This window comes from Aulostomus chinensis, chromosome 16 (genome assembly GCF_037954235.1).
Source record: "Aulostomus chinensis isolate RoL2024-O1b breed Wild chromosome 16, RoL_Achi_v1.0, whole genome shotgun sequence".
In the NCBI taxonomy this organism is placed as follows: Eukaryota; Metazoa; Chordata; class Actinopteri; order Syngnathiformes; family Aulostomidae; genus Aulostomus; species Aulostomus chinensis.
In genome coordinates this window covers 5,873,686-6,162,043 of record NC_141335.1, presented here as the reverse complement: position 1 = coordinate 6,162,043, position 288,358 = coordinate 5,873,686, and the positions used below count along the sequence as shown (strand labels likewise).

Sequence of the window (288,358 nt, the reverse complement as noted above, 5' to 3'; positions counted from 1 at the left end):
GACTGGACACCTGAGATCCCCGGTCTGTTGCGTTGTTAGCTCGGTCCCCGTGGAGAGACGCTGGATTGATTCTCCTAAAAACTCTTTCACATCCGTTCACTTTCTTCCCGTTTCTCCTTTTATCCTTCGCGTCCTTCTATGCCTTTCTGCCATTTCTTTTGCACCTCTTTTGTTTAATTCAATTACCCCCTTTTCCCCCCACCTCTTTTTCTCTTTTTCACTCCTTTGTGATCTTTAATCAGTCATTCTCCTCTTTCCTTGCCTCCTCTCTCCACTTTGCCGCAGCCTCTCTGAGTTTGCACACACTGCACAAAAGCATCAGTGTTTTCTGTGTCTGTTTTTTGCTTCTGTGTGATTTAGGTTCATTTCTGGCACCGGAGCGATGGCCAACACTCAGCCCTCTCAACCCAAACACTGAACAGTCATTTAATCTCTGTGACTAGCTGCACCACAGGCTTGTCTGATATATTAGCTAGCGCTGCCTCATCCAATAAAGACTACATCCACAGAGCAACGTACTTTAGTGGCAGGAACACCGCTTTCTGGCATGCTTTCTTTGACAAGGCTGAGGTTTATTTATTAATAAAGAACACACGTTTCCCCTATTGAAAAAAAAACAAACAAAATAATTCAATGGTTTCTGTATCAAAACAATTTTTGCTTTGTAAGTACAGCTTGAGTTCTACCACAGCAAATAACACAGTTGCATTTTGACTCAGCTCTTGGCCGGGCAGAGTCAGAGTATCTGCTGTGTTATTACTGGGAGCAAATTAAACAGCCTCGGCGGCTTTTTGAAGCCGGCTGTATCTTGACACTTCGGGGAGGTGAGTTGTGATGTGCTCGGTAGCTGCAGCGCATAAACGGGAGCTGATGAGTGATTAGTCGAGGTCCAAACACAAACACGGCTTAACCAGAGCACTTCTCCTTTTACCCTAACAACAATATTCAGTTTTGCATCTTATCAATGGTGATGATTGTGGTGCGCTAAATTGTAGCTCCTGGTTCAACCTGATACGATGTGGCTGTGGAGTTTATTGCTGGGGGACGGGCATGCATATACAGATTTACATACGTGGCTCTTTAGTTCTGATTTCGCCGTGCAAAAATTCAAGCGTGCGAGCCTTCAAAGGGGCAGAAATGTGCTAACAGATGTTACAGAAAATTAATATTTTTCTATTCAGATCTCTAGAAAAATCCAAGTCAGTCTTGTCCCATCATGTTGCATCTGATAACATGACCAAAAACTGCAGCCATCCCATAATACTCTTCTTTTTGGTTCGCTTCGTTTGGGGCGATCAGGGGCGTATTGTGCTCTCAGTACCATCACACTATGCGAGCGTTTGCTTGGAAATGGACCGATGCGTGGTCTCAGACCGGTTGTTTTGGTCTGCAGCAGAACATGATAACTGATTTTTTTTTTGAGAGCTCCATCAAACTGCACCAGTGGTGGAATCTCACCAGGGTTTGATTAAAACAGACTGAATGTTTGACTGCAAAACGCCATAAATAAGACTACTGTTGGTGTTCGAGTACACAAAAACCGAGGAAGAATACATTTATTTACAGCTGGTTGCAATCAGACTCTCTGCTAGTCCCATAGCAAACACAAAACCCGCATTCAGCATTTTCCTTCCGACCTAGTACTTTTAGATATGAAGCATTTTGCTTCCCCTTTTTCCCAAAATCCATTGATTTTGCCTGCAACTTCCAGGTTCCAACTACTATGAACATGAAAGAAATCTGGATTAAAATCAGGAAACAAAGACGTTGACAAAATTTAAGATGTTCCTCTTTTTCTGTTGATGAACTCAGTCAACGTGCCAATTTATGAATAATCAAGAGATCAGTTTGTGTTTGCTCCCCTCAACTGAACCATCATCTCCAATGAGAGAGTTTACTCTGAAAAGTTGGGTTACGGCCTCTCACAAAGGAGAACTATGAGGCGTTCTTCAAAACAAAATAACCCCGGAATCAGAGAATCAAAGCAATAAAGCAAGAGTGGATAAATAAATAAGTCAATGAAATGAAGATCATGGAATCAAGTCGGAGAAACGGCGAGGAGACCGCAAGAAACCCTTGAGATATGGAAACAAACCTGCAATATATAGACAAACGATTAACGTACCATTTCATCAGTAAAGATGATTCTTCGCTGCAGTGTTGCATACGTCTGCGCACATGCTCGCTATATGTAAACACACATACAAACATGACTACACACACACATACACACACACAGACTCCCACTATGAATTCTGCAAAGACAGCAAGGAAAATATCTGTGTTTTGAAAGTACTACCAGTCATATTTTCATATTTCTTTCCCCCTGCTGTTATAATTTTCTCCCCTGTCAAACAAATCAAAACGCCAAGACCAAACGGAGGCTGAAGGAGCGGCTCACATTTTCCACTGTCAGATTCACAAACGCGCTGCTCTTACAAACAGGCCCTGTGCAAGGAGACGTGACCTGAGTGTGTGTGTGTGTGTGTGTGTGTTTGTGGATCTTTGCGCTGGTAGTGTGCATGCATATGTATGTGTGTGAGTCAGTGTGTGCTCCCTGTTTGAGCCGCGTTTCCTTCTTTTTTTTTTGTAAAAATGCAAAAAGCAAAATTTTTGATTCGAAGAATTACGCCCTACATCGTCGAATTAATTGCATGACAGACTAATATGAACATAACGCCAATTATAACTATGTGGATGAACTATAATGACTTGATTGATGCTCAGCGTAATTCTGTGCGAGTGTTTGTATGATGTGGGAGAAATGTAGTTTGGATTTCATGACATGTGATTGTGCCTGGGACACAGATGTTTAACCGCTCAGTATCAGACTTCAGTTGATTTCAATTACAGCAGAGGTGATATTTTCATTCAAAGAAGTGACAGATTTGGTGTGTAGAATCAAAGAATATGAAATTTTTTAAAAATTATGTAGTAACAGGAATTGAATTCATCGATATTTGACTGATTTTTTTTCCTCCAAAAATACTATGTGCTACATGAGATCCAGACAAAAAATATCAAAGGGGAAAAAAAAAAAAAACTGGGACGATGAAGCAAGAGTCCATTTTATTTCCCAAACAGGATGGCCAGGCAATCTGCTGCCTTCTGGTTACATTTCCCCTCCGAGCGTCATCCGTCATCAGAGGGTCAGAGGTCGGCAGATTCATCAACTTTGTGCAGCATGAGGTACACAGAGAAGCCTCTCAGGATTAGAGATGGTCTGCAGTGTTTATGGCTGTCTACATTAAGAGCTATCCCATCATCACCCAGGCCTGCTTGGTGTGAACTCATCAACCATTCCAATGGGCTGACACAGCAAACCATCACATCACTCTGACCGCACGTTCTCTCTCTCTCTCTCTCTCTCTCTCTCTCTCACTCACACTCACACACACACACACACACACACACACACACACACACACACACACACACACACACACACACACACCAGAGGAGGGAAATAGATGCAGAAAAGGTGTGCTGTGGTTACTTTTGAGTTCTTTCTCCATTTCTTCACAAACACGTTCATTTACTGTTGTTTATATATTCGCATCTACGAAAGGTCAACTAGAAAGACGCACAAATCCTAAAAAGATTTCACCATATCGAATGAAGAAGAGCAATCACCGAAACGCGCTCTCAAACAAGAAATGTCACATTTGTACAAAGCCACTGGGACACATTTTAAGTGAACTTGCAAAGATTTTTTGCCGTTGTTTAGGAGTTCTTAGTGCTTTTTTTTTCTAAATTTTACACTAAAGCAGCACATTTTGCTACTATTGGAGCTAAATTTTCTTCATCTAACGCTACAGAAATGATATAAAGCTCACACACACGCATGAATGTGAAGATCTCACTGGCTGTCATCAGTACTTTCTGCAGTGTATTTGCAGTGTTATTATCAAAGTTAACACAGAAGTGATGCTCTTTCTTTATGGTTTGGCAGCGAGACCTGATCACATGGTCCTCATTCACAGACTATGTTTGATGCCTATTGTGTTTGACGTACGTTGATTGCTAGACAGCCAGTGTGGAAGAGGAACTTGCCCAAAGCATCCGAGTGGCCTATTTAGCACATTATTTTGGTTTTCATATTTGCTTAAATATAATGTCTTTCTGGCCCTGAGCAGCAAAGAAAGAGAGCAACATATTCATGATGTTTGCTTCACATGCTAAAAAAAAAAAAAAAAAATTGTAAAAGAAAATCTTGCAATAACAAAATAAAGTCGGTTTATCGCTCCGTGCCCGTCTCTGGCGTACAGGCGGCGCTGGCTCCATTAGCTGGTGTTTGGACACCTGTAGGAGCTCGACTCGATGAGGAGGGCTGTCAGCGAGGGGCTTTGGTAAATCGAGAGATTATCCAAACAGTGGGACACTAGCTAATAAAAACAAGCCCCCCATTCACTGCATTAGTACTGCATTAGCACAGAGGGGATGGAGAACGAGGACCCGGGGGTCTGAGTGATGCACCGTCCAAAGCTGTTAAAGGGATCTTCTGTAAATTATTAGTGATTTATCGCAGGTTCGGATTAGTTATTGGATTGTTTCCTTGCAGGCGGCGCAGCGCTGTTTCACCAGAGAAAGTCTGCGAAATCCATAAAATGTATCATTGACCAGATTAATGAGAGCAGAAAGAAAAATACCGCTGCTGAGCGACGAAAAATGTATCTTTTAATGTTTGAAGGAAAACTCGCAGAATATAACTTTACTAGCGCTTTAAAAAAAGTCATGTCTTCACCACGGCATTTCAATCTTTCAGCAAAAGAAAATACAGAAAAGGAAACAAACAGTAGCTACAACAAAAGTATATTTATATTGTTATGATACAGACGTTGAAACCCCACTTATTAACCGAAAGACAAAATAAATGACACCAGGTGGCAAAATAATAATTAGGAAGCAGCTTGCTTTACAGCCAGCTAGGTTGTTTTGTTTTTGGGTTAGTTTTTTTAAGTGTGTGAGCTGTCGGTGTGTGTTGCCAAAGAATACAGTAGGTACAGTATATTCTCTGGCCTCACTCTGGGTGTGTACGCCGGTCTCAGGCATAAACTTCAATTTCTGGCCATGACATTTATTAACTCCTACAAATACGACAGCTGCCGGGTTTTTTTTTTTGTTTTGTTTTGGGTTTTTTTGCTGGGTTTTTTTTTGTTGTTTTTTTTTTCCTCAAAGCACGGAAAATGAAATCATTTAATTTCCTTCGCATAAACTTGGGGTTTTTGTGAAGTTTCTCAGGGTGAATTAAGGGAAAGGTTTCAATGCATTAAATCATTTATTTACACAGTAAAACGCCTCCTTTTCCACCAGTGACCAACACAGCGTTGGTGCTTTAACACACTGTAATCCATTTATACACTCAGTTAATATATGGGGAAGGGGTTAAGGGTTTAATTTAAAGCTAATTAGATTACATTACACACACATACATATATGTATAATAAATGTGTATACAGACATTATATATATATATATATATATATATATATATATATATATATATATCTATATATGTAAACCTATTACATAAATGATTCATTCATTTATTTTACAATTTGCAAATAACTGCTTTGCATATATTGTATGCAGAGTTTTAATGCCAGTAAGTGTTAGAGAGCCAGAGTAATGCCATTAGGGTGTAATTGTTGGTCTCCGAGGTGCTAAGGACACTGCTGGTAATAACACTTGAAGACCGGGAATTCATCTTTTATTAAAAACTGCTTTGGTGACTGCGAGTAAATTCATTATCAAACTCTATTAGCTCACCAGAGTGGAAATAAACTAGCGAGGAGGAACCACAAAAAAGCCTCAGGCATATGTGTTTGGGCTGGGTGTGTGCGTGCGTGTGTGCGCGCGCGCGCGTGTGTGTGTGTGTGTGTGCGTGTTTATAGAGTGGCTCATAAACAAGGGACATTCTCTTCAGATTGATCGCTATCAGTTACCTGAGCTTTGGCTCTGAAGAGAAACCAGACACCGAATAATATTAAAAGCAGAGCTGATGACTACAGGTTTGCCTAAACATGCGAATTTAAAGGAAAATATAAAAGTGAGATGAAAATGCGCGTTCGTCTTCCTCGGCCTTGTCTAACGGTCGTACGTTAGGACGGCCTTGCTAACAGTGTGGCCCTCAGCCATCATTTATCATGAGGACACAGACACTCCTTTATATCAGATCTCTGCTCTGCATCCTCCCATCACTTCACGCAGCTCTGTGCTTCAACCAGCCTGGTTCTCCTTAAAACCCACAATAATCCCCCCGAAAGCCTCTCTGCCTCTGCACTTCCCAACCAAAAGAAACGCAATGGCGGCTCAGGCAGTCGGCACTTGGATGAATGTGGAACACAACCGTGAGAGATTTCCTCCTCGGATTAAAATAACACTTACAGCTTTATAAGTTTGCTTTCCTGGACCGTCACATCTCGTGAGAAAATATTTGTTTATGGATGGTGATGACGCAAAATTTGTGTAGAGCTCAAATAAATGTCTGAGGTTGCAAGTAACCTTCTCTTATGTTTCCTTGACATAATTTAGAAACAATTTCAACAGGCACTGACTTTGACCTCATCTAACCATTATTTTCGTTAATTTGCTGATTATATTCGCGATTGAGTCATGAATCGCTCTGTTAATAAAATGTGAAGAAAATCTGAATAATTCTTATCACAATTTCCTTCAAGTGTTTTGTTCAAAATGTTGTCTATTTTGTCCATCCAAAAGTCCAAAAACCCAAAAGATTCTTCCTTTTTTGTTGTTGTCATAAATGACTTCAAAAAATAAAAATGTGTATATTTAAGAGAGTGGAATCAGACCTGAAACGTTTGGGTTTCATGTCATAAGACTGATGTGGAATTATCACAGCTTCAGGTAAACAAACTCGACGCTTCACTCTCACCAGCAGTCTTGTCATCCAGCTTCTAAAATCAACCGCACATTCATTAAGACGGAGAGCACAATGAGCTCCTTATCTCAAAAAGGGCCAACACGAGAACGGAGTCATTCCACGTGCAATTTAACCTCATCAGCATCAACGCTCCTTCTTCTTTCTCTCCGTCAGCGTTGGAGTGTGTGGGTGAGTCGTACTGGGGAGGCAGTGACAGTGGTGGTGGAAGCATACAGGGGTTTAGGGACCAGGCTGTGTGGACCGATCCGGTTACACTGCTGACCCCAGGTCTGTGCTGAGGTGTATGAGAACTCCAAATGAGAAGAAAATCCATGAAATAACGGGTGTAAAAACGACAGAGGGGATTGAATATTTAACCGTCTTTTTTAGATGTTAATTTAATCTGACTATCGGAATATTTTTCTATTGCGTTTCCCGAGGGGTACGCGAATAAAATAGGGCACTAAATCACGAGAGATGCCCGGTTTTAGAAATTAAACGATATACTTTAGTGTGACAGAGAAACAGAGCATTTGCAGTGAAGCAGCTTTATTTTAAAAGCAGCAGAGTAACTCGAGCCTCTCGAACTCCAGCAGCACTTTACGGTCATGACTCTTTGTGGCCAAAGCAGAAATAAATACCCAACAATTCTCAGATTGCACTTCTGGGTTTATATATTCATATTTATATTATACTTATATATGTGCATGTGTGTGTGTGCTGTGATTAGGTCATCATAAATTCCTCTAAAATATGAGAAAGAGCTCTTTGTTTTGTAAAACATTTCCTCGTCATTAAGGGAAGCTGCAGAATAGTGAACATTCAGCAGAGTTACTGGAACCTCCAGCTGAAGAACCACAAAGAAGAGTTCAGGTCAGAAGGTCATTATTGTTTAAAAAAAAAAAAAATCCAATGAATTAAGATATAGCTGTAAATGCACAAGGACTTGGGGAAAAAAATCAAAGTCTCGGATAATTAATCAAATGTTCAGCTTACATTTATAATATTAGTTTTGAATGAATTATAAGCTCAATAACTCATGTGAATCTTTTAACTCTTGAAACAATTTGACACTTTCAAACCATCTCCTGATTTGAATGATGTATAATAAATCTGATTCATTTGTGAGAGTTTTTTTTAATTTTCATAATTTAGTTTTATCTGAATTTCCTGTGACTTGTTTAGACAAATTCTAAAAACACGCACCGTTGGGAAGCCTAACCACCTGCGTTAGAGTTTATCTCTGCTCGCCAATGTTTGCGGACACCTGAGCCTCGACTGTAGACTAACATTTTTTAGTGATGCAAAGACCCGTCGAGCCAGATTTTAGACGTGCTTTTCTATACCCCACACCCCCCATCCCCCCCCCCCCATCCAGTGCTGTGCAGTTCATCTGACCCCGATTCATCGTGAAGTTTCTCCGTTCTGATGTTTCACGTTTACATGTAAATTCGGATACTTCTAAACTGTTTGTGAAGACAAATACTTATTTCCACTTTATTGTTCTTATTTTTTTTCTCATTAAAAAGGGACAAGATTTTGTGAGGCGACTGCTTTTCATCGTCGGGGGGCCGATCAGGAACAGATGGACGGGGTGATGACCCCCCCTGGCAGGCGAGAGAGCAGCGGCCCAACTGCCACTCAAAAAAAAAAAAAAAAAAAGTCCATGTGTGGACGTGTGCAAGTGTAGAATTGTGTGTCTTATGAGCGATGGGGGGTTGTGTTATGGCTCTCAGGGTGCCACCGTAAACAGGACCCTCATGATAGGAATGACTGACAATCCTCCAACATCTGTTCCACAAAAAACATACACTCTTCTTCACTTCTCTACTAACCACCTCACTGGATCAGTCTCTGTCATCACCCTCTCTTTTACACACACACACACACACACACACACACACACACATAGAGTTAGATGATCTTTTCATTTTACAGTAAAGCCAAGAGGAGAGGAGAAATTAGATTAGGGCAGAATAAGATACTCCATTTATGATGTGGCTCTTTGCAGGGTTCTCTACGTGGTTGACAGAGGGGGCTGCAGACGGTACTGATGCCTTTACCCTTCTCTTCTCCTTCCTCCCTCACCGTGCCCCCCCATCCCCACCCCTCCATCCTGCCACATCTCCACTCCTCACTTGACGATCAGGTTTCTCTCTGTCCATCAGTGGATAGAAGTAGTAGAAGAAGAAGAAGGGGAAGGGGAGGTGGTGGGTTGTTCTGATCAATGGCAGGAAACCAGACGATGGGAAGGGAAGACATGAAATAGAGAGGCCCCCGCTGCCTGCCTGCCTGCCTGCCTGCCTGCCTGCCTACCAGGATACTGCAATCACTTCTCTCTCTCACAAACACACACCGGTTGTAATTCAATCCAGACTCCACACATACAAACACGCATTTGACCGCAAACATGCAGCAGCACCCAGCTTCGGACAACTGTGATAAGCCAACACACACACACACACACACACACACACACACACACACACACACACACAGTCTCTCTCCCTTCAGGCTGAATGCATACTATCTCTCATGAGAGAATAACTCATAATATACAGAATTAGAATATATTCCTCTCCCAGCTCTATGCAAATAACAAACATATTGCTTTCTGTCTCCAGGGTGGGGGGGCGCACATATGCATAGTGGTGAAAGCACGCACGCACGCACGCACGCACACACACACACACACACACACACACACACACACACACACACACAGGTGTTTCTTAATTTGCAGTATTTTCATCACAGTTTATAGAAAGCCTATTATGGTGGACAGTGCTGCAGCCACCTATGAGCTGAATGACTGTTTGCTGTTTATTTGAATCTTTTCCTCTGGGTCAAATTATGCAGCCATTGTTGGAAAAAAATTGGGACTTCATCAAATCCAACTGAAAAACGATCTCATCGCTTCAAGATTTATTGGAAACTATATTTCAGCAGATACGTGAATACTCTTATTATCCGTGCATCTACATGTGTGTTTCTGATCTACACGCTACTGAGAATTCATGCCACCCCGGCTAACTCTTAACTCCTGTCAAAACACAGAGCCTTAAATTGAATTAAGGCTCCATACTGCTGTCCCCGCTGAGCCCCTTAACCAACGCCTTTAACACCCTACGCTGCTCTGGAACACACACACACACACACACACACACACACACACACACACACACACACCCTACTCATGTATTCATGGATATTTTTTTTAACGATTTTAAGATGCATCAACGTCGACGTTGAAATAATTTTCACCAACATCGGTTTAGAAGCAGAGCACACAATCATTTATGCAGAAGCTGCTCATATCTGCAGAGTGTTTGTGCAGAGTGAGGAGGGTGCAGCCTTAAAACTTGTTAATTCACAGCAGATGAAACGGACCCTGATACCCTTACAGTGCTCATAAAGCCAGAGAGAGACTTTGAGCGGACTTTAGTTGACAAAGAAATTACATTTGGGTGCGGGACTGAAAAGCTTGCACTGACTTCGCTTTGAAAGGCAGGAAAATCCTCCACGTATAATTTTAAGCTGTATATAAGATAATTTAAGAAATCCTTGCATTCCAGGGTTTAGATAGAGGCCAACTGTATTTGTATGTACAGAAAATACCCTTTAAGAAATAGAAGACCTCCTTACAGACAGCAGAATAAACACACTTAATTGCTTGCAGTTAATGAAAAACACCAAAAATGTGAGTCACGTGGTGTTCCAACGGTATAAGCCAATAATTGGGCACACACTAAGCCGGCTTGTCTGTACTGTGTCCACTGCAATTTAGCGAGTGTTGTGTCAACGTTCTGCGTTTTGTCCCAAAAAAAAAAAAAAAAAAAAAAAAAAATTTACGATCCAGTTTGTTCTGTGCGTTGTTGGCGGTTCGAGCTGCTCTATTAGAAATCATGTTAAAACAATATTAGCGAAGCGAGAGTCATTAATCATGAGGTTGACAAGAGCTCTGGACATTGTTGACGAGTAATGAGTGTGTTAGCAACCTTTAATACATTTGGGCTGCTGTTAGTCAGGTGGATAATTAGTCGTACATTGCTAGTTGGTACAAAAATACTCCATATGCCTTCAATTCTGGTGATTATGTGTTATTACTCAACTTGGAGGAGCTATAAAAGGCAGCACTTTTGTTTCTTTTTTACAGTTTGTCTGCTCCCACATGTTCCGAGGAGGGTCGGAGTTTTCTTAGAAAAGCCTTAAAAAAAATTAAAAAACAAAAAAACAAAAACGTATTAATATATTTGTATCAATTCTGTTTTGTAAGTGTAGATTTTAATAAGGAAAGATATTTTTTTTATTTCATATACAAATATAAATAAACAAGCAAAAGAAAACGTTGATATTAAAAGTTTAAGTTGTAGATAAATGATAACGCATTGTACACCGAGGTTTGGATTGGCAACACACATTTATGAATAAGCTCTTCTGGCCCGGCTCTCGTAAATGAGAGTTAAGTGGCGTGCGGGACGTAACCTTTGCTTGGGGACTGAGCAAAAGGTTACCGCAATATGCGTGTGTGTGTGAGTGTGTGTGTGTGTGTGTGTGTGTGTGTGTGTGTGTGTGTGCTTGGTGAGTATTGAGCAAAGGCCACTGCACTGCAACCCAACACCAGCTCTTTGTCTGAGCAGGAGCTCACCACAGACCAGGGGGCCGAACACTTATCCACATGCAATATATTTCATGCAGTACATTTTATTTGAATTTTACCAGCTAAAACTACTATTCTTGAATTACTTCAATGCTGACAAGAAAAGTTTGGTTTGTAGTTCACTTTCTGTTTTTTTTTTTTTGAATATAAATTTCTTCACTCAAACATGAAAATGGATTTTTTTCAGTTTCTTCAGTGAGTCCAAGTGTAAATGCTGTTAATGTAAAGCAGCTATTATGAATAACAACAATCCACAATCATGAAGCTGTTGCGCAGTGTGTGTTGTATAAGATTTATAGTTATGAGTGAGTTTTCAGGAAGAACAACAATGATAATGCAGCTTTTCATTTTCCCACACTTCAGTCAGGTGTGTGTTTTAGTTTTTCCAATATTTAATTCATTCGTTTTTTTTATTTCAGGCTTGAAGCGAGGCCAAAAGGGAGGATGCGTGTGTGGTAATTATTGTGATATTTGGGATATTGTAATGAAGCCCTCAGGCCCTCTTACACGAATCTCTCTCTCTCTTTCCCTCTCCCTCTCTCTCTCTCCCCTTCTATACACGAATAGATCGGTTGTCAGGGGCGTGGTCTAGACGCTGCAGTCAAGCATGGCGTCCGCCTTTTGGCCTTCACCTTGTGTGACACACATTCCCGGCCGTTCCTGCCTCACACGTTAGCATGCAGCCCGTCTATCAATCAACCAGTCAACTCTCCCATTCCAAGCTCCAGCTGTCGTTTCTTGTCGTTCTGCCGATGGTATTTAATACAAACGTTATATATCAGTTTGAAGTAATGTTACTTCTTAAATGTCTGATGATGATTTTTATAAAAAAAAAAAAGTCACAGCGAATCAAATAAAGATGAAAACAAATTCAGAAAATTACATGGAAATGCAATGATTTGACTTTCAGGCATTTATCAACTATAATAGGGGCAGATTCCGTACAGATAAAATTCCTAATTATCAACAAATATTTAAAAACTGACCTATTAAAACCATATTGTTCACGTTATGGAAATAAATTTAGTTTTAGTGCATGTGAGACTATCGAACAACTTTATCAGACCGATGTGTTTCAGCTTGTGGCCTTCAACAGGGTCGTTTCCATTTATCCTGATGGATCCTGTTATTTACCCAAAAATCAAACATAGTGGACAAACTGACAAAGCTGTTGCAATACGGAATAATCCACAGAAAATAATGTCTGAGCAAGATACTGTATGCCACACACACACATACACACACACACACACACACACACACACACACACACACACACACACACACCATGGACAGTGTCCATCCACCAAACCTCTGTTACCTTCCTGAAGCAGCTTCCTGTGCAGGGTCCTGCAGGGCATCTCTGACATATTTGAAATTCCGCATTTGTATCCGTTTCTACCAGAAACTTTGGTACACAGGGGCGTAGCACATAAATTCTGGGCCCAGAGCGGTTTCAGTGCCCCACACCCCCACCTCACCCCCCACCCACTGCTTTCAAATCATGGTTCTCACAAAGCTTGTATCTACTCAGTGGTGGTATTGGTATTATATGAATCATGAGACAAAACAGCAGACACCAAAAACAGAAAGGAACTAAATTACACACCAATGTTAAAACTGTCTTCAATGCAAAAATCCCCTTGTTTCAAAAGTGGTACCTTCCCTCCGAGGCCACGTCAAGATGGTAAAGTTTGTTCAGCAGTTGTTGTTGTTTGGCAGAACCTTGCATGTTATATCCTTGTGTCTTTTTTTTTTTTTTATAAATAAAAGGTGCGAGTCAGCCCTTTTCTCGGTTATATAAATATTTCAACAACAAAAAAGAGTTTGAGACTACATTTGTATCCCATAACAATAAATGATTCATTATTCATCTCCTGAACAGGACAAACAAAGTTTCTACCCACAGGAGATTTGATCTCTTCGCTGATTCACTTAGGTTGTACAATCCAAATGCGAGATCTCGGAATCTGCGGTAACTTGGCTCTAAATTTGTCTTTACTGATCATCTTGAGACTGAACAAGAGTTTAGTCTCTTAAACAGTTAAAAAGAGAACTAAACTCCTCCCTCAAGGCTTTTTGATGGCCTCCCCATCAGTAACCAGAGAGTCAAACTTTTCCTGCCCTCAGAGGATCATGATCAACACATTCACTTTAATGCCCTTGAGCAACGTTACTTGTCTTACACACATAAAACACAAAATTCACAAGTAAAAGATATCCTAAATACTTCATGCGAGTCTCCACTGTAATACTTAAAACTACTCATAAGAACATGCTGTGGCAATGATAAGAAATGTGGCACTGGGCTCTCTACTGGATCGATATTCAGGTCAGGGCTGCGAAGTTCGCTGGCTGTTTACTGAGCAACAAAACAGATTATGACAAGAACTTTAAACAACAACAACACTGGTGTAAATTACCTCGGTGATTATCTACGGCACGCACCATGTGCTGTGTGTGTGTGTGTGTGTGTGTGTGTGTGTATGCGCGTGTGTGTACGCAGCGCTGACTTGTATGATTATGATGACCATGGTCATGATGATTGGCTAATTGCAGGCAGCTTGCAAGTGTGTGTACGTGTTTGTGTGTGCTGTTGTAGTGCAACGGGAGTGGTCTGCAGTGGCTGTGAGAGGCATGTAATATGTTTAAACGGGGCAAAGTAGTGTTTGGAGGATTGGTAATTACTTACATCCCTTTCTGGCGATAGGGACACTATCCAGATCTCACCCGCTCCAGCACCACACACACACATACACATTTATAAGCACATACATGTGTACACCATTATAAAACCCAGTCATACACTCAACATTCAAACACGCAGTGGGTGTCAGCGTGTCCCTCTGCCAATCAACAATCAGACAGTAGCCAGTATGAGAGGAGACTGAGAAGGCAAACCTATTTGTCAGTAGAAATGTGTAGTAAAAGTAACACTCCAGCTTGCACAGCTCTGCCACTGCCTGTCATCCACACAGGGCCAAAGGTCAGCACAAATTATTCTCATTGCCCTCTACTGGTTGGTTGCAAGACCACCGAGAACTAAATGTAAACCGTTGCTGCATGTTTTTTGTTTTTTTTTAGGAAAAAATAACAATTCATGTCTTTATGATATCACTTTCAAATGAGCGTGTTACCGGGAAACTGTCAGCGTGTGTGCATGTGTCTCTATTCTGCTCCACTAAACGAACCAAACATACCTTTAACAGTCGTGTCAAAGATGTTAGCAGCAGGACAGCAGTTCCTCCACCTTCACCGCTGGATATTTGAGCTCTCACATCTTAGCCAGCTCTGATTCCATCCTAACCAACAGCAAGTAAACAGAAAACAATACACGAGTAAAAAGAAAGTTGTGCTGCTTCAACGGCTCCATGTTTTCTCAGTACTGATTATATGTGAGCCCATGACATGCACAGAGTTTTTGCAATAATGCAGAATAAAATAAAATTCAAAATACGTATCCGGATGGAAATAGAATTTCATCACATTTAAATCATGACAGCAAGCCAGTGTCTGCACTAGATTAGCAAGTATTACTCATCCATAATTGCTTGCAGGTTGTGCACAGGGTTTTTCTTTAAAGTCGCACAAGAAGGTTGCAAACTTTATCTACAACACATATACCTGCATCTATTTTCAACATCCTGGGAAATGAGAGGTCGAAACTGCATTGACATTTGACTTCTAACTGAGAACGACGACCTTCTGCTGCTAGAGAATCACCACTGACGCACAAGTCAGCTGGGAATTATGCTACTGCTATTGAGTCACGATCCGTCATCTACTGCTGAGCCACGGTTAAAACCTCGCTGTTTACTCAGCTACGAGACTCTCGCCAAGGCCAACAGCCCACTCGCGTACCGCTGAGGACATCATATGTGTTCAAACGCATCAGAAATATGCTTGTGCTTGTGTGCAGGCAGTCGCTTAGCTGCACTGATACGATGAATCGGAGGGGGGAAAAAGTTTTGCCCAACAGGGCAGCTGACATTTTATCAGGAGCTGAACACATGAATATATATATACGTAAATATATACATACATACACATCTACATATTTACATACATATATACGTAAATATATACATACATATATATACACATACAGTATATACATACACATATACCTACACATATACCTACATACGTATATATATTGCAGTGTTAAATACATTGGAATAAATGTGGATTTGCTCTGGTGTTTAACGGATTTGTTGCTCAGCCCCTCCGTCATGTTTCATGAGAATCATCCTGGAAGTGTTGCACAATCCTGCTGATGGAACAAGCAACAGAAACGAAAATATAGGCAAGTGAAACATCCATAAAATCTTCCCTATCATGTTAGGTTTGATGAGACAGATATCCCAGCACTGCCCAGCCAATCAGCTGAGAATGAAATCTTCAATTCAGCAGAATGATCACAGGCAGCAAAGTGATTTAGTGTGTGTGTGTGTGTGTGTGTGTGTGTGTGTGTGTGTGTGTGTGTGTGTGTGTGTGTCGGAGAGCATGTTTTGGGTGAGAGGGTCACAGATGGCGCCAAGCTTGATTCTAGATTTAGTGTTTAACTTGCATTTGCACTGTCTCTATTTTACCAGTTCTGGCACTGACTACAAGAGAGACATAGAGACGTGACCACAATACCACATTCTGCGTAAGAGGACCTTTTTCTCACTCATAATATTGACTCTGATAATGTTTTCATCACTACGTGGCAACGCCAGATCAGATGAACAGCATTCTGCACAGACCAAATACACAGCAGCTCCTACATGAGTGAAGGACAGAACCACTTATGTTCCTTTTACCTTTTTACCTCTAAATCAATAAAAGACACTCTTTCACTTTTCCTGAGTTGAGAAGCATGTGTTCGCTCATCAAGACACGCGCACTTGCTGGGCTCTAAGAGGCCTATCGTTTTTGAGTGTTTCAAGGAAATGAACATGAAAATATACAGAATTGGCTGTAATTATATGTGAAGGTTTATTTAAGTTTGAGGGCAACGTGGAGGAAAAAAGACAGACGGACAGAAATCCAGATGAGGGGTCTTATATATGCAGCGGAATGGTTTTAGCCCGTGTGAATGTGTGTACTTGTCCGTGTACGTGTGTCTGTATTTCACATTGTGGCTTGATGATGTTGTCTGGGCCAATCTGCCAGAGTGAATGGTTTGAATTTACTAGCCCGCGACAGTCAAATTGTCCTAATCACTAAGTAAACAGATACTTCCCCAAGCTATCAGGGCACACACGCCAACAAAACTGCCTGCAAGACGGAAGGTTGAGGGGTGAAAGAAAGAGAAAACTTTCACAGTTAATTGTTGTTTTCCTTATTATTCCAATGTAAAAACACCCAGAGTAATTATTCATAAGTGCCACTTTGATTCAGGCAAATTTGTTTGAAAGAGGCTTAAGGTGTTTCGCTTGAGTTGCTCCCTTACAGAGTTTGGGTTGTGCACACGAGGGGTCCTTCGCTTGCAGCGTTTTCAGTTAAATTGAAGCTGAGAGCTGGCGATGGATAGAATTACACACCTTGTGCCCCTTTCTGAATGACTTGCCTCTAATCTAACCCAATCTGTCTTTCTCCAAACCTTATGGTGCTATATTTCTTTACATGCATGGAGTCTTAAGATGGGATAACAACTGATGAAAATAATCCACTCAAATGAATTAGATTTGTTGTTGTTTTTTTTTCAAATGAATAAATAAAAGCTTTTAGCTGGAGTGAATACAGCGCCTCTTGTAAACATTTAATTAAAATTTACAGTGGATGACATCCTGAAATTTGAGTCTACCTTGATTTAAAGGCGTAAACAAATGTGCACACTTTTCACACAGGAAATTTGCTCGGATAAGCAACTGCAAACGAGGCAATTATACCACATTATGTTCCTTTTTGTGAATAAATAAGTATAATTCAACGGTAAATCAATCTGTCGGACAGAGCTTTCAGGTGGTTCGTGTTTTAAAATTTAATTACCTAAAAACCCCAAACGGTCAAACATAAGACCTACTGTCACGTAACTTAGAGCAGCCACACTCCAAACACCTTCAGTTTCTCCGTGAAGAAGGAAATCAAGGCATATATGCTGCTCTTTGTATGCTTCATCAGTGATTTGAGTGTAACTCCGGCCATGTCAGCAACCCGACACCCCAGTGTAGAGTGTCTGTCACGCCTGGTTTACACTGGGACGATGTCTGGAACAGGATAGGTGAGGATATTGTGACATGCCAGAGTCTAGAACTCTCCAGAGGAGCACGTCTCACACAGAGGCCGTACAGAAATCAGAGAAACGAAAGACTTGAGTTTGACACAGATCTGATAGTTGGGTTTTGAAATTTCAAAAGAAAAAAATGAAAGAAATTTGTCAAAGAAGGAGTTGTGGCTAGACTGAAATTCACCATTTATGATATATATATAAAAATGCACAGGGAGATTCAAGCAGCAGGGCAAATATATAAATCAGATTTTAAAGATTTACTGCCGGTTGATGTTGTGAATTAAACTGCATCCTTTTATAGTCCAGCTGAAACGGCCTTTGAGGTGTGAAACAGCACTGAAGGTGGTGTATCCATGAGGTGTCAGAGGCCCTGACGCTCTGCACTGACAGGACAGCGGCATCCGTCTGGTAGAAAGACTAAACACGCTTTTTGCTCTGTGTAGTTGCTGAAGCAGTCCTCAGTAGAACGCCTTGATGATAATCTAGAGCTGTCACACATCCCGCTTTCCTCAACATGAATAAATGTGAGCCAGCGGGTCAGAAACCACAGTGTTTTGTGGGAGGAAAACAGGATTTGAGGTGGCAAACAGCCAAAGACACACTGACGTACTAGCATTTATGCTCGCATGCTAACTAAAGTATCTTAGCATGTAGACCTCGAGTACTACAAGTTAAAGACAGATTGATCAGATGATGTCATTTCATGGCTGTGATTGGTTGGTGCATGCTTGTGTGCCATATTTTGTTTTAGAGAAAGAGAGAAGTCACTGTATTTTGATATCAAAATATAAACAATTGGATTTCTTTAAAAATAACAAAAATCTGCTTATGTTGTCGAATGCTGCAGGGATGACATACATTCATCGGCCAACGTGGAGCCTGTCCCAGCCGTCATTGGGACGGGGACAAAACCCATAAAGCTCTTCACTGATCAGACCTCTTTTATCGTTTCTGCAGGGTTCTTACAATCACCAGCAGTTCATGATGATGCTGTGCGTGAACTACAGGCGCATGACTTCAGCGTCACAGGCTTCGCTCCTTCCTCTGCTTTTATGATATTGGCAATTTCCCTTAGATACTTGTTAGTAACCACTTTTTTTAGAATATATAGCAGTCCTTTGAAACTCCTAAATACAGTGTTTACTGACGTATATCATCCCGTAGATTAAAACATTCAACTAATGACCTTGTTTCAGGAAAAGTCAGTCATGGTTGAAGAATGTAACCAATAATCATAACTAAAAAAGGCAAATTTGTATTTAATTGCAGTCAAGAATATGAATTACAATGTAATTTGAAAATAACTTGTGTATTTTTGTTTTCGATTTCTATTCTTGTGCTTCCTCTACTGTACAGGACGGGTCATTAATTGAGGACCCTCAAAAAAAACCCAAGCCTACAAGATGGTCTAGACACGTATGTATCAGGTGTCCACATAACGTGACTTATAGGAGCTCGCCGTCTTCTCAAGGTACCTAAACGGCAGCCGTGAGCTTTACAGTCGAACATTAACAACCACACCAAATACCACAGCCGGCGTTAAACCTGTGAACTCGTGTGTGTGTGTGTGTGTGTATGTGTGTGTGTGTAAGTGTGTGTTTGAACCATACTAATAGCTTTTTAGCACTTAGTGATAGAGTCAGGGCTTTTACTGCATGTGTATCTGTGAGAGTGTGTGTGTTTATGGGCTAATTAGGATTGGAGTTACACCATAATTAGTTTTGTGGCATTCCCACAGCACACAGTATCATGTTGCCACTAATATGCATAATTAGGGAAAATAAACATTCGGGGCTTCGGTTAGCTGTTATGAATCTTTCATCGCTTTGCTCGCTTTTCCCTCTGTCTCTGCACCTTCATCTCTTGCTCTCTCTCACTTTATTCCTCTTGTTTTGTCTGCCTCACACACAAAACTGTGATGCAAATGGTGCTTGCAAGGTTTCTATGACATCTGCATGAAGATAAAAAATACGAGTGATGAGGGAAATGAAATCAAAATGGAGGATCAATTAAGATGTCGAGGCCTGAAATAAATAATATGTATTTTCCAGCGTCAGGCCCTCTTGTGTACGCACACACTTCATCATATAATATCCGATATGAGGACAGCTGTTTGTCTGGTTCAGATCTTGGAGTGCACATCTGGTGTTGGAGGTAGTGATAAGTGGTGAGCAACCTTAGACAGCTTGACGCGACTCTTGACAGCATTTCCTGAATGAGGCTCAACTAGAAACAACAACAACAAAAAATCCTACACTGACGAGCGTCGGCGTGGGATCGATAGTGCAATGTTTCAATTAGAAAGTCTTGCATCAAAATAAACACTTGCCCTCTTTGACATGATGTCTTCTAGATTATTATTTTTTCACATTGGCGCTACACAGCAGAAATGTGATGTCAATCCACCTATTTATTATGTTTATTTTGCTTTTTCTCGTCAAAACATACTGGAAACGTCAGCCTCAGGTTCTGGCTGTGTGTCTCTTGGCTGCACATTAAACGATACGACAGCCATGAGTCTATTTTTCCTGTGTGTGTGTGTGTGTGTGTGTTTATGTGTGTGAACGTTACTGACAGATTTTGCTTTACACTTCACTCTGACATTGACTTTAGCCATTTAGATACGTGTATATTTGTGTTTCTCCACAACCGTCGGCTACGCTCACTTTGCTGCAGCTGATGTGTGTATATGTTTTTGTATGTATAAGTGTGTGTTTGTCTGCCGCCATATGTACAAATCTCTCTGATTAGAAATTATTGAGGTGCGGCAGTGGATTTTTTTTTTTTTTTTTTTTTTTTTGCCTCGGCTAATTTATTTTCCTAGGTTGGAGCGTGCGTATTTTTAAAAGCAGCAGATGAAATGAAATTTCAAAGCGAGTGAAAAGTTATCGTCCGTCTGCAAACTCCTGAGAGTTGAGAGTGAAATGGTTGTGACCTTTGGGTGTTTATAAGAGCAGCTTAGCTTGTGAATGTCACAGAAGTCATAGAATTCTCCACAGGCTAAGATGTGAGTTAAAGAGAGAACAGAAGGGAGGGGGGAGGGATGAGATGAGGAGGGAGCATGCAGACTTCATCACGTGCGACTATATGATGTGCTTGTTGTGATATTTAGGACTAACTGGTGAAACTGTAGCCTTCAGATGCAAGCCTATTGTAGAGACCAGATGTTGAGAACGTGCTAAACGACTGGTTGATATTAATCCTGCCATTGCATTTGTCGGCTTTTATGAGTGGGCAAACACCAAGGAGGTAGGCGCTGGCATCCATGTCTGAATGAATGGATTATCTCTCATCTGTTGTGGAACCAGTGACGGCCAACAGTCGTCCCTGCCAGATTCTACACTGAATCTAAGAAAACTTTGTGCAGTCTCAACAACTTCCTCAATGTTGAGTTTGACTTACTCACCAAGAACATAACTGACACTCCACAGGAACTGAGAGTGCAGACCTCCATTGAGGCCCAACGGAAAAATGTTACACAGTCCCGTCCCCAAATGTAATGAGTCCATGCTGGGTCCATGCTGCACCCCTCAACCACTTATGATGGCTGACCTCATCATCTTTACATAATCTTGCTGGCTAAGAGACAGAGGAGCTGCACCAAAAACGTAACTGCCAAATAAGCATAGTTTAATTGATATATATGCATGTAAGATTATGCTCTCAGATTCACACATCAGCTAAAACTGACATCATAGTGAGCTATTTCTACAGTTTATAAGCCTGTTCTCTTCTGCAGGTTAAGACGTTTTATTGGGACTGCACGTTTTCTCTGATACAGCCAAGCAGGATTTGTCAGTCACCAAGAAGTAATTGGATTTGGATTTTGAAGTAGTTCATTTGAACCGAGGTCACATAAACACGGGCTGACAGAAATGGTTTGATTTCCATCATATTCACCAGGGACAGATACTCTTAGCTGTAGTGAACCTCTGCACACAACCACTCACACAATTAAAGACAGAGGGGCCGTATTTCAACTATCGACCGGAGTGCACGCGGGCCAAGTGGATTTGGGGCGTCATCCAATCCAGTTAGTGAAGCGATGTACAACCCAGGGCGCAAAAATCAGGTGCAATGTGCAGATGGGTAATAATAACTAAATCAGTCAAAGGTGTGTTTGGGGTTTAGCGTGGATTTAATCAATAACCACCATCTTCCAGTCAGCGTGGTGCGTTCCTACTCACACAACAGATTCAGCAAGTTGAAGAAACGAATAGTCTTAATTTTTCTTGCTAACTTTGCTTCCCAAAGAGTGTGTCTCCAGTCAAGTCATGCTCGTGACTTCAGTTTTCAGTTGCACTCTTAGATCTGAAACAGGTAGAGGGCGTCAGAGAGCACTTCCCCCAGCCAGGGCGACGCGTAGGCAGCAGATTCTGATCAATCCAAACTAACTGATTGTTCATCAACTTAAGTTGCATCCCCCTACCAGATCTCATCCACCCACAATGTGTTGATTTATCCTGCTAACAGACAACCCGAAGCCAGTGATCACATGACCTCCTAGTATGAGTATTTGTTTATCGTGTTATCAAACAGTCGAACAAAGCTGTAGACAGAGGGAACCCAGACCTGCACGAATCTAGTGCAGCAGCAGGAATCACTAAAGATGGGACATAAAGCAGAAGTCGTGAACGCAATCATTAATTACATCTTGATGTTGCAGCAGGACCCGCGTGGAACAAGGAGGGTTCACGCATGTTGTCTGAACAAAACAAACAGATTTTCAACCTGGACTTTGTCAGTCGGCGCTGCAAACACTTTATGCTGCATGAAGAGAAGAACGCAGCAATGATGCACCTGATCACCGCTGATTCTGTCAGCCCATATTTAAACAACGTGGGTGGGTTGGACCCCAACAATGATACTTGTGCAGCTGGGCGGAGGATCAGGCAAAACTGAGCAGTAAAGTGAAGAGATGAATTATTTCCATGGAGAGCTGGGAAGGTTAAAGCTATGAAAGAAAGAAAGAAAGGAAGCCCATTTTTTTTGAACAGCTGCACTTCCTCATGGCTCTGACTTAGCATATTTCCACCGAGCATCCCTGCCAGACCACAACAACGGCCTGTTTCAAAACACACACACACACACACACATAGAGCTGAGTGAATAGTTGTGCACATTAATGAAAATGTTGTGCTGAACAAGGAAAAGAATAGCTTGCACTGTGAAATCACTTGCAGACTGCGTGTGTATTAGAGGCGAGAACAGGATGTTTCATCTCAAAGCTTGTTTCTCACTGCTACTACAGCTTCTCGCTCTCTTTCTCTCCATCTCTCGCTCCTCGCCGGCCATTCATTTACACTTGTCAAGAGGTAGCCATTAAGCCCAAAAGCCTGAGCTGAAATTTTATTATGAAACCATTTGTATCCCTGAAAGAAAAATAAATCCAACGTTCCGTGCGACTGCATTAGGGCCGCAGTTTGGTGATTTGTTTAGGTTGATAACACTCACGGGCCGCCGGCCTCTCAAGCGCTGATGTGACTGGAAAGTAACTTTCTTTCTGTGGTGCTTGCTTGCTTACTTTCTTTCTCAGAAGCCATACAAGGCCTCTTGTCTGAATGTTAACCAGCTGGCTGTGACATCAAGTCATTCTTTATTTGACTTCTATTAGGGGAACAAGACATCTAATGAAAAGAGCTGTTTATGCACGGCGGGTCAGAGATATAAAGAAAAAGACAGAGAGGTTGCAGTGGAGCAGTTGGATTTTCTCTGAGCTCTCATAAAAGCAAGACGACCCATTCAAAGCCACCAGGAGGATGAACGGGAACGATCTGTCTGTGCTGCTGTGAGATTTTTGTTCTCTTATTACAAATAGACACAAGTCTGCATGTGCTTTCACACAATTTTTTTTTTTTTAATCTTGGACTGGGAAATTCAGCGAACTGTTTCTCCGTTCAGTGCTTCAACCCAGAGCTACACATTCTTCTATCCTCGGTCCAAAAAAATTTGAGTCTGATTTCCAGACTATTTGTCTGGCTGTTTCATGGTCGCGGTGATTTCATGACAGTATCCATACGCAGGAACAGGCGGATTGAGGTTTTATCTTCCTGACATAGTAGCAATTGTACAATGTGATGGCCTTGGAAAAGTAATGGCCATTCACCGCGAGCTGCCAAAACGAAACCCAACTCTATATGACTGGGAGAATGTTCCCACATCTCTTGTTAAATTGTCTGCCTGCTCATTCATTTGCGCAACTCTTTTCTTTCCACTTTTCCTTCTTTGTGTGTGTGTCTCTCTCCCTCTCTCTCCACTGGGCATTGTGTTTGAAGTCTGCTTTAGGCCACTAAAGGGACTCCCCCATCTTTTCCGAGGTAGTTTAAATGACAGCTAGTGAAATGTGATACACCGGCCCACCATTCTTCAGAAAAAGCCCCTGATAGCCATGCTGATCGCTCTGTTAATCAAATTCATTGTAATTGTCATCTGCGGATTTAAAAGCACACAGCGGGGAAACCAGAAGACAAACCTCTGAACCTGTTGCCCGGGGGTCAGCGGCTTTGTGTGCGCACGTGTCCTCGGGGACGGTCTGAGAGTTTGTGTATGGTTATGCTGAGTTAAGAAGCTGTCTCTGAGTTCTGGATGGAGATTCTCCTAAGGGAGCCCATCATCCACCCACTCTTTGTCTCTCAGTCTGCTTGTCTGATTCCATCTCCCCAAGTTAAATCCTCCCACCCGTTCTGTCTGTTAGCACTTTTCCAAGACTGTCTCTGTCAGTGGCCTCAGTTTCTCTGGTGTAAGAATACATTTTTCACCACAACAGATATGAGACTGTCTCATGTTTTCAGCTATTTGTAAGACAAATGCTTCAATAAAATAAGTTGCTTCTCTTCATGAGGGCGAGTGATTCTGATAAGAATTTGACTCGGGATGCATTTTCCATCTGAGCACAGATCAGAGTCCTGCAGATGAAATTTATGCAGATTTTTAATTTCAAGCTTGAGTCATAAGGATGTTTTGTCCTACAGATTTCCATGACAACAGGTATATTATTCTATCAAAATGAAAACTATTTCCAAATGAACGTTTCCTTTTAGTTTTTTAGTGTTCATTTGGGTAAGAAAGCTATACTTAAATTGTATTCATACCTTTTCCAGATTTCTGAGACGATAAGAATAGCAGCAATACACAAACTGACAAAACTGACACAAAAAGCAATTTGCTTTTTGGTCAAAAGATTAATCAGCTGCTCAGAAAACCTTCGAGGTGACACACCGAGACCTCAGAGAAACTGTGGTGGATTTTCAACAGTTTTAATTGGCTAAAATGGACGAAAAGTCTTTGACAAAGATCAGACTCAAATGCTCAGACTTTAAATGATGATGACTAATTTTGACGTAAACCAGAAATAAGACCAAATTAAAAAAAACCTAGCTGCCAAAAAAAAGTAAATGCAAACTCTTTAGTGGCTGCTCAGGCCTCACATGTCTTCTATATAAATGGAACTCCAGATTTTGACATCACGTCACTGCGCACTTTTGACCATTTCTCAGATCAGCCACAATCCTGAACATGTGGCTCTTCGATTGTCTGTGCGACTGAGGTCTGACTGGCTCAGGGGGAGCGGGAAGGGCTGCTGTGTAATCATGTGAGTGATTCAGAGCTGCGCTGAACAGCTCTAAATAGTAACCGCTGATGTTGTGTGTCAATCTGCTCTCGTAACTAGCAAATCATCACTAATTTTACCGGGTCAGAATAGTTGTGAACCTGCTGGCGATTCGGACGCCGATCTGGGAAGCGGCGCTGCTGTTTTGACTGATTTGCAAGTGCGCTCATTAGGCCTGTGAGCGCATTTTTTCCCAGTTGGAAATACCAGGTGCTCTTCTGAAAGCTGGCGGCATTTTAGAGTGATTCCAGGGCAGAAAAAATAAAATGTCAGCACAAGATAGACCACTTCCTCGCATCTTTGCTCCGAATTGAATAAAGAATGAACCCGCCAGAAAACATCAGCGAGTGCAATCGTTGTTTCTCCTTTGTTGTTTTCAGTTGTTCATGTTGGAGGTGTTCGCTGCTATTTGTCCCGACTCTCCTCCGCTGTGATTGGATGGCCAGGTGACGTGTTACAAGGATAGCATTTTAAATAAACCACACACATCCTTAAAAAAAATCTCATATAGGCATAAAAGCCATGTGTGGTCAACAATCAGAAACTGAGCTGCACACCAGAGAGCTCCTGTTTCATCTTTGAATGGGTGGTGACATTTTGAGCCAAAAGCAAAACGTCTGAGGAAGAGCTGGAAACATCACCACCTATTAATAGATGAAACAGGAGCTTCTTTGGTGTGCAGCTCAGTTTCTGATTGTTGTGCATGGTGTTAGACTCAAAGTTTTCTATTTTTCAAATCACGTTGGCCAGAATAAAAAGCAAAGGTTCCCAATTTGGCATAAAATAGACCTTCTGCCCCTTCCTGCCATGGTGAAGCCTAAAAATGCGGTGCTTCAATTCAAAGATGCACCAACCTCAGGAAAAATGTGCTTTGGAGGAAGCAGGTCTGCTATTTTCGCTGAGGAGTTCAGAGGTGTTGGAGGAAAGATGAACAAAATAAATGATGTACATTTTTTTTTTTTTTTTTTTTGCCACTGTGAACCCATCCGGTGAGTACAGCAGACTCCTCTGGATAGTCTGCATGACTTCACATCACTTAGCGAGTGTTTCACAATGCAACAGACCGTATTACAGCACCGGGCAAATATGCACTTTATCGCCCACTCAGGTCTGTGATTTCCCCTTCTGCTCCATTTGAATTGACATAAATCATGCAATATGGTAGTCTTGATTTCTGCTCCAGGCAGAGGGACAGAGAGAGAGCGCGAGTGAGCGATGTGGGGGTCAGTTAACTACAATAAATGTTCATCCCAAACGAGGCGTTTGAAGAGTAACTGTGTGTGCGTGCACGTCGATTCACACCAGTGATCTACTGACCACGCGTTTAACAAGGCGCCTCAGTGAGGCACAAGTGTTTACCCAAAGTCCTGACCTTCTTGCTCTGACACTTTCACTGCTGATATAAATACCACACACACAAACACACACACACGCGGCAGCAACGATGCAGGTAACTTAATCCCTGTCCCTCCCCCATTGGCTGATACCTGTCACATGTCCCTGCCCTATACCAATCAGTGTTCATGTCCTTTCATGCAAGATATTTTTATACCAAGTACTTGTTGTTGAGAGGCTGTCTGAAAGAATTGTGTTAGGGTGGGAGTGGGATCATATTGGGTTGCTGCCGTGTGCGTTTGCATGTGTGTACGGTTTGAAACTGGATCAGTCAGAGAGGCCTGTGCTAATATGTCCTGAAGAATGCCTCTGATGAGGTGCTAACTCGAAGTGATTGCAACTGATGGTGGAGAGAGAGAGAGAGAGAGAGAGAGAGAGAGAGAGAGAGAGAGAGAAGGCCATGAACCAAGTGGTTGTGTTCCTCATCCTAACCTGATTTGAACCACAACATTGTCATAATTATCTTAGAATATTGCATTTTCAGCTCAGAAGAAAGCAGCAGGTTCTCACTGCAGGGATTTAGGAAGGCACACTGATTGCTAATGTTGAAGGACAACATTAGATTATTTGTAACATATTGTGTAAAATTAACAGTATACATTGAAAATTCACACCTGTGCGCTGACCTACTTCCCAATACTTTTTTACTTTTCTTTTTGTAGATTGCAGATTAAGTGCTGAACTGCAATGAACTTGTGACAATCCTGCAGGCTAAAAAGACTCTCTCCGACAAACCAGAATAAAATGAATCATGTTTGATCCAAAATTAATCAAGGACCCTGTAGATGACGCCCTCGGACCTTTAGCATTTACTTGAAAATGAAATATCTTTTCCGATCTGATCAATATGATGAGCAAAAGCAAATAATTCTGGTCTGTAAAAGAAATTTCCCATTACTTCTCTCAACAGAGGAATCAGTCAATCCTCACCATGACCAAGGGGTGGGAGAGAGAGAGAGTGAGAGAGAGAGAGAGAGAGAGAGACCACATGAGTCCTGTCCTAGATTACTGTACAAAAAGATTATTGTTTTTCATTCTACATTCCCAGTTAGCATCAAGCGATGATCAGGAGTCGCTGGCTCTAAATTGTGGAAAGCTTGTCACTCTCTGTTAGAACTTTCACCATCATTTATAATCTAAAACCCAAAAGAACCATCTTGGTTTTTTTTTAACGATACAACAGTCAAATGAGGACACAACTGGCCACGTTCTGTGAATCTCTGTGGATTTTACCTGAACTTTTCACACGATCCCACATATCTAGCAATTGTCTTTTTGAACCTTTTGTATCTGTGTGTGTTTGTCTTTTCTTGTAAGCTTCACTTCTATTTAAATCAGTTCGGACGGTGTGTTTGTTGTTGTTGACTCTGCTCTCGTGTTTGGATGCTTCACAGCCGTATGATGATCGAACGGCGTGTGCTGGGAACGTATCCGCTCTCTCTAACCTCACTGATTTGTTAACACGCTCTGAAAGGCTCCTTACACTGCTGGTAATTGAGGAAAAAATGTTCATAGCAAACTGCCACCAGTGTGTTAACCGCATGGAAACGTGTGTGTATACACTACGTCTGTGTGCATTTGCATTTATGTGTTTGTGCATGGTCAGCCAGCGTGCAGACCGACGTGTAAATTAAAGAGTGGAATTTATGTAAAAGTTCTCATATTCAGCTGCAAATGCAAACACATCATCACAACCACACCCTCTGTCCTCATGTTCTCTGGCTCTCCAAACCACTGAGATTTTTCTCTTCCACTCTCATAATTGTCAACCACCACCGTGCCTACTTCATTCATTGTTGGGTGTTTGTGTGTTGAAGGATGTTGCTGCTCTGTTGGTATTCAAGAGAGACTTTATTTCATTTATTGACAGAACGAATGGAATCATGTCTGCGCTCGCTAGTTTTATTCTTTAAACGTTGATCCCTATTTTTCTACATGCTTGCTTCATGCACATTGTGTGTGTGTGTGTGTGTGTGTGTGTGTGTGAGAACATGTCTGCATTTCATTGTGTGCTCGTGCATGCATTAATGTCTGTGTTTATCAATAGCGCTAATGGATTTTCTGCTGGGCCCAAGTTTGTTTGGTCAGTAACCCAATATGGCAGCGGTTTTATAAGGCAAGCCTTTCGGAATAGAAGCATGACTCATGACTGTGTCAGACAACCATCAATGACCCGACCCCCATATCAGGTAGCGGGGGGGGGGGGGGGGATCCTTTGCATCTGGCTACAATTGATACACAACTGAGAGACATACACACCAACCTGATATCACAATTCTGTAATTCACAAATGCCAAATATCTTATGTCTGTTGTGAAGATAGTCACGAATGTAAAAAAAAAGGCTCGATTGAAACATGAGCTGAACGAGTTTGAAGGAACACACCAACTTTTTTTTAGGGCAAAACACACTTATTTACCCTCCTTGCCAGAACTAGACAAGAACCTAAGTGAATTTCCCAAAAGGATTGTTTGTTTCCTTAATTTCTTCATGGCTTGTTGCACACTGTATGATATCAAACATGAGTGTAGCAGCAAACAAGAAACAATAATTCCCTATATTATGATATAGTGGAGGCAACACTCCATATATGTGTGGTTTACTGACGTTCTTAGAAAATGTTCCGATACACCTTCAGAAGTCTCTGATCAATTTCAAGAGTGCTGTTTGTGACCTGCTCTACTTGTGTCATCAGAGGCTCTGTGGTGCTTTAGCGCCATCCAAATTAAACTGACCTGACTTTTCACAGCCCAGCTCTGGCAGGAGGTGTCTCAGGTGAGCTGGAAATAAAGTTTTAATATTCCAAACATGGCAATGCTCATCACTGTGTTTTGGAAAGAAGGAAACCAGTAGGGGAATAACAATAGAAAGAAATGGAATGAAATTAATGTGAATGGATTGCAGTGATTGAATAAATGCAGATTAAAATGAAGAGGCTGCTGCATCCCTATTGGCCTTCAGTGTCAGTGCAACAGTGTGTGGGTGGTGCACGGGCTCAGCCGAAAAGCCTTGCAGGAGCTCACCGTGCTCTCATGGAAGCATATTATTATTTTACTTTATCCCAGGGACTTTATGGTAATTATTTATGAAAATAAAAACTTCTTTTGTAAACTCTGGTGTCAGTCTATGCTCTGTGTTGCAGCCCAGGAGCTGGGTCGCACCGTGAGCATGAGAACAGACTGCAGGAAAAAGGTTATAATGATGGAATAAATGAGAAATACACAGGCTTAAACAAGCACAGAGAGGAAGGGAGCCCAAAAAAATGAGGCAAGGCAGCATAAATCAAGTTGGGGAAAGTTAATGAGGACTTGGGTAAATCAGGGTAAAGCTCACACAGTAAATCTGCAATCATCTAGGTGGTCTGGTCTGAGCTATGGCATGTCGCAGTATAATTATCTTCAACATTTCATCAAATATTCCTCTCCCTGGCCGACTCTATGTCACTACACTGTGTCCTCCCTTCAGTGGTCCTGCGCCAGCTCCAATCGTTCTCCAGTATTGTTCTGGGGGTTAAAAAAAAAAACAAAACAGGATGGATCATCTTACCTTTTCAGGAGGACAGAAAAAACACACAGGCAGAACCTAAAACTCCCCCAAAACACTGGGGAGAAAAGGGGGATGCGATGGTGGCAAGGAGGGGTGAGATGGGCGGGAGAGAGGAGAAGGGGAGTTTGGAGGAGGAAATGTGGACTTTGATATTGATCACAAAAACTAAACTGAATATGTAAAAGCCTGAGAAACGCGTGTATGCAGGGAGAAGAGTTAATAATTAGATAAGCATTCACTTTCACACTGATGCACACAAACGCACACACCCTCGTGTTGTACAATGACAGCAGCATGATTCATAGCATTAATTATAATAGCTGATACTTAACACCGTTAATGACTTCTCAGATTACAATGTTCCTATCAATCACTCCAGGTAGGAATAGAAATGACCTGTTTGTACATGACGACTCCTTAAAAGACTTAATGATCTCTGTCAGTGACTCACTGCATTGGAGGACACCGAAATGTAACTGGAAGGGTTTTTTTTATGTCTATTGACTGGTAGTCAGAGGTGTTTACCGTAGCAACTTCATTTCATCCATGTCAGGAGAACATAAATTCTCCATATTTTCTTTCTGTCTATGACATTACTTTCAAATAGACATCCCCCCCGAAAACAATCCTCAAGGTTCAAATGTTATGAAAAGTAGCACTTGACCCAAAAAGGCTTTTTCTTACCTTTAAGTACACACAAAAGGCATCTTGAGCTCACAAAGACCTTTTCCAGTTCTGCATAACATCTTTGTGACTCCAGAATGCAGGAAGAGCCAGCCACGTACATTTAGCTTGCAGCTAACTGACGTCAAAGAACAACTTCAGGAGCAAAATAACAGCAAGTCCACCGTGATTTGAGCAAACACTTGCTAAAAGGGCTCCTTTATTACACACATTTCATTATCATACCACATTTTTACCACACAATTATTGTGTTTGCTCATCCTGAGTTTTATCTTTTTAATCAGCAATCAACATTTACTTCTGAGTGATGATGATACTCAAATTAACCCCTTTAAACCCCTAAATAAGATGTTTGTCTCACCCTGCCTATGAGCTATAAGCTAATTCAGGGGACTTTACAGAAAACTGAGACACACACACACACACACACACGTTGGATCTTATCTTCGTGATCAGGTATGTTTGAGAAAAATGACACACGGAGACTCACTTGCCCTCTAGATAAGGAGGTACACGTTTCCAGCTTTCTACTGCAGCCATATCCTGTTACTAATACTCTGCCCTCAACACACACACACACACACACACACACACACACACACACACACACACACACACACACACACACACACACACACACACACACACACACACCAAGCCCCAGGGCACAGGAACATCATCTTCCACCGTCGGCCTCAGTTTCTCACCCTTTTCCCGTCTTTCACCTCTCTATCACCTCTTGGCTCAACATCATGACCTTTTCACACCTGTTCAGATTTGCCCGCTCCAGAAAAGACACAAACACAAGGGTGTGAAAATTAATTGCTCATAAAAAAAGCACAAAATCCACAGTATAATGTATCAGAACAATAAACATATTCTTCATGAATAAACACACGGAAATGTTGATCCAGGGAACAGCAGACCTTTTTTACACTTCACGCATTTCCTGAGTCATTAGTTTGATTCTGAACACCCAAAAAAAGGCAAAACACCATCAAATAAAACAGAAATTATTTTCCATTATTCGGAGCAAACCAAACCAAAGAGAGTAAACTTCCCCGCACCAATGTGAGGTTAGGCACAAATCATAAACAAAGAACTGAGCAGCTTCCGTTCCCACACACCTGCATGTGACCTTTTGACCTCAATAAATCACATTACTAATATATGCGTAATAACAAACGTGACAGCATTACAGTCAGCACATAAAAGTGTGACGAGATTAGCGGCTCTGCAACATGACACAAAACTGCGGACAGATGCCTTTTGTTATGTATCAACCCCCGCCTTTCTTTTTTGTCTGGTGTGGGAGTGTTTCCCCAAATACTGGGTTAAACACAAGCCAGCAGGCAGACATTGGTATGAGGCTGGGACTGCAGGTGAACACGAGGAGAACGGAGGTGAGAGCGTTTGAGGTAAAAAGGTCAGGATACTGAAACCTCGCAAAGGAGCAGTATTCTAGGTCACAAAACGGGGCCCATGTGCCATCTCGTGCAGGTTTTAGATGTGACGTTGACCCGATGTGCACCTAAAATATGAAATGGTACGTACGATTATAAACAGACAGCACCACGCTCTGAAACCACACTCTGCCCGCCGCAGGTCATCAGAGTGGCAATGCACATTCTTGCCAATCATGGAAACGCATTCACAGAAGAGAAAGTTGGAATTTTCCAGGAATAAACTGAGCAACCGACACTTTTCTTTGCCTTGATACATCTTGTCATTTTGTGCCATGTGGAGACCTTTCTGTCCAACCCCAAACTGGAACATCATTTCTACACTTTATAACCAAACTGGTCCAGTCAGGCATTTATTCTTGTCCAGCTTCAGTCCTGGCACCAAGGGGTACTTACTTTTTGATATTTTTACTGTCTCTGTACGAACAAAAAATAAATTTCAGTTGTTAAAAAAAAAAAAAAAAAAAACGGACATCTATAAGGTCTGTAAACTTGACAATCTTGCAGATTCTCAAATGACTTTTACATGACTGTTGATGAATCCAATCATCATTGGATCATACGGGAGAATATGTTCCACTTCTGAGGACTAAAATATATTCATGCCTCCATACAGATGGCGGGCTGAGACAGGACCTTCTCTTATCCAACCCCCCCCCCACACACACACACACACACACACACTTGTCTACTCTGGAATAAATGTGATTTACTTCCTTAAGGCCAGCATCTAATTTGCATTGTCACAAATATGTGATTCCCTCCCAGAACCTGATACTTCCTCACACATTCTGCTCACCTGTAGTTTTTTAAGTCGATCACTTCCAACTTAAAGCTAATCCAACCGTCACCTTTCCTCCTTGCAAACAAGTTCTCCAGTCTGAATAAACCTGATGGTTAAGTAGTTAATTCTTTTTCTGTTGTGCTACATTCTGGCTCACCTTGGAGTAGCGTACTACACACGAATGCATTTGTGTGTGTATATTTTTGTTTTAATTCTTTGTGGTGATATGGTTTAGCACAACCTGATGATGTAACCTTAGATGTAATGTAGATGACAAGAACTATAATAAAGGTAATATTCAAGAAATAACAAAAGAGCTCTGGTGTCAGAATCCGTATCAGATGTGCATCAGATTCAGATCTTAACCAAGGGGGGAAAAAAATGTTGTATTTCGGAAGTAAATGTTTTCAGAGCTGCATGAAAAAATTAGAAATCAAAAATAGCAAGCAAAATATATTTGTTACATTTGAAGATCAGCAGATAAACACTGAAATATTTAACAGTTAAAAGATGAGCGGACACATTAGGAAACACTTCAATGTCGCGTGAGTTTTTCTTATTTTAACTTTGGCTCTTCGTCAGCGCCTACCATGTTATCTCCTGCTGATAATGTCAACACTCAGCTCAGCAGAAGCACCTGGAGAACACGACAACCTGTCACTGTGGGTCTAAGCTTGCTAAAACACACACACACACACACACACACACACACACACACACACACACACACAGCTGAGTAAGGCCTTGACATGTTCACTCAGAGCTTTAAGAGCAAGATTAAATAGGCCTATAGACAGTTAACACACACACACACACACACACACACACACACACACACAGATAGACAGCTCTCACAGCACTAAATGGTAAACAGCAGGTTTAGGGTGACAAGTCAGGAATGCTGAAAATGCTCTTTCATAATAAGCTGCTCTCGTACACTGTAGGGCAGGTCAGTCTTTCCGTTTCTGAGAAAATGTGTGAGTGTGGCTCCGGGTGTTACTCGTGTTGCGGGGACATAAATCCATCACCCTCTCTAAGTGCTTGCTCATGGGGGAAATGTTGAGCCTCTTTAAACTAAATTCATTTGTGGTACTTTGGTGTTAAAAAAAAAATAAAAAGTTGATTTGATATACACAGTGGAAGGATTCACTTCTGGGGAAAAGTAGTATAAAAAGTATGCACATCCTTGGGAAAAATTACAAGGTCCTGGACAAAAAATAAAAGTAATCCATCAGAGAAAAATCCACAGAGTTGCGATAAATGCTTCCAAGAACATTTATTTAATGACAACCTTGTGGTGTCCCTAATGTTAAGCTCTGTGTCAGGTAACATTTTGAGTTCAAAATGTCCCTTTTGGACGACCGAAGTCAGAAGAATGCTCAAAACGAGGTGTCAATGTTAGAAATGTCCTCGGGAACATTTAACACTGGTGTGCAGACTCCCTTTTTCTATTTCTCTATTAACCTAAAGCCATTAAATGCCAGCATGACGGCTTGGTTTGAGGAAGGGGTGTCTCACTCAAAATACCTGGGGGGGGGGGGGGGGGGGGGGTCACTGTATTCCGACAAAAAGAGTTCACTTCAAGTATTTAATTATATTGGCTTTTGAAAGAGACAGTAGAACCAAGAATGAACACCAAAAGTTAGGTTTTATTTTTCAACTTGTGTTTATCATTACTCAAATGTGAAATTGACAGAGGAGTGTTTAAACTAATAATAATAAAAGGAAGGGCAGGCTGGATTCCTCTATAATTCGATATCATGCTGTGGGCCTTGTGAAATTGTGGGGCGGCCTATTTCTGGTCCCCGGGCCGGAAGTTTAAGACCTCTTGTTTAAGGTAAGGGTAAGGCGAGTAGTTGTTATAGTTAAATCTCAGAGGAATAATTGCAAGTCATGTCCCATGAAGTAATGCAGACATGGGTATGTGTGTGTATTCGTGTGTGTGTGTGTGCGTGCGTGCGTGCGTGCGTGCGTGCGTGCGTGCGTGCGTGCGTTTGTGTGTGTGTTAAAGTGGTAGACTTAGCATGATGAAGAGTTTTAAGCCAGAGGAGATTAGATGTGTGAACAGCTGAGGATGCGGTAGCAAAATGGGAAAGGCGATACATTGAACACGCACATGCAGAGCCACAAGCTCAACTATGCACTTCAGCATGTATAGATGGCGCGATAACAACAATCTAACAAGTTGTTGACTCGTCTAACAGCGGGCTCGCCGAGAGGTCGTCGTTCTGATCCGTGGTGTATCATTTCTGAGGTTCATGATATGATACGATAAATGTCTGGGCCAATCATAAGGGATACAGTATAAACATAAAATATAAAAGGTGCTCATGTTCTGCGTATGTGCAGGTTTTGGCCAAATTGGAACATCTATGCATCAAAAACAGAATTAGGATACGGTAAAAACAGGTTTCAACTCAGGAGGTCAATATGAGTTTCAGGTAAATGTGGTTTGAGCCGCAGCATTGTGCTCGCTCCTCGGTTGCATTCCTATCCGGCTGATTTGATCCAACATCTCGGACATGAGAATCCAGCTGTTTTGGTCACAGAGCTCTGAATCCTCTGAGTTTGGATTTTTAAGATGAGATCCCTTGAATTGAGGCCCCGAGATTTCACAATGTTTCTTTAGTTTAACAGCCCAAAAAGGCTGTGTCTGTGAGCCATGTTTAGTTAAGTTAAATACAGCAGAAACACATTCAGCTGAGTTATAGTTTGACTGGGCTATACCTTAAGAACCGGGTGAGAATCAATTCATTGATGAAAGCATGTCAACCTCCAGAAGGATAGGTGGCGCTACCCCTCCTTACAACTAGCTGCAGTCAGGGTTTCTTTTGGTTTATCTTTGAATCACATAACCAAACATGCTACCATGCAACAGCCCCGTTGGAGAGCAGACTTCATTCGTATTAGGATATTTTACTTCTACGCTTAGCATGAAAATCTGTCTCCTGGTATGTCCTGAAGTGTGTTTTTATTTTGTATTTTTATAAGTCCAGTTTTTGTCAAATTAGAACAGTATATCAACTTTTTTTTAACCTGACACCCTGGGGTGCATACACACTTGTAAATACTAATCAGGTGACAACAGTGGGCGTACTGTGTGTCTAAACTGTGGATGCTGATGGGGATTAGTGTGGAACACTCCACATACTGTCATTTTAGACAAACAGGTGCGGCCGTACCTTCCAATTTCAGTAGCTTACTATACTTTGCCCCTTGTCACACTCAGACACAAAACACAGATACCCAGTGTGTGAAAATATGGTTGTGCAATAGACAGACGCTCTTTGACACACAACACACACACACACACACACACACACACACACACACACACACACACACACACAGTAGACACACTGTCTCACTTTTTCAGTTTTGTGGTTGTCTGTTATCGCACAGCATGTATTTCCTGGTTGTTACCTGTTTCCATCCAGGTGAGGCGGCGTGTGTGCATTTGTGTTTGTGCGTGCATGTGTGTGTGTGTGTGTGTGTGTGTGTGCTACTTGAGTAGTGACATACTCAGCCATGTCACAGAGAGTTCATCCAACAAGAACAGGAGGATCTTGCCAGGACTGTCATGTCTCAACAACTTCACAGGAAGGCTGAGACACACACACACACACACACACACACACACACACACACACACACACACACACACACTTCTGCAAAGCAAACAATGCCCTCTGTATTCTTCAAATAAAAGATTTCTAGGCTTCAGTGAATGGAGAATTGGAGCAGGAAAGTAGATGAGATTTGCAGTGAGATAAGAAATTTTTTAAAAAGTCTGTCTGAAATCCCATCAAATGTTCCTTCCTGCTACCAGCATCTCTTTCATCTGTGTATAAGTATTATTCAAAAAAGTTGGTAGATTGGCACAAATTTGGACAAAAGTTGAACTCACTTTTTGCATCTTGGAGATTTCTGGAAGTCCCCCCCCCATGAAAACTGAGAAGGGCTGGGTTTGTTACTCTGGTCAGGCCTTAATTCCCCTGGCCCATCCCCATCAAAGCCTTTCTGTTTGGGGGTAAAAGAGTCCAATTTCTGGGCCTCCCAGAACCAAGCCATATGGTTGCTCGAAGAGAAGGGCCTGGAGCAGGAAGGTGCTAAGTGAGCAGGGGCCAAGCAAGAGCCTGGGGAGTGAGTAGACTGAACAGCCCGACTAATGATTCCCTCGCTGGGGACAAAAGGAATGTGTGGTGGGGAGAAGAGGGGAGACAGGGTCTATATACTGTAAGAGGGGATGTGGGTACAAGTGTGTTCTATTTGCGCACACATTGGGGAGAGTGTGTGTCTGTGTATGTACTACATTTCACCAAAATCCCCTCATTAGGCAGACCCTAGAAAGAACTACATTCAGCACTTCATTCATTATACCCAGCAGCTAGCTGTCATCTGTGCATGCACTGCTATCAAGTTAGTCCTTCATACAGTGAATCAATATGTAAATCCAGATACAGTCCTGAATTCACTCCCACAGGCCAAACTGTTTCCACTGAAAATATAAATAAATGCACATTTATCCTCAGTTAGCCTGTGAGTAGGATGAGGAGATATCTGAGACTGAGACACCTGACGTACGTCTTTAGATGAAGCAGCATCCACTTACGACCCATAGCCGAAGTTTGCAAATAACTTAAAGGTGTGAGGCTTTTCATCGGGAAGTGAGTTTATTTTCTATATTTGTCAAATTGTTTCAACTGAATGTTTTTCAGAGGCCTAAGACTGACGGAAATCAACGCGGGATTGTGAGGATGAATTATTTAATGGGCTCATATCACGACCAGCTCAGAGCAAAGACTGACATCGGTCGTAGCAGGTCAGCTCGGGTTTTGTCAGAGACTGAGCTCAACACACCAGCGGCTGCTTTTAGAACAAAATGTACTTCAACTGTTGTAACAGCCAATCAGCAACAGGACTACAGAGTTGTCGCTATGGAAAAAAAAAAAAGTCTCTTCTAGTTGCAGCGGTGAAAACTGGCAGGTTTCAACTCGCCTGGTCATGAATCCTAACTGGCCCTCAGAACCGTGACGGATCACACATCCAACTCTAGAGACCAGTGATCTAGAGTAAGAGGTCACTGCACAATCTCTCACTGGACAGCAGTTGCAGACGATGAAAGACAGTCAGGTGTGTGTGTGGGTGTGTGTGTATGTGTGTTGGGGGGGGGGGGCCTCACAAAATACTGAACACATTTCAAAATGTATCACAGGACTTTTAGAGTCACTATTAAAATTCATGTCATTTGCCTTAATAAGTTCCTCCACAAGAGTTAAAGTGTGTTCCTCTACTGAAGTTCCATATGTCCACACATGTACATAAATGCACACACACACACACACACACACACACACACACACACATGTTCTTGATACCAAACCCACCACACCACTCATGCCTGCAGAACAGTGCCGCAGACAATGAGAGACAGAAGGATGCAACTGTGAAAATAAACATGTGAAACAAATACCCGGCGCGTTGGAATCGGGTTTCGCTGCTGTGACGAGAGTGAGCATGAGGCCGAGGGTCATCGTAATCAGACACTGAATTAAATACCGTGAAGGGACGGTCAAAGAAATCACACACACACACACACACACACACACACACACACACACGATTCAGTTCAAAACTTTGCCAGCAGTAATTTCCAGTACACAGAGGATAACACATTACTAATGTAAGTAAACAATGAGCGCACATATGTGCAAAAACATCCGGAGAACTAAAAGACATGTATGAACAGTACGTGCAAATGCTTACAGACACACCACAGGTCAGGGTAACTCGATCAGAACCCACCCTCGGGATCACCACCCACGAGTGCGAAAAATGAGACTGTCAACACAGATCTGGGAATCCCCATGCACACCCAAACATAAACATTACATACATAAGTACACGCAAACCTGCATTCAACTGTATGACTGACAAGATGTTGAACCAGCGTGCACAAGCTTTTAGACAACTGAGAAGTTATTTTAAAGAAAATACCACAAGCGCTTTCACACCGCTGCTTGCAGCCAGCCGAATGCTGACTCACACCATGATGTCAAAGTAAAACCCAGAGGTAAGTTAGCAATGCTGAACGTCCAGTTCCCACAGCTCAAAGTCATTAGGTTTTCAGGGGGATTTTGGTTAAAAGTTCAAATAAAGGTCAGGTCACTGGCTTAATACATTTTATTGTTTTATACTGAATAAAATACATCAGCGGATCTAAAACCTTGTGAATTTCAAAGCATTTATGTGCCTTAAAAACAGCAGTTGCTAACAAGCAGCTAAACAAGTCTACAAGGTCAATGCAGGTCTGATTATGGTGACCTTTAAGTCATAAATCCATGGCACAGCGTTTGCATAGCGTAACGATAGCTTTGTCCTTCTACAAGTTCCACTTGCTGTTAAAAAAAAAAAAAAACATGTAAGAGGTGTTAATTTGTGAAGATTATATTATGAACAAAACTAAACTTTTGTAAGCCACACAAGCCAGAGCTTATTTTTTGTCACTAATGAAAACAAAAAATGTAAAAATCCCATTAGCTTTTGGTTTAGGCGATGCTAACTTCTATATTTTCCAACAGAAACAAATCATCCCTGCGGTACTCCGTTGTAGATAACTCAACAGATGAGCGTGCACAGTCGCACAACCTCCTCCAAAAATTCTTGTAGCCACTGACCCATGACATCATCTTATCAGTTTAAGTTATTGTTCCAAATCGGGCCCAATAAAACAGTAACGTCACCGATTAATTCAAATACAAACGTGAGAAAATATAGACAGCTAACTAAGGAAGGATGAGAAAATGGGATATTAATGTAAACATGGTGTGAGACACAGAATTGGTGCATTACGTGTGAGAAAGCATAACTAGTTTTCTCTCGCACTTGTCTTTTTCTTTTTTCTTTTAATCTGACTCCAGCTAAAGGTCCTGGGAACGACATGCTTTCTCCTGTGCTGAGTGACAGCCCATGGCCCTGAGGCAGCCAGCTCCACCTCCAGGTGAGGTCTGGACATCTCATGTTTCCATCTCAGCGCTCTCATTCATTTAGTGCCTTCGCCTCCTCTGTCTCTCGCTCTGTCTTAATGCACCTTAAGGGCTCACTCTGCCACATGTATACACAAAGTTCCTGGAAAGTTTCACACAGACACGCAAAAACTTGCAAATCTAGATTAACTTGAACAAAAGCACAACTCTGACACGCAGACACACAAAGTGATGTATAGTTTTGCATGGTATAAAAAATAAAAAAAATAAAAAATAATGAGCAGAGTGACACATGCTGTAGCACTAAATGACACAACAGAATGCAATGGAATAATAAAATTTGTGTGTGTGTGTGTGTGTGTGTGTGTGTGTGAGTAGAGCCTGAGGTAATGGGGTGTCTATTACAGAGAAGCTTCCTTTCTCAGGTGAAAAAGCCAAGCAGAGAAAGGAAGAGTAAAATCTCACAGCCTCAGGAGACTTAAGCCCAGTCAAACTCCACTCTAACCCCACCACCACCAATGACCCCCACTTGCCATTAAATCATCTCCATTCACAATTAAAACTTTATTGCAAACAAAACAGTGTAGTAATTTGTGATGTGCGACTATCATGTCAGCGTGTGAGCCAGGTCAAGCGTTGGTTATCTGTCAGCGTGCCCCTAAAACCGTGTTTCTTCTGTGTCCCTGCTTCTGTTGATAGAACAACAAGTGCAGAGAAGTGAAAACAAGAATATTTGCACGTCCCCAAAACGCACGTTTAATGTTAAAAATCCTGAATTTTTCTTGAGTTTGCACGTGCCACAACCAGTTTGCACGTGCCACAACCAGCAATCAAACGACAGATGGAGAAACGGGACAAAAAGTCAAAATGAGCTGAAGGAACACATGAGAAGGAAACGCAGGATTTTATTGAATGAAACTAGTCTATTCAATTCATTTTGTCCCCATTGAAACACAGGGGGAAAAAAGATCTGTCAATCTGAAAACGTGCCAGACACATTTAGTCTGCTTACAAAATTTCACAGAGAACACAAACTAACCAGATCAAGAGCATATGTAACAAAAATATCGGCCTCGCTCTGGATTTTCAGGTGTGAAAACCCACATGCAAATTCTCTGGATACTTTACTCTGGGTGCAAAATGCAAAAATGCCCAAAGAGCTTCCTCTGAGAGTGTATTCACTGTATTGCTGTCATATGTACGTGGGATTTGAGGTTGCGCCTGGTAGCAGGGTAGGTGGAGGTGAGGGTGAACGTGAGAGTGTTCTTCAAGCCATTCAGTGAGTCTTGGAAAGAAAAGATGCCAGAGGAACGCACAGAATGAGTATTGAGGAAAATAAAACAAAAGGGAGAGCAGAGATTATGTTCCCGCCCATTCAACTGGAAGTGCCAAATAATGAGGTCAAAAAAAAAAATGTGTAAATTAAAACGGCCGTTCGTCAAGCGCTTCATTTCCTGTGGTATCTGGGTAAATATTATGAACTCTTCTCCAGAATACTGAGCTCACTATCAATCATCACTCACACAGGCCAAGATTTATTCCACTACCGTCACAATTAGTCGGCAAAATATAGAGGCCAAAGTGTGTGTGTGTGTGTGTGTGTGTGTGTGTGTTTTCTACTGGCAAGTTGTAATGTAGAGAAACATATTGCCTCATTTCAGGATACAGAGTTCCTGCACTACATCAGTGAGGCAGCCGCGCGCACACACACAGCAGAAGCTTAACAGAGTTGTTAACTATTGTAATAAATCATAATTCTCCGTCTCAGCAGGTTCTGAGTGAGTATGTAGCTCAAACTGCCCGTATATGAAGTGTGACATATTCTAAAGTGACTGAGACCGTTTTTACCAGCTGACTTGACTAACGTGGCTGGACACGGTTTATGAACATGCAGTATGACAGCTCTTACTCCCGATGTGCCTGCTGGTAACTGACACCAAAAGGTGATGACAGTTTAGTAAGATAGCAAAAGTGATTGAGTCACATTTAAAATCGTACTGCAACAATATCATATCATATCCATTCTAAATGAGTGATCGTAGCCCAAACTGAATCTATCTTCAGTATTCATACTTTCCGCTTCTAAGCGCAGGATTCTGACAAGGCTCTTTAAAATCAGCATTGCCTCTTTTTAACCACTAGGTAATGTCTGTCGCAACTGCATCCGCTAAATGTAAAACTGCATCAACAAATTAAGATTCTTAACGGATCAATTCCCTATTCACCTCCTCTAATACTTTTTGGATTTATTTAGCTTATTTATCAGTTACCACCGTCCAATGCTGATACTCGCCTCATCGTTTGCTGCAGTTTTATCTCTCTCTCTCTCTCCGTTTGTCTTACTGAATGTTTCATTATCATCAACTTCACTGCCACTAAACACAGCACTGACAGTCCATTTCTCTCCACGCTCTCCTCCGCTTATATTACACTTTCTGTGTGCTTCCACTTTCAAAGTCCATCTCGCGACGTGAAAGAGCCACATCCTCTGAGCTAGCGAGCTAACAAAGACCTACATGCTGACTTTGGATCATGCAGTAACGCGGATGAGCTAAGTATTATCCACCGGAATGGAAGAAGTTGCATGGACTAAGCATGCCCGTGGACACTCGTTTCCTCTTCTACCCCCTGGCCTTTGCACTGCCCACAATGACTATGACTGTTTTTCAGGAATACTAACATGTAGGGGCATTTCTCTTCTTCTACAGCAGAATGAAAACAGGTTGAGCCAGACTCTGGCTCCCGTGCTGGCAAAGCGTCGTCTGATGACACACACAAGTGACGATACAACACGCCTCTTCTCTGTCACATTTACAATGCTGTCAGTAAAATACAGGTCTGTAAATGTGTTGCTAATCTTACGCTATATTTAATTTTTAGCAACCGTCTTCATCTTTTTTACATGAAATATCTAAAAGTATGCTTGTTTGAGTTATTATTATCATGGCATAATCCATTCTTTCAAACAACTGATTAATACATTCAAGCAGAACATGTGTGTAACAGCACATCCCAGTGAATAGAGGTGCAAGTCTGGGCTACAACACCTGCGTTTTCTGTTCTTGAGTCAGACACTGACGCTCTCCTGAGTAATTGCATGATACTGCAAGAATGTCAACTTTTGAGAAGAGAGAAAACGGGAACTTTCTCTTCAGTCTAGCACAAATGCAGGATGGGAAGAAGTAACTGGACAGACTTCTCTCCTCACTCCAACGCCTCTGACGCTACCTGCCAGCTGGCCAGACAGGAGCAGAGACTTCTGGGATAGATTAATGTGTGCTGGTGGGTCTAAATTGGCCCCACGTCACTAAAGCATTAATAATTCCTCTTAGATTATGTGTGCAGGACTCTGGCAGCCTTTGCACGTCTGGCCTGCCCTCTCTAAACTGCTCTCTGTCAGCGATACTACACAATCACATGCAGACACATACACACACAAACAAAGCAGCCCATTACCAGGAGCACTTGCAAAGACCAACACACACACACGCACGCACGCACGCACGCACACACCCCACCTCCTCATCCCCACTTGGCTCTGGATGAACCAACCGCAACACACAAAGAGACTCAGGAGATAGAGCGTGATGACTAAAACTGCTTCTCATTCATCACTCTCTTTTCAACCCTCTCTCTCTCTTTCCCGCCTCTTAACTTGCTCATCATAACCACCACTGGTGCGGGAAAATCTATTTCCCCTATGTCCTCATACATGCGCTGTAAATGGAGTCATTTCAATGTCTGTCTAAACAATCATTTTTTATGTTTGGGGAGAATGGTTTGATACTCAGCTGAAATGTACTCAAGATGCCCTGCAAACTAGCAGCGCCTCAGCTGAAGTGCCAATATTGAATATGTACACAAAGAGGTGTTGATCTGGCAGGTTTGAAGAAGAGTGACTCAATTCATCTGCCAGCAATCTTCTCTCTCTCTTTTTTTTTGAAAAAAAAGGGTTTTCAACACAGAAAACCCCCAAAAATGCGGAGCTGTCCCGTCTGACCGCGATCTAAATACATTTACTTCAAGAGCTCTTAAGGCTCAAACCCCTGATTTCTTATTGGATTATTTCGACATACGTTCACCTATATAAAGAGTGCCTTGCTTGATTGTACATATGCTGAATTATTAAAGGGGAAAGTGATAACAAAATTTAATCTTCTGAGAAAGAAGAAATGTTTGATGCTCGATCCTAGCGGGTAAAATCGTAATTGTATGTTCAGACTGAAGCATTTGAGGAAAAAAATCGTACAATATTGTAATTACCATTCAAAGGGTTAGAAAATTGGAATCATGCAGAAGTGGTTATATTGCATGCATTGCATATAAACTGCACATCCTTGTTAATGACATGTCCTGTTCTGTGTCTATGCATTTCAGCGGATCATGCTTGCTAAAATGTATTTCACGGTGACGCTCCAGTTACATAACCTCACCACCGCCACTGCCTTTGTTTGTTTTTTTCGTCATTTATTTTCAATAGAATAGACCCGTTTATGTACTCAATGAGTCCATAAAACAAGTATGACGAAAATACTCAACATTTTATTTCTTCACCTCCACACCGGCCACGTCATGTGGTTGCGCTCTTAAAGAAAAAAAAAGCCCCATCACAGCTGTTCGTAGTGGAAGCCTGAGAACTGTCACGGAGACGGCTAGAAAACCATTTACAAGGGATCAGACTTCTCCGCTGTAATCATAGTCTGTTTGCTTTGGAAATGGTGGGTGACACAACAGTCAGTTACAACAGAGCAATGTGGTTTGATTAAAATGACTCCGGTGTGAGATGGATACGCTGTTTATGCAAATAGCTGCGGAACCAACAGCACATGCATGTGGGAAAGAAAGACAGTAGGGGAGCAAGAGTGGGGGGGGGGGGGGGGGGAGACAAACGAAAAGGAAAAAGAAAGAGAGCTTTGTGGCCTCAAGGATAGAGAACAGTTTTGTTTTAGTCTGCTTAAGACAACTTGTCCATCAACAACAGTCCAAGTGCTGATTTATGTCACTCAGATGTAGGCTCAGACCGGCCACCTGGTAGCTCTGGCTCGTACCAGATGGGTCTGCCCAGCGAGCGGGCGGCAAGGCCATCAGCAGAGTGGGAAATAAATTGCGAGAAGAAAAAATATCAGCTTAATTGATGTTGGGGCAGATCTTCTGACTTGGGTTTAAACTGTCCCACAGTCAATAGACTACTGTGAAATACGCAAAGAGGTAACAAACGTCACCGACACCCCCCCCAACTCTGCTTCAAGTGGATCCTTCCATGCAGTGTCAGAGGTCAAGCAGAAAGCAAACAACTCAAATCACTGCGATGAATAAGGGTCAAAAAAGCAACAAGGTAGAGCGAGTGATGAATGCCATCACTGAGGTTTGCATTGCTGATCAAGTCAGCCGACCAATGAGAACGTGCATTATTTCACATAATTTGTTTTGACAAAGACACACGACAGCTCAAGTGAATTCTTTGGAAAAACTGTGCATCTACGCTATTTGGGTATCCACAGGCATCGGACGCTTAAATATGAGAAGTTTTAGGACATGTTCAAGATGATTTAACAAAATAAGACATTTTTGGACAAATAAGGTATATGCAGCATTGTATAGAGATATGATTGTTGAGTGGGTTCGGCTACATCTACATTTTGCCTACAGGCGTTAGACAGTATGAAGTCAAAAGGTAGGTATACGTTTAATTGTAATTCCCAAGTTACACAGAGGTCATCAATGTGGATTTTGATGTAGAAGAGACCAATTAATTTTAACGGAAATAAATTGAAAGATGGATCCATGACATGAGATCAAAAGTTTGCATCAAATGTTTCAAATTTAAGACTAACGGGTTTTATGGACGTGAAAACTCAGAGCATGAAGACAGAAATGCAATGTGATCAGAGCTACTTGGAAGACTGCAAGTCCCCACATTATTACACACACACACACACACACACACACACACGGCAACTCTAGGGGGTTCCAGTGGAATAGAAATACCATTATACGGTTAGCTGTACATTACAAATGGGCTGCCAACTGTCTCTGGAGTATCACATGACCACAGATTGCGCCTACCATTGGCTGGCTGGCAAAAACGACATGAGTATCAGGTTAGCGATTGATTGGGTGACGTGTGGCGAAACAGATGGGACAAAGAGGAAGTATATTCCCAGGAACCTCACCGAACCCTTGGATTTTTCCACAGGCAGGTGAGGGTGTATACACACACACACACACACACACACACTCTAACAAGACTATTCCTGAAGCTACCCCCCCCCCCCCCCCCACACACACACACACACACACACTCACTCTCTGACCACACTGGCTCTTTCTGGCTCACTCTCCAGCCCTCGCAGGCTATTTGGTTCTGCATAGATCTTCATTATGTTTAATTACCTTCTCAGGTTTCACTGGAATGAATCCACATGTGAATAAGGTGGAGGGCATTCTTTTCCTTTCCTGACGCCGAAGCCATTTTTTTTTTTTTATCTGCCAAAGCTGTACAATAAATTAACAGAAGACAAAAAGCAGAATTGACACACTTTTCCATGGCTAGATTTATATTGGACCTCGAGATAGAGATCAGAATGTAAGTCTGCTTTGCTGAGACACGATTCATGTTGTTAATGGCTGACCATAGAAAACATCAGGCACGGTGGGTAATGTTGAACACGGGGTTTCAATGAAGAAAAATCTGACATAAAATATGTATGAGAAAGGAAAATATCCACGCAGCTGTGCAGTAGCCAACATAAGCTGTTGCCTTTATTCAAATGTGAAGCCAGCCTACCTAGGGGAGCTATTTATCTACATATTACAGTTTAGTTTCACTCACCTGTCAATGTTGTGTTCTCTGCGTTTTTGTAAAAGGTGGTACCATTTTCAGTGGGTAAAACTGCTGGCGTGGTTGTGTTGGAAACAACATGCTGTCTACAGACAGTACTTGTTCTGTGTATAATGTAATGTGAAAATATGGGTAAATGAAGACGGGCCTGGCCTCACTGAGCTATTCATGCTGTACTTTGCTTTAGGTTCAGCAATTTCTGTTCAAAAACAACATGCAGAAAATACCCGAAGATTTCAAGTAGAACTTCTTCAATTGTCTTCCAAATAGTGCAAGAAAAATGTATTCAAATTGTGGCAATTGTTCAAAAAACAAAACAAAACAAAAAAAACTCCTAGTTAAATATGCAATTATGGTAACAAAAGAAGAAAATTGCGCTAAAGTCTGGGCATGAAGAGCAAAGTATAGGTCCAAAATACCACTTTCGGAGTTGTTTTTTTATGCAAGTAGACCTGCTAAAAATAGGCAAATTATTACATTTCCCAATGACGGACAAGTCTGTCTTTGTTTTTCCCCTTTTAAGAGTCACATTTTGTCAGATTCTTTACTCCATATGTTTTATATGCAGTATCGAAGCCTCCACGAGATATTTTAGCTGACAAACGTGCTTTTTAAAATTAATTTAGGGTTGCGCTCTCTCATTGTGCCCGCATAGCGCTTGGCAGCTAGTTAGCGGAGGTATTGTTTGCTAAAGATCTTAATATTCGAGTGGATTCTACAATCACAGGCTTTGGGAGGTGATGAATAATTACACAAGGGGAGGAAATGAGCTTCATGAGGTGGCTTAAATTTAGAGGAGGACCAACAATACTCGCCATCCCCTCTTGAGGTAAAAAGCGGTATTACAATGAAGGTAACACATAGCACCTTTAAGAGAATTTCATACGAGAGTGCTGACTTTCAGATGACCAGACTGACAGTAGTGTTTTGGTGTACAGTGTACTACAAAAGCCAGTTGCGTTCAACTGTATCATGTTCCTGTGTACGCATGGTTGGGATACACTATGGGAGGTGTAAGAACTGCTCAGGAAGATGGCCAGCTGGTGATTTTAATTAACAAGAGCAATCTGAGACAGCTTCTGAAACCAGTCCCACGTTGTGCCTCTGCTGAACTATATAGTGTACATTTCAATATTCGCTTCGTACAAAAAGAGACTTGAAAGAAAATCCATCTGCACAGTGCCTCTCTCTGGGATCATTCAGCGATGCAGGTTTTTTTTTTTTTTTTTTTTCCTCAGAGGGAAAATAAATTGTTTAATATTTCTTCACCATTAAAACGAAACCAAAACGCAGGAGAATATAAACACAAGCAAATGGAAAGAGTCTCCAGGGTGAACAACTGAAGGAACAGTGGAGTACTCTTTTCAGTGATGCTTCCCCCCGCCCCCCAAAAAAAGTAGAAGAGCTGCATCCTTTAGAAAAACTCATCATTGTAATTCTATGTACGTCGCACAAAAAAAACAACTCTCTTTCTCTTTCCTTCTGCGGTCCAGCGAGGGCAGTTTTGGTGATGGAGCTGCTTTCTCGCCTGATGATGTGCCCGATCCTTCTCTGTTTAATATTTTCCGTGGCCAGAATATACAAAGTATTCATTTGAGTCGCGCAGTTTGTTGAGGTCTCCCTCAGTCACCCTCCAACATTCTGATGCATATAGGAAAGCTGACAGCACACAGCCCTTATAAAATCTTAACTTGGTTCGGGCTTTGTATGTAGACGATTTGCAGACACTGTTGACTGATCTGAAAGCATTCCTGGCTTCGTTAAATCTGCTCTGGATGTCAACTGCTGGCGCCTCCGTTCTGCCTGAGGACACTTCCAAGGTAAATGAGTTCTTCTCTCCTGGCAAGATTCACTCCATCAACTAAGACTGGTCCTGGATTGTTGATGGTCCTCAATTTAGTTTTTGTTGTTCTAATTTTTAGTCCTAAGTGCCGTGCAAAGGCATTGAGGTGTGTGTGTGTGTGTTTTTCCCTTGCGTGTGGTGACGCGTGTTGGGACGGGGAAATGTCATCAGTGCATCCTCACCTGTTGTGAGTAGCATCTATGTTATGTCTTTCCATCATCTGTTCAACCGCATCGCCCAGGTTGAGTAACATCTGTGACGTCACAAACTATTAGTTGTCTTTCTCACTCACTCCACTGTTGTATGATATTTCATCCAGCTCCTTCACAAATACCCGAATAAATGAACTTTAGAAAATCATTCTCACGTTGTCCAAGCACTGTATAAACAGATAACAGAAGCTTCATCTCACCTCTTAATCAAGCACAAACAAGTGTAGAAGGCGTGGAGTTTGAAAAAAAAAAAGAAAAAGAAAAAGATAAATAAAGGTGCAGCTCTGAAAATGATTCGTAATGAGATTTGACGATTCATCATTAATGAATTCCTTTTTACCTGGCACCACGGAATGTAGCTTTAGCCATCCATCTAAAGTTTGACACCTGAAATCACCGCCTCCATAATCTGACAGTCTCTCTCTATGAGGGCTGTAAGCCTTTTAGACACTGACAGTGCAGATATGTATTGTTATCTGCTGAGTGATATTTGGCATGCCCGCAGCAGCTGGGTTTGGTACACTCCCACAGATCTGTCTAGAAAAGCAGAATTCAACACAGTGGGCTGCACAGCCCCAAACAGCGGTGGGCTACTACAAGAGGAGGCGCACTTTTACACCACTTGTACCACAGATGTACTATATTAATAGTTATATAATGGGCTCTCGTGAAATGAAATACGTACTTTCTGAGCCACTCCGTGAGAATAAATGTGTTTCTGAGAACAAATCAGCCTCGGCAAAGGAACGGTAGTGACGAGGAGGTAGCATTCTGCATGCTAAGATGGATAGCAGGCTGACATGAATCCCCAAAGTCTGTTTTGGGGTTACATATTTTAATTTTTAATAAATGCCAACATGAGCAACAATTTGTATTGAAACTCACCTTTTTTCCTACTAATTTCACATCCCTGTGTCGACTCATAGTGTGATGCATTTCTGTTACTGCATCAGGTCACGCAGAAAAAGTAGACAAAGTGGGAAATGTGACAGGAACAGTCCTTGACCTAATATTTTTGGCTCTTCTCAGATCCATTTTTCAAATGTAGCTACTTAGGAATTTGCCGAATCACTTTTTCTTGGATTATTATCGACAAAACACACCCTAAGATTTTAAGTCCAGGTTAAATGCATGTTCAGGAAGCTCTACTTTGGTAGCCTGAATCCATGTGTAATATGTGTCAAGGAAATTGCTCCCATGTGTGTTAATGCTACTGACAGCACTATTAGGCCTCGGTATTAATAGCTTGCTGAAACACACAGCTAAACAAACAACTGCCACAGCTAGCTAACCGCGTCTTTACCCTGAGACGTCTATATTGACTACAGAGCTTACTTGATGGTTCATACAGTGGCAGCTGTGCTAACTCCTGCTGTTTAAGTGCTAATGGTTATGAATTGTCACCAAACCTGAGTTGTTGTTTCACGGAGGTGTCTGTATGTCATTGATGATTTCCTGCCTATGACGTAAACTCACAAAATGGCATTTAACTGATGCCAACAAGGAAATGTTGGCTCTGTTGCTCTTCATCACTCAGACACATTTGTCAGGGTTGAAGAGAAACTAAATGTCAACCGGGAAGAGATGTATATTCCTCAAAGTCTGCCATTGTGCGCAATGCATTGTGGGGCAGTCAAATCCAGTAGGATTGCAGTCAACCGCATCCTCAGTAGACTAATCTACCGGCCCATACTTTGCTAGTTTGTTGATCCTCAAATCCAAATAGATCGACAACCTTTGATCAAGCTGGCACAAAAGCAACTAAACACACGAGGTCAAAGAAAGCACCATGCACCCGCAGTCACTGACGCTGAAGCTTCTCAAAGGGTATGCTGCTCACTGGGGGGGAAAGCAGGAGAGAAATTCAAGCCGGTGAACAAGCGGGGCGGCAAGATTTCAACTGAACTACGGTAGTTTCCTTCGACAAGTATGAGGTTAGCATATTCTGGAATCACCAAGAAATCATGCAGGGGGGAAATGTTATTCATGACTTCAAAGATATTTAATGGCCATTTTACCTTTTCCAGGATGAGTGTTTTACTGAAAACTGGCACAGTGCATGACTCACACACTCTGATACAACTTTACCAGGATAGGGTGCCTGGTGCACCCACAGGTAAACAGCTACGGTAGCTGGAAGCACTGATGACGGCCTCTAGCTGCAACATATTCAGAGGCACAATAAATGGGTTTAAAGTGTGATGAAGTCAACATCCTAAACTTCCACATCCTTCCTACCCCCCCCCCCCCCCCCCCGACACAATGTTGCCATGGTCTCAGATTTGGTTCCCCATGGGATGAATGAGATATGTCTATGAGATAGATTCCTATATTCTCTGAACATGTGTGTGTGTGTGTGTGTGTGTGTGTGTGTGTGTGTGAGAGAGAGTTGGGGGGTGGTGCTTTGACACTATCTGTATGTTTTTGTATAAATGTTCATGCTATACCACAACATATGTCAGCGTGCGTGTGTAAGAGAGAGAGAGAGATCTTGCCAGTGTTCTATATTAGTTGTGTATAAAGGCTTCTCCTATAGTAAATCCCCAGAGGTGGCAGCCTAACCCAAACAATCAGCTGTCAATCACTCTAAGCCACCAACTATACGGTCGTGACCTGGGAACAGGAAGAGGCCTTGTTGTCCCTGAACGGATGTTAGCGCGCTACTCTGGAGTGTGTGCTACTCTGTATGTGTGTTTAGAGTTGTGCATCTCAGACACTGATGGTGGCGGGAGTTAAGAGGTTGACATTTTTCATCTGGCATCATTCATTCAACATAATATTAGCTTTAAGCCATACATGACCAAACAGCTAGCAATGCTCAATATGGTGTGGACTCTTTTTGCAGCTGAAACTCCAACTTCAAGAAAGGAGGAAAAAAAAAAAAAGAGTTTAGTATTCTTAGCATTCCCACACGCCGTGTACTCCATTACTCTACAGCTGCACTTTTCAACTGAAACAGCTGATCTGCAGTGACTTCTAGTGTACGGATCAAAAATAAAAATGCATCGCCCTCTTAGTGGAGAAATCTACTGAAGCATTAAAAAGTTTCGATGGTTAAGAAATAACGGTGACCTGGAGGAAAGAAAAACAAGAGGCAAGGAGAGAAAACACTAGGAAACACTGGAAATGTCTTTAAAGACGAGAGCTTGACCTCCCCACAAGGAAAAGTACCTACGTGCTTACTACTAATGAGATCCTTCCTCTTTCACTGCCAATTATCTTTCACGTCAAGCGTTCATTGGTGACGCAGTGTTAGTATCAAATTATCTTCCCTCACCTGCAAAATTTTGTCATGTTTAAGCTGTGGAATACATAAATGCAACGTCTCCCACAAAACACTTCATCCCTGCTCTGTTTAAAAGGTTTTAATTTGTTAAACAGTGCCACCAAAATATTCCTAGAAAATGTACTGCAATCAGTAATAAAGACAGCTTTTCCTCTCTGTCAGTATTTATGTTTCGGTGGCTCTAAGTGAGTGTCGCCTTTGTTGGATGTCGCGGCGTGTGATGAAGTATGTGAAAGGTTGACAGAGAGAGTGTGAGAAAAGGAACAGACAGAGACAAAAACACAGGTCCTGTGTGTTTGTCTCTCAGCCTGTGAATGAAATATACGGCCTGGAGTGTGTGTGTGTGTCCTGGCACGTGTAAGGTGGTGTGTGGGCGTCGAGAGGGAAAGCTCATAAAACCCATGATCACACTGATGAGGTCACAGGGAGTGAAACTGGAGAAAGCCTTTCATTTCCTGCCTCATTCCATCCTTCTCTCCTACGTCCATTCATCCATCTCTCCTGCTGTACTTTACTTGTGTTTATCAGGTCTCTTTGTAACGTCCCTCAACAGATGTTGTGGTTTCATAAATAACTTTATGAATATGCTTCTTATTAACAGAGGAAAACTTATTCTCATGTTAAGAGCCTTGTTTTCAAAATGAATGCTTTCATTTATTTCTTGTGTAAGTCTTGGTCTCACCATCTGATTCAAGTGATGTGTTCATGTTATCTACTATGCAAATCATGTTTTTAGCAGTGTATTGCAATTCCTATTTCTAGTTAGTGTTTCTCTAGTGTCTGGGTTTTTGTTTATTTTGTTTTTTTTTACCTTTTTGGTAACATTTCTATGGCTGATTAAAACTGTGTCAGCTTAGGTCTGTATTTTAGTTTGAGTGTGTGACGCTCCACTGGTCTACAGGCTCCAGTGGCTGCTTCTCCTCTGCTAGCAACTCCTTTCCTGTGTGCTGAGCAGCCTCCACCTGCGCAGCACTGGTCTGATTGAGCCTTTGGCAATCGGTGCGTCTGGATACGTCTCCACCAGTAATCCCCAGCTCTGCCCAACCACCAGCCCCCCACCCACCTTTAGTGCATGTTTTGAAACTGTAAAGAGGAGTTTTTGTCTTGTGTTAGATTTGATTGGTGGAGAAAGATGAAACTGTATATCCTGCTGCTAACCAAAAAGAACCTCACATTACCCTTGTTTTGTTTGGTGAGCACCCTCTACCACCTCCCCCCACCACCCCCCAAGCAAAACTAACTCATTCCCCTATTAGATCTGCTAACAATATTCACAGAACTCCAAAGTGTGGGAGAAGAGTCGTTAGTGGAACGCGATGCAAAACTAGATTACCTTCCAAATATAATCTGACAGATAATTTGCCTTGCAAATTGTTACCAAGGGAATACACTCTTACTCAATTGAATTGGCTCTATATTGTAGCTTTCAAATCTCCCTCTGGGGGGGGGGGGGGGGGGGGGGGGATTCAAATCAGTTGGTAAAATGATCGGTGTGGTGTTTGTCCAATACTTATTTGTATCGTTGCTTGTAATAAAGCACTGCAGCCTTGAGCGTTTTCCTCTGTCGGTCTGGTTTTTGGACAGGTGGTCTGAGATATCAGAAAGCTATATTCTCCTCTCAGTGGTCTCGTAGATTGATATGTTTACAAGCTGTGAGAATCCTGCTCTCTACTACTGTGTGAAAATAGTTAGGTTGTTGTCACCCCCGTCTCTCTCAGGCTGAATAATGAACAAAAGCAGATGAAAGCCAGCTCTGCATGACCACTTACGATATTTCTTTGGTTTTTTTTTTTGGTAACTTGACTTAATTTTTTTTTAAAATGGCTGAAGAAACAACAAATAGCCGAAAGATTCCTTGCGAAAAAGTGTGACATTCACTTAATAGCTTGCTTACCATCAATTTTCTTCACGTTTCACCAAAACCTCAAGGCACACCTGAGCTCACTCTGTAACACAACAGCTGAAAGCAGCGCAATGGAGGAGGAGTGAGAACCACACAAATACTCCCGCAGTCGCTCTGCTTCTTATCACAGGCTCATTACTGTTCGGTGTTTGACAAAAACTCCAAGGGGCAGCAGTAGCTGGCTGCCAGATTGCCTGTCCCATCTGTGGGCTCACGTTTAGGACAGGGAGGAAAATTAAAGGCAGGAAAAGCAGGAATGATGCTGAGGGAAGCTGTGTCCAATTGTAGGAGCGCATGTGTTCCCCAAGAGAGAAACACTGGGAACATTAAAACAAAGGCTAGAGCCAAAATATAGTATATGAGATCAAACAAACAAGATACAACAAATGACAAAGGATGTTAACATCAAATAAAATAAGGCAACTTGATTGGAAAATGTAATTCCCTTTGAAAAAAAGCGCAAATGAAGACAGTAGAATATGGTATGCAAAACTAGTCTGTGTGTGTATAATTTTCTCAGATCATCACCAAGCAAAGTGCCACATCTGATTAATGTTGATCGAATATCTCTTTTGTGTTCGTGTCTAGAATATATTCCATTTGTAGCCCAAGGGGAGACAGTGAGGCAGCAGCCCTAACAGTGATTATGTATTCTGCATTCAGTAGAAAGTTTAGCACAGGGGACCCCAGGCTTTCTCAGAACCAAATTTTATGTATTTTTTTTATTTATTTATTCCAGTTTCATAAAAACAAACAAATAAGATAATGTGAATGGGGAGTCTGGGATTAATTATGAAGCAGCTGATTAGTGTGTGTTTGTGTGTCCTGGGATAATTGTGTCTGGGACGATGTCTGAAAAGCCTTCAGGCTTCACTGCAGTCTGGAAGATAGATGCACCCCCCCCCCCCCCCCCCCCCCCCATCCATCCATCCTCCCTGTCTCTCCCCATCCCCCCCCACCTTCAGCCCACTCATTCAGTCTTTTCATACTTTCCTGTTGTTTGAAAGAAAAACATATTCTGGTGTCTTCTTTCCACTTTCCATCACTCCACACATCCTCTTCCCTAATTCTCGGCTTCATGCCACTTTTCAGCATCCACACAATTCCTCTTTCACGTGACTCAGTCATTGGCAAAATTCTGGCAATTTTTTTTGAGAAAATTAACATAGAAAGTGCAGCATGTACCAGAAATAGATTTATCTCAACACCTCATCAACAGATGATTGCAGATTTTACATTCAAAAGTATCACTTGAAGGTCTTGAGATGGCTGCCGTCCACGATTGCAGTAAACAAAGTCTGTCTCTGGAATTTCATTGAAGCTGGAAGTGTGAAACTTCCTGTCTTGTTGCACATGACGCCAGTTTTTATTTTCACCTTTTGTAGTTGGGAGATTGGGTGAGCCGTTGTTGCGACGAACTAGAAGAACTTGAAGAACTTGAAAACACTGATTCCTTCATCAGAGACAAATATTTCAAAAGAACCCTTCATGGAACATGGAATGAAGCAATTAACCGATTTACAAGACCCTGATCAAGTCCAAGCCAATCCGTCCTCTCTGAGGGTCCACATTCAAGACGCGGACCTCCACCCGTTCCCCGGGGCCTAATGCCAGGCTTCGACGGCGCTGGCTGACAGGCAGTTTGTCAGGAGTGATGTTGCTTTTGTGGATGAGGCCCGAGCGGCCAACACCGATATCAACAAAAGCCCCGAACAGAGTCGTGTTGTCCACCCGACCAGTCAGCACCGCACCCACCTGTAGATCCCTCATGGACACTATTCCCTGCTTAAAGTCTGCCTGTCCAAAATCTGGGGATGGCAAAAAAAGAGAAAGCAAGAGAGAGATTTTATAAAAATAAATGACTTGAGGGACTTTTGAGAGGTATCTATGACAAAATCAGCAATGGATAGCAGCAAGCACAATTGTTTGGGAGGACAGACAGGAAAAAGGGACGCAGGAAAGTAAGGGGGCGGAGCAGAAATGACAAACATATTAAATTTCAAGCGGTAATCCGATTCTAGTCGCTGCATACTTCCACATTTCTCAGCATTCTATTCCACCCTTCTTTCCATTTGGCTTGTTCATGAGATATCTTTTTCCTTTCTGTAGCATTAAGACAAACAAGGAAGGCTTGCGCCGCAGGAAATAGTCCGGTTCAATTATCCTCCCCACAGCACTGATTTCTTGCGGTAGCCTCAGCCCATCTGTTTACTCAGCTGAGCACCGGCTAGGAGGCCAAGTGAAGTGTGCTGAAACTGAAGATGACCAATGCGAGGATGAACCTTGAAGCTGCATTCCTTCATTTTGAGGACTTAGCTAACCTTCACTTGGGATACATACTTGACTTTTTTTTTTTTTTTTTCCACTGCATTTTGCTGAAATGTACAATGCCAGCTTCTTATTCTGGCAGCTTGTATGGAGACTTGTTAAATATGAGCAGGACTGTTAAAAATACATCAGGTTTACCAACTGCTTTTGAATGTTACACAGCCTTTCTTTCTCCCAGAAAACGGAACAAATGAGTGAGAAAAAAAAACACACTTGCAGTAGAACTAATGGAGTGTTAAACGTTTGTGACTGTGTGAGCAAAGACACACCAAATTGATGTCAGAGAACTAAGTGCAATGAAGGCCACCTGTTGCGTGCCCTCGTGTTGCCAGCGCATGGCCCAGAATTTCCTCTACAACCAAATACAAAGACAACAGGAAATTCTTGCGTGTGGTTTTGACAGTGTTAATATATTGGAATGATCAAGAGAGATCGATTTAAAATGAAAGTTGTTTTTTTTTTTTTGCAGCCCTCTAAAGTAACTCATTCCTCTTCACGGGTGCTGATTCTCGGAAACTGACCAGCCGACCACAGCGGTTTGCCGTCACTTAGCAGTGCGTACAACACACAGCAAGGACCAGCTCTCACTGAGGACCTGACATTGACCGAAGGCCGACTGTCGACCTGGTGTGTCAGGGGCTATAAACTTAAAAGGTCTGTTTATGTGTGCATGAACACAGAGTACGATATTAAAGAGAAAAACAGATCTTTGTGTATGTGTGTGTGTCTGTAAGATGTTCTGTCCAATAACACGGTCTGTTGGACCCATCACACCCCGTCAGAAACATACTGCGAGTGTTGTTGGAATATTGGGGGGGAGCCACAGCACTGTCAGATCCTGTCAAGTTACACTGCCAAGACATGCTTTAATATAATAAAAGGCACAAGAAAATGCAGTGTGTGTTGTGACTAGAAAACCAGTCAAAGAACTGGACAAACGGTTGAGCGTTCTATCAGTCAGAAGTGACTTTAAAGTCCACTATAAAGGGAAGATAAGAGACTATGAGAAGTTACTGCAACTTCTAGGTGCTTTTTTTCCTTTTTGTTTAAAACACTGACAGTTTGGCATTTCTCAATCTAAAGACATGTAGGAATAACACACGAGATCGAGGTGAAATATGTTTTTTAAAGAGGAATTATCCAGCGGTTGGAGTCATACTACATGATTAACAGGGTTCAATGAACAAATATTCATGTAATACGGTGCATATCAAAAAGGTTTAGTTTAAGAGAATGGATGAGATTACATTTTGATAACAAGGTGTTTGTCACCCCCAAAAAATGCTGGTCGTGACATTATTTACATCCTTGCATAAATACTTATTGTCTAACTGTGAGTGGTAGGAGACTTACTTTGCCGTATGTCAAACCCGGGGGGCTGCGTTAGGCCATCTATGATGAGTTGAAGGGTCTCAGGTGTGGTGTCCACAGTTCTGGCCAGTTCATCCACATTATGTGTCCTAACTTGGCTCTCCACACACTGTCGCAGGGTCGCACTCCCGATCTGGTCAGCTCTCCCACCAACGAGGGACAGAAATCTGGACATGGATGATTCGTGTGGAAAAAAAAGAAAGACAACAACAACAACAAAATAAAAATTTAGCATAGAGTATGAAAAATTTTACTTTTCCACAAAAAAAGAGACAAAGATGAATAGATTTCATATGGGGACTTATTCTATAGACACACACACATTTTGTAGTGACCAGAACGTGTTTGTGTGGGAGTTTTAATCGTGAGTGGTCCCGGTTGGGCTATAACAGCTTTCAATAACTGAAAGAAAGAGCCTATGTTGAATAGAAAAAGAGAAATGAAATGGAATGAGGGACTATTTACTATCAGGGAGGAATGATGAGGGAATAAAAACTGGGTTGTTAAGACAAAGGGCGAGGAGGAAAAAAAGCAGCAGGAAGGAGAATGGGGTAAAATGAAAGCGATTTTTAGGGGTGAGAGTAATTACACGAAAATTCATGAGTCTGTTGATGTGGGGGGGTTACTCTTCTTAAAAATCATACGCACGTATGCACAAACATACATTTACGTTTGTAAATCAGGTAAATCCACAGTGGGCTGTAAACACTTTGACACCTTGTCTCATGAAACTGCCTCCACTTTGCTAAGGCTGGACTGTTTGTCTGTCTGTCAGCCACAGCCACCTGGAAAACTCTCCGGTCACTTTTTTTCTACTTGGATGTCCCATCTCAATAAGTCTAGACAGTCACACAGCCAGTCTGTCAGTCAGGCCGCACCATTTAAAAGCTCACCCTGAGAGTTAGATCCAAACTAATTAGAATGAAACAAACTGGCATGAGAGGCAGAGAGGCAATAAAGATGGAAAAAAGTGTGTGTGTGTGTGTGTGTGTGTGTGTGTGTGTACATTATGTACAGTAGGTCCTTTCCACAGCTGCTGATAAATGTGAGTGCATTTGCCTCCATGGACCAGCTGGGTAGTGTCTGTGATGGATGTCGCTCACTGGCAGCCTGACGCCAAACAGACTCCGCAGCTGTCCCCCCGTGATGGACTGAACAGGTGGGCACACATGCACACACACACACACAAAGCTGATTCATACAAATTATTGTTCAGAAATGCCCATTTGGCAGAAGCAGGGACAGTGCGGATGTAATGGGACACGGCTTGTGTACAAACTATGTACGAGACAGCTGGGACTGGAGAGGCCCGCCATCTACTCTGGCTTAGTGGTGAGGATACATCACCTTGCCGGCCTACCGAACATAAGGATGTTCTCTCTGCCACACTCAGCCTTTCAACTTGCAAATTATGTATCTCTGAACAGCAAAAATAACAACTTTTGACTGTCTTGTGGTCAATGATACCAACCACAGCCGCCCTGGTTTCAATCCAGCTGGAATTCTTAGTTGCACTCAAAATGTCGGTCCCATTAATATGAACTTTCTTGACAGTGTTAAAAATTGTGCCACAAATTTTTGCCAGTTTACCACCAGAAAGTACTTGGAAAAACAAAAGAAATAGAATTCAGAAACATTTTCCTGGTTTAAAAGGGTCCCGGAGGTTTATTGACTGACTGACCGCCCATCGATGAACCTCATACATGTGAGTATTGAGTATTGAGCAGCAGCAGCAGCAGCAGCAGCGGCCGCAAATCAACAACTGAAGACACTAAATCTCTCTGCTCCATGTCCAGTATAATGGAACAGCCCATAAATCACGTATTTATTACCGATTTCTCATCATTGATGACGGGCAGAGAAGAAGAAACTTGACCAAAATGGTGTTCATGTAAATATTAGCAATCAGACTTATTCATTAATAGTTATACTGAGCCAATATTATTGTGTATATTATTGAGTATCCAATTAGCCTCGTCCCCTCTTGATGTCTTTGGACTGTGGGAGGAAGCCGGAGTACCCGGAGAGAACGCACGCAGGCACAGGGAGAACATGCAGACTCCACACAGAAAGATCCCGTGTTTGAACCCAGAACTTTCTTGCGCTGAGGCGACAGTGCTGACCACTGCGGCACCCTGCAGTCACATTTTAAAACACTCACACAAAAAAGAAAAAAAATGATTTCAGTCCAGCACCTGCCCTCTTCCTTGTGTGCGTGTATACTCTTGGATCGTGTGTGTATGTGTGTGTGTGTGTGTGCTTGTCCAATAGAAATATTGGTCCCTGAGTGTAACATATCAGAGAAATATTCTTCTAAGAGTGGACGTCCTCTGTCTCACAGCAAAAAAAATACTATACATTTCATCAAACTAGGAAGGCCTCATATTTCAAAGTAGATCTTCTTTAAACTAAGCATGAATGTTCTGGTACTTTTACGTGAATTCATACTTACTTTTGAGAAAAAGGAAATCAAGCAACTTCTTAAAAAAAGCGGACAAATTGTGTTTGTGTGCCTCTGCGTTCATGCTTGTGTGTGTGTTTTGAATGTGGTTACAAGAAGTGGGTGATGTGTGGGCTGTGAGCAGTAATGGAGGATCCAGTTTCTCTAATGTGATGAACATGATATTCCATATATGCCATAAAGACACACACACACACACACACACACACACACACACACACACACACACACACACACACACACACAGCATTCCTCCACCATCCGCCTTCATACCTCTGATATATCAGGCTGTGAGGGCAGTGAAGTATCTCAATGATGCCTCGATGTTCTACCAAATTTAAACCCTGACCCGGATGTGTCAATAAAATTTAGTAGTAGAGTTAGTGTGAATATCATTGTCAGAAATTGTATATTTTGACCAATAATTGCTGAGGTTGTTCTCAAGCATTACAATTCTGTGTTTTAAGCTTTTTGAAGAGCAGAGGACGAAGCGTTCAAAGACAAAAATTGTAGGGTTTGATCAAAACAATTAAATATCAAATAATTGTACTGTTCAAGGACCCATTTAGAAGTCATATGAACATTTTTTTGGGTTACAAGAATTCACATAATTGACAAGTGGATTTCAGTGAAGTGTTCGTATGCGAGATGCTCGTTTTGATGACAGGTTATGTGTCGGTTGTCGTACAAAAATGTTGATTGTTACTGCTGTTGAGACTGTTTGCTGAGATGGTTTGAATCATTTAGATCTCAAGAGTTTTAGCTTTCCAACAGTACATCGAAAATATCCACTTAAACATACGAGGAGTGTAAATAGCATAGTGGGTGCTTAGAACATTCTGACAGCACACGGGCGCCAGTTTGTAATGTTGTATACCAGAGCAAAATTTGAAGGTTTAAAAGTGTCAGAAATTGGACAGCAACCAACCACATGATGGACATTTTTCCCCCTACTCTCTCTCTCTCATTTTACAGACCAAGCAATTGAGAAAATAAATTTAACAATTGTGAAAAAACCTCCGCAGCTCTATTTACGAGTCACAATAAAAAAAGAAATGTCTTGGTAAAAATATAAATATAAATCCCTATGACTTTAAAACTGAGGTAAAAACCTGGTAGAAATACAATCAATAGCACTGCAAGGTTGTCTTTTCTTTTCCAAATGAATCAAGTTGAAACTTAGCGTGAGAAGACGATGTTGTCAGTTCACCTATTCCACAGAAAAAGGCAACCACAGGCTCAGCTGCAGATGGAGCTCAGGGTGTATTTTAAAGGAGCACGCTCTAGCTTCTGATCGATAGTTAAGTCGAATACAAGAGGCCGTCTGAATTAAAAGACCAAATGCTGACACGTATGGCTTTCTTCTGCACCGTCATCGGACCTTAACCCCACTCAGCATCTTCTGTAAGCTTTTAAAAAAGGGATATAAGACTCTGTAAAACTACAATGCCTGCTTTGGATGTTTGAAAAAAATAAATAAATAAATTTCTGCAAGTCTATATAAAATTGAAGTCATGACTAAAAATATGCATATCAAGTGAAAAAAGAAAGAGAGTTCCCAGACCTGGATTATGAGATAGTCATAACAAAGGATAAGACATTTGCTGGGTTAAGAATTCTGAGGAGCAGTAAAATAGGCTGGTGAGAAACCATTTAGTGATGGAGTGGGTGAGAAGAAAAAGAAGGGTCAGTACACAGCAGACTGGTGACAAGGTTTCCTCTAATACCCGATTAAACATTAGTTGTTGAGAAGAGACTTAGTCAGCCAAGTTTTGATTGGTCGGTTGGTCCCTGGAAAAATAAAACAAGCTCCACAGGCAGCAGTCAGTCAGTCATGGACAGACTTTCTCTCTCACAGACACGTAGAGCAGATTTACAGTGTGCTTAGATGTGTTGGGCACAACAAGGAGCAGAAAAAAGGCGAACAAGGAGAACTGGACTGATGAATGTGTGAGTAAGAAACAGCTCTTGGCCTGATCTAAACCTTAAATTAGGGCTGTTCTGAATACCATTTCAGGGACTTCATCATCACCAAGATTAAATATCCGTATCTGAGAATAACTTGAATATTATTGGAATACTATTTCTTACTCCACTGGCTGTTTGGGATTTTTGTGGTAAATGATATTTAAAACAAATAAAAAAACTAGCAAGCACTCGGAGAGCGAATACCTCCGCCAAGGAGAAAAATAACACTAATAGCTATATCCTGCCAATGGTGGAGAACAAACTTCAGGATCCAGGACCTACAGTTTGATCCAGATCGCCTCCACGTTCATCACACTATTCACTGTAATATTTTTCCAACCGTATTAGTTTTTGAGATGTCCTGAAAACAAACAAATACGCTGTGATTCTGACTTAAATGTCATTGCAGGGTTTGGTTTTCCTTCTATTTCTTACCTTTCACAGCTCTGATTAACAGTCCATGCTAACCGTACTCACATTAAACAACAAAACACACATATGATGAAGTTCGACAGACTGGTAAAATACAGTAACATGCATGCATCATGAGTCTGTTTTCACACATGTATGCAGAGACACATTCCCCCCACACACATGCTTTGAGGCCATTAGAGGTGCATCAACATGAGGGGGGCAATGCTTAGAGCCACTAGTATCTGAACATATGTAGACTAAACACCCCTGAGTGACTACAGCTGGAGGAAAGAGGACCCTCCAGCTTTCTGCGTGCCTGCGTGTCTCTTTCACACACACATGACAAGACACACAAGTCTTGGGCAGATGTTCAATGTGCTTTTGATATCAGCATTGCTCACAATCATGTCTCACACAAGGACGCACGCTCACACAGATATACACAAGTGCAAAGCCAACACCTCCTCTGTTGTATCCCATGTCTTTGTAAATCAAATCAGACTCCTCCACCATTGTAACCAGCCCCAGATGAGACGGAGTCCAAATCAACTCCATCTTAGCCCAAACATGCTTTGGCCAGTGGGACAGGCTGCTGTCCAAGTGTGAATGTTTGAATTTGTGTGTTTGTTTGTGTGCACTGTACCTCTGTGCCACATGGTAGGACTCTGGGTGTATGCAGGTCTGGTCCAGGGAGTTATAGGAGATGGGTACACTGATAGCAGATTTTCCTTTGCCCTTCTTAGCCGCTGGTTTCTCTGACACGGCTGGTGCAGGATGAGATACAGACTTGTCACTGGTTAAAAAACAAAACAAAACACATATCTTGATAAGTTAACCACAAACTTTATTTCCTCACTTGCCACACAAACACTTTTCTGTTTGAGTTTCGTGGTTTGATGTCTGCCGCAGTCAACATACAGTGGTGGTTAATCTAATTTATTTTCTTCAGCTCACCTCATTGAAAACAGTTTGAAAAAATAAAACAGCAAAACCTTTCTAAAAATCATTCAGTTGCTTTAAGACAACCCACATACGCACCATCAACAACTTTCAGTGGAAGTACTTTCTACCAAAAAAACAAACAAACAAAAAAATCACTCAAAAAAATTCACAGAAAAGACTGTAAATTATCCAGTGTGTGCTGTTCTTAAGGTAACATTTGGCACAACAGAAGCCCTGCATGACATTTTGGGCAGAGTGTTGATGCAGTGAGCCTGCCAAACAATCCAGCAAAACAGCTCAGGGTCGTCCAGCCCTTGACGTCACTTGGCAAAGTGCTGCGCTGGCCAATCTCATACATGAGAGTAACTTATACTTTGGACATCAACCCAATATTTCCACTTTAAAGATAGCAGTTAATAACCTGAAAATCTTCCAAAAATGTAAAATCTTGTCTATATAAGTTGCTGTGCAGTATTTTGGTATTTTGGTAAGCCTTTAAATACATATATCTGCCAATCAAAATTGACTTCATGGACTTAGGAAAACAGCCCCTGTGCTTCAGGGGTTGTTTTCCTAAGTCGACTGTGTGTGTCTTTGTATCTGCGTACCTGTGTAGGGATTGTGGATTGATTCTAATGAAGCCGGCACACTGCTGGTAAGACTTGGGCCCCATGCCTTTGACCAATTTGAGTTGCTCCCTGTTGATGAAGGGACCGTTCTGCTCCCTCCACTCAGCAATATTCCGAGCCCTGCCTGCATTCAGGCCTGCTACATGCCTACAAGATAAAACCAAAAGGAAAAAATGTCTCAGTTTATTTACTGGTCCACCTGATTTCTGCAAGATTGCCTGAATTTGACACTATGTAGACAGTTCAGAGAAAAATCTAATTATAGGGAAAATGATGGTTAGTTTCAAAACAAGATGTACCTTGGTAACTAGTAATTAGACGTATCCTTAGTAACACAACCCATAGCATTTGCTGAACACACCTAATATTTATAACATGCAAACAGAGAACATTGTGCAGACTGTGACTGTGACACACAGACTGTGTGGGCGTACATGCAAGCAGGGGAAACACTGACAAGAGACACACATATGCCAATATTTACAGGATATGTCCTGTTTTTGTCCAAGCAATAAGGAGAGGTGATTTGAAGCTCTATTAATGTCCACAGTGCCTCACCAACTATTAAATACACTGCTATGTCAACACCCCACATAATAGCTCAGTCATCAACACGTTCATGTATGTGCGAGTGCGTGTGTGTGTGTGCGTGTGTAGCATGACTTCTGGCAGGGATGGAAAAAGCTCACTTGCAGAGCAGACAAGTAAACAGATGACCTGATGCCTGCCCTGCAGCTTTTGCCAGCTCATTAAACACTGTTTGTGTCTACTACAACTGTGTGTGTATCAATTTGCCCATTTCCCACATGTGTGACATGTGTATGTTTTGTACACATGTTGCAGTTAATGCATGTGAATGTAGAGTATTAATAGGCAGAGTAGGATATCTGCCAGTGTGTGTATGACTTTGGATCTGTGTGTGTGTGTGTGTGTGTGTGTAAGTGTACATGTCAGAGCTGTGTCTAGGTTGGCTAATCAGCTCTATGCCTTCCATTTCCAAGGCACATTATCTTTTTTTTTTTTTTTTTTGGCACATTATCTTTAATATGTGCAGTCAGTTCTGTTTTTAAGGACTTCAAGCATCACGATTGTACAACTGAACAAACCATCTGGAAAAATTAGAAGGAATTTTAAGGGCCACTACATGTAATTTCAGATATGTAATTTCATGTATAATTAAATGTCAAAGTGAACAGGCGTGTTTTTAATTTGATGCTTTTTGTCTTTATGGTTAGTATACCACTTTATTTTTAAAAAAACACATTTGAAACTTGACGAAACCATCATTAGAATGACGCATAACTCTGGCCGAAAAATGACATCGTTTGGCAGGTACCATGTTTTTGTGTTTTATTCGCTACAGTGCTTTTCAACGCTGTAGTTTATTTCCTCAGCCAATATTAACATCGTTAGAAGTCACTCGCTCCAGTACAGCTTAATATCTTTTTCTCATTCCGAAATTTTTATTCACACATGCCAGTGAATTGGTCACAGAGGAGACCCTGCTAATCCTCTCTGTTGATTCCAGTCAGTCCAGTAAGTGGGGCCAGAGTGTGAAGCATTAGTCTCAGAGAGCTGGCAGGCCTGTGTGTGTGTGTGTGTGTGTGTGTGTGTGTGTGTGTGTGTGTGTGTGTGTGTGTGTGTGTGTGTGTGTGTGTGTGTGTGTGTGTGAGTGAGAGAGATATGTAAGAAACTTTGCCATGTTGTGACTGCTGAAGTAAAGAATGTCAGAGGTCCAGGCCTCTGCTTCATCTTTATTCCACCATGGCCTGTGTGTGTGTGTGTGTGTGTGTGTGTGTGTGTGTGTATGTGTGTGTGTGTGTGCGTGTGTGTGTGTGCGCGCTCTATCTGTGAGTCTATGAGTTGTGTGTCTGTGACCTCTACCTCATCAGAGTCTCAGAGCAGATGTTGATGTCCACCCCTACAAAGCTCACACACTCCTGCACCACGCTGTCCAGCGCCGTCTTCAGAGCTCCAGCTGACACATCATGCTAAAATCCGACATTTAGCAAAAACACAACCACACACAAACACACAGAAATATTAGTTTGACAACTGCACTGGAAGAAAATAAAAATAGTAAAATAATAAATTAAGTGAATTTGTCAATTTCATAAAGCAAAAACATAAAACAACATTATAATATGTGATCCCTCTAGGCTGTTAATGTGATAAGAAATTAACACAAAATTAGTTTAAAAACCACACTTTTTTTGATGTATTACCATCAGATTAATGCACAAGCTAAAAAAGGATACACAACTTGCAGCTGAAGAGTTGGGACAGACTATGGGAGTTGCGCTGATAGAAAACTATTGGACTTCTCTCAGAAATCACAGTTACCTCAAATCTAACGGCACATTACTCAAATCAACAGTGGGATCGCATTCTTTGACCGTTACGAAGGCAGAAGAGAGCCCGGCCTAGATACACGTCTCATTACCATGTGTTTGTTGTACATTTTTGGCATTGATAAACTGCTCTTGTTGTTCCTTTGTTTCATTTTGTCTCTCTGAATGACATGACACCCACTCCATTGTCCAACCAAAACACTTCCGCTCACTTTCATAACCCACATCCAGAAACCCCACAGAGTTAGGAGCAGGGGAGGAACACCAAATTTTAATCATTGACAGCCAAACATGTTTGGGTTTGTTTGTTTTTTTTAAATCAAGATGCTGTACATGTATTAACCATTATATTTAATCAGTTCTATGTACCGTACTTGTATCTGATGCTGTATGAGCACACTGTCCCCAAAGATGATTTAATTTGAAAAAGATCCACAGAGAAAGATTTGATTGACAAGTAGTACAGAAAAAAACCTACACAAAGAATCTGAAGGTGGGAGAAAGAGAGGTGATTGATAGAAAGAGTGAAGACGGAGGGAGTTAGGAGAGAGAATGTTTAGTTTGGCCTGTGGCTCTCTCCCAGATACAGTGTTCTTATTAGCGGGGCGCGCCATCAATAAAAGCCCTTGACATGAACTAAACCACCAGCCAATCTAAGAATTAATCACATTTTACAAAAATGATTGGAATCCTTGTTCTAATAAGGAGTGAGAAGAGAAGAGAAGCATTCAAATATTATTAAAATATTACAAAAATATTACCTCAACAACACAAAAAGATGAATACAAAAATAACGTGAAATTCTATCAGGTCTGACAGTAGTCAGGGGCCAAGGCCAGAAACCAAGTTCAACTGGACACTTATACTTTAGCAACTGATGAGGATTAGCTGACACACTAACTACACCTCTGTTGGGCCGTGTGTGTGTGTGTGTGTGTGTGTGTGCGTGCAATATGTAAACGTGACTGAGTCTACCATAGGTTATTCTGTAACATGATCAAGCTCCCAATAAACATCAAGTTGTAAACAGATAAGGACACCACCAGCTGGGTAAAAGTAACCACCCTCCCCACTGTCAGCCACAACAGCAAGATCAGCGAAGATGAAGAGAAGAAAAGTGAGAGAGAAAACTATGTGGGAGTGCAAAAACGGACAGAGGTTTTGTTTGCCACTTTATGAGACACTGACTGGCTTTAACCAACTTCTCACTTCAACGCAAAGGTTGAGTGCCTATACAGCTACCATTTGGTTAATGGCAAGAACAATAATAATGAAATACAGATTTAATTAGGGTTCATCTGTGTATTTTAGTGAGAAAACAATTCATTTTGCCTTGTTGGCATGAACTTGCTTTACATGATTTTAATGGACTGCAATGAAACTCTATACAACTACAATAAGGATGATGAACACTGTAATTTAACGAGAAGGGGTGAGAGACAGCACCCCTGGTGAGTCCTCATGTGATCTGCACTCTGAGTAGTGAGGTCTTCGAGAGGCACTACAGCTGGCGGCATGTCGAGGACAATAAAAATAACTTTCCAAACAATAAGAAGCTCCCAGAAAAGCAGGAGTGACTGATTTATGATTTCCAGTGAGTAGATATTCCAGGAAGGGTGAGACAGAGATAATCTGAGAGGGGGAAAGAGGAAATCACCTGTAATGTCACACCGGAGAAGAATGTTTTCACACGAGAAAGGTTCAGGTGTTTGAGGCAGTCGGAGTTTTAACCTGCAGTAAAACCTCAATGAATGTGTTCTCACATTCTTACTGAAACCCTATAGAAGTGAGAACATCAAACTTCACACTAGGAAATGTACTCTATTAGGGATGGGAAAAACTCAACTGAAACTTAAACCTGCATTAAATGTCTTTTGTGTCACTTTGGTGGAGCAGAAACATCTTCTGAACACAAAAGTGACATATGATTACCTTTGAGAAGGTAATATTTGAACAGTCATTTACTTGTGTATTCAGCTGATACAGAGCAACGTTATCATCTAGAAAAGGAGCTTGTAAGATCAGTATTTACTGTCTTTTCACTCTTTTCATCCGGACTGAAATGACAGTCTCTACAAGTGCTAATGTTCCATTTTGTTTCTCTTTGCCATTTGGTGCTATACAGGTGTAGGCCAGCAGGTGAGTGCAGTGGGGTTTATAGAGCATCACTGAAAACACCTGCAACTACAAAAAGACATAAATAAACTGGGATCAGAGCACACCTATGGACCACATCATTCTGTATCGATCTCTCAACCCATCCTCTCTCTACTCTCATTTCATCCACCTGTAAGTAGAGTATATATTCGACAAACAAGAATACTCATTCAAAGTTCTGATGCAATTATTTTTCATATTTTATGACACAAGTATTCATCAATCCAAGATTCCATTCTAGAACTTATCACTATGGAGAAACAATTCATCATAATATGATCATAAACATAATACAGCCAAGTGGAATCTCCAAATTAGAGGAGCTGAGGTCCATCCCCACAGATGCAAAAAAGGAAAATAATCTCCATGCAAATATGAGACGTACTCAAATCTGCATTTTACTTCTACAAGCACAAATACTTCGACAGAAACATACATTTTCTTCAACCCAGCATAGTGGTTGAAATTTCTCGACAACAATATACATACATCATGTTCCGTGGAAACTCTTCAGTTTAAAATATATTCCAAAATAATAAAAAAAAACAACTTCCCTCAATAAGTCAAAAGTAAAACATTGTTAAAACCATGAGACGTACATCATTCCAGTAGCTGTAGAATAAACAATGAGCTACTAAATTTTCATCAAACAACCATGCTTATTGCTGGATGGTCAGTGGGGGAAAGGGCTTTGCATAAAATATTCAATGACTTCATTCTTGCAGTGTTGTAGTTTTCCAAAGTAAATGTTGTAGTATAACCAACTGCAGGCCCCTGATTAAATAAATGCAATTTCCTGGTTTGATTACTTTGACAAGACTGATTTCCTCCTTTTTGTAGGCAAGTTTAAAATTGAGACAAATATATGTTGTGAGGAATAATCAAATACATTTGTGACATGATTAAGAGTGCATTTCTAAAAATGTCAATGTACAGCATATAGTGGATCAGAATGTGGCCTAAAAATACTGCACTATCATATACTGACTGCGATATATAGAGCACATCTCATCACAGTGCAACAAAATTCTCCAAATCCTCAATTTATATACAGGGACACACCTACACAGACTTTAATACAAGCTCAAATGCCATCTACCCTGTACATGGACCACCACTCATTCAAAAGAAACAACTCCATTCCCTCATTCCTTGGTCCCAATGCCCAGGCACCCAAACCTCAAAATCATGCAGAGCCAATAGACTGGATCTGTATGCATGAAAGCCATGTTTGGATTGGCTGGAAACCAGGTGAAATCTGCCAACCAATACGCAAGAACAGTGCTTCTGTCTGCACCTTGAGTACCTCAATGTTGCTGAGTTACCACATGTCAATCAGACAGCAACAGAGCAAAAAAAAAAGTTGTGAGAAATACAGAGTGAGAGGAAGGCAGAACTCTAAAACAAGCTCTGTTATGACTTATTTCACTGAGAAACTGAATGTCGTTTTTTTTCCTGATATGGAAACACAAAGAGAGAGAGGTTTCCTGAGTGTAACCTGAGATCTATACACAATCTAAAGCCGTGAACTGTAAATACTACGAACCAGAACGCCAAGCAGGAAAAAGCTAGGATTTGAGGTGTTGACTGACAATGATGGTACAGGTCTTCAGACTGACAAGACTACAGGAGCACTGATGAATAATGACTTCGGCAACTGCAACCATGATGGGGCCTGGATGGCTCCAAATACTATGAGCCTCAGGGCAGTAAATAATTGAAGCCTGTCTTTAAGTTCTGTACTGAATGAATTATAGAATTTAAAAAAAAAAAAAAAAAAAAACTCCCAACATTAAATTCAGACTGGGAGATCAGAACATTACAATTGTGCCTCGTAGATTATGCAAAATGAGATAAGCACAATCAAAAGTTTTAATTTTTTTTAATCCACACAAATTTAAGTGCACGTTGAATTTACTGTAAATATGGTACAGTTCCTTTCAAGCAGTTATAGTTCATAAATTGTTCAAATGGATTTGAAGGATGGAGGCCATTTTGTGTCGATTGGTAATTACACATCTGAGCAAAAAATAAACACCAGCGAAGTTCTGCAAGGCTCATATCTGGGGCCTCAACTATTCAATATCTACATGCTCCAACTAGCTCACATTATATGAAAACTGCAGGTCTGCTGCAACTCTACATTCTTTCAAATTAAAGATGGAAACTTTTAGTAATTTCTTTTTTACCTCAACTTTGAAAGCTTTTATCAATAATTTGCACCACTGTAACTTCAGCGTCTGGAGAGGAATGATCAGAAAATGCGAGTGATAGCTTTACTGGTATTTGGAAACTTTCAAAGTGCTAGTAATTCAGTCCCAAAAACTGCATGTTCTCGTGTGGGTGTGTGACAAGACTGTAAAACTGCCACTTTCAAAAACTCTTAATCAGTGGCCTAAAAACAAAGACAATGTCAGAGGTTATATGGAGGTCATGTTGTCTTTGACAGACACCTTCTATAGAAAGCCTCTGAGAAGCCATTCATGAACACACACTGTATTATTCACGGTATGTAGGCTTGGTCTAGACTCTGTGAGAGACTTCTTGCATAGTTAAATGCATTATCCCAGTCATAAATCAGCAGCTGAAAGTGATATGACAACAAGGAGATGGTTTCATGTTTTTCCAACACCTTTCACGAATGCCTAATGGCTATTTCTCAATTTCCTGCAAAACAATCATACACATCCGCACACATATATACACATGTGTCGACACATACAGATTACCTGAGGGAATACAAAAATGAGCATGAGAAAATGTGGATAGACCTAGTTCACTAGACAGGTGCAGGAAGGCTCAATGACACAATTGAGAAAGATTGTTTGACTAAATGTTAATAACAGTTTCACTTTAGAGGTTTGAAACAAATAAAGTATCACTACATATTCAGTCAAATGAAAAGCTAGAGGATTCGATTGACGGTCCAACAGCACACATTTGTAATTCATTGTTATATCATCCTGCTTGCCTTCCCACCACTTGTTTGATTTCTCCTCTTACAAAGCTTGCTACAAACTTTGTATTGGAAGGTTACACAAAAAAAATTAAGATTTACACACTGACCAATTTAATCATGAAACACAAACATCCTCATTTACTGTAAACTTTGCAGAGCTAGAATATGTAGTCCGACAATGACAGTCAGTCAATGTTTTATAAATTTTTGAATAAGTGGAAAATTGGCAGGGGCTTTTGTAAATCCATTATACAAGCTAAGATACAAGCTTGACTCAACTCACAACCTCACTCAACATGCAAACACACAGACACATGCTATGACAGACCTTAGGGAAATAATTAAAATAAAGCACATAATTTTTGGCAGCTTCAACCATTGATCAAAGTGTTTGAGAGGCAGTTTTTTTCCCACGCTTCAAAACATTGAGTCAGGAGCCATCACTCACTGTCAAACATCAACTTCTTCCTCTCCTCTCCACTCTGTCCGTTCCTGTGTCCCCTGTGGGCACGACCATTCAAAAGTGAAAGATGGCGTGCTCAATTGCACATGCATGTGCAAGTGTTGTTGCACTTGTTGTCTTGTTGTGAAGTGACATCATTTGTACTAGTGAAAGTTAAAGTGACCACAAGGAGTCATTGCTAAGCAGAAATACAAACAACTACATTTATAAGCTGATGCAAAAGTGCCTGAAGATCCACTTCGTCTGTTGGCCTTGCGGGACCTAAAGATCCTTTGGGATCACTTAAGGGGAATGTCCATACTTGTCTCCATAAACATGAAGAAAAATTAATTCCCAGTTCAACATCTTGTCATGAAATGTCAGATTAAAAATGCCAAATTTAGCCCATCACAGATTTGGTATCAACTTAGTGTTGAGAACTTGTAGTGCAGAAATGCCAGAGATGTGGTATCTCAGGTGGTTTGATTGTTTAGACCCTTAAATATGATGAAGTGTGACCCCAAGTTGTGTTTATTATTAATAATAACAATAAGAAACTTTATTTGTATGGCAGCTCAAAGTGCAGAATAGTCACAATACAGCACACAACACATACAAGTAAAGCTTGTAGCTTCCTTGCCCAACAATCACAATCCTGGCCATGTTTGAATGAACCTGCTGAAATCATGATGTAAAGAAACAAACTCAATTTCAGACTCTTACAGTGTATAGACAATACAGTGCTTCCAGCAAAGAAAGAAAAGTGATGGACAGGATTGAACAAGAACAGAAAAATCACTCAAATTGATGTAATGAGAGGAGAGTGGTTAAAATAGATGAGAAAAAGAGTGACAGTTTCTTTAATATCCGGCAGGCAGGGAATGTTTTCTCACACAGCAGTGTGTGCGTGTGTGCGCGTGTGCGTGTGTGTGTGTGTGTGTGTGGAGTTGACTGAAAGATGAAGGGGCTCTCCAAAGGCCACACCCACTAGGTGTCTAATTAGGAAAAGACATAAGACTCCTAATTTATTAACTTCTCTACTTCCAAAGAAAGGCTGCTCATTTTCAGCCAGTACTCTATTCTTGCATGTGATCATTCCCTCAGTGTGACATGGCATATAAACAACAGTCATTTTATAAATATGTGCTTCTTTCTTTTTAAATTTAAATTTATATTTTTGCATATTCACAATTGTGTACTCAATTTTTCACCATCTTTTTGGGGTAATTCATAATGTCATGCTTAAGTTAGGTTCTGCTTCATGTGCTCTATACTGTGCGCATTAATGGCATTTTTTAAAATTGATGGCGCTAACATCACAATATATGATTTATACTTGCCGTCAAGACCTGTCCATTGAAACTTGTTGGTATGTTAACATTTCCTAACCTTACCAAGCCACAAACTAAAACACAGTCTCATTTGTCGTGCAGCACAACGTGTACAATAACTCCTTAAATGAAACATTTGTCAATGTAAAATGTTCAGAGCACCACATACTAATATATCTTTCGAAACCTAAAGCTGTGGCAGTACAATTCTAACTGCACTGCACTATAGCTGACCACTTTTAAAAAAAAAAGCCGAAAAATGTTAATAAAGAACGTTATCCCTTCAACCAGACTGGTATCTGGCAAACGGAGTATCCAGCACAACCTGTCTGCCAGTGGCGCTGCAGTGAAAACAGTGTTCCCACAGCAATAGTTATGTCCAATCTGATTTTAATGGGCCTCACTTTTTTAGCCCTCAGCTCATTTCCTCCTTTCTCTCAGAGCTGTCACTCACTGGGTCAGTAGAGGGAGGGAGAAAATGAGAGCACGCTGTGCCAGCTGTCTAGAGTTACATCTGCCCTTGTGCTTTTTGGACATAAAGGCAATAATCTTTCAGAAAGCTTAGAATGCCATGAATCACACAAGGAGGAAAAAAATCTGATATTTATGAATGCACTTTACTCTCATCTTACACATACATACTTACACACATACAATACACACACACATACACCCTTTGACTTTTAAATGGGTTTTAGAGGACAGCGTACGCTCACATGCAGGTCAAAATGATGTCCCATCTCATATCTGTCAGCACCCAGAGTTTATTTACCCAGTTACATTATCATTTGTTGACCTAGTCACATGATCTGAGAGCGGGAGGTGCAGAACCCCAGGCACCCTGGAGAGCCCAGTCAGGATGTGATGAGAGACACAGGCATTCCCCCCCCAACCCTTCCATGTTTCTATCATTCTTTTTCCTTTGACTTTTGTCACTTTTGTCTGCAGTGCAAGCCGCATTTAGAACAGAATGCAGAAGAATCAGAGAGTAAAATGTGTGTCCAAACTCAGAAATCAATATTATGCAAGTACAGTTGCATCAAATGTTGTGAACCCTAACACCTGTTTTCAATATGATCCAAGCTTGATCTCAATCGATTTTGGTTCTTGTGGCCAACTTCCCGTGGAAGCCATGCTGGACAACCCTTGTCAGATTTTCTACACCCCGACATTTCATTGTCTCACAGGAGACAGCAGGTAGGGGTGGTAGGATAATGGTATGAGGATGAGCATGCTACAGTCGGTGAACTGGTCATGTCTAGTTTATCTTTTCATACGATGAAGCTTTTCAGGTAGTCCAATGCAGGCAAGTGTGTTACATAAATGAATTAGCACTACCATCTCTCTCTCTCTCCATTAAGATTAACTTTTTAAACTACTGTTTATGTTGTTGCTGCTGTTACTATGAATGAAATGGGAATTATAGAAAGAAATGATAATGCAGATCCTTGGGGATATGAGCTGGGAAAAAATAAACGAGTCATATTAAGCACTATTTAACGCAATAATAATAGTAAATGGTACACCTCACAACGTACATGCAATCAACAAAGTGAAAACTGAGCTAGCACACACTTGGAATACATATGGAGCAGGGAGCACACAAGCGAAAACACATCTAAACATACGTCACTCCTGATCTCCATTAATTGAATTAGCTGTCAGCCTTAGCATCATCTGTTGACACAGGCCTCAGCCAAGTTTATCTATTTCCCCGTGTGCCTCTTCTTCTCTCTCTTCACTCACCCTTTTAAATATGTTCTGTCACATTTGTCCCCTTAAACCTCAAGACCCATTTTTGCTGTCTTTGTTTTGTCTTAAATACCAAGGTCACAAGTAAGCTGCAAGACCGCAGACAGGGAAAACAGTCAAATTGGTAGCAGACCAGAACATACGTACTGTTTACATTCAAAAGTTGAAGGGATCTGGAAAAAGCAGTGTTTTAATGCATAATTTTACTTCTTTGTTAAGAAATTGGGGAGATTTGCCTCATATTTTTACTCGTACCAGTACCCAACCTATTTTTCTAACAGCAAGTAGGCAATAGGCAGCCATTTGTGAAAGTGGTCTTATGAAGACACCACCCTGGTTAAATAAGTGTCAAAAAAGGAAAAAAAAATCAAAATGTACATGTCCCATCTTTGCACATTTGTAGTTTTTAGGCAAATATGTAACTACAAGAGACAGTCCTATAACAAGACACATGGGCACAATCAGTTTATTATTCATGTGCTTTGATACCAACCACCACACACTCTACTTGGCTCTTTGCCACAGTCTAACTCGCAGCAGATGTTTCACTGCCCAGGGACAAGAATCTCTCAGCCACAAGGACCATCTCAACAATGAAAAAAACAGAAACATCCTTACCTGGTATGTTCCTATGCCGATATGTTTGGGATCGATCTTCACAAGCTCAGCCAAAGGATCTTGAACACGTCTTCCAATAGACACTGTCCACAAACGCACAAACACACACAAAGCAAATATCAGGCCACATCTCTCTTGAGATTCCTTTGATTTTTCATGGACCTGAAATATCTGAATCTGTTATTGAATATTCATAGCCATATTATAACTGATTATGCAAATTGCCTGCTTGCTGGCCTGAGGGCAGGCCTAAACCAAATGTCAGTCCTCCATCCCAATAATATTAATTACAGTTGACTTTCATCCAGTCTGTCTGCACCTGGCTGTCATATATCACCCCAATAGATGTGGGAGCCATGAACCTTCACAAACACTCATTTAACCAGACTCATGCACATTGGCAAACAAATAAATACCCACAGTGCATATCCACCAAAGGAGAGTTACTTTAATGGTGGCGTCTGCAAGGCTTCAGCCTGCTGCTGTAAATGAAGCCAAATATTTTTTCCATGAATATGCTGGCAGGACCACATGACCAAAGGTGAAAAATTACAAACAACCTTACTTACTTACATACACAACATAATATATGACATCACATTACCCCCACCCACCACACACACACACGCACGCACGCACATGGAAAAATGCACAACTAGCCGTTCCTCTTCACATCCCTGTAAAAGCTCAAGGACATGCTAAGTACTGTGAGTACAAATGTTTTTGTTATTTTTTGCTGTTATTTTCAAAGTAAAATGGTAACTGCACTGCATTTATTTTGCTCTTTCAGTCAATGCCAATGGATTTCATTGACTCACAAACACACACACACACACACACACACACACGCTACATGGCCCAAACATCAGGAACAATTTGGGGTTTAGCACAAGGACACATTGACGTGAGGTCAGGAGAAGCCAGGGATTATACTTCCGACCCTTCAATTAATGGAGGATTCACTCTGCCTCAACATGTTTCCACATTTGGAGAAAAAAAAATACAGTAAAACTCAGACAAATATCACTTTTAAAAATAGATCAGAGCACAGCTTGCCCTCCAAGGAATTGATAAGCCTCAATATCAAGCTGTCCAAAACAGACTGTCACTTCACCGTCCATACTGTGATGCTGCTAAGAACTGGTTTGTGTCCATTTTGAGTGATTGAATCTTAGTGGTCAGCGATATTCTGTGAGACACATCAGATTCAGATCTTTCAGGCAGAACGGATAGACAAAAAAAAAAAAAGAGAGGGATGGGATATAGTGGAGGGAGTATGTCTGGAATCAATGGCTCTCCTCTCCTCTCTCTACTCTTGCTGCGGTGGGAGGCTGCAGCCTGAGATAATATTTAGACAAGGATGGAGTTTCAACCCTGGCCTTGCTCAGTGCACCACCAAAATGCTCCAATATTCTTTTTCTGCAGTCCTGCTTAACTCTCGAGCACTTATTAAAAGTTTATGAGCACTCCAGTTTTGTATTACTTGAAGTACTAAAAAAATGAGGAAAAAGAGAGAAAGTAACAAGAGAGGAAGACCCTGGTCAGAAACCTAGATCAAGAGACCTGGGAGCAAAAGGCGACTTGCAGCATTCTGCTGGTGTTGCTGGGATGTGGCTGCGCTGCTGCAGAGCATAAAAGGTACAATAAAATAAAGTAGGCAAGGAGATCTAAGCAAGGATAACATCAACGTCACCTGTCTGAGCTACACAAAGATCAGTAACACTTTCACTAATGTAGCTGATTTTTCAGTGGGATCACTCTTGAGAATCCGAGTCACATTTCGGCTTCCCTCCACTCCATCCTTGCACTGAACTCTCTGATCAGAAGCTACCAAGAGAGAGGAGAAATAAGATGAACACAAAAACAGCCCTCCTGATGACGAGTCTAAATAATGGCTTTTACCACTAGGTGTCCCTAGATCATGCAACAACTGATGAAAAAGATTAAACGGTGCCTTTAGTTCACAATTCCCTGCAGAGATATAGACATTGACAGAAACAGACATACTTCCAACGGCAAACCAGACAGACACAAACACTCAGCTGCCACATCCAACTACAACCATCGTGTCCTCCCTCAGCACGCCTTTTTTTACACCAATGCAAAGTCAAATACTGTGGATTTCTCATGGCTTTCATTAGGGGTATAAATATGGCTCTCCGTGGCATTCAGAGCTGCTGACCACAGGAAACTAGTGAGGAATAATCCAGCCTCACATGATTTATAGCTTTTATAGAGGAAGTCTGCTGGAAACATTTGTTCTTCAGAACTCTGTTTTATTCCGCCGTGTTTTCGGTGATGTAGTGTGTGGAGTACGAGAGGGTGAGGTGGCAAATGACAGAAAGAGGGAGAGAGGTAAAAGAGCACAGAAGAGACCTCAGAGAATCTAATCACAATGCCAGATATTTGCTGATATTATTCTTGGTAAGAGGGGGGAATACAATCTGGATTAAAAAATGGATAGAGATATTTAAATGACTGCTTATAGAAATGATTTAAATGCAGTTAAGGCCACTATGAAAAAGCCACAAAAAACAGGAAATTATAATTTATTTAAAGTGGCTCTGGTTTTATTACCTCATCAAAATTTTTTCAATTTTTTTTTTTTTTTACAGTCAATTACCATTGTTCAACTATTCTGTCGGTGGGTGTTATTTTCACCTCACGTCAAGTGAAAGTGGGGTGTAACAATGAGGTGCATCATGTGACTCTTTGCCCCACATCACCTTATATGTGAAGGACCCAAATTTCTAAAGCTGAAAATAAATCAGAATAACTGAGAGCTCCCACGTTGACAGAAAGAGCTTTTCACCATTCGAGCTGACACGCTTGGGTAATTGATTGTTGTTGTTTTTGAATTGTTTTATAGAGAAAATAATTAATCCAAAAAAATGTAAGTACAAGCTTAGTCGTCATTCAGAATGATTAGTGTGATATAACTGGTATACCTCCTGTCGTCAACAATACCACCATGTTTGCCAAAGACAAGGTCCAACAGCTCTTTGCCAAAATGTTTAGGGATGCATAATATATCAGCATTCATAAAGACATCAGTCGATGTTTTTTTAAATATTGGTATGAGTGAGATGTCTAAATATGGGCCCATATGGAATGGAAATAATGCGCTAAACGTATGACTTGTGGTGGGCATTTCCAAATAATTTTAAAATAAATGAAAAGGTTCCTTTTTCAAAATGCACATATTTTTCAGTACAAAATGTGCATATGGTACAACAGAATCATATAGACATCGGAAAATATCTGCCATAACGACAGTGTTAATATTGCTCCTTTTATCAGCCAAAATGTTCATATTGGTGCATCCCTAGTTTAAACACTCATGGATAGACACCATTCAGCATAGCAGCTTGGCTGGCGTACCTGCACTCCTCAAGTTGGGGTCCAGATCTGGCATCTCTTTGACTGCCTCGGGACTCACGCTGTAGATGGATGCTCCTGCCTCGTTGGTGATACTGGGGAAAGAGCGCAAGTCGAGGAGTGAGGTAATAGGGAATGGAGAGTGATACCTCGAAAAAGAGAAAATCAAGTGGAGGAGATGGTTAGGAAGAGTGGGAACAGAGAGACAGGATAACTGACTGCAAGTTGATGACTGAAATCTCCACTGCACGCACTTTAAATAATCCTTATGCCTCGGAGAGCAAATATAAGTGACTGTATGCAGCTAAATTGCACGTATGAGCCATCGGCCTTGTATGCAACCATGACAACTAAACAAATTCATATTTGATGCGAGTCACAGCGCTGACTTGTATTACAATTTCTGAGGTTGTGTTTCATTTCTATTTATCTTATTTTATCTATATCTTCGATAAGTTACTTCCTCCTTATTTATCTTTACTGTGAAATGGAGCACTGCAATCCAAAAATTTCCTGCAAGGGATGAATAAAGGATTTTCTGATTCAGATTCTGAATGATAACGATGCTTACTTATGGTACGCCTAATGTTTTAGATACACGTAGCTTCAGAAACATTGGTTTTCCTGTATATATTATTAAGAGAATGACTACCTTGTCCCTCACATTCAAATAGCACAAACCTGAAGGACAGAAAAGTACACCCTAACAGACCTCTGCAGCACAGTGCCGCCTCCATCCATGTGACACTACTGTCATCTAGGGGTCATTGTGGTGTACTGCTATTTGATAGAATTTCCAACGACAGAGTCATGTCAGGTTTTGGTGCCAAATAAGTGATCTATTTATTTCAATTTTTATCAAGTATTTTTTTGTTGACAATAGTATTTAAACCAACACTGACAAATCTAAAGTGTATTACTGAACAATCCCATCAAAGTTTTGAGCCTCCTGGAAAATATAATTGCTATTTATTGAAGCTTCCGTGAATAGAGGCTGCGTCCAAAGACAGGATTAATCGCACAATATTTTAAGACACTGTTTGTTGACAGCATCTCTGGGGAAACAAAATACAAGATATTATCACTCGAAATATACTCGAGTCTTTCATTAAAAATCAAATTGTCAGAATAATGCCCCATCCTGTCATTTTTAAGCGGGGGGGGGGGGGATTCTGGATCTGCTCCAAAAAGTTGATATGTTCCACTGTTACATCAGTGTGACATGAGTCCTGGCCAAAGAGTGTTTGTGCATCTTGCTAACTAACAAACAAACAAACAAACAAAGAGCAATGACAGCCTAACTTCCTTGAGGAAGGTTATTATTTCATGTAGCTGAAATTAGTAAACTTCTTTATAGTTCATATTCTGGCACATGTAGAAATTGAAAATGAACTCATCCTACATGGAGACATTGGCTTTGCATGGCAACACGTTTTCCACCATTAATGCATTAATTCTAAAGAAGACTAATCTCTCAACCACAGACAGGGATGATAAATCCATTAATACTTGAGTCAACGCCACCAATGGGAGTTGTCCTATAGTTTAGTCCTTCTGTTCTCGGGGTTGGATGAAGAATGAAAGGGGTCTGGCGGATGACATGAGGGGATTTTTCCTGAAGGCTTCCCAATATGAGGAGGAAGTCAGTGCCTACTTAATATCCACGACTCAGAATAAGGCCTTCTATGGTCCACACTTACACACACCATCCCTCAGGCCTGCAATTCAAATGAAGTTGTCCTCTCTCACTCTTTCTGAGCCTCTCTATTCATTCCTTCCTCTGGCCCACTGTTCTTTTTGTCAGCTTCCAATCCATCGTGCTGACAGCTGACATATCGCCATGGTGACGCTACTAACGAGCAGTGGCACATGACCTTCAAAAAGGGTCAAATCAGGGCTGGTCATTAACCCCGCACACTCTGTGACATACATTTGTATAAAAGCATGCACACACGCATGCACACAGACCGACAGACACACACTAACTGATGCTGCGTAAGAAACAGAAGACATGAATATGATCAGATACCTATTCTACCTCCAACTAACCCATCTCTCCCTGTCTTTAAATGCATGGGCAAATAGACAAGGCTGTGTGAGGCCTCAGGGAAAGAAAACGCACCAAACATAACTCCAACCTCCCTCTCAGCTTTCGTTTAGAATCAGCAGGACAATGGAGGTCACGGACACGGTGGCAAAGCCTCAGCTACTTTCATCATGAAAGGAGAAAGAATGACAGAGACAGAAAAGGGAAATAGTGAGGATAAAAGTATAAAGGGTGAAAAGATATCACTGAGGAGATATTAGACAAGAGGAGAACAGAAAGAGAGGCCACCAGCCCCTATCATGTCTAACTTAATTAAGGCTGCCACTGGGGCAGCTGGGTAACAGCACTGTCATGGATACAGCTCTGAGCCCTCATTGCCATGGCATCATTGGCCGTCGCTACAGTGAGGGCATCATCCTGGCAGCCAGCAGAAGGTTGTCTGCACCCTAGCTCTCTGGCCTAAGTGGGTGGATGGTCGATATGCTGACACACACATACGTACGCAGACACAAAGTCATTGGTCGCCTCTCCATTTAAAGCTGTGAGTTGGTGGCCCTGTAGCGCTATCAGTTATTTGTGCTCTCTTCTTGCCCTCTCATTTGTACGCACACACACAAAAATAGGACTGCCTTTAGCCATGTCCCCTCCTGGGGGAAAGTCACAAACTGGCTCCCTATCTGTTCCCATACTGGTTGTCTCTGAGACACGCCCTTGGGCCTGACACACACATCATGACCCCCTGCTGCCCCTCAAGAAACTTAACATTGGAAGAGACGGATACACACTTTGATACCTCGTTACAGCCTTCTAGCACACACAGCCTTGATCCAAATTAAAAGCAGCTCATCGGATCAGTCAGAAAAGAAGAGGGGCAATAATATCAGCAACTAATCTGATACAAAGGACAAAAAGTTGGGGGGGGTGAGCTTAATGAGAGAATTTATTGTTTTTAAGATTGAATACTAAGACAGACAAAGAGAAGAGTATCCTGATATGACAACAGTTAAAATTTGAATATGGAAAAAGGAAACAGATGATGGAAAATTCCACATATTCGTCTTGATTGTGTGTGTCTGACATGAAAAGGTACTTTGCAAAAATAGATTAAATTCATTGAAATTATGTACAAGTAAAAATCATGAACACAATCCAAATAACAAATACAACAAATTAAAATGTATTGATTTTAGATTAAATAATTTAATATTATTGATATTTTTCCTATTATAGGCATTTCATAAATGAAATTTTTAAAAGAAATGAAAGGAGCAAAAGTATTGTGGTTAAAAGTAATTTGTTGTACCACTGTCTTTGCAAGCGCTGCACTCACCCTCTTGTCAGGAACGTGACCATTTATTTCACATTTCTTTCCAGTTACTTGTTTTCTCTCCGGATCTGGCAACTATCCAAGTCTAACTCCAGAGCTGACTTGGTTTTTCTCAAATTTTTGCGTTTTATCGTTGACAAAAATCCCAAATGGCTGAAGTCTGTGTTTTGCCCTCATTGATCCACAGTAGTTTCATTTCAAACTTCGGCAAAGCCACACAAAAAAAGCTTCAGAAAGGTTTAACACACACACAACCAGTACCAATTTTTCTTTCAACAAATCCATAAACAGACCTGTTGCTGTCCCTGCACTTGCCGCCATTCTGTAGTTCACCGTCTAGTAGCTCCAGCACCTCTGGTACTTTCAGGACCATAGAAAAATAATTACTGGCATAGTTTCAGAGGTTTGGCCTCAACCGGGCTCCATAGCACAAGTATCAAGAAGGCATCCGTGATGTGTTGGTGCACACCTCTACAATAGAAATTTACCAATAATGTTTCTAATGTCCAAAGAAACAAAGCACTGTTGCAAATCTGTTTGACAGGCTGACTGAACTAAAGCATGTCAATGATATTTCAGGTGGGCTTTTAAAACCACAGCCATAAACAGAGATGCAGAGTAAAGTGTACACATCATTAGGTGGGAATGTGATCTACTCGGCATCAAAGGGGTTAAGAGGGAATTAACGACAAGCCATCTACCAGCTGAGGGCCAAAACTTCAAATGGTTTCAAGATGCAAAGTCTTTGTGTTCAATATAAGTGGATTTGCCTCATCTGCCTTTGAAGAAACTGTGATGTCAGATTTTACCACCCAAAAATATATTTATGTAAAACACACACACACACACACACACACACACACACACACACACACACACACAAGTTGCTCTGTCCCGCTTGATCAAACAGCTTGGGTCCATTGTTCAGTCAGCTGCAAAGCTTGACCTCAGGGAGAAAAATTCAGGGACGCATCATCTCTCTCACACACACACAGACACACACACACACACACACACACGCAGAGACACACACGTCGGGTCTGAAGACGATGACATTTTTCACAGAGAAAAGCGTCCAAATGGCAGGTGTCAGGGGCCGTCAGTCTCTAGCAACATGCTAGAAGGCAGGCAGGCACACGCACACACACATAAACTCCCAACTGCCAGTGTGAGGCACGTCTGAAAAGAGCAAAGCCTCACAGACACTCATGTCAATCGGGTAGCAGGAAAGGCCTGCACTTGTGTCACGCACACACACACACACACACACACACACACACACACACACACACACACACTCCACCCAACCCACAAACAGACACATGGCATGTCACACAGACTCATCACACTTTGTCACGCGCAGGACCATTGGAGGGAACAGTGCAGCCCAAAGGGCATGGCATGAAGGGTGGGTGGAAGATGTTAAAAAAAAGATGTAGAAGGGACAGAGGCTGACCACCAGTGAGGCATGGTGGGATGGTAAGGGTGATATGGATGATGCTGGCAGATATTCACCATCTACCACCTGCGAATACATAAGCCCGACAACACCCAAAAACATACACCAGGAGAAAGAAGTGTTTAAGTGACCCCTAAATATTTTTGGTTTATTCCTGTGTTATGCAGCTACTAATAACAAGCCAAGTTATATTTGTAAAAAAGAACAAACAGAAAAGGTAATGAATGAAAGCGCAGGAGGAGGACACAGATGTCAGAGCCACCTCATGCCCTCTGGAGTGATCCCTCTCAGTTCAATGAGTAAAAGTGAGAAAGGAGGAGCAGGTGATACCTGGAGATGGGCAGAAGTAAAGCAGATTAGATGCCAAAAGCAGTTATACATAGTGCTCCACTTCATCTTATTATATCTTGCCGTCATCATCCAACAGGTCAGTCAGCGTAACAGTCAGTTTTATCTAAAGTAAATCTAACTACTATACATGAGGGGTGTCAACAACATGTTCCTTTCTAATGTGATCCTCAGATTCAAGCAACCAGGCAATACAGTCATTCAGCAGTGTGAAGACGACTTGTCAGCGCTGTTGGGCAGTGATTGTTCAAATAAGTACAGTCCTTTCCTGGTTGACTTCAGTGGAGAGATGATGCACAAGTAAGTAGGTGTTATAGAGCATGTGGACTTATTTCATCAGGCCCCATGACAGGTCATGAGAGTTCTTTAGGGACTACAAGAGCTCTTCTGTTATGAACGACTGATTGTACCACTGTGTTATCTGAGCAGAAATTAAGTTGGTTTTGCTCACCCTGCACCAGTATCTCCTGGAAATCTGAATGGTTAATTCTCTCGGGTAGGAGGGTTTTCAAATGCCTCTGCTAGCTGGTTTTCCATTTCTTTTTCTGAGGTTAGCAGATCGGTGTTTTTTTTTTGTCCTTGTTGTTTCATTGATCATTCTGTGTGATTGTTTCAGACAGAAGATCAGTCTGGTGAGGTTTTTTTTGTTGTTGGATGTTGATAAAACAGTTTCTGCTTTTTTTTTGTCTGGGCTTCAGTTGTAGTCATTAAAACAAGGATGAGGCTAACAGTGCAGTAAACCAATGACCGCAGCAAAACCACATTGAGACCAGGCACCATTGTCACAGACACCAAATGCAGCTTTCTGAATCAGTACTGGGCCAATATTAACATCAAGTGGTGTACATGAAATATAAGGAAAATGATTTATACTTCATTATATGGAAAATACCAGATTTGACAAGTTCACAATTTCTATCAATAATCAGCCAACCCCAGTCCAACCTTCATCGAGTCAAATTCATAACCTTTTTGTGTACCCATTGGTTTGTTTTCCTCCTCTGTAATGAAGATACACCCACCAGCCAGGCTGCCATCCCATGCCTCTGAATCCATCTGTCCCTCTGCACCTCCTTCTCTTACTCACCGTCGGTGAGGCCTGAATGCCTGGATCTCACTCAGTCATAACTGACCCTGCCACTGTATGTTCATCACTCACTCAGCCTGGTCCCTGAGAGCACGCCTGGACACAGGACATGACAGGGGATACACACAAACACACACACACACACACACACACAGTCATAAATACAGTCTCCACAACTGTCCTCCAGGTTCATCAGCTAGCCAGTAAAAATGATCTCATCCCACCAGGAGAGAGCTGGAGGGCATCGTGGTCAAGGGCATATTGTAAGGATGCCTATGTGTCAGTGCAGGCATGCATGGCTGTTGGAGTATCTTCATGCATCTTCGTGCATTGCTCTCGGACAACTCTAACTATGAACCAGTCAAGGAGAGAACTATGAGTACTACTTGAAAGAGAGATGGCCAACTACTTTTTAATCAGTCAGGGAACACAACTGCAGGCAAATATGCGAATGCAGAACATTACATGTTCCAATGCAACTGTAACTAGGGCTTAACGATATATTGCCGTTTTATTGAAGTCCTAATATGGCCTTGTGCAATATCCAAATTGCAGTATTTGCACCAAATGTGTATCAAAATACAATTCTAAATAAAGTGTTGTGGTGTTGCAGTGATATCTCAACATCCAAATGGAAAATATCTTAGTTTGATTAAGACCCCCAAGCAAATCACACCATTAGCATTTCAATAGGGCTATCAATTAAAATGTTTATACCATCAATAAATGGAATGATAAAGAGTTCCTCTATATTATGAATATTTAACAATTGCAAAATAAATGCAAGAGCCATCTTACAAAAAGCAGACTAAAATGGCAGCCATTATGGCCCAAAGTTAGGGAACAGCCTGCCAGAGAACATCAGGACCGCAGAGACTGTTGATGTTTTTAAAAGGAGGCTCAAGACTCACCTTTTTAGTTTAGCTTTTGACTGATTTAACTGCTTTAGTCTCTTTTATCCTTTAATTTTATCACTATATTTTATTGTTGTTTTTATCTTTTAATTATTTTATTTTACTTTTTCATTAGCTCTTAAACTTTTATATATATATATCTATATATCTATCTCTATATCTATCTCTCTATCTATATCTCATTCTGATATTTTAATATTATTTAAATTTCTGTTCTTTCATATTCTACGATCTTTTAGTTTTCAGTCTTTTAGTTTTTAGCTCCAGTGTTTCCTCATGGGGGCCCTCCACACTGGGAGGTGTGTCTGGTCCGCCCGCGGGGGTGTCGTCCTTGGGATCGTCCAGGCCCGGAGAGCTGGGGGGCTCTGCATTATATGAGGAGTGTACCCGGTCTGTCCAGGTCGGGGGTGGGCTGTGACATCTTCCGGTGTGGATGGCTCCCATAGGTGGTCTTTCCTCACTAGGATTTTCAGTGCCCTGCCATGTTTCTACTGACAGTCAGTGTGTGGTTGTGTGCATGTGTGTGTGTGTGTGTGTGGGGGGGGGGGGGGGGTGCATGCATGTATGTGGTCATGTGGGTTCTTAACATTTATTGTATTGCTTTATATTGTATTTAATGTTGCTTGTCTTTATTTTTGTGAAGCACTTTGAGTTGCAATTTTTGTATGAAAAGTACTATATAAATATAAATAAAGTAAAGAAAAGTAAAATGTAGGTACACAGATTACCACGTGACCAATTTTATTTCTCTTAAGACCCAATATAGAAAACTGGCTGTAATTAACAATTAGTGGATTTGCAATGTAGCTACATTCATAAGTCCCCAATAATCAGGCAAGCAAGAAAACTGGTGACTTGGAGGACCTTAACACGGTCAGTCATCTCATCGCCCTCAGGAGAGACAGAGCAAGTGGTCAAGAAATCAGATGTCATTTTTGTCGGCCTAAAGCTGCAATGTTTGTGTATGTGTATCATCACCATTGCCCAAAGATCTTCCTAACCTTAGCCCACATATTCTTGCCCTCTGATATCATTAACATCAGCTTGTTAGAGCCAAACACTGTCAACTTGTCATTCTTCATGCACACAGCCCCACACACACACAGCCACACACACACACAGCCACACACACACACATCATCATCATCAAATTGAAGCGGTTCATTCGCTGCAGTGTGTAAACAAATAGGTTCAATTGAACAACTGACATTCACAACCACATACCTCAGCTCCAAAGAATTTGAAAGAAAACCAAAACGAACAAAGATAAGAAAGTAAGATTGAAAATGGCTTTGATCAATCATGTTATCCTTAAAATCTTAGTCCAAGAAAGCACAGCTAACCATCTTGAACCACAGGCCCAAAGATATCAGTCATGTTTATTTGACTCAGTGCTTTCTAAAACCATTCTGAAGTGCAACTAGTATGATAAAAGTGTTCTTCATACTTAACAGACAAGAAAGGGGTTGCCAACTACTGGATGTTATCAAGCAACACTGACTTGAGCATAGTTTATATAAAGATTTGTTAACAGAAGACTAAATGTGACCACATTCAACTACACAAATATTATCTGAAGGCTGACTCACAAAGACTGCATGAGAGAAGGGGAACTGATGACAGGACGATCTTTGTACACTGCTGAGATTTGTATGATTTTCTCCACAGACCGTGAGTTACAGTTTGAGTGTCGATAGATTGTGTGTGTGTGTGTGTGTGTGATGTGTGCGTGTGTGTGTGTGATGTGTGCGTGTGTGTGTCCAAACTATCAATCAGCTCCTCGCTTAAAGATTCAGAAACACCAGCTGAGTCGGGTGACAGAGCACTGTGCATCACCAAGCAAAACAGTCCATTACAAAAGCGCGCCCCCCCCACACACACACACACACACACACACACATCTGGTTGGTGTTTTGCACCATAAGAGCTTTCTTACGAGCTTTGACAAAGCCTGCATGCTCTGCCAATCAGTGCTAAGGCACAATGACAGACAAGGTCATGCTACACTGGCCTGCTAAGGAGCCAGAAAATAACACACACACACACACACACACACACACGCACACACACACACACAAGTCTGCGGAGTGCTAGCTCCAAGCAGGTGATGAACAATCAATGAGCAGCACTCCAAATAGACAAATAATCACTGAGACTTAACAGGCATACTCACATCCATAAACACGCAGGTTAAAGGCATGTGTTTTCTAACCAGGTACGTCACAACCTGACATCCAGCAGGAGGTCTTTAAATTATTGGGGCACAGCTGTACAGCAAATCACCTAATGTGGATTCAGTGGGGGCCATCACAGGCACAGACAGACCTTGTCAACTAAATAATACCTCATGCTGAATCATGTCCTGCAGGGTGCTGGTTTTTCATCAAGGACTTGTTCAGGTTTAATCATGTAATACAACTGTGTTATAAATCTAATAGGGGGATAAAGAGTTTAATCCGGCAATTTATTATCTCTGTAGTGAAAAGCTAGTTCAGTTATACTTTCTGGATTGTTTTTTTTCTGAGATGAACACTTATGTGGGAGACATTGCTTTTAAGAAATGTAATATTTTTATCAATGATAAAACCTTGAAAATATTAAAAAGATGAAAGACTGGTAAAGTAATGACCATCTAAAACAAGCATCCTCATCCGAGGTCACAAGTCTTTGACTCAGACTTCAAAAAATGTATATACGGTATCTAAAATGGCAACCAAGATTCTGCCAAGATCAAAATTATAGTGTTGATCCTTAATTATTGATGAAAATAGTTTTGGCAGACCAAGTTTTAATGGTCAACTGGTCCCAGGAGGAAAAAACTACCGGTAATATCAAAGTCCACAACACGACACTGTTGGTCAAGAAACAACTTAGATATCACACAAATATTTACAAATGCGGGTTTTTCTGTTAGGCTGCATTTTGTAAAGGCCAAATTTCTAAAAAAAAAAAAAAAAAACAGTGACTCAGTGAGTATGATGAGTCTAGTCAAACAGGACTGAGGCAAAAGAAACTGCGCGTGCACACACACACACACGCGCACACACACACACACACACACACACACACAATATAAGTAAGGATATCCCGCAGGCTGCCATTTCTGGCTGTCATTCCAGCTGAGCAGTGAGGCAGAAGGACAGGGAGAGAGACAGGCGGGTGGAGAAGAAAGGGTGGAGAAGGGTGGGGGTGGTGACACAATGAAGGCTCACAGGGAGACAGGAAGCAGACGGTGCAAATGAGGCTGAGGTCTTTAATGAACTACCACACTGTCAAGCCTAAGAGTCGGGGTGAATCTCTTATTATGCTTGAGTTTATATCGGCACTGCTCTCACAGAGACACGTTTTCCAGGCCAAAACCACCTAACGATGTAATGGTGTTTAAAACCTTACTAAAATTAACACTTTTCATCACTCTGGTCAAATAACCCAATGAAGACAAAATGTAATCTTGCTCTCTGTCTCCCTGTCCCATACACACACATTTTTGTGGATAATAATTGCTTTGGTGCCAAAATACATTTTTAAAGCGCACAGCTGCTTTTAGTCACTGAGGATGTCAATGAAAGAGCAGGAAGAAAAAAAAACAGGGGAGCCAACAGAAAAACTGACAGAACCACATTCAGCTCAGGAATAGTTTGTTTGTACAGTGTAGTGCTTTGTGTGTCTTGGTTTGGGAGGTTTTTCCACCAACATGATTGAGCTGGCTTCTTATGCATGGGCTGCCTAATAGATTTCCAACACCTGTCGATCAAAAACTGCTTGAACCTGCTAAGATATAAGGTCAGCTGACAAATGCTCAGACATATAGCAACACATTAAGTCACAAGGTATCTCAGAAACTGGGTGAATTAATCATAATGAAGGCATTCTCAGCAAGCGCTGAGGCCCCTCGCTGTTTCTCATGCACACATAGCTCCTCTATGTCATTGACATCATCCTTGTTGTTGTGGTAATGAGGTTTTCCTTAATGGCAGGTCAGGGTCAGTCAGCAGGGGAGTAAGACCCTCATAGTTAGTAACAACCGTCACTCCTTGGAACTAGTCACCTTCCCTGCACTCCCGTCATCATCTATCAAGGGATATTTTGGTCATTTGCACATTACAAGTCAACATCCACCCTGGATCTCTTTCAGGAGCCTTTAATAAAGCATGTTAACACATACTACTAATTTAGCAAAAAGACAGACATGAAGCAGCCTAAATAAATACGTGCATTATCTCTAAAACTGATGTTGTGCAGTTGAACTCGGTATCTTTCTGAAAGACTTGAAGACTTCAGCATTCAATACCCTGGAGTCTCAATTCATTATTCAGATATACATGTCAATGTATGCACTGCAAAAAATAGACCATGTCAACTATTCAAATAATATTTTCTTGGTGAAAAAAGGCATTGTGTGTTTCATTAGCTTTTAACAAAGCAAGAAACAATCTGCCAACAATTTGCACCTACAATTCGATGCTTGAATTTGCTTTTCTCCATGCGCTGAAAAAAAGAATACTAGCTCCACAGTACTTCCACTCAGTGTGGCTTGAGATGCGTACATATTACTGAAACATCAAATCAAAGAACTTTTCAAGTGATACAGAGAAGCTGACTTGATTCGTGCTTCCACCTCCCAACAGATGTGAGATTTGTGTGTATACCGACATAACAAGTAATAACATTTAATTTTATTCAGATCTCATATATGGTTGTCGGAAATCTCCACCATTTTGTTGATTAAGAATGAAGACAATAGTTTTTGAACTGGATTTGGGATTTAAAGGGCACTTTTAAGGAGCATTTACCTTTTATGGAAGCATGAGACAGAATAGAAGATCGCAGGAACTGAAGAGGACGAAGAGAGGACGGATGATGGAACGAGACGTTTTAACTTCTATGTATCTGTGCCTGCATCAGTCATGATGCAAAGAAACCAATGTTAAGTCAGACAGTGGACGAGTGATATCATCTGGATAACAATGACCAGATTTAGCTGGCTGATGTCAAAAATCCTCCCTGCTTTTCCAAATTTCCCACACGTGCAAAAGGTTTTTCACCACAAAACCTTCTAAAGGCAAAGGCAGGCCATTTACTCATATTGTAGCTGTAAAAATATAACGTATTACATCAGCTGATGTAGGACATTAAGCCAGAGCCACATTTAAAGGAGGCTCAACATTTTTAAGTGTTATGAAGAAAGCTCAAATGTATATAACTGTAGTAAAAGAGTGAACAAGAGAGACTATATGAAGATGTGAAAAGCTGGTGATCTGGAGGAACTCAAGCCTAAAAAAAAAAAAAAAAAGGTTCTGTCATGAAAATAATCAAGTGGAAGTTAATTTAATAAACGCCTCACTCTCCGTATGTCTGCTCTTGCAAACAGACAGAAAATGGAACTTTGGTGTAAAGCCCCATTTTTTTTCCTCCTAAGTTATGACCTCTGAAGTGTGGGTGAACTCAAAGATACTATGAAAACTCTTATACACATTCCCGCACAGCTCCGAATCATTCTAGGCTGTGGGCCCAATGTGAACCTCAAGTCAACAAACACGCATGGATCTCAGCAGAGAGAGTGAGACGGAGCAAAGAGAGGCCAGTGGTTATTATGCTTGGACAGAGGCTCTGTGCCGTTGTATTCTGAAGTGTGGGTTGGGCTTGGTTACAGACACAACGTAGACCGCAAAACGTCTCTTTAATTGGGCCTAAGTGAAACAAAGTCCAGATGGCTTTAATAGACAATATTCGCTGGAGGGACACATTCCTATTAGTCTCTCTCTCCATCTGTGTCCCACTCTATCTCTCCCACAAGTTTTCTTCTCTGTCCTTAGTCTTCCACATTCCTCATCCCTCTGTTCATTCGCCCTTTCCTCTCTACAGACTTAACTTTCTGCAGTTCTACACCGACACCATAATTTCATTTCCAACATCATCTTTCTCCATCTCATTATAAACCTCCTCCTCCTTCATCCCCCTGTCTTTTCCTCCCTAAATACCTCTTTCCCACTTTTCTGTAATAGTACACAGACCCTTAATATTTCTTAACAACAAAAAAAAGTTGGCTGGCTGTGTGTATTGGAGGTCGTCTAGGTTTTTGAAGATTGTTTGATAATGATCTCTATGAGATTGCCTGATAAAATAAAAGTTATGTAAATGTTTCTAATGAAAAGGGGGAAAGTTTTCCAAAGACAACTAAAAAAACTTGAAAAGAACTTATTTGAAAATTGATCTTGAATACTTAAGCATGTACTTGGAAGGATATTCTCAAATCATGAAAAAAAATATATAAAAACCAGTAGTGTACACCCCTCGACTCAAGTGCTTCTTCTGCATAATGTGTTGTAGAATATCATGACTGCATGTGTAAATCCCAAGGATTAAAATGAATAAAATCATACATACTGTAGATATAGTAATAATCTAGTAGAATATTATAAATGAATACAAACCATAACCCTCTGGACACTTTTTCTGTCAGTGTAACGGGGGATTAGATCCTCCTCCTACATGCACTGGAACTTACCAGTAGGACACGTCCAGGGGGTGAAAATAACGCCGAGAGATGAGGTCAGCAAAGAAGGATTCAGTCTCACGACATGCTGTCCCATTGCCAATGACAACTCTGGTGCAGCTAGCAAGGGCAAAAAGGTTAGAGGAGGGACAGTGAGTCAATTAAATTAGGAATGTAACTATAAATAAATTTGGTCCACAATTTCCCTGTGGATAATATATGATCACAGGTGGAGGTGTGGAAATTTTTAAGATGCATTGTTATGCAGAAGTGGATGATGGTAAATCAATTCACAAATGTCAAACATTTATGTGATCAATGAAAAATATGTCACATTTAGAGCATGACAAAAGTGGAACTCAACACACGAGGGAACTGTAGCAGTAGGACAGTCTGCGAGTGGAACACCGCAGTAACACACAGGACCAGATGGCCAACACACACAGCAACATTAACCAACTTGAGGAGGGAAAAAAAAACAAAAAACACCTGGTGTCAAACCAAAGCCCAGGTTACAGAGTCAGTGAGTAAATGTAGCTGCGTAGCCATTGAGGGGGTTTGTTTCTGAAATTTTTATGTACTGAGATACATCACAAAAATGCTGACGGAAAAAGAAAAGCAGCTTTACATTATATTATATTCATAGACATTTATGTGGTAGAACACATTCTGATTTCTGAAATCACTTTATAAAAAATGAAAAAGGTTTAATTCATTTGCCTGCTTGTTTGAAGAGGAAAGGTTGCCATCTGCAGTGACATCGCAACTTTTGCATGTTGCAATACATTGAGATGGATCAAGAATGGTCGTGCATTTTAAACTGAGAGACCTACGCTACAAAACAACACAAACAGCAACCAAACCATTTAATAACACTACCATATCTGTTCATTTTCTGGCATTGTATCAACTAAACCAGGAGAATGAGGAAACACTAGCAGCAATACCTGTATTTGATCAGAAGGTGGCGCAGTTTGTCTGCCTCTTTTCGCTGGTCTGAATTATGCAGATGGACAACATCAGTATGGAGAATCTGACCTGAGCAGAGAGATGAGGACAGCGTTGCTGACTAAGCTATATACAAGCATAACATGGATCTGCAGAGGCGGAATGCCCTCAATTCATTTAATAATTTATACATTTCAAGTCTGCAGAGCATCCACAGAAGGTCCAGGCCCTGAGCAGTCCCTGCTTCCCCCAAGGTAGAGTGTATATCTGAATGGCCAGCTCTGATAGGAAGCCTGACACCTGATATATGCCTGTGTCTGACTGGTGTAAGTGTATCAGCGTGACTTGTGGACACACAATCAGTCACCCAGAGGGTGGGACCTTCCCCTGCCCAGTTTGAAGCCACATCCACTGAGGGACATGCTGAGACTTGCCGTTCAGGACAGTAAACACACATGCACACACACTTGTGCATGAATAAGCCACCAACTGGGATCATGCCAATTGGCATCTCGTCGTTGACGTGCACAAACACACACTGACAACACACACTGGCTACATGGACCCCTTTCAGCTCCATAGCTGCTCGATGAAATATTCATTGTAATATAATGAAAAAATGTCTACTGAATCTGCAGTAAGTGCTTGTGTTTGACATGAGATTCTAGAGAAAGACAATAACCTGCGTGTGACTCTCAAATGCTTCTGCTATTACAAGATACTTTTATGCTCTGACAAACCCTCTTGTATTTTATTTCAAATAGTACGAGTGAACATGGTGCTGTAGTGGTGATCAATGCAGCAGTAAAAGATGTATTTGTCACCAACCTCAGTAGGTCAACAGAGGAGATACAATGCTGGTTCCTGCCTTCCTGATATTTCTTGTAACTCAAGGTGAATATAAACTGTGTTGACTATACTGTGTGTTGACTTACTAGTGGAGGAGAGGACTGCCAGCTTACAGCCATGTCTAAAGCCAGGGTCCACGCCCATCATGACACAGCCACGAACTGGACACACCAACAAGCGCTGACGAAGGTTCCGCACAAACAAGGCGATCGATTCTTTCTCTGCTGCACTTGTCAACTTAGTCCTGAAAAGAGGGAACACAAGAGACTTAGCGGGAGGGAGAGGTGGTCCGGGTATAAATACAAAGTCCAATAGGAGATTTCAAGACAGAGAGCGGGGATGAGATGTCAGGGGTTAGGATTTTTTTTTTTTTTAAATTGCAAAAGATAGAGATACAGTGTTTGTGGTGATCAAAGGTGAAATACATAATCAGAAACCCTTAAAATACCTGTATGTCCTAGTGAGGAAAGGCAGGATGAGCCTTTTGTAGGAGTCCTCCACTGCTCTCTTGATGATTGCATTAAGCTCTGCTCTAGCAAAAGTCTTGGGTCGCCACCTGAATTAGTGGGAAAGGTTTTGTACTTTGAACTTGATCAATTGATTTACACTAAATATATGCTTAAATACATGCAATTAGGGAACAAGACTTCCAGACAACACGTGATCCTCCACCAGCCCCCAAAAGATGCGTAACAAATACACCAAAAATTCTTTATTGCATATTTGGTAGCAGTCGATCCCTTCTGAACAAGTAAGATGGGCGCTTATCCCCCAAAAAAAACAACAGAAAAAGTATACATATACTAAAAGATAAGATGCAATTTTATTTTGTCAGTTACTATAGTAGAAATGTTAACCGTCGCTTCTCAAGTATATGCACTGCTTCACCTTCAGACTCAAGCTCAAGAGGGCTACACACTTCTTTGAGCTGAAATTGTGGGAAGCAAACACATAAAATTTGTTTTGCTTCCCTATTCATTTAACAACTCTAGAGAATTAACCTCTCAAAAAAAAATCCTCTGAATTCATGTTGTACTGAGAGCCAGTGTTGGGTATTAAAGCACACAAAAAGTCAGTTTAATTAATTCTACTTATCTGAATATGTTGTTTTTTAAGCACTCAATGCAATTTAATATTAATTTGGTTGTCAGTAAAGCTGCTTTATGCATATGTTTATGTATCCTGGATGTCTGACCTGTTGTTGATGCACCACCATGTGAAGTCATTCTTCACCCGGTCAGGAATGTTCACCTTCACCGTCAAAATCTTCAGACTCTCCCCTCTGTTTATAGCCAAGACCTGAGTACATACAAGCAGGTAGAGCTCTGGGTCACACACATACAGACATCCTTGGTGAACTCTATTCATTTGTTACCCTTGATGTTTGATTTGAGGGAAACAGTTTACTGGGTAACGGTCATCATATCAATAATTCATGATACGGCACATTTACTCGAAGTAATACACAACTTCAACCAATAAGATGAGTAAGAATAACTCATTACCTAGACCGCATTTTCAACATTCATTAACTACAAATGTGCAACCATTTGTCAAAGGATGTTAAACTAGTATTAATCAACATTTCAGGCCGAATTCTGTTATTGCTGTATTTTTTGATTGTTGTGGAATTTGCCTTAGAAATAAATTCTGATCTCAGAGGAGCTATTAAGAGAGAAAAATATGATTAATGTGTATTCAGGAACTGTGTAATGTCCCATGTTCTCAAATCCCTACACAAAACTGCAAAAAACTTTTTTTTGTCCGCGTGCGCACACACACACACACACACACACACGTGTATGAGTGATGAGCCTTGGAGTATATCCTGTGGCCAGGCCTGTTGAATTGTGTATTGGTCCCCCCTTCAGAGGAACTGTTACATGCTGTTAAGCAAACAGTAGTAAGTGTCTGACCTTTTCAGTGGAGAACCTTTAGCCCGTCACAGCACAGGGCCAAGAAACAAGACGTCAATCTGGAGCCCAAGTGGAAAAAGAAAGCTGACAAATGCCACCACTACACCACCATCAGCACTGAGACCGCGAGGCCTGCCCCCGCCCACACCCACACACGTGGTGCCACAACCATTACCACTCAGCAGCACCCTCGGATGTGCTGCGCCCAAGTGCAACACACACAAATAAAAAATATAAAAATACAGCTGATGGCATGACAGAGGCCAGAATTAATGCAGCGAGTGAGTGTGTTGGAATTAGGATGAAAGTTAGATTTCTCCTCTGTTGGCATGTTTCTGCCTGAGGCAGCCACACTGACTATGATGACATTTCCCAAGCAATATTCATCAAAGCTCTAAAGCAAACAAAACACCTCTCTCTGGACCATTTGAACATCTGGGAAAGCCCATGAGTGAAATTAAAGCAGTTAAAAGAAAACAGCCCTGCTAAATCTGTTCTTGGGGTTGGACATTTGAATGTTTTAGGATAATGTTGTCTAATAAAAAATGACAAGCGTTCTTTACACATTTGTGGTTGACAAACACTTTACCCAGCACGCTCTCTACTTTTGGATGAGAGGATGAACCAGCATTTAGAGAAACAATACAGCCACCATTGATGAGGAATAAAAAGTTATTAATAGTCTATGTTCAGTGCCTTAAACCAAAACCAAACCAATGACACTAGTTGAAAAAGATGTGCTTCCTTCAGCAAGAACTAAAAGACAATAGAAGTTAGGTCGTCTCTAAACACCAGTACGATAAATAACCCAGAAAATAACTTTGCCGAACTGGTTTTTAATCATCTTAGTATGTCAATAAACACGCTTTCTGAATATATATATTTTAAGGCAAAAACAAATAATGAAACAGTACTGAAAATAAACCCAGTGCTGACATGGGCTTCTCACATCCTTCAATTTAAAAACCACAATTGAATTTTAATTTTGTCTGGTTGCTAAAAGCCTGACTGTGGTAAATTCAACTCTTCCCCGCCATAAGTGAAAAAAGTTGCCTGTCTGAAATAGCTGGGTCCTATGTGTCCCTCTCTGTAGCTGGCTGATGTTATTACTAGTGTCTGTCTCTCAGTTTCTGCCTGGGTTGGGTCACTGGTTGGAGACACAGTGTGATCTGAGAGGAAGGGTGATGTGAGACAGAGTGAGAAGTGTGCGTCTGTGTTCTAGACGGACCAGGAGTGACAGGTAGCTAGGTACTGGCCAAACCCTGACAAGACCAGACAGACTATCTCTCTTGGATGCCCCTTCATCCTTCCACCAGGCCTGAGGGGAGGGCAGTCAGCCAACGGCCGTCCTCTCCGTCTGTCTCCTTCTCTATCTCACCATTTCTTCGGAGGAATACTGCCATCAACACATCTATCCACACGACGTATCAAGCATAAACACACAGACTCGGATGTATGAACACACACACACACAATCACTGCGGACATTTTGCTCTGGAGCTGATACACAGGGGTAAAAGAGCTGTGAATGGAACTGTATGAAAAGAGCAGTGTTAAATGAATTCACTAAAGAAAAGTTAATGCCAAACTGAGCTGAATTAAGGAGCAATTAAAAATAAATCTAGATTATGTGAAAACATTAAAAGCACTGATATTCTAGTCATGAGGGTCTATCAAAAATGTTCATTTCACACATGAACATCAAGAGGAAAAAGTAACATTTTCATAGATATTGTTTTTTTTGTTACATTACCTAATTTTTTTTTTTACTGCTTAAAATGTTTTTCCATTTGAATGTTAACTTCAATAAAATCTTTATCTTTTTATTTCAATTTGAACTTTTCATTCAACAAAAGGGTTAAATTAAAATTCCTAAAATAGCAAATTTTAAAAATAAAAGTGTGTGATAAAATAAATTCGACATGCCAATACAGCATCACATAAATTAAAACATTCTGAGTGCATGCACTTGATGAGGCGAGTCAATAAATCATGACTGTAAATTAACTAGGTTCACACAAACTAGAACATATTTTTATATATTATATATTTTTTTTTAATCAAACAAATCTGTCAGCAGCCTTATATTCCTAAACTAATAGTTAAGATTTCTCTTTAAGTGCAAGGGTGTAAAAGGAGCTAAATTGGGGATATAATAGTTTTAATAAACAATGACATTATAACTGCAGCAGCATATGGAATGTAAGCTACAGTTAGTGAGTATTATTCTTTAGAGAGTGCAATTCTAGATAAATATTGACTGTGTAAATATCAATGAGGATCAGTCATCACACGAGAACATAGTCCTGCATGATACGCTGATCTTTGTGCAAACATACGGCCTGCACAGGGAGAACCCTGCACTCTCTCTGTCCCCTTTACACTCTCTTATTCTCTCCAAAAACAAACACAACGCGACATGGGGCCTGACGACCGTTGATAAAGGATCAACAGACTTCACCTCAACACAAAGAAGGGAGAGGAAATGGATTGCTATTAGCACTTACTGAATTTCATTGTTTAAAACACGGCAAAATAAAATATACGGAATATCGTATCATTTGTCTACAAATATAGAATATTAGTGAGAGTCAGGAAGAGGTTACACAAATGAAAAAGCATAAGAATATCAATAGCGCTTTGATTATTTACATTTTTTTTACCTCGTTGAAATTTATATTCAATAATTGACAATTGATGAAAAAAAAAGTCAACTGCTGCAACTTTATTGGAAATTCGCGACCACTTACCACGTCTCACTTAACTGACACAATAATTACTTATGAAAACAGCATAACACAAGATAGCTTGAGAATCTATTAAATCCTTTAAGGACCTCACAAACATTTCAAGTGTTTGTGTCTGAGTGACACAGTGCAAACAAACTTGTTTTCCTCCATCTGTCCATCAAAAAAGGAGCGTTTAATTGATGAAGCAGTTCCATTTATACCAACTCCTCTGCAGGCTAGCCCCTGAATGCAGCGCACCCAGACTACCATTTGATCAGAGTGCAAATCGCATTACAAACAGCTCACTCCAAGTTCAACAAATCCACCCTGGCATACTCAAAACGTGTGTGGATGCTTATTGCTATAAGGTAAATAAATGCATACGCTTCCAAGGAGGCCTCAAATCCAATCTGATGGATTTAAATCTTTCTGCATCTCAATAAGATGACACTGAACAGTTAATGCTTCAAGACATACTGAACAACGGAGTTTACAATCTGTTCAATTCTGAAAATATGTTTTAGAATCACATAACAAAGGTACATAATCAAGCTGAAGACAGATAACTCTTCAGGAATTCAATGATTATTAACATTAGATTACTTAATGAAGAGAAACTCCGCTGACAATTAAGTCTGTTGATCAAATACAACATTTTTTGGTTACGGCTTCTGAATTATGAGAATTTGCAACTTTTCCTTGTCTTATGATTTATGAATGATTATAGTTGAGTTTTTGGTGACGGGTCAGTACGAAGAAGTAAATGATGGCATCACTCTGGAATGTCCAATGATGGGAGAAAAAAATGACGAGAAAATATATAAAAATCTTTTTTTTTTAAGAATTTAGAGCAGGCAATTACGTAAAATGCAATACCTCATATACATCTTAAACAGTATCATGATTGTCCATGCTATTTTTTGTGGTCACGATACAGTCGCCCATATGTTGCTTTTATCACTTAAAGACTTTAGAGTATTTTATTTATTTTATCTAATTTGTCTGCTGGCTCATCCTGTTATTTCTCATTTTATAGTCAACTCACTTCTTTACCGGCCTAATTATGTTTCTCTGTTTCCCTTTACAAAAAAAAAAAAAAAAAATGCCCCGTTCATTTCCTTTAACAAACCACTAGAGCCAGGGCTTAATAAAATGTGATAAAGCAAACCGGCAAGTGTGTGCTCACACACATGCCTCCTGTCAAAACACATCTCCCACCTGCTACCCCTTCCCACTGACTTGATGGCAAGAAAAGGTTCATTTTAGCCGGAATCTGACAGCTAGCAGGGTCACAGCAGTCTTTGGATTAACACTCTGTGACAAAGGCGAGTCATCGAATTAAAGGCCTCACATACTCAGGAGAGGGAGAGGGAGAAGGGGAGGTGTGGAGTGGATTGGATTGGAGGGCTGAGGGTTTAGTCAAAAAGAGAGAGAGAGGGAGTGCGGGAGAGGGAGGGAGGGAGGATGAACAGCGTGGAGCAGAAGAGATAAGTGCCGGACGCACCTCGACGTCACTCATCCACGCTCTTCATTCTCTCCCTCCTTCTACCGCCTCCATTCCCTCTCTTCATCCTCGCGTCCGCCTGTGGGCCCAGCAGCAATAGCTGTCACGAAAGGAGAGCGCCTGTCAGTCAAAGCTTTCTAATCCAATGGCATGTCGGCAGGGGACATGTCACATATGTTAAGAGGAGAGAACGAGGGGACTTGCAGGATGTGCACGTGTGTGTGTGTGATAAAATGTGTGCACACGCATCTGTGTGTATGTGATTGTATGACTGTAGGGCAGAGCGTGGTTGCCAGAGAGTGTGGTGTGGCAGAAAGGCAGCGGGTGATGGAAGCTGTGGTGACACATGAGGCCCAGGACCAACTCTGAGTAACCCACCAGTCACTAGAGGGATGGAGGGGGAGTTGAGGAGGCAGAACAGGGTGCAGGAGGGGTAAATACCGAGGCACAGACAAAGCTAACTGTGACTGACGTGGCAAGCATTCAGAAGCAGCACGCATGAAGCAGACAGATATGACACAAACATAAACAGATGGTGTGCATTTGTGTGTGCGTGTGTGTGTTTCAAAGAAGTCAAAACACAGAGCACAGAACTGTTTTTAAGAGGGAACACAGAATATGTTCCTATTATTTGTCATTCCAATCTCTTCAAGTTTCACTTTCATGTCACTCCAGTAAACAAACGATGAAAATAAATCCTTAGTCACAGTAAATGTGTGTTTCTTCTGTGTTCTGCGACTAGAATGGCGTGGACAAGAGTGATGTTACTGAGAAATGTTTGGCTGGCGAGTGTAGAACAAGTGTGCGACTGTCCTTTGGCGCTGTCGATGACAGACAAATTGACTCTGACTACCTGATGAGGCTGAATGCGCTGGATGTTGCAGGTAAAGTCAAAGTAGAGTTGGAACTTGTCCATGTCCTTCTCTTTACTGTGCTGGGCGCCTGGTTTCTTGTGGCCTTGGACTGACTTCTCCTGTTCTTTATCCTTCAGCGCCGACTTGGACACGGACGACTGGACGGTCACCAAGCTCTTCTCACACCTGGAAACGAAACAGAGAAAAACAGAGCAAACGAAAGAGGAGGAGAGAAATATTATTACAAGAAAACGAGACTGCTCCCAAGATCAATGAAACAGAGACCTCTACGGAGATTCAAATTAAACATCACTAGGGAAAAAAAAAAAAGACTTTTAACGTGTGCGTGCGTGCATGTGGATACGTTCTCACAATGTTTTCACGTGGGTGAGCGTTTCAGGGTCTTTGGCTATCATATCAGCCAGGATATGTTCAACACCTGTAGACACTTCTTCCACTGATGACAGACCTGAAACATAAAGAAAAACACACACATGCTGCACTTAGAAACAAAGATTACTAATAGCTATATACAACTGCAAGGACTGTACACAGTTTCAATAATGAAGATTTATTTGTTGCAAAGTTTTAATGCTCCAATATTATTTGCACATTTCTATATGAACAAGTGTTTGACTGTGTATCCTATCTAAGTAAAGCTGAGTACACATGACTCCGTAGCAATTGAAACTATCCAGACTATCCATAGATGACCGAATCAATAAAACAGTACACTCAAATTAATTTCCAAATGGAGACAGATTTCCACATTTTTAATTTCTGATGTGTTTTATGTAGTACAAAACTCCTTGCCTTCAGTTCCTGGTTTCACCCACTCCCTCAGATCCAGAGTGTGCGGAGCGTCCATCAGTGTAGAGGTAGCCCCCTCGAGGCCGAGAGCTTTGGCCCTGCGAGCCTTTGTCAGCTTACTGCCTTTCTTATAAGGAGAGTACTAAAGACAGAGACACAGGTGCTAATTTAGAGCAAGATCTTTAGATCCTATTTAAACATTATGGGTATTTTTTTTGACATGAAAATATTTATCTGACCACATGATCCAAATCATCAGCTGAACGGCAGTTCTTCAGATTTTGTTCCAGCTCGACTGTCAAAACCCCATCCTTATTCAGGGTCTGGATTGCAGACCGGGTCTTCTTAGCCAGGGAGCTATAACAAGACATTCACACTATATCATATACATTATGGTATTGAAACACACAGTATACATTTGCAGTCATGTACAAATAACACACTCAGCAGAGCTCGTCCCAGACTTCATAGCTTGTCCACTGGCACCATCTAGTGGTCAAAGTCAAACATGCTGTCTGGAAATTAAACTGTCTTTTCAACTGAATTGGCTCCAGACCAGGTTTGATGTTGCATATGACTTGACCATGCTGACAGTTGTTATATATAAATATCTATCCATCTATTTATCTATCTCTATATAAAGATATATAGATATAAATACACACTGATATAGATATATTTATATCTATATCTCTATATATAGCTATCTATATAGCTATATAGATAGCTATACATCTATATAGCTATATCTATCTATAGATATAGCTATACATCTATATAGCTATATCTATCTATAGATATAGCTATACATCTATATAGCTATATCTATCTATTTATATAGCTATACATCTATATCTGTCTATCTATCTAGCTATCTATCTATCTATATCTATCTATATCTATATATATATAGATATATATATACATTCTGTAACAGAAGTTGTCTGTATTTTAATAATGTAATTTCCTGTATAATAAAATCTTCATCTGCAGTTTTCAAGGAGTCATAGTAACAGGGCAATACAATTGTTACTGGAATAATAATAGGAGTAATAAGAGTCCTACAATGTGTATAATTTTTTTACTTGTTCTACTGAGTTTAGCATTGTAGGATAAAAGAACAGCGGGATGTTCTGAAAGTATTTTTCCATCGACTTTTTTACTTTAACATTCCGAACTAAAGCTGTTTCTAAAACAGGACCAAAATTTCCCTTTTGTTCTGTACCATCTCCACTAGCATGATCCCGGCCTGATGGAATTTGGCAGCACTGATCAAATATGAATCATGATTCTGTTACCGTTTTGCCTCTTTGTCGCCTAAAATGTCTTCAGGAGCACACCTCAGTGTACTATTAGGGTGTTAAACGACAATCCGTCCGGTAAATTAAGATGTTCAAGGGAGACTATCGGAATTGAGGCGTTATGCTTCATGAGTGGGGTGATGTGCTTCATTAAAGATGTTTCTTTTGCCTACCACAAGTCTTCATATACCAGCTGGACGTCTCGTACAGCATCAGCATCCATGTGGTTAATCATCTCTTTGCGGTAGCGCACCATGAAAGGTACAGTGTTCTCCTCACGTAGCAGCGTGATGATATTTTCACACACCCATCGATCCACACACGTTTGGGTAGACAGCAACTACATGGAAGAACACGTATTCACTCAGCACATCCACACAACTGGCAATCAGACACTGCTGATTCAATTACTGCTAATCTGTACATCATTTTCATGCTGACATATAAAATACCTCTATCGGGTCCCAGTTCATGTTGAGCTCATTCCTCAGAGCTTGTGATTTGTTTGATGGCAAAGCATTCGGTTGTCCCTGACGGGCACCACCCGTCTTCTGTTTCTTTAGGACAGGCTCATCAAATGTGTAATCCTCCTCCTCTTCTTTCTTTACTCCATGCCTGTGTTGTGATGACCCTTCACCTGCCCATCTGTCTGCCTGATGAGCATCTGAAACAATAAATGACACCCTCTACAAGAGAAAAGGGAACAATATGTGGGAGAGGCATTACAAAGATATTCAGAAATGTTATGATAGCTTTTTTAGAGGGCAACTTTAGCCATAATGATGTAGTGCATTGCAGAGTTTACCTCCTCCTTCATTCTTGGTCCACCCTCTTTAACTCCCTCTAGACAGTCTGTTCCCATTTCTCCCTTGTCTTCATCAGTCTTATCATAAGTTTTTTTCCTCTTGACTCCAGCCAGCCTTGATGTATCAGGATCCTTCATAACTTTTGGAGCCTGGGTTTTCCCCTTGGTAGAGGGTTTTGAGGCCAACTTAAGATTTTTAGGCACTCTGGGAGCTTTAGGTTCTTTGAGAGCTGGTGGCTGCTTTGCTTTAGAGGTTCTCTTTGCAGCTGCTCTCTTCTCTCCTGCTGCAGGGGCTCTGGTGGTCTTGCTGGGAGCCTTTGGCTTTGTCTCTGCTGGCTTCCATTCTTCACTCTCATCGTTACTACTTAAGGTCTCAGAAAAGGACCTGAGTGTAAGGGAAAAAAGGAGTTTAAATGTGTCTTCCTCTGCTAGATTGTACACTTTCTTTGCGTTTGCTTTAGACGTTTACATTACGTTCTCTCCTCTCTGCCAGCCCTAATAAAGTGACTATCTGAAGACCTGTTAAGTGTTATCCTACATACAGATCCAAAACTAGCTGCACTGTTACCCCAACAATAATTCCCTGTTAATGCAGAAAATGGATGCCGCAACAAATGTTACTACAGAAAATAATTAGGCCAATAGTAGAAAATATCGGCAATGGATGAATAACCGCATAAATTAACTCACCGGTCCGAGTCCACATCATCGTACTTTACAGCTGTGGCGGTGGTTGCTCGGGGTTTTCGCATCATCTGTTTGAGGAGGTTAATACATTTGATACAATCACTGTCGTCGTCGTCGTCGTCAACACGGTTAGCTAACAACAGTTAGCTACCTGCTATTTGTGACCCAGCAAATGCAAATATGCATATTTTAGATTCGACACTGAATTTAGAATAACAGACAGCTTCTGACTGTAGCGTTAACTTGGAAGTGTTTGCCAAAAACAAAATGGTTAGCTGTGATTTCAAATTTGGCGCTTCATCTTACAGCTGCCGAAGTTTGCTGACTAACTACCTCTCGAACGGGATATCTGAAATATTTGACAATAGTTTCACTCGACAACAAAAAAACATCTCGACATTTAACCTCACCTCTAGTCCGGTTGATACACCGACTTCTGTTCTTATTAGGTTGGAAATCCGCCGGTAGACATCTCCGCTTCCTGCAATATCACAGATTCAACCAATCAGGGAATGCGTCATTTTCTTTCGTCACATTTACAGACTCTGTATCGCCCTCTACTGGAGCGGAGTGGAGCACGGAGCAAAAGACAAGCAGTAAAATGACAATTTATTTCTGTTGATATTCTCTCTCCTATTTTTTTTTTTAACATATATCACATTTATATTCAGGCTATTTAGACCTTGTATGGGGTGATTTCAATTATGAGTTCACAATCAATGAGTAGTGTCCATATTAATCTGCCTCTGAGTTTCAGAAAACATTATAATCATAAAAAAATGCATATTGTAACGTTTGAAAAATAGAAATGTATGTACATGCCAGTAATCACAAGACATTTTTATCTTACTACAACAACTCACAGACTTTCACTTCCTTTATTCATTCATTACATTTGTCAGACTTCCATTGTATCTACAACAACAATTAAGTTTTTGTTCCTCAGACGTCAGAACAAAACTGGAAAAAAAATACCACGCATGACATGGTCTCAGTGATGTGTAAAATACTTTCTTCAGTACATTTTTTGGTATGTTCCTAATGTGAGCAGCAGTATTAACTTATCTGTCCAATTGGATATGATGATTTTTTTTATCATTCATTTGGTGTTTGTTTAGAAAGTTTTGATTATGAAAGGTATATGAGCAGAATAATGGCATATACAGAGGGGCAAAGGTTACGGTGGAAGGAGAAGCAGGAGTGGAAATTAATTTTTGATGTGTGTAAAAATATAACAAAACAGAAACGTGGATCTTTATTTTTTGTGTCTTTTCTTTTCCGCGTGTCAAATGTCTTCAAATTAAATCACAATGACACGTCATAGCACCATAACAGCAGTCTAAATGTTTGTCATATACATATAAAAACTGAAGTTTTTAAGCCCTAAATTGAAATCCACAACCAACTTTATGATACAGGTAGATCCTCGGTACTTTTAGGGCAGTACTTTGAAACAAATTGTTTTTCAACTGCCATCTCATGGAAGCAGGGACCAGCCACGCTTATGAGAACGTTCTTAATGCTGTTACTTTTTTTTAATGCCAAATAATTCATCTTATCTTGACAAAAGTGTTGAAAACTCAAGTTAATGCAAAAATAACTCGTGACCCTGGTATAATTACATAAAAACAAACTCCACAGCGTCTATTATCGTGTATTTTTCATATGGAGCAATTTCAACTCTTCTCCTAGTAACACATGATGTATCAACATGAGGAGCCAATCAGAAATTCTGCTCCGAAAACAACCAACCGGAGTTACTAAAGTTCCCCGGGCTGATCGGACGGTTTCAGTTCCATCTGTCTCATAAACTCTCACTGAATCTCCTCGGAGATATTTGTGAACAAACAACTGACCTGAAGGAAGGTATTATGCCTCTCTATCTTCAGAAGCATCGCTCGTCCACGTTCATATCATGACATCATGTGTGTTTAACACCTGACCTTTACGTTTCCAGGTACGTCTGTGTGACCATGGCGGACCCCGAGACCCCACCAACTCAGCCTCTCATCACGTCTCCCAGCCAGCAGACAGCCATCGATGTGGGAGCTCCAGCTCAGGGGTGAGGACTTTCATCTTAAACCTTTCAATCAACTTTCACTGAAATTAGTTTTATGTCATATAATGATGTAGACGTAATGAAAAATCCCTACAAAATAAAATAAAAGAATGCAGTTTTGCTTCATATTAATATTTATCATCATATTAATATTCATTTCTCAGCTGTAGATGTAATGCTGTCAAAACTATTGAGAAAACTTAACTTTGAAGGGAAGAATTGTACCCATTTACTACAAACTATATTTGATTAAAATTAATTTCGTTATCCACAAGTGTCCTTTGATATAAAGTTGTTTTATTTTGAAGCAACATCTGTAATGCAAAGGCAGCATGGCTCAGAGGTAGAGTGGCCGTCTTGCAACCGAAGGGTCGCTGGTTTGATCCTCACTTCCCCTCCAAGTATCCTTGAGCAAGATACTGAACCCCTAATTGCTCCTGATGACCCTGTGATGGACTGGTGACCCGTCCAGGGTGAACCCTGCCTCTCATCCAGTGTCAGCTGGGATAGGCTCCAACCCCTAGCTGTCATGATGAAAGACAAATTAAAATGTCAACCAAAACAGGAAAGGCTGTTTAAATTCAGGGGGATTTCCAAAGTCCAATATGATGTGCGTTAGCAAGGGCGGATATAAAAAGATCTGGGGTTTTTTTTTTTGTTTGTTTGTTTTTTAACCTGTCCTGTTCAGTAGCTGAGGCAAGCAGCATCAGTGTTCCTGGTGCCTTGTTGTACTGAAGCAGTTTTATTCTGCATAGGAGGAATCTGATAAACTCCTCCTATTGCCATTTATGTTTAACTTTATTAGGAATGGTGTTGGTTCATTGATGAAGCTACTGGACTGAGGCTCAGGAGTGGACAGGAAGAGAGAACAGGGACAGGACAGTGAAGACAAGGGGGAGGGGGGAGACAAAAACAACAACAGCAATAGCAGAAAACAACAACAACAAAAAGACAAACAAACAAAAAACAAATAAACAAACAAAGAAAAGGTAACAACAACAAAAGAAAAAGAAAGAAAAAAAACAATGGTTGCAGAATTTCCGGTGCAGGCTTACCATTTGGTTTAATATAATTTTAAGATAAATGTCTGAGTGTGTGTTTATGGGTCAGTTGTGCGCTCCATGCGTGTATACGCGTGTGTATGTGTGTGTGCTACGGTTTGTCTTGGATGCTGTGCGTAGCTGGCTGTAGCTGATGTGGGGGGCCAGGACATCGCACCCCCAGTCCAGGATCTGTTCTTGAGTGTCTGATTTCATCCGTAGTTTGTGACGTAATGTACACCTGGCGTGTCAGGTTCCTGATTTTGGGGGAATTTCTCAGCCAAGCTCTAAGCTTTTTAAATGTTCCTCATAATTTGTATTATTTTCTCATTCCTGAGGTTGTGTTCCTGTTCACCCCTCCATCTCTGCCTCTCCTTATCTGTCCCGCTCAAGGGTTTAGTATTCATAACCTTCTCCCAGCACATATCGATTTTCTTCATTTCTTTGACACAAGAAAGACAGCAGCATACGATAGAAAAAAAGAGAATGTTTCTGAGTATTTATCAGTGTTTAAACAGTGACTCAACATGCACCTCTCCTCCCCACCCTGCTCTCCAGCCGAAGCTCCTCCTGGGCCTATAAGGTGGCGGGCATCACCCTGTTGGCCTCTGTCCTGATCGTGGGCCAGGCAATGATCGCCTACTTCCTCCTCAGTCAGAGGACTGAGCTCAAGTCCCTGGAGGAACAGAGCAACAACCTGAAGACTGAGCTGATGAATAAAGGATCAGGTGATGATGTCATCATTGGGGAAGTCTTACCCACCAGACGAAATGACATATGCGCAGGGTGACCTTTAAGTGAAGCTATTCTTCCTCTTTTTTGTTTGTTTTCTTTTCTCAGACCAAAATAGCAATGAAACTGCGCCTGGCTCTTCTAGAGAACCAAGGAGAATTTCCCAAAGTTGTATCCTCACCCTTTCACTCAAGCTGTTTCTGTTTCTTTCTGTAGTTTCCGTGCCTGTAAAGATGGGCGCCCCCATGAACTCCATGAACATTCTGCCGGGTGACTTCGCGAACGCGGTAAAGTTTCTACACCACAGAGGTCGATTCTGACCCTTAATAATGATGACCAACATTTCCTCTTGGAATATCACAAAAGTGTCTCTTTCCTTTTAATGACTCATCTTGAGCATGATGAACTACTACCTTTGTTTCCCACAAAAATATTTCCGTCATCATCCCTCCCAAAATAATGTCGAGTTCCTCAGGTTGTGGATCGTTTACTCATCCTGTTTTCTGTCACTGATTGTTTTGCAGGAGACCTCGACTGGATCACCAGGTGAAATACTTGTTCTCTAAACAAGTGATATATACTGTGTATATATATATATATATATATATATATATGAATTACTGTCTAATGTTAACGCAATCTCCCCCCGCCACAGGCCCTCAACAGGCCACCAAATGCCAGCTGGAGGCTGCTGGTTTGATACCAGTAAGGCTGGCCGATTTCCGGCCTGCCTGTGACAAGCGCGGCCTCTACAAGGCCCTGCAGTGTTTTATGGATCTCTGCTGGTGTGTGAGCCCAGTTACTGGGCTACAAGTCCCTTGCATGTCATCTCGCTTCACTGGTGAGTCCCTGGCTAAAAAAGGCATGGTGAGAGAGAGGGACCCTCTTAGCTCGCGTGCTGTCTTTTGATTTGTTGTATTAAAGTTGTAAGTAAAACTGTAGTAGTTTGGACCTAAGTGGTGACTTTTCTTTTTCTTTTTTTTTTTACATTTTACATGAATTATTGGTAGATTTTACTGAAAATACACTGGATTTCACTTGGGAAGGTTATTCTGTAAAATAACCTCGCATGATTTGTTTTTATCGCCATATTTCCATGCAGAGCTCAATTCAGACGTAATCAAACGAACTCAGAGTCATCAATCATGATATTTAGTGAATAGAAAGTATTCGACAACCGTTGGTCATGCTACATGTGGCTAACAGTCAAACATCTGTCCTCAGGTGGCATGAACAAACTGGCAACTCTGCCTGAAGGTGAAGCCTGATACTGAGGTGAGGCCACATCACTGCAGTCGGATGCACATTTTTTACACATCTTTGACACACACACACATATAAGTGGAAGTGTGTGTGTCAGTTGTACCTCAGGCTAACTTCTTTTTTTTTTTCCTTTTTCTTTTTTGAGATGTGAAACATGTTTTAATTTGTTAAAAGTGTGAACAGTCCCACAGAAACCATTATGAGCTGACACAGGTGATTAAACAATTTGCTCCAGAAGTACTTTGTTTTCATTTATTCGAACACAATCAATAAATCACAGTCTGTCCCCTAAAATGCTGGGGTGATGATAGATGCTTGGATTCTTCTATAGCAGGTCATTTATGTCCGTGGGCAGCTCCTCGACGGCGGTGCTGTAGAAGGTCTCAATGTCCTTCAGGGCTCGTCTGCACTCATTAGTCACCAGGGTGATGGCAGCTCCTCTTCGTCCAAACCGACCTCCTCGACCAATCCTGTGGAGGTAGCTCTCCTTCTTTGTTGGGAGGTCATAGTTTATGACCAAAGACACCTGTTGTACATCGATGCCTCTGGCCAGAATGTCCGTTGTGATCAGGACCCTGCTGGATCCTGAGCGGAACTCCCTCATAATCACATCCCTCTGGCTCTGGTCCATCTCTGCATGCAGTGCAGAGACGGTGAAACCTCTTGACTCCATCTGCTGAGTCAGCCACTCCACTTTCCTGCGAGTGTTCGTAAAGATGATCGCCTGTGTTATGGTTAGGGATGTATACAGGTCCATGAGGGTGTCCAGCTTCCATTCTTCCTTTTCGACATCAACATAAAACTGGCGGATGCCCTCCAGGGTCAGCTCCTCCGTCTTCACCAGGATCCTGACAGGATCCCGCATGAACTTCTTGGTAACTGCCAGTACGTCAGACGGCATTGTGGCAGAGAAGAGCACCACCTGAGCTCTGCTTGGCAGGACTTGAAAAATGTCATAAATTTGCTCCTTAAAGCCTCGGCTGAGCATTTCGTCAGCCTCGTCCATAACAAACATGTTGATGCTCCTTGAACAAAGATGTCTGCGATTGAACATATCGAGGACTCGACCGGGGGTCCCCACAACAATCTGAGGGGTTTCGTTCCTCAGCCTCTGGACCTCTCGGTGGATGCTGGTGCCCCCAGTGCAGGCATAGCAGGTTACTCCCATGTAGTCACCCAGAGCCAGCACCACTCGCTGGATCTGTTGAGCCAGCTCCCTGGTGGGGGCCACAATCAGAGCCTGAGTGGCCCTGTCCCTCAGGTTGATCTTCTGGAGAATTGAAATTGCAAATGCAGCAGTTTTGCCAGTGCCAGACTGGGACTGGGCAATCAGGTCATAACCCTTGATACAGGGTACGATGGCTTTCTGCTGTATAACAGATGGCTTTTCCAAACCATAGCCATAAATTCCCCGGAGCAGAGCCCCATGCAGGTTCATGTCATCGAAACTGTCCACTGTGTGGCTCCAGTTACTCTCAAGGACTGGACTATTGTCTCGCTTACGATGGTTAGTTGGCATTGTTGCAAAATAAGTAGAATGACCCTGATGCACTCGACCAGATGGACCAAAAGTTCTTGATGTCATCATGCACCGCATGCCGTTGTGCACCGCCCCCCAGCATGAGCAGATCTCAGGGGCATAGGGCCCCTCCAGCCTGAGATCCGTCCTGAGCCCCCTAAGGGACCTGCCAGCGGTGAGGCCAACCCCCGCCCACGCCCAGGCAGGGCAACCACAACCCACCACAACGACCTAACTTCTTTTTCAATGTTTTCTGTTTCTCAGGTAACTGAAGCTGGCCGACTCTTCAAGACCAGCAACAGCTGAACGACTCTGAACGTTGCGAGCAGCTTATAGTCCTCATATCTGCAGTGTTTGATCAGATTGAGTTTTTATACTTCTGATAAATCATGAAATTCTCAGCATTTATGCTCTAGTGGGTGATCCATTTATTTCAGCTTTTTAGCGATTCTATGACAAATATAGCTACATTTTCAGTTTTGTATTTTAAGTTTTAAATATTTCAACTACATCTCAATCTGTTTTCTGATCACTGAGTTGGAAAATACAATTATATGAAGCAAATACGTTGTTTGGGCTGAAGGCCATGTTTAATTTATTTCTTAAAGGGGAGATTTTGATTACAAGCGCATGAAGACGGATTCTAGATTAATTCGAATAACTTCAATAAAGTTTGGCTACAGTTAAAAAGATCCAACTGTTAGAGCAGTTCAGAGCAATCAGGTACCAGAAATAATCATATTTTGAGACCAGGAGTTTGTTCCCCATTTATTTGAACAACCCAAATAAACCTGTTTAACACAGTTTTAATGGTTCTCGTTTATAAAAAAAAAATCACTTACGGATTTCAAACAGTGACATTAAATACATCTGCATCAAAGAGCAGGATGAAAAACCCATGATACCATCAAATGACTTTTGCAGCAAAAAAAAGTATTAAAAGATTACGGACAAGTGAATATATCTCACTTAAATAAAACATAAAGACTAATGAAACTCGAGGCATGCAGTACAATGTAAAAACAGCAACCCAATGATTGTCAACAGGCACGTTTCCGGGTTCAAGGTTCCCAAACACACAGTACATATTTCTCCAATACATTTTCCTGTAAAGTGAAAATGTTCAGGGGTAAAGCTCTGCATGAAATTCAGATTTATGGCTTTTCCATCCAGTAGCAATGGCAGCTGTAGTACCAGTTGCTGACCTGCGGGTTTGTCATGAACATGTGTTGAACACAAGGCTTCGTCAAATATCTAAATATACTGGAGTGTCAAATTAAATAAGCATGTATCCTACGGTCTCATCATCGTGAAATGAGCATTTAATGAATGACCGAACTCTCATTTGAGGGTTTAAATGATAATGGGAGCGAATGCACATGGAACTTCATGATAAACCATTCCATGTGAAACATCTAATCAATGAAAAAACAAACTTGCACGCATATCTGACAGACTCTACCGTCACATCACATTGATGTTAAGCGGTTTTACAGTTCAGAAACTCCTTACAGTCCAAAGGACACAATTAAAAACAGACAGAAATGTCTGCGTTGCTAAAATGCGTTGACAGGTGTAACGCCACTGTTTGCTCTACGAAAAGGTACGTGCTTTTAAAATCCCTACAAGTGCAATAGATCAAATAGTTTCCAGCATATAAAAATAGGCAGCCGACTCCAACCAGGAGCAGCTATTGCACACGTGGCATGAGATGATAATATCCAGTCCAGACCAGAGGAGGCACTCTTTCTAGGTTTTACATAAAATACTTTTAACACATCTTTTTTTTGTTTTTAAACTCCAAAAAAAAAAAAAAAGCTACATCTTTTACTTTGCCTTTCCTTTGTTCCTGACATTCCTGCTGTGTTTCCCAGCTCTTGCAAACTTTGTGCAAATTTTTCTAACAGTGTGAGGTGGAATATAGTGAAGTACATAGGCATTATTCTACATCCGTTGTGATACAAGTCTATGCACATTGTAAATTTTACCGCTCAGGTTTCTGGATAAAAATATAACTTTTATAATGAAAACAATTGACCTATCAGGCTGAGCTGCACCTGTAATGATGCATCAATCCACAGATTGCAAACCATGTGTAAATGGAGTAGGGTTCAGACAGGACGTGCAGGGAAGAGCACCATGAGATGAGATGTGAGGTCATGTCCTCGCGCTTCCAGCAAAAAGTGCAAATCAGTTAAAGCCGCTGTGATTGATTTCTAACCACAAGGGGGCAGTAGAAACCCTGGAGGAAAACACACATTCTACTTATGCACCAAACGCTGACTAACCTTTTAAAAAAGACCCTCTGGGAGAAAGCCAGCCCCCAAAATGAACATTAACAGACGGGTGCCATGTTTCAGGCAACAAAGGGGTGATGTCAGAAATCAATCATAGCATCTCAAATGAGTAGTGGTTCGTCTAAATTCCACTCATGACCAAATTATTAGGGTGTTTGGGTCTTGAAACCAATTGACTTTTTAATTATGTATTCGGTAACAACTTACTCTACATGTTGGCTTGCTCCTTTAGAATTGTCCTCTCTATCCATGCGAACTGAGAAAGGTGAAATAAATAGCTTTTGAAATAGGAAAACTTTTCCGAAATGCACCTCTGTTCCCATAAGCAGCAGTTAATGGTGTCTTCTTCTCACTTACGCCCTCCTCTCAGACTGCGCATGTAGTCTTTGACCGTGTTCTCAACGTCAGGAATGGCATAATTTTGTGCAGCATAGATTCCTGTACACGTTCCTACAGCGACACCCAGCAACGCTGAGGAGCGGAGCCTGGCAACGATGTACCCAGCCAGAAAGCCCTTCAGGAAAGGAGAAGCCAGTAAACTGCCACCCTACCAAGGAACAGAGACGAGGATGTTAGAACCGGTATGAGGTTTTTTAATAACTGCCTGCTCAGTGAACAAAATACAGGGACGAATAATTTAAGCAAGAACATGTTAGTGCCAGACTTACTGCAGGAACTCCAGCCTGTATCTCATCCTCCATCCGTCTCTGGATATCCTCCAGCTGGTCTTTAAGCTCCACCAGGTCCTTGAGCTGGCTAAGAGGAGACTATACACACACACACAGAAAAACAACTGGATTAATGAGGCAATCGGGTTTTCCTAAAATGATGAGTGCATTTCCTGGGGTGAAATACTGTTTGCAACCATTAACTGTTAGTATAAAAATATATTCATCAACAGCATCATTCCCATCCTTGTGCTATCTTTTACTGTCTGTAGCAAAATGTAAAGCGCAAAAAATGTTCCATACTACAAGCTAATAACAGATCTACAAAAGTCTGCTGCACACACAGAGAGTCTCCTCACGTACTAAAATCTAAACTGTCCTTTACCAAAGAGTTCAATTAGCTTTTTATTGATTGGGTCCGTGGAAGTTCACCCTGCTCATTCGCTCCTGAATATTAACCAGACAGCAGGCCTCCTGTTCCTGCGGTGGACAAACACAAGCCCTTTTGGATTTACTGATATGGAGCCTCAAGGGATCGACACTGCACAATGTGATAAAGCTCACTTTCAACTCGATTGTGCCAGTAGTTGAAGAGAAGTATGTCAATTTTCACTAAAGAGCAACAACCCCTGTTTTGAATATAAATTGAGGGGAATTGGGATGGACATAAAAACCGGCAAATCCAGCTCTTTATCTGAAATTAAGAGTTTTAAGAGTTCTTCGAGGTTTCTATGGACATTTTCTATGTCTTAATGTTGAACACATATTCAACTTATTTAAAATGTTTTCCATCCAGACTTTGAGAACTGGTGCCACTGGTTATTGAGTTAATATACTATGTGAAGGTATCATGTTTCAGGACACTTACGCTGACATCCTATCCTCCGATGACAGGTAAAGACACCGCATGTGTACATTGATGCTTCATGGTTAGCAGACCGGTATGTAGCTAGGCTAACTTGTGCTACATTTCGTTACAATGGTAAACAGTGGGACGTCAGACATCGAAGTATTTAAACACAGCTGGTCACTTCGCTCGGTTTTATCGTGGTTGTCAGCGTGTTAGCATAGACACACGCTGACGACTGCTTCATTTGCAGTAAAACTTTAATTCAGTCTTCACCAAGTTAGCTAGTTACTAAGTCAGCACACGTCGTTCTAGCTTTTGGTTAGCAATTAGCCACTAGTTCGTCCGTTTCCGTTCTATTAGTAATAAGATGGTTAATATAACTATTATTAATGCAGGACCCTCAAACAAAAAGCAGTTACTTTATACCGATGTTAGCCTAGTTCTGCTAAATTAGCTGAAATCACCTCTGCTAAAATTACACCAGGTTGCTAACGTCACAGTGGCACTTTGTTCACTTCGTAAGCTGCTAGCAACAAACTCTGATGTTAATTCACGACTTTTAAATGTTACATAACTTGTCACAATCAATGTATTACAATGGACACGATGAAAGTTTTGCCAGGGAAGTCGAGGATACCGACCTTGTCGTTTGACATGTTTACTTGAGAGAAAAGTTCTGGTGCTAGCTGTTCTTCTTTTACTCATTGCTCTGTCGTCAATGAAGCGTACTGCCCTCTAGTGGTCATTCCCAGACCCTGACACGGGATCCTGCACACACACACACACACACACACACACACACACACACACACACACACACACACACACACCCGACCCCCCCGTCCGAGCAGCTCGAGATTTGAAGCCAATAAAAACACGACAAATATTGGACCATTTCAACATTTTAATATTATGTTTCAATATATTCTGTGAAAGTTATATTTCTGTTTGTTGATTGTATGTTGTGCAAAGATGAAATGAAAAGTGTTTATATGAATCTCCTGAACCTCCCTCGTACTCACTGGAAGTGAGATGAATGTGTCTAATTAACTTTGGCTGGATAGGGAGACAGGAGGATATGTGTCAAAGAGGCAATGAGAACTCATCACTCAAAGCTGATGAATTCACACTCTCATCCGCACTGTACGAAGTCAACGCCTGAATAAGGAACCAATAGTGCAGAGGGGTTATTTTTGTTTATTGCAAATGTTTATTGAAAGAAGCTCTTTTGTGTGCCGTCAAGTAAAATTCACTTTTGTTAGACAGTGTTAAAGAAAGATAGTGCAAAAGTGTGATTCACAGACAGACTGTGAGAATGCCAAGGCTTTGAGTGACAGGAGGCAAGCACAAGAGAAAGACAGAGTGGAGATTTGATAACGAACTAATGACAGAAAGGAAAAGGAACAGTTTGTAAGTCTGGAGTATAAAAGATTAATCTCAACTTGACACAAATGATTGCCTTTTCCACGCTGCTTAGCTTAATATTTTCATCTGGGGCACTTTGCTTCTCTAAGGAGCCTGCGGAGAAGTATTTAATCCTCACACTCGTCCGAACAGAGTATCCATTAACCTTCGCTAATTCAGGGTTATCATTGGACCAACCTGATATGGACCACAGTATTTAACAGCCCGGAATAAAACACTGCCTATTTTTGCAAGAGCCGAGTCACTGGTCACACTCTCCCCTGGACTGGAGTTGGAAGGAGCGAGTGATGGAGGTAGGGTGTCTCTGATCCCCACTGCTGTTCATCGCTGAGGGAAGGGTATTGATTTTGGCTGAGGCATGTTTGGCTGACTAATTTTTGGATACCACCGTAAAGGAAAGGTCATGGAAGCTAATGGTGCAATCATTACAGTAGTGTGCTTTGAGGTAGCGTGAACTCACACTTATAAAGTGCCAGCTTGAGTTGAGGAGGATAATCAGATGTAAAGCAACAAGAGGCTTAAAATAGACTATAAAACACCAAACAAATAATCTGGCCAGCTTTCTTCACTTAAGCTTCATTTATTATTTATGGGGCCAAAGCTGTTTTTTTTTCTCCTCTTGTGTAAAGAAACTGGCTTGTTTTAGGTGTCCGTGTGTATTTCCAATCAAACAGTGTGAAAAGAACTACCAATGCACATCCAGGACATAAAGACTGAGTAGTAGGCTTCCAGGACACATGCACTTTATTGTGGGTGCACCGGGTACATCGCTTTGAACAATGATTTGTCTCGCAGGCAGTAAAGCAGGCATCACAAGACATTTAATTACAGGGGATTGCTAGGGAGAAACAACAACCTTGAAAAGAAAATGACTTCAAGTGATGGTCACATCAATTATTTCCTTTGAGCTTCGTGCATGTAGCTAGATCAACAGTAAGCACTTGCAAGCACGGTAGGCTATGCTTGTATGCCGAGTAAATACATTCACCAGCTTGATAGTACTGGGTTGAACCACATTTTGCCTTCAGAATTGCCTGAGTCTTTCATGGCAGTAATTCAGCACAATGCAAGAAACGTTCTCTGGAGATTTTCTTTCGACAGTAACACACACGTTTGTGAGCAGCTGCTTCAAATCAGGAAATCTCCCAGTTCCACCAGGCCTACAGATTAAGGTGCTCCGCCGCAGGGGCTCTCATAGAACACGCTTACTTTCAAATAATTACAATCTGTCACTAAATTCATCGCAAAAACAGTGTGTCTAATTAAGAATTTGGATTACAATTAATGTGACTTGGGTGTCACTGAGGATCTTTATCATTCACAACTCCATGGAGGAAATTGCCATTCGGGCGACAATGCAAAATCAATACTTTTTAATGTGAAAGCTATGGTGCTCCGTTTCTGTCTCAGTCTTCTGGCAGTCACAGTTATTAAAAACAACTGTCTATCAGAAATTGATCCTTTTGTTCTGATAACATCTGGAAAGTTCGGAATTCTTTGAACACATTTAGATGAAAATGTACAAAGCAGTTGCCGGTCTACACAATCATCTGGTGACCCCTGAGAAATAATCTTGCGAGCCCCGTGGAGATTTCAGGTTGAGAGCCACTGACATGAATCATAAAGGGCGTGTAATGACTTTTGCAAGCAGGTGCGAGCTAGAAACTAGCATGAAGCTCATTTGTTCCTCCGGAGGAAAGGAGACCGACTGTAAACAAGAAAGTAATTCAGAAGAAATTATTGATTGGTTTCATCATAGTGTATAAACATATTGTCCCCTTGCTGCCCCTAGTGTCAAAAGCAGTGAGTTATAGCTTCATATCCTGCACTCGGCCTCAGGAGTGCTATTATAGATCAGGAAGCGTTGAGTTGTGCTGCAGTGCACACGCTGGGTTAAATTTAACTGCATAACAAGTGATATCATTCTGTCATGCGCATTCCTCTTTTTGTCGTCCTCCCAGTTGTTACATGCACGGTTTATGATCAAATGTGGACGTTCAATCATTTGCGTGAACAGAGAGCTTTTCACCGGGCAGGCTGACTTCGCGTGGGGTAGTTCAAGTGATGCATTCCTCCATAAAGCTTAGAGCTGGAAGCCTTTCAGCGTGGCTCCAGTTGGCCCGCGTTCACCTAAGTTCCCTCAATAATCTCAGTACTCAGTATTCAGCTGGCGTTCCCACTGATGGACTCTGATGCAGTACACTCTGCTACCAGAGAGGAATGTGTTGAGAATAGCCTTCCCAGGACTGAATAATAAGGAGAGCACTTTGTGGATTGGAAGTTTCTTTATGAATGACTCAGCATTGCTAAGATGGAATATGTGGCAAAGCAAACACTTATCTGCCATTTGAAAAAAATGAATTAGGCCTGTAGCAGCTGAAGTATGAATTCATTGTCTCACTGAAATGACATATGAGTAAAGCTTGGCAGTTATCTAAAGCCTCACCAGTTCTAGGCTGCATAGACATTTGGATTCATCCCTTTGTTTTCCTACATGCAAAGTGAAGTCACTGTAAAAACACGTCCTCTCTTCTAAACAATGACTATGCGTTGTTGTGGTTGCAGACACTCAGTCACGCGTCTGCATGAAAAAAACAACAGACTTTTATCAGAGAACGTCGCAGTCAGACCGTGTATTTCTTGGCAACAGTCAATCCAATTAAAATGTTGTTTTTTTTTACTCATTTCATACTGAAACTCCGTGCACCATTTGAGTCCCTAGATAAGCTGTTAAGAAGATTGTGCAATATGAAAAAAAAAAATTCTATCTCTTCTGAGGCTTTTTGTCAAATTAGCACACAGTGTTTGCATCGTGTAGATGGGATGTTATTGGGAGAAATATGAGTCCAACGAAAATGTAAACATCGTAAGTAAGAAAATGCTTCTGGCGGATTCTTGTTGGCTCACTTTTTTCTCATGCCCTAATGAGCTTTTCCCCAAAATGCAAAAAACAAAAACAAACAAAAAAAATGTATATCATGCATCAAGTCCAACTTGTCCGCCCCCTCAGACCAGAAAGTACTCGAGGGCTCTTGGTTTCCTCTCAGTGCAGACATGGCACTTCCACTTCCACTGCTAAAATGATGTCTTTTCCCCCCATTAGACCAGACCTCTCTGTACAATGGCGTGCCTGCTGGGCAGCTGCAAGTATTTTTCTCATCTCAGAAGCATTTACTCCATAACAGCTCATACACAGTAGCTGTGTCCACAGGGAATAGCTAGCAGATCCGTCTGTAGCGACAGGCTGACGGAACAAGAGGTGGTTTCTGTGCCTAGCTGAACTCTTTTCCGCTCCATTTCACCTCTCATTAGCAATGACCGTCTGAGTTTCACCTGTTTTCCTGCCATAATGAGGCCTGAGGGCTCTTGTACTTCACATCAAACTGCAGATCTGAAGAGGAGGGAACAAGGGAGTATCTGCAAGAAGAGGAGGGAGGGATTATTAGATGTTCACCTTGGAATCGCTCTCTCACTCAAACGATCAGTTCAAATTAGAGTTGCATTCACTGATGCTTGGCTTAGATTAGACTTGATGACTGAGTGAGAGGCGGTAAAATGAGATTTTCTGGCTTCATTCCCAACCAAAGCAAAGACATCCAATCGATACTATCACCTAAAATCAAGGGATCGTTGAAAACATTTAGGATTTGTGGGATGGTTTTGCAGCTGGCGGTTAATGTTAACCGATGACAAGATTTACTGCGCAAGAGCTTGTCAATGTATCTAGGTTTACTGTAGAGGGCACTAGTGGTGCTGTGGAGGATAGTGTGGGGTGTACCTGGCTGATGTGAGGTCATCTGTCCATCATGTGGTTTCTAGTTGGACAGTCCTGGTCAACGCTGGGTCTCCTAAGGTCTTCAGGAATAATCTGACATCATTTTTTTGAGAGCTTGACCTGGTGTCCCCCAGGATGATGCTGAAGTTTTACTTCCTAGTGGCTCCTGTACTTCTCTGTACTTTCTTCTGTGTCCTAATTCTTGCCCTAGATGTCTTTGTCTTCTTCTTTAGAGTTTAACAGCACCGGCATTTTACCGTCTATGTAAAACAAACTTTGTGATAATGCATCACTTGCATTTTTAATGTGTTACTCTAGGATCACTGTTTGAATTATGAAATTAAAGTCTGTGCACAAGGAAATGCACATTTAAAACTGTTGTAATGAAGTTTTTATGCTCTGTTGCTTTCCCCGGCTCATGTCTGGGTGGAGGAGGAGTGTTACTGCAGCCTCACTGCACCAGTCTGCTGTGATGTGCCAAGGTGTGTGTTTGTGTGTGTGTTATAAGTGTGACCAGGGAGAGCACTCTTGATGTTTTTTTATTGGATATATTGTTTGTGTCACCGGCGAATGGTCAAATGAAACAAAGTGAAAGTCGTAAAAGAGTTGAGAGGATGCAGAGATGTGAATCAGATAAGGAAGGAGACTGAGAGAGGAGGGCTTGGGTGTGTCGTCATGGGTCTTCGGTTCCAGCGAGGGCTTGATACTGGGGTCTTCCCCTCCTTAGTAACGCTGCATCAGCATCAATCGCACGCTCTATCTCCCTCTGTCTTTTTACCTTTTTTTCTCTACTCCACCCTCCTTCTCCTCTCACATCCTCTCTCACACACATGCGCTTCCACAGTGGGGATGCCTTATATGGAGGAGTCCTTGGTCTAATGAGGGTTGAACCTGTCGGATCTATAGGCTTAGTTAAATCTAGTCCCGCCTACAGCTCAGCTCAGCCCAGGCAAGGCAGCCTGAGCAGACAGGAGTGTTCTGGAATAATATAATGAGGGAGGGAATGGCTAGACATTTGGAGGCACGCTGGAAGAGGATTTACTACAGACAGACAGAGACGGTCAGACTTTCTCAACACATGATGACTCTTGCAACTATTTGGTGATCCAAATGTTAAAGGAGGTTAGGAAAAGGCAAATACTGGATTTTTTTCAACACTCAGTTTGACGGCAACCCCGTGGACCTGAATGCTTGCAGCAAACTGCTTTGGAACTGAAATACCACCCTTTTCCTCCCAGTGACACGTGTAGTCCTTTTTTTTTTTTTCACTATGTATAGAAGAAGTAAAAGGTGCAGAAGAGCTAAATTGCATCCAGAAAAGGATTTCAGCATTTACAAGATCAAACCATAACTGATCATTTTACCAAGACTGAAAAAATAAACCCAAACATCCATTCAAACATCCAGCCATATGGAGCTGCGAGGGATCCGCGGGCCAGTGACCGGCCAGGACTTGAGGGGATTAGGGTTCAGCATCTCAGCCACTGGGATTCCTGCCAGTTCCGTAATTTCGGCAGTGCAGCAGCAGGACTACTCAGCCAGCGTTTGGCTCCGCAGGAGGGACAAACTGGAACATGTAAGTTCTGGAATCAGGAGATGGGGTTGGAGAAACAGGTGGCAAAAAAAATGGGGGAGCTTAAATTGAGTTAATTAGCTATAAAATTAATATTCCAAAGATGCTCATTTGTTTGCATTGAATAGAAATGATTGAGAATCCCAAACACTTCACACGGTATAGTTGTTTTTTTTTTAAGTAAGAACATGTTTTGTGCGACTAACGGTGATTTTTCAGTATTTTTTTTTCAAGGAAACAACATTAATCTAAAACGTCTGGAAAAATTAAGTTGGTACGATAATTAAAATATGATTATGGTGGAAATGACATCGGCTCCTATGTCAGCAAGGTTTTGTTATCTCGCGAAACATTAGAAATCTGTATTTTCTGCTAGCAGAGAGAACAACTTTAGGGGCTCGAATACTAAGATGATATTGGGACTATAGTTCAAGTAGTTTGCAATTTAATATTCTTGTGAATGTATGTCCCCAAATTTTAATTAGGGGAGTTCATCGAGGTTTAAATGAAATGTAATTTCCTGTTGCCTCTAGGCGGCGCTAGGACTAATCTGTCGACAGAAATGAGGGAATGTAGAATACTGTACTGTATCTTTTTGTGTTGAAAAGCAATTCTAAGGACTTGTTTGAATAAGAAGGTGTGAGTTTCAATTATTGTGCGCATTGAGGGAGATCTGGTACACACTTTTCATGCGTTTTTCTCTTTTGGCCACGTCGTACGTGTGGGTGGTCTTGTCTTTTGTTAAGGTCTGGTCAGGAATCAAAGGTCCAACCTGCCAGTAAGTAAACAATATCAGCATTCTACAGAGTGTCTCGTGTAGAGATTTAGTCAGGGGAAAGGGAAGGAAGGTGTGTGTTGAATATTTGATGCTGGAGGGGCACAGTGCCACATCAAGAGAGCTGCTTTCTAAGCCTGTCTGCATATCCAACAACTAGGATGATGAATCAGCCTGTCCCCTTTATGCAGACCTGCACACACACACCCAGCCCACAAAGGCCTGTCAACACATACACACATGCTGCTTCAAACACAGACAAGCTGCATTTCAGACAACCTGGCGGAATCACTGAGCAGACAAACAAAATGTGCTGTTAGTACCGCACGAACACTTGGAATACACACATGGAGGTTGTTAGGATTGTGTTTCCATTAAAGCCGTACTCCACCCTTTTCAAGTACTCACACATGAGCTCAGACAGATGCTTTTCCCTCCTGCATGACTTCTCTATGATTCCAGAACGTAGAAAGAGCCAGCCATGTATTGTTAATATGAAGCTAATGAACAACTCACAGCAGCTACAGCGGAAAAACAGCCATGCTATCCAGAACCATCCATTTACAAGCTCTCAAGCGCAATGTCTGGTCTAATCCACATCTCCTTTATCCAGCTGTCTTCTCAGTAATACACAAACACTTTTATGTTAGCAAAATACAAGCGATAACAAGAGGAACTGAATAATCATTTCATTTTGCCACTCACAGTTGCACAAAGCACAACCAGCTGGTGCGCTCAGCTGAACCGACTCAATCCTGCTTAGAGTTACGCTTGAGACTTGACACTCAAAATAGTTGCGAGCACTTGCAGAGCTCCAGCTACAACTTTAGTGAAAGCGGATCACGTCTGTGGGCAGACAGCATCAAAGCTTGATACCACATGCTGCACATGGTTTTTCATTTGAAACATGAATCGCAGAAAGAAATTGTCCTCATAAACAAAAGGCTTTATGCGTTTAATAAAGGCCACATTATTTTCTGAGGGAATTTCCCACTAATTAATGAGGTATTTACGGAGTTTAGCAACTCAACGATGAGGTTTACACATCTGTTGCCTAGATGATCCTAAAAGATGGATATTTTGTCATATTAAATCTGAACAAATCTCTTTGATAAAAGATGGTCACCTTGTGGCGTAACTATAGCGCCTCATTAATGCAGCTGTCATCAGTCAGCATTCGTAAAAGCTGAACAAAGCTGTGCCTGAGGCTGCTGCTCACCCCCGTCATCTGGCGAGAACCGTGGGCTTTGTCTCCACTTTCAAAGCTGCTTTTGAATGCAGATGGGCATGTTTGTCAGACTTATGTCTTCTTTTATTTTTAATTGGTAAGCTTTAACTGGCAGTTAGTCAAGTGGTAGTAGGAAATGCTCGCCTCTAGGTTTGGGCTGTAGTTGTCTCTCAAGACATCAACTAGAACATGAAGCAGCTTCCCCAAAATGCTGTTAGATACTAGCTTTGATCATTCGGTGACATAGCAGCTCTTAAATCTGAAAAAAAAAAAAAGTATTGCGCACTTGTAAACTCCTGTCAGATACGTTATGGTTGTAATTTAAAATGTTGCTGAGGAAGTCTCATTTCTTCCCTCAACTCCTCAAGGCAAGCAGAGGGATGTAATCCAGCGAAGGGAAGCTGGTAAAACGAAAGCACACCTCAGTAACTGTGGGGGTTGATTTGAAGGGCCGGCGTGTGACATTTAGTGACATCTAGCAGGGAAGTTGCAGACTGCACCGCTTTGCTACATGGCGAACCTATGGTAACCTGCAGGGTCCGTCTGAATATATGGTTCCACGTACTGTAACCTCGTGGTTCTCGAAAGTTACCGTTATCGTTCTGTTATGGAAGGGAAAAAAAATGCTGTGGCTTTTTGTATTTTTGTAAACCAATCAGAATTAACTCAAGTGGCACGATCCCAGGATAAAGGCGTCGACAATAACGTTGCGACGAACCACAGTCTATGCAGGAAACTTGGTTTTTCAGAACATTCATATTCACTGTGTCTTCACAACTATTCGCAGAAAGAACCCCGCACGCCCAGATTATTTCACGGACCAATCAAAATGTGTCATTATCAATATTTGGGATGCTAGATTGCTTGCAAGCTAAAAGATTTTCTTGTTTCGTGGGGGACTTTGAAATGGCAGCACACGGGGAGCGGAAGGGGGGACACCAACTGAAATGATCCCCCATGGCAAGCTCATAGCCCCAAGGTTGTTCAGGTACACTATAGGATCCAGCTGTCTCCCCTTCTGGCTTTTGTCCTCCTCTGCATCCTCCCTATGACCTCATAATGGATTGTCACTTTTTATTTTGAAGCCCAAATGGTTTTTTTGCCTGAAAAAGTTCACATTCGAACAAAAATAACCTGTTTTTCAGGTGCCTGTACATTATTGAAACCTCCTGCTAATAGATCCCACTACTTTCTAAACATTGGACATTAAAAAAAAAAAAAAAAAAAAAACTCATAGGAGTTCATTTGTTACCCAGGCTTGGATACTTTTGGGGAATTTATTGTTTGAAAAAAACAAAACAAGATTGAGAAATTTTTTATGTATGTGTTGGCCCGAAGCTTCCTCTCATCAATCACCCAGCATACTCTCATTATTTTGTGTCGTTCTGGGTACCAATTAAGTTGACGCCGCGAGTGTTTGGCTCCCAGTTTGACAGCTTGGTTCGGCTTCACTTCAGTTCAGCAGCAACTTCACTTTGTGTCCAGGATTCTAGTTCTAAATTAGATTTCCCTCCCATCTGTTCACAGCTAAAAGTGTTCTGCAGCCACTATGATTTGCAAACTCTCTTGCTGTTCATTGCATCAGCTGACTCAATTCAACAAATGGATGAACTCTTCACATTTGTCATCCCGCTATCATCATCATCTGTCATCGTCTCGCTTGCTGCGATCAGCATCGATTTATCTGCGTTTATCCTTAAACACGTGACATTTTATGACATAACTATCTAATGTACAGTTCACTGGTCTTCTATTAAAGTCAAATTGCAATGAGAAAATATTCAGGACAAGTCTTTGAAGTACTTTCTGCTAAAATGCACAGTGTAAGAAAAGGATTTGAGTTATCTTTGATATGCTTTTTGAAATATGGTCGAATTATTATAACTCAGCCATAAACAGAATTGCATGCTGTAGTGTTACAGAATGAGCCCACTCTTGGCAGTTGGGCGTATGGATGTTTTGTAGTGTACTTTATATACTTCCTTTATGGACTCATCATATGTTTTATGGTTTTGATGGAGCTATCATACTTTTTTTCCTTTTAAAAAAAAAAAAAAGGTTAATCAAATTTAAATCTGCAATGTTTTTACACTTATCTCTTCTCCTAAACGAGTACTGTAGCATCACTCCTCCGCAACACCTTGAATATGTTTGTGGTCTGTTAACCGGACGTAGACTGACTGACTGAGCCTTGTGCATTTCAGGTTTTTCATTCAGAACAGAACCTCGAGTTATTGGCAACATCTTTTATAGTAAACAAGATCATAAAATGGCCAAAGAGGCTCCAAACTGCAGTAATCGGATTTATGCCATTCAGGGTTAAAAACAGCAGGGGGAGGTATTGCCTAATGTTAAAAAAAAACACTAAAAAAACAAGATGATATTTTTCCACATTTTTGTGCACCTGCAAGTTTTTGTATCTGTGCAAGCCAATGACAGTCTCAATAGCAGCTAATCAAACATCTACCCATGATGCAGTTGTGTTGAATGGACTGTCAGTTTCCTAAATGACAGCTTTCATCACTTTAAATGCCTGCAGGTTGGATTTACTAACGGGTTCCTGTGCTGTTGCATCTCAAACAGGTTGCTCCTCTCTCTCTCTCCCTCTCCCTCTCTCTCTCTCTCTCGCTCCACAACTAATTTGCCAATTAGATGAAACTCATTAACACAGTTTCTGAGCAGCATCTTTGGGAAAAGAGTGTTACACGCTGTGGTCGTGGTGTTGATCAGTGGTTTATTAAGTCCATACATCATCAAAATGTCACAGGATCAGACGCCGCCCAGCATCAATAATTATGTGGCATCCTGTAGAGACATCTCATGAGGAAGCGCTTGTGCTCTTTAAAACGGACAGCGTCGATGCTGAAGGAGCTGAGTGAGCTGGCAGCTCTTCCATTAATCAATGTATTTCTTCATCCAGCTCTAATATCTAGTTTTGAACATAGTTTGCATTGAAGTTCACCACTGAACAATTCTTAGCGAGCGCTTATGTTTCTGACAGTCCCGATGAAGGCTAATAAAGAGAAGCGCAGAAGCAGAGACGCCATTTGTTATCGCTTAATGGAACTCTTCTCACGCAGTGCAATATCTCACGGTGGTATCGTATACCCCGTGAGGGTCTTAAGCTTATGACTCACTAGCCATGGTTCAGCTTAGCTCAGCTGAGGGAACACAAGTGTAATTTTATGAGTTGCAGAGCAATAATAAAGGCTGCTGGTGCTGTAGTTTCTGCTGTAGGGTTCATTGGACACTCATCAAATGGTGCGTTGCTAACAAAGACAGATGGAAGTTACTCTAGTAGAGCTATGAAGATGGTAAAGTTTTGACCTATCATTCCACAATTAATCTGCTTGGTGAATCCACACTGAATTAAAGAAATGTTTTCTTTTTAGAGGAATAAATAGTTTCTTACCATTATCAGACATAAGCTCCTGGGTGTGTATGTGTGTGTGTGTGTGTGTGGGGGGGGGGTCTGTCCTGGAATGAGGGGTTTTGAGTTGGACTTCTCCTGCTTCTTCATATTCCAGTGACTCATTATCACCTCTTGAGGCACAAAGCGGTATTACAAAGCAGCACATCCACCACTCGCTACGGTTCCAAGTTACAGAAAGTAACTTTAATTGAAAAATAGAAACACAGATGACACAATCAGAAATATATGATGTGGAATCCGAATGTGAGAAAAAAATCAGCTAGGGAATGTACTGGAAGGTGAACCTTGACATTCAATAAAAACATTAAATACGAAATAGTGAGTTATTCTCTAGTAACTTTGCAAAATGTGCATATGTCCCATTGTTCTGATTAAAGACTACATCATGCTTTTCAAATCCATCCATCCATCCATCCATCCATCTGTCCATTTTCTTTGCTTATCCTGTTAAGGGTCACGGGGGGACTGGATCCTATCCCAGCAGCTTTCACGTGAGAGGCGGGGTTCATCTTTGACGGGTCGCCAGTCCATCGCAGGGCCAACACATAGAGACAGACAACCATTTGCTTTTCAAATCCCATCGGAAAATGATTTTTAATGCCCTGGTGAGCCTTCTGTAACAAATCACCATCCGGTGCATGTAGGGTTTGTTGGTTAGCTGAAGTGAAATCACATCAAACAGCTGGCGTTGTTTGTCAGAGCAACTTTTCCAGGCTGTCACTTTCTGACAGTAATCCCAAAGAGACTTTGTCCTTGATAGTTCTCGCTCTCACACAGACGCGAGACAAACGGAAAACATCTGACGTCCGACCTGATAACAGGTCCCCCGAGGTGGTGTGAAGGTGGTCTTTAGATGTGTTCAATTCATTGATGTTGTTGTTTTATTATTATTATTATTATTATTATTATTTATCGCTCCCTCCTTTCTAATCTGAGGAGCTAAAATCCCCTTCAAAGATAAGAACTCTTCTGATGTGAAGAGAACTCACAGCAGGGACGACTGCAGCTGAGCCCATCAGATATTCTGAACATCAAACGGTTAATCAGCTTCATAGAGGATATTATCAGGCGTCCCTTTGAGATTCTAAATGAGACATAGAGACAGGAAGTGTACGACGCATCAGACAGGCTTCAGGTTGGATTGTTGCTTGTGAATTCACCATCTGACTCACTGGACTTCTTCATTTGGGAGCACAGCAGGACAGACTGCATGATGTAAAAGGCTATTTGCACTGTTACCAAGTGTTGAAATATTGCTTAATCAATTTCAACACTTGATACTCTCTCACATAGATCTTAATTGCCAATTCCATATTAGTCCAAATTAATTACAAAGAGAAAACATTTTGTCTAAAATGTAATGACTTTTCATTGACTACAACAGGACGAAGAGATTTTGTTTGTCAATTAAGACTAAACTACGACTATGACGAATAAACATGACTATAATATGACATATAACACATAAAGGCAGACGCTAAATATAGAATAATAACTCAGAATAGCTGAAGTATTTTTTAAATCATCTCCTGCTTCACTATTAAACCCGGAGGTTCAAAACACTTTGCTGGAATACTTTTCAATTGGAGTGAGGACATTTTCATGGGCTTGCAGTATACTTGCAGTAACTATTGTTGGCCACTTGGGGGCAGTAGAAACAGGCTGTGAGCACGACTCACGGAGGACATTTCAGGTTTATGTTTAATTATTGAAAATATTTGGGATTAAGGAGGAACAACAACATTCACATGGAGTCACGTTTCTGGCCACTTTGTGAAGGTAAGTTGCATATTTCATATGCAAGATATGCATCTTTTTGTTTGCCAATAAGCGACCCAGCGAATCCAAGTCAAAGCCAGATAACATTACAAGACAAATGAGACACACCCCTTTTTATTGAATTTTTGGGCTTCTTCCCTTTTATATGAATATTTTATTTAAAAATTCATCTTTTTTTCAGTGGTTTCAATTTCATGTGACCCAGTGACTAAAAATCAATACCAGATGTTATTGCTAGGCTGGAATTCTGTTATTTTTGGTTTGGTTTTTCTATTGGGGTCTTAGTTTTCTTTGAATCTGTCCTCTTTAATCTATGAATTAGTGTTATTGTCATGTTTACTTCTGTTTGGGGGGGAGCTTTCTTGACCCTCCTCTCCTGTTCTGTTCTCTCCTCTTCTCTTCTCTTTTGTAACATCGCCCTCTGTTGGATGTTATTTGTGAGTGCACAGCTGCAGGGCAGACAGACTTGAAATCATTTACTGTTGCATCTCTGCATCTGAACAGAAGCTGCACGACATCTCAATCGAAAAGATAAAAACTTAATTTAATATTGAAATCATTTGTTTTGCATGCGATGCCAGCAGACTCACCTGCACTCTTGAAGAACATCTCTTTCTGCTCCCTGGGCACTTTCCCTCTCAGTTACCAAAGGAATCAGGAAATCAGAAACCATGAATTGCTGTGCCAATGATCCTGTTTTATCCGTCTTTGTATGTCCCCCTGTGTTCCTGCACATCTGCTGACTCTATTAAATTTGGTCAAACAGAATGGGGGGGGGGGGGGGTGCGGAGGAGCTTCAATACATTTGCCTGTATATGTACTGTGTTTCTGGACAAAACAGATTCAGTGTGCACAATGTGAGGGAATGTTTTATCCACAAACATTTATTCAGCGAGAGCACGAGCAGGGCAGCAGCAGCAGGATGAGAGGAGACAAGCAGGACAGGCAAGCGGATTGACAAAGAGAAAAAAAGAGGAGAGCCAGAGCATTTATTTATCTGCCTTCTTTTTCTGTCTGTTTGGGAGAAGAGAGAACGTGAGCTTTCTATCAGAGGGAAAGGGTGGGGAGCTAGAGGGGGAGGGAGGGGAGGCAAGGAGGGAGGGAGCTGGAGAGTTAGAGGGATGTGGAGGAACATACGATACAGTGAGACGAGAGGAGAGGAGGGTGGGAAGATGAAGAAAGTGGGAGCATATAGATAGATAGATAGATAGATAGATAGATAGATAGATAGATAGATAGATAGATAGATAGATAGATAGATGGAAAGACAATGAAGATAGTTTTCATTTAACAGAGAGGCAAAGAGGAGCAGCACTTTCTTCATCTCTCTCACACATGCATTTACAAACCTATACATTTCTACTGCGGACGGAGTCACACTTGCCTCCCCTGTGACTTCAGGGGGACAGGGGCAGCACACACACACACACGCACGCGCACACACACACACGCACACACACACACACACACACACACACACACACACACACACACACACACACACACATATCCAGGAAAGCACCAGTTCTGGTGACAGAAGGATGCATCATGAAGGTGAGATCTCATTTTTCCTAGAGTTTTGTAGTTGTTATGTTGTGTGTGTTTGTTTCTGTGTGTGTGTGTGTGTTTGTGTTTGTGTGCGTGTGTGTGTTTGGCTTACTATCTTGTTGTCTTTACTTTGCCAGCAAAACAAACCCATCTATCTGTTTCTGTCTCTACCTGATGTTCTCTCCTTGTGTTGCTGTTTTCTTAGCAGAAGAGCGATTCCAGGTGTTCTGGCTGTTCAATTGCTTCACACTCAAGTGGCTTTTCAACTCTGTTTGTGTGTGTGGTGGTGCACGTGTGTATGTGTGTGTGTGTGTGTGTGTGTGTGTATGTGTGTGTGTGTGTGTGTGCGCGCGCAAGCGTGTGCAAGGGTCTCGAGCATGTGCAGAATTCACGGACAGTTGTACTTTGATGTTACCAAGAATCGAAACAAACATGTCTACATTTATGATGAAGCCTATCGAGTGAGTGTGTGTCCCTGTTTTTCATTCCGTGCATGTCGACAGTACTGTGTGTACTCATGCAGACTTGATGACAGAAGTGAAAATATTATCTAATGCTTGAGGTTAGAGGCGGAGCACTGATGTCATGTTTTTTTGTTAAACCCAGCGATGGAGTGATAAAACAAGAGCTGCGAGTCAGTTCAACATAATCACGCATTTTTACTAACTAACTAGAGGCAAAGATGAAGAAATATATGCATTTTATGTCTCGGCATATAATTTTAATTGGATGCTGGAAGCACGATGAACTAAAAAAACACAATGTTCACTCACAGTTTGCGTTCAGACACGAACGCAGCAGCAAACAAACGGTGTTTATTTATCAGATATATGAGTTTTGGCTCGTCCACTGATCAGCCAAAGCACCACACACAGATTTCATATTGAGTGTAAAACATCAACCCTCCCTCCACGTTCCGTTTCGAACATTACTGGCTTATACCGGGAGATGTTACTAATATTTTTTCATCTTAGTTCCTATAAATGAATGACACAACTATCAGTAAAACCATGTTAAAAAAAATAAAATAGAACAGCCCCACATAAATAAATAAATGCCTTCGGTTGGTTAAAACAGATCCCAGTCAAGGAATCACTGTCACTATTATTAGCTGTAAAATAATGAACTGTATTTACTGGACGGTACATTTCTACCTTCCTGGTACAGTATTGGCTCTCATTTGCTTACTGCTGCAATGGCCGTCATGCAAGGAGGAGGTCAGGGTTCAGGCGCTTGCAAAGATAACAATGTTACAACTCGTGCCGGCTGAACATAGACACACAAATTATTTTCAATGAATCTCTTTAGTGCCGGATGTCTACCAGGTCTGCCCATAAAATAAAGAAGCACAAATCTGGTTGTGGTGCAGTTGATGTCAAGCAACCCCAGCTTAGTTTATTCATAGCATACCGTTAGCTTCATGCCTCCAGCGATTGCATTTATTCCTCAGAAATCATAAATAAGTATTTATTTGTCAAGCTTGGCTTATCTTGTGACATAAAAATGCGCAAGTGACATAAAATTTCAACAATAATCCAGAATTTGATGTGAAAATCCCATTGGTTTTTGGTTGAAAGAACCCACACTTTTTTCTTTTTTTTTCCAGTTTTTCTTTGGGCACCTCCATATGTGGGATCGTGTCTTGGTACTTTACAATTTATCATTGAAAGAATTGACAGAAATCATATTTACAGACATGATAATGTAGTAAACTTTCATTTGGCCATTTACTTGTTTATGTCATTGAATTGTAAAGAAATTGGAGCGGGTAGCCGCAGGTAGTATCACATTAACTCGCAACTGCAATTCACCCTTCAGTCCTCTGTCCACAAAACATTAATGTTCACATTAGCTTTGAGGCTAGCAGGACTTACAGATCCAAGTGAGCTTGACTGAAATAAAGGAAACTAAATCTGGTCGCAGCTCAAGTGGTGTTGGAAAAAGACAGCCGCATTAAGGTTGCTCTGACTCGCTTGGTCCGACTTCACTGGTTATTAGTGGTCTTCACTCATCCGACCTTTGTGGCCAGTTTTCCCTTTACAATTACTCCTCCTTTATTGGTGTCATTCTTTCTTTTACTTCTGTTCCATCTCTGTCTCTCTCTGTGTCCTTGTACCATCCGTCTTTCTGGCTGGCTGCATCGAGCGCTGCTTGATAAGTGGGCTGCTGGGCCGAAATGGGCTGGACAGCTCTGACCCACTACACTCAGACTGTGTTTATACAGTACAGGGAGGAAGGGGGACGGGGGACATTGTGATAGGAATGGAGTGATTTTTTTTTTTAAATGAGAGGACAGATGCAAAAAGAAGAGAAGAGAAGGACATTGGCAAAAACAGTGTCAGTGAGGGAGGTGAGACAGACCAGAGTCTTTTTGTGATTCTGTTCACAGACAGTATCAGTATGCTGGGTACACAGACACACACTTCTACGTCATTACAAATGCACACACACACACACACACACACACACACACACACACTGGGAGAGAGAGAGAGAGAGAGAGAGAGAGAGAGAAGAGCTAGCAGATCATGTGCCAGTTTTGAGTACAGACCCAAACACCTGAAATGGTGTCCATGGCAACTAAAGTAAAGGTTCCTGCCTTATCCAGAGTCTGTGCACTTGCTGTGTGTGTGTGATATGTCTTCAAAGCCAGGGTCATCCAAACCAGACCTCCCTTGTCCAAGAGGCTTGTTTAAGTGTAGAATTAGGATGAGATGAAGTTGAGGATTAAAGCAGGCTGAGTCAGCGCAGGCCGACAGCAGAGCGACGACGGCGTCCATCTGCTTTCCCTCCCTTGCAGCATTTGTTGCCTTCTCAGTGAGAAACAACAGGTAGCAACACTGCTAACGCGCTGTTCAACAATAACCGAGTACTTCGATGATGTTGTATTTGCTAGTTATTTTTGCAACTGCACAAAACTCAGCCAATCTATAGAAACAGAAGAGAAAAAAAATCATGGCCACAACACATAAGTTGTGAAAAAAATGTGCAGAAAGTGCACATTTTTTCTGTCTCTGGTGCTGGTCTGCATGTAGCTGTTTTTTTAATGTTTATACATGGAGTGATATACTTGTCTGCTCTTTAGAGTATGTTTATGCGTCCATTGCCAATTTAAAAATTCATTGCATGAAATTTACAGGAACACTACCTCGCGAATGTGACAAATATAAATGATGACATCATCTCTGTTGACTGATTCTCATAAATTTCCCCTGCTAGTTATGTTTACTGGCTCTGGTGCTCTGCTTTAGGCTCTAGAGCTTTTGAGCTGTGGCTTTTAAATCAAAAAGTTCAACATTCTGTCAAAGTAATGTTTTAGCGGAATGATGTAGGACGCCTTGATTCATTGTCTCTGCGGTCGAGGGCATGTTATCGATCAGCTCTGCCAAGGAATCATACAAATCCTCAGACCTTGTGTCTACCTTGAATGATGAGCTGGAACTGCACACACTTAGAAAGAGATTTTCAGTACAACTTGTGCGTTGTGCGTTTTTACCCCTCGTTGCTCTCAGACTGGGGTTTCCTCAGAATATACGAAGTTCTACACTGTGATAGCAGCCTACGGTTCAGCCGTTGCAGGGATATGAACAAGAAACTGCTGTTCTAGCAATCCAGGCAAACAGAGCACAGATGTTGGATGATTCTGTAAGAGCCAACAGAAGAGCTGCAAAAACAAGATTACCTTTATTAAAACTTGGGGATTTATTGTTGACGGTTATGTCTTCTCTGCCCAACCACCTGAGTCACCCAGCTCGTCTTTTCATTGAACATTAGGGAAGAATTGATTCCTGACCCCCTATACTGACTTTTCACCTCGCCTGTGAGTGCAGTAGCTCAGGAAAGCTTCATGTGCATTTTGTTTCAGACTGTAGTGGGACTGTACGTTGTACAAAGAATCTCAGCTTGTACAGTTTAAACCCCGCCTTCGGTCAAAAATGCATTATTTTGTAACTTCACTTGTTCGCTTCAGCATGTGTTCATCTGCTGCTGGTTGAAAGTCACTCTGCTCGCCATCCATTTTAAAGGCATGCACTTAAAACTATGACATCATCACAACTTCAAGGCAATTAAAATTCAGTATGGAATTTACAGAAGTGATACAGAACCCTGATCGACTGTGTATGGTTTCTCCCAACCCTCTTATACGGCTCCAATGCACATTTCCTGCATCTTAAAGTAATGATGTTTGATGACGTGTCAATGCTGTGATAAGCTGTGGTTCCTTTCAGGCACAAAAAACACTCAGAGTGACAGGGAGAATGAAGAAAGTTGGTTTTGAATAAGCAGTTTGGTCAAGACAGACCCGCAGCTGAAAACAGGAAGCCAACGTGAACATTGTGCTCAAGGTGGTATATCCACCACCCGGACCTGCCTCTTCGTGTTGATGTCATCTGAATTCCTAACTTCTATGACTACTAGATGGCATTGCATTCATTTGGTCATTTTCAGGAAAAATAACAAATGCGGTTTTAATGTTTTCAAGGGTTTTTTTTTTTTAAGAAAAAATGGAAACCACATTGTTGTTCAGAGTATTTCAATACTTGAGGGGATCTTTCAGAGACTGATGCAGTTGAGCAGTAAGTGTGCATGGCAGTCATGTAAGTGCCTGCTGAAACCGATGTTAGCTGATGTTCAGTGGTCTGACAGTAGAGTTCCATCTTTGTTTAAAGCAGTAAAGTTACGTCATCTGGTCATCTTACAACAGAGAAGCTCCGGCAGTCTCTCTGAAACATTATTCAGGATCTACTAAAGATGGTGCCCAGCATGTGTAGCACTGTAGTCCTGACATTCTTCTGGTACCCTGTTGACACACACACACACACACACACACACACACACACACACGCACACACACTATAATTCTGCAGCTTGGACAGACACTATCCATCAAGCTGCACTAACAAGGGTTTAACCAGGCAAAACAAATGACACCTCTCCGAAAATTACAAGGTCTTAGCATGGAACGTGGACTCTGATTTATCAGAGCATTAATTATAGATGGACCTTTATTACATCAGATGCTGTGGAGAGGAGGGGAGAGGGGAGCGGAGAGGTTGTATCAAAGCATTTTCAGTCTTCAGTTCTCATCAGAGCCCTGTGCTACAGAGCAAGTTGAGCATATCAAAGGAATCTGGTTTGACAAACTTTAACAACAGCAATTGGACCTAAGTGCCACCACGATGGTTGTTATCAGCTCAGTAAGTCAACTCGGGCTTTCCCAGTTATGAGCCTTCTGCCGTGAGGTTGCCGTCGCCACCAGTCGAAAACACAGAGATCTGAAGCTGCAGTCTTTATTCAAGAAAGACAAATCCCCGACGCAAAAGAGAAATCCACGATACAGGCTAAAAGCAACACAGTTTCTGCAGCTTACTCAATGTGACCCCTAGGTGACACTACGACGATGGCCAGGACTCAAAAATTTCTTCAATATAACCGGCTCCAGTTTTGGCATAGGTTACCATGGCGATATATCCCAGTGAAAAATGAAACACTGATGTTGAAACCTGAACTTTTGCATTTAGTCTGCAATCCCGCATCTCAGTCCCGGGTTGATGGGCCTCTCCTTACAGAGCATAACACGTTTACATTTCTTCTCTCTATACATTGTTTGTGTGCGTGCCTTAGGATATACATCAACTTGATAGCCGGGAGGCAAGGGTGAACTAGATTAAATTTCGCTGCAGCGATAATGTGTCAGTCTAATTTTACAGTTTTATAACTGGCCTCTGTGTGACAGATAGGGGTGGTGTCCGGGTGCCACAAATCAGAAGCCTCCAGAACTCTCGGATATGGACGTTTGTCCTCGACGTTTGTCAACGTGCTAAGAGCAGACTCCTGTCACATTTGTGTGTCCCATTGTTAGTTTTTGTGTTCAACGTAAGCCAACTTTTGCACCCTGAAGGTAAACACAACGGTGAGAGTATTTCACGTCCTTGTCAGATTCAGTCTATTCGAGCTGCAGTTAACAGCTACATTAATTTCACCTCAATTAACTAGGGAAGTTACAGCGTGTAGGAAAGAAAACCAATTTGTCAGGAAAATGTGCAGTCATCTTGAAGAAAATTAGAGATGTTGATTGTGGCAGCACAGATAGAAAGTCTGTCAAATAATCCTCCCCCATTCACACCTGGCGGTAGGAAAATTAAATCCTGTCTTGCAGAGAGTTGCAATCACGATGCCCCTCACTCTTCTTAAGGATGAAAACCTCTCCGGTTCTATTGTAATTATTATATACTATATATGCATTTATGCTAACTTCTTCAGGAGCCGCCGTTGTTGTTATGAACAGTCTCACTGTTGTTACACCTAAGCCACGCCCCTAACACCCAACTCCCAAACTAACAATGTGGAAAATGAAAACGACAGTTGTGTGATAGGAGACGTCTGTGCCTACTTTCTGCTGAAAATCATGCGTGACGAATGGAAATTGTCAAAGAAATGTTTGAGAACTGTATTTGTGTGATGTCACTGACACTAGCCTGTGAACATTATGTTAATTAAATGTCTTATCTCACAATGACAAACGAGGAAATTTGTTGTGGATCGACTCCAAAATGTAACGGATTCGTCCTTGGTCCTTCTTTGAGTTTTCATGAAAGTTGGCCTGATAGGCATGGAAAAACATAATGCCCTTGACAGAGGTAATAATTGAAGAAGCATTTGGAACACCTCCACACACACACGCACACATACACACACGCACACACACACACACACACACGCACACACACACACACACGGCAGATTGTCTGACTGCACTGCACAGACACCAATACATATGAGCCACTCACACCAGTACAGACATGCTGTTCCTGTCAAGTGACACATTGTCACAGAGCTGCTTTTAATTTGTGTAAGAAACACTTGCTACAATGTCACACACACACACACACACACACACACACACACACACACACACACACACACACACACACACACACACACCAGCAACCCCCCCGCCCCAGCGCACGTGCAGAAAAAAACCCTTAACAAAGCTCTGCCTGCATTGTGAAGGGTTGAAGGGGCTACAAATCTTTGTAAAAGGTCATGGTGAAGAATTGTTGCTCAGCTTTATTTTAGCTGCACTGCAGATATTGCGCTGGAGAGCGGTTCATCTCTGTTCCCAAGGTGATAACTGAATTCATCTCCAACTACAAAAGAAAACAATTTGGGCTCAGGATTAAAGGCACTGGCTGTATGTGCAGTGTATGTTTTCATGTGAACGCACCTATTTGGAGAGGTTTTTTTTTACCTTATGATTGGTGCACACGACAGGGTAGTGAGTTTGAGTCACCTCTCCTGACAATCACGGGATGCCGATTCAAGGCTGGCCTGAACAGATTATCTGTCAGTGTCGGTCTTATCGATTGTGTAATAATTTTACAGACACAGGCTTTAAGTTCTTGATGGTATCGGAGTCGCCCTGGTATCCAGATCTCCCCAAAATTGTTAATATCAAATGTGAAATCTTGTAGTGTAAAAGTGCATTCATCATTTCAATCTTCTTCTTTTTTTAAATATCTGTAATTTCTTAGGTTTTAAAATCAGTTAAGATTTAAAACCCTCTGGTGTGCACTACCAACCTTCCCCCCATCAGGTTCGACAGTGGCAACAGCTCTTCACCATTGAAATACAGATCACATTCCTCTGAAATAGTTGGCTGACATCCTGGCGCCCTCACTTGACCCCTTCAGAAGTCCAGTCCAGTTAAACTAGAGGAGCCAGAGGACTGAGCCCTCGTTGTGAATCAATTCATGATCATCCCTCCTCTCCTTTCTTCTCCTCCTGCCATTGTGGTAAATTAGCAAAGGCCTGTAGCTTGTCAAGGGATCAAGCCCAGAGAGCAGATCTCCTGGCAGAGTTAAATGAAACACGTTTGGCTCACAAACCATTTGAGTGCTCCAGCGCATGTAAGTGTGTATATGTGCGCCCTGTAAACCCTCCTCCCCATCTATATACAACCCCAGCTGAGCCAGGGTAATTAAACATCCCGCTGATTCCACCACAAACAGCCACATTCACACGTACACAAGCAGCCAAGCGTCGTAGGTAGCGACTGGCAATAAGATACACCTGCTATTATGGATACGAGGGGAGGGGAGCAGCGGCAGGCAGGGGCGGAAGAGAAGAGTGCAAGTGTCGGCAAAAATGTGCACTTTATAGTAAGATGAGAAGACCGTGATGCCCGAGAACCGCAGTCATCAGGAAGCACGCGTCTCATGTGTCGCTATGGCAGCAGTTACATATGAGTGATGTCATGATTATTATTGTGGGTTTGAATATCCATTTTCTTTACAGTGTTCTTGAATCAGCAAAGGAGGACGTATGAAATGTGCTGAGGAGGGAGTTTACATTCACTAATGGGGTTTGGGGTTTAACAGAGTTAACATGTTGGGAGGACGGGAATAAACTGGGCAGAGTCAGCTGTTCTTGTGAGTTTGGTTTTTAATTTGCTGTTTACAGAAGATGCAAAACTAAACTACTACTTCTACTACTCAACTAAAATCAAACTCAATTTAAAAAAAAAAAATCCTGGTAAGTGTTTTGATGGTGAAAATGACAATCGGCATTGTTACGCTCACTGGATTTTTTTTCCATCCACTTCCGAATCAAGTACACTTCTCATTTGATGTCACGTCTCAGCGTAAACATGAGAACTGACGTGATTCATTGCAACGTGAAGGATGAGTGGAAATGTTGCGTGACGACGCTCACGTTCTCCGATCGGATCTGAACTGCTTGTTGCCCGCTGACAGACCCAACAAGACATACTTAGTACAAATCAGCATCATTTGGATCCATTTATTGGCTTAAAAAAAATAAATAAATCAAATAACAGTAAAATCGATGTTTGAAGCCGCAGACATCCGGACGCAGCTCCTGGTGCTTCGCATCATCATTTTAAACATCAATTTGATCATTTTAAAATGCCACTGAATCATGTGGGCTTAAACCGGTCGGAGAGGCTGGTCGCAGCGGCTGCAGGGGGGACTGGGTGAGTTAACGGTGGGCTCAGGTCTCATCATGGCCTACGAGGATCTCGTGTCTTCTTAATGGGACTATAATTGATCTATTGAGGTTGAGAGCCCAGCTGGGATCAATGGGCACAGCTGTGTGGCAACGAGGGAGCACAAGAGAGAAAGAATGAAAGGAATGGACACGGAATAAATACAGAAAAGGATCCTGGAGATCGAGCGCATGTACTAAAAAGCTGTAAAGTTCAAGCAGCCCAGGAGAAGCAGTTCACAAATCTTAACTAGCTGGACGCAAGCAGTTTATCATTATGAAGGTACACAGATGTCTTGAGGAAAGACAAAAAGATTTGTACATGTTCTTGGTGAAGTATCCATCGAGTCCTAGTTCTCTGGATATGTGAAGGAAAAACCAGGCGATGATAATTCAAATTCATCCTTGTAAACTTGGATAATGAATTTTACGGAGGACCAAAGCGGTAAACCAATCAACCCACCTCAAAACCAACACCGCCCCATCTAAAGAGGTCATTCCCCATATTTCTGGGAGATCGGTTTGGCTTCAAAGCCTCAGCTGTCTTTCGTCTTCATAGGTGGACACTGACTTTTCTCTGATATGTCCGATATTCAAAAGGTCAGAGGAAAGGTCAGTGAAAAGCTACAGGGAGGGAGAATCTAAACAAGCTTGCAGGGTTGGCCGAATGTTACATGTTGTGATTTTGGATCCGAGGCTTTCTGTTTACAGGTTGTCTGTTTTTTTAACATAATATCTCTTGAGCGCCTTAAGGGAATTTTTAAAATATGGCTCAAATGTCTACTTGGACTCCAGGGTGAACTGAAAAAGATGTTGGAGTTCAAAGGTGACAGCCACTTCAAATACACACATTATTAGTTCATTTTCCACCAGACCCGTCGTGCAAACATGCACCAGTCGCAGGTATGAGGTATCTTGTCAGTCCAGTCACTTGTGCTGCTCGGCGGACCCAAAGGTGCAATGTGCAAGAAACTGAAAGCGTAAATCCTACTTTTTATTGCAACAGGGAATTTTCTGCATGAAAAACACACATATAGCCTGCACACACACATGCACACACACACACACACACACACACACACACACACAAATCCACTTGTCACAACATGATCAAGTGGATTAAGATGGATGATGGATAATCTCTGCAGATTTCTGAACAATCCAGTGAGCTAACCTTCACTGCCAGCTAACCCGATGTGGGAATTGGAGACCAGGTCCAGGGATAATGGGTGCAGATAGAGATGGAATGAATAGATTGAGAGAGAGATCCCAGCCAAGCCAGAGCTGATGAGATTTTTACTGAGTGCAGATAGGAAGGTGCCTGGGAGTAAATCTATGACAGACCAGAGCTGCTCGGACTGTTTATTCCTCTCATTCATCTTCAGGATCTTTGAGAGATGACGGACGGCCCCTAAGACCAGCCTGTATTTAAGAAGGGAGCGACAGAGAAGCCATTCAATTTAAGATGACTTCAGAGGAAAATAGGTGACACTTCCAGATGAGGTGGGAGAGGTGAGGAAACTGGAAGTGTGTAGCATTTTTCTTATATTATTGATGCAGCTTTGAGTTCATGATCTGCTTTTGTTTTGATCTTAGCAAGGATGCACGGCAAGCGGCACGTCTACAAGCACAGGGGACGGGACCCAAAACTAGACTAAGAAGAATGAGGGAAAGAACAAACAACACTATGAATGTATGAATGTCCGATGTGGTAGCTCAGCCCCTTCAGTATTCCAGACCCTCCCCTCATCCTGTGTGTACCTGTCTCAAAGATGGATGATGTTCCTGCTCTATTGATCGGATCCGATGATGTTGTATGGATTCCGACTGAGAGTACAGAGGAGTTGGTACACAGCCAGGCACTTTATCTATTAAAGACTCTGAATAAGTTCAAAAGACAGGGGAGAAAGTTTAAACTTAACTAATTTACTTATATCATTAAATGCAAATCGAATAACCCTCCCCCCTAAAAAAAAAAGACCCTTTAAATACATAATTCTCATCTATAATAAAAATCGCATCCATTTTATGTGCCTTGTCAGCAGAAAGCCATCTGGACCCTTGGGTGTAGCATAATGTTTTGAATCAAGTTAGAGCTCACAAACCATGACATAGTTTTTAATACATCAACACTTTTTTTTGTCATCACTTTCTATCGTTTTTCTTTCCTTTTTGTTTCCCTATCAGAGTTGGAACAACCGATTCCAACGTTCCCTCACTGATCAATAACTTATTTCTGATTCTGATAAGTATTCTTTCTTTGAGCTAATGATCTCCCCTGGCTTCAGCAAACAGCCATAGAAGTTGTATCGATCTCATCTAAATCTTGGCAAGTCCTGTTCTTTTAAAAATGATTCAGTGGGATGGATAATGATCAATAACGCTCCCTCCCAAACAGTTAACTGGCGCGCAATAATATTCTCAGACCTACAAAGATATGTCAAAGCAACAACTCTGACATTTAGTCAAGTCTCAAAGTTTGTGTGCCGTCAACTTTGTCGGACAGACTCACAGAGAACACAAACTTTGCTCGGCAATGCTCACTGATGGCTGGTATCACGAGGCGAAGAGGTCGTGGTCATTTCACGTATTTCTATGAGGTCAAGTCAGTGTTTCTGGTGGAAAAGCCAAGGAGCTGTCCTTGTCTCACCGTGAGGACACTGAAGAGCTAAACCTTTGATGCACGCGACGTGACGGTGATGTCAAACTGACTGATAGTGGAAAATAGTCAAAGTCATGTAGCTCATACTGCTCCGGGCATCCAGCCACGACAAAGCCAGCGCCAAGAATCTGGTCGTCTGTTCTTTTGAACAGCAGCGTCAAGCTGATATTGTCCCTACTTTTTCAAATTAACCAGACATGGAAAATGGGCTCTTGTCCAGCCAGCTATTGAGTTTAAGTTCCAGTCAGTTTGCTTAGTAGTCGTAGGAGCACATTTCCTACTCATCCGAGATGAGTTATTGTTCTTCATCCAAAACTCTGCACAGCTTGGCCAGTTGCATTCATCTAACAATCCCACAACCTGCACTTCCTTCATAAACTCTTCCTCTGTTACTTGGAGCCATCCATCAGCATGTAGACATGTCCTCATGAACCTGTCGTGATTGTGCTTGAGTCAGGGCAGAGCTGTTGGACTGCTCGTCCGACTGGCAGAGCACCCGGAGACCTGGCTTCACTCTGTAGATGTGAACAGACAGCTACCAAGCTGATGTGAGAGCTGAACCAGTTCTCTGGAGAGGAGCACACAAGGTCAGGGCCCGGGAGGCAGTTTGGAGGTGACAACCTGTGACAGGAGCAGGAGAGCAGCGTCATTTCCTAGAGAACGTTGTTCTACACAATGTATGTGTGGTTTCAAGGTAAAAGAAAGATAATAACTTATTATCCTTAGCTAAAATGGTTGGAAATAAAGCCTCAAAGTTAAGAGCCAGTGATAAATTTGGTGTCAGGGGGAGCCGGAGCGAGAAAAATCATTGTAAGCTCTATTCTTTGTCCTGTCTTTTCCTTCAAGACCTAACCGAGGTCAACTCAGCATTTTCTCATACGTCTTGAATTAAAGTCTTTAGAAATAGCTCTCCTCTTGTCTCGGGCTCGTCTTATTTGAGATGCTTAAATGCTCTCATCCAATAAGCCGCCTTTGAAACGACAGTGTGAAAATGAATGTGCCTAAGTGAGGAAGTCAACTCTTTGATGCGCTTGAACAATAAAAGAACTCCTGCTTTTCTTTTGCTTCTACTGTTATTCTCCAACCAGACAGGATCATTTGTCTTCTGCTCCTTATTTGTCCCACAGGGGATGGTTATCAGGAACAGGTCAGAAACAAGCACTTTCTCAGTTAGTTGCCATCAGTAAAATCCCAGAGGAAGCAACGCAACATGAGGAATTGACTTTTCTTTGATGGAAAAGTAATATAATGAGATACTGTCACAGGGGGAGGACAAAGGTAAGAGTTTGGGTTTCCCCTCAGCGCTCAGAACTGTTATCTAACATGGGCACAGATGGTACAGATAGTTTGCAGCTAAAAAGCAACGCATTCATAAACTCGTTTTATATCTCACACGCATCATTTATTTAATATCCTGTCCAGCCGCCACTCTCCCGTCAGACTGCCTTGCCTCTTGTGTCAATCACTTGTGTGCCGACTCAGCCTTCGAAATGACGTGTCCTCTCCTGTGTGCTGCTCAGTTCCTTATTTTGAAACAGTGGCTGAACAGGAGTTGTTTTTTTTTGTGGGGGGGGGGGGGGGGGGCGGCGGCGAGGGGGCGATATCAGGGGATTCCTTCAGACTTGCCAGCTCAGATTGATTTGTAGCTCAGGCACAAGATCCCCTCAAAACCTTCATTGCCATTTTGGTACGATGACAGTTTATAAAGCTTAAATTCACACAGCTGAGGAGAGACAGTGTGTATTAGAGAGAGAGAGAGAGAGAGAGAGAGAGAGAGAGAGAGAGAGAGAGAGAGTGACCAGGCAGTTTATTGGAAATTAACTGAGTTCCCAGTATTTTTCTCAGTGTCGAGTACACACACATATACACACACACACACACACACAACCACACACACACACACACACACACACACACACACAAAATCTTGCTTCTTCAGCGCTTCCAGAGCAGGAAAGGCTCTGATATTCCTCTCCTACTGTCATTCATTCTGCAGCATTCAAGCTTACTGGGCATAAATAACCTGCACACATAGACACATTTACACTTGGATATAAATGACAAAGCCTCATCATAGGGAAACTTGTAAAATACTGCAGATTTTACCCCCAAAATATTTTTACTATTGTTGCTGTTGTGGTGGCTCAGAGGTCTGAGCTCAGCTTTGGAGGCTGTTCAGCTTCCTGTCACAAGTGAAGAACTCTGGAGAAGAAGAAACTACCATAGATCAGCCATAAATTTGGGTGACAGCTTTTAAACAAGCCATTTGATACAGTCCCAACTCCTCTGGGTCCATTTAGTATCGATTTGGAAGCGCCTTCAACAACTTTTCTGTCCCAACATTGCTCAGTCCCCAGACAGAGAAACACAATGGCGAACAAAATAACATAAATCTCTAAACAAATGTCACGAGTCACATCGGTGTAATGCTGGATCAAATGTGAGTTTTCCACTCACACACAAGACAAGAGTTTTCAAATTAAATCAAAATCTCAACTTCACTTCATTTCACCGTTGTCAGTATTTTGATTTAAAGGCTGGCGTGTCTTATTAGCTCCACCAAGGTTATGTTTTCATCCCGGTGCTTTGTTTATCTGTCTGTCTGTAGAAAATGCAAGAACTGAGCTGGGCTGTAACGATTTTCTGTTTAGAATCTTTGTCAGTGTTGGGAGTCAGTGTTTTGTCCTATAGCTTATGTCTTTTATTTTGAAATTTATCCCCAGTCTTAGTTTGTTTTACTTCCTGTCATTGTCTGTTTCCTCCATTTCTGTGGGATCACCGTGTCTCGTCAGTTCATTTCTCCTCGCCAGTCCCAGGCTTGCTCCCATTTTCTCATATCCACTTCCATATCCTTTTCTTCTTCCTGCTGGTTCTTGCTCTAAAACTAGTTCAGTTGCATTTCAAACAGTGTCTCACCCAAAAAATGTATTTGACCTTTAAAATATTACAGTTAAGAGCCCACAAAAAGATGTTTTTTTTCCCCTCCTACATTAATTCTTCACCGCTTCAGAATGAAGAAAAAGCTGGACATGCGTACTTAGTTTGACTTTAATGGTGACTGATGACTAACAACAGCAAAACTGCTCAAAAAAGTCCATTTAAAACTTTTAAATACACAATCCAGGATAACCCACCTCTTCTTTTTTCACAGAAAATTGGATTGGAGCTCAAAATGATGAACAATAGGTCTTGCTTGACGCTTATTCATGACAACACATCAGTCACCATTAGCTTCATACGTGGCTGGACCTTTCTTGTCTCTGTTCACCTCATCTAGTGAATTCTGCCAGTGCTGTAAGTTTCTTTGGTTAAATCTCTTTAGTTTTTTACATTTATTTGGTTTATTTTTATCTTTAGCTTCACTTGGCTCCACTACACCTGGTGGCGCTGGGTTGAACTGGGCCAAACAAGAACAAATTCTATTTTGAGGCAGTTAATGGTTGATTTTACATGAATATTGTATGAGATTTAAAATGAATGGGGTCCTGCGGGGGACTCAACTTTCTTTCAAAGGAACATCTTTCCTGCCTTGACATGCATGCGGCAGACTCAAGCCATGCTTTGAAACACCCATAAGGCTTCAATCGTTCAATGTTGCAGAGCCGGGTCGCTAAAATCATTCATGCAGGGAAGCTCCTAATAACAACACAAGTATAGACATTTTTTAAAGATCAAGTTATAGCGACAGGAAGTTCCTCTGGTGTGATTTTTTTTTTTCTCCGTGAATGTTGTTTGATTGTGTTAATTGGATGACGGTAAACCTCACTGGAGACGCCACGGGAGTTGAAGCAGACAGTTATCAGATGCGAGTGTGTTTCCTCTTTCGTTTCCTCTGCCCTTGCTCCTCCTGTTGTGATGAAAAGACTTGAATAGAATCACGCGTGTAGATGAAGTGCAGCAGCGGTGCATCACCTGGAAGAATAGAAAATGTACATTTTTGACCAATAGACACGTGACAGCATCACAGATTTATCACAATAACTGATACTTCAGTGCCAAGGCCAGAACTGAAAATGTGCAGGCACATCTTGTGCAGTGGGACAGAACAGAAAGTACTGAAGCACCTATAGGTGCTACTGGAGACACTGCATAATGACCTGTGGAATAATTATGGTAAGAGCATGTGCAAAAACATGTGTGCAGGTGGATTGGTGAGCATCCTGCTGCGTACCCCCTTCACCTCAAGCAGAGGCTAGGCTAGCACGGCTAATATTAATGTTAGCTCTGTCAGACTCTTGTTTTCAGCTGATGTTCTTTATCCTCTGGTGCTCTCATGAGGTAGATGATCATTTCAACCATTTATTAATATTTGACCATGAGGGAATACTGGGTGTGCATCTTCAGAGGACCCACCCACAGTCCCTCCCCTTCCTCTAATTGGCTCAGTGCTTTTAGGCCTGTGGAGAGAGATGGATCAGGGTCTGGTGTGAACTTTAGCTGCTGTAACTTGTCATCTTTCATTTCTTCTCCATTCATCCCTTCAAGCTTTTGCGCTTGTGTTGCTGAACCTAAACCAAACTCATCCTGTTACTTGCGCATCCTCTCAGCATCTGCCAAGCATCTGCAGCGCTGCAGGCTCTCATTAGACAAATTAAAGTGGGACATGTTGTTGGTAGTTTCTGTTGCTGTGCTGTTGTGCAGTAAACGTCTTATTCCTCTGAGCAGCACGACCCTCTTAAAGAACTAATTGGACCTCTGACACTCATCTCAGGCTGAAATGTATAATGTTCCAGCACACTTTAGACACACACTTAAACGCAACATTTTCCATCTCCCTTGTAGATGAGAGGAAAGTGCCAGTCCTCTCACGGACAGCAAAGAACAGACAGTGGACAACATACAGATCTGGCAGAGGGAACAGTAGACGTCCGCTGTTTAAAACAGACTTCCTCTGATCACAGGATATAAACATCCACCCTCTCAAGCCTGGCTTCAACCCTGTCTGAAAGAGGGTGATGCAGAGAGAGTGTGTGTGTGTGTGTGTGTGTCTGTGTGTTTATCTGGCACCATACCATCCACCTTGAACAAGTCTTGCCAGGCTTTTATAGAGGGACATTGGGGAGCTTTTTAAAACAGCAGGCGAGCATGTCTATTATGCAAGTGACTCTTTCTGAAAGTCAAGTCTAATTGCTTTTGGTTGAAAAAAAAAATTTTTTTTTTGCATATGTTTAATTAACGGTCACTGCAAACATCCCAAATTCCTCTTACAAGTGTTCGCACAGGACAGAAACAGAGCCAAGCTGAGTTCAGATCCATGTTCAGGAGAGTCTGACTGTTGGTAGGAGAACTAAAACATCGTGGGTGAATTTTACTGGAGTTTGGAAAGAGATTTTTGCTCACTGAGGATAATCACATCGAGGGGCTTTTTCTTCTTGTTTATGTGGCAACAACATTCAAGCAAAACATGTCACTTCCTGTTATTAAAGGTCCATTGATTCTTTGGTGTCATGTGGTGTCAGTGACCCTGTCCCCCGTGCACACTTTGAGCATGACCGCTTCATATAACCGCCACTCCGCACATACACATGCGACCACGTGTGATAGCCAGTGTTTTAGCTTGGTTTTGTCGTCGCTCGTCTTTGCCAGCAGGTGTGGGAGTTTTGATTTGACCTCCATTTACACTGAGTGTTTTCTGAGAGAGCTTTTATTAGATGCCTGGAGTTCATCTACACTGGAGTTCATCACTTTTCCCAATCAGTTGGATGTGTCCCAGTTGGCTAACAATCAGGTGGTCAGTCCTGTATCCTTCAGTGCACTGCTTGGATAGCTTGCGCACAAATAGGGGCACTCTTACACCAGAGCTGCCTGGAAACATAAAGCCCCTTTTTTCCTCATGTCAGATATCAGTTCAGACAGATGGTTGTGTCAGGTTGAGGGTGTGAGGGTGTGATGAATGTCGCCTCTCTCCATTGACCAGCTGGTAGATTAATTTCAGCCTCCTATGAGAACCAGTGAGCATGAATCTCTGAAGTACAATAAAGACAATAAAGCAGATTTGTGTTTACGCAGCTTTCAGAGGTTGATGGTATATGATGTGAGACGAGTCTCCGAGGAGGAGGAGGAGGAGGAGGAGGAGGAGGAGGAGCGCAGACTAGCTGACTCCGCTAATGATCGGCTCAGTTCACGTAGAATCATTTTTGGTGCTTCGGGATGAAGTGGTTAACAAATAGTTTCCCTGCAAGTGCAGGTCAGAGAGCTTCAGCTGCTCACTGCATTAACTATATATGAATCTATGATGAACACTTGTAATCATTGGATATTTTATAATATTAATAAATGTAAAAATGATAAACAAAACAATGAATACTTTAGTCAAGGAGAGTATGACTCATACTGTACTTAAAACACCACAACACCCAAACGGGATGTGTTTTAAGTAGTATAGAGAGGCTCAAGCAGTGCAGTGGCCATCTAGTAATCAGAGCGTCCCTGGTTTGATCCGTTTCCTTGAGCAAAAATCTTCCTTGCATGACTTTGTGTTTAACGCACACACAATGGTAAAGTGCTTTGGGTGAAAGCTCCTAGAGGCATCCAGCTGTGTCTTCCTCCCTCAGAATTCAGATCCATTAGAGAGATTAAGTTCTGCAGCTTGTGCTTGAGGCTGCAGAGGAGAGCAAGGAGAGGATGGACAGGCTAGTACCCTGTCACACAATTTATTCTATCATCACATATCAGCAATATTGCACGGTTCTTTTAAGAACTGAGGGCTATATAGGCAGAGAAAACCCATTTAAAAGAAAAACTGGCAGTGCTATTGGGTACCAGCTAGTATATACTGGTATATAATAGAGTGCTGGACGGGTGACTTATTTTTATAGGCCAACCCAGAAGTTAGTATCACCGTGGTTTCCCTTTACCAAAAGTTAACAGGATTTTTTTTAAATCAGTGCTGAAAATAAGCTCAGTGGCAAACAGAGCTTTATTTGACGCACAAGTTTTGTGTTCCATGAACATCACATTCATGACCTGAAGCATGAATGTATCTGATGGATAGGAAGGCCAATATGATGCTGTGAATGAACTTGATTTTGGCGTGACTGCGTTTGTAGTCATGTTTATCCCCTTGTTAGCGCTTGTTAGCTTTTTTTTTTTTTTTAAACACGTTAGGGTTTGAAGTTCATGAATGCGTCTTACGTTTTCACGTTTTCTCCCTTAGAGCCACATGTTAATATACAGGTGAAAACCACCAGCTGTATTTAACACTTTTAACTGAAAACCCATTCAAATATCCCTTTGATTTAAGGCAAGGGAACCGACCATTCAACTTCCAAGTTTTAGGGCTCATTCCTTCACCGCTCTGTCGTACAGTGATGGTTTCTGGCATAGTCCAAACGAGCAAAAGCTGAGGGTGCTAAATGTTTGGGGGCGCACACACAAACCTCTTGCTCTAATTCTCGAGGCCACTCAAACCTGCTCCCTGCATCGCCCCCGCCCCCATCAGCTGCTGACGGTCAGCAGGAAAGATACAGAAGGTCACTATAGGTCAAGTTAAAATCACATCAAAATGATCACCAAAGCACAAGCATCAAGAATATTACCTGAGCTGCTGATACAAGAGCAAAGTCTGCAAGTTTGCTTGAATTATCTAGAATACAGTAAATAAATAAAGAAAGAAAGAACTGCTGGATGAAGCAGAGAAGGACTTTTAGAAAAAAGAACTTAAGCTCATTAAGATTTACCTGAGACTCAGCATAACAGCAGATCTCCTCAGTGGTCTTGCTTTCATTTGCATCAGGTTTCCCTCTGTCTCATGATGAAGTGATGAATTTGCATCAAGGAGGAGGAGAGGGAGGGTTGGGGTTCAGACTGAGAGGGCTAACGTGTTGTTCACATTCAGCTTGGATTTATCCTGGTGTGTCCTGCACTTCCAGTCTAATACTGATATCTGGTCATGATTTAGAGTCCAAAGGTCCTGTGATATTGAAAATGTTGGGGGGGGGGGGGTGAATTTTGGAGTATACGGGAAAAAAAATAGACTAAGATATTTATATGAAATAGGAAAGTAACTTTATGACATTTTAAAAAAAAGGTGTGTTCTATTTTTAATTTGTAGATTTTGCTCTTTTTTTTTTTTAAAGGCCATCAGCGCTTGTGCTTTTATCTCAAGGTTCACTTTTGTGCCCGTCGTCATGTATATATATTGCTGTTTTATTGAATCAGTCCTCACTCTCTCCTTTGTCAGCTGGTACGGGTTGCTTACCCTCAAAAACTGCAACAATACTGTCAAAGCGCAGTGAACTGACCTTCATCACTCACAAGGTCAGGACTTGGAGGAAACACGGTCAGTCCCTGTTGCTCCCAAGCCATCCATGTTGCCTCACATGGCCTCAGATACACCCTGTCAACTTGACACACCAATAGATTTGAACCTTTTCTTCCTGCAGCCATTGACATTTTAGTTAACTGCTGCTGGATTACTCTTCACATCAAAAGGTTCCCTCAAGGAATATCCAGATACTGCATCCTTAACCCACGATTAAGATTTAATTATGCAGTAAGAATTGGAAAATACATGTTTCGGTGCAATTTCAGCAAAATGAGATTAAGCCTCGCGGGAGCTGACATGACCCCGCCGGGTGCAGGTGTGTGTGTGATGTCATCTAGAGGACACGTGTCAGATTCAGCACCAAGAGCACGTCCATGAAGGAATATAGAGAGACAGGCACCGTAATTCTTAAGTGTCTTTGTGATCAGGTCCTCCAAAGGTCCTCAAACCTCAGAGGAATTAGTCCCAGTAGGAAGCAGAAGTACTTTCACACCTCCCGTCAATAATAATGAATTATGCTCCTTTTTCGGGTAATTTAGCACCTGGAGGAGCTGTTTGGTTGGTGGGCTTTTTTTTTTTTTTTACATGTGACAGAAACCACATTTTGGTGTGACTCAGTCCTGTAAACAAACATTTCAGACATTGAAACATTTCCGTTTCATAATTCTTTAGCTACAGCTGCCAGATTTTATGTCAGCAACTTTAAAACTGATATATTTTAGTATCAAAAACTTTAAAAATCACTTGGATTTAATCTGAATCCATGCGGTGCCAAAAGGAAGAATTGTTTTTCCGATAATTGCTTTGCTCGTGCGCTAATTCCTTCATTCATTCAGCCTGATGTTATATATAACTGAGCCTTTGAGGTCAGACACAGACCTTCGAGGTCTTTGCGATGAATTCCCCTCTTCATCATGCTATGCAGCTGAGCTGTGCATTAAATCATGTGAACTGTCAGCCAGAGCAGCTGCTAATGGGAGCCAAGGTTGGGGCACTTTGGCCTTGTTTTTACAGTTGTGTTGGAAAGTACACTTTGGAAATCAATGTTGTTTTTCTCCTCCTCTCTTGCAGTCTCAGCAGAAGTGCATCGTGATCTTCGCCTTGGTGTGCTGCTTTGCTGTGCTGGTGGCGTTGATTTTCTCAGCCGTGGACATTTGGGGTGAGGATGAAGACGGGATCACGGAGGAGAACTGTAGCAGGAACTGCAGGTGAGAGATGCATAACCACCAAAACACACAACACACACACCAAAATTCTGCTTACTAACGGTGTTTTCTCGGACTATTTAAAAAACAGTAAATGCACAAAACAGGAGGTGGAAACCTTTAATTTCAATACACTCTTAGTACACTTCACTGCATTCCTCTGCAGAAATGTCTCCATTAATGAAAAGAGAAAGCTCTATTGTCTCAAATAAAATGTGAAAAATATGGCTGAAATAATCAGTAGCAAACCCGTGCAACCAGCGCTCGGCAGAATTGAATATAATTGACCAGAACGGTCATAAGATCTATACAAGCCTCGAGAGCTGCTAGCTTCTTTTTTTTTTTGTCCTACAGTTTTACAAGCTAAACAACATCTGTAGCAACATGGCTGAAAATCAATCTATCGTTCAGCCTCAAATTACTTCCCTCTATCTCTTTCTTTATGTCTCTGCCCATCTCTTCTTCCCCAAATCAGCCATTTAACAACCCCTCAGTCAGTGCTTCATTTGTAAATCATAAGGTACCGGAAGGCAAAGTACATATGACACCCCAGCGGTGACGAGATGGACTCAGGTCCCGGAAAGCACAGAAAAACAACATGGAAAACCATTGCTTAATTTGTAAATCATAAGGTGCCAGAACACTAAGTACATAGGACAGCTCAGGGGTGAGAGAGGGGCACAGGTCCCGGAACGTACACAGAAAACAACATACAAATGCCCACTTGCCATGATGTGGGACTTACAAGACTCCATTTCAAATAATATCCATAGTATCAAAGTTATGACGATAATTCACAGTTATTTAGCCTCCTCTGCGCAGCACAGGTGAATGCCCACGTCACCACAGGTGGGACTTAGAGTCTACAGTCAGCAATTCCTTTCTCAACAGGTCTAACTTGTAAAACAAACAAAAAAAAGAGCTCACAATAAATCACACAAATCTTGCATTATTATTATTACGGTATTTAAAGATTGGCACGGCGGCCTATTGTTAGACGGTCTGCTCACCATTTAGTTGTCCAATACACCCCACATCACGTTAGACCCGGCTTGGCTAGCTGGAGGTGAACCTGGCTAGCTGGAGGTGAACCTGGCGAGCTGCAGGTGAACCAGGCTAGCTGGAGGTGAACCAGGCTAGCTGGAGGTGAACCAGGCTAGCTGGGGTTGAACCTGGCTAGCTGGAGGTGAACCTGGCTAACTGTGGCGGCGCTGGCCTCCTGCTGCAGCCGACTTTGATCGTCAACATGACCGCTGCAGCTGCCCTCGTCGCCGCTTGTGGAGGCTCGTTGAAAGCGTCATGCGACTCTTCCTTCTTTTTGAAAAAACAGCAAATTTAACTGTCCTTTTGACATGTTGGCGTTGAAATAGTAACTGTTTACTTCCTCTCTGCTTGCTCCTCAGAATTTCGAAAGGTAATTTGTTGGTGTCGGGGGCGTGGTTTGTTGGCGTCAGTGCATCAACAGATCTCCGACTCTTTCAAATGACGTTGAATCTTAATAAACAACATGAAATTCTAAGGATTTGGTCTGTAAATGTATCTATGCACATTATTGTTGTATTTTGAAACATTTTTAAAACGTTTTCATATTTTCTTTTAATACAAGAGGTACCGGATCTGCCCAAATAAGTACCGGAACGCAGGGAGGCCAAAATTCAGAGGTGCCGGATCTCGGTCCGGCAGGATCCGGCTCAAATAAACCCCTCAGACCTCCGGCAGACATCTTTCTCTTCCACTTAAGGCTCATAACGTTGGATTTGACCTGCTGGAGGACGCTTGGCACAGAGACAAATCAGAGGTTGAGGAGGCGATGATGAGGGAGAGGAGGAAGATATCTGCTTGGTTCCGGCTTTGGCATGAATGAGCAATGACATCATTCATCAGTCGTTATCGGTTTGCTGTCTGTGTTCACGGCGATCTTGTCAGTTCAAGACTTAGCCCCAAACAAATTTAAGAGATGTAGGCTGTTGGATTTCCCAGAGTTATGTACATCCAACGAGCTTGAGAGACAGACTTAATAATGAAGTTTTATTTTCAGCTGCCTGGGCTGAAACATTTATCTGCTTTACAAGACTAACATAATGATTAAGCAGTTGCTCAAAGCAAGTTCCTTTGGCGTGAATAAAGTGATTGATTGCTAGGAGGCTGACATATTTGTAATGAGGTGCACAAAAGCTTATTTATTCTCTCTTTAACCCCTAAAAATACTTGTAATCCATCAACTGAAATGCACGTAAATTGTTTTTATAGTCAATTCTGGAAGCAAGATTGTTCTTCTTTGAAAATGATCCAGCCATAAAGCTGAATTGCACCAAATTTGATAGAGGGGTGTAGCACAGGCCAAGGAAGAACCCATTAAATTCTGGGATCCGGATCCATTTTATGGAGAAAAGAATTGGGGGTTTTTTCTACGTCTGGTTTGGCTGAGTTTGCCTTTTCCTCAGAGTGCCCTCGAGTCCCCGTATTTGCCTGTAACAGCTGGCTTTTGTCTAGAATGGGTTTAATCTACATTCCCTCCCATGTCAAGGGACTCTGCCGCAGACACAAGTGTTCACTGGTCCATTTCTGAAAGACACTGGCTTGAATACAAAATGCAGGTGAAGCTTCCAGCACCACCCACGTACAGTGAGCGGTCCGTGTTTCATTATCAACTCCAAAAAATGGAGCTGATGAAATCTGGGAGCCTCCATCATCCACTTTTTGTCACATCGGCCTCCGAGTCAACCCGGCTGTGTTAACGTTGTTCCAAATACGGACGAGAGGAAAAGATATAAAACCACAGAAACCCTGCCACTGTCTTCCATGCTGCTTTAACGACAAAGACCAAGAGATATACCTCTGTCACAGAAGAGGACCTCCTTGTCTATCGTGGCTATTGTTGCAAGGACAATCAGCTTTACCTTAGTTTAAAGAAATAAACCTTGTGTGTGTGTGTGTGTGTATGTGTGTGTGTGTGTGTGCGTGCACGCACAGCAGGAAAAAGAGCATACGTTTCTTTGCTTACATCTATTGCTCCTCACAACATCAAACCTCTGCCAGACTTTCAGTTGCCCAAATAATGACCTCAGCAGTCTTTTTGTTTGAGATGTTTTCATGTTAACAAGTCACAGAGGAGCTGGTTATTTTGTGACGTGGAATTCCTATTAATTTCTTTTTCTTGAATAATAAATGATGCTCACGGTTGCATCTCCGCGACGGGACCTGTGGGCTCTGCTGGGCACAGTTGCTTTATGTGTTTATCATGCAAATAATTAATGCGATTCATATTTCCCTCCGCTGAGAGGGAAAAAAACCCAGCCACATAATTACTTTTAGGTTTCCGAAAACATGTGTTGCTGTTGATTGTTGATGTTTGGTGATTCAGCGCAGTGTTTCCCAGATGTACATGTGTAACAGTCTGGTGTCAAACAGCTAATAAGTATGTTAAAACTGATCTGCAGAGGCTTTGTGGAAGGGTAGAAACCAGGCATGGAGGATGGATGAGCCACTAAACCCGAATCTGTGTAGCTTTTAGCTGTTGTGTAGCTTTTAGCTGTTGTGTAGCTTTTAGCGCCTCCCTTGCATCCCAAAGTCATCTGCTGCTTTGGGGTTTCAAACCGCTTTTGAGTGTAAATGTTCCCTTCAGCACTTTGAACCGGGACCTCTACTGCTTCTCAAGTTTATCCTAGAATAGCTTTCAGAGAAAGAGGCGATTAAACTGATAGATGTGATTTATGTGTGACGATGGGAAAAAAAAACAAAAAAACCTGTATGAAATATGATATCGTCAGTTCTGACAGATACGTAAGAGGTGGGCAAAATATTAAAACCTCATTTAGATTCACTCTGGTGCTTTCATTTTCATCGCACAGCTATACAACGAAATTTGATGTCTCCATTGGTACATTAAAAGAACATCACAAGTATAGACAGTAAAAAAGTATAAGACAATAAATATACAGTTTAAATGTTCCAGAAATTACAGGTTCTGAAATGTCCATACTCATGAATATGTGTGTCATGTCATCTGTAGGGGATACCAACTGAGTGTGTGACATCTATTTGCATAAATGTTCATTGTGGAGAGATGTAACTCGAAGTGACTCAGGCTTCCAATAACGGATTGGAATTTACATCCTAAATGCTTTTTTTTTTTTTCCTGTGACAAAAGCTGACACTTGACTTAACATCGGCATTTAAAATGGACATCATGGAGGGAGAAGGGCAGCAGTCGTGACACCAATATTAATGTCCCCACCGCCGCACATCCAGAGCGCAGGCTGGCTCACGAAAGAGAGGGTGGATAAATTAAATCTGATGTCAGGAGCTGATGCTGTGAGTCTCAATGTGATCCCATGTTATCTCTTGAAGTAATAACATCTGTCACACACCCAGAGAAATACCCAGAGTTTTGCCCTTTTTTTTTTTTTTTTTTGCAACAAAACAGCAGGAGGTAGAGTTCCTTCTTCTTAAAAGAATAAATTTGAATGTTCCAACTGTGTCCAGCACCAGGGAGTGAAGACGGGAATCAATTATTATTCAGAGAGGGATTTCTCATTCGGACACACCTCAGACTGCTTAAACCCCTACAGGCAGAAGCTCCTGCTGCCCCATTCAATACCCCAAATCTGTGTCAGAAAATCGCCGCTAATCATAAATCATGAGAGAATCATAAAGCATCTGTTCTCCATCAACTCCTGGGGTGTACATGTTTAGATAAATGTAAATGTTTCTTTTGTTGTCTCTTTTCACGCCTTCCATTCTGTCCCTTACAAAAAAGCTGATTTCTTGAACAAAAACAAATGTGCGCAGGCAATTTTTGCATTTTGGAAACATGTTAAAATCCCATGTCATGTATGTTGTGCATGCACTTTTCACGTGTCCTGCTTGAACAAACTACACTGTCATGCCAACGTCAATTTCCTTGTGAAACCTGTAGAGACTCGTGTGCAAACCAAGGGATTACGTGTAAAACCTCAGGGTTTCACCTCATGTGAAACCCATGTAAATATCACGTGAAACACGTATGCAAACGGTAGGATTACGTGTGAAATTTATGGGTGAAACCCGTAAATTAAGCTGAATTAAACTATGCATACTCGTATGTGAAAAACATAGAAATGCAAACATGGAATCTGCTGGATTGTAGCGGACACCTTTTCTCTCCATGAGATGAAATCAGCACGTTATCATCACGGGAGAAATAAGTCTTACAGTTTGACCTTTGGCAAGTTTCCTAAACCTGACTTTGCTTTAGACTTTCGCCTGGAATGCATGTCGAAGCTGTGAGTTGGCAACTGCCCTGTAAAAGTGATGCCAGTAAATTATCACCTGCAGCACACCCTCCTGCCTGTGTGCCCTTGAGTGAGACACTCGCGAGGCCCTCAGCTGTCACATTTTGGCTGACTGCTTCCAGAGCTACAATCTTTTTACCACAGGGAGCCGTCCAGCACCGACTCTGCTGAGTTTTACTGTCTCGATGAAGGACTCGTCAAAATGCCGGTCAAATAAATATAAATCTTAAATATCCTTAAAATGATAAATCATTGAAATTGACACTTGGTGTTTTTTTCTGATAGATAAATAACACACTGTACCATTACAAGTGATTTACTTAAAAACATGATTGATCTACACTCATGTGTACAGTTTTTTTTTTTAAAAATCACAAATATGGTTTTATACACTTTTACTGGTGTAGTCGTCCGTATCATTGCAGTTGATCTTTGCACAACATTGCATACTTTTAATTTCAACAATTTAATTTGAATTATCTTCACGGTTATTGTATAGAACGACAACCCATGGAGATGCAAATAGAATAAACTGAATGTCTACTTGCTAAATTGATTGTACTGACAAAATCAACGCCTATTACAGTGTAAATTACAAATGTTATACATGAATAAATTCTCAAAAATGATCAATATAGGCAGCTGGACTCACCTCTTGTGAGATTAAGGTTTCTCGTGCCGGCATCAACACACAAAATCCTACATTTCATTTTCTGAAGTGCAGTTTTTACAGTCCAGATGCAGTTTTAGTGCGGATCTCCTGCAGTTGTGACACTTGATTTCAGTGTGAGATCAATACTTTCATCTTAAGTCCAAGTCACTAAACCACAGAAACAATCAGCATTTCTCACTGACATTCATCCCCTCACATGTCATCGAGTAAATTCTTGGGCCAGAGTGGTTTTGCTTGTTTCTATGACAGCATTTTACCCAGAGATGTAATTATCTAGTGATGCAGCACAATTTATGCCGAGTTGTTCACCCTCACAGAGCACTCCCCCAGTAAAATCTCCCCTCTTAAATGGCAGAAATCGATGTCCAACCCAGATAGGGGGATTGTGGTGAGCGCTGGAGCCTGATAATAGCCTGGTTCTGTGTGGCTGCATATCTGGGGCTGAATCTGTATTCTCTGGTGTTGATGCTGCTGTCATTTTCAGGCATTCTGTGGGTGTAAAAGGAGAACTGGAGATACATTAGAGAGTGCTGTGTCTTTTCTTGCAAGTCCGATTCAAGCCTGAAGTCTACAGGGCCTCAAGTGCTCTCCCGGCACCTGGGAAATGTCACTAGAGTCTAATCAGTGCTGAGTTTAAATGACACCAAGGCACTCATTTGTGCTTTTATCTTCACACGATGTGACTATTATAGCAGTATCTTAGCAGGAATGAACTCGAACTCAGTGGATGGATTCCAAACTGTCCATAAATGTAGCAGCAAGGCAAAAACACAGAAAAGGGAAACACTTTCCTCCATTTTAATTACCCTGCGCTGGCTGCCCATTTGTTTTCAAATCGATTTAAAGATTTCTCCTTTCACCATTAAAGCCCCTCATGGCCCCAGATTACATTTCTGAACTGTAGTCCCCGTACCAAACAGTTCACAGCCTGAGACCCTCGGGAAGGAACCTGTGGACTGATCCCACCTCTGCACGAAAGACTTGAAGGGAAGGTTTTCTGTTAGGGCCCCTCAACTATGGAATGACATTCCCGAGGAACTCCAGTTTCTAGTCAACAAAATTTTGTTGGGAGTTTAAAAGGAAAAGGTTTTGTGGTAATCTCTCAAACAAGTGAACCAATATTAAGGCATAAAAACACATCCAGTAAAATGCCTGGATACTGCTACTTTGAAGTAATCCAAGTGGTGTGAAGCCTTGACATGCTTCGTTGTTTTGAAAAACGCTACTCGCGCCATGTTTTTAGCCTTTTCCTTTTTGGGTGAACTGTACTTTCAATATTTCATCACAGATCTATTGTCTACATGTAAATCCCAAACCCCAACAACGCGTGGAGTCTCAAGTCTTTTGAGAACAGGTTAAGTTACAAGTTACGTGTGTGTGTGTGTGCAGTTTAAGTGCGACATGAGTGCAGACAAAACCTGACATCTTGGATGAAAGGAATATATAATATATGTTTACGTCAGCTTGGATTCATTTTAAAAACAGACAGCTGAAGAAATCTTAAACAGGTCACTCGACTACATCGAGAAACCCACTAAATCTGACAGGCAGTTAACTTGTATTGACTCCATATGTGATTTGAATAATTTACCGTGCAACCTTGGAACAACATTAAAGTGCACCATAGATAAGAAAGCAACACGATACAGCAAGCATGAGTCGGTTTTCCCTGCATAGGTGTAATTGAATCTACACTGCTGACAGCATGCACATCAACCTTCAATTATTCTCAGCTCCTTCCTTCCTCAGGCAATATGTGCCGAACTTAATGATGCCTGATGGAATCTAAGGCCACGCGTCGTCTTGAAAGTTTGATTTCTCTCATTAAGCTAACGATCCGCAGAGAGAGAGAGGAGGAAGGGTTCTGTAAGCTAATTTGTCAATTAATAGACTCCCTTGAAGAATGAGGCAATAGAACTTTTCAGCAGTGCTCAGGCTCTTAATAATTCTGCGACTAATGCAAACAGATAATTGCTTTGTGAGATACCATGAACCTGATGTTAACTTCCTCTGTATTTTTCCATTAACAGGTCTCTATGGTTTGGTGTAATGAGGTTTTTTTTTTTTAACCTTTCTGTTTTGTTTTGTTTTTTTCTCTCTTAAACCATTATGTTTCCTTTATAATTTCTCATTACTTTTTGCAGAGTTGTGTTAGCAGAGAACATCCCAGAGGACATCTCCTTTGTAGACAATGGTACATCCCACCTCCCCCTCTCAGTGGGATTGTTCAGCCTCCTGGACCGAGCTGTCAGGGTTGTAGAGATAGTTTCCCCGCTGTGGCTCCTCAACTCCTCCGATTATGAATCCAGCTTTCAGCCTGCTGCCAGACAGGTAAAACCACTCAACGCTGACGGTGACAAAAGGAGATTTTATTCCAATTCTGTGTCTGTCTTGCAGGGGATAAACAACTTAAAATTGGTCCGGTAGGAAACTGGTCATCTTTAAAGTGTTAATGACACATTTAATGACGAGGAATTGCTAGTTTTAATGCTTTACATTCACTTTAAGTTGTTTTTTTTTAGCTCAAAAATGCCTGGGGTTACTGAGGTGGATGATTAATATGGAATTTACCACATGATGCACTGGAAAGTTTGTATATGAACATTTTTTGGAATCTTATTCTGTTGTTTCGTTGCTGCAGCTGTTGGTAGCCCTTAGTTACCATTAGCTTTGTGCCAAATATATACGTGGCTGACTCTTTCTGCATTCTGGAGTCTCAATGAAGCGATGCAGGAGGGGAAAAGGTATCTGCATGAGCTCGAATCAGCTATTTGTGAGAAATGAAAAGGCAAAAACACTTTTTTTGGGTCATGTATCACTTTAACTGTCTGAATTTTAACTGCATTCTCGCGCGGGTGAGCAGATTGCACAGGTATCTCGGCTCATGGGGGATTCTCATATGTGAGAGTGATTGTGAAACTCAATAACAGCATCTCACATTGTGCTTGCTGGTTGAATACAAGATAGGACTGTGCTTGCAGTGAGCAAGCCATTCATTTTGGATTTGAATCGGACAATTTAAAGGTTTTGACCAGGCAGGCACGCGTATACGCATACACACACACTCACACACACACACACACACACACACACACACACACACACACACACACAGAGTAAAAGATAGAGTATGTCAGTGCTAATGAAAGCCTGAGGCTGTTCATTGGAAAGTGATACCTGGTTCAGAGGCCTCAGGGCACGAGGAGCTAATACCCTTTCAGCCTGCAGCAATCTCTCTGCAAACAGCTGCTAAAATTGGAATCTCATTTGGACGCCGGCCAGACCAGAAAATTCAATATTCTGTGAAGACAAATTTGCAAGGGGTGGAGGGTTGCTGCTTTGGCAGCAGGTGTGTGCACTTTGGAGTGTTTGTGTGACTATCAGTGACCACAAAACCTTTAGATTCATCCAGATGAGTTCTAAAAACTCAAAGGCTTTGATGCAAATAGAACATCTTTACATCAGGGGTTTTTGTTTGTGTTTTTTTACTCAATGTGAGTTTACCTCTTCAGTGTTTGTGAATCACCTCGAAAATTACCTTTGGATTGTGTGCGTCAGTGCTGTATGTAAAAAAATCGATGATGAGTGAATATGGTGCCGCGATATTGAAACACATAACTCAGCGGTTATCTTGTGTGTGTACTCAGGGCTTTGATTCCCAGTGATGGTCTGTCTTGTGTCTCTCAGGGCCGGGCTCTGCTGTCCAGGCTCCAGGGGCTCGGAGCTAAAGGGATCCAGCTGAAGATCTCAAGCGGGATGATCGAGTCCACCGAGCTCAAGATGCTCGCCAGATCAAAAAGTCAGCTGTCATTTATCCTATTTTAAAAACAAATTATATTATACTGTTCTTTGTGTGTGGTGTGTGTGTGTGTGTGTGTGTGTGTGTGTGTGTGTGTGTGTGTGTGTGTGTGTGTGCGTGCGTGTGTGATAACAAAACAGGCAGTTTTGAGTACTTGGGCAGGTTCTTTTATGTCTATTTGTGGACACATTTTGTCACAATCTTGCAAGATACTGTCAGGAAACAAAAGAGAGAAGTATGAAGGAGTGGAATGAATGCAGAGGAGGTGAAGTTGAGGGGCAGGAAATAGGAAAGGGACCATTTCCCCCTCCACTATACGTCCCATTACATTTGTTTAAAGAGTATCAAAATGAAGGCTGATTTGTTATGGGGCAGTTTGATTCTAGTTTCTGTCTGACTTTGTTCCTCTGCCTTTTGTCCTGGTGTCTTTCTCACCATTTCTAGATGCTGATGTTCACTATGTGAACACGACAGCGCTGATCAAGGGAGACCTCCACTCCTCCTTCTGGGTGGTCGACAGGAGACACCTCTACATCGGCAGTGCCAGCATGGACTGGAGATCCCTGGCCACAGTATCAGAGCACCACACAGACACATACACGTTCCTTCAGTTTACAGTTTACACAGTTTATTAAACCATTACTTCACTCAAAAAGTGTATTCTAGTCTTTACAAAGGGCTGTCCTGAGCTCACATGGATGTTTTTCCTTCCTGCAATACTTCCTTTTGACTCCAGAATCCAGAGAGAGTCAAGTACATATATTTAGCTCGACGCTAATGGCAACCCTTGTGATTAACTGCTAACAACAGCAAAACTTGACTTGTCAAACAAAATATGACTGATTTGGCATTAGACACAGACTGAGTACAACCAGCTGGCACATTCAGGCGAATCCACTTGTTTACGCTCCTCCACACTCATTAATGCAAACACCAAAGAAGAAGTGTTGTAGTTTGTTTGTTTTTAGCTCAAACTAAAGCGTTTGTGGGTTTCACTGCATGAAACTGGATGAATGGAGCAGTTTTGGCAAAAAGACTTTTTGGGTGAAGTATCACTTTAAAATTGTGCTTATACACAAATACACGCTCGCTGTAGCTTCAACATTTGTAATATCAGGCTCACCTCCAAAGCTGGATTGCAGCATATTTAATGCTAACCTGGTCAAACCGCAGGATATTCAGTTAATATATTTACACATATGCACAATTATAGACGTGAACGATAAGAAGAAAAAAAAATTTGTGCAGATAATGAAATTATAAATAAGTTGCGTTTTGGGGTTTTATACTTTAAAAAGTTGTGGGAAGAGTGAGTGTTTGCTTGGTGGTTAGGATAATATCCCAAAATCGAAAGTGACTATTCTTTCATGTGCTTCTTCAAAGCTGGTTGCTTGACTGGTTCATTTAAGTGTGAACCAGGTTCTCAGACACCCTCATCTATCTTTAGACACCCAGAGATTGTGGCTTTGACTCATCCTCATGGAAGATGAATTGAGAGAAGTTCAAACCACACCCAAAACTCAAGACTTACTAGGGCATTTATCTCCCCCCTCAGAGGTTAAAAGAGAACAGAGCTGAGATAAACACAGGCGAGGATGTGAAAAACTGGTCTATATTTACGTAATCAATGATCATGCTCCTTTGTGACTGCTGGATGTGTAAATAAGCAACCGTTTGCTATCAGATTCACCAAATTTACTTAAAATGTAAAGACGCAGTAAATCATTGATGTGTTCCTTCATTTTCTGTTGTAAGGGTAGAAGCAGGTGGACCCAAATGTAAATGAGGACCTACTGAGGACTCAAAATAGGGTGTGGCATAAATAACTTTGGCATTTAAGCCCCTTTTTTGACCAAATATTCCTTAGACTTTCCTCCAGAACCATTTGTCCTGAAACTAAAAGCCTCTTTGTCCTATTGTCAGTGTTTTGGCAGCTGTCTAACGACCCACAGAGGTAAATTAGCTTGCTGATGTGTAGAAAAGGAAAAAGAACCTCTACACTTTCTTGTTTGTGGCCGTTCCTAATTCTTGCAGGAAGCTGTCTCCAGCAGACAGCAAACTCAACTCGTACCTTGTTGTTGGTTGAGTTTGCTGTCTGCTGGAGACAGCTTCCTGCAAGAATTAGGAACGGCCACAAACAAGAAAGTGTAGAGGTTCTTTTTCCTTTTCTACACATCAGCAGCTAATTTACCTCTGTGGGTCGTTAGACAGCTGCCAAAACACTGACAATAGGACAAAGAGGCCTCTTAGTTTCAGGACAAATGGTTCTGGAGGAAAGTCTAAGGACTATTTGGTCTAAAAAGGGGCTTAATAGTTGTCAGGAATATTTCCTCTTTTGCACTGAATACTGCAGGAGGGGAATTAGTTCATGTAGTGCAGAGAGAAAGAAGAAGCTATTAGAGGTAAAAGCTGAGAACCTGAAATTAAAAAGTGCCTCTTGGATATGAAAAACCATCAGAGTAAAGAAAGAACATTGAGAACAGAGAGAAGAACCAGTATAGGGTTACGATGGGCAAAGGTCTGGAATTGGATCAGACAACATGGATTAATGCATAAAGGTGCTGAGACATTGACAAAGACAACTATAATGGAGATGACATAAAGAAAGAGATGATTTAAATATTTATGATATGGAAAAGGTTGAGATGTTAATGTTGGCCAGAGGTGATGACCTGATTGTTGTGTTTGTTATCCAGAGGAAGGAGCTGGGTGTGCTGGTGTATGACTGCAGCTGCCTGGCTTTGGACCTACACAGAGTGTTCAGCCTCTATTGGGGGCTTCAGTATAGAGACTTCATCCCCTCCTTCTGGTCCAAGCGCCTGTTCGCCCTCTTCAACAAAGACACACCTCTGGAGCTCACCCTCAACAGCACCAAGGCTCAAGCCTACATCTCGGTAAGAAGCTCACTAGCATTATTTTGTTCAGAACAGCAAAACGGCCTGATTAAGCTATTTTATTTTTATTTTTTTCTGCTGGATACTCAGAGATGAGGTGCAAGGCAGCCATTAACTGAAGAGGTGTTTGCCACAAATGGAAGAGAGGACAAAAAGCAGCTATTAGGCTTTTATAATGGAGCTACATCACAAAGATCCCCCTCAGATGTTGCTTAAAATAATATAAAGAAACATCACATGAGAACATTTGGTTCCATCTCACACATAGATACTGCGTTTAACGAGTGGCTCGCATAATTGGACTGTTAATTTTCATAAGATTTACAAAAGTCCACCTTCTCTTTGGTTCAGTATAGCTAATAGGAGGAACAAATCCTTTTAGAGAGTCAAAAATCTTTTTCATGTTTTTTTCAGACAATTTCTGTAGGTGTTATAAGTCATTTTCACGATGGCAATTTATGAGTGTCATCGTGAACAATAGCAGGTGCTTCCAACTATTATTCATGATGACACACTCATAAATTTAATTCTCAGAGCCCTCAATATAAGACAGAGCGATCGTCTACTGTATAAAACGATTAGACTTACCTTCAGGATGTAAGAGAAATGAAGCCAAACCTGCATTTCGTGTCATGACCAACAGGGGGCAACTTTGGCTGCAGCGAAATGTGCAGCTGTACTTTAGTCAATATTTTTCTGCTAAGTTAAGCATCTCAATCACTGGTTTTAGATTTTGGCTACTTATGCAGTTTTGCTGTAGGTATTTAGGATCAATAAGGAGGGAGTCACCCATATGTTGACTTATGCACAGTCAAATGTGCACATCCCATTAAGCAGCACCCCCCCCCCCCCCCCCACTGAAAATGCAGTAATACATACAGTCGAGTAAGTGAAGTAGGAGAGCACATTTATCAAACACTGAGGGGTCTTCCTCCAGATGAGTAATGATGATGTCACCTGCGGCAGAAAACTGCTGCGATTTACAAAAGATTAATATTATAGAAAAGCACAAATATGCACACACTGACAGTTACACTTTCATTTAGCTCAGTGTGTGTGTGTGTGTGTGTGTGTGAGCGTGTTCATGTCAACCCCCAGTATAGAACTGAAATGGTCCTCCAAAGTCATTTGTTGTCTCTGTGTCGTGTGGGTGTCGCCACTGCTCCGCCCACTTAGGGAGGCAGACAGGAGGTCCTCAGTCAATACATTCAAATGAGAGAAGTGAACTTCAACACAGATCATGACTTCTTTCTTACCAAAGTAAATGACTCTGTGGCGTGATGCAGAAGCATCAGTCTGTGCTGCTGGCATCCTCAACCAACCAAATAGACACTTACAGGCATTTGGTACATGAAACCAAGTATTACAGCTGAAGTTAACCTTCCTTTCTTTCAGCCAATCCAGACTTGCCAGGTAGACACCATGCAAAGACACAGACACATGCGTATGAATCCCAGTGGTGAACAATAACGATGATTGTATATGTGCTTGTGCTCTTTTGACAGACCTCCCCGGATGTTTTCATCCCCAAAGATCGTAGCAGTGACCTGGAGGCCATCTCCAGGGTGATACAGGAGGCCAGCCATTTCATATACATCTCCATCACTGACTACCTGCCCCTCCTCAGCAGGAATGCTTACAGGTTAGCTCTGCAGCGTCACACTGTGGCTTCCTTTGCTATGTGACAGCCTCATCACAGTCTTGGATGCCTTGTTTTGACTCCAGTGATTAAACTTTGCTCGTGTGTCTATCTGGCTGTGTCTGTATCTGTGCCAAGGTACTGGTCACGTATTGACGGTTTTATCCGGGAGGCTCTGATCCTGAGGAAGGTGCGGGTCCGTCTGTTGATAAGTTGCTGGGAAAACACTCATCCACTTACGTTCAACTTCATCTGGTCGCTGAGGAGTCTGTGTATGGAGCAGGCCAACTGCTCACTGGAGGCCGTAAGTAGACTACGATCAACTCCACAGATACGCCATCAGTCCTCTACACGCTTTACATTTACATGGAAAGGCTAGATTTTTGTGTAATGGAAATAGATGAGGCAGTCAGTCAGATCCATTTACTCAGGCATGTGAACTCAGGCGGCACCCAGTCCACCACCTATAGCACCAAGTCAGAGGTGACAATATATCAGTCCTTAAACTGATTCTTTGTGTGTGTGTGTGTGTGTGTGTGTGTGTGTGTGTGTGTGTGTGTGTGTGTGTTTGTAGAAATTCTTCAACCCCAGAGTGCAGAGGGATGGTAGTCTCCAGGGAATAAACCACAACAGGTTTATGGTGACGGATAAAGCCATATATTTAGGTGAGCTCATTGATTCTAATTTTATTTGGCTCTCACTTAAAAGTGTAATTCAACGTTTCAGAGATTTTGCTTGCTTGAGATGAACACAGACACAACTGCTGTCCGGGTGCTGCGTACGGAGCGAGAGCTTTCAGGAGATTAGCCTAGTTTAGCTCAAAGAAAGGAATAATCTGCGAAATATTCAAAGATATACCAACCAACAACTGTAAAATGTTCATTTTTTTCCCAAATGAACACCTGTCATCATTTAATTTTTAGACAAAGATATCTTGCCTATTCTAAAGCAAATAATTACTGAACACATTAAAAGTATGCTAATGTAATATGACAGCATGTGGATTTGTGTCATGAGTCATGTGATGAATCAATTTTTTGGAAGAGAATAAGAGTATTTCACCTTCAGAGCGTATTTATCCACATGGTATGAGAAGAATTCATAGAAAGTCATGATTTACTGGGTTGATGTTTCTGTCTTGTTTGTCCCTGCTGCTACTAGGTTTTCTGCAATCCCTTATTTGTTTATTCTCCTATACGTGTCCTGACAGGCAACCTGGACTGGGTGGGGAATGAGTTTACATTTAATGCGGGAGCAGGTCTGGTAATCATTCAGCCAGAGGGCATCAAGGAGAGGAACTCTACAGTGGTGGAGCAGCTACGGGCTGCCTTTGAGAGGGACTGGTTTTCACGTTACACTCACTCACTTCAGGGCAATAAGATCCTTGTCTGCAGCAAGCGCCAGGTCAAGAAGCATGTGCCACTCAAAGCCACCCACACAGATGGTGGACCTGCACCTATCAGAGCAGGCCAGCATGATACTGGACCGGCACTGATGAGAAACGGTCACAAAGTTGATGGACAGACAGTCAAAGTGCGGCACCATGATAAACTAAGCAAAACTAGCCACCAAAGCATGGCCAGTGAACTGGTGCCAGTTATAGACAGTTACCAGGAGCTGGGACAAGAGAAGGTGGGTCACCTTGACAACAAAGAAATGAAAGGTTCTCACTCCGACCATCCAGTGGAATCGCACACTCTGTCTGCTGAGAGCAGTGGCAGCAGAGAGGTCTACAATGGTTCCCTGTAACCACAAGGCATGATGGATGATGCTTGGAACTTGAAACCCCGGATCTTTGTAGCATTTTATTATTGTCATTTTATAGAGAAAAAAAACAACTTTTAAGATTAAACTGGTTTGCAGAACTTGGAATGCAGAGGAACTCAGGAAGGAATCTAAATGCTCCTCTGCAGTTTGGCACTTTTGGTAGATTTAGAGGACAGAGAAATAATAATGAATATACTGTTTAAACAAAAGATCAAACTACAACCTTGCTACTTATTTAATCTGTTCTGCCTTGCTGAGAACGTGAAAAGGAAACACATGAAGTCTCACTCACGTGGCAGTAACTCAGTTTACATGGACTGCAATCCTACAAGTATCGATTCGGATCTTATTCTAAATAAGACAATATTTCAGTTAAGGTGTTAAGACGAGATGCCAATAGAATATTCCATTCATTGTCATGTTTACAATGTAAAACTCAAAGTCTGACGAGTGAATGTTCATATCCCTAAGTTTCCCTTCACACTATTTCTGCGCTGTGGTATATTCTGAGTGTTTCCTTGTTGATAATTCAAGACACTTTGCATTGAGCACAGTTTGTAACTGAGTTGTCAAGTAGTTTGACTGCTGTGTCCAAAAAGGATGAAAATCCATGTAGGATTTTCAGTTGGTTGAAATTCACGGATGCCATGTTCCTCTTAACTTGAAACTCAGAAATTGGAAATGGGAGTGACTCCATCTCCCAAAACCCACATTGCACAAATTGCTAACATATCAACTGTTTGCATGTGATAGCAACACTCTCCGCTATACTTTGAGTACACCAACATTGTATCAACATGTCAACAGGTAGAAGATGAGCAGATTAAATGTGACACAATTAAAACGTAAGCGCTAACAACAGCCTGGTACCAAAGCGTTCGCACTGCCGAAGCACAGAGAAGCCAGGGTTTGTTGGGTATTTCTGAGTTTCTGAGGAGGGAGGCCGACCTTTCACTGGAAATTCGATCTCAGAAAAATTCAGACTTGATCAGGAAACACATCAAGAATACTCCACTTGTCTTGATTTGACTGTTGCTTACTGCAGCTACAACCGGATTTGAAATAAGGCCATCAGAAAATTCGGTTGGCTTGCCAGCACTGTCTTAATGAGATTAATATCAGAATATTGCAGTCCAGGTAATCATCACATCGTCACAGCTGATCACGCTTTAAAAAGGAGAGAACAGTCAGTATAACACAAGTAGCTTTAAAGCTACACACCTTAGCGGTACATAAAGTACATGTGATGGATTTTCTATTGCCTCTGTACTCACATTGGTCGTGGGTACAGATGTATATAGCTTTTTGCATTTTCAGCAATATTCGGAGTTACCTTGCATTGGTATGATATTCAAAACTGCACACAGAGCAACCAGGCTGGCGAGCTCATAGTGACATCCGGTCAAATGACATTCATAGAAGCAGACAACCTCACAAAGCTCTGCCGAGAACTTAATCAGCTGTCACGAGAGACAAATGAATTGACGCTGAAAGCCTTTTTTGAATGCAAATGTGTTGGATCCAAATGATTTTTCAATTGAGGACCAAAAGTAATGAATTGATTTACACTTGCGATGGTAAACATTTGCGATGGAAACAACCACATGGAGCAATACGCTCTCCACCATGTTAAGTTTAAAAATCATCAGCAAAATACATGAAACAAGAACTGATGCGTCATGAGTTTCTTCACAGCGGGGTGATGGACTGTCGGCCATAATCGTTTTATGCCGTAGTGATGTATTCAGTCTATGGTTTGTTGTACAACCCCAAAAGACCTTTGACCTAGAATTTTCAATCAGTCACCATCACTGAAAAAATAAGCCTTCATTACTTAGACAGGTACAATATCCTTGGTGTGAGAGGCTCTATCGATCTGAGAGGATCATTATAGATAATCATTCCAGTTCCCATAAACAAATCCTGTAGAAAGAACAGGAATCGATGGGATATCTGTATCTCTTCCAAGTAATGTTGTGACTTATTGGACAAATACTAAAGGGGCATTTAGCAAACGGGGCCGGAGGGTCCCTGCTGCCAACAGAATCAATGAAATGAATTTTTAACAGCGCTTTTCAGTTGCTGCAGTTTATTCTGACGGACATGTTGGCCTGGAATTTAACGTATATTGCCATTGTGGAGTTGGAGTTTAGGCACACGATTGTTTAGAGCAATTATTTACCCCGGACTGAGAGCTTGCAGCAACTCTTCTTTGCATTTTTAATTACTGCACGCTACCTTACACCTTTGCACACTCTTTGCTTTGAGTGCAACTTTTAGCAACAGTTCTTGCGTGGACTTCAAGTAAAAGCAGAACAAATGTCTCTAAGGAACTCCAGAGTGATCATAGGGAAAGAATCAGATATTTTCTACCCACAAAATGTCATCCTATCACTCATGGTAGCAACATACAACTGGTTCCCTCAATTTGACCAATTTGTGGCCACAAAATGTAACTTGGTCCCACAATTTCATGAATTTGTGGCCGTTGGATGATAAGATTACTTCTTCCTATGTTTTATTCATTTCTAATTATATCTTATGACCATAGATTAATCAAAGTTCTTCATCAGAATATGAAGTGTTTTCAGATGTATTCAGAATCAATCAAGCAGGCATTCAAGAGAATGCATCACACGGTTATGATGGGTGACATCCTTCTGTAAACACTATTTGTTTGTTCCGAGGTCAAATGTAACCCGCTAACTTGTTCCCTGCCGCGAAACCAGTGATCCCAGTCGGAGATAAAACATTTGTCCCCAGCACCAGCTTGGTCAAGGTAGAGAGATCCTGCCATCTAGAGGAGATCAGGAACATTTCTAGCTTGTCTCCTGCAATAGGACAGGACGGTGTAAACACTCAGCCTTGATAGAGCGTTTGGAGACAGTTTATCAACATTTCATTTAAAAATGCACAAAGGCAAGGGCATGATGGGGATGGAGGTTTGAACCGTTTCTCAATATGAAATGATCAGAATGTCTTCAACAACACCTACAACACTCGCAGTACAGTACTGAACCTCGTGATGGTAACATACAAAACATTTATGTATAAAAATCAAAATTAAAAAACAAAAGAGTACCAATAAATATAAGTGTTGACATGTTTGAACAACCTTTGCTGTTGTGCGTGTGCCCTGCCACTAACAGAGACACAATCACTAATATTTCTGTGCTGAAGAGTATTATCTCAGTAATAAATATTCACTTTTTTTTTTCCCTGTAAATCACCACGCTTCACTGCTGGTAATCTGACTTCTGGTCTGCAGTCAGATGTGCTTTTGCTGCTATTTATCTTTGATTGTCACACAGGAGCCAGGAGCCTGCTATGATGGATGATGCTTGGCAGGATTACTGCCGTTTTACACTATACCAAGGTCTTTATTCAGATTACTTGTTTACAATCTATCTTAATCGTGGAAAGCACTGAATATATACCAGTAAGCATGGGGACCAGGACTATCTATACCTTTAATTATGAAAGAATATAGCTCTTAACACACAGGTGCCATGGTTTAAAATCAGCCATAGTTGCTACTAAGAAACATGCACATGAGAAAATTCCAGCCAAAACAACAACAGAAACCACTAGTTTTTAACCTGTAGTCTGTCAGTCCCTCCCTCCCTGGAGGAATTTCCACAAAATATTCTGTGTGAGATTCCCTTTTTTTTTAATAGACAAAACAAAAAAAAGAACATTAATGAAAAGAAGCCCTTTTACTGACTGTTTCAATTCAAACGCTAACTGTAAAGATTTTAACTGTCGCCTACCTTTATGCTGTTGAAACTGTTTCTGGCATGACTGCTGCTTGCATGCCCCGCCTTTATAAAGTGCACAGTAGATACACGAGCCTTTCTAGTGATTATAAATCTTATAAACCTTTAAGAATACAGGAGGAATGTATATTTATTTGAATATCTTTGGTAATGCACATTACTGAAATACATGGTTGCTAAATTTGTACTCTTAATAAAAAATATGTACTCTTGGTGTCGTGTTTGTGTGTGTGTGTGTGTGTGTGTTGTGTTTATGTGTATTTAGGGATAAGTGACTTCTTTACACAAAGCTGTTGATTAAAGCAAGCAAGGAGGCTTACCCCAGAAGTTAATCCCTAGTGTACTTTAGGCAACCTGTCAATCACATCCTATATGTAGCCTGAATGAATAGGTGTCTGCTTATGCTCAAGTATTCAGGTCGTTACCAGATTGGCCCACTAACCGTTAGTTGGCACAAGGACGGCTGCAATATATCAGGATCGCTCATCTATATTTGTATCGCTGATCATTGCGATTAAAGACTGTGTTTGATTAGTTTATCAGAGAGAGAGAGAGTTTCATCCATGTAAAAGGAAAGAGCATACAGGAATTATCTGGCTTTTCACAACAAAACTAAAGTTTGGGGGTGTTGGCGAGGGGAGACCCCAGAGTAGATCATGTTACCACTACTGCTGAGGTGACATTTCTACACAGTTCCTAACTAGAAAAAGAATTCACTGCAGGAAATGTAAAGTAATTTTTACAAGCTCAGTGCTGAGTTGCTGAAATGCACAAGAAAAAAAGTTCTAAGCTGAATATCAAAAGATGCATAAAGCTGAATCCTTTTCTTTAAAAGACACAAACAAGCTTAAGAGAGGTGTGACAAAAAAAAAACCCTCCATGTAAAGGTAAAATATTTGAAGCTTCTTTCCATTCACTTCCATTAAAAAGATTCTGAAAATTTTAATTTGAAAGGTTTTTTTTTCTTTAGTGTATAAAAGTTTGGAGTCTGAGAAATACACCCTTTGCTGTCCTTTAAGAGCTGAGCAGTTTGATGAATGGCTTCTTTTGTTAAAACACAGTTGAAAACAGACCAAAATTGTATGCAAGAGAAATGATAAAATTAGGATCTCGTAAATGTGAATTCCATAGAGAGAAAACTACATGTACATTTGAGGTCACTAGATCAAACTTGTTCCATATTTCAGTTACTTGGATGCCATGAGATATAACATAAATGCTCAATTTATATTTTAATGTATCAAACAATGAACACGCTGTATGATGTGGCCTCAAAATAACTCGATTTTGGGAACAGGTTATATCTCGTGTGTGCTTGTGCGCGCGCGTGTGTGTGCGTGTGTGTTTGGCATTCATTTTTTTTCTCCCTCTCCCCCTCACTCTTTCTCTCTCTCTCTATGCCCACAATTCATTTTCTCTCCATGGCCGCTCCAGGGCTCCGTAAAATTGTTGCATAAGCATGAGAAACGTGAAGGCTGACGGAGACAGCGGCAGCTTCCTGCAGCTTTTACCTGCCGGGCAGCAGGGCACTGACGTAACAGTTACCACAGCAACCGATTAGGCGTCACCTCGCTGCAAATTCATGAGTGCGCGTCTCTTCCTGTCCAGTCAAGAGGAGAAACGGCCGCAGTGACGCGCTATGGGGACTAGCTAGTTCATGAAGGAAATCAACCCAGATGTCTTATTCTATCTGTTTGGGTCGTGTACTTTCGCGCTGTAGCGGAGCTGGACGCTCCAACCCGAAGAACACCATCGCTCCGCGGGTGCTGCTGTTGCTAACGTCGCTCCGCAGCAGCCAACATGGCTGAGGATGACAGCGAGTGGGTTGTGGAGAGCATCGTGGGCTACCTGGCTAGTCCCGAGTGGGTCATTCCTGTCACAGACTTCATGGAAAACAGATGTACAGGTAAAACAGATTATCCGCCATGTTTAGTCATCGCCGCAGAGTGAAGCCATTAATGCTCAGGAGCGTTAGCACCATGGCTAAGTTAAGCTAACGCTAACTTGGGTCTGCGTTGTTTTCTTTGGCGTTTTAACCGTGCACCTCGACCTCAGTTACCCTCGGATAACGTTGCGCTTTTACTTAAAACTTGGTATGGTTGCTCGTAAATCAGATTGTCAGCGCATTTGTTTTATTATCAAGCCACAAATGTCACGGGTTAGACGACAGGCAGCAAATCAAAACACGATGCCATAGCGAAATATAATGTTAGCTTGTTTGTTAGAGCCTTAACTATCAAGGGTGTTTGCGGTTTGTGGTGAAATGTTAAACTTTGACGTTCTTCCGAAAGTATTAAAAACATCCACGAGCAGTGTGCATATTGAAAGTGTAATTCAGTTGAACTTTCACGAAGGGAACAGCTCTTGTGGGAGGGGACGATAGTGTTGAAGGCACCGTTGACAGTCATTTTAACATTTCATAATTTGTTACTTTCAGTTTTTGATGACGAAGACGAAAATAAGTTATCGTACACAGAAATCCATCAGCAGTATAAAAAACTGGTGAGTGACCAATCGTGCTTCATCATCGTTCACTCGAGTTCGTTTGTTTTGCTGACGGGCACCACCAGACCCAGTAAGCTGCTTTGCTTTTGCAGGTAGAGAGGCTGTTGGAGAACTACATGCAGGAGGTGGGCATCAACGAGCAGCAGTTTTTGGAGGCTTGCTCCTCTCCTTTTGCCAAGTCCAAATCTCTGCAGGTATGTTAAGCTCATTTTTAGCACCCCACTTTCAGCCTGGCAGCGAACCTGAATGGAGAATCAAGGATGGGATTTGCTTACACAATCCCGTAGATGCTCCCGTCTCCCTGCTGCCAAGCCTAGATGATCCCTCTCTCTCTCTCCTGCTTAAAGACAAGTTTGTTACCCTAATGAGAAGTGAGAATCCACTGTCCCATATCACATTTATATGCTTTTTAAAAAAAAATTTGAATAGTTTTTTTAATGTCAGTGTATTTTGTCCAGTTTGTTACCCACACAGTACTTAACATGACATACAGTTCTTCGTCAATACCTGAATTTATACACCTGCATATGTGATCAAAAACAAGTGAAAAATATTCACGTTATTAATTGGGTTGCGTACACAACAATGATTTTTGCATAAAATGATAAACCTTTGTGGTTTTTGCCTTTTGCCTCATTTGGAGGCATAAAAACACCAACTTTTGAAACCAGGTTTCAGAATGCAATCTTTGTTTTTGTGAAAACTTGTGTTATTTTGGAAACTCAACTCAGAAACTCAATCAAATAATTAATGTGAAATAAACAGGGATTATACAGTTCCAGTGAAATGTGTGCGGATCAATCTTCAGGCATGGCTATTACTTTTTTTTTTTGCCGACTTGCGATGCAGAATTACAACAACAGGGTGCTGTTCCTTCGGCACTGTGGACGAGGAACCGTATCACTGAATTCAGTGAAACTTGATATATGTTTTCAGTGAGTCCGGGCTCGATTGTTTGCGGTGGCTATTGCTAACATCCCACGAGAGCTATAGATGATTATTGATTTTTACACAATCATAAATATCTTTTATATTCTTGGATGGATCTGTTTCATTTTTTAGTCAATTGTTCAACACAGTAAGGCCCTCCGTTTGAGTCTGTGTCCGCACAGTAAATCATGTAATATCCCTGGCATGATTGATGGATTACCACTTACTGGATGAATTTTGTACACGATTAAATTCTATCCTTTCACCGGTGAGTGGGTAGAGGTCGTTGAAGAAACGCTGAGATTTGAGAAATACTGGGTTGAAATCTCCTGTATCAATGAATACATCATGGAGTTGGGCTGCCAGTGGCTAGCTGATAGGGTTATCCTTTGTGTTCCACAGATCTCAAGACAATCATTTTATTCCTGTACATCTGCACTCAAAAACTGAGATTGAAGGAATTCCGCTCGAGGCCATGAGTGCTAACGTGTCTCATGATAATGTTAGAATACCACAGCACTGCAGCAAAATTGTTAATTCTAATGTAACAGTACTTGAAACCTCCTACTATCAAAGATGATTCTCATGTGTATCTGATTGGTTACTTTGTATGGGCTGACGTCAAATGCACTGAGGAAGTTGCTTTGTGCGTCTGAGGTTCTAGTTTGGGTCAAAGGACAGAAGCTAGAGAGTTGCAGAGAAATGTGTTGTCTTACATTCAGAATTTGCTTTGCATTTATTTTTATGAAGATGTTACTCAGAGGAATGGGACACACTCAAGGTTCCCACTTTACAAATTGGAGGATGGCGAAGAGGAGAGAGGCTGGGGGTGGAGGAGCTAGCTAACGCAGCTGAATGAAAACGAAAGGTTGCTCGGAAGGACTCGCCCAGCATTAGCCTGGGTGGGTGGACAGACCTTTGCCTGCAGACAGGAAGCTTATGTGAGAGATTACTGCTAGCATTTACATCCTGTTCTGGTCATTTGGGGACCTGCAGGGCAAGAACACCATGATGGACATGTCATGAGGAGATGTAGAAGAATTTGAAAGCTAAACTTAGTCACAGGACTGCTGTATTGAGCCCTGGAGCGGCCAGAGAGGGTGTGTGCTGCACATTTAATTCAGGAAACTTGGACAACTTATTAGTACTGAACCAAAGACCAAGACCAAACCATACCAGTTTCAACACCAGACTTCACAAAGCTTTTACTTTTGTAGCTTCATCCATGTCTGTAGTCACAGACACATCATCTCAAATAGAATTAAATAATTGCTCATTTGCATGCGGGTTCTCATTGGTTCTTTCAGTCAGTGTTCCAGCCAGTTCTGGCAACAGATGATTTCCAGATTTTTCGCTCACTGATGGTCCAGAAGAACATGGAGCTGCAGCTTCAGGCCCTCCGAGTCATCAAGGAGAGGAACGGTAGGTTGGAATGACGCACGTACAACACACGAGGATGCTGCCCCATGTAACGCGTGTCTCTCTCTATAGGGGCCCTCCCCGAGTGTCTGACGGATGGCGTGGACGTGATGACGGAGTTGCAGCAGCAGGAGATGAAAATCCTGCAAGAAGTTCTCAAGTAAGTCACTTGTGCACCTCCCCCACGCAGATGTACCCAGAAACACCAAGGGCCTAGTTAAAGCCCTCTAAATCACACAGTCGAACATGCAGAGTCCAACTGGCTTGGACTAAAATCAGTTCTACGATAAATGTCCTGGACACAAGGTCGGGTGCAAAGGGGCTAATATTCATGTCTAAATTAGCCACAGGTGTGTTTGTGACGAGCATACATGGAACCAATCACAGTGTCATCTCCCACTGTAAGAGCCAGGTGTTCTGCTCTTTAGGTGGCTGATCCTGCAAGTGTGGGAAACAAAAGGTTTTCTGCAAGATGAAACAAGTGTTTCTTTCTGGTCTGCCTAAAGATGTTTCAGAAACTCAACACTGAGCTCCCTCTGGAGAGTTCCCTCAGCCTTCACAATAATCACCTCCCTCTTCCTCATTGGTTAATGGCTTAAAACACTTTACCTTGCCTCAAAATACGTTTGTGCCTGACCACACCTCTATATTATGGGTGCACAGATGAGCGCGGGTGTGTTTGCTAGCGAAACAACGTGGGTGCGAGGTGAGATAACAACTGTGCCTGTTGGAAACTAGCAGTGACACCTGAGCTGCACAAGTCAGAGCCCAAAGTCCTCTTCTGGGATTTTTAGTTGCAGTCTTTGCATTCCCAACGCTCATGGAAAATCACAGTGACGTTAATTAAATTCAGAATTTTCTTTATCTAATCATCACCTGTGTGTGGCCAGTGTGCCAGAAGATCCCACAAGCTGCTGCCCTGCTCTCTAATGGGATTTTGTCTGCTGCAGCCACGGCCAGAAGAGCACACTGTGTCTAATGGGGCTGCAGATAAGCTCCTTAGGGTCCAGCTAATTTAGGTTGGAGGGCTTGACACTAAACGAGCAACTGAGAAAAATAGTATTTTATCCCATTTGTCTTACCTGGGTACTTCAGCTACTTACTAGGTTGTAGTTTATTTCACTATACTCTGGAGTTCAACTAAAGAGAGACTCAAAAATCTCCCAAGAAACAAGCATATTTACAGTGATTAAAAATAGCACTTCATGAAAACTTTTTTATAAGAATCCTGTGGTTCCTCCCTGCCATGGATTTGAATCTCAAGCAGATTTTATGTCTCAAGGGTTTGATTGCTCTCATGTTCTCCTGCTGTGTTCATGTGATGTGGTAACGTGGAAATCTCTGAGTTGGGAATCGATGCATCCGACTGCCCGGTGCTCATGAGCTCTTAAGTGATAAGGCAGTTGCCCTTTTTTTCTTGGCAATGATGAACAAAGCTGAAAGGTTAGGAGGTTAATGTTGACAAAGAACTTTTAAAGCTGATCTAGCTCACTCAGAACAAATGGTTCAGATTAAGCACATTACTTTATAGATATGTAATCACAAAATGATATTCAATACGTCAATTAATGATAAACTGTTCATCACGAACCAAACGTTTACTTTTGTGTACCATGTGTTTAAAAAAAAAAAGATCTCTAGCTTTCTGACTGCCCGTTCATGTGAATTTTCCATTAAAAGCTTGTTATTCTGATTAAAAGCCCATCAATTATCTTCCAACTTAATTACAAGCAGAATATTTTTACGAAACAGTCGACCATCCAAGAATTTGCGACGCGTCTGAGTGTGGCCCTCCACTTACTTTCCCTGAGTCAGTATGGCCCCCTACCCACCACTGAGCGCTTCACCCTTCTGAATGAGTTGGGAGTTGGGTCCTTGTGGGAGTGTGACACCCTCATGTTGGCCATGAGCGACGGAAATGTGTGCATGCGTAGAAACCTCTGACTTGTGTGGACTCATTCTTGTTTCAAGTTGATGAGCCATTAGCTAAAGGCTAAATGGAAGGCAGCTTATCACACCTTAGCTACTGAGGACACCGACTATGTTGTGCTAGTAGCCAGATGCAAAGCCTCAAACTGGCTCCTGGGTGTTAGGAGCTCATTTGGGCTGCCTGGCTTTGCGAAAGAATTAAGTTTTGCTGCTGGGTTTACCCGTTTTGACCTGCTGCAACATAATTAGTCTTGATGTGGTGTCCACGACAGTTAAGTTGTCTTTTTGGTTTTGTATTTCATGAGCTGCAGTGCAAAGGCAAGTCACAATGAGGCTAAAGATCTACGCTTCTTTTTAAAAACATTTTATGTCACATTCTATCTGCTCCTGAGGGTGACAAATATAGGTTTTAGTGGAGGTTGACAATTGTATTAAGTGTTTAAGAAATCTTCAGGTTTCAAAGGTTTTTCTTCTTTCTGTTTTTTTTTTTTTTTTTTTTTTTAACAAAACCTAGGTTTTTCCAGACATGCTAAGGTCCATGGATCAGGACCAGTTCTAACTGAAGAGTGGAATAACACAGCGCGCTTTCTTTTTTCTCGCCTACTTCAGAAAATCAAAAGAAGAGTATGATGAGGAAATGTCCAGGAGGCTCCTATTAGAGGAAGAGCTGGGCTCCACCTCCAGCAGCTGCTCTGACAAGCTGATGGCAGAGAGCGCTGAAGCTCCGTGTTCCACGTCTCCTCCCAGCCAGCAAAGCCACGCTACGAAGGTAAAGCATGATAACAACACGACCTGAAAACTAACATAACTTAAAATAAGAGCTGTTTTGTGAAGCCTCGCCTCCAAGAAGCCTGTTTGCAGAGCCTGCAGCATCCCTGAGATACTCTCTGCCTCCTAAATGTGTTAATATTGCTGTCTGTGTGTCACCTTCTGAGCCACATCTGGTTTGTTTGACGTGACCTTGTTTCCATTGTGTTATTTATTCCATGCTAAGGCCAAAGCTGAGGGGAATGGTGACAGCAGCCGCACTAACGGTCACCATGCTCCGTTTGTGAATGGAAACACTGCCACTGAACCTAATCTGGTAATTGAACCATCTATGTAGGAGTCACCAGATGATAATCCACAGCTTTGTACGTCACTGCCCAGCCCAAGGATGCATTAATACCTCATCAACTTGACATGTAAGAGCTAGCAGCAAGTGGTCAGCCCAGGTGATACTGAATATTTGTCATGAAGCATGTTTTATATAGAAAATACTCCAGAATTGGCTCAATATTTACAGTGTTGGTATCAGTGCATCCTTTGTGAGTACAGTAGCTTTGCAGTGTTATAGCCTGCTGTAGGTTTCTTGATAAAACCTGTAAATTTAGCTGCTGTTGCATTTTGAGCTTACTGATTTTCCCTGAAACAAAGCTGTGAGCCCCTTTTCAAACACGGGTGGAGAAGTTTTGGAGGAGCTATATTCCTTTCCACTGCAGGAAGCGGCTTTAAATGTAGGTTATTTTTAGGGCCTGACTGATATGAGATTTTCCAGGGCCGTTGTCAATCCCAATATTTGGAAGTAAAGAATTTTGATTGCTGATTAATCAGTCCTTATTCTTTTGTGTATATATTTAAAATATATCTTAGCAATAATACCTCAAAAACAACTTTAACAAACTTTAACTCTCCAAATGATGTCAGCACACCACTGTCTGAAATTTAAAAAAGGGTGGTGGGCTGTATCTCTTGGGCCCTGAAAACTTGACCTCCAAAAAGTCCCACCCTTTCTGATATTTTGAGGTTTTTGTACTCACTTAAAGAGGCAATCAATGGTCTTCTGTGACCATCAGAGCTGGTGTGTAGAGCAGTACCTAAACAGCTGAAGTGGTGGGAAATGACGCTTGCGTGTTCAGTAGCCAGATGCCAGACTCACCAGCGCCTGCTGTGGGTGGTCGCCAGCGCTGGCATCATGTTGAATGTGATGCACTGTTTGTGTAATTTGTACCACATGTATGATTTCCTCCCTCCAGGTCAATGGCAAACCTGCTAGAAAAGTAGAGAGCAAGATGGCCGCCACCACAGGAGGTGAAGACCAGAAGAGTTCAGCAAAGAGCAGCTCGTCTTCGAGACCCACACCAGGTAACAGCTTGCAACTAATCCCTACATTTTTAATGTAGTTATTGCTGCTCAGTTAGTCACATTATATAATTTATAGCTCACAACATCCTTGAGAGACCATAGTAACCAAATTGTGTGTGTGCAGATTGTGGCAGCAACGGTGTGGATCCCCGAGTCCTTCCAGCAGTGAGAGGCCCTGCCAGTGTCGGTCCTGATGCCAAGGAGCAGAGCAGCAGCCAGACTACAGCTGAGGCCTGTCTGGAGGAGGCACACAGGGAAGCTGGCTTCTCCCAGCCGTACACTGTGAGTCTGTGTGTTCAACATCTGGATGTCCCAGCGCAGCGTCGGTATCAAGGGGGTTAGAATGACCCGCTCACCTCCTCTTCTCTCCAGGAGCTGTCAGTGTCCCAGCAGGAGCAGCTCCAGCAGAGGGCAGCATATCTGCGTCAGCAGCGGGACAAGCTGCATGCCCTGAAGAGAGAACAGCAGAAAACCAAGCAGCCCCCCAAACTAGAGGAGGCCCCCGCCACCCCAACACCAGCACCCACCACCACCACCACCCCGGTAAATACAGCCCACTTTCTCCTTCTCTCCCCTCGCAGGAGGTCATAGGTCAGGCTCAGCTACCTACCACATCTTTGGTATACATCACTTTTGCTTGATCTCGGAGGCAGAAGTGAAGAAAAGGAAAGAGAAGCAAAACCCACACATGCATTTTTGACTTCTGAGGTGTTTAGAAAACCCATAGCTAACAGCACCCCGCAGGGGAAGTTGCACGTGCAAACATTGTAGGGACGTTTCTGATGAACAGTACTGAGTGCACATGTGACAAGACACAAAGGCTAAAAGGGTATATTATCAAAGCCACTGCTCTTTTATGAATTCCAGTCACAATTTTAAACTGGGAATCGGAAATTCCGACTTCCCAGTTCAACTTGAACGTACCAATTGTCACATATACATTCATATATTCATCTGGACCAAACTGCAGATAGAATTGTTCCTTCCATCAGACATTAAGATTAGCAGATGTCTTCACCATTGTCTCATACTGGATTATTTTTATTATTAATACAAGAAACAGATCATTTCAGGGTTACAATCAGCACAACTCAACAATTATGCCTTACACTTTTTCATTTTGGTTATAATTTTATTTCTTCCATTTCTGAACTACACTTCCTTTATTCTCCTCCTCATTTTTCTTTCTTGCTTGACTTGTCTGGGTTCTTCATTTCCTCTCTGCCCATATGTGGCCTGCCAGGAGGCAGTGGGACCGTCCCAGAGGAATGGGGCCTGTGCTCCTCCTCCTCCTTCTCTTCCTCTCCCTCCAGCACAGCACAGTGCTAACACATCCAGACCGAAGGTGATTCATCAGTGGCCTCCGATTAGTGTCAACACGTGTACTTAGTCATGCTTACTGTGTAATTCTCTCATGCCGTAAATCCCTCACATCGAGCCGCCCCATATTCTGCATATTCCCAACAACAGATGCTTTTCTCCTGTTTCACTTGTGTGCTTCCATGTACCTCAGTAGTCCCTCTGCCTTCACACGAGCTGCTGGTGTTTGTTCTTGCATAATGCGTCAGGTTGATAACCCCACCGCCCGGTCTGGTCTCTCTTCACAGGAGATCTCTGCAGAGGAGAGGAAGAAGCTCCAGAAGAGAAAACATCTGGCTGACAAGCTGAAGGAGGAAGTAATCAAGAAATAACTGATATCACTCCTCAACCTGTCCCCAATTACTGCAGTAATCCAACACACGGACTCCTTTAAGCAGAATATTCACCTTTGTCCCACAGATCAGAGCTCTCATCTATAACCCAAAGTGGGCCTGAAAGAGGCCACGTCCCACACAAACCTGATCTATATAAACTAACAGGAGAATGTAGCCACCTGTAAAGAAACACTTGAGAGGCGGAGGGTGAGGTGGGGTGAGGGGAAATAGGTGATGCATGATGTTTTGTCTCAGTCTTCCTCTCAGTTTTTCACTGTAAGGAACCAACAATCAGTACAGCAGGCTGATGAATGTTCAAAATTAATGAGAGGGGGGGTTGTGATGCCTAGCAACATGGGAGCCGCTGGTTCGGTTCCCTGTGATGCATCTGGCTTGGTTCGGCATCTGGATGAGGGTATGTGTCCTGGTAGACCCCCCCCCCCGGACGATCGTGGCTCCTGTTAACGAGGAGGGAATAACGTGACCCTCCCACATGCTACACCTCCCTGCTGAAACTCCTCCTCCGACTCAGTGCTCCTCAGAGCAGCAGAGGGGGCGGAGCAACGACCAGGACAGCCTGTTAGGGTGAACTGGTGGTGTAAATTTGGGGAGGAAACATTCATGAGGCGTTTCACATTGACCATTTGCAGGGAATGTGGGCGTGTAGATGCAGGATATGAGGCTGATCCACATGCACACGTTTCCAGGTGGACTCTGATTTATAAAGGGAACATTTCTATTTGGTGTACATGCACTTTTCGAACGGTTGCTGCACACCGTTTGATACAGAGACCCCAGGGCTTTTCCAAATAACAATGAGATCTTCCTTCATCAGTTTGTCTTCTTCAGAGGGTAAAAAAACGGTGTTTTTAAAAAAAAATATATTTTCAGAGGCGCAACAGCATCACGTGGGACCATTGAAGTATTTCATGTCAGTTACATGTTTGACTGATCAAGTTGGGGGCATGTGGTGCTTGTAAATGTTGCTCATCAAACCAAGGCTCAATGCTTCCAGCAAGATTTGAGCAATAACCCATTTTGCTCATCCGTCACTGCACACACCGTTCTACATCAGCGTTTATACGCCATGTAAGGATGTCACAGATCCCACAGTGGAACAAAATTGCCTTCTGCATACACACCACTTGCTAAAGATGCAATGCCATTATGCAACACTACACCAACCAATGGCACAGATCCTATTTATCGTCATCAGAGACATCTCACAACAGAGACAACTGCTCGACACAGTAACTGAAGGTGTGACGTTGGCTTGTCAATCAGTCAGAGGTGACGTGACAGTGGGAGACTCAACAAGCTGGGGGTTCTATCAGGCAGTCATGGGCTGCTGAAAGTCCTATTTTGACATAAAGGTAGCATTAGCTAGCACAGCGTACATTCTTATTGTCTACTTCCGTTAAACTTACCAGAGGGAAGAGTCAGCTGGTACATCATACACAAGGGTGATGAGTCGAAAGGACGTAGCCAACTTGAGGTGACGTGCTAAGATGCTGGGCCACCACGAGTCTTTTTGCAAGCTTCAACGCACCTTAATAGAGTTTCAACTGTCTGGATTCAGCTGGAGGGATGAACACCACTCCAGTGAAATCTATTCCCTCTTTTAGTGCGGTTATGATAGTGGAGAGTGATGTTTTTGTGCCAAGAGTTACAACGCGTTCTCTCAAATTAGCGATTCACACTACGTATGTATATTGAGGACATAAGATACAACTTGTTTCCTCAGCATAGCCATTTTGAGGCCACGAGATGTTCCGTCTGAAGTCTTTTGTAAAGTTTAGTTGTTTTGACACCGCTAAATGTAACTCATTCCCTTTTGAGGACACAAGTTATAACCAATTGAAAAATGAAAATAAATTGAGGGAACAAGTTTTACCTTGTGGCCACAAACTATTTTGTTTATCAGTCTGCGCTCAAGTTTTTTTTTTTTTCTTTTTCTTACCTCTGGCTCAGTAAAACGGGTGTGTTTGGAGACTCGAGGGACTAATGGTGGCCACATAATACACCCCTCAGTAGCCACCCGTGTTCTGCATCCTGGTACCTACATGGACTCTTACTTCATTTAATCAGGGTTTCCCTTAAATTCATCAGCCGTCTGTGTGTCTGGGCTCATTGTAGCACTGCAGATGTTGACAGTACTGTGTTCATGAAGGAGCCGAGGGAACCGTGTGTCACTTGGAGGAATGTAGGTTTTGTTTTGTTTTTTTCTCTTCAAAGCAATCATGATGCACCAGTTTCTATGTAATATCACATATACTGTTTAATAAATCACATTTTATAAAAACTATTTGGACTTTAAAAAGTTGTGTATAAAAGCGGTGAAGCTACACAGAAGCTGGTCTCACACTGGTGTGCGGTAAATTCTACTGGAATGTGTTTTTGTCCAACTGCTCTTTGATTTCTGATGCATTCAGGGCAACTACCCAAGTACAGAATATGCTGCGTGCGTAATGAGGCCATGTCTTCATTTTACAAAAAAAAGAAAATGCACTGCATTTTTAATTACTTGTGGCAGAATTTCCAACAGCAAAATTTAAAAAAATATATAGGTACTATTCCAAAAAAAATCAACCAAGTACAGTTTACAATTGTGATGAAATGTCTGAACTTAAAAAAGTAAAAAGAAAAAAAAGAAATCCAAATTCTGTAGCTGTAATAGCCAATCATTTAACTCCTAAAACAAAAGTTAGATTCACAAGGTCAATGTCAGGGTCACATTTAATTTCAAAACGTATCAAATAAATTCATACAAATGTTAAAAATGAATAGTGGTAGTAAATGCACTTGGTACAAATTTATCGAGGGAGAGCAGAAGCAGTCAGGGCGACAAAACGTGTAGCAGGAGAAAAGTCAAATCATGTACTGCTTCCTCCCTTTTAACTCCTGAAGAGAAGTAATGGTTTCATTTGTGCTGCGACTCTGCATCTAAGTTTGGATTCCCTTCATCTGCCTCCTTGTGTGCTTGTGGTGAGACCAGGAGAGAAGATACAACACCAGAGATGTTTCAACCCCACAAACCTGTGTCAGAAATGCTTTAAAAATCAATTCTGAGGTTAAATCATAATTATTAAAAAAAAAAAAAAAGCATAAAGGGCATTTTATAATGGAGCTTGAATTCAACTGTGGCCAGGTCAGCATAACCTGAAGTTCAATGTAAACTGCAGCACCAAACTAAATATTTCTAACCTCCATCACACTGGTGTTGAACATGTTGGGACCATCAAACTTGCATGTTGAGCCTCTTATCGCTCGAGATTCGTTCTCCACCTTGGATATAAACATCGCAATCCATGTTTTTGACCAGCTAGCAGTGTTACAGTGCACATACGTGGTGGATCACTTATGTAAATGCAAATTCAGCTCTGAACCTGAGATCTGTTTTGGGGGGGGGGGGGCAGAGGGTGCTGATCCTCGAATCTCCTGAAACAAAAGTGAATACTAAATCTACTCTTAAGCACACCCACAGCTCAGGTTTCTCACCCAGTCAAAGCAAAATGTGTGCATCAGAATGGCGCCACTAAATTCTTAAATCTTTCTAAAAATGCAAAACGCGAGACACCCCCAAAATTTTGGCAGCAAAAATGACTTTACTGCAGTTTTAATGTTATTTTTTAAAACCAGCATTTGCAGCTCCTCTGCATCTTACATTGAAATCAAATGAACTGGAATGAAAGGGAGAACAGTGACCCCACCGTTGTGCAACAACTACAACAACAACAAAAAAAATACACAGGTAGGTGTCTCTCCCCTTTCAAAATCAGATCAGGGGCAAATGATTAAAAAGAAAGAAAAACATATGTACAGTACTTTTTAACAAAGTCATGAAATACAGGAATCCTGGCGAACGCAGTCCTGCGTCTGAGACGTCACGTGAAGTGTGTTTGTGTGTGTGCCTTGGCCAAAGTGTTGCCATGTCTTGTGGGTTGAGACCTGCTCCTCTGGATCTACGTCATCACTGCAGAGCTCGTTTTCTTCATGTTTTACCTCCCTGTCGCTGAACATGTTGACTGACTCATCTAGGTAACGATCCCTCTATCCCTGATGACAGTGAGCAATTCTGATGGGGGTAGGGAGGTAGGGGGGTGGCTCACTACCTCCCCAGGTCAGGCCCTCTATCACTATGACGACTAGTCCTGCTGGCCTGACTGACTTTGACCAACAGTTCATTCACTCCCTCTGCCTCTGGAGCTCCATGGCTCAGGTTTGGTGGTTACAATGGAAGGCTCAGTTCAAATAAGGATGCGAGGGTTCCTGTGGGGTTGCTGTGGTACCACAGCTTCCTTGCTACTGTTGCTATAGCAACGGGGCAGAGTAAGGAACCGCCTTGGCACTGATATTTCCACCGCAGCCTCTCTGGTCGCTAAATTGGCGGATGAGGAGGAGAATGTTCAGAGGGTGGAAATAGCTGGGAGGGGGTGTAATGAAAAAGAGGGCCATGAGTTTGTTAAAGGTCAGTGAGTTCCTAAGGATGAGTAAAGGAACTTTTAAGATCTCCTGGAGGACGTTCTTGATAAAAGGAGGTGGTAAAATCAATGGGGTGATCTGGCTTTCTTTCCAGTGAAAGAGGAGCTCTCCATCTCCTTCCACAGAAGGGGAAAAGAGACTCAGAAGGAACTGAGGGAGGTGGTCTTTGTCCGTCTCCTCAGTGAGACTGACAGGCGGCACAAGCAGGCCAAGGACCGATGACACTACCAGAGGAGGGAGGACAGGAGGGACTCGATGTCCATCCGAGCACCACTAAAACCAGGACATAGCCTTAAGAGCTCAGGCGGGGCCGCTTCCTTGGAGACTGCTCCTCCTCCTCATCTTCCTCCTCTTCGTCCTCATCATCGGGGTAGTCCACCAAACCAACCAGAGCAGTCTAAGGGAAACAACCAATTATTGCAAAGCAATTACCGCAACTTGATTTACGTTACAATAAAAGGTCTGTGTTGTTGCTTCTGATCCGTATTGAAACGATACTTCACCCAGAAAGTGTTTGTACCTTTCAAGTACTCACAAATAGATGCCAAAGTCAGTTTATCGCTCCTGTGCCACTTCATTGTGAACCGAGAATGCGTAAAGAGCAAGCGATGTCAATTTAGCTTGAGGCTAATGGCGACTGTCGTGTCATCCCAGCAAAACCCTCCAAAAGTCCTGTTTACAAACTCTCAAGCACATTTTCCAGTCTAATAAACATCTTTCTCCAGTCGTATGCTCAGTAATCCACAAATCCTAAACAAGCACAAGCGGGAATGTACCAGAAAGTAGTACAGCACCACTCCATGTAGTTTGTTTTCAGCTAAAATCCAAGTGTTTGCAGATTACTGAGCACAAAATGGAATCAAGATGACGTGGATAACACCAGACGATGGGCTCGAGAGTTGTTGAAGTGACACTTTAGGGGAGCGCCTGTAAGTAGGTGTTCAAGATTAGCTTCAAGCTTAAAATACATGGCTGACTTGTTCTGTAATCTGGAGTCCCATAGCAGTGATGCAGGAGGGAAACATGTCTTTTTGGAGTTCAGCTTCACCCAGGAAGTTACACTAGAAACGTGTCACAAAAGTTGTGCTTCTGGATTAACGATGAAATGCTGCATTACAGTTTCTTTATCTGCAGCGAGCCAATGATCAACACAGGTGGGGGCAGTCTCATCTCAGCCTCACCTTCACCACTGGTGTGGCAGGAAGAGCAACTGTCTTGACGGAGGAAGCTGAGCTGTTGTTGGGCGTGACGGTGGGCGAGGCAGCTGGGATCACCGCAGCTTTCCCGTTGTTGTTGGCACCATTGGCTCCGTTGGCTGCTCCTGCAACAACAGAAGCCATCTTAACAAGATAAAAATGACCTGCACATAATGATGCTTTGCTGGTCTGTACTGAACCACAAAGTTGTTGGACATGGGGAGCTAATCAACCTCAATACAACTATCCATCAGTGTGATCCCACTTGTAGCAGGAGCATACATAAACCTGCTAACAGTGAGGTGTGTGGAACTATAGCACGTGGGCAGCTTACCTTTTTTGGCTTCCATGTACTTGCCGTAGCCATCAGAGAAGTCGTCTTCCATTCGGCTCTTCTCCACAGCCTCTCCATCATCGTCATCATCGTCATCATTTAACCACAGCTCCTCATCCTCGTCCAACGTTCGTGCATCTCGGCGGTACCTGCAGTGGAGAAATGTACCCGCTGACTATCACACACTGTTTTTGTGGAATTACAAAATCTAAGGATCTGATAGGAAGTGTGAGTATAAACCAGTTCACTGACCTGTTCAGTCTCTGACTCTGCCGGTCTTTTTCTTGCTCATACCGGCCTTTCAGGCCCTTGAAAGTCTGGACGTACTCTATGGATTCAAGTGCTTTGTAGAAGTTATCCACAATGTGAGCGATAAGAGACTTCACATCCTCCTAAAAAAAGAAAACAGTAATAAATCATCAACCATTGTCTTTAACGCACATCAACCCACCCTACACAAATCATGTGTGTCTGCGCACCACTTTGATGAATTCAAAGAGCTCTATGATGGCTGAGTTGAGGAGGTTGTATCGAGTGCCGTTGTCCAGGAGGGCATTGATAACAGGCTCAAACAGGTTCCCTTTGATGATGTAGCGGTTGTAGTACTCGTCCTTCAGACCAATGATCCTCCGCATGAAGCGCAGGGCACCTTCAACAAAACATACAATAAATTTGTGAAAATGAAGCTGTGTTCGTGTTTCAGTCAAAGCACTCAACCTCGGGGTGTTAATGAGTGTGAGGTAATCAAGACTGGCAGCTTTGGTATATAAAAGCATATTAAAAGTCTTTTGGAGAAACAGTAACAACATCCTAAATGGAGAGCAGGGAGGCGTATGAGTGGACTTACAGAGAGCAAGAAAGGTGTGTTTAGAGTTCATTAGCACCAGCACTCTCCTGAGCAGGTCTTTATTCATGATGTAGGTCTTGATGTGGTACGTGTGGTGCTCGACACAGAAGGTCAGAAGCTCCAGGATCAGCGCCAGCAGCTGAGCTGTCTGAAAGTTATCTACAAAAAGGACAAGAGCAAATACAACATTGATACATTTCCAAAAATGTATCCAGCAGACTACACCTGTTACTACCTGCAATTTAGATCATTTTCATCAAGTAGTGGCATTCAGAGTTTCTGAGGGTCACTATTGACCTCCATGATACTCACCTGGACAGACTGGATTGATCTTAGTGGATCCCTCCTGAAGATCTTAAAGGGCATGACACAGAATAATCAGCTAAAATCTGAACACAACATCTCTTACATTCTGGAAGTTGAATTATGTTCTGTGTCTGCATCCTGCTCACCTTTTGAGTTTTTATCATGGGCAGTGTTGGCCAGAAGTGGAGCCGTCAGGACATGCATGCAATACTTGTAGAAAAAACTCAGAAATTCTGTCTTTTCAGTTTTCTGAAAGGAAACAAGACAAAAGATTGTAAGTGATGTAGATTTCTTTACTGTTGAAACCAAAGTAATGTAACAGCTCCGAAGTGTGATGGGTAGTTTGATGAATCGTCACATCTGTCAACACATGCTTATACTAGAAGACTCCATTAATAAACTCTGACTGGTAGCACCACTCACATTTGTGGAAGCCAGCATGTTCTCTGGGTCGATTAGCGTCCTGAGCAGACCCATCAGCTGGACAGCCCCACCCAACTCTGGGTCGGAATCACAAATCATCTGTTTGATCACGACATTAATCAGGAGCACATCCTGTAAACAAAATAACACACACATTATAAGACACAATCCCTGTACAACCTATTTGCAGGCCAAACTCTAATGGAAGGAAATTTGTTTCCAACCCACAATGTGGTTCCACAGAACTGTACGTGCTGCATTCGTCTAGCAGGGAGACATGACAACCAGTAAATCAACTGCATTATCGGTCAAATTTAGCATAGTTAGCACTCTGTGGTTGCTTAAAGTGTGGATAGTCATAGCCGACTCCCTTCTGAGTGCCATATTTAAACATAAGACCAGAAGGGTCATTATTTTGTTTCAGGGCTAACAGTGATGTAACCACCAGTAATTGTTTGTTCATTAGGGTCACCAAGTATGAACACAAAGAAGTGAGAAACAGCCTTAATCAATATCAATCAATCACCTACGCTTTCATTGTTTGTGAAAATGGCTTTAAGTTCATACCTCATTCACATATTAATCTCACTTAAACCCCCAGAAATGAACCCAACTATTCCGTTCTGCCTAATAACGCAAGAATGTGAGTTGACTGTGTTGTTTTAGCTGCTTACATCATCGGTCTGTTGTGGCTCTTGCATGACAAACTCCCTGACCATGGAGGGGCTGAATTCCACCAGGTAGGAGAAGATGTCTGTAGCTGCTGCCCTCACCTGCAGGTCATCCATTCCCTGGACAGATGAAAAGCAATCACTAATGCAGGAACAAAGGGAATTCCCACACACAGAATGTCTCTCTTTGTAGCCATTAATAGTAAAAAATATGAACCGTAGCCTGAAACATACCATGACTATTTCAAGAGCAGGTAAAATGCCTAGATTTGCCAGAGTTTTGAAGAAAGCGTCCCTGTTTTGTGGCTGCAATGTTTGTGAGAATGCACAGAATTCCTTGACAAAGTTCACCTGAGGAGAAGACAATAAAAACAGATTTACTTGCTAAGAATGAAAAAGGTTTTGTACTTTATTGACAAAAACAATATCAACAAGCTTTGTTTAAATTGGCATGTTGGACAGTGGTGGAACAATTCCCCTCTGGTTCTGTCTAGAAACACATGTAATCCCTCTAGGGGAGTGTTGGCCAAAATTCCACAAAAAATTATCACTACTGCTGCTACCAGTTCGCTCTCCTCAATGATACATTATTATACATTAATGAATGAAAGATGGAGCCTTAGCTTATTACAGGGCAAATGAAGACATGTTTGAGATCATTTTTGAAAATTTAACGTAATTTGACATTTAGCCGTATAACACATGTAGTCGCACTATTCAAATTTTAGTTGAGCAATCGTGAAAGCAAACACGGTACTGTGCAACATTCAGGTTTGGACATTCTGACACCAAATGGATCTGGAGATTAGAGGGACTTACAAGTTCTCTCCTTTTACTGTCATCTGTGGCCTCGTCTGTGAGCTGTGCAAAAACCTCTGTTAGGAACTTCTCATCTTCCTGTGGCACAGGAAAAAAGGGTTAAATGAAAACGCTTAAGAAATACAGACCAACAAAAAATAAATTCTAGTTTAACTTACACAACAATAAAAAACAACACTGAAATCCAGATTCACATGTAACTATTAGACCTCATAAATGATCACACTGCATATCAAACTATCCATTCAGATTAAAAAAAAAAAACAACTTTGGATGACAAAACTATTCACTGAATAACAACTGAAGTTTGCTTATTTGAAATAACAGCCCTGAGATAGAATATTTCATGACACTGTTTATACCTCTCAAACAACTGTACATGTTTAAGCTCCGTCACTGATTGTGTAGTCGGGAATATAGACCCAGTGACACCAACTGACCGCTAATTAGCGCTGCACAGTGAACATGGGTGGGTTGGATGTGTTAGCATGCCAAAGTCAAGTCATAAAATTAACTTCAACAATACCCTTTGCCTGCATTAATAGAACTTGAATTATAAGATTTGCTATGAAGTCATCTAAAAATTGCTAGGTATTGTAATTTTGGATTAAGATATACAGAATATAGGAATTTCCTGACTGAGCACAGTTTTGTTGACAACAAGAGGAGCAACTACTCCTACTAATCAAGGCCAAACTTGATGATAAAAAGCTCCGGACAAATCAAGACCATGAACTTTATGTGGATGAACCATACACAGGAGGACCATTAGGCACTAACCTACCTAGCGGTCAGTTGGTTTCTGTCGGTCTCAGCTCCTTAACCCAGTTACAGAGGACAGAGTGTACGTTTCAAACATTGGTGTGTTCCTTTAACTGAATACTACACATGGTTTAAGCATACATACAGTCTACCTTGTTGCTTTTCTTACCTGCAACATACTGACTATCTCCACCTTATTGAAGAAGATGAAGGATGTGAGTGTCGAGAGGAAATTCTCCTCAAAGACAGATGGCGTGGGAAGGATGATGTCCTGGATGTACTGCACTCGGTATGTCTGGTGGATTTTCTGCCTTAGCTCAGAGTCTGTGATCGGGATCACCTCCTTAAACTTTGCCGTCTTGGTCAAGAATTCCCGGTGCCGTTTAGGCTGAACCAGCGCTGGGTCATATTCAAGGCAGCCCACCACATCCATGATACAATCGTCAGAGAACATCACCTCAAAAAGGGCTGCTTTATTGAGGAACAAGATGCCTCGAACAATCTCATAGAGGTGATGAAGGCCTTCCCTGTTGTCTAGGTCCTCACATACTCTGAAGAGACCCAGGAGTTTCTTGAGATAGCCCTCACTCATTAGGGCCAGGGCAAGTTTTTCCCTTCGGATGGGCGAAGAAAGGACAGAGGTTACCAGGTCAGCTATCTCCTCAAGTCGGCTTAACTCGCAGGGGGGCAGCTCCACGAGGTGGCTTGTCTCAGGGATCTCCTCAAATCGCTCCTCCTCTGACTCATCAATGGGATCCTGTGTGATGTCCAGGGCAGGGTCTTTCCCTTGCACCTGGGCGGGAAACAATTGGTAAAGGACACCTTAATAGTTTGAAACAAACCGACTTATTTCCTTCAATCACATGTGGTAGTGTAAATCAAATTTCAGCAGCAGAAAACCAGAAAGACTTGCGCATAGTCAGCGTGGAAAGGATTTCTTCCGCTCACTGACAATACACATATAAACATGAACTGTATAAACACCAAACACTGTTTAGACAGCATAAACAAACACATAAAACTGAATTGATTTTACCTGGCAAATCTTCTCCCAGATTTCATCACAACCAGCTTTTTCCTGGAAGCTAAGAGCCAGGTCATAATTATCTGCTTCAGACCAGACAATCAGTGTGTCCTGAAAAAAAGGAGGAAAAACTTGAAATTCAGAAAAAACACATACATACACACACACACACAAATATACACACACTAAATTAAAGCAAAACTACATTAACGACATAAAACTATTTCATGTACATGCCTGGAAAGTACTGATAATATTATGAAAACTTGTATAGAGTAAACATGTCTCCTGTTTGAAAAACATAGCAAGTTATCCATCCATGGTTTGATTATTTTAATGTTTTTGGTTATTAATAATGGTTTATCGATCCAAGGAGAAATGAAAAACTAAATGTTAGCATGCAGGCCTTAAGTAGCTGACCCAGTCTAAAACTGTACTTACCTGTTGTTTCTGATATGCAGTATTAGGACTTATCTTCGACTCCAATAGTAATGATCCTACAAAGCAAAGATATGAATTTGGTGAATCTGTACAGTAAGATTATAGTCACACATATATAATTCAACCAACACTTGCAACTTAATGTCCTCAGTCAGACCTGATGACTTGAAATGTGGGCAACGTGAAACCTGAATTAACAATTACAGTAGGACCAAAGATAAAAAAAAACTTAAGGCACCTTAATCCCCATTTACAGCCTAATTTAACGTAATTTGTTTGTAGTGTGTGTTTTGAGTGTCTGGTCATAACGCTTTATTATCCTGTGCAAAATAAACTTTATATGTTCACACTCGACTTTAAGGCCCCCATGCTACCGCGATCACGTCGCCTTTTGCTATGACGAGCTTGTTAGCATCAAATATTCAATGTCTTTTACTCAAGGACAATTGGAAAACCTATTTCCAACAGCCTTCAACAATTACCTCACAATGCTACAGAAAAACTCTTAATCTAAATAAATTTATTAAATACAGTACAAGGTAGTTGCCAGCTGCATAGAAAGCAACTACAAGCTTTCTGTCCGAACAACCAGGACCTAGCACGCTAGCACTAGCCAACGCAAGCCTATGTGGCTATGCTGTCGGAACTCACCGTCTGATTCGGCCCGAACCAATAATGATGTTCCCCTCAGCCGTTCAACAAAGGTAGACGAGACATGTCCGGTACCCCGATCGTCCCACTGCCGGTCTTCATTCAGCGTATATACTTTAACCCGCCGCCGAGTGTCCGACATGGTTAACCGAGTCGCAGCTAGCAAGCTAGCTGACTGCTAAAAAGCTATCACCTCACCCGTACAACGTTACTGTTTTCCTAGCCTGTTAACTTTGTTACCACCCGCATGTTATAACACATGCACGTGTAGGTGAAGTTCACGGCAACAGTACATTATCTGAGACGCTATTTAATGAACATTTTACGTCGTCGAACAGTTCGACAGGAGGCCAAATAGTAAAATTCACAGAGAACACAACAACTCTGACGGCCTCCTTGCTAACGTCCACAGACCGCCATCTTGTAATCCGATCTTGTGTTCTTTTTTTTTCCTCGACGTCAATCAAGCTCCACCATGCGGTCTAGAGCTCGCAGCTCTTCTGCTGGGGTATAATGTTTGTGTAAAAGAATCATAATTGGAGACATTTTAGGACGTATTAAACGAAATTTAGGTCCAAAAGTTAATAGGATATTATTTATGTGGTTCCAATTCATAATTTGGCAATGACAAACACATTATTATACAATTTTTTGAGCTTTCCTCATAGATTAGTTTTGATAGAAAACATCATGGTAAACTTTGATTCTCAAATTCTATCTTAAATTATATTTTAACTGATAAAGGGTTGAGAATATTGATACACTCACACAAGCCACTCCTGCACGTCACCCCAAAGGCAAGAGGCATGAATAATCACAGACATTAACACATGCAGTATAAATGTCTTGACATTTTTTGATATTTATATCATCTGATACTTTTGTGGACTTGGTGTCACCCAGTCCAGACAATTTTTATTTATTTATTTATTTTTAGAAAATGACTAAGGTGCATATTATATAACCAAGGTGTATCTCAGGGGAGCTCTCTTGATCAGTGAATTTATTTTTTCTTTGTCATTCACACCAGACTGCCTGCAGAACAAATTTAAATCGCAATGGTCTTATGAAGATTAAAAAAAATTGGGGAAAATTGTATGAAGACATGAATATAGAAAGACACAAAATATGTAAATAATCAGTTAAATGTGCTACCAAATAAATGATCTTACCTTTATTGTGTACAGTGTATGGTTTGTATTGCGTTGTGTAAATATAATTACAGACTAGTATTAGCCTGGAAGACCTCAGGGTCACTGTTAAAATAATACCTTCATCATTTGATTATTTTCAGGAAGCTCGGGGGCTGATCTTTCAATAAAGACACCGGATTCCTGTCAGTGACGATGAAGGCAGTCTTACTTCTGACGCTGAAACACGGAGGGAGCCTCAGGGTGGATGGTGGAAGATTTTAAGAATGAAAATGGTGTCCACCGGGCTCGTCGTTGCGAAGACGGGCCCTAGCTCTCAAGTTTAACAGTTAATTGGACTTGTTTTTCATCAAGATTAAAGTCAATTGTAGTTTTTTTCCAAGAAATAATAGCAAGTTGTCACTCTACAAAGCAATCTGAAACAGTTTTATTTACACAGGATTTAAATACATTGTAAAGGCTAAATGCACAAGAAATATGTAAAATAATAAGTGGACACTTTTTTTTGTGGTCCATCTTCTGTACCTGACAGCTCAAACGAAAAGTGCCATGTCATATGAAAATGAATCCTTTAAATGTTTGATGCCGTCAGTCCTAGCAGAGGGACGCAAAACAACGTACATAATGGGACATTTAAAATAGTTTTTTAGTCACTGCAGCACAATGTCAAAGGGGACCATGTAACCGATGAACTGCAGGTCACTCTGGTGCCGATCAGGCGCGTCCATAAGCACAACAGCAAGGTGAAAGACACTGGTTGAACCGGTCCCGTCAGCAATCTCGGTTGGTTGTGTTGCTGCTTCTTGATTCCATGGAAATGCTCTGTTTCTCGCTTAGTGTCTTGGTGAGAGTTGAAACTGGAGACAGCAGGACCTTCCGCGAAAGTCTCATTCTGCCATCTGTTGGGTCCCGTCCGAAGTATTTGATCTGTTAGTAAGAAACTCGGAATGTAAACATGGAAGCAACTATTCTAAAACAAAAGACTACATTTGACACGTTTCCAAGTTTTGCTTGTTTTGTTTTTTTTACCCGTACCTGAATTTCCTGCCCCACCTCTAAACCCAAAGCACTTGGATGGCTGATCTGGAAGGAAGACACCACATCATGAATGTTTTGATTCTCAAACGCAGAATGATGGAGACGGCATACAGAAGTCAAAGCACAAACCCGCTTGTGGTCCAGCTGGGAGTTGTGGAGCAGGACTGCGCTCATATTGGGATAGAACTTCACCATGACTCCAGAGTCCCTACACCAGAGCAATACAAAGGTAGGTTACATACACATCACCCAGGTGTTTCAAACTTAGTGCTGATAATTAATCACTGTTTTACGCTGAATATATCGTGCTGGTTCACCTTATTTCAGTGATGGTGGCATTATAAATGGCACCGAACTCCAGCTGAAGTTCTTGCTGCGAAACAAAGTAGAGATAAAGGCTTGATTCATGTTGAGGCTTTCACACGAAAGAGAATGCTGACTCAGATTAATTGATCTGGTTCGTTTACACTGTTTTCCAGTTTCAGTTGCTGTGCAATTGTGAAAGCCATATACCACTTAGTGCAGGAAGTTGATTCTAACAAGTCTGGCCCATCAGAGCTATTTCAGGAAACAAAGACATTGTGGTTCATACGGTGAATATTCCTGCTGCTGTCACTGTTGCTCAAATGCTGGCGTTATAGCGACGTAGCTAAACCGGCACTGTAACTGTACAACACACGCTAGATTCTCTATACTCAGGCACAGCCTTTTGAAAAGGGGTCTGTAACAAGTACGATAAAAGAAAGTATACAGTGTGTAAAAAGCAGGATATTTGCTTCGAACCCAGATATAAGTTAGCACCGTTGATGATCTAGATTTGGGGTTTAAAGCCAATAAGATGTTTCTATTGCTTTTTGGTTAAATGCCTGAAATAAAGTCTGTGGTTAATAAAAACTTCAGATATTTTTAGCGTTTTGTTTTTTCTACAGCGTTAAATTTATGATTCCATACTTAATGAATTTCAAAGCTTTTGATTTATCTTAAAAACAGCGGTTGCTAACAACTAGCGAAACAAAACTACATGAGTTGTCTCAGATATAAATCTTCCATCAGGAAAAATACAAAGCAGGTTGTGGTGATGATGAGGTCATGTGTCCCCGGAGTAGTTTGTTCCATTGCGTTCACATTTCAAAAATGATAAAAGTGGTGTTCATTTCGGAGGATCATCTTGTAATTACACACGTACGCACATGCACAACGAATGGTCTACTTTTATCTGTGATTCAGCTCCATGACCGTTAGCCATTTTTAGGATCCGCAACTTGAAACAAAGGTGGGGACTCACATCGTCTTTGCAGAGCTCCTTGATGAACTCCTGGGCTTCACTCATGGCTCCTGGCGTCGGAGCAAAAATGGAGAAGGTCTCTTCGTCCACTTGACTTATTGTCACACCTTCGAAAGACAAGAAAAGTACATTTTATAAAACACATCTTGTCAACAAGGCTGACTTGATTTAGCTTCATTCAAATTTGGATGTCAGATTGGGAGAGTGGTACCTGTTTCAGCTTGTAATCTACGAAGGTTGTATCCTCCTGGACCTACAAAGCGAGCTCGTTTGGAGACGGGAACCTGCACCGTCTCTAAAGACAGAAGAAAACTCCCACGTCAGAATGGAGGTACGCTGGCATTTTCCCATTAGAGCTGCGACAATTAACCAGTTGATAAGTCAATCGAAAGAAAATTAATTACCAACTATTTTGATAACCAGTCTTTCTTCAAGCTAAAACATCGAATTTTGCTGGTTCCCAACTCTTAAATATGAAGATTTCCTGATTTTTTTTGCACCATTTATGCGAGAATGTGAGGAGTTGTTGGATTTCGGGCTGTTGAATGGACAAGTGAAGCAAAACGAACACGTTACTTTGGGCTTTGAGTAATTTGGTCTACAAAATGTCAAAAAAATTAGAAGAATTATCATAGCAATTTATAATTAATTGAAAAAAGGAGTGTTTCTCACATATTTTTAAGAGTTTTTTTTTTTTTTTTGGTGCCAAGTATGATTATTCTGTTCACACCTGAACAAACCGACAACACCATGGAGAAAAATAAGTCTGATTAAACTAGACTTAAAGATTTGGCCCACAATATACATTCATGAATTAAAACACAAAACACACCTTGAACCGGTCCATTTGACTTCCTCTTCGGCCTTGGTGTTGCTAAACATTTGTTCATGATGCCCAAGATTTCTTTCTTTGCCACTGAAATATAATATTACAACATTTTTCAGTAAACGTTACGTTATTTTTGAGGGGGAACTGTTGAGTGTTGCTACAGTTCATGATTACCTGTGGCGTGCTGGATCGCCTCCATGACCACCTTCAGAGGCAAACCTGGAATCTTCACATCAGCCTGGAGGTCAAGCAAGGTCATGTCAATAAATGAAAAAGGCATTTGCATGAAACATGGGCAGGCCTAACAGTTAGCATGAGTTAGGTGTCAGAATTTCAGGCCATCATGTGCTCCACGAGCCTCTTTTGCCCCTTGATGTTGCCAGCCGTGACCTGAGAAGCTCTGCACGCAGAACCTCCATCTAAGAGGTGGAGGCGCATGCATTGCCTTATTAGCCAAATAACTACTTTATAGACTTGTTTTGGTGAGACACAGTACCTGTAAGGCAGTGATGCCTTTGCTTGTTCCTGCCATTTTGAAGTCCATGTCTCCAAGATAATCCTCTATTCCCTTTGTTAAAAAATAAATAAATAACAAGAGTTAATATTCCACCTAATTTTAGCATGGTCATTATTTCCAACTCCAGCTCAGTATGTCTGTATTCCCAACCCTTTTCCAGTTGATACTGTTGAATGGTTCATTACCCACATATTGACACTTGTACTGTCAGTACCAGAATATCAGTCAGGAGTCTGTAGTCTTGGATTTCAGTAGGTTTGGTGGGATTGGGGTTGGAGATGAGGCCGATAGCTACACCTGCCACGGGGGAAGTGATGGGCACACCTGGAGGACAAAGATGGGTGTATCAGCCACATATTTTCCCATCCCATCTGATCTATTCATCTTTTATAGATTGAGTGTTTCATATCTTCACATGAGAGTTGTTTGTAATCACTGCCATAGGATGAGGACAGAAGTGTTGCCTAACAGCTTTAAGAGTGCTGTCTGTTTGCTTTGAACGACATCGTAACGAACACAAATGTCCATCCAAATGCATTGCTGAGTTTCACTTTTACTAGAACTGCAAATGAACTGAAGATATCATTTTTGGTGCTTGGATGAAATATGGGAACAGTTAAATACTGACTCTTGAGACAACCGGTATTTAAAAACACCCAATCCCACTGATACCTGCATCCATGAGAGCGAGGCTGCCAGCACACGCTGAAGCCATTGATGAGGAGCCTGAGAGGGGATTCAGAGAGGGAAACAGGAGGAGGACCCAACAGCCTGTCAGTGTTTGCAACATCATTGATCCTGGCCGACAGAAGTCTCATTTCCTCTCCCAACACTCACCGTTTGACTCGAGCACCTCTGCAGTGACCCTGATGGTGAAAGGGAAGTCTTTTGGAATGATGGGTCTCAGAGCCTTCTCCGCCAGGGCCCCTAGGTGCGCACACACACACACACACAAACACAGGGATAAACACACACACACACACACACACACACACACACACACACACACACACACACACACCCCCCAAAAACCAAAGTCCGTCTGATCGTTGCTGGCAGTGGTTTGCATAAACAGGACGTAAAAATGACTGCGTACCATGTCCAAGCTCTCTCCTGCTCAGTCCTCCAATCCTTCCAATCTCATTGGTTGCATACGGCGGGAACTGAAATAAAAAGGTTTATTCAGGTTTCCATTAAAACCACAAGAGTACTGAATTGCACGTTTACAAGAGAAAGCAGGATTTTACTCACTTCATAATGAAGCAAGAAGTTTTTGTCTTTGATGCCACTGTTGAAAGAAAAAAATACGACGACATTCGATTTATATCTTAAAAAGACTTATTTGACACTTGTGTGGGCAGGTTAGGTAGGATTTGCGTAAAGAATTTGAGAGCAGGAGCTTTGAGCTATTGAACCAAAGTTTCAGGGAGTTAATTTCAAGGGTTTTAACACCAACAAGTGACACAAGAGTAATCTTGTGTGTGAAAATGAATGATGCCTTTACCTCAATGCTGTGGAAATGTAACCTTTGATGCTGGACTCCAAGGAATCAAAGGTAACACTGCTCAGAACCTAAAGGAACACACGACGACGAACCATAAAGCGTTCTCAGTTACGTTAGTTACGAATTTTTTCCCCCCCAATAATTTAAAAATAAACACAATTGTATTTGTGACCTTTGTGCAGCGTGTGTACCTGTGTCTGTCCTCTCTGGAACAAAGCTGAGCCATGAAGTGGTTTAAAGAGGTCCACCTCACAAGAAATGTCCCTTAAAGCAGTCAGCTCCCTCCCGTCGCACCTAAACACACACGAAAAAAAATGACCATAGTGCATTCAACTTGCATTGAAAAATATCCGTGTGATAACAAAAAACAGGAGTTGAGTACGGTTCTCACCTCATGTACTCATTAAGCACTAAATTACGGAAGACTTCTTTGACCACGACGTTGAACGATTCAATGATATCAAAAGGTTCCGCTTGAGGCATTCTTTCTACACGAGAGAAAGAGAGACAACAGACAGGAGCACAAGCGATGTAACCAGAACGATACTGCTACTGTGATGGGTGCACACACAGTACACAACAATACTCAACAACAGCTCTCTTCAATTTCATTTCAAGCAGCAGAAATACTGAGAATGATCAGATCTACCTCTCAGGTGTTCTTCGGTTTCTAGTCGAATTTTGTTAATGGCCTCATCTCTAGAAATCTGTGAGAAGATTAACATTTCTAATATCAGATCAATTAAAAAAAATCACAAGAGACAGACAGGAAAGATTCTTCTGACTAAAAGCAGAATGTTAACAACCCTGATGCAGGATAAGTTTGGGGACAGACGTCAGGATTCACCTTTTCATGACTGTGGTTGGTGAAAACGGCATAAATCTTCTCTGATGCTAAACTGCATGAACGAGAACAAAAAGAAACCATGAGGCTTGTTTGAGAGCTCCAAAAAGCTGTGGACATCCATCTTTGTTCAGTCAGTCAGACACCAAATTATCTTTATTCTGAAGCACTGAAGTACTGAGTATTTATTTTTATTATGCAGATTGTATTTAAATGCTGTTCAAGTGCTACAAGTCTGACAATACGGTTACATTGTAGGTCTTACTGTTGAACAAATTCCACCATGTCAGCTGGGGCAGTGAAGACTTTGACGGGGGTGCGCTTGGTAATCTTCAGCTCCCTCTGTAGCTGCTGGATGGCATGTATGATCTGCTGGGTGTGTTTGACTCCCACCTTCAACGCACGCATGAAGTCCTGCTGCAGCACGTTCTCAGCCGATGCTTCAATCATCACTGGCGGACGGAGAGTCACAGAAACAGACGCCGTCGTTAGGCAGTCAAGAGGGAGGCTAAGCAGAAATAGACTGGACGTTTAAATTAAGTTTCACTGTATTTCACTGCTTTTCTGTGACAGTGTGTAACTGATCATTATTGTAAAGTAATGAAACCTGCATGTGAAACCAAAAAGAAAAAAGAAAAAAAATCTATGAATGTGACAAAGTTTGATACAACAAACATGTTTTAAGGTCTATATGAATCAAAAGCTTTTTTCTCAGTCAACAAAATTTACTGTAATATTAATGCACTCTTTAAGAAAATTTCCATGACTTTTCCAAAATGTTGTGCTTTTATTTATTTCTCAAAAACATATCATGGATTGGAAATTCCTATTTTCAAATTCAGTGATTTTTTTTTTCAGGTTTTCTGGAACCAAAAATGTGAAATAATTAGTATCTTTTAAGTAAACGTATAACATAATGGCAAATATTTTTTGCAAAAATTAAAAAAAAAAAAAAAAGAACGTACCCACTTGACTGCTCGGGGCTCCGGCAACAACCAGGTTAAGAGTACTGGAAGCCATCTCAGCCCTGGTGGGGTTGACCAGCAGTTCTTCACCTATCAAGCCCATACGCACAGCACCTAAAACACGCACACACGCACGCACGCACAGAGTTATACTCAACAGACGGAGCTAAGTGGATCTTAAATGTTATGTTACTCACCTATGGGTCCATTCCAGGGGATATCAGACACAGCCAGAGAAGCAGAAGCTTTATTAGAAAAAAAATATATATATATTGGTTTTAGCTTCAACAGAAATAAAAAAAAAACACACTCTTTACAGAATGATATATCATTGTATATAATATACTGTTGTATTGTGTATTTTAACTCACCTGCGTTTACAGCCAGTACATCTGGACTGTTGACACCATCAACAGCTAGCACATTAGAGAGAATCTTCAGGAAAACAAAGTAAAAAAAAAACAACACAAAGTTGAAGACAGACAACGCAGGGCTGTGTTAGCTCAGAAATGCAACAATGACAGATAATAGCCAGACACTAAGAACTGACCTGTGTGTCATAGAAGTAACCAGGAGGGAAAAGAGGTCTGATTGACCTGTCTGAAAAATACAAACAGGAGGCATTGTTGCTAAAAACCAACAGAACAATAGAAGCACACAACCCGCTTTGCTGAATGAGCTCACCTATGAGTCTGCTGATGAGAATCTCAGTGTCAGTGGTGCCCAGTTCTCGCCTCAAATGATTAGTTGGGATTCGGCCGGCAGCTGCCGCTTTCTGTCTGAAGTCCACCTGTCAATCAAAGACTACATTGACCCTCCATACAAGTTCCCACAAACCTTTTTTCAGCTGAAATTACTGTGCTATTAAAAACAAATTTGTATTCTCCAGACCCGAGGGACTAAGTTACAAATGACAGTGTTTTGGTTTTTTTAGAACGTACCACTAGAGGCATGAACTGAGACGGAGAGGGTTTGGTTTTGCTCACGGCGGTCATCATCACAGAGGTGTCCCCCAGCTTCAGAGACAAAGATAGGACAGGACATTAAGAAGCACTGAAGAGCCACAACCAAACAAACAGGAAACTTTACAAACACAATGTCTAAATACAGGACTAAGCTGATCTACCTGCACAAGCACTTCAAAGGCAACAAATATCCATTTCAAATAAGTTTGCAATAAAGTAAAATTAAAAAGCTCCTCAGAATGGAATATTTGGAATCATGGAATGTTTACATGTTCTTTAGTGAGGTTATGCTTCATAGTGCATATTCCTGAATAAATGTGTTTTTAATCAAAATCAAAGGCAGAGATGCCCAAATCTATTCTTCCACTAATTTTTTTTTTCAAGAGATGTGTTGCATAAGCATAATGACACTAAACAATGAGGAATAATCAACTGTCATGCAACTTGTTTTTGATATGACGGGTGACTTTACCTGAACTACTGCACATCCATCAGCAAATTTGGCAAAATTCACAGTGGAGATGCTAAGTTTCCTGCAGAAAGGTCATACAATCATGAACTTTACTAATAAACACACTCACGTGTCTCTGTGTAAACATTCAACTGGCAGCCAGATCAGTTTGTGAAGATAATCAAAAGAGCTGCCTCAGCTATTACAGTTATAATCATACAGCGATAAACTGAAGTTAATATAAGAGAAGACTGTGCTGATTAAGTACAATGGCGGAAAAATGGCAAGTCAACTCACTTCTCTCCAAGGTCCACTTCCACTCTTCGTGGATTTCCATTACTTCTGTAAATACTCTGGTGACAATAACGAACATGGCGGCGTGCAAGCAAATGCCCTAGTTTCAACAAATATTTCATGGCTACAAACAACAGGAAAGAAATACAAAAACACGAATATATTCGTTGACTTTATACGTTAGCTCCGAGAGTCCGGGCTACCATGATGGTTCATCACATGTAAGGAAGTACGAAGTCAAACGGAGAGTTCTGATTGGACAAATTCATTCCTTTTCTGTGTAACAGTAAAAGTGTCCGATTAGGAACTGAGGTAAAGTAGTAAGTTCTGCTTTAAAAATTGAGCTGCCAAACTCGTACCGTGAAATCAATTGCGTCAAACAATTGTTGCACTTACATCAAAATAAAACAAAACAAAAAGCAATATTTGAGGCAGAGAGGACGAGGTAGCTATGACGGAGGATCTTGAATGTTAGCTGGGATGCTAATGTTAGCAGTCTTCTTTGAGAATGGACTTCAACTTGCGTCCAGGTTATACGTTTTTGCCATCTTGTGGAGTTTATCGAAATATCTTAATTCTTTTTATGGGTGAGTTTCCAACGAAAGCCTTTTAAATTCGTCCTGTATTGGACGTTTTACTGATTTGTTTACGATTAGCCTGCTAACTTCAGATATCAGATGCAGACGTGCATTTCATCAGAAATGACGGCAGTTTTACTCCTCATGGTTCTTACACTGTCTTTTCCAAAAATAAAAAGCAGCAACAATAAATAGGAGCCCACAAATCATACCTGTTATGACAGTTAGTTTTCAATTTGAATTCTGAATACACAACTTTGCACTTTTAAGTTATCACCACTAGGTATCAGCATTTCCTCATAAAGATACTTTTTCAGTAAGCGTGTGGCGATCATATCATTATTGTGTGAAACACACATCATCTTACACATTTTATTCAGATCGACCACACACACTTTTCATACTCCACTGAGGTCACCTCTGCCCACCGATTCATCCAAATGGTAACAAGTAAAGCTAATTATGAGTTACAGAAAGCTAGTCACTCACTTCAGCTGTGACTGAGGTAGACAGACACAACACCGGTTACCTTTTCTGATCAGACAGTCAGTCAGTCTGGAATTTAGTTTACCAGCCCTCTAGTCAATCACTCTATAACAATGGGGTTGCTGCAGTTGTTATGGCAACAGATGAGGACTAACAGCATCTCTAACACTCTCCAAATTACTTTCACACATAAAACACACTTGTGCATGCACAAACACACGCACATACTCCAGTTAATTGCAGGGAAGAGTTGCAGGGTTTCACACAAGCACGCATTTCCATTATTACCAAGCTCTCTCCTGGTATAATAATCTTGTTTCCATGGCTCTGGGACAAAATGAGATCTCTTTATTACAAAACAGAGCTATGGACTATTAGGGTGAAAAAGTGTCAGCAGCTCAATGGAGGATGTTGTATGTTTTTGTCTTCAGCACTTCTGTGTACATCTCTTTGAATGTTTATCAGCTAACATCGAATTTCAGTTTGTCAGTTGTCAATCAATATAGCAATCCACTCATGGTGACCTGTGTGACCTTAAAAATGATTGTTAAAATGCTGCGTACAGGGACAGCGACGCAGGCATTGATTAGTTTTGATTGATCAAATCCTCCTGAGAGATTTTGCTGATGAGATTTTATATTCACGTTCATTAATTACAGACAGGCTGACTTACGAGTGAAAAATTAAAAGCATCTTAGCCAGAATGTTTTTGCAAAATAACAAAGCCTACAGCAGCTGGTTTTTTTAAATTGATCGACCATGAGTGCAGAGATTAAAATACAAACAGCGTTTTGTGTATTGCTGTCAATGCCCTCATGTCAGATTGGGATTAAAGTCAAAGGGAGTTTCAGCTTTTTTCTTAGTTCGTGCACACCTTGGACACTGCAGGATTTGAGACGTTAAAGCTTCTCTGTTTTTCATGCTGCAGTGTTTCAGGAGCTGGTAAAAGGACGGCTCGCATACACGCCACACTGATCTCTTTACACACACATGAACACACACTCATGCAGGAACCACAATGCTTTTCAGCAGGGGTGAGAAGTAAGGTTTTTGAATCTCTGGCAAGCAGACATGGCAGCATCTGGAGAGATTATCTATCATCCTAAACATGTAGTGACAGCTTGACAGAAACACAGAGGCACTGGGCATATTTCCTAATTTCCATCGAGCCGGGATAACCCAGTGATTAATCACCTCCTTACTGATATGGACATTAATAAGACTAAGAGAAGTACTATTTAAATGGTTCATCCGAAACGGCAGAGCATGATTACCTTAGTCATAAAGCGTCTCACTGTATTATTATGGGCACCAAGGTACAATACACGTATACTTTGTGGTGCCTTTCATGAAACTCAGCTTTGAGGCTGCTGAAACCAGATTTCTCTGCAGTGACGGACACGTCATGGTCACAGCTGGGGGCTGGAGGTATTATGCTTTTGGGTTCAGACTCTTGAATGTCTTCAGGGATTTCTTTAAATTGAGCTAAAACTTCCATTTGGTCTCAAGAATGAACTGAAAGCATTTTTGGAGGCCAAAGGTCAAGGTAACCATCATCTCACATGAATAGGATATTTCTGGAAAGTTTGGGAGAATTTGTTCAAATACAGGACAAATGTCTACTGGGACCAAAACTATAGATGTGCAAAAGGGGCATCATCAGTGCTTTTTTGACAACAATGCTGTTGCCCTTTTGGACTGAATTCCTCATTGAAAATTATTGCATATTTACCTGTTTATTTAGTCATTATTTAAGTCTAGAGACGTGACTTTTAAGCTCTTTGACTGTGACTGAATATACTGCTCTACATGAAGCATTGTGGTGCTCTCCCTGCCTGCAAATCATGTCCCCCAATTGTGTGAACGTTTTTGTTTGGCATAGAACTCAGTTCACAACACATACTCATTGTAATATTGTTTCCAGTGGGGAACAAAAAAAACCCAAAACAATCGGAGTGCAGTATAATTCTTATTTTCCGTTTTATACATTCTGCTGGGTGTGTTTAACTCATTACATTTACAGTACCTTCGCAGTGCTCAAGGGCCCATGAAAAATTAACCTGGCAGAATCAGTGTATTGATTGGATGTAAATTAAACAAATATGCATGCAGTGTGTGTGTGTGTGTGTGTGTGTGTGTGTTTAAAGCGTCAAGATAAGCAGCCTAACCAAGAAAAAGTAAGCAGGCAGCTTTACAGTCATTTCTACAACATTACTTTGAGTAGAAATTCAGTCTCACAGATAGTAAAACAAATCACGTAAGAAGCAAACACCACTCCCCTTCAGATGAACACGTGAGAGGCATACATATATTCATCTCCCAGACATTAAATCATGGGCACACCTCTAGTTATTCTAAAACAGCCAGTTGCTAATTGAGTAAAAAGCCTAGCTTCTTTATTCCCCATCTCACTCGCTCTTTCCTCATTTCCAAACATCTTGACCTGTCAGTTCTCCAACAAAGCCCCTCGATACCTAGAAAACCCTACATTTGTTTCATCATGCTGTAGCTTTGACCCCTACATCCCCAGTTTTGGTTCCCTGCAGTGTTGATGATCTAAAATGCTGCAGGGAGAGCAGATAGAGATTTAAAGCCTTTAAAGCCACGGCTGCAAAGGGCTGATTACTTTTGCTCTAGAATGGTGAATCCAGAGGCGTTATCCCGGCTTCGGTGGAGAATCTCAGGCTGTGCATTTCTCCATGACTTAAGTGATCTTGGAAATGCCATATAAGCAAAATTTGTCACTTAGAATGTAGAGCTTTAAAATGTTTAAAACTGTATTATTATGTTCTGTATTTCATCTTTACCATCGAGGCAGCCATAAACAATATTACCTTTCACTTTAACATGCGTTTGCAGAGTGCCATGCATCTCAGTGTCACTGAAAGTTTAAGAGGAAAGAGCAGAATACAGGACACACAGAAGCATGATGTCCTAATCCTCACTGTGCTGTAATGTTATGTAATTAGGCTTCGACTCTGCCACAGGGGACTTAAATCATTTGAAATGGAGATTTGAGTGTTGGTCATTGATTTCCCATCGCAGTCTCACAGGAGGGAGACACACAGAGACAGAGTGGATGGTTAGAGTGACCTCCATTGTTCAGCGAGAGGTCTCGTCTCCACATTATGTTGTCAGTCCACATAGACTGGAGGAACGTTTGACGATGTTCATAAAATATGGATTGTGCTGGAACCATCAAACTGCAGGTTTGACCTCCCTCTTACTCTACAGAACAGCCACATGAACTGCACAATTTGGTTTTAATACCATTTATCTCCTCAGAATGAATGCTAACATTTGTGATGTCACAGCGTCTTCCATGGAACTCCATTCAACTCAGCGTTTTGATTTCCTGATTGGTTTTGAGTGGCGCGTATGTGGTCTAATGCATCACCGCTTACTACGCAGAGGAGAAACGAGAGGCCATTATCGTCAAAAACCTACTTTATTTCATTGTTGTGGTTGTAAAACTTTAGCAGTCATTGCAGGTTACATGTCATACCCAGAAACAGTCCATGATGAAGCGGTTATGTCCAAGCGTTAGTCAGCCTACCTGGCATTCAAGGCTCAATGAAATAAACCTCCAACTCGAAATGCTTGCGGCCACTTGTAAATTCCAGTGAAATAACTAACAGAAAACACAGCCGTCTAAGAAGATAGAAGTTTTGGTGTGAAGGTCTCTCAATTGTTCTGAAATTGAAGGTATCTTTTCTGTCAGGAAGTCAGTGCCGTGGCATAGAGTTGTGCTCGGTGGATTCTTTCTCCCTTGGGCCAGATTAATTATTATTAAAGAAAAACTCCATGTGTTTCCACGTCTGCAGTGGCTCCTTCAAGCCAAAGAGGCGGTTGGTTGTTTTCCACTTTCGCCTGCATTAAGAGCTGAGTGTGTGTGAGGAATGCTACTGCGGGTCTGTACAACCACTGAGTCATCGGGTGGAGGGGGATGCTGCTTCGTGACAAAACGCCATGAAAGAAACAAGCATGAGCACCTTGTTTGAGTCAAGGTTAATAAACCACACAGAGTCATAGAAACCCAAACTTCTGCAGTCATCGAGCAGACATGACAGTGTTCAGGCCACTGCGGGTTTCATAATGTTTAACTGTCTACTGGGTGATACAGCACGTGCAGATGCGTGCGGGTCACTTTACCAGCTCAGGAACGAGCAGATGGGATTTGAATGGACTTCAGTTTTGTAAATCCAGAGCCAATTTTTGTCCTTTTTAATTGACTTAGTTAAGATAAAGATAAACCTCATTGATTTGGAGGGGGAAACTGATTTGCAGAGCCAACAATGGATCCTCAATCAGCTTCTTACTCTGAGCAGCAACGAAACAAACACCAATGTGTTCTTTTTTGTGTTTTTTTTTTTTTGTTGCTTTGCTTCTCCTATAGTTTAAAGTGTCTATTTGAAAAAAAAAAAAAAAAGCTGACGTCTCACTCATCACGTCTATGCACCAGAGCAGATGTTCCAACATCTGAATCACACGATGACAGAGGTGAGGCGGCTCGCGCACGCCGCCGCGTCACTGTCAGTCAAACTGGACACAACCAACCAAACCTACACAATCACGGAGTAGAGTCACTGATTTGTGATTATTAAACTCAAATTCATTCCTAGGATTTTTGTTTCTGTGCTTCTTTTCAGATTTAGTAACGCATATTTCATGTTATGGAGAAACACTTGACTTTAGAGAAAACTAGATGTGATCTGTCTCCAAATCCAAATAACAGCGTTTATGCCTTTTTCTCTTGTGTTGTGTTTGTGACCATGATCCTGTAATTGTCTCATTACCTTGATGGATGTGTACCGTACGATTTGTCAAAACATTTGAGCTGCATGAATAGTATACGAATTCGGAGGTTCAATAAACATATTCAGGCTGGTGTTCTTTCGCAGGCTATGTGGTATGCTTGGGCTATAATAAACATATGTCAGTGAAAATATGTTTTAATACGCGCGTTTTTACAGATCATACGTTGTAGTATATATGCTCTGAGTGACTTTTTTTTTTTTTTTAGAAATGGCATTCTCACATCTGCATGAGCGTTTTGTTTACCACAGCCGCTGATCCTCATCCTTATATAAACAACGGTATTCTACCTTTTTGCCTACATCGCCTCAACCGCGTTCATCAAAATACGCTGAAACTTTTCTAAGATATTAGTTATTTAGTATAGGATTCCTGGATCAGAATGTTTCAGACGCTTCTTTCAAACATATCACATGGACTTAAGGAATTTAACTGAAACTATTAAATGACATACACAGAAATACATCTAATCACTGCATAGTTTGCCATGTGCTCACTCCTCAGGATTGAGGATCTATATTTTGATCCAGATTGCCTACACCTAATCCCTTCCATATTACCTCTCTTTCCACCAAATTTAACCTAAATCCATCTGTTGGTTCTACTTAGATATCCTGCTGACAAACAAGCACACACCGGTGGTCACATTAACTCTTTGGCAGGGTTAAAAACATCCTGGTAGACTGATCACACCTTTGGTTTTGAAGGGATTAAAAGCCTCCTAAACAGAGCCTGTCTGTCACAGCAGACATATTGATAACTAAGTGAATGTGCTAAAGCATTATGAATAAGATAAAAACCCATTTTTCCGTAGTTTTTGCTCTGCTGTTTCGGTGAACATTGCATTTGTATGACGCTGCACCTCACTCTGATTCCTCCTGACGTGAACTGACTCAGTAGACGACCTCCAGTCAAACACGTTTGGCAGAAAACAAGACATAACAGGATCCCTACTGAAAACCCCCAAGCTGCAACACCAACAAGAGCAACCGTTACTCTGAATGCAAATGAGAACCACTGCTTCTCCCTGAGAGCTGCTTCTACTGCCGACTTATGTTTATCGGATTTCTCACCGAAACATACAATAATTAATTTTCCTGAGAGGTGACCCAGGTCCCAAATTCCCAAATCTGTGATTGTGTTTTAATTGGCAATTCAGCCACGTGGTCTCTGCTCCCTATTGGCATCGCCAGAGCCATTTATCAATTGTTGATTAGGTGTCTCCTACGTCCATCATGAAGGATTCCTGGTGTGGACTTATCTCTCCGTTATTAGCTCACCGCTGATACAGCTAAAAGACAAACAGTGGACTAGGATGGCGTTCAATAAAATTTAGGATTATTTTGAATGCACTGTGAGTATCTTTGGCTGGTGGGTTTTATTTGTGGTACTTTGGGTCAACATTTGGTGTTTTTGTAGGTCCAGTCAGGTAGAAGTATCCATGTCGTAATCATATATTCCTTTGAAGAGAGAGGTTTTGGAAAAAAAAAAACCCCCAAAAAAAACCTGATGAAAACCTTAATATGACCTTATGACCTTTAGAGGTCAGTGGATCTAGTATTGAATGCTCCCAAATGCTGGAATACACAAACATCATGTAGAATGAGTAATTGTACTTTTGATACTCAAGTAAACTCAATATAAACTACTTTTACTTGACTATAATTTCACCAGAGTACTGTGTTATCTGGGGTTTTGCCACTTTTGCTAAAGTAAAATAAGTGTGTGAGTCTTGTGCTCACAGTCGGTTACAGTAACAATGTATTTGGGTCACATTTCAAAACAAGACATGTCACAACTGAGCCTCGAAGGATGGCCGCTACAATTGTACAATTTTTCCCTCAGTTTCAACAGGATTTGACGTGTGGCTGGAAATGAGTAATTTTCCCCCCACTTAGTGAAACCATCATAATACAAGGAAACTCATAAACGAACCCTTGACTGAACTTTCACAGTCATCGCATGACATCACCCACCAGGTGTCAGCAGCCTGCTTGCCTCGCTGCTCTGGTGTGCATCTGCTCAAAGAGTAAACAATACATATGGATTCATCTCCTGTTTTTCTTGAAGCTGAGCAGAACATATTCATTGTGCAATGGTGTGGTGTTTCTCAACCTCTGGGCTGTGGCCCTCGGGTGGGCAGTGACTCCCCAATGAGCAACAAAAAGCTTTCAAGTTGAAGCTCATTTTTTTCCAGATGTTTTTTTTTTTTTTTTTTGCCAATGTAGAATATTAATCTAAGAATATGATGGATTTTACAAGTAGGGATGTATGACTTTGGATTCTTTTGCCAATATCACGTCATAACTGATATGGCCGACAGCCCATAATCCCAGATGATTGTATTATTCATTAAAAAACAGCTTTTTATGATATTCTCATTTTGTAGATGCCGAAAAACACATGGAAACATTGTGAATTTGAAAAAAATTGCAAAGATGAAGAGACTGGAGCAAAACGTGGGCATCTAATATATAACATTTGTGTATAAATGCACTTTGGATTACCCTGAATTTGTCCTTATTTTTTAAATTTTTCAAACGGCCCCTGTTAACCATATGAATAGACGGGCCTGAAGTAGATAAATTTGAGAATCCATGCAAATAAATCATAGAACAGCTGCATCCCTCTTTTAAAACCTGACCTCCCTTCAAAAAAAAAAAAACTTCTGGGGGAATAAACTGAAAAGGATGCATTGAGAGGGAATCTAAATACCCTGATCAATGCTGCCCTATTTTTTTTCTTTCAGCGCAAAGGAGGCGGAGGAAGATGACCGGTAGAGAGAGAGAGAGAGAGAGGGAGAGAGAGAGCGAGAGGGTGGAGGCGGTGCTCGGCGTACTCCAGTCATCCTCTCGGCCGCCTCTCTCCACTAGTCTGCTGCCTGGGACCGGAGCCACATACTGAAGGACTAGTCTGGACATTCCTAGCATAAATACAAGGAGGAAACTAACGATTTTTAAAAAAACAAAAAACAAAAACCAGGACCTGAAACCTCCGCGGTGGACATTTTATCTTACTCCCTCGCACAGGAGGAATGTTTGCTCAGATTTCTATGAATGGATCTTCTAAAATAGCAGAGAAGCACACTTGACTAATGTAGTCCGCCTTTTGCGCGTTTCTGTAGATTGTTAGGAGGTTGCCTTTTGCCCGCAGCAATTTAGGAGAATTTTTATGTAGATATTCATAGAAACAACAAAAAATGTGATTCCTTGCTCTCTCCATGAGGTAGTCCAGCCCCGTCGTTGGCATCTGAACAGCTGGGTCTTGTCAAGAAGATTGTGGATTAACGTCTCTCCCCCCCCCCTTCTCCTTCAATACCTCCAAGAAAAAGAAAAAAAAAAACAACCCCGGACGTCTTTCAGCCAAAATGAGCGTCGTTTTAATTGAACCAACCAGGAGTGGAGTCTAAACAAACACCCGAATCATATTTCTACCATTTTGTGTTCCATATCTGCTGAATTAATCGGCGCCGGTTGACCTGGAAAAAAAAAAATATGGAAAGTGAGGTGTTCGCCCCTTTGCTGGAGCAGTTCATGCTCACGCCTCTGGTCTGCTGGGTAAATGGACTCTTCACAAATGTTCCAAGATCCATTCGTGACACGGCAGCTTTGCTCTTTAACTGATTGTCTTGTGTTTCTTTTATGTTCAGGTGAAGACACTGGGGCAGACGACAGTGAAAGATGGCACTAAATTATCGGAATATATTGAATTGGTGGATGGGATTTACCTGAATGAGATCATGCTTGAGATGTAAGTATTTGACACAGTTAGAAATGTGTTTATGGAGCAATTCAAGAGGACAGACCATGATGGATGTGTGGCCTATGCCCCAGAGACAGGCTACCTGATAGCAGGGCTCCAATATTCATTATCTGCTTTTTTTCTCCATTAAATGATGAGGGAATGTGTTAGACTGGGTTTTGATTCATGCAGATATTCCCTTTGGTGATATTTATCTGCTCAAAATCAAGTTTATGATGCTGGTATTTTGTTCGTATTAAAGAAATAATGAGCTAAACTAAACACGGTCCGTTAGTCATATTGTCGTATTTAATAAATGACCAATATCTGCTGCTGGAGTGCAGAATTTTGCATCCCTAATTACAGGAAGTTTCAAAAAGTCAGCTCATCCAGTGGTCTTACATCTTCAGATTTCTACATTTTGTGTCATAAATGACCAAAAAATAACAGCAGATACTCACATTTAAGAGTCTAGAAGAAGCAGATATTTCCCCCAAAATGAAGCACTTTCATTGGACCAAGGGACGATTTGTCGTTGCAGCTCTTGGTGATCTGTTCTGGTTGTAAGATACAAGCTGTTGGCTCAATGTCCAGGTCCAGTGATGTGTAGAAGGCATCCTAAGTGATACGCACCCCCCAGGCCTTTAATACCCCCTCACACACACACACACACACACACACGAGTAAATTAAGCAATTCCTCAAGAACATGAGTCTCTGTCCGGCACTTGAAATTGCCTGCTGGAGTGAATATAGGCTACACACAATGGGACCTTGTATTTGGGCCAACGACGGGTCACACAGTCAGAAATCTTTGCAGACAATTATCGTAGGGATCTCTCGGAGCCGCGTCTGCATGCGGCTCCACCACCTCCGGTAGATCTGGGGTCAGCGGTGAGGTTTGACGTAGAGGAGCATTGAAAGGACGTGATTTTTATTTTTTTAGAGTGTTGTAGATGTATGTTGTCTTAGCCAGTTGACGGTTGCTGTGACTCAGCCCAGAAAAGTTCAACCAGAGTCAACATTTGGACAAGTGTCAAACCACCGATAATGAAAACCAGAAATCCGACCAGAGGACACCTTTTGTTTTTTGTGACCATTTGTTTAGCGTTTGAGGAGAGGATGGAGAGGAACGGTTGACGGTCTTCTTTCTCTTGTTTGTTGTTTAATGGTAATGCGTTTGTCACACGAATGAATCAAATCGTGACACACCCACACCGTCACACACCTGCTGCAGCTTCTGACACCTCATCATGGTCACTGGTGCAGCAGGGGATCGAACCTGCAACCATTTGATTACTAGATGTGTCTTTCAGGCTTCCGAGAGCGCAGTTTTAACATTCGGAGCTCCTTCTTACAGATGCGTGATACTAAAACTGTTACTTAAACACAGTAAACATTCACTGCTGCATATACGTTTGGCTGATATCATTTGAAATCTTGATTTTTGTTGTTGTTGTGAAAGATCTGTGTCGTGATCAACTAAAGGGAAAACTTCTGCTTTCATTTGAGTGCCAAATATTTTTCTGGAGGCTGCTATTAGACTGTCATCTGCAGCCGACTGGAAGACACCCCGCCCCTGGAAGATGCAGAGAGCACGTCTCCTGCTGTGCAGGAGATTAAACTAGAAATAGAAGCCTTAAGCAGGGAAACTCTGGTAGCCGTGTCGGATCTGGATGCAGGTTTAACAGCAATGCAGATCCTTCGTTAATGTAGCAGAGACACGCTTGTTCTTACTCAGTGGTGTGGATGTTTTAGCTTGATGAAGAGAAAGGGGGAGGAGGCCCATGCATCAGATTGGTCTCTCGTTCTCCTGGTGTGTGTGTGTGTGTGTGTGTGTGTGTGTGTGTGACATGATAGGAGACAGCTTTCCATCCTTTTGTTTGGTTCCAGACGGTTACTTTGTGCTAACATGCCAAGATTTCACATTTTCCACTAAATCCAAACTCTCCACTGTCAGCATTTACGACCCCTGCTTGCCTGTCACAGGGCTGTTCAATCAAGCATGCTCCAGGCAGAATAATTGACTTTCACTTCCTCTGTGATTATGCAGTAATCGCACAATTTGATTGTGTCTCCTCATTTCAGATGTGTGGTGGAGGGGACATTGCTTTTCTCTTTTAGGCTCTCTGTGCTTTAGTATCCAGTGCGAGTGATTTTTAGATGGGTTAAGTTGCTGCTGTGTGCAGCATGAGGAGCTGATTAACCCCATCTGGCTGTTTCCTGTCTCTGGATGGTGTCTTGTTCTTCCTGCTTTCCTTCCTCCAGTGTCGTCGTCCTCCTCCTCCTCCTGCTCTGCTGTATCCCTCTCGTCAACCACTGCTCTTCGCCATGCTTGCTTGGCCTTCTCTGACTCTTTCCACGTACTCTGGTCCCGTCGGGCCTTGTTTTAACATGTGTCTTGGATGATATGATCGTAAGGAAACGGCCCTTTGTATGTCAGCTTACTCCTGAAATTAGAATGTATCGCCGCAGGCACTTTGTGATCAGATCTGACTTCCATGTGCATTGTGTCTATTAGCATATGTTGTTGTTTTTTTTAACCGTCAGGGCAGTGATGCATTTCCTGCGCTTGTCTCCCAGACGTTAAGAGAAGACGGTGGGTGGTACAGGCCCACAATGTCAGACCCACTTCTGAATTTGCTTTTCACAGATTTCAGACATTGTGATGGAATAATAGCATGATGACCCCACCCCTGACCTTGTCCAAATATGGTCTGAACATTCATTCAGATATTAATATGGTTACACAATGTTAGAAAAAATGATATATTGTGTTAGTCGGCTTAAAAATGAATCTTAACATCTGACTGAAATTGGATCGACCTTTTTGAAATTAGACTTGCATACTTATTCAAAAATATCCAAATTATGTGTTCTGTGCATGTTCTGTAGGTCCCACGGCACTTTTTAACCTTGGAACTGGGCCACAAAAGCAGGCATCTTCATGAAGTGTTCAGCTGTGAAGTTGTCATTCTTCTTAAATAGCCTTTGAATTTAAGTCTGCTTCAACAGGGACGCCTTTTGCAAACATGTTTGTTGGTAATGCAACTGTAAGAAATGAAGCATATGGCCACTGCCGAGATGCGTGGATCAAGAAACTGTTTTTTCCTTGGTTCTTTTATACTGGAGCACTGACTGCAGTCCAGTTAAATGACCAGTTAAATGTCCTTTGTGTCTCGGTTGCATTTACGTCTTAAGGATCGAGTGGAGTGGTGAACAACTTTGCCATATTCCCCCCCCCCATGGGACATTTTTGGAGGGAGCAACCGGAGGGAGATGAGGAGGGGAGGGGTTTGTTTAGCAGAGTGCGTGATACAAAATCATTTACTATGGCACAAAATATAAATGGAAGTCCTGGTTTGCTGAGCAACATGGCAACTCCCCCTATCTCTTCAAAATAAGAGGCTTGAGCAGCGACTTCAGGTGAATTTCTCCGTCGAAATAAATTGACTGAGCTGGGGAGGAATTTCAGCCAGCTGAAACGAAGTGGCTTACTGATCGCCTGACAGGATGTTGGGGATTGCCAGTCACACACAGCTCCATGTGTTTATATATCTCTCATATTATGGGCCTCTGTGTCTTCATGGAGAGTATATTTTTTTGTGTGTGTGTGTGTGTGTGGGTCTGCATTTGCTGTCGGAGTCGGGCAGCTGTTGGGTAGTCGTCTCGGCCAGCCATCCTCCCACACACAGGGCCTACAGTAATCGTTGGAAGCTGTAATGGGTGAGACTGCTCTTTGTCTGCCTCTCCCACTTCACCGGCATGAAACAGTCACCTCATGGATAGCCTGAACTAAAATGGCCTATGTGCATGTTCTAGCTCGTGCATCAGAGCTTTACGTTGGTGTTTGGTCGACAGCACCAACCAAAGACGTTTTCTGCTTTGTCTTATTCCTATTCAGCTTTTTTTTTTCATGACTTTGCTCACATTTGAAGCTGTATGTTGACTGAAATAATTACATAGTTGTCTCGTTTTTTTTGTCCTAATTTTAAGTGTAGAAACCACAGATGAGTTTTTAGAGATTCTTGGGAGAGCTGGAGGTGACAATTAAACCATTGTCTTTTTTTCAGTTCTTCAAACATGCAAGCACTCACTCACACCTTCATTAATATATATAAAACATCCATCTATCTATCTATCTATGAGAGTGTGTGTGTGTGTGTGTGTGTGTGTATATATATATGTATATGCATATGTATATGCATATGTATGTATGTATGTGTATATATATATATATATATATATATATATATATACATACACACACACACTCACAAAATTTGGTTTTCTGGTTGGACAGCTTGAATATTGTGTTTTAGTTGGCGCTGCGTCTCTTACAATTGATCCGGTCCTGCTAAGAAAAGGGCTCCGGTGGCGTTCGCCTCGAGCCAGTTACTACTGTTTACTCACAGAAAACACAAAATGCTGCCAAGACACACACTTGTCTTCCAGGGTGGCTGATAACACTAAGATTTTCATTTCACTGCTCTCTTGCATGCATACACTTCTAGCACTTTCAACTGAAGATGCTGTTACATGTGGCTTTTTTTTGTGAGTGTCCCCTTCTAAGTGAGAGACATGGCATGCTGGCAGCAGTTGTCATTAGAGAACTGTAGAGAGACCAGGATTAGCTAACGGTTTGCTGACACCCAGATGGCACTATGCCCCCCTTCCCCCTGCCCTCTACTGACTGACATTACCCAGCCAATTAGATCGCCTCCTCAGCGCTGTCAACCTAATGACTTCTCCCGCTCAGCAAGAGGGAGCCAATTAAAGTTTTGTCAGAGTGACAACTGTCCGGTTGAATTCAGTGCTTTCCTGCCACTTTCGCAGACACATGCTGACTCGTTGGTTTGTTTGATCAACTGGTCGGTCTGTCCTTGTTTGGACAGACTTCAGCAAGAGACACTCGCAGGAAAAAGAGGAGATTTAATGGGTCCAACATGTCTGCTGGTGTACCAGGTTATGCCACATTCTCTTAACTTTCCCTTTCCCACCTCAAAAAGTTGTTTGACTCAGCTCTAACTCTGAAAATGTGTGGAATTTGCTCGTTCAGGTGAAGGGAAAACGTTTGAATAATAGGGTTCGTATGGTCATGAAAAACCAGGAAGAGTCATGTAAATTCAAAGTAGGTGCTTACAAGCTTGGGAAAGTTTTAAAAAAAGTAAACAAAACCTGAAAATTCTAAAAGTCCTGGACAATCAAAAGTTTGACATAATACCTTTTAAATATTATTTCACATTACGCATTTATGTTGCAATCGAACCATGCTGCATGTCATTCATTTTCGTTAAATATATGGTCATACATTCTGACTTGGATTTTTCTGTTTGTATTCATGTACAAACAGGAATTTTCAAGAATGTGAGGTCATGGAAATTTTCCTGCCTGGCACCACAGTCATGGGAATGTATTGGATTATAATGTATATAAACGTTTGGACCTATATTAACCTTACGTAAAAATGCTGGCTCTGCTCTCACTCAGAACCCTTCATGTCTATAGTGGAAGGCTCTTCGAATGGCTGCACACATGGAGATGAGCGCGTTAAAAATGCAAAGGGCAGCAATCGCCTTCTGGCATTTCCATCTGCATATTTTTCCTGCAAAGGTGCTTGCCAGCAGTTGTCTGTCATTAAGAGGTAAACCCATGAGTCAGTGATTATGGATATAAACTGAAATCCTGTAAAGGCCTGGTTTTTCCAAGGCCACAGTGAAGTAAATCCACTGTGTGGGTACACCAACCCCCCCCCCCCCCACACACACACACACACACAGGATGTAGTCCTCAATGTGCTTGTCATCACTTCCTTTCAGACACATCATGCATTCACAAACTGAACCAGTGAGTTTGTAGAAGAGCTGTTGTGTGGGGCATCTGCTTGTCTCTCGGCCGTTACTGTCTTTTGTTTTAGATCTCAGATGCATTCTTGCCCCCTGTTCTTTGGGGATTATGATGCTAACATGCGGCCATTAACCAAGTCTTATTTTTAGCGGCAGTGTAGCGAAAATGCCACAAGGCAAGGCAAACATCTTGCTGCATTAAAGGCAGACCCTGGACGATCTGCACCATGCCTAAGCGAGTTCGTCCCATAACGTCATGTGTGAAGAGTGTTATTGCTCTGTATGCTGGCAAGGTTGGAGGAGGTGGTGCCGGCAAGGCAGGCACGTGCACAGGCTGAGGGCATGAGAATATTTTTCTTTTTGTTTTGTGCCTGTCGTTCACTTGTTTGCCGTCCATTAAACAAAGTGGCGAGCCTGCAGATTGGTGTGCAAACTGGATGGAGTTTTTGTAACGCTCTTTAAAGTAGAGCCTCCTAAGGGGAAAGGATTTTCCCACTCCTGTGATGAAATATAAAACCTAATCTGCAGGATTCTCATTCAAATATGAGGCTTGTACAGCTCAGTGCTTGCTTCAGCCTGGTGATTCAGGGTGGTGCAAGGCAACTGGACCGAGTGTGAGTACGTCCTAAAGGCTAGGATATGGTCCGATATTTTTATTATTATTATTACTTTTAAATTTCTTCATGGATGCCGTGGAACAAAATGCAGCACCTTAAGTTCTTTTTGGGAGGTGTTCAAAGATGCGAGCCAATACGTCACAGGCGGATCACAGAGATCAAGTAGGTTAAAGATCTGGATCAGTCAGGTTCAGCCATGACAGCCAGCGTGAGAGGGAACCTGCACGAAGAGTCACCTGTAAGACTAGAACGTGTGCTGAACCAATGCTTCGGTTCTAACGCTTTTCAGGAAAAGATAGAATATTATGAGCGTTTGTAAATGACAACATCCCAGTCCATTCTTCCACTCAGTTATTTCTTTCTCTTTTTTTATGGTGGCTTGTTATGAATCAGCAGTCAACATAGATATTTTGTTTCTGTGGGACATCTGTTTTTGGACCAAAAGATCCTGTTATGCACATGGTTTTTGTCATTTGGCGTCTCGCTTCTTCTGTTTTGTTTTCATGACAACATGTACGGTAGTGTAGACCCCCCAGAACCTCTGTCGCCACACAGTTAAACAGTCTGTGAACCGCAGCCTCTGAGAAATCCCACATTCAAGACAGCAGGTTGAATGGTGTGAGACATTTGATGACTTTGAAATTCATGGAACGTGAACTTTGCTTTGACGGGTCTCCTGCTCCGTCCGAGCCTCACCTCTCAGACCCCTCGCTCCCTTTCTCTCCTCTGTTGACTTTGAGCAGCATGTTGAAGCCTTTGTTGGCTTTTTCCAGGACTAGTTACAGCTGACATAGTTGGAATTCCAGCTGTGCTAGAAAAAGGAGGCAGATCTGCTGCTGGGATGTTCCGTGCCCCCCCCACACACACACACACTTGCTCTCTGGACCGTGGGGTAAGCAGTCATCTACATTCAAAATAAAGAATTGGACATTCCTCCGACAACTCTTATTACTGACTTTGGGTCATACCACCTTTTGTGTCAGCCTGGGGGTGTGTAATACCCAGCAGCCAATCAGAGTCAAGTATTTACTCTGACCGTGATGGCTTTGAAAGCACTGCATTCTGATTATTAGCAGGAAATACTAAATTCATTAGAATAGAACACAGCCACAACAATTTAACATGGTGCTTTTGGATCTAACGACGCTCAAACCATTGACACAGGTTACGCCAAGTGACAGTTATTAGTTCAACTGAAGAGACCTTTTATAAAACTGGGCATAGCACCCACATTAACATGCACACAAAAGCCAAAATGAATTATTGTGCAGACTTTGATTCATTTTGTGTGCACGCGTTGGTTGTATATGAGACCCCAGGCTGTTATCTGAGTTTTAGATTATATTAGAGTTGAGTGTTTGTTTTTGAATTGTCCATTTCCCCTGCTTCCGTTTGTCAAATCTTCTCCCATTTGTCTGTGCTGTTTCTGCTATTTGCGGTTAATGCAAACTCAACACTTCCTCCATCTGTTTCGTGTTACAGACCCTCCAGTGGCTCAGGGGACGTAATCCCCTCTGTGTGCTGAAAGACATTTGCCGTGAAAAATCTGCAGGAAATGTTGAGTTTCATTAACGGCAGCTTAATATTGAGAATTAACTGCAAAGAAGAATTGAACTTGTGGTATTTCTGTTATGGAAAGAAACTCAGGAGTAGTTCATGGCATGAATACGTTGACCTACTGAAGGGATTTACATTCAGAGCCGTTATAATACAGGAAACGTAGGCAATTATTTGAGAAGTTGGAAACGAGTATTTGTAGTCCAGTCGAGCTTTAGTAGGTTAGGGAGGAGAGGAATGGGAAGAGGCCCAGTGGAAACAGAAAGACAAAGGCTAGAGAGAAACAAGTCCATGAAAAGCCAAGACAATGAAATGGGGTGATGAGAACCACATACCAGTGGTCCCGTTCTCACTGGTCTGTTTGGATATCGCAGCCCCCAAAGGAAAAGGGCGGGCGAGGAGAAAGGAAGATGCTGCTATCTTGAACATTGGGGCTGCACAACAAAAAGCAAACAGCAGTTAACATATATAATACACAATTACAGTCTGATTCTGAGTAGCTAATGTCATTCAGATATGGAATGATGTTATTGCTACATGAGCTTGCATATAAGCTGACATTCATAAAGATGGTGTGTTTACTTGTGCTCCAGTAATTTGATTATGACGATATGAGGCAGAATTTTAGTCTTCACTGATGTTGCGTTTACAATGCTCATAATTTCAGGATCCTATACAACCATCTCATTTGCTCTGCCCGGTGAACTAAAAGTGTGAAACTTCTCCCAAATCGAGTTCTCGACTATTGTCAGAGTAAATGTTCCTCCTTGGAATTTGGGACTCAAATTTGTGTCAAGGTGAATTGATGGATTGAGATGAAGTTGAAGGATACACAAGCCAACAGAATGATTTCGCGATCTGTTAACATAAGCAAGCCTGCTAAAGGGTGTTCACCGCCCAGGTTCATCTTCGCTGTTTGGCTTTGCTTTGCACACACACACACACACACACACACACACACACACACACACACACACATCCCTGCTGTGTTTGGACAGTCAAGCTTACAGACTCCATCCCCAACACGTGGCCAAATGTAGACTGCCTTTTCTCTTTGTGTGTGTGCATTTAGCTTGCTTTACGTGTGTGTGTGTGTGTGTGTGCGCGTGTGCCTGGCTGCCCATGCTGATTCTAATGTAGCCTGTCATATATGGGTTAACACTCCTCCCTAACAGACCCAGCCAATGGTAGCTAGTAGTTAGGAGCAGAAAGCCCAGTGTCCCCAGGCCCTATGAGGCTGTAGTGCCCATCGACGGCACCGATGGTCCAGCTTATTGACGAGCCGGCTCTCCGTCTGGCTGACTTGCTGACAAGTTGTCTGCTTGCAGGCTGTCTATCCCTAATCTATTTATCTATTTAAAGTCTTTGCTTTACTGTATCAGCAGGAACAACAAGGGAGTTAATAGCTGGGATTTTTGACCCCCATTACCACTCTAAGTCGTGGCTTTTATGCGCCTGCTGATCCAAGGGGGGAGTTGAGCCTGTCGCGTGCTTACATGTGTGGTATCAGAGAGGGAGCCAAAGAATCGAGGGGTTGATTGTGCACAGTTGCTATGGTTTTGTTGCTGCGACAGCCATGTTCTTGGCTCCCTCAATGATGCTGACGGAATGTGTGAATGGGCTTTCTTTCTCTTTTTCAGTCTTTTTCTGTCTCACACACATAACTCATTCACTGCGTCAGCCTCCTCGCCTTGACAGGATTACCACCCTCACTGTGCTTTTTAATTAAGGGGTTAAATAGACCCCCTACTATGAACCTCCAAAAGGCTGTGTGTGTGTGTGTGTGTGTGTGTGTGGGGAGGGGGGGTGGGGTCACATGACTGTCCATTTAGACCAGAATTAAAAAGAACCCTGTGTCTTGCTGATTAGCGTGTGTGTGTGTGTGTTGGAGCGAAGATGGTTCGAAAGACTAATTAAGACATTCACACTGCAGACAGTTGAGTTAAGAGATGAGGATTTTCATTTAAAGGTCAAATCTACTGCCCCTTTTTCACGTGTCCTTGTGAAAAGTTGCATTTTAGCATCAAACTGCTTAACACACCCTCCTGATATTAAAGCGATTTCATTTCGGGGGGATTTTGTGAAATACCAGCATGTTTAATTATTGGTCAAAAACATCAGCAGCAAGCGTGCCACAGTGTGACTGCAAGAACCCATCAAGCTGAATGCCCTTGAGGAAGATTAACCGCCCTTAACCTTTGACCTCCTTCCTCAAACTGGTTAGAAAATGTACCTTCAAACCATCAGTACATTCTGTTTTTGTGGTATTTTATGTTTAGCTATATCAAGCAGGTCGACCATACGTGTGCAAGAGTATGGATGGAGACATAGACACTCATGCATGACTACACATGTGCTGCCAACCACTGCATGCATGCATGCATACATTCACGAGGACTCTCCTCCCCCAACACTCACTGGATGTTGACCCTCTTATATAGGTCACAGAATGTAAATGCTGTGAAGTCTGAAGCACGTATCGTGAAAAAGAGAGCTGCTCTCTAACAGCACGCTGGAGCTGATTAATCAGGCCAATTAACAGCAGCTTTTAGTGACGCTTGCGGACTCTTATCATAAAAATGTCTGCAAGTTGCATTGACATCGACGTTGAATTTTTGTTAGACACACAGAGCAACAACAACATATTTGCAGTATTTCGTCAACACCTGCTCTTTTAAACCGTTCCCATCAGCTACTAACAAACCCGTGTTGAAGTTAAATGTAGATGAATTCTTCCCCCAGAATTGAAACAGGTTGTTGTTATTAATGGGGAAGAAGAAAATCTAGTACATGAGAGTTTAGGTCTTCTGTCAAAAATAAAATGTAACATTTTTTTCCCCTGAAGAATTAGTAATAAAAGCACTGCACACAGATCAGCAAAGTTGCAACAGCAGACTTTTATGTGATGTTTTCAAAATCACTCCAGTCCAGACTCCAGTTAAAAAATTCACTTATTTTACTGCAGTGGTGTTTGGCAGTCTGTCCACTCCGACCCGGCCGTGGTGCTGTGGGTCCGGCGGTACATCATGGATCTCCCCCAGCGTGTTGCCAAAGTGGCCCTCCTCTCAGGAGTGAATCCATTATCAGTTTGTGTTGCTGCTTTGTCAACACCCCTGTCGTGTGGCGTGAGGAGTCTGTGAAATGAGAATTCCCCTTTGGGAGTCAGGACATATTGCATTAACTTGAAGGTCTTTTCATGACGTTAGTTTCATTAACCTTTTTAGATCATCAGTATACAGATGCTGACATCCTTCAAGCTTATAATGAATGCTACTCATGCTGTCAACGGCAGCGGTTAACACATTAACCTTATGGCGTGAACACGAAAAGTATTTGACTAATAATAAAAACATGATGGCCGTTTACTTCTGGCAATGTGACTGCCAGATAGTTTGGATGTCAAACACTCCGAGGACACACAGATGGACACAAAACTCTTTTTTTTTTTTTTTGGTTTGTCGTCAGTAAATGTGGTTTGAGAATAAGTTTGGGATCTGTGCTCTGAAGGTAATTTCCATAGATATGCAAATGGCAGTTAGTCTTGATAACAGTAGCTGGGAAGATGGCACCATGTGAATTTGGGGAATGTCAATGAGGCTCTCTAAAACATGTTGACACCCGTGATAACATCAGTCATCGCGCTCTCTGCTTCAAAGTCCCTTAGGCGACACTCGCTCGGATAAACACAGCCTAGCTGTTCCTGCAAGAAGGTACCTCGACTTTTTGATTCCGACAGATGAGAGGAAGTGAGGATGATGATTAGAGAATCACTGAGATACACTTGTGTGTGTCTCTGCTCTGATGAATGATGATTCCTCTAACCTCACTGATCAAGTCAGTTAAATTGAGCACGAACTCTCAAGCCTCATTCAGTTTGGCTTTTGCAGCCCCGGATTTAAATACTTTAAAATGATTGTCTTGAACTCACCGAAGGAGTGGAGAAAATACTCAACGCTGGCGCCATCTGATTTGTGGGGCCGGGCTTTATAATGCGCTCGTTTTTCAAACGTCACTGTGGAGTCTTGACCCTACTCAAACAAGGCTCCATTGTCACTGTGCTGCCAACATAGCAACACAGTGTTAAACTAAAAAACATTAGGAGTCCATTTACATTCTCCTACTTAAAGTAGTAAATAGGTTTTTTATTTTTTTTACAGCTGTGATGCTCAGGAATGAGACCCTTGGTTTTAAACTGTGGTATTAATATTTTGTTCTTTTTTTTTTTTTTGACAGAAATCCCAAAGCCACTGTGCAGAGGACCAACAAGAAGGTGAACAACGACTCCACGCTGCGCATACAGAACCTTTCCATTCTCATCAGGCAGATTAAAGCCTACTATCAGGTGAGATTCTCCTGTGAAAGTCTTGGATTTTGTCCCTCATCCCATATTTGCATGTATATGTGTGATGTGGTCCGGTGAACACAGAGATATCTGAAATGTAAGATACACACTAAAGAGCAGACACTGTTGCAGTTCTGCTTAGTCTGATAAATATGTTATTTTTTAAATAAATTTACTTTGCGTCGTAAGCTACTTCTCCAAAAAGAACTTGTGCAACATCTCCCTCCGGGATGATGAAATGAGCCTGACATATCAGCCTTATTTTGGATCCATTTCATCTCATGTGTCCCTGAAAATCCCCCAAATGTCAGTGTTATATTTGTGCCTTTGAGACAGACGTACTGGAGTTATGTCTTCTTTGAGCTCAGCAGAGCTGTGTGTGTGTGTGTGTGTGTGTGTGTGTGTGTGTGTGTGTGTGTGTGTGTGTGTGTGTGTGTGTTGCTATCACATAATCAGCCCTGAAACACGTTGATCTATGTTGTCACCAGTTAATCATTACTCGCACCAAAAGGAAATGATTGACACTTCCTATGAAACTAATGACTGCAGAAAAAAAATAAATGGAGGAGGAAGTGCGGGGGAGCCAGGGAACATTGAAAGAAGAGTTTCTAATGGCAAGAAATCTCAAAGTGAGGCTCATATTACAATATGTATTTAGTTGTGTTGCCTTAAAACTTTGATTCATATCTTGATTTTTATGTCCTAGGAATCTTAGAAACAAACTTTCTAAACTTAAGTTGGTAACCTGATTGAACGAAGACAAAAAAAAAAATTACCTTTGCACGATTAACGTGAAGTATTGTCACACAACAGAGAGGAACTTCGAACTCCAGAGCAAACAAGTACTGGAGATTCTAAGTTAGTTTGAAACTAAATCCGCAGAGGTGAAAAAACTAGCCCATGTCACCTCAACAATGTCGTACCTGTTAAACGATAACTTTACCTGGAGCTGAACGGGTGAAACGGAATGAATCATGGCTGTGGAGAATCGCTACAGCTCTCCTGGTGAGAGTGATACTCAGATATGTTATGTATCAATCCACAATGATGGTTGGTGTATGTAGCGAGTACATATTTCACCTCGTGGGGAATACGCACAGCAACAGTGCCCACGTCACATGACTTAGACGTGGATTTGCGTTACCCTAAATGTTGCCCCCCCCTTTCTTTTTCATTTTTTTTCTAGTCTATTACAGGCTTGTGTAAATTCACAGTTCTGTACTTGTAAAAGTTGTGAAACCCATGAGCTGAGCAAATGGAAAGCCTCTATAGGGAGTATGATTCCTTGCATTGCTGCAACAGTGTCTCAAGCGTGTTTGTGATAAGCGGGAACAGAACGTGACCCAGCACGCTGTTGCGACGGTGCAGCGAGTTTAGGAATGTTAGCACGGCGAAGCAGTCGCACTGAGATGCAGCTTTCCCACACTTGAGACTTGGGACTGTGACCCATATCCTCAGGGGCCGAACAGAGGATGTATAAAAGCCCTCACTTATCAAGCTTATGGAAACATTCATATATAGATGTTGATGGAGAATATATGAATTTGAAGAGCCACTGTAGCTCTAAGGTCCAATTACACCACATCTTTAAACTGATTCTGTATAATAAAGGATTTGGGATTTTGTTTTTAAACAAAGATATTTAAAATTCTGCCTTCATTGGTTTTTGTTTTCTTTCTTGTTTAGTTAACATCCTGTTAGTCACTTGTTTAAACGGTCATCCCACAAAAGCTCCCCAAGGCCGACTTACACTGCTAGAAGAATCATCTTTTGCAAAGTCACTGGTTGGGTCAGTAGCTGCTTGGGGTTAAGTAGGCACAAGCAGAGTCTGTGGATGATGAGATGACGGGAGAGGTTAAAGACATTAACTGGACGCATCTCAGTGACTCTGACAACAACAAAACATATTCAGCATCTTTTCTGACCTTGATGTTTTGGGTCTATAGGTATGGCAAAATTCAAGGCATTTGACACATACACTTAGTTAATCTAATGGAACTGTTTCAGATTAAAGGGAACAATGAAACTTCTTCGGGTGCGCTGTTTTGTTAATCGTCTCTCTTGCTCCCTTGCCTCGCTCTGTTGACCTCCTGGCCACGCTATTGTCGGGCCACTTGTGTGTGCAAGCTCTGCCTTAGAGAGACCACCTACAGTTTAAAACCTCCATCGTTCTTTGCTGTGCTCTGCCCCCCTGATGACCTCCCAGCCACTTGATGCCGCTGAATTAGCTGGCAACAAAGATGAAGCTTCCTGGTAAACCAGAATATTTCTCTGCCTATTTGGAAGCTTTTGGTTATGAATGAGAGCAAATAAATGGAAGAAGCCTTTAATCTCACACAATCTTTGATTTGCATCATTGATTGGTTGATACAGTGAGGCTGTAATGGTGTGTTTTTAACCAGTGTTGAGATATTGAATCCAATTGAAATCTACAAGTTGGGTAAACTAATTGCCCATCACTTGTATAAAGAGGGTTTGCAGTCAAAGAAATGAGGAGCCCAGCAGTATAAAAATCCCAGCCACCATCTTTTTTTCTGTTTTGAAAGGAATTTGGGGCTTTACTGAAGAAATGCTAATATGCACAAGTTTGTCCTTACAGAGAGTGTTAAGGAATACATTAGTGAACAGCAGCATTCAATGAATGAGGCCCAAAACATTTCCTAAACATCCTAGAAGCTCATAAATCTGAAAGGAACAGACTGTGCTGGGCTACACGGTTGATTAGAGTAAAAACGGCACTAAATGTCCATCCATCCATTTTCTATACCACTTATCTTTCTGCTTAGACATTGGCAGGAGCTGCTTCTTATCGGGATACTGACAAAGAAAACTGGCTGTGATATAAGTTTCTGTGGTGGTCCCCTCTTCTGTAGTTTGTCGCTTATCGGTTTCAGGTTTCCAGAGCCATATGGGCAGAGACAGAACATTCACATCTTAGGCTAATGGACTTAACAGGTTTTTCAATTTACTGTACCACTCAGCTCTTTGAAAGAGGATTTGGGGCTTGCGGCGGTGACTTTGTGTGGCCGGCGGCGTCCAGTGATTCAATAATTTGATCTGGTTTAAGACTCTTAATTACATTTTTCCCCAGTAATCTCGGGTCAGAATAAGTTTGAGAGCTCTCTCTCTCTCTCTGTCATTTGAACGCAAATGTCTGTTTTTCACATTTGAGCCATTGAAGTAAAACGACAGTAACATGAACTGGTTTCATTTTGATAAATGACAGATGTGTTTTCTCCTCTACACAAGCGATATTTCATTCAGTGTCTGGGAGGAAGAGGGCGATGGGAGGAGGGGGCCTTATTGAATTTGGAGCCCTTGCTGACGTGCCAAAGCATCTTTTAGTGGCAAGAGAAAACTAATTCATTAACCCCTCTGAACTGTGAGAGGCAGAGAGTGGTGGACCTTTCCTTTGTCCCTGTCCTCCCCCATTCCCTCCCTTCGGTGCTTGACTCACTTCCTACTTCTCTAAACCTCATTACTGCTCCTGTACAAGATACAATCCCATTATGCTTACTCATGTTTCCATTAATATAGTTTGAAGTATTGCATCAGAAGAGGTTGAGCAAACAAATATTTTGCAAAAATTTACTTTTGCTTGAGGAATCTTTGAAAAACAGCCAATGCACCAAACAAGCGATGATGTCGACATGTTTTTGAATCCCATGTGATTTAGAGACTCGTCGTCTCCGGACAGCGTGCAACATGTAGGATACCAGCTTACATGAAAGAATAACTACTACTTTCACAAATAAAACGTATTCCACAAGACTTCTCTTCATTTTTCACTGTGGATAGCGCAGATAATCTCTTCGTCATCCATTCTTTTTGTTTATAGCCTTTCTTAATCACACCATCCTCTGACATAAACGTGCATTTACTCCAAACCAGTTAATAGAAACGAATTGGTTTTTCTTTTCTTTAAACTTTTCCTTAAATGCCTTTGACAAATCCATGGGAGCCCTTATTTCCACATGGATAAAACAGGAATATGGACTTTGACTGGTGCAAAACAGAATTGGCACAAAGATAAATATGCAACCGTTATGGTTTTTATTTCATAGTTTCAGTCCTCTTCTGATATTCCATAGGAGTGTGTGATCGTGTGTCTGAGTGTTTTAAGTCTCAGTTAGTGTTGCGGTATAAGACTTTGTGTAGGAGTTCAGTGTCTAGACAGGCCTCAGATTTTGATTTCAGAATATGGTGAAAAGATCAAGGTTGCACAGCTGTGTGTGTGTGTGTGTGTGTGCGTGTATGTATGTATGTACTGTGGTACAAAGCAGTAGACATGATTGGAGTAGCAGTATATGAGTGTACGTCTCTTCCTCCTAAGAGGCGTATTAGTCATTTTTGTTCTGCGGAGTAGAGGTTTCCTCTCTCTGCTGGTCAGTCCAAATATAAGCCGGGCCCCTTTTTAATTTAGTGGCCTTGGTTTGGCAGTCATCGGGGGCGTGTAATCTGGAGCCCCGGCCAACTGAACTACATTCTTGTGTGCTTTTTGTGGCTTTTCTCAAAGCCTGATAAGTGAATCCTGGTTTATGAAAATGTCTGTTAACATTCAGTGTCAGAGCCACGCATTCCAACTAACAGCAGTTACGAACCCCTTTTTTTTTTTTCCATATGAGAAAATTACTTTTTCAGGAGCGTATCTGTTGTCTAAAATCTGTTGGCGTCATAGTTTATTACGGGCTGAATTTCTATGAAGTCAAAGCTAACTTTTCTTTTTCTTTTTTTTTAAAACCCACATCTTCAAAAAAAAAGCTTTAGAAGTTTTGCAGTTTTGGAAATAAGAGCCGGTTTGTCCTCTCTGTGCCACTACTTTGGTTTGGGGTGTGGTGTAAAGGCGGGGAGCTCTGTTTTGACTTTTCAAAGGCTAACAGAGGCCACCATTCATACTCAGCATGTCTGGCCCCAAAGCTCGGAAAGACTGTGAGGATAGGTGATGTAGGAACGCTATTTAGGACTTTATTTGCTGTCAAGGAGCAACTTTAGAATACAAGCTCAGTCGGCTCTGAAATCAGAGATCATTTCGAGCATTTCTGCACAGACTTTTAGCCTCCTTCACCCATGTTTGATCAAGTCTATTTTTAATGAACACTGAAGTATTTCGAGGCAAGACTTTCCCTACTTACCAAAACAATATGAAAAATATGTATTTAGATTAAATTATCTGCATATGAAGCAGCTGAAATATTCAGGAATCTTACAAGCTAACTCTCTCCTAGTGGAGCTAAGACTCCTTTGCTTATTGACCTAAAACCTCACAAAGATGCCCTGTTACTGAAGTGGATGGAGGTAAAAGCGCGCGCGCACACACACACACACACACACACACACACACACACACCACAGCATACTGAAGCAACTGATGGTTGTTTTGACGGGGAAACACGATCAGGGAAAAAACAGTGTAAATGAATTTCCTGTTCATGCTAATATAGCTTTGACCCCAAGCAGTTATTTTCTTGCCTTCGCTAGAACCCGGTCAGCATACTTTTTTATAAGTCTAGAATTCCCCGTTGGCTCGCCGTCTTGATGCTTCTTTCAGCATGTCATGAACAAATCAGTTTATTAGGGCATGTGCTCGTAGCTGCAGGCAAAATGTGTGTTGTCATGCAGACTCACATGCTAGCGAGGCTGCATATCCTGTTGATGATGCAGCAGCTAGCCAGCTACGGCTCCTGTTGGTGTAAACAACAGTGGCGTCCAATAAAGTCCAGCTCTCATCATGAAATAGACTCAAAGGCCTTGAGCTGCCCCTCAAGCACCAAAATGACCAGGCTTTTTTCGTTCTGTTTGTTTGTAAAAAAAAACAAAAAAAAAAAACAGATACTGCATGTTTAATCATTGAATTGCAAAACTACAAAAGTACAAAAGTCAAAAAGTACAAGATGAGAAAAATCAAAGATAAACATACCTTTTCTTATTCTTACTTTATTTCCATGACATTTCGTGATCTAAAAAAAACCTACAGAAGCTCTCAAATGTGTCATCTACAAGCTTCTTTTAACGCCGGCGGCTGTCTAATTACTGTAAACAAACACTCCATTAATTCCCAGACATATTTGTACACAGTGTTTTTGAGCCTTCAAGACCTTGGTGTTGAGTGATGTTCCCGTTTACACCCAGAACCACTTACCAGTCACATCATATAATCATAACTTCCAGGAGTGGAGAGAACATCGGCTCACCAAAATGACGAAGTACTGTATGTATGCATACAAGCCCTTACTGTGCATTAGTGCAAGTTCCTAGTGAGGAGGGTGGAGTTGTTTTTGAATATTTATTCTTAATGAATATTCTGAATATATGAAAGTATGACTGAGTGGTGATAGATTAGCAGCAGCCTGATTAAAATACAGGAGCCCTTCGCTAAGCTGCTAGGATTTGCTGAGGTATTTTATTTAGAACTTCTTCTGCTATATGCAAAGAGGAAGGGATTTTTGATCAGCGGGAGAAGATTAGCCTATCCCTTTGTTAGCTCTGGCAGTGAGTTGTATTACTGCCGCAAGATATACAGACTCTCTGTACAAGCAGTGATGTAGAGTTGCGTGGAACCCACTGCAGTTCTGGTGTTGTATTTTTCCATGCGTTGAAAGATAAAAGAAGAGGGAAGCTAAGATTTGGGTTCTCCTTTTTCAGCCCTGATCTGCAGACGGACATCTGGGTTTGTCTGCAGCATTTACTGTTCTGTAATTTTAGATAAAAAGCCAAACCAAATAAAATCTGCAATATTTGAATTTTGAAAAACAAACCAAGTTTGTATCTCTGAGATCGGGGAGGTCGGATGGGTGATAAAGAATTTCCGCTAGTATTAATGGATTGTACTGCTGCCTGCATAGAACTTACATGCCAGTGACATTTGGTGCATGGATTGGAAAATGAATGTACCGCAATCTAAACCATTACCATTCATGGTTAAAAGCAGTCTTGTGATATCCATCCCAAGCCAACTCAGCCCTACTGATAACATGATTTCTGCCTGTGTCAGATTCATTGGCAATCATTGTTTAACGAGGGTGACCCCTGTGACCTCACACCCTTATGACATCATCAAACTCCATCTTTTGTTAATTATCACAGAATATCTGCAAAATCAATCAAGCTTCATTTGAATGGCACCTCACCGAGACCAATAAATGCAGGCGATCCAATAACGGTGAACGGCGTGTGTGATTGTGTTAACTTTTCCAGTCAATGTAAAGCCGAGCCTCAGGGGTGTGATGGGGCGGGGGGGTGGGGGTGGGGGGTCTTCTCCAGCCCACCTGCCTCCACCTTTGAGACGAGCAGCAGGATCAACTCGTCCAGTCGTTCAGCCTCAGGGCTATTTTGTAAAAAGCACTCTAGCTGACAGATAACAGCAGAGAACAAAAGAAAAGCGGCCACTAATGCCTCATTTTCTCCTCCTCCTGATGGAAGAGATGATCTGTCCATCTGGCCAACAGTAGAACCCGGCTGCTGTTGTTTCATGGAGTTGTACTCTCCAACCAGCTTTTAGTTTGACACCAGACCTCATTATTTAACAGTCCATCAATCGTAGGCCTTCATTTCTTTTCTAACATTTTGATAGAACCAGGAATCCTTTGAAAATGTATTTTTAAAAAAAAGTGACAGGGCAGTTGTTGGTGCAAGCATCAGGGGAAATGGGGCTAAAGTTTAAGATGGTGACAGAATAAAAGTAGACTGGTTTAAAAAAAAAAAAAAAAACTTCTGTCATTTTGCAGTGCCATCAACAATAATAAGAAAATAACCTCAGATTTATTTGATCCAAATTTAAAAAAAAAACCCTCTTTATTGAGAAGCTTTAACACGGTATGTTCTTTAATGTGATGATTGGAGATTATAGATTAACATTTCTTTTTGTTCCAGCTTCACACACTTGATTTAAGCCTAATTTGCTTTCATGTGTCCAGCTTGTATCCGGGACAATATTTTTTGCCATGCCATCTCCAAACAGCAGTCATGACGCACACACAATCATCTATTGTGTTGCCTTCTGGCTCTGTTACAGTTTTGAGCAGCAGGAAAGCTGTCTTTTCATCGATTTAGTTGATGGAGATGTTGTGAGATCTGGTGTTAAGTGGTTCCTGCGTGTGCGACAAGAAGAGGAAGCATTCATGTTCCCATTGTTGGCAGTAATAACCTTCTCAAGTTCATAATCTCTGCAGTTATTCCAGCAGGAGGGAGGTCTGCAGTGCCATGCAGAGGGCTTATGTGTGTGTGTTTTCACATTTACTATATGTGTCAGATACACAAGAATGGGGAGAATAAACCCATCGCCTCGTTTCTATGGTAACCCTCCATGTCTGCAGAATGGGTGTGATTCAGGCTTTCAGGGTTCAGGCTATACTCGCTCTCTCAGTAGCTGTACAATTAGCCCCCTGTTAAAGCTACGCCGTTAGCGGAACTTGTGCTTGGTTGGATAGGTGGGAAGGAGCTGTAGGGGTGTGTGTATGTGTGTGTGTGTGAGTGTGTGTCTATGTGTTGGGGAGAGGGGATTTAACACAGAGCTCCTGTGAGACAGAAACACTGGATCATTATAACCTTCCTACTGACACCAATTAAACACAAACTTCTATGCATACATGCTTAGCTAAAGTAAGTGCACACTTAGTATTTATCTTAGCACGACCCTTGCAGCTCTGTGTGTGTGTGTGTGTGTGTGTGAGAGAGAGAGAGAGAGAGAGAGAGAGAGAGAGAGAGAGAGAGAGTGAACATTATCCACCAGGCTACTGTCTCCATCAGCAGAATATTATCTCTATTGTCAGCAGACGTCTGTTCAGCCCACACTTTGCTGAAGAATGGGGGGGGGGGGGGGGGGGGTTGCACAGTCACTCCATTTTCTCTTAAAATCACACTACTTCATGCACATTTTGCCCAGTTTTCAAAGGAATATTATTTTTTCAGTATCGATTAAAACAGTGAATGATGGAGACAAAATGTTTTTGAGCGAGTGAATTCCATTGTGTTTGACAAGTTCCCCTCGAACCAACACCCCATTCTATCAGTCTGTCTAAATATCTCTTTGGGATGGAAGATGAGAAGGAGCTGAGGGGCTGTGAATCCTACTGGAATCAATAATACAGCAAAATAGTGTCAGGCTAGGGGGATGGGGGGGGGGGTGGGTGAGGTGGGGTTTAGGAAATGATGAAGAAGAAGAAGGGGTGAGGAGGAGGCAACCCTGCCCCTGCGTGCCTGGAGTGAGAAGTGATGGAAATCAAAGCTTCATCTCTCTCTCCTTCTCTCCCTCCCTTCCCCCTCTATTTGTCTTTTTCACTGCATCCATATCCTCTTTGTCTGGCTCTATTGCGTTTTTTTTTTTTTTTTTTTAAATAGCGTGCCATCTTTCATGTGTGAAATGGAGGTGATTTGATGGGGGATATTGGAGAGTGACATTGTGACTGAGCTAAGGGTGTTGCTGCTGTCACATCTACAGGGAAAGCTCTCCGTTTGAAAGCGGCATTAGCACGTGTGTGCATGTGCATGCCTCACGGTGTAGCACGTCGCCATGACATGCTCTGTGCGGCGTCTTGTCTCTCTCCTGCAGTGTCCATGTTTTATGTATGAGAGCTTAGCCTGCACCAGCTAATCCAGGAGGAATATTACTGTAGTTTAGCTTTGTTATTAGCCTGCAGCTAATCCTCAGAGCATTTTATTTACCATAGCCATCGCAAAATACCCGTTTTTTGACTACTTTAGATGGCTGTATTAAAAGCATGCATCTTCCAGCGTTATCAAAATAATACAAATGAAGCTTGTTGAATTTGCATGCAGCCTTAAATTGGTCCCCCTTTTTTTTGTTTTTGTTTTTCATTCTTCCACTCCGTTGGAACTCTGTACCCATAGTTTGTTATAAGTTTGCATGATGGGACAATATACCATGTACATCATGTGTTGAGTTGGTACAAATTTTTATTGCTGTAGAGAGTTTGTAGTACAGCTTCTACTGCAGAGCTCTGTTCAGGTCTACCTATAAATAAAGAGCTGGACTCTCGTGAGATCTCCCAAATCCTGTTGCCTCGCAAGGTGAACTGATTTGGAGAGACATAGAGGAGGAGAAGGAAATAAATACAGAGTAAGAGGAGGCAAAGTAAAAAAGAACAGTCAAATATAATGAAGTGTCGTATGGTTATTTTTAACCATCCGACTTTGACTTAAAGAACATGTGTCATATCGTGGTACATAACGGCCGTGGTGATGTAAACATTATGTATGCTGTTCAAGTCTTAAGCCATTTCATCTATGCCCTAGATTGTATCTGGCTTTTGATCATCTTGCATCAACGGCACCAGTCTGAACACATATCAAGCATTTGAGTCTGAATCGGCCCTGTAATGTTACACTTGGTCTTTAACAAAAAGAATCTCTAATAAAAAAGTGAGATTAAAAATGGAGGAAATGCATCACACGATGTCGGGGGGGGGGGATTAATCACAAAGCTCAGGGTTATCGAGGAACACAGCAACAATAAGCTAACAAGAGTAGCTCAATGGACCCTTGAAGAGAAAAAGGAAGGAAAAAAACAGTACTGAATAGACACAGTGTTCCACTCAACGCTGCACAATGCAGATCGTTCCATCACTCCAGAACTGCTAAGAGGGCAAATCAGTTGAAAGGCAGGTTTCCGCCTGAAGAGCGATCAAGTGCCCTTGTGGGGAGGCAGGGGGATCCACAGCGAAGGTGGGGTCATCTTGAGTGAGTTTGGGCTGAAATTTACGTGTTTCAGGGCTGAACCACTTCACTTAAATATGGTGGCAGAGAAAAAAAACAACCCATAGAAACATGACTTGAGTGTTGAGGAATGTAGCAAACATTGACTGACAAGTCTAGATTGTTCATCGCTGCAGCTGAAAGGTTTTCTGGGCTTGTGTGGACACCACTGCACTTCACTACTGAGAAATATATTTCACTTAGACAACAGTTACACGACCACTCCAATACTGAAAAATATACTTCATTTGAGTGTGTTGTTTAGAGTCAATTTAGAGCCTGCCTTGTACTCAACTAGTGGAAACCCTGTGACGGCTCACTTGGAACTTAAGTGGAAACTAAAGCGATAAAATCCAAGTCTTTCTGCGGTGAAGGTGATGCATGCTTCTTAAGCTAAGGTTGACCTGCTCTTGTGTCCAGTAAAACACAGCAGTGTCAGCACACAGTGGTTGAGTTGTCATTGTACTCGGGTGGTTTGAAAAGACTGAAACCTTCTCTGCTTGAACAGCAAACACATGGTGCTATTGAAGGCGACAGGTGCTGATGGGGAACAGTGGCTGCAAACGGGACAGGTGGTTGTGGAAAGAGGTTTGGAGATCCACAAGTCAATAGCACAACTAGCACACTGCATGAGCTAGACTTTTCTCCTTGTGCTGTTTTTGTATCACAAAGTCACCATATTGTGATATTTATTCTGACTCTGACCATCACAAGGTGTAACATGAAGACTTGACAACTGTGCATCCAGTGCAGTTATGACTAACATGAGCCCGTCTCTCTCTGATGAGGCTCTGTCATTGTAGACAGAGTGAGCCTGGTCTCATTTATTTCCCTGATTTGGTTTCTTGACCCTTTGAGGGTGATGGTAGATGCTTCCCTGAAGCTGATGTCATCAGTTCTACAGTAAAGATCAGCCGACAGGGACACCAAATGTCTCTGTGCTTGAGAGCAACTGTGGCTGTCTGATGCTGTTTGAGTCACTCTGTCTCACTCTTCAGACATCCAGGCTATTTAATCCCGCTCAAACAGGAACTTGCAGATCTTAGTCATCGTCACGGTCACTAATGTAGGCTGTCATAGTTGCCAGAGAGCTGTTTTTGCCATCATATTTCGGCGATTCTCAATATTTTGCTGCTTTACTAGTTGAGCCTCTATTGGCCAATCTAATCAAACATGAAAACATTTTTATTTTTTTACTTCGCATCTAAAACTGTGCCATTAATTTCCTCTCAATGGGTTTGGAAAAGCCGGCTTTTGATTACTACGATGCCATTACTACGTTTAACAACCCTCTCGCTTTGTGCCACGCATATGAATATAGACAGTGATAGACAGGCAGAGCTATTGGGGTCAGTGCTCTCTACAACACCCAAACGAAACCATGGCAACCACACAAACCCAAAAATAATTTCTGTCCATCACTGTGAGTTTAATCTTTCCCTCCTGTTCTCAATCTCCGTGTGCAAATGGAGGGTAATGATGATTTTTGTTTACACAGCATTTTTCAAGCTTAAGCTCCAGGCATGAAACTATCCGTCATGCTTCTCATTCCTCTTAGATGAAGTGAGACCAAGTATTCTAGTTCTGTATCCCCATATTGACTCTCACGAAGCCGCAGACCCCCATTTGTAGTGATATTGCCTAGTAAAGACATTTCACTTGATGTTCACAGCCTTGTAACATTTTCAACAGGTATTTTGGGCAAATCTTCTGTTTTTTGTTGTTATTGCTAAATTTTTTAGTCATTTTTGTCAGTTGATGAACAAATGACAATAAAATCCAGGAAGTTTTAGTTTTATCGTTTGTAATCTGCTAAATCTTTTTATAATTTGCTACTCTCCGTCTCAGCAGCTGCTTTTATCGAGCACTGAAATAAAAGTAAATTATATCATCCCTCATTTCGACCACCTGGAAGACCCTCAAGGGGTCACTTTGAGAACCCCTGATTTTGACAACATCTACAAAGGCTTGTAGAGAATTGTTATCTCATCAAACAGTTTTTCAAAGAGGTTTCGATAACCTAGATCCCGCTGCGGTGGAGCGTGCTGCCTTTCCATAAGCTGGTTGTGAAACTGGAGTGTGAAGTGTAAAACTGGACTCACCATCAATAAACAAAACTTGGGCCAAAAGGATAAAAAACACAAACCCTGCAGTAGAGCACAATGCATTTTGTGCCAGCTTGTTGTTGTCCAACTGTCACACTATACTATCATCTGTTTGGTATCCAACACCACATATTCTTATGTAAATGGGTATATTTCTGTCTCTGCATCAGTTCTAGCAGCCATGACGACCACAGGTAACAGGGGCTGCAAGCTCCTGATAAGGAGGGCATAGCTGAAGTTGTGTTTGCAACTGTCCTCAGTGAGTTACATTTGACACGAAGACACAGCGGCACACCGTTCAAACATCTACACGCGAATCGATAAAGACGCTGCATCATGAAGAGAACGTAGGAAGAAAGATATTTATTTGACATAGAAGTTTTTTTTTGAAAAGTCCATTGCAGTCTAGAGGACAAAATATTTGGAGACAATTTCATGTTTGCATGGTATGCATCACGAGCCACATAGGAACCAAACAAGGCTGGCGTTGGTGTTGGGCTTGGATACTTTTATGGCACGGACAGGATTACCTCAATACTATCGAATATCAAAAGATGCCTTGTCATTGAATACCAAGATAATTCAGTTGTGAAGGAGTAAAAATCTCCACGTTGCAGTTCTTTTGTTTATACTGTAAAACTACTTATCGAGGAACAGATCTAAAGTTGTGTACCAGCTGAAGCAGAAAACTCACTGTTAAACCTCATTTTTGTAAGTTAGCGTACATTTTGAAGTTATGAGCATTTTTGTGGTGTGAAAACCCCCTAAGATTGGTAACTTAGTACCTGTGATTTACTGTCTTTATCCCTCCAGCGCTGTGCAGAAGCTGGTATATTAGGTTGCACATTTAAACCAATCAGTCTAGCTGATTTGGGGTAATACCTGAAAGCATCACAGATGTGGCTCTATTTTCAGTCCCCCCACCACCTCCCACCCCAGTGATGTCAGATTCCCTGCACCCTCCCCCTTACCTCCTCGATGAGGTAATGTAATATGTATAGGGCAGATGGTTACGGCAGGAGGGGTACTTACAAACCCCCTGACGAAGCATTGTGATAAGCCTCTAAGAAACTAAATAGTTGAAGCGCTGCACGGGACGAGTTAAACTCTTCTCTGCCATCACATGAAATATTCAGTTGACCTTCATGTCCTTTCTGCTTCACTTAACTGCATGTCCTGATTTTGTATGCACCTGAATGGCTTCATGGTTCTACCACCTGCATCATGCTTGCGAGGGCAACTATTGGCAAAACAATCATTTAATATAAGTTGTTACAGCTTGTCTAAAATCATCTGTCTATTTCGGTCTACTCTGCATGAGTGTTGTAAGTTGCCGGGTTCATATTGGTGTTGATGAGTGACAAGTGAATGAAAGGCGGGGGGTAAAAGCCGCCCTGCAGCTTGAATGCCACTGTCACTTGCATCATCTCACACGCATCATATAACATCCCCGCTGCACGTGGGACAATCATAACTGTCCACAGCAGGAGATTGATGCTGGTCATTTCGGTGTCACCTTGCCTTCCTCACCTGCTGCACTCCAGACTGACATTCAGAATTAGTTTCTTTCATTAAAGACAATATTGTAGTCTAATAGTTGTGGTCTTCCTCCCCCAATGGAGGTGTGCATTCTCAACCTCTGCTCTTTTAGCAAAGGTAGATGTGAAAGGCTCATCAGTCAAACTTCAAACCTTCTGACCACCTTATTTATTTTCATTTTTATTGTATTTTTGTATAACAGGAGACGCTGCAGCAGCTGGTGATGATGCCCTTACCAAATGTTCTGGTCCTGGGGAGGAACCCTCTTTGCGGTAAGTGTCCATGTCCTGTACAACACTATACAGCATTATAGAAGACATTTTTAGTGTTCCTGGCCTGTAAACACTGAGCATCAAGTTTAGCTTGGAGGGAAATGCTCAGAGAGAGTCCTCTAGTTGAAGCATACAGTTCACACAGAGGACACGTGCAATTTTATGGCGCTTTTGTCGTTTGGATGCAGAAATAAGCTCATTTTAATTATCCACTGCTTTGATGTTTTCTTGGAGTGTACATTTTTTTTTTTTTTTTTTTGCTTCCCCAGTGCTCAATAATGACAGCCTAATTGCCTGCTATTCACAACACCTTCCTTTAGAAATTACAGATGACGGCAGAATTAAAGAAATGCAGGTTGTTACTGTTGAAGTGAGGTACAAAGTTGTCAGTCTTTTGATATTTGAACTCCTGCATCCCTCAAACCTCAGCGGTGACGTTGCAGCATTCTATTACCTGAACTGCAACATTCATTTAAACATTTTGCAACAAATCTTTCCGCGGCTGAACCCAGCAATTCTCTGTCTTTTTTGTCCTTAAACCAGCGGTAGTGCAGAGTGACGTATTTGAATTTCCAAAAAAAAAAACATTACGGAACAGTGTCTGGATCAGTTTGACCTTTACAGCCCAGAAAAACTGCTTCTTGATATTCCTGCATGAGCTTGATGAAGCCACTGAGAGGAGATAACCGGTCGCAGGCCTCACTTGATATCAGTGTGTCGGTCGTGGTAATAAAAACTTCATATGAATAGAAGGGGGAATTCAGACATGTAACCTTCACCTGCTGAAACCAGTAAAAGTCACTGGTTTGGTTTTTGTTTTGTTTGTTGAAAAAGTGTATGTGTGTGTGTGTGTGTGCACATGTGATTATCAGCCCTTCAAAGTGGACTCTTTGCTGGCACAGCTTGCAGACCTTGTGGAAGGATATCTGTCCCTCTTTATAAGCAGATGAAATGGCTTTTAAATCCTCGTCCTCGCTTGGCTGCCTTTATCACCCTTTCACCACAGCCATCGTTATTTTTGGTGTTTTCATCACTTTTCCACGGTCAACAGCAGAGTCTTTAATTGTTGCGCGCCTATGAAGGATAAATAAATGAAGAGGAGGCTGCAGTGAATGACCACACAGATTCATACATGCTGGTGTGTGTGTGTGTGTGTGTGTGTGTGTGTGTGTGTGTGTGTGTGTGTGTGTGTGTGTGTGTGTGTGTGTGAGAGACTGCATCAGCTTCAGGAACAGATGCCTTGTTTGTTTTTTATATATACAGTATATATATTGTGATTGTGAACAAAATACCTCTTGGGTAGTGACCTACAAGATAAGCTAGTTTAATTTTTATTTTTGAAGTGTTTGTTGAACCACTAATGATAAAAGCTACTGTCCAGTGTATTCCACAGAATTAGATTATCATTTTTGTGGCGTTTTCCAGTTTTCCTATTGTAGAACAGTGATGGCAAATCGTAGGTGAGCATTTACACCTCAGTAAACATTACCTAGCCTAGCATAAGATTAACACAGGCCTGCCACAATTAGTCCATGGAATTTCTGACATGGAGGCTGAATATCGACGCAGTGCAAAATTTCAAATCCATTTACAGCTAAAAACCTCTTTGTTACATGAAGCTGGTCACACATTTCCAGAGTTATAATGTATTGAGGTTTACCCCCCATTGGGCCTTACCAAAGAACACATTGTATTCAATAAAATAGAAGTAGTGACCTCCTCTATGGAATGATGGGCAGTGAGGAATGTTTTGCTGAAGCAAAAGTGCAAAACCCAACATTTTTTTTACATTAATGAGAAGTGTAAACATATTTGTGGTTCATTATGAAACTGTGGCGAGCTGCTCCACCACGAGTGATCAGAAACATTATCCTCACAATACTTCAGAATAGCAGTTAACCCGATGCTGACTGCTCTAAGAACACAGTAAAGATGGATGATTTCATGAACAGGACTTTCCTGATGGTGTGTTTTTGAATATATTTATCATATTTGAAATCCTTACAGAATGACTTTCTGTACTCACACTGTCACACTAACAGTAGCACAGGGCAGTTGTGAGCCAGTGGACCAGAGCAGACAGAAAGTATTAGCTTGCATTCCTCAGGGGTTTGGTTTGCCCTTTACCCTCCAGCTCGTCAGAGTATCAGTCAGGCAGCCACCCGACCAGCCGCGTCGGTGCAGTCTGGCTTAGCGACGGCCAGCTGAAAGTCATTGCCCATGTGGCTTTTATTATGCTCTCATTAGGGGGCAGGGGACGACTCTATGTGTGTGTGGGTGCACACATGTGTGTATGTGTGTGTGTGTGCACGTGGGTGTGTGTTTATGTGGTGGTTGGGGGAAGGGTGTCATTAACAACAGTGAACAGTGGGAACACACCATGGCACCCCAAGGCTCAGATCTACCCCGGTCTGCCTTGTGTATTCACACACAGTGAGATGCACAGAGACACACACACTCAGTAGTTGTGTTTTAATGAGTGTGCTTGCATGCACATGCTGGCGTGCACACACAGTGCCTCCTTTGTTTAGTCTGTCTTAAAGTCTGTGAGTTTTCAGCTGTGATCTGGTCTGAAAACTCAAGTCTTCGCTCTGAATGTTTTTTGCGGCCGCCAATGTTGTTTTCGTTCCTCTAAGATCCCAAAACTGATAAACTGTCTGGTCTCTGGCTGGAAGTCACTTAATGCAGTATAATTAGAATGACTGAATGTAAATATAAACTATGATAAATGCACTGCTCTCAACAAACATCTTGTTCTCTCTCCGCTGCACTGTTGAAACAGCTTTCCAGAGGAAATTGCCAGATGCTGCCATGATTATTTGATCCTGCATACATATAAATAATTCTAATGACTAACAAGTACCAAATTAATGAACGGCAAAAGTGAAAAGCACCTGTCAGTGAGCAGAAGTGCTTTCAACTGTAGCAACAAGAGGGAAGACAACTGTTCCTCTCTGACAGCTGACAGAAGTTTCAACTAAAGTGTGTGTGTGAGTTATAACAAGTTAAAAAACCCTGACTTTCATACTTATTACGACGGAAATTCACAAAGATGTCAAATAGAAGACAAAATGTCACTGCGACATCTTAATGTTCTTTAAAAACACTCCTCTAGACATAATTTAACACCATATGTCAGGAACACACACTTGATGGAGCGCTTAACAGTTGGTTGGATACTCGGGCTGTAATCAACCAAAGAAATTCTTGGTCGACCGAAGCCCTCAAAATCGATTAAAAATCGACTAATTTTATACATGAAAAATATACTGTGTCAACTATCAGCCCAAAACCTGTTGAGGAATATTTCGACAATTGTTTTTGTCATGTTATAATAATTGACCGACGCTATCATTTCGCTCTGTACGTGTCCTGTGCACAGAGCGAGACTGAACAGAGGAGCTCAGCATTGCAGCTGAGACACAAATAGACTTTTAACTTAAAACTTTACTCTTAAACACAAAAGGCAAGTCCACGGTAAGAATTTTTTCATTTAACAAACCAGATAACGAAATAAAGTGCATACCTGAAAAGTAAAGCAGGTTGAAATGTCAATTCTGATGTGTTCATATACTCAAAACTGACTGGGCAACCTAAGGTGGACAAGTTGGCTTACCGTTTTTAGGTGATACGCCATGTTTGTAGTGGAGCTGTGATATGCAAACTGTTGTTTGCAAACTTTGCATTTGACTTTTTTCCCCCCTTTGTCTATTTTCATGAAATGCTGCCACACTGCAGATGTCTTTGACATGGTGGACGAGGACTGACTTTAAATGAAACCGTCAAAATTAGATATACACTCATCAAACCATCAGATGTTGGCCTTCTAGTACTCTTCAGTCTGTTTGTCTCTAGCGGGTCGGGCTCGTCCAAAATAGCAAAAACAAGGGGTGTGTTCAAAGATAGATTGTTATCTGTGAAACAGAGGTGCTTTGAAAACACCCCCATTAGCACTTTGTACTTTCCTCCTGATGAAATTAACGTGGCAAAAAAATCGACCAATCAGAATTTTGGTCGAGCCAGAGCGTATTGACTAGTAAGTCGACCGGGAGATTACAGCCCTATTGGATACTGAATTGGTGATACTAATTTTGAGTGCCTCCTCGGGCTGGGCACTTTACTGAAACACAAATCCAAACTGATATTAAGAACCCCTTACCAACTTTATCTTCATTACCTCAACCAATACTTTTATCTGGTGTGGCTATATTTATTCCTCTTTGTAGAGAATCAGACTGGATTGTGGGAAATGTTTCTCCAGACACCTGCACGACGTCTTGAATACAGGTCTGGCAGTATTTGATTCCACGTAGCATCTGAATAACATACAAAGCATCAGGTGCTGCATGAGTCATGGCAGTATAGAAGGTTGTAGCACTACATTACACGTGCAACACGCTCCTTTTTTTTGTTGTTCTTTTTACTATTTTCCTTTGGTCATATCCTCAGACACAATGGCCTGCCGGAAAAAAGGGTTTGTCACTGTCTTTCAGGATGAAGCAGGGAGAGCGGAAAGGAAGCTGAGCTGAGTGAGGACAAATTCAGGTGGCGCAAATGATTTGTAACAGTAACGGAAGGAAGGAAGGATGGGTGGATGTGTGTTGTAGGGAAGAAATGGATGAATCAAGTGTGTGTATGTGGGGGGGGGGGTGACTGCTAGTAGAAGGATGGGTACTGCTTCCTCCAAGCCTACATGCTGCTGCTGCTTGAGGGAGATGTCTATTTTCAACTGTGCCTCTTTGCCTTTCCGTCTCTCTCTCTGGATTTCTTTATTCCTCCAACCCTCCCTTGTGTTTGTGTTGCTTGTGCTCTGTGGTGCTTTCCCTCCTTTGTCTCCTTTTCTTTCATCTCTCGCTCTTACAGTTTCTCCCTCTTGTTCTCCCTCTCAAGCTGTATAAATTATTTATCCTGTGCAGTTCCTTATCTTTCCCACCTTGCTCCAATAGATTTGTTGAGCTAAATCCCCTCGCTGCCTATTATAGGCCCCTGTGGCTCTAATGGAGTCCTGCTAAGCCCTGCAGCAGTGAGAATTAAGTTTTATCAGCCATCAACCGTCTGGGCCCAAATTCTCTGCATACTTCATTTTTCTTTTCATATCATAATGTACAGTAGGTGCAGGTGATGAATTCAGACTTTTTCCTGTATTAGGAGGAGTCCACACTCACAGTTTCCCTGGAAACAGCAACAGCTGATCAAGGGCACATCATGAAAGTGGGGATGGGCTAGGTGACGGTCGAAATGTGTCCATCAGTACAGATTTGGCAATCCTCAAGATTTAATCATTGTATGATTCCATTGCGATGTCACAGAATAGAAGGACTGCCCAAGATGAGGGAGATGATGTTCAGCTGCAGTTTTCTATTGAAGGTTCTATCGGAGCGAACCCACGCAGGCACAGGGAGAACATGCAAACTCCACACAGAAAGACCCCGTGCTCAAACCCGGAACCTTCTTGCTGATGGGTGACAGTGCTAACCACTGCACCGCCGTGCCACCCATCATCAAACATGATAGACATATTGTAACACTATACTGTTGGATTCTTCTCGGCAGACACCGCCATGTCTGGGTCCATAACGTATCCGTAGGCAGTTTAGATGATGAAACTGATGTGAGAAGCGATAAATTGTGAGGAGAAGAATGAGAGATGAATCCAGGCTCACTCAGTCTGGTGAGTTTCACAGCCGTCTGTAGGAAGTAACTGTCTGAATGCCTGTTGCTCCCAATTTACCTTTTGCAGCGGTTAAACAGCAAATAATGCTGAAGTAGCTACATCCTTACGCAGATGCTGAAGCAGTTTGATTTTGTTCTTTGCCATGTCTTTCCACACGACGACATGCAAACAAGTTTTAAACTACATTATTTCTTAATGGAGTTTGGATCAGATCATACACAGGAAAGCGTGATCTATATTTGTACGTCAGGTCTAATCCGAGCCTAACCCGTAGCTTAAGCACCGAACCTACAGAATGGTAAGTATTTATCCCTGTGAGCTGGTGTGGCTACAGTTACACCGCTGTAACACTAGTTGGTGCCAGGCCTGAGACCAGACGAGGAGAAAATATGTTGTGATGACTTTGCATTTCCTCTGCTCAGCTTTGTGATGATTTAGCAGGTTGGGGTACAGCTCTCATCCACAGATTCTAAGCTTATAATACCTGTTATTTTGACACTCATTCTGCCACGGTGTCTGATTTAAGTAAAGCAAAGTTTCCTTGAGAGCTAGAAAAACAAAATTAATCATCTTTCCATGGCTGCATTACAGTACAAATCCATTTACAACCACGTTTCCATATCATGGTGGAACTGTTCAAACATTAGCCAGTCTGAACTGGTAAATCAACAATGGAATGACTTACAATACAAAAATGGAGCTGCTAAGCTTTAGTTTTCCACCAGCTGTGAGGCAAAATAACCTGGTGTGATTTTACTGATTGAGCCGTGTCCCAAAGTACAGCAGGGTCAAAGTTACAGAGCAGCACAGCAGGGTTGATCCCCAGTCAGTGTCCTTCCAGCCTTGAGTCTTCGTGACCCCGGCCCGGAACCTTGACTATTACCTCGAGTATAATCTTGGGCTGGCAAGTATTTATTTACCCTATCAATTGCCACATAACCTTAGAATGGTCAATAATAACACACAGACTTGTGGGTGTCATTGAGGAATGAGAGGGGAGGCATCGATTTGTGGCCAAGAACCTGTGACTTTGATGGATAAAGAACCTGTTTTGGTCTATAGAGCTGACCAATCCCATGGTGCCTAGGTTTGAGTGACCAATCAGAGGCGTTCCTGACTCGTCAACCAACTATTTGGGTGTGTGTGTGTGTGTGTGTGGGGGGGGGGGGTTGTGCATTTTTATGTCATTGTGTAATGGAATGAAATTAGATTGACCCCATTCTCTTATCAGTAAATCTATAATACAGACTTGCAGTTATGATGCTAATGAGCATCACGGCTGTGGTATTGCAGTCACGGGGTCATTGTCCCAGTCCTGTGTGCCTCTGTAGTTTGTCAGCTAACCATTACTATTGGAACGCACGTTTATCTTTTCCCACTGTGATGATCGTTTCATTAAACCAACCCCCGTATAGATCTGGGGCAGGACAGTGTTGGCACCCGCTATGACACGACTACAAGATGAGCTCGCTCATCACCCACCCTGCTCTAAATAGGAGAAACAAACCTCCCCAACACAGATACCCAGAATTTGCAGATACCTTACCACCTAGTCAGTGTAACTAACACACACACACACACACACACACACACACACACACGCACGCCACCTGGCTCACTGTTGTTCAGTCTAAAATCCCACAGATGCGGCGAGGCCTGTTTGGCTTGCCAGCAGCTGTTTGTGGGTTTCAGCAGTTTATGACAGTATGTCCTTACATGTGGAGGAGTTTGTGGGAGTTCACCCTGCCAACCTGCTGCACTCTGGAAAACATTTAAACTTGGGGTGGAAAATGATCCTGAGATTGAGCTGATAAAGTAAATATGGGATACGCGCAGGCTAAGGGTGCACATCAGTCTTCATATAATTAAGAGTTTTATTCTTAATCGAGAAATAAGTATAAAACTTGCCACATGAGGCAGATGTGTCAGATGCTCTAAGACATAAGAGTTGAATCTTCGCAATGTAATTTGCAAACAGTTAGCACCATCTGTCAGTCACCAGGTCATCTGTTTGTGGTGACGTGCTCAAAGCAAAGGCTTCCACCACTGTCAACAAAACATCAATAAACTGCAGGTTTCCCTTCTCCCTTAATTAATGGAATACAGTATGACTCAAAAGAATGTCAAGGAAGCAATCAGACAAAATATTAGCCTGTTATTACCTCTGTTAAAGAGCAGACTTTACCGACCAAAGGGATGATTGTCTGTAAGCTGTAGTTTTACGCATGCAGATTATGATATTAACGGGGTTTCATGTATTCATGTATGCTGCTTTTGTCTTTCAGAACAAGGTCTTGAAGAGATGAAGAAACTATTGCTGCTGCTGCTCGGCTGTGCTGTTCAGGTAAAAACACACGCACACTCACTCACACACACACACACACACACACACACACACACACACACAATTTCATTTAAACACGAAAACACACTTCACATGGGCAGGAGTTGGTCACGGTGAACAGGAAGCAAGTTCATCTCTTTATTCAAATTATCACTGTTATGAGCTCGTCCCGTTATCCTTTTCTTTTCGCGCAGGTCTTACAACTTTGTCTTCAGTCCAAAATCACAAATGCTATTTTGTAAGAAGTGTCTGTAGACTGTGAATATTGCCATTTGCTTCCTGTAGTAAAATGAATTAATGATCATGTGGCTAATGTGCAGCAGAACTTTCCTCTTTTGACAAAGCCTCTTTTCAGCTCTTGACTCGCTGCATTTCGGACAATCGCTGAAACTTTCACCAAGACTCTCATACATGCGACGGTGACTGAATCTGGCAGGGGTTCGGAAGAAAGCACCACATATGTCCGCATTCTTAGAAAATGGGATATTTTAATCTTATCGTCTTTGTATCTTATCTTTATCTCTCTCTCCAGTTCATGTAAGAGAATTAATCATGTAAACATCTGTCTCCAGTGTGAAAAGAAGGAAGAGTACATCGAGCGTATCCAGACGCTGGATTTTGACACCAAAGCCGCCATCGCATCTCACATCCAGGAGGTAATTTCCTTCATAACGAAAACTTGGGCAGACACTTCAGATCTTTTGGCCCTTTGACTTCATTATTAATATTTTATGATGTGGTGATTGAAGGTGACTCATAACCAGGAGAATGTAGTGGACCTCCAGTGGTTGGAGAGTGGGGAGGTGCCTCCCGAGGACCTGGACACCCTCTCTAGGAACCTGGCTTTTCACCTCAAGCACCTGGTGGATGAAAGAGACATGCAGCTGGAGGTAATCATAGAGCATGTGAAGGACACTGGTTTCTGCAAGTCCGCATGCTGCATGCATTTAGCAATGAGTCACTGGGCTTAAAAAAGTTGTCAGTTGTCTGAGTTTATCGATATTACGAGCTTTATTGGGTCATGGAAGGATGATATAGACTTAGGTATTCCTCGTTAGAGTGGGGGTGGAGGTGGGTTTGATTTGATTTAAAAACAGGAGAGGGGTGAGTAAGCAGTGTAAATAGACGAACAGGAGATTCGCGATGATAGCTCGCCTCAGTCAGACGTTTCAGAATAAGACTCACAAAAGCAGCTCTGACAAAACCATTGCTGCTGTTGTAAATACCCTTTTTATTAGAACAACATAAAACACTACAACTACAATAAACAAGGATCGAGTAAACTATTACAGTGGGTCTTTTTTTTTAATGGTCCAGATGTTATCCTGTAGTTCTATGAACAGACTTTAGCTAATGAAAAAGTCTTTTGACTGCTTTTTGTGGCGTTATGTGGAAAGTTTTCTCTTTTAGTTGTTACCACAAGAGAGCTGCCTCAGGAAGGAAGGGTTGAAACTGTTAACTGTCTCATGGATTGTGTGTGTGTGTGTGTGTGTGTGTGTGTGTGTGTGTGTGTTTTACAAAGCATATATGCGTCACTCAGTTTCCAATCCATTGGGCGCAGATGCCCACGACTGATAAAGCTGAAGTGTGTGTGTGTGTGTGTATATACGCATGCGTGTGTGCTCTGGTTTAGGTGCGTGTGTGTGTGCCCAACAGGGGTTCTAATAGCCTCCAGATTATCACTCTGTTGTCCAGCAGTTCTCAATTAAAATCCCATTTCCTGTCCCAGATCAAAATAGATTGTGTGTGGGACTGTTTTGGTTCCTTCTGCCCTCACGCTTCTAGTTTTGGGGTTTGCTCTGGATGAACCGATGGCTCCGAGTCGCCTCCTTGTTTTTTTAATTTTGTTCTAGTTGCGTATATTAATCCTAGCCTGCCCTGTCAAGTCTCATTCATCTACTTAAATCAACAGTTTTTTTTCCTGATTTTGGTGTCCAAAAAAAGGTCACAGAAATACCGGCATATTACAGTATGTGGGTAATACTGATTTACGTGAATACACCTTTGTTTTATCCAGCCATGGAGCTTGTCATTAATATTTTGACATGAAAAATGGCAATAATAATATTATCAGTCCAACTCTGCTTTACATTTTTGTGTGTGCTTTGTCTCTCTATCAGCGAATAAATAACACTCCAGAGAGTTAGAGTGAGACACGGCTACTCACCCTGGGAGCCAGACAGTTTCAGATTTGGAGTATTTATGATAGTTATGAACACAATACTAATAATCTTTTCTTTTTTGGGGGGAGATATTGTCAGTGTAGTCAGACATACATCGATCTTGACGCTCTGCTCTCTTCCTGCGTCAGACCATAGTGGAGCTGACCCAGGAGAGAGACTGTGTGCAGCTGTCTCCACTGGCATCCTGTCCAGCCCAATCACCCAGCGACTCCCCCAGCATGAGGAGGACTGAGAGCCGACAGCACCTTTCTGTGGAGCTGGCGGATGCGAAGGCCAAGATCAGACGCCTTCGCCAGGAATTGTAAGTGTTCCAGCTTTATCGTTTAGATAAGCAGCCGATAAAACTGGGTAAAGAGGCGGCCATAAACCCTCCATTCAATCTCGATAGAGAAGACGAGTCAAGCATGCGCTGCAGAGAGGCCATTGACTGGAAGTAGTCATCAGCTGATTAGCTCCAATGTTTTTTTTCTATTGTTGTTCCTATTTTGTACCAGTGCAGCTTCTCGTATTGCTCTGAAGAAGGAACTTAACATCTCAGGCTGTCATTGGCTTGTTCCTGTAGTCAACATGATGCTGGGTTCACCTGAACAGTGACAGAGGATTCTGTTCTCTCGGATCTGCTCAGCACTGCCTTTTGACTACGTGGTTGGCTGCACTAAACTGTCAGCTGATGTGTTTCACTGCCTGAACCCTCCGTGTTACAGTAAACATTTGACATCATGGTCTTGATGGGAACTCATAACGAGCAACGTGATGCTGAAAGAACAATGATGACAAAGCAGAGAAGAGTCCATTCATATGAGAATCTAGTTGCTGTGATGTTACTCAGCACACACACACACACACAGACACACACTCTCTCTCTCTCTCTCTCATAAACCTTGGCCTTTTAAAGTCTGTCTATGAATAATAGAGCTTCCGCTTTAAAGTGCTGTATTCCCTCGCCAGACAAAAACTTAATGGTCAACACACATCAGTTAGAGGAGTAAGTGGGCCTCCTAGCATTCGCACTTAAAGGGGAAGTATTTCAATGTTGGGCATACATGAGGTCTAATGCCACAGGCCGCCTGGCGTCATGAAGTCAGTGTTACTACTGAGGTGAGAAACTGAAGTACTTTTAACACCTTCAGGCTCAGCCTAAACTAATCTTTGATTGCTGTAGATTTCGATAATTGTCTTAATCAGGCTAGATGAAGTTTGTTGAGGCATCACCCTCTTATAGTCTTGTCTGACTGTAATGGAATCCACTGTGAGTTACAGTAGACGTGGCCACAGTTTGATTCATTAATGAGTGGACTCAGAAATTGATGCATCACGGTTTCTTCTTTATTATTCACGCATCTCAATTTCTGAACTTCGTTTTTACAACTTGTCATCAACAGTATATTCAATTTTAAATAAGACAGATATTTATAGTACCGGTGAAATGATATTCCTCATGTCCAAATACTGAGTGAAGTTTATAAAGACTGAAGAAGACAGACGTCCGTTCTCCTCCTCCTCTTGCCGCTGGTTGAGCGGCGAGCAGCTGTCATTTCCATTTGCCATGTGATTTGTGTCAAAAGTGTGAAGCTGCATACTGACAGCTTCTGTTTTAGCGGTTTCATATCAATCTGCTACGGACAAAGCAGAAAATATCACCTTTTTTCTGCATTGTCAGGACAGGCGTTTGGTTGAATCGTCATAATTCAGTTAAGGTTTGAGGTGCATCCCTGAGTGGATCATTTCTCTCATGGTAGCACGACTATTGATGGATCGCCTGCTTTAGGAGACAGAGTAAGTCGTTAGAAAAGTTAAGAATGCATTCAAACGGTGACGTATTAGGGTTAAATACAATATGATTCTTTTATAAAAGGCTATGACTCACACTGGAGTGCAGGTCACCCTCCACTTGGTCACATGAATAGAAAAAAAGAGCAAGTCTCCTTGAGTGAACTTGAAATTTACTGTCGCTCTTGTGAAGAGACATTTGTTTCTGTTGAGTCTCCTTCTTTGGCCTACATCTTGCCGTCTTCTCAGCAGACCTAAATAGCACGACAGAGCAACGGCCAACAAGCTAATGAGTTATTTTTGTTTGTTGGTTGTTCTGGTATTGTTTACTTGTTACAGCAGTTGAAAGGTATTTTCATGTGATGGACATAAATGGGGACAAAAAGGAATCTTTTCCTCAGAAGTCTGGTCACATGATTGAACTCCTGAGGCAGAGGGAAACACCAGCATGCACACATATTGTCTTTGCTTACAAATGCGGATGTGTTTATCTGATGTGTGGTCATGTGTGTGTCTGCAGCAGCCCAGGTCGGGGGGGGGGGGGGGGGGCCTCAGTGCTCCCACAGTGGTGCGTTTGTCAGTGTTTCTGTCGAAACTGCGGCTTGGCTGTTTTTCCTCTTACCAAAGTTAAGACGGATCAAGATGAATTTATCTATGAAACGCAATTAAATTCATATTTCAAGCTGCTACTCTTTACCCTGTTGTTTTACTGCTTTATATGCCTCTGAAAGTACGTTTTACAGTTTCAAATGCACTCTACATGTACCTGTTGTTTTGCAATTTACAGAAATGTAATGCAGCTTGTCAGTGAGACTGTAAGATATTTGACAACCATGTTACCTTCATAAACCACAGATCAGAAACTACTGAACAGAAGCAAACCGCCACTCATCCACTGTTAGTCAGGAAGAGACCAGCTGATACGCTTCAAATGTCAGGGAATCATTAACAAATTCTCCTCGCATGCTTCATGCTGCACAGATCACTAATGGAAAGAGATAAAAGACGGGAGCGTTGCGTTATGCCTGGATGAGTTAGAGCCCAACTGGATGCATATTTCCTCCAGTGAATTATCATTAAATCCCTTGACTAGAGTGTAATTGGTCATTTTTGATGATGCAAAAAAAAAAAAAAAAGTGTTGCACCCTTAAATGGTCATTTGTTATATCTGGTTGTGTGTGTGGTGTAATCTGCAGGCAGATCTTAGCCACCTCCAGGCGGTGCAAGTGTTTGCCGTTTGTTTTGGTGAATCCCGATCTTTTTCATGCTCTGAACCCACAAGTTGATTCCGAAAGTTGCAGACCCCCCCCATTTGAACCAGAGACCATTATACACAGAGATGTTTTGGTTGACGTTCAAATTCTTTTCACAAGGATTTAAATCTTAGAAATCGGATCCAGAATCACTGATCTGTCCCTGAAATATGTTCAGTCCATGTTTATGTAAAAAGTTTATGTAAAAAAAAAAAAAATGTATTTCTGGAGTTTTTGTGTATTTTTTTTTGTAATTTGCCATTCTTTTTTTTCTCTTCGGCGACTCACAACTGGACCCCCCCCTCCCCATCAAATTCACATGATTTCTTTCAAAATTAGGGGAAAATACCAAGAGTAAATTAGCAACGTATTACCCGAAAATAAACTAACGTTAATTTGGTCACAAGTTACGAGTAAATTACTAGGAAATAAGGAAATTAGAAATTATTTTTATTGGAGTGGGTTTTTTTTTTTTTTGAAAAACAAAATATGTCAAAAGCAACAAAAAAAGTTCTTCAAAGGCTCCTATTGATCCTCAAAAAGACAAAGATCTGTTAGAAAATGGGTCATAACCTCTGATCGCAGTCAGGGAGACAGCGGTTGGACAGAGAATAAACGTTGCCAGTGGAGGCTTTTCAAATATAGCAGTGCACACAAGTGTCTGTGATTGCTCAGAGGCGATGTGTGGTAAACCATTAGCATGAGCAGCAGCACAGCCAGCTGCATGCAGAATATGAGCCCAAGGCTAATCTGCCATGCAAGGGTTGGCAGGTGTTTGTGATTTGGGACAGGGGGTCTCAGGGGGATAGGGAGGGGAGTTAGCTGATGAAATGAAAACAGAAAATGATATGCCTGCGTATCAACTACATTTCCACAAATAAGGCTTTCTGTGGAAAGAAAAAGATAAATGAAAGCAGGAGAAGGAGGAGGAGGAGGATTCCCTTTCCCTACTGAAATGAGTCCCAAGACTCCAGAGAGCTCTAAACAAATAAGCCAGGGGTGCTTAAACATTTTCAGATGACAAATTTTATATATCCCAGGGAATGAAGCTCATAAAATACCATAATATATGCAGTCAGTAGTATAAATAAGATACCGATAAATGTTTATGAACTACTCGTGAACAGATCTAAAATTTATGTAACTGAACTGTCTCGCCAAGCCTTAGAAAGCTTCCAAACAATTTTGTAACACTTTTAGCTCACCACAGATTTTCTGACTGGAGTCTGTAAAGGAAACCAGCACAGACATTACTGACTCCCCTGTCAGAACAATGTTTAGAATCTGAATATATTTGCTTTCCAATGTAATAAATAAAATGGACAAGCTCAAGTCGGGTAGGGGAAGATGGAATGTTAATCAGGGCCATCAGGACAACATCAGTGTTTGCTACTGATTTAAACAAGCTAACAACACAAGTGGCCAACTAACATAACACACTTAACACAACCAACTCTTCAAATGTTAATGTACACACACATACAAAAAAAACAAAAAAATGCTCAACTAAATTGTTTGCACCGGAGAAATTCTTTGACATGCTCCAATTTGTTTGGAAATGTGAAGTCAGAAAGTTATCTTGTCCTGTTTTGGGTATACACACACACACACACACACACACACACACACACACACACACACACACACACACACACACACACACACACCCCTAATTCACAACATATTCTTCCTTCATGGCAGTAGACAGAAGATTCTACTTACAGACATAAACAGTGAATGTCAGGCCGACCTCATCTGCTGTCACTTACATGATGTAGAGCGAAAGAAAGCCGTCACCTTCTTGAGATTTCTCTCTGCTTCATAATTTTGCAACCTTGTCTGCTGTTGTGGTTTCTCCACTACTCTGAAGAGGAGTCAGTGGTAACACTCAGTTGTTTGTAACCCATTTGTCACTGTGTGTTGTGACAAGTTTGATATCCGGCAGAATGAGATTGTTGAGAAGAAATCAAACTCAGGATGGGACACAGGAAAGGCACTTCTCAGACCGACCGCACACAACAGCGTAGTTTAACTTTAGCAAGCGGGTTAAAGGGTGGGTTGTCTTCACATCAACACTAACCGTGTCCTTGTATGCTTGACTGGATGTTGTTTATTTCCGTTTAAATTTTTAACAAAAGGTTTTAAATGAATTTGTGGGTTGTTTTTTTTTTTGTTTTTAATTTCCTAAAAAATATTTTTTGGGAAAAAATTGATTAATATATATTTTATCATATCTTGTTTTGCTAGTTCAAGTTTGTATGTATCATTTGACAAAAGCACTTTTAAAAAAATATGAGTAATTTGTTTGCATTTTCTTTTTGGAATATTCTGTATTATTTATATGATTGACTGAACAATTATTGCACCCCTTTCTTGATTAAAGAGCAATTAGACTCATTTTTTTTAAAATTACATCCCAATTGCACTCTTGTACATAATAACCACAGTAGGACTTTTTCATCAAATAATGCATCCCATTTTCCTCCTCAATATGGTCACTTTTCTATTTTCTTCATGTTTAACTCACCATACCATCCTTTACTTCCAGAGAGGAGAAGAGTGAGCAGCTTTTGGACACAAGACAGGAGCTGGAAAACATGGAGGTGGAGCTGAAGAAGCTTCAGCAAGAGGTAAAAGTCAAGAGTGGCACACTGGTCTCTCCTCCACCTGCTCCTCCCTCCCTTCTCTAAGTACTGTGATTCTGCGGCAGTGCCAGGCTTTAATCAGCTAGCTGGTGACTTAGCTCATTAGGGGTTATTAGTGCTATCTTTAGCCGTGCAGCAGCCTCACATGGCTTTTGATTTGTGGTAGGTGGCAGGCTTGCTGGCTGGCTGGCTGGATGGATGGATGGATGGTTGGCTGGCTAGCTAACTGTTGGGTTGCTGTAAACAAGGCTGATGAGCTCAGAGGAACAAGGACAATGAGTGATTAATGTTTCTGATAATTGATAGTGTGACAAGCGAGCCTTCGTCTTTATCTATTTATGTAACTGCCTAATCATAGATCACTCATAGATAATCTACTAATCCAGAGTTGTGAACCTGCTGACTCGACCTACTGAAAATCAAACTGCATTGTGATGCATGATGAGACAACCATTTACATCTCTGTGCACTTTTTAATACAAGTTTTCATTCCACTTTCCATGCAAACATATTCCCACATGTTCACGCTGTGTATTTGTGTGCCTGCAGAGCTACCAGCTGCTGTCAGATGCGCGGTCAGCTCGCGCCTACCGTGATGAGCTGGACGCTCTCCGGGAGAAAGCGATCCGTGTGGACAAATTGGAGAGCGAGCTGAGCCGATACAAAGAGAGGCTTCATGACATCGAGTTCTACAAGGCCAGAGTTGAGGTATGCGACTGTACATAGAAGAACATTTGTGAAATTAATTGGCTGGCCAGTGGTTTTTTTTGTTGTTGTTTTCTGACTTTGATTTTCTTTTGATGCGATGGATACTTCAGGAGCTGAAGGAAGACAATCAAGTCCTGCTGGAGACTAAGACGATGCTAGAGGAGCAGCTTGATGCTAGCAGGACCCGATCTGACAAACTGCACCTCCTGGAGAAGGAGAATCTGCAGCTGAAATCCAAGATCCACGACTTGGAGATGGTGAGATGCTGGGTTTACACACTGATGGACGTTAAAGTCAAAAATGTAGAATGTGGGTTAGTAAAGGAAAGGACAGTAATTTCAACACCCCTAATCTCTCTGGGCTCATCAGGAGAGGGACCTGGACCGTAAGCGAATGGAAGAGCTCTTGGAGGAGAACCTTGTGCTTGAGATGGCCCAGAAACAGAGCATGGACGAGTCCCTGCACCTGGGTTGGGAGCTAGAACAACTATCAAAGACGCCAGAACTGACTGAAGGTAAAAAGATGTTGAAACCAAACATCTAAGAACTATTGAAATAAATACAGTAGTGGGTTGGGGGGGGGGTAGATTTTCAGTCTATTGCTTACTAGCTAAATTGTAATGGTTATGAATAACAAAACTGAGGTTTCTGGATTTAATTTGTCGTCGGAGTAGTACTGACCATTCACATTTTAGCAGGCTGCAGTCTCGCAGCCCATCTGCTGTCGCCTGGTGGCTATTGTATCACTTTAGTTATCTGCAGTTATGTGATAGTTATGGTCACCTCTCACCTCCAGCTCAATTCTTGCCATTCAGACCTAAGACTGATAGTTTATGCTCTGAGAGTTCAGCACTTAGAGAATATTTGCTGTGAAGGTGTCAGTTGTTCATTGGTGTTTGGACCTGCTTTTGTCCCCGTGGCCCTTCTGCAGGCAACAATCTCTACAGGGGTTTTCTTTCCACTTGGTTAAGTCCTGTAATTAATATTCAGTGGCTGCTGGAGGATAATCTGTGCGTTTGGATTATTAAAGCTGTTAAGAGGTTTAACTAGCTAGGGATCTGGATAAAGACTTAGCATGGAGCGTGGGAGGGTATGGGGGGGGGGGGGTTGTTTGTTAAGATGGCACTTAAAGGCTTTAATACCTGTAAACTTTGACCAAGGGGGGTTTGTTTTCATTTATTTTTGATGGACTAATCTTCCTCAGTTTTCTTTGTAGTTTCGATTTTGGTTTGTCTTTTGTGTATGGTAATTTGACTTCCTTCGCACTTTACTCTCCCAGCCCCTCAGAAGTCCCTCGGGGAAGAGGTGAACGAGCTGACCTCCAGCCGCCTGTTGAAGCTGGAGAAAGACAACCAGACCCTTCTGAAGACAGTAGAGGAACTTCGTGGAACAGGCAGTCAGGACAGTTTGGCCAAACTGGGCAAAGCCAGCCAGGAGAACCACAGACTGAACCAGAAAGTGAGCAGTGGACTATGTCTTGAATTATTGCCTTCATGCTGGCATCGATGTGTTTGTGTCTGTCCTGTAAATGTGAATATGATATCACTGCGACTTCTTGAAATGGTGTAGCTAATGAGGAAGTGAAGTGAGGACATCTAAATCCAAAAATCAAAAGTCAAATTCAATGTGACCACATAACGTTTCCTTGCATTATTCAATCCCATCTCAGTATTTCACCTGGCGGAGTACCTCAGGGCTTCATTCTTGGTCCAGTGCTTTTCAAAATTGACATTCATAATCCATCAGACACCTTTTAAAAATGCTGACCTTCTCTTCGAAATTCACGTCTTGATAAACTAATCTTGTTATGCTTGGTCTCCGCCCAAATTATAATAAACAATAGAAATTCCATCAGCTTCTTCTAGGAACTACATTTCCTTCACATAGCTAGTAAAATAAGTTTATTCTTCAAGCGTCATTGGGTAATAGGATTAGAAATTAATATTATGTGGAATGCTATGTTGGATTCTTTGCATCTGTTGGCTGAGTAAAGCTGAAAACACAGTCCTGGGTCAGAAATACAGTTTGCTTTTCCACCCATCTTCAGTGGCATCACGATCATTAGCATATTGGATCAACACTCACACAATAAATTACCCGACCACTTTCCTCAGACCTTTTCACACCGTGACACTTAGAAATAAAAAGAAGAGAAAGACAGAGAGCATCGAAAGAGGGGTGGATCTGGGGGATGAAAGCAAAGCTCTAAATCCAGGCAGCCCTCATTGCCTTTTTTTCCTCGGGGCTTTGACACCAAAACGCCCCTTGCTAAGAGAGGCATCCAAACTATTTCAGAAATATAAGCCTCTTCTCTCTGCCCTCTGAATAAAACTTTAAAATTGTCTGTTTCTGTCACAAAGGGGAAATCCAGAGTGAGAAATTTATTTCTGGGTGACTTGAGGTCTTGAGCCAAAACACATTAAAATGTGAATACGGCTGCTGGTAGGTTTGAACAACAGAAATAATCTCATTCTTTTGGTTTGTTTGTGTGTGTGTGTGTGTGTGTGTGGGGGGGGGGGGGCACATAAACTTCTGCAGAATTGTGACAGAAGGAGGTGAAATTAGAATCATAGATTAACAACTCCACCAGTTTTAGTGAGAGTGGGAATCGCAGATTAATTTGAGAAATTATATTGAATAATTGTAAAAAGTACAGGTGGTTACACAAGTACTTTATTGCCATTTTATCATGTATACAAAGAAAAATAATACAATGGCTCAACAATAAATTCTCCTTTTATCTGGGGTATGGTTTTAGGAACTTTATTAAGTTTCTATATGGTGAATACTTGATGTTGCTCAAGAAGAACACCCATATATATGGGATGGGTAAAATATTAGGAAGGTCAAATTGCATCATCCAGTACAGTTCAGCACCCCATTGAAATAAATCGACTAATCTCTTAATAAATACGATAAAAACAGAGTGACTGAGGACTGATTGCTGGGCTGTTCTGTACTTTAAAATTCCTCCTGATATGTTTTTATGACACAAAAATCCTGAACAAAGATGGTTTGAAATGTACAACGTAGCTGTGTCTTGTGCAGCTGGAGCAGCTGGAAAGTGAGCTGACGGCCGACAGAGAGTCGCTCCGCAGCGCCGAGTCTCTAAGCACTGACCTGATGAAAGAGAAGGCTTTACTGGAGAAGACTCTGGAAACACTGCGGGAAAACTCTGAGAGACAGGTACCGAACTATGTTTCAAGTCCTCTCACTTATTTCCGATTCTACCAGCAGGCCTTTGATGCTACTTTCTTCACAAAACCATTATTGCTACTCGATCCGTTTACCAGAGAATAGCATGACTTTTATCTGTTGAAAGCAATTGAACTGTTTTCAAGGTTGTTCTCGTACCCAGTGGCCTAGATGGAGCGGTTCCCTGTGTGCCTACAGACCCAAATCGAACTCCTTTGATTAGTTGAAGTCACACATCATAGTTCTATACTCACGGTTTACTGTGCTGCTGTTTCTGTTCACATTGAGGTGAGATGTAATTGACACCTCGCGATGGATAATGCTCTCCTGTTGTGTTTGTTTCGCCATTGCATTCTTTCTTGTAATCTTGTTTTGGGTCTGTAGCAGAAACTGCTTTCTTTAATCACTACAGTTAAAATCATTCTCCAGGCGCGAGCATATTCTCTACATCTTAATTTCACTGTATCAAGCTTGAATCCCTTCATTAAAAAAGTGGAAATCACAAATTAAAATTCTGATGAAATGACAACTTGCAGAATTCATAATCTAACTCAGGGATGAACAAATGGAAACGCAAAGACCTTTTTCTTTTGTAAAGTGCAAATGATATGTAAATCGTGCCAATAATATGGCCCGATATTGACAATATGTAAAATTCTTGTCACGGAAAGGATTTGCAGTGTTATATTTGGCGCATTCCTCCACAGAATGATGGAACAAATGTAGTAAACCCAAATGATCAACTTAGTTGCAGTACATTACTTATGGACTGAATGTTTTCATTAAAACTATGTCGGTCCTGCAGCTGAAGGGTCTGGAACAGGAGAACAAGCACCTCAGTCAGACGGTGTCGTCTCTGCGGCAGCGCTGCCAGGTGGGTGCGGAGGCCCGGGTCAAGGATGTGGAGAAGGAGAATCGTGTTCTCCATGAATCCATCTGTGAGACAACAGCCAAACTCAATAAGATGGAATTTGAACGGAAACAACTACGTGAGTAATTCAGTTTCTGCGGTGCATTGAAATATGCGTTGGTGTGGTTTTTCCATTACCTTGTTTGGATGTCGGATCAACATTCTGGCTGTTTGTAAGAGCATGTGTTTTTGTCTTTTTTTTTTTAATGCAGGGAAAGAGCTCGAAGTGATGAAGGAGAAAGGCGAGAGAGCAGAGGAGTTGGAGATTCTGTTACAGAAGCTGGAAAGAGAAAATGAAAGCCTGCAGAAGAAAGTTGCCAGTCTAGGAATCACCTGTGAAAAGGTCTGATTCCTGCCTGATGTATTTACGTCTGTGTGTCAGTTTCCTTACATCATTGGGCCTTTAAATCCTCAATACCACATTTCATATTATTAGACTGCATATTTTGGATAACCATTTTTAATGATAGTTTATAGTTGTGTTACCAACTGGGTGTGAAAGTCGATGCCTGGTTTTCATCTGTTTTCAGGTGTCTTCATTAGAGAAGGAGAACACTGAGCTGGAGGCGGAGGGACGACGCCTGAAGAAGAAGCTGGACAATCTAAAGAATGTGGCCTTCCAGTTGGAGGCTTTGGAGAAGGAGAACTCCCAGCTGGAGCAAGAGAACCTGGAGCTGCGGCGCTCAGCTGAGAGCCTCCGTTCAGCCGGAGCCAAGGCCATCCAGCTGGAAGCCGAGAACAGGGAGTTGGAGAGTGAAAGGAGCCAAATGAAGCGCAGCCTGGAGCTTCTCAAGGCTTCCTCCAAGAAGACGGAGAGATTAGAGGTAAGACTTTTGGACTGCTGGTCATATGAGTGTTTCTGTTGCTGGGTAGGACTTAAGGCAGCTGTTGGGAGTTTTACATTGACAGAGCAACATTGGCTCAGCTGCTGCTTGTCTTGTGTTTCATGTAACATAATGGGACTGGCGACAACTTTACACTTTTCACTATTGTCAGTTATCTGTGTGGACCAAAGGGGAGTTCATACAAGTTTACATTAGCTGCCTCAACAGGGAGATTTGACATTAAAAAATATGTACAAGACTTGGCCAAGTTATTTTTTGGTTTATCTGTAGTCCCTGAACTGTTATGGAGTGACCTAAAAAAAGTCGAAATGACAGTTACAGAAAACATGAACAAACATACAAAAGAGTAATACAAAGACAAAACAAAGTTGATGCCGATGGAAAAACAAAGGCTCCTAATACAGGTCGTGCAAATTAATTTGGTGCTTTGGTATAGAAACTGCATCATACAAAGCAGAAGCACAAAAATAAAAAGCAGAAGCGCATTATAGAAATATATCCGATGGCAGATGAGAAGATAAAAGTGACGCCACAATATAACAGGCATGCAGGCACATGAGGGCAGACACACGATAATATAGAGTTTTATCAGCCGCGAGGGGCTTGTAGGTGAGTCCCAAGGCAACAAGGTCACGTGTAAGCCACCTCATCACAATAGTACATGTTGCTAAGTTATTACAAAGAAAAATTCTACAGGTAAGATATAAAGGAAGTGACATATAGTAACCCCCCTAAGGAGGGACACAACTAGTTCATGGAGGCTTTTAATATCCTAATCTGGTTGTTGTACCCCCCAGGTGAGTTACCAGGGCCTAGATACGGAGAACCAGCGCCTGCAGAAGGCATTAGAGAACAGCAGCAAGAAGATCCAGCAGTTGGAGGCGGAGCTGCAGGAAGTGGAGACTGAGAATCAAACCCTGCAACGCAACCTGGAGGAGCTGAAGATTTCCAGTAAACGTCTGGAGCAGCTGGAGCAGGAGGTAGGCAGGAAGTTTGTTTCTCATGTCTTTGTTCAGAGACTGTAGTAACCTAGGCTACTGGAAGTTGATACCCGTAAGCATCTGAGGAATGCCATCATATATTTTCAGTCAATGACACAGCGTTTTGGCCTCAAAGGTTACGTGGTGAAAGTTCGATAGAAGCAAAGCTGTCTTCTACCTGGATTTATTCTGCTGTCGAAGTGCCATTGCGCACCTTTTGCATTTCTAATTTTTTTCCGTGCACAAATAAACATCTCACATGCAAGTGCAGTTTTATAAAAACTTTTTTCTGTGTATTGAACCAAACCACAGTTCATGCTGCCTATATTTTAGCATTGCCCAGAAGAGTTGGATTATCCAAGATTGTTAATCAAAACAGAATTTGGGCCTTTTGAGTTAATCCTGTGTCCACCTTTAGCCAAACATGTATTTACAAGGCTTTTAGGCTTAAAGTGATCCCATCAAATGATACATTATGCATCTGGTCCCCCCCTTGGTCCTGTTATCCTCCAGAACAAAACTCTGGAGCAGGAGAGCTCCCAGCTGGAGAAAGACAAGAAGCTACTGGAGAAGGAGAACAAGCGTCTGAGGCAGCAGGCCGAGATCCGGGACTCAAAACTGGACGATAACAACCAGCGGATCTCCACCCTGGAGAAAGAGAATCGGACGATGGGCAAGGAGATGATCTTCTTCAGGGACTCCTGCACTAGAGTCAAAGACCTGGAGAGAGAGAACAAGGAGCTGGTTAAACAAGCCACCATTGATAAGAGGACCCTCAACACACTCAGAGAGGTAAGTGTCAGCAAATATCAACATTGTTATAATGTCATGCATCTGAACAAGTCATTCCAAGTCCATCTTGGCTTGTAATACCACTTAGTTCCTCATGGAGTGATAGTCAGTCACTGGAATCATGGTGATGTGTCACTTTCTTCACGTTGCAGCACTGAGTCAGTGGTCAACCACCATAATTTCAGGCACTTGTGCCTGTCGAGTAATTTTTCAGATATACCCTTCTCATCCAACCAAAGTGAGGTGATTGACACCCCAACTTCTCAGTGAATAGGTCGTATTGTTTTGGAGTATGAAAATATGGAGCACTGGCTTGTACAGATTATCTACAGTTTACTTCCTGAAGGGGAAAACACTTCTAAATACTGATTATTGATTTAAATTGATCATGGGATTTTACTGTGTGTAGGAGTTGGTGAGTGAAAAGCTGCGGACTCAGCAGATGAACAATGATCTGGAGAAACTGACCCACGAGTTGGAGAAGATCGGACTGAACAAGGAAAGACTCCTGCATGATGAGAACTCTGATGACAGGTATCATCGCACAGACACTCGTTTACTGGTGCTTCAACTGTTGTAGGGCGCTTGTGTGACGACAGGGGGATTTATGGGCTTCACCCCTCCATGAAAGGGGTGGGCTCTGTGTTTACATATCTGCAAACGCACTCTGAATTAGATGCACAACAGCAATAACCAAATGCACAACTGACTCAGATTTTATTTTCAGGTTTAAGCTCCTGGAAACTAAACTGGAGTCGACTCTCAAGTCATCTTTGGAGATAAAGGAAGAGAAGATCGCTGCCCTGGAGGCTCGACTACAGGAGTCATCAAATCTCAACCAACAACTTCGGCAGGAGCTCAAGACAGTTAGTAACACACACACATACACGCAAAATCTCTCACCATTCACCACTCGTCCACTTTAGGAGAAGACTTCTCCAAATCCTCCTTGGTTCTAAAATACTGGAAACACTCAAAACACTGAGAGCTTCTCAAGACCTATGCATTATTAATGCATCCACTCTTTCACTTCTATTGGTTTATCTATTTATGAGGCTGCCGGAGTCTTTGAAAGAGGTGGTGGAGGAGGAGAGTCTTCTCTCCTTCAGGGAGGTGTTTGTGTTTTGAACTTGCTGACACGAATCTGATCCAAAGCTTTAAACATCGTGTGGAAAAGTTGAAGTGTGTGAGGATGAAGCTGTGAAACTATGATGGATCATGTGTACTGTTATTATAACATTACTCTTGTCACCATCTAGTTGAGTTTACCGTTTTTCACGTTGGAATTTTCCAGTCAAACCTGAAGCTGCAATATTTGATTCTCCTCCATAGTGGGTTTATGTTGGAGGGATTAATTTAGCAAAAATGGCTTGTGTGTCACACCACAGGTGAAGAAAAACTATGAAGCTCTGCGTCAGAGGGAGGAAGAGGAAAGGATGGTGCAGAGCTCGCCCTCTAGAGGAGGGGAAGACCCTCAGGCCGTCAGTAAATGGGAGAAGGAGAGCCATGAAGCCACCAGGGAGCTACTGAAAGTCAAAGACAGACTCATTGAGGTGGAGAGGAATGTAAGTTATCTAACTCATCCTGCACACCTACAGCTGTTTTTCCTGAATATATTTTTTGTGTGGCCAGTGTCTTAATATATGTTGGTGATTTTTCCCAGAATGCCACACTGCAGGCTGAGAAGGCAGCCCTGAGGAGCCAGCTCAAACAGCTAGAAACTCAGAGCAACAACCTGCAGGCTCAGATAGTGGCGGTCCAGAGACAGACGGCGTCTTTACAGGAGAACAACACAACATTACAGACTCAGAACGCCAAACTTCAGGTAATTCTCACTGTCCAAACACTACACATCAGGCAGTAACTATTCTATCAGCAGAGCCATCAGATTTGTTATGTTTGTGAGAAACTAAACACAGGCAAGCAGCGGTGGAATGGTAATCAGTGTTGCTATGTGTTAATCGTTAAAATTCCAGGACAAGCAGAGATGGTGCACTTGTAGATTTGTTTGTGATGCTAAAGGTCAGCTAAAAGAAGCATAACTGCAACTTGTTATCAGAGGACGTACTACAGCCAATAAACTGATTCTTCCTCTGGTCTTGTGTTTTGAGATGCCAGGATTCCGATTATACGTGCAAACGTTCACTAAAACCCACTGAATGAGTGAAGTGGTCATATATGGCAACTACAAAATACAACTCCTGAAAAACTGCATTTCCGTGCCACCCATTTTCTCTCCACATTTCCTTCTTTGCTCAACTGACTTGCCTGTATGTTTAGCTCCTTGCTATGGATTTAGATTTGTACTCCTTGTTTGGAAGCTAGTCAAACCCAGCTTAGGAGCTACAGGATTTGCAGTGACCTTACAGTAGCTTCTAGCTGTTAGCGGGTGTGTACGTAAATATCTGATGTGTTAAGTGGGTTGTTGGCATGTGTTGTGTGTTTCTGTGTGTGCCATTGGTACAAAGATGGTTAAAGGTAAACAGTGTGTAAGTAGGTAAAGGTTATTTAGTCAAGCACGTTTTGCGGAGTAAGAAATGCAGTAAAATGTACACAACGCAGACATTTTAATAGTTTTTCCTTTGTTTTGTTTTTTTCCATGTCCTCCATTTATGCTCCAGGTGGAGAACTCTACCCTGAGCTCACAGAGTGCAGGCCTCATGGCCCAGAACGCCCAGCTGCAGAGCCAGCAGAGCAGTGTGGAGGCCGAGCGTGAGGGAGCGCTGAAGGAGAAGGAGGAGCTACGGGCCACCTATGAGCTGCTCCTCCGCGATCACGAGAAGCTGGCGGCACTGCACGAGAGGCAGGCGGCTGAGTACGAAGCTCTGATTGGGAAGCACGGTGGCTTGAAGAGCTCCCACAAGAGCCTGGAGCAGCAGCACCGGGACCTGGAGGACAAGTGAGTGAGGGCGTAGGAGCATGTGGGCACATTCACGTCTAATTACAGTTCAAGTCCCGCTGATGATATTATTACGAATCAAATTAAAAGTTACTGGGCTGCTAAATTCAATTCAGTATCTTTATTGTCATTGTAAGTCAGGCAAATAATGAAATTTGACATAGCAGCTCTCGGGTGTTAAAACACAACAGAAACAGACAAACAAAGGAGTCAGCTGATCGCTTGAATTTCTCTCTGTCTGACTTGAATCTTTAAGTATGTAACTAAAACTTTTACTAGCAATGGCTGCAAATAAAAACCCTAGTGGTCTTCAGCGGATTTGTACTTTTTTTATACTTGCAGGTACAAGCAGCTCCTACAGAGGAAGGGGGAGCTTGAGGAGCTGGAGAAAAATTTGAAGGATCAGCAGGAAAAAATGGCCTTGGAGAACCAAAACCACCAAGCTACAGCCGACCAGTGCAAACTGCTCAAAGAGGAAAACAATAGGTCAGAGAAAATGTTTGATTTTCTTAAAATCTCTGTTAAAAAAAAAACAAAAAACTATGCAACCTTGTGAGTAATGTGTTAAACCTGTGGGAAGCCTACATTTTCATACCTTGAAGGTTCTTTGGATCTATTTCTACTTCCTCAGACTCAACACTATGTATAGTCAGCTGGTAAAGGACAACGAGAACCTCCAGCAGGACCATAAGAGTACAAAGAGCCAGTTGAACAGCACAAAACTGGAACAGACCAGGCTGGAGGCTGAGTTCTCTAAACTGAAGGAGGAGTACCAGCAGCTGGACATCACCTCCACCAAGCTGACCAACCAGTGCGAGGTGAGGGGAATCACTTCCGTGCTCCAGATGACTTGTTGATCCTGCTGTGTTTTGACGGGTAGGCACTTCTGTAATATTCTGTCTGTGTGACAGTTGTTGAGCCAGCTGAAGGGAAACCTGGAGGAGGAGAACCGCCACTTGTTGGATCAGATCCAGACTCTGATGCTTCAGAACCGCACGCTGCTGGAACAGACTATGGAGAGCAAAGACCTGTTCCATGTAGAGCAGAGACAATACATGTAAGCTGTAGGGGTGCAAATCATGATCCAGTACTTTTAGCTGACAGCTTTTGATAACGTGCAATTTGCTGCGTTTTGGTTCTGGACTGAGGTTGACTGAGCACCAAATAACTTCTTAACGCAGAACTATTGTGCACAAGTCATCGGTATTCAACATATTGTCATGAACGTTACGACACGATGGACTGAAACAGGAAAAATATTCAACCCCCCAATTCCACGCTAGCCTGAGGTGGTTTTGATTTATTTTTTTTCAGTCTTCAAATGGCGGTGCATCTTACACTGTAGTCGTACATGCTACAGCTAATGTGTAATGTGGGATTACATGCATTTCTACTTATTCGTCAGACTGATCCATCGGGGTTGGTTTGATTCTGCTTGATGCATCCACACAGGTCAAATCATTCTTACAGTCCTGCAAAGCTTCTTGATATTCCAGTTCAAATCCCTCATGACAATTTGCATTTTTTAAAACACATTCTTCAGTCGTACATGTCTCTATTTATTATCTGTCCCATCTCTTTTCCCTTCAGTGACAAACTGAACGAGCTGAGGAGACAGAAGGAAAAACTGGAGGAGAAGATCATGGACCAGTACAAGTTTTACGACCCCTCACCTCCACGCAGGTAAAAAGGAGCTTCTATTTATATTATTTTAATGTTTTTATTTTGGAAAAAACAGGAAACAACGAATCAAATCATTTCTTTTTTATTGTGTGTGAATGACATCAGCTTGAACAGTGTAGACATGGCTCAGGGTGACAAATATAATCGTAAACTGTGATGCTAAAAAATTCAGTTTGCTTGTTTACTCATGTCTGACTGGGCCAAAGGAATGGTTAAAAACACTCATGCTGCAGCCATGCCTTCCAGGAAGGAAAGCATTAAATATTTATGGCCTGCAACATATTATATCTTCAGTATCTCATTGTGAAAGCTGAGAGGCTGAATAAGACGAGTTATTCCTCTACAGGCGTGGCAACTGGATCACTCTGAAGATGAGGAAGCTGATCAAGCCGAAGAGCCGGGAGAGGATGCGTTCTCTCACGCTGACGCCATCACGTTCAGAGTGCGGTGATGGTTTTCTGAGCTTCCCTCCAGACAGCCAGGACAGCTCGTCTATCGGCTCTGGTTCTAACTCCCTGGACGACACCCTCACACAGAAGAGGAGCAGCAGTGAGTACAGAGAAACGCATGCGGGTGCATGTAAATGACCGTGTTACACTTTCAGCCACGACTGAGGGAACCCAGCATGCTTGAGATGAGACGCCCACGTACTTACATGCTCACCTGACAGAAACACATTAATGTTAGCTGGGATCAAACACTGACACCATTTGATGCAACAATATACACACAGAACACCTGAATTCTCTCATATGAATCTCAAAACACTCTTGCACTTGGAGTGTGTGTGCATGGAGGTTTTTATATGGTTCTGTGCTGGCTGAGTGGTGCTTTCCTACTTAACTTGCTCCCTGTGCTTCTTTATCTCTCTCTGCATAAGGGAGGAGAGGGCAGCAGTCCCATGCCCACGGGCAGGGGTCCACCAATGGTATGCTGCGGCAGGGGAGGGTGGGCGGGGTTGTTGATCCGACTGTCACATCTTTCGGGGCATGCTTTCGTGAGTCCATTGTCTGTGTCGATCAGCTGTCGTAGAAGTTACGGCTGAGCTGTGCAGCAGCACATGGTTGACTCTCGACCTTTGACCTGTTTCAAAACAGTAGACGCAGAGATTGAAACCATATTTAAAACCTTTTCTACCATCGACAGCACCACTTCTAACAATCTGTCGTATCCCTTTAAGAATGTGTCTTTGGATTGACCTGTAACTTGTGTCCAGGAGGAGCATCTCATGTGGTTCAAATGTCTGAAAACGCTCTCAGTCACAGCCATGTCAACCTGCTGATCTGTGCAGTTCACTTGTAAATAAGAAGCAAACACTAATGTAGATAACCATAACTATTAAATGGTGCAATGCATCACAGCTCGGATCGAGTCAGTACAAGTCGTCTCAAAATCCTGGTTCCTGGTTGATGAGGTGCAAGTCAGTGAAGGAAGATTATTCCTGTTCAGTCCTTATTTTGATTCTAGGTTTGTTGGTAAGTTTACTTCAAGGTTAAACTGCAGAATAGGTATATGAAGTCAAATCAAGTTTGTGTGGCTTATCACTCATCGATATATTCAAGATGTATTTTTTTACTTTTCCCCAAAATAAAATATTAAAAAGGTTTAAGAGGAAGACAGGTTAGCACTGAACGCTTGCATTGTAAGTGAAAGCAATACTGAAGTTACAGGGCCTCATTCATGAAATGTTATTGTACACAGCTTTGCTCTTACAGGATTTTTTTTACAGACAGGAGACGGAGCCAGATTTCTATTTGTAACTCCTTGTTGTTGACATCTATTGTTTACGTCTTGTCACCGGCAATCACCCAGGCTTGTGGCGACTTTAGTGTTACACAATAGATGTCAAGAGCAAGTCAGTTGAAGTCATTACAGTGTGTAAGAACATTACATGAGTGACACCCAATGTTTACAAGCTACTCCTTGAACTCCTTGACCTATGACCTTCTCACTCTTCTGATTGCACCCTTTAATATTCCTCATCTCCTGTGTTTTCATGTAGGTGTGGTAACGTCTCAGCAGTTGTGTATAGACCGTAACGCTTGGTAATGGCGACCATTAGCACAAGAGTGTTTGTGTGCGTGTGTGCGCGCCACTGACGGACTGAATGTGTGCGAGTGTGTGGTTGCATATTGAGGTCATGTTTTGTGTTTTGTTTGCAAAAGTCTGCCCTCATGTAGCGTTTAAAGAAGTTGGACGTAGTTACCAGGAGTGGGAGGCATCTTGGGTTCTATTTGAAAAAAAAAGAAAGATTGTCAATATTGATTGAAAATTCTTGCATAAATTTGATGAATCACCAGGAAAAATTAAAGTTAAAAACTTAGCTTGAAATCTTTATATTTTGTAAAGATTTTCAAGCTTATCCTGTATATTGGGGTTATTAAAGATATTTGACATGTCAGGTTTTAAATGACTTGGTTGATCTCGCTCAGTGTTCATTTTCAGTGTCTATTATATTATTGTCTGCTGTCCAGTTGAGTGTCCAGGGATTTCTCTCTCTCTCTATGGCTGCCTTTGTGAAAACGTTAACATCCCTCTGTTCTTGCCCTCCTTTTCTTTTCTTTTCTTTCCCTCCTCCACCACCCCCTGGCTTGTTCTGTCGCTCCCCCTCCCGTCTGTCTGTCTGTCTGTCTGTCTGTCTGTCTGTCTGTCTCCGGCTGCACTCTGACAGCTATAAAGAGGTTGCCTTTCATGAGGAACAGATCCAAGGACAAAGACAAGGCCAAGGCCATCTACCGGCGCTCCATGTGTAAGACCTCCGTTAGCCGCCACGCTAGCCTTCCTCCGCCTCCTCTCCCTCTCACCATCTTGCTAGGAGAAACAAAAGAAGCGGTGGCTGATGTCAGCGGGGCTGCAGTGTGGGAGTGGGACTGTGACAGTATGGCAGCTTCAGGTTTCAGTTAACAGCGCGTCAACCTTTCATCCTTAACAATTGCATTTGTCAGCCGGTGATTTTATCTGCAACGTTTTCAAACATTTGCGTAAGATTCATAAGAATTAAAATACGTGAACGCTGCCTCTGCTGACATTAGTGACCGGTTCTCATGTTTTCCATCACCTCCTCTGCCTTGTGTCTGCCACCTCCACTCCCTCCTGTAGAGTCTCACTCTTAGCTTTGTTAGAGCTTTCGCCAAATAAGCGATGACTTTGTTCTCACTGATAGCAGAGGACAGATTAGGATTAACCTCTTGACAAGCACAAAACATCTTTAGATCTGCCTCTTGTAGAGTTTCATCTCATTCTGCACCAAGTGTCACCTATCAAAGCTTTCAGTTTAGTCGTCGTTAGAATCTGTCTTGGGCAACTTATGGGGCAGCTTTGTCATGTGCTCTGTGGTTTCATTTTGTTTGTGTAAACTGAATGAAAGGCGATATTTGTGTGTTTGTGTGTTCAGATGAGAGAGTGGGAGAGACTGTGGGCTTGCCTTTCATGCGCCTGTGGTGTGTTTGCGCCCATCTTTGATTACAGCATGACTAAGACGTCAGTGTATGATCAACACTACTCACACTCACCATGGAGGACTTGAAATGGAGCCTTTATTCTTTCAGTCTGCCTCTCTCTCTCTCTCTCTCTCTCTCTCTCTCTCTCTTCCTCTGCCAGTCGTGCTGCATTTCAGATCTTATTCTGCTTACATGGATTTGTCTTGCTCGGATTCTTTCAGTAATTATTTTGTGAAGTCGTGCCGTTGCAGCTCCGCTCGCCTTCATGCGTCTCCTCTGAACAGATCAGTTGACAAAGTGCATGAAGACAGCGGTGAGATGAAAAAGTACTGGCTGGGACGGGATGGGGGGGGGGTGAAAGATGACGAACCATGCAGCTGCCATCTTCATGCACTTCAGACGATATTTGTTTTGGATATTTTCAGTGCCTTTATTTAATGCTTGATGTCTGCATGCACCTTGAGTTTATGCTTCAGTGTGCAAGACAGAAGTGATCGTTTTCATCAAGTCCTGCAGAGGATGTACTTCATGCTTCCATGAACTTTTGCAGACGACTACTGCCTGCAAACAGGATAAGGTTGAGAAACAATAAATTACAGAGCTGTCTGTCAGGCTTTGCAACTGCAGGATTCAGCAGGACTTAGAAACTGTGCCTTTGAACCAGTGATTTTCTTTAGGCGGGGATATAAGATGCAAAATATGTTTATGTGTGTGTGGGGGTATATATATCTATATATATACATATATATATACACACACACACACACAATATAAATATTATCATGTTCCTTTCCCTCATTTCATCTTTTCCGTCTGTTCATTCAGCCATGAATGACCTGCTGCAGACCATGGCAGTGGCAGGCGGTCCTGGGGCTCAGTGGGCGGGCAGCACAGAGAATCTAGATGGTGCCGAATCTGGAGACGTGGGCATGACAGGCAGCAGCAGGCGTGGCGGTCAGCGCATGAAGGAGCTTGCCTTGTCTACTAATGCCATCGACTGTGCAGCCCTCACCCTGCCCTCTGCGGGGCACAGACGAGCCAAGCACAGGCTCCAGGTCAAAGGTCAGGGTGAAGGTTATATTGGAATGAGGGCAGAAAAAGAAAAACACAGATTCCTGCTGGGATGCAGTTTTACTGATCGTACCTTTTGACATGTGTTTTTTTAATTTCTGTGCCTCACCAGACAACGCCTCCTGCGAAGACGTCGCCGGCTCCTCTGACGACCCCAAGAGTCACGGTAAGATGAAGCGGAGCAACATAAAGATGTGTCCCATGAAAAGGTCTCAGAAGCTAAAAACAAAAAAAGCAGGTCACACCCTCAGAAGCTCCTCTGCTAATCTTTGGCCTGCCTTCCTGCACTTCGATTAAGGCTGATCTACAGTTGGGAAGCAGTTTTAATGGCGAGCAAGAGAGAGAGATGAGCTTCTGGCGAAAGTAGGATTGACTCTATTCCAGGCTTTAGGACGTTATCCAGGGCAGTTAATCTGTGGCCAGCCAACAATTCATCATTTCGGTCCCGCTCCGATGTAGATGACCCAGTTGTTAAACAGCCATTAAACTACTGACACACATTCCAAACACTTAAAGCGATACTTCACCGTAAAGTTGTTCCCCTCCTGCATATCAGTAAAGCTGCCCAAAATTGTTAGTTTACAGACTCCCAAGCCCGCCCTCAGGTATGAACCGTGTCTTCTTTATTTGGCTGGTATGCTCAGTAATCCACCTACACTTTGAGTTGGGCTAAAAATTAACAAACCGTAACCCTTCTGGTTGAGCGCTAACGTGAACAGGCACTGAATTGGAAGTCACATATACCATGTGCACCTGAGTCAGTGACAGACCGGAAGAGCACGACATGAGAAAACGAGTGCAGACGGTGTGGAAAAGTGTTGACAAAAGGTCAGTTGAGCTCGCCAGTTTTTGTCTGATGCACAGTGAGGCGCTTGCATGGAGATCCCTTATAATTAGGTGGTTAAAATGATTTAAAGTAACCTTCCAACGAGTGATGCAGCACATCCCACATTATGTGTTTGTTGTGTGTTATCAGGCCTGCAGGTGTTTAGCACTTTGTGTCCTCCTCCCGTTGAGCTGAGCGCAACATGCAGGGTGCCCTGTAGCATCTGTAGTAAGTCACTACTACCTGGCACTGAATCCACTCTGGGCCGCGACGGGCTGCTTTCTCTGACACTTTGATATGGATCAGTTCAAGTTCTGATTTGGCATCATCCATCTGGAAAGAAATATGAAATGATTTCAGGGTCACTGGTTTCTGGCTGAATCTGCCCCTGCAAACACCAGCAAGGTCACATTGTCTCCTGTCCTCCTCCACCGTCATCTTCCTTCCTGATTTACTGGCTTTCCACCGTCCTCCTCTATTCACCCTTCTCTCTAAGGTGGATTGGTCCTTGGTTTTAGGTTTCTTTGTTTATTTCCTGAACATATTTGGGGGTTGCAGCCTGGCAACAAGCCACCCTGCCTGTCCCTCTGCCCGGCATGTGCCATCTGTTGCCCCAGCGGGAGACGTTCTATTGAACTCTTCGCGTGTTACTCCTGTGTGCTAGTGCATGTTGCTGTAGACACATGTTAGTGTTTATTAATCTAACTGTGTGTATGCGTGTATGTCCCCTCCCTCTTTTTCCCTTACCCAGCCTCCAGACCCTCCAGTCTCCATAGCAACAGGACCACCAGTAGTAATAGTAACAATAACTCCCACCTCACCTCTCCTCTGGAGGGCAAAGGTATGCTCCTCCACCCCACCCCTTCCCCTCTGACTAATCACACTAGCCACCCTTTTTTCCTTTCACCTTTTGCTCTGTACCTTAAAGGAATAGCCTTTGGTTTCAGTTTATTCAGTAGCACTTTAGGTGTCTTGAGCTCACAGATGTGTTTTTTCACTCTTCCGTTCCTTCTTTGTGACTCCAGAATGCAGGAAGAGCTAGCCACATATACTTAGCTTGAAGCTAATGGTGACTGATGGCCTCGAACAAGAAAACTGTCTAAAAAATACCCATTTACAAACTCTCAAGCACATCACCTGGTACAATCCAGGTTTTCTTTATCCACATTTTGATTTGAGCTCCAAACAGACTAACATCTGATTTGTGGCTACCATAAACAAGTGTGTGGGTTAAATGGAATGCTCCAGCTGGTCAGGCCCAGCGCTACCGTGAACCATTTGGAGCTGAGGTGGATTCTTGGTTTGTCGTTAGAAGTATTAATTTGATATCTTGGATATTAGCTTTGGTTTACTGTAGAATCCATCAATACTAATTCACTTCCTGGGATTAAGCAGTAAAGGTCAATGAACATTTAGCGTGATGAATCATTTGTTCTCGCTCCAACAGGCACAATAAATGGCAGCCTCAGCCGGCCTCACAGTGAGAGCAGCGGAGAGTTCAGCCTAAGCTTGGACCAGGAGGTGTGGTCCAGCAGCGGCAGCAGTCCTGTCCAACAGCCAACCTCCTCGCGCTCCTCCCACCAGAGCCCCCTGCAGCTGCGCAGGTCCCTCGACCCGTCCGCCGCTGCAGGCAGCCCTGGCCAGACCCAGATCAGGAAGACCGGATCTCCAGGCAGCGAGGTGCTTTCCCTGCAGCAGTTCCTAGATGAGGGTATCGACCCTGCAGATGTGAGGCCCCAAACTCTGTTGAAGAGTTTTTGTTAAATGATTGAATATAACAGATTCAAAATCCAAAAGATTATACAAGGGAAAGATTTTGGCGATAAGCCACTTTTATGGTTCATTTTAATGTAAAAACATAAAATAAAGACCCTTCCCCTTATAAAAAAAAAAATTTATAGTTTTAGTTCTGATGTCCATCCTTTGCTCCCTCACCTGTAGTCCGGCAGTCAGGAGAACCTCACTGTGGACTCTCCTCGCCTCTCCACGTCTTCTGAGCATGTGCAGAAAGAACGCAATGCCACAAGGGGGAGGGGCATACTTCGCTCCTCCAGTGGGAAAGCGGCGCCGGTCAGCTCCGATCGGCCACCGAGATCACTGGGACAACCGGGGCGCCCAACCCTGCGGAAGGCGGAGAGCACCCGTGTGAAAGGCTCAGTCCCCGTGCGCTCCAACCTGTCCTCACAGGGAAAAGCCACGTCCTTCTCTGAGCGCCTGGACTCGGCTTCCTCCACGCTGCCCCGGGCCAGCAGCGTCATCTCCACCGCCGAGGGCACCACACGCCGCACCAGCATTCACGACATGCTGTCAAAAGACAACCGGCAGCCCGTCTCTGTTGATGCGTCTCCACCTGTCGCAGCCACCAAGGCTGGGGTACGCTCCCAGCCCACACCCAGTGAGTACTACCCCAACAGCACCAACTTAAAGGGACCCCATAGCACCACCATCCCCCTCCCCAAGTCACTCAGCCTACCTTGCCAAAACTTGGACGACCCCGACCTCTCCACCCTCGAATCTTTCCTCGGCCCCTCCTTCACTGTAGAGTCGGTGTTCATGGACTCCATCTTTAGTGAGTCAGACAGCAAAACCCTCCCCTTCCTCTCGCTTAACCCCACCCTCGTCAGCAACATCAGTGGCCCCCCTGTCACAAATAAAACACACCTCCCTCCCATCCCAAACCACATTCCCACCCAAAACCAGACCGTGCCAAGTCAATCAAACGGTCAGATGAGGTCCAGCCCATCCTACGAGGGTGCTGATCCTGACCCTGTGAATAATTCTGACCCGCCAGAGGACAACCAGTCCCTGTGGTACGAGTACGGGTGTGTGTGAGAGACGGGGAGGTTCCGGCTCGCTGACTTCTTTACCAGACTCGACTTAGAGAGGGGAGAGGATGTGTCAGATCTTCTGCATGTATTTATCAGAGCACTATCTCTGTCTGGTGTGTTTGGTTCATTCTTTTGTTTGCCATGGTGCTGGCTGGTGTGTTTTTTTTTTTCATTTCCTCCTCTAATCTTGGTTGTTTTGTTCTCTATGGTGGGATTTAATGAATGTTCTTCCGTCCAACAGCTTTTTACCATCATTGGTTTCTCATTAAACCCGTTTCACCGTCTAACCGACTATTATCTGCAGTACTGGCTTCCTGCATAGAAGTTTGTAGCTTCAATCTTAAACGGGCACTGAGTAGAAGTATAAAGAAGAACATTTTGCGGGGCCACTCGGATAATTATTAGAAAATTAAATCAAATGAGTCAGATAATAGATCCACTTTCCTCTTGCTGTTTGTTTTGATGCACCAGAGAATGTTTTCACTTGCATTTAACTTGGTTTCATGATTCACTAAACTGCATGGCTTTGAAACTCATTTTGATTGCTGCGATCAAAACTCATTATTATTGAATTCTTGTTTTCTATGGTTGGTGTACTCTGGTGTTTTGTTTTTTTTTAGTTGTTGTTTTTTTTTGTACATTACACGCCCCGGTCTGTATTTCTGTTTATGAACGGGACTATTTTCTCTGGGGATGATGGAGGTTTGATCTGAACTGACTTGTTTTGGTTTTGTTTTTGTTTTTATCTTTGGGACAAAATGATGAAGCTTCATTCCCAAGATGATCTAAGAGGCAGGTAGAGGTGGCGACGGGAAAGTTGACAGTTGAGGTGACGTGGAGGTTCCAGTGATCTAGTTTGAGGCGGTGTTAGATGAAGTCAGTGAATCAGTGGGTCATTATGGTAAGTGGGGACAAGATGGCGTTGATCGTGTTGTGAATGAAGCGGAGATCATTTTTCAACTTTAATTTACCCGTCTGATGCACCAGTTTCACTCTAAGATGTTAAGACTTGTACAGATTATTGTAATCTTTAAGTTATAATCAAAGACGAGCACTGCTTATTGTGCCAGAACGAGTAGAACCACCTTTAGATGCTTATTTATTTCTTCTTTTTTGTATTCAGTAGGTGCTGTTGTATTGTTTTTCTATTAATTCACAGTAAATGCAGGTGTAATGTCACTGTCTCCAGATGTAACAAAGAAATTGCCTTTGTCCTACAGATGTGGAGGGCAGAAAGACTAAAAGCAGGAGTGGGGAGCCGCAGCAAAGCTGCTAGTCCCGCACCCTCGTCTGTCTGCTACCATGCTGTGAGCGCGTGGTGAGTGAGCGCTGCTCTAGCGGGGAGGAAGAGGTTGGGGGGGGTGGTCTCCATGGGAACCTAAAACATGGTGTGACATATGTCGTCCATCCTGCTGTGCACTGGCTTCCCCCGCTTCCCTAAGCTGTTACCCCTCCCTCACTGTCCTGTCCGTCGCCCCACTGTCCCTGTGGTGCCAAACGCCTGTTCAGAGCCTGATGGGACCCTGATGGGACCCTGATGGGACCCTGATGGGACCCTGATCCGCATGGCATATGGGCGCTTTAGCCTCCATTGCAGCCAGCGGCTGAGCACTTTTCCTGTTTGTGTCCCCCTGACAAGTGGAGCCCTAAAACTCTTGCAGCTCACCCAGAACTCAAAGACCGTTCACAAAAAGGTTTCTGTTCAGCTCTGTGTTCTCGCCGCGGTACTGCATGGCTTCGGTGTAGCGCTGAAATCCTTCCCCCTCTCCCTTGACCACGCATGTAGATCCGGGTTGGCTGCATCCCTCTGTCTCCTGTCACTCATGACTGACTGACTGTCTTTACTGATCCAATCCTCTAACCTTCTCTCTTTTTTTCCCCTTTCTTGTACTTTCTTCTGACTTCTCTAATCTACTTTTCTTACTCTTTCCACTCTTCTTTGCTTGCCTGGGCCTCAGAGGGAAAGGTGGCCTTGGAGCTGTGTGTCTGAAGCCTAGTAGAGTTAATCTGCTGAGACCGTCTACAGTGAGAAAAGATTGTATATCCCAGTTTCCTTGCCCCCCCCCCTTCATTTGTTGTTTTTCAACCTTCAGTAGAGAAAAGTGGCTTCCTTCTCTGTTTTGTTTTTCTTCCTTGAATCAAGGAAACAACAGAAGAGTACTCTAGAAAATGTTGCGATGACATTTTTTGTTTTCTAGAAAGACGTCTGTGGCAGATTACACTGCCATGTGTCCTTCAGTGTGACGGACTGTTAGATGTGCACTAGTCTGTGTGGACTTAACATTAAAGTGCCAATATTCAAACGACAGCCAAAAGGGCGATCTTAACCCAGACCCTGAGGACTCCGTTTGGATCTTCTGTGCAACTTTAAAGAACCAGATGGACCTTCTGCCCAACGCCAGGATCACAACCGATTTTTTTTTTTTTTTTTTTTTGTAAATGGCAGCATGCACCAACAAAAGCATGTCAACACCGACGACTCCAACACAACCTGCTGTCAGAGAATCCCAACCTGCATGGAACAATCAGTCACCACACTTCCTCGGTCGGATCCAAGACAAGGACAGTGTCCGTGGGGATGTTACTGGCCAGGATGCCAAAACTGACTGTTGGAAAGCCATGGCAGCTGCGTCATTTGTTGCCTGTCAATCATGTGCAGAGTTTGTGTGATGTCAGAGAGAGAGAGAGACTGATTACAGAAGTATTTCAGGTCACCTATATGCCACCATGATGAAACATCATAAAACAAAGCCCACGTCTTCGTTTGACTCATATCATCAGAAATCCGCTCACACTAAATCATCGTATTAATCTCCTTTTATTCTGCTGTGGAAAAGTAAAAGCACACTTCCTGTACAGGAACTTCCTGGAGTATAGGTGACCTGTGACCTGTCGGGCAAATGCAGAACACGTGCATCTTTCTGTCGCTGTGACAATGAGGATGATGAGACCCAGTGTTTTCCTCCTTTTCCAGTTTTACATGAATCCATTTGATGTAATTAAAATTCATCAAGAGTGTTTGTTGTGTGTGGTGTTTTTCCCCTCGTGCCTGGTTCACATCGAGATCCTCAACACAAAGGAAGCTAGCGTCGCCTTCGGGGAGCCAAATCAACATTCTGCACTTCATAGGTTACCTCAAGGTTCCTATGTAGAACTGTGGATACAAATGAGATAAAGTGGGACAATGAGCATTGATGTAGATATGCTGGATTATAGCAACAGTGCTTTTATTTTCTAAAAAAAAAAACGGGGAAGTACTCCAATGGAGTCCGCCATTTTAGCCCCACGTCTGCTGTTGTTGAGTGCATCTGTTAAGTGAATCCGTATTTGTTTTTGAAGCTTTTAATGATCATTATTGCTGAAACAGTCAGAGGTTATCAGATTTGCTGCTATTTTCTAGACTTTAGTAGATGGTGGGTGTGCTACAGCTTTCATTTCAGGTCTTTGAAGCAATCAGAAGCTCTTCTGCAGTTGCAAAATATTGAATAAATCTCCTACAATGTGTACTTGAGGTAAAAGGCCCAGTAGTTCATCCACTCAGTTGTTCTCACTCACAGCTCCTCCTCTCAGGACCGTGTGGGTGGTAGTGGAAGTGTCACATTGACCTCTGTGGCTTCTCCCTCTCAGTTCTTTTATCAGTTATTATGTCCAAGCACGTCTTTGCTCGGTTTTAACCTGAGCAGGGGTGCATTCACTCCTGGGAGGGGCTGCGTTCGTGGAGCTGCAGCAAAGATAGACGCTCTATATCGCTAATAAACAGGTTTTTGTGGTTGCCGAGGCTGCTTTGAAGGACACCCACACCCACCCCCCCAAATCACCAGTATCCTGAATGAGCCAACACGAGAAAACAGACCTGACTGACAGAGGAAAGAAATTCACCATGAATCGGGTATGAATTCTCCTTCTGACATCTTTATCTGAGAATGGAAACTTGAGACCCTGCAAGACCAAAATCTGCCTCACGCTAACACGCCGCCGGCAGCTCAGACGAGTTTGTACGGTCTCTGGCGCGCCCCCGTGGTGACTGGTGGAACTGCAGCTTGAATATAGCAAGAGGATGTTTGTGCATGTTCATTTAGACCAGGGGTGGGCAACCATGTGCCATGGAGGGCAACTGTGTGCCATGGAGGGCAACTGTGTGCATGCAGGTTTTCCTTCCAACCAAACGCTTTAACAGGTGATTCCTCTGATTAACACACCTTCAGCCACAGAAGAGTGTTAATCAGAGGAATCACCTGTTAAAGTGTCTGGTTGGAAGGAAAACCTGCATGCACACAGTTGCCCTCCATGGCACATGGTTGCCCTCCATGGCACACGGTTGCCCTCCATGGCACATGGTTGCCCTCCATGGCACATGGTTGCCCACCTCTGATTTTGACCATTAGATGAGCAAAAGACAATTTAGCACTCAACATATTGATAATATTCAAATAATGTTAGTAACACATTATTGATACTTTACAAGCAGTAAGTATAAGAAGTTTTTAAATAAATTTTTACATTAAACACATTCTGCAATAACTCAATAAGTTGAATTATGGCTCTTAAATTATGCGTCGACATGAAGTTGCACCAGGAGAGACAACACGACGACGGTATTGAAATGTTATTTTTATTAAACACACTTCAGTTTTTCAGTAATAACAAAGAACAACCATCCAAACAAACACTGGGTAGTTTTAAATGTATGAGTTTTATTAACTGTATGGTCATGCAAAAAAACCCAGCATCCAATTGAGAATAGACAGATGTAGCCCCTTCAATATAAGGTTACAATGCAATTAATTTACTGACAAAGGGGCACATACAAGCTAAGGCTTTTTAACTAATCTTTTAATGCATTTTAATGTGGGAAAACACCACTTGATTTTGATATCTTGTCGTTTCATTACCTCGAGGATGCAAGTAACATAGATTTCCATTTCTTCAAGTAAACAGTGAAAAATTACTAGAAAGTAGACATGCATATTTCTCCCCATTTGTAAAACTGCATATATAGAGTTGCTGTTCGAGAGCGTGGTTTTTTTTAAAGATTTTTTTTCTTCTTCTGACATTTGTTTGCAACATTTCAAGGATCTTTCTGCCCCTCAGTTCATACGCGTACTGTAGCTGGAGATGTTGGTGTGTTGTGGAGTTTGCTGATCGGTGCGATGTAGGGAGTTGTTGGTGTGATCGGCCCCGAAAAGTTGTCAAGAATAAGTTAACATTTGGTCACAAGTCCTACGTACAAGCTGGAGACTCAGACCTTGATACCCTGTCATGTTCAGCCGCTGCGTTTGTGTGTGTGTGTGTGTGTGTGAGAGATACTTCAGCTTGAGCAGCAAGTTTGCTCTCGTAAGAATTCAGTGATGTGATAAGACTGAGACATTCTGGACCTTTTTAGGAAGTTTGCAGTAATTTTTCAGATTTCTATGATTTAAAAAACCAAATCTCATCACACTCAGAATAAGAGAGAGCAATCTCAGAATGTATCAACCTATGATGAGAACAAGTTTGGTTATTTCAAGATGACAAAATCATTTATTTGTGCTCTCAAGATAAGAGTAGTAATGAGCTTGACCAGTCTTGGCTGTTGGTACCAATGATCTTATTGAGGATGACCCCTTAAAACATGCTGTTATATCAAAGGTCATGAGAAGGGTTTTTGTACTACAAATTGGACAAATACACATAGCAGACCTTCATTTGTGCAGTGCCAATCAGCTTAAGTACCAAAAAATGAAACTTACAAGCAACTTTTGTGCCATGAACACACACACACACACACACGCACACACACACGCGCGCAACCATACACGGACAACAGTGAGCGGCGAACGGCGGAGGCTCAGAGAAGCAACATCTCCAGCAGCTGAAGTCACTCAGATGCTGGCTGCGTCTCGGTACGAATGGAAACTACGCTAATGATTTAAGAAGGTCGTGAGACGTTCGGTCACCTCGTGGTGCGACTGCTCGCCGACGATTTATTAGACAACTAATCAACTCCAACACGTTTGGAGAAAGCAGCTGGTGCAGTGATCTCTCTGTCTCAGTAGAATCCACATGGACAGGTACCGGTTCTTCACGGCAGGAACCCGCTATGACATGTAGGGGGCTGGGAACAGGTGGAGGGTTCATAACCATCTAACTTCCTAATTTTATTGTGGTAATGAGTTCATTTATCTTCTAATTGAGATCATGAGCTCTTTTATTTAAAAATATAACACTGAACTCCCAAACTACACTGACATTAGGAGGTGTAAATCAAAAGCAGGGACGTTCTCAGCTTCCGGGAAGAGGGATTCTTGCTCAGGTGTATTTTGGGGCTTCATGTCAATAGATTTGAAAACTGGACACGCTTTAAAACTTCCGCATCAGACGACCGGCCCACAGCACAGAGCTCTACATGTTTAAGTAGTGATTTTACAGTGTGTGTGTGTGTGTGTGTGTGAGATGGTGGAGGGGCAGAGTTTTTCATGGCGTGTCTGATTATGTCACAACACTCAGAAGCACGGGTGGTAGATACAGTAGACGGGACTCACGTATGACGTCTTTTTTTGTTTTTTCTTCCATCTGTTGGACGTGAGGGGAGACAGGATATGTGACGTCAGTTTTTGAAGCAACCACCAGCAACAGTCTAAGTAGTGCACGAGTTACCATGGAGCAGCACAGCACAGAGACGGGACGGGACGGCAAGCCTCACCTCCTCCGCCGGTACAAAGTCACACACACTCGAACGACACTGAAAAAGAGTGCTTGAACCACTGACCGATATGTTTAGTCCTCTTAAAGGGAGAATCTTTGACCTCTGTGTGCTTTTAGGAGGGGTTTTAGTGGGGACGACAGTAGAAAAGGGTTGTTGTTTTTGTTGCCTTCATTCATTTCAACCCTTAACGTTTTTTTTTTGTGGGTTTTTTTTTTGTCTTTTCTTCCTATTTTTACAGTTCTGGCTAAAACAACCGATTAAAAATATCAACACCAAAACACTAACAACTACAACATTTACGAGAGAATTTGTGACAAAAAAATAAAAGGGACCAAAGTCTTTGATTGCCATCAGCAAAAGGTCCCATAGCCCTCTTCCCCTCAAGACTTTTTTTTTCTTTCAAATTTTTTTCCTTTTTCTCTTTTGGTCCATCCCTGGCCAGCAGTCCCCCCCCCCCCACCCCCCGCATTCCCCTCCCCCCCTTTTTTAAAACATGCTTTTTAATAAGTGCCAAGACTTCACACAGAAGTACAGCAAGCCAAGACGGACGATATACAGATTTTAAGAACACAATCAGAACAATAGACAGGCATAAGGGTGACATCATCATCATCTTCATCATCAACACACGCCATGGTGTTACTAAGACAAGGACGGGAGGGAAAGGGTGATGGGGGGTAGTTATTAGAAAGGTGGAGGATACTGGAGGCAGGAATGATAGAAGTAGAAGGGGAAGGATTAGGCGAGCGTAACCTGAAGTTGCAGAGAGGTTCACTCCCTCCGATCACAACAGCATCGAGTCTTAAGTGTCTGTGCGAGGAACAGTACAGGCCATTAGATAGTTGAAATTAACCATGCTTCACATCAAAAATACGCTAAAGAAGGAAGAACAGAACCAAAAACCAGTGTGTGTCCGTGCTTTCAGGTTAGGTAGTTCAGGGATGTGAGGGGCTTCAGACACACAGCGCCACCTAGTGTCCGATTTTTAACGCTGCGGGGGCTGACTGGATGGGGGCCTTCTGCAACTTCAGGATGAGCTGGCCTGGTTGTTGTGTCTTCAGAGGCTCTACCCTTAAATGCTGGAGTGCAGGGACCTTGAGAGTGTGTGTGTGTGCATGCACGGTGTGTGTGTGTGTGTGTGTGTGTGTGTGTGTGAATACATGGGTCTGTATTTACACCGAAGGACCTCAAAGCAGGGAAAAAAAAAAATTACACCCACACGCATGCTTGCGACCCCCTCCCCCCAAAAAGTATATTTTCCATTATCTCCTATATAAATATCTATTTATACACTCTTCTGTTAAATAAAATCCCCTGTTTGAATAAAGATGAACAGAAAATACTTTAAAATACATCATTCAGGAGATTAAAAACAAACTAATAAAACGAGAATACAAAAATGGACAAAATAAAAATCCCTTTAGTAACGTGTCACAACCCCTTATGTAAAGATTAAAACCTGACAGTTAAAACGGGTGTAAATTCTGATATTTTTATAGCTCCCCTCTCATAAACCCCACCCAGATTTATCTGTTAAAAATAAAAACAAACTTCTATGAATTTTCCGTTGACAAAACAAGATCAAATAAATCACATTTTGGCTTCCCCTGTCTTACTCAATACACGTGTGACTTCTTTTTGTTATTTTATATATATATGTATATATATATATGTATTTATATATACAGTATCTATATATGTTTTTGTTTTAAAACATGTTAATACTTTTCCAGACAGCAGACGAAACAAAGACGGGGAAATAAAGGCCATGGGAAAAAAGGAGCAGGACGGCATCACCCCTGTGTCGCCACCAGAAGCATGCACCATCTGCAGGAGGGGACTGACATCAGCCGGGCCCCAGCCTCGTCTAGCTAGGGTTGGACTGGATCGGTGTTGGTCGGTGTGATCGCTCATTCAGCCAAAGCTTTTAAAGTATGCTTTTTTTGTTCTTTTTTTGGATCATTTTGTTTAATTTTCTACTTTATAATGTATTTCCCCCTCTACTTTTGTGTTTTGAAACTTTCCAAGCAACCTCTTCCCGGCCAGCATCCAGGTACCAATCCGACCACGGAGAATAAATGCTCCAAACAGCTTCAGGCAAAGCTGAGGAAGGAAGAATGTAACGGTTATTGGTTTCTCGAAGGTTTCAGTTCACACAGAAATGAACAAACATCTGCTCCAATGTTCTTGTGGTCGCTAGCAGTGATTTAGATTGTGGAGTTTGAGGTTTTGAGAGATCTGTCAGAGATTTTTAACATTGCAGGATCTTTGTTTTTGCAACTCCAAACCTCAAAACTTACTCATCCAGAAACCATATGTTCATTTCTCTGGAGGAGCCAAATGTTTTCTTTAAAACTAGCTAGTTTTAGGCAGCTAAGTAGGTCCAAAGAAAGCGAATCACAACGAGGTCTTTGGGGTCATCCAGAGAGCAAGCAAATAAATCCTCAACTAGAGAACGTGAAGGAGTTCAGGGACCAAAAGTGAGACCACTGAGAAAAGCAGCAGTGGTCACAGAGGAAAAATCCCTTTCTGACATCTGAAAGAGTGAGTTTCCTCTTTGAGTCGGCTGGTCTGAACTGCTGCTGCTGCTGGTTTATTGTACCACAGTGAGGCGCTATGACTCCCAGAGAGCAGGGCGGTGTCCTCCTCCTTAATCTTACAGCGTTATGTTTTGTGGAGCCAGGACAGACCGTACCAAGCTTGGTGAGAGTAAAATAACCTCTGAACAAATTGTACCTTGAAGGTTACGGACTGTTTTAATGTCGGGTGGCACATTATGCAAGGGAAAGAGAGAGACCTGTTTCTGTCTGGTAATTTCTGAGCTTAATGCAGGCTTTATGCTAAGCTAGGCTAGTCTCCTGCCGACTCTGGACTTACTAGATAAACATGACATTTGTATTCTCTACCTCACATTCAGAGAGAAGATAAGGAAGCAAATTCAATTATTTTATCATCATACAGTATGTGCTTGTTGTTTTGAAGGTTAAAGTTCAAATGTTGTTCAGAGAATGAAACTGAGGCAAAATCGCGATCCACTGGTGATTGTAAACTTGCCTCAGTCTACATTTAAGCTGAGGCTAACGCTTCAGATGGGGTTTAGTGAAGGGTCTGTCTCAAGAGGCTCGGGGTTAAGAGGATTCAAGAGTTTGTGCCTCCTCCGCTGAGCCAAACATCCTGTGTGACTGAATCCTTGAACGCAACATAAATCTGATGTTGCCAGTCTGGTCATGTGACTTTACCTGGGCCTGAGTTCTCTGTTCACTGCAGGGGTGCAGCCGGCGCTCCTGAGCAGTGGAAGTGAACATTGAGCCATTTGGCGTCACGACGATGCCACACGCGCGTCTCCTCCGACTGGCAGGAGCGCGGTCGACCCTGGCTGTCGATGTACTGCGTCAGGCGGATGTAGGCGATGCAGGCAGCGTCCTCACCGATCAGATGGACGTGGGGATTGAGGATCGTGGTGTGCACGGGTTTACTGTTTTTACTCAGCACTGGCGAGACAAAGATGTGGACGTGTCAGAAGTCAACTTGCGGCTCAGTGACTCAGAGTGACATCACAGCTTGTGCTGTCAGATTCACGTGGCAGCTGGATGGTCGTGACAACAAGCACTCACTTCTTTTACCACTTTGTTTCTCATATTTGTGTAAGAGGTCTGCACACAACAATCAGGAGATGGATCTCTTATGTCTCGCTCACAGATGATGATTATGAATTTGGATCTAGTTGATGGGATTGGACAAAATTCTAGTGTATTACAAAATCAATCACAGCAGCTTTTCCAATCAAGCCTCAAGTTAATGGTCGGTCTGTCATAATTACTACATCTATTTGTCTCACAATAAAAAACAATTTTAATGTAAACACAACAGGAAATATATTGAGGTCCGTGTTTATGCTGAGGTTATGCCAGTTTGTTTACATAAAAAGCTCGCCAATATTTTGTGCTTGTTCTTTTTAACTTGTTTTATTTCTTAATATTTTTCACATTTCAATGCTGATGTCTGACTGAAGGTTTTTAAAAATTAAAAGTGAATCGCTCTTTGAAAGGGTGCTTTTATGCTATTACACCGAGATACAGCAGTCACAAAATGCTCTTAAAATGATAACAGTATAGTTTAATGCAATCATTTGTCAGATAATTTATTGCCAAGTAACAGGCCTGCCATTGTGAGTCTGCGCACTTACAAAAATTACGAATCCAC

The 288,358-nt window shown here is 42.0% G+C and overlaps 9 protein-coding genes and 1 pseudogene across 36 annotated transcripts in view; 4 read left to right on the top strand and 6 right to left on the bottom strand.

Moving 5' to 3' along the window:
* Positions 1-55,283: 55,283 nt before the first annotated feature.
* On the bottom strand, positions 55,284-105,974 carry srbd1 (S1 RNA binding domain 1). The gene is made up of 21 exons (XM_086180099.1): positions 105,905-105,974; positions 105,498-105,562; positions 104,808-105,192; positions 104,455-104,688; positions 104,176-104,342; positions 102,941-103,058; positions 102,705-102,843; positions 102,264-102,360; positions 101,891-102,077; positions 96,084-96,187; positions 95,337-95,444; positions 94,975-95,132; positions 94,039-94,129; positions 93,104-93,211; positions 79,417-79,508; positions 76,036-76,118; positions 66,310-66,416; positions 64,405-64,572; positions 63,498-63,647; positions 57,994-58,178; positions 55,284-56,120 (listed from the first exon to the last, which is right to left on the bottom strand). The coding sequence occupies exons 2-21, from the start codon at positions 105,560-105,562 to the stop codon at positions 55,831-55,833; spliced, it is 3,036 nt and encodes a 1,011-aa protein (XP_086036225.1). The 5' UTR covers positions 105,905-105,974; the 3' UTR covers positions 55,284-55,830.
* A 1,256-nt stretch (positions 105,975-107,230) lies between these two features.
* Positions 107,231-112,905, top strand: cd74b (CD74 molecule, major histocompatibility complex, class II invariant chain b). Its single transcript, XM_086180448.1, has 8 exons — positions 107,231-107,360; positions 107,452-107,556; positions 109,152-109,321; positions 109,542-109,612; positions 109,850-109,871; positions 109,981-110,166; positions 110,550-110,600; positions 112,372-112,905. The coding sequence occupies exons 2-7, from the start codon at positions 107,468-107,470 to the stop codon at positions 110,591-110,593; spliced, it is 582 nt and encodes a 193-aa protein (XP_086036574.1). The 5' UTR covers positions 107,231-107,360; positions 107,452-107,467; the 3' UTR covers positions 110,594-110,600; positions 112,372-112,905.
* Positions 110,908-111,876, bottom strand: LOC147247288 (eukaryotic initiation factor 4A-I pseudogene; annotated as a pseudogene).
* On the bottom strand, positions 112,898-116,640 carry LOC147247286 (SLC35A4 upstream open reading frame protein-like). Its single transcript, XM_086180450.1, has 3 exons — positions 116,564-116,640; positions 115,073-115,171; positions 112,898-114,951 (listed from the first exon to the last, which is right to left on the bottom strand). The coding sequence occupies exons 1-3, from the start codon at positions 116,576-116,578 to the stop codon at positions 114,754-114,756; spliced, it is 312 nt and encodes a 103-aa protein (XP_086036576.1). The 5' UTR covers positions 116,579-116,640; the 3' UTR covers positions 112,898-114,753.
* A 5,201-nt stretch (positions 116,641-121,841) lies between these two features.
* On the top strand, positions 121,842-172,630 carry LOC147247285 (inactive phospholipase D5). 2 transcript variants are annotated; one of them, XM_086180762.1, is made up of 10 exons: positions 121,842-122,698; positions 152,464-152,600; positions 160,688-160,874; positions 162,231-162,342; positions 162,787-162,914; positions 165,039-165,236; positions 166,742-166,878; positions 167,014-167,179; positions 167,450-167,540; positions 168,086-172,630. In XM_086180762.1, the coding sequence occupies exons 1-10, from the start codon at positions 122,534-122,536 to the stop codon at positions 168,622-168,624; spliced, it is 1,860 nt and encodes a 619-aa protein (XP_086036888.1). In that variant the 5' UTR covers positions 121,842-122,533; the 3' UTR covers positions 168,625-172,630. The 2 variants fall into 2 exon arrangements, with proteins under 2 accessions (XP_086036888.1, XP_086036889.1); XM_086180763.1 differs by lacking the exon at positions 121,842-122,698 and adding an exon at positions 131,061-131,464.
* A 1,321-nt stretch (positions 172,631-173,951) lies between these two features.
* On the top strand, positions 173,952-185,580 carry cfap36 (cilia and flagella associated protein 36). Of its 3 annotated transcripts, XM_086179878.1 has the most exons (12): positions 173,952-174,324; positions 174,856-174,920; positions 175,016-175,117; positions 177,161-177,275; positions 177,345-177,432; positions 179,811-179,970; positions 180,196-180,285; positions 181,217-181,325; positions 181,450-181,607; positions 181,698-181,868; positions 182,569-182,670; positions 182,933-185,580. In XM_086179878.1, the coding sequence occupies exons 1-12, from the start codon at positions 174,219-174,221 to the stop codon at positions 183,014-183,016; spliced, it is 1,350 nt and encodes a 449-aa protein (XP_086036004.1). In that variant the 5' UTR covers positions 173,952-174,218; the 3' UTR covers positions 183,017-185,580. The 3 variants fall into 3 exon arrangements, with proteins under 3 accessions (XP_086036004.1, XP_086036005.1, XP_086036006.1); XM_086179879.1 differs by lacking the exon at positions 180,196-180,285; XM_086179880.1 differs by lacking the exon at positions 182,569-182,670 and having other exon boundaries at positions 182,933-185,579.
* ppp4r3b (protein phosphatase 4, regulatory subunit 3B) lies at positions 185,360-195,435 on the bottom strand. Its single transcript, XM_086179877.1, has 16 exons — positions 194,976-195,435; positions 194,325-194,380; positions 193,896-193,994; positions 193,029-193,652; positions 192,098-192,175; positions 191,513-191,629; positions 191,282-191,398; positions 190,608-190,739; positions 190,331-190,433; positions 190,191-190,232; positions 189,879-190,037; positions 189,511-189,680; positions 189,284-189,423; positions 189,032-189,180; positions 188,683-188,822; positions 185,360-187,898 (listed from the first exon to the last, which is right to left on the bottom strand). The coding sequence occupies exons 1-16, from the start codon at positions 195,115-195,117 to the stop codon at positions 187,794-187,796; spliced, it is 2,373 nt and encodes a 790-aa protein (XP_086036003.1). The 5' UTR covers positions 195,118-195,435; the 3' UTR covers positions 185,360-187,793.
* A 1,083-nt stretch (positions 195,436-196,518) lies between these two features.
* pnpt1 (polyribonucleotide nucleotidyltransferase 1) lies at positions 196,519-205,049 on the bottom strand. Of its 3 annotated transcripts, XM_086180828.1 has the most exons (28): positions 204,822-205,049; positions 204,546-204,606; positions 204,050-204,124; positions 203,793-203,898; positions 203,659-203,708; positions 203,480-203,543; positions 203,306-203,353; positions 203,109-203,222; positions 202,409-202,595; positions 202,147-202,198; positions 201,949-202,006; positions 201,691-201,787; positions 201,491-201,593; positions 201,300-201,367; positions 201,047-201,083; positions 200,892-200,958; positions 200,633-200,722; positions 200,468-200,521; positions 200,010-200,119; positions 199,775-199,846; positions 199,453-199,516; positions 199,282-199,365; positions 198,661-198,744; positions 198,450-198,556; positions 197,482-197,537; positions 197,294-197,372; positions 197,162-197,209; positions 196,520-197,053 (listed from the first exon to the last, which is right to left on the bottom strand). In XM_086180828.1, exons 1-28 carry the CDS (start codon positions 204,938-204,940, stop codon positions 196,898-196,900), a joined length of 2,310 nt encoding a protein of 769 aa, XP_086036954.1. In that variant the 5' UTR covers positions 204,941-205,049; the 3' UTR covers positions 196,520-196,897. The 3 variants fall into 3 exon arrangements, with proteins under 3 accessions (XP_086036953.1, XP_086036954.1, XP_086036955.1); XM_086180827.1 differs by having other exon boundaries at positions 196,519-197,053; positions 197,162-197,372; XM_086180829.1 differs by lacking the exon at positions 203,306-203,353.
* An 8,434-nt stretch (positions 205,050-213,483) lies between these two features.
* Positions 213,484-280,488, top strand: ccdc88ab (coiled-coil and HOOK domain protein 88ab). Of its 7 annotated transcripts, none has more exons than XM_086179641.1 (36): positions 213,484-214,254; positions 214,347-214,447; positions 226,691-226,799; positions 241,356-241,425; positions 249,385-249,443; positions 250,016-250,099; positions 250,193-250,333; positions 251,755-251,927; positions 257,198-257,279; positions 257,844-258,002; positions 258,113-258,259; positions 258,372-258,516; positions 259,281-259,459; positions 261,050-261,187; positions 262,002-262,185; positions 262,319-262,449; positions 262,637-262,930; positions 263,749-263,931; positions 264,445-264,723; positions 265,133-265,257; positions 265,451-265,589; positions 266,112-266,288; positions 266,387-266,548; positions 267,345-267,622; positions 267,965-268,108; positions 268,254-268,440; positions 268,534-268,679; positions 269,213-269,305; positions 269,652-269,854; positions 271,977-272,054; positions 273,571-273,807; positions 273,929-273,982; positions 274,793-274,870; positions 275,394-275,483; positions 276,090-276,370; positions 276,584-280,488. In XM_086179641.1, the coding sequence occupies exons 1-36, from the start codon at positions 214,192-214,194 to the stop codon at positions 277,472-277,474; spliced, it is 6,084 nt and encodes a 2,027-aa protein (XP_086035767.1). In that variant the 5' UTR covers positions 213,484-214,191; the 3' UTR covers positions 277,475-280,488. The 7 variants fall into 7 exon arrangements, with proteins under 7 accessions (XP_086035767.1, XP_086035766.1, XP_086035770.1 ...); XM_086179640.1 differs by lacking the exon at positions 274,793-274,870 and adding an exon at positions 270,186-270,302; XM_086179642.1 differs by lacking the exon at positions 274,793-274,870 and adding an exon at positions 270,186-270,233 and having other exon boundaries at positions 213,485-214,254.
* A 4,133-nt stretch (positions 280,489-284,621) lies between these two features.
* The window catches only part of camk2g2 (calcium/calmodulin-dependent protein kinase (CaM kinase) II gamma 2), a 105,041-nt gene continuing 101,304 nt past the window's right edge, over positions 284,622-288,358 (bottom strand). For all 17 annotated transcript variants that reach the window (XM_086179656.1, XM_086179660.1, XM_086179663.1 and 14 more), the window contains 2 exons: positions 287,395-287,646; positions 284,622-286,258 (listed from right to left, as the gene is read on the bottom strand). In XM_086179656.1, coding sequence (XP_086035782.1) covers positions 287,414-287,646 — 233 coding nt within the window. In that variant the 3' untranslated portion in view covers positions 284,622-286,258; positions 287,395-287,413. The remainder of the gene's footprint in view (positions 286,259-287,394; positions 287,647-288,358) is intronic.

Bases quoted from the DNA above. Each gene is read 5' to 3' on its own strand.
- srbd1 (XM_086180099.1), bottom strand. From the start codon at position 105,562: ATGATGCGAAAACCCCGAGCAACCACCGCCACAGCTGTAAAGTACGAT. The intron at 104,343-104,454 runs GTATTTTATATG...TCTTCCATGTAG, and splicing joins TGAACTGGGACCCGATAGAG to TTGCTGTCTACCCAAACGTG. The intron at 66,417-76,035 runs GTAAGGATGTTT...GTCGGATTTTAG, and splicing joins TCGGCATAGGAACATACCAG to CATGATGTGTCAGCTGGAGC.
- cd74b (XM_086180448.1), top strand. From the start codon at position 107,468: ATGGCGGACCCCGAGACCCCACCAACTCAGCCTCTCATCACGTCTCCC. The intron at 109,322-109,541 runs GTGATGATGTCA...TTCTTTCTGTAG, and splicing joins GCTGATGAATAAAGGATCAG to TTTCCGTGCCTGTAAAGATG. The intron at 109,613-109,849 runs GTAAAGTTTCTA...ATTGTTTTGCAG, and splicing joins CGGGTGACTTCGCGAACGCG to GAGACCTCGACTGGATCACC.
- LOC147247286 (XM_086180450.1), bottom strand. The intron at 114,952-115,072 runs GTAAGTCTGGCA...GTTCCTTGGTAG, and splicing joins TACAGGCTGGAGTTCCTGCA to GGTGGCAGTTTACTGGCTTC.
- LOC147247285 (XM_086180762.1), top strand. From the start codon at position 122,534: ATGGAGCTGCGAGGGATCCGCGGGCCAGTGACCGGCCAGGACTTGAGG. The intron at 160,875-162,230 runs GTAAAACCACTC...TGTGTCTCTCAG, and splicing joins TTCAGCCTGCTGCCAGACAG to GGCCGGGCTCTGCTGTCCAG. The intron at 166,879-167,013 runs GTTAGCTCTGCA...ATCTGTGCCAAG, and splicing joins CTCAGCAGGAATGCTTACAG to GTACTGGTCACGTATTGACG.
- cfap36 (XM_086179878.1), top strand. From the start codon at position 174,219: ATGGCTGAGGATGACAGCGAGTGGGTTGTGGAGAGCATCGTGGGCTAC. The intron at 174,325-174,855 runs GTAAAACAGATT...TGTTACTTTCAG, and splicing joins CATGGAAAACAGATGTACAG to TTTTTGATGACGAAGACGAA. The intron at 175,118-177,160 runs GTATGTTAAGCT...TGGTTCTTTCAG, and splicing joins CCAAGTCCAAATCTCTGCAG to TCAGTGTTCCAGCCAGTTCT.
- ppp4r3b (XM_086179877.1), bottom strand. From the start codon at position 195,117: ATGTCGGACACTCGGCGGCGGGTTAAAGTATATACGCTGAATGAAGAC. The intron at 190,740-191,281 runs GTAAGCAGCTAA...TTTTGTTTACAG, and splicing joins AGCCACAACAGACCGATGAT to GATGTGCTCCTGATTAATGT. The intron at 190,434-190,607 runs GTGAGTGGTGCT...GTTTCCTTTCAG, and splicing joins ACATGCTGGCTTCCACAAAT to AAAACTGAAAAGACAGAATT.
- pnpt1 (XM_086180827.1), bottom strand. From the start codon at position 204,940: ATGAAATATTTGTTGAAACTAGGGCATTTGCTTGCACGCCGCCATGTT. The intron at 203,223-203,305 runs GTGAGTAACATA...TGCGTGTTTTAG, and splicing joins CCCCTGGAATGGACCCATAG to GTGCTGTGCGTATGGGCTTG. The intron at 199,366-199,452 runs GTAATCATGAAC...ATTATATTTCAG, and splicing joins GGCGATCCAGCACGCCACAG to TGGCAAAGAAAGAAATCTTG.
- ccdc88ab (XM_086179640.1), top strand. From the start codon at position 214,192: ATGGAAAGTGAGGTGTTCGCCCCTTTGCTGGAGCAGTTCATGCTCACG. The intron at 261,188-262,001 runs GTACCGAACTAT...TCGGTCCTGCAG, and splicing joins GGGAAAACTCTGAGAGACAG to CTGAAGGGTCTGGAACAGGA. The intron at 264,724-265,132 runs GTAAGTGTCAGC...TACTGTGTGTAG, and splicing joins CCCTCAACACACTCAGAGAG to GAGTTGGTGAGTGAAAAGCT.